General features: G+C 44.5%; 7 protein-coding genes and 2 long non-coding RNA genes across 23 annotated transcripts; 8 read left to right on the top strand and 1 right to left on the bottom strand.

Annotated features, from left to right (window-relative positions):
• The first annotated feature begins 15,426 nt into the window (after nucleotides 1-15,426).
• On the top strand, nucleotides 15,427-27,664 carry LOC102059942 (OX-2 membrane glycoprotein-like). Of its 3 annotated transcripts, none has more exons than XM_055701886.1 (5): nucleotides 15,428-15,802; nucleotides 16,788-16,937; nucleotides 18,562-18,897; nucleotides 23,916-24,227; nucleotides 24,770-27,664. In XM_055701886.1, the coding sequence occupies exons 1-5, from the start codon at nucleotides 15,793-15,795 to the stop codon at nucleotides 25,099-25,101; spliced, it is 1,140 nt and encodes a 379-aa protein (XP_055557861.1). In that variant the 5' UTR covers nucleotides 15,428-15,792; the 3' UTR covers nucleotides 25,102-27,664. The 3 variants fall into 3 exon arrangements, with proteins under 3 accessions (XP_005432843.4, XP_055557861.1, XP_027665054.2); XM_027809253.2 differs by having other exon boundaries at nucleotides 15,429-16,937; nucleotides 24,770-24,915; nucleotides 25,831-27,664; XM_005432786.4 differs by having other exon boundaries at nucleotides 15,427-16,937.
• A 1,353-nt stretch (nucleotides 27,665-29,017) lies between these two features.
• Nucleotides 29,018-34,251, top strand: LOC102059776 (uncharacterized). Of its 2 annotated transcripts, XM_055701885.1 has the most exons (6): nucleotides 29,018-30,030; nucleotides 30,868-31,206; nucleotides 31,497-31,781; nucleotides 32,523-32,625; nucleotides 32,843-32,963; nucleotides 33,582-34,251. In XM_055701885.1, the coding sequence occupies exons 1-6, from the start codon at nucleotides 29,877-29,879 to the stop codon at nucleotides 33,846-33,848; spliced, it is 1,269 nt and encodes a 422-aa protein (XP_055557860.1). In that variant the 5' UTR covers nucleotides 29,018-29,876; the 3' UTR covers nucleotides 33,849-34,251. The 2 variants fall into 2 exon arrangements, with proteins under 2 accessions (XP_055557860.1, XP_027665045.1); XM_027809244.2 differs by lacking the exon at nucleotides 31,497-31,781.
• Nucleotides 34,252-36,164: 1,913 nt separating this feature from the next.
• LOC129734131 (uncharacterized) lies at nucleotides 36,165-41,404 on the top strand. 2 transcript variants are annotated; one of them, XM_027809237.2, is made up of 6 exons: nucleotides 36,720-37,188; nucleotides 38,026-38,364; nucleotides 38,655-38,939; nucleotides 39,681-39,783; nucleotides 40,001-40,121; nucleotides 40,735-41,404. In XM_027809237.2, exons 1-6 carry the CDS (start codon nucleotides 37,035-37,037, stop codon nucleotides 40,999-41,001), a joined length of 1,269 nt encoding a protein of 422 aa, XP_027665038.1. In that variant the 5' UTR covers nucleotides 36,720-37,034; the 3' UTR covers nucleotides 41,002-41,404. The 2 variants fall into 2 exon arrangements, with proteins under 2 accessions (XP_055559222.1, XP_027665038.1); XM_055703247.1 differs by lacking the exon at nucleotides 38,655-38,939 and having other exon boundaries at nucleotides 36,165-37,188.
• An 8,220-nt stretch (nucleotides 41,405-49,624) lies between these two features.
• LOC102052064 (OX-2 membrane glycoprotein-like) lies at nucleotides 49,625-68,951 on the top strand. 2 transcript variants are annotated; one of them, XM_027814289.2, is made up of 6 exons: nucleotides 49,625-49,828; nucleotides 53,040-53,121; nucleotides 53,895-54,221; nucleotides 54,896-55,162; nucleotides 57,027-57,140; nucleotides 66,364-68,951. In XM_027814289.2, the coding sequence occupies exons 2-5, from the start codon at nucleotides 53,040-53,042 to the stop codon at nucleotides 57,134-57,136; spliced, it is 786 nt and encodes a 261-aa protein (XP_027670090.2). In that variant the 5' UTR covers nucleotides 49,625-49,828; the 3' UTR covers nucleotides 57,137-57,140; nucleotides 66,364-68,951. The 2 variants fall into 2 exon arrangements, with proteins under 2 accessions (XP_027670090.2, XP_027670089.2); XM_027814288.2 differs by lacking the exon at nucleotides 49,625-49,828 and adding an exon at nucleotides 51,396-51,543.
• Nucleotides 68,952-75,036: 6,085 nt separating this feature from the next.
• On the top strand, nucleotides 75,037-104,258 carry LOC114017615 (uncharacterized). Of its 4 annotated transcripts, XR_008730887.1 has the most exons (10): nucleotides 75,037-75,724; nucleotides 84,800-85,030; nucleotides 85,654-86,131; nucleotides 86,811-87,565; nucleotides 88,827-89,233; nucleotides 93,264-93,418; nucleotides 94,479-94,798; nucleotides 99,119-99,252; nucleotides 102,392-102,524; nucleotides 104,134-104,258. It is a non-coding gene; the product is annotated as an uncharacterized LOC114017615 (long non-coding RNA). The 4 variants fall into 4 exon arrangements; XR_008730886.1 differs by lacking the exon at nucleotides 104,134-104,258 and having other exon boundaries at nucleotides 86,045-86,131; nucleotides 102,392-102,918; XR_003562771.2 differs by lacking the exon at nucleotides 104,134-104,258 and having other exon boundaries at nucleotides 102,392-102,918.
• A 4,382-nt stretch (nucleotides 104,259-108,640) lies between these two features.
• On the top strand, nucleotides 108,641-121,745 carry LOC129735353 (uncharacterized). The gene is made up of 3 exons (XR_008730884.1): nucleotides 108,641-109,555; nucleotides 109,656-109,726; nucleotides 121,630-121,745. It is a non-coding gene; the product is annotated as an uncharacterized LOC129735353 (long non-coding RNA).
• CGGBP1 (CGG triplet repeat binding protein 1) lies at nucleotides 117,097-124,444 on the bottom strand. Of its 6 annotated transcripts, none has more exons than XM_055701999.1 (2): nucleotides 124,372-124,444; nucleotides 117,097-121,851 (listed from the first exon to the last, which is right to left on the bottom strand). In XM_055701999.1, the coding sequence occupies exon 2, from the start codon at nucleotides 121,817-121,819 to the stop codon at nucleotides 121,316-121,318; it is 504 nt and encodes a 167-aa protein (XP_055557974.1). In that variant the 5' UTR covers nucleotides 121,820-121,851; nucleotides 124,372-124,444; the 3' UTR covers nucleotides 117,097-121,315. The 6 variants fall into 6 exon arrangements, with proteins under 6 accessions (XP_055557974.1, XP_055557973.1, XP_055557975.1 ...); XM_055701998.1 differs by having other exon boundaries at nucleotides 124,284-124,405; XM_055702000.1 differs by having other exon boundaries at nucleotides 124,368-124,387.
• A 472-nt stretch (nucleotides 124,445-124,916) lies between these two features.
• On the top strand, nucleotides 124,917-160,986 carry ZNF654 (zinc finger protein 654). Of its 2 annotated transcripts, XM_055701639.1 has the most exons (9): nucleotides 124,917-125,083; nucleotides 136,349-136,494; nucleotides 140,923-141,004; nucleotides 142,948-143,083; nucleotides 147,122-147,324; nucleotides 148,088-148,227; nucleotides 152,988-153,129; nucleotides 154,810-157,126; nucleotides 157,528-160,986. In XM_055701639.1, the coding sequence occupies exons 1-9, from the start codon at nucleotides 124,952-124,954 to the stop codon at nucleotides 157,533-157,535; spliced, it is 3,306 nt and encodes a 1,101-aa protein (XP_055557614.1). In that variant the 5' UTR covers nucleotides 124,917-124,951; the 3' UTR covers nucleotides 157,536-160,986. The 2 variants fall into 2 exon arrangements, with proteins under 2 accessions (XP_055557614.1, XP_055557615.1); XM_055701640.1 differs by lacking the exons at nucleotides 124,917-125,083; nucleotides 140,923-141,004 and having other exon boundaries at nucleotides 136,435-136,494.
• Nucleotides 160,987-167,668: 6,682 nt separating this feature from the next.
• On the top strand, nucleotides 167,669-175,894 carry C2H3orf38 (chromosome 2 C3orf38 homolog). The gene is made up of 3 exons (XM_055701641.1): nucleotides 167,669-167,911; nucleotides 169,864-170,084; nucleotides 173,243-175,894. Exons 1-3 carry the CDS (start codon nucleotides 167,779-167,781, stop codon nucleotides 173,807-173,809), a joined length of 921 nt encoding a protein of 306 aa, XP_055557616.1. The 5' UTR covers nucleotides 167,669-167,778; the 3' UTR covers nucleotides 173,810-175,894.
• Nucleotides 175,895-218,555: the final 42,661 nt, after the last annotated feature.

Genomic DNA, 218,555 nt, shown 5'->3' with positions numbered 1-218,555 from the left:
CAAAGCCAGGGCTGCAGCCAGCGATTGCATACAGAGGAAGATTTTAAAATCAGGAAATCTGTTCAATGTTTTATTCCCCCCCTTTTTTTTTTTAATTGCAAAAATGGTGGGAGCAAAAAAACCACAACCCCATACTTAAGCAACAGCACATAATCATTTTATAGCTCTGGTGAACAGTTGACTAACTGGTTTCAGTCCTATGCGTGTGCCCAGAAGTGCAGCCTGTGGCGGGCGACGGGCTACGAGGAGGTTGTGTTCTGGCCTTGCAGAGCCAGACCTGCGGCTCCAGCAGGAGGGAGCTGGAAGAGTCGTGCCACGGAGCAAACACCCGGGAATCTTCTGGAAGCTGTGCTGTTCCCACCTGCGCAGCATCAGCTTTCATAGTCTTCTAAGCAGGTGGAATTTTTCTTTTGTGGGCAGTTTGTTGCTTTTCTTCATTTAATTCTAACTTTGCTAAGACTTCACTCTAAGATAAGTAGTATTACGTTAAAGGGGGGCAATTTGAGAAATGAGTTATTTATCAGAGTTGTTCATTGTATAACAGTATATATCAAGCAGGCCAGAGGAACTTTGGAAGAGTAAATGCATCTAACAGGCTTTAATTAAAACACACACACACCCACGAACCAAACAAAAACCCCAACAACAATGGGTGTTATTAGACTTTTGAGGTTTCTATCAGTAGTTTTGTAAGACGACTTTAAAAAAAAAAAAAAGTACTGCAAAAACCCCCAAAAATGTGGAGCCTCAGTTGCTTCTAGTAATGAAGCACCTGATTTCCTATAAACATTTCTTACAATGGCATTTGCTACTGATTCCTCCTGTTTAATTGTCAAGTCCTGTACCCTGCCTGCGTCTCTTTCTCTCATCACCTTTTCACAGATGGATTTGTCTCGCTGGAAATGGCTGGCAAATGTGTTCTGATGAGCAGGCTTGGTAATGAGAGAGATGTTGAAGACCCGACAGCAGAGGTGGGATGGCTAGCAAGGCTGCAGAGGTTCAAGTGAAAGAGCCGGGGGGGCAGAAAGGGCCCTTCCTAAGTGATCAGCACATAATCATATTCACTGTGCTCCTCAGTGGTATTTTCCTTCCTCTTGGGCACGTTGACCAGTGCATAATCTGTCTCATTATTTCTCCTAATCACAGAGGTGTCATGTTTGACATTGTGGCTGACAGTAGAGTACCACAGTCTGCTGGAATCTCTTTCGGCAAAATGTTCCTGGGGAGGAGGGGGGAGCAGGGGGAGAGAGAGACAGACATAAGCATCGACACGATTATACCCTGAAGAAGTCTGCAACGTAAACAAGACTGGTATAGCCCATGCACTCACGCAGTGGTGGTGATCTATCGATACACGTAGTAGCGAGACTGGTTTGTAAAGGTGCAGCCACGTCCCTGCCGTGGCTGGGCCCCAGGATCACCCCTGGTGCGGGTGGCACGGGGACCCTGGTCCCGAGGCTGCCACCGCTTTGTGGTGGGGTACATCATAAAAAGCTCATCACCGCACATGTGAGGGGAGCACGGGAGTACAATTGCGGGGGGGGGGGGGCCGTCACCCCCTGCCCTGGCTCCCCCCAGGGCTGTCCCAGGAGAGAGCATCCCAGAGAGCCTGGGTGGCATCCACCCAACAGCTGGGAGCAGGTGGGGGCGGAGGGGGAGTTACTAAAGGTGTGGGGCACGTTATGGATGCGTGTGAGGGGAGAGCATTGGCACCAGGCTTAACTTGGGACGTTTAAGGGAGCAGCCATAGGGAGGGGGCAGGGGGATTTGCGCAGTAAAAAGCATAGGGAACCAGAGGGGCAAAGGGAGGGCCGGGGGCGTCGTGGCCAGCTGCCACAGGGTCTGGGAGTCAACCAAGAGCCCAAGTGTGTACGTGTGCCAGTTGAGGAGACACGCAGCCCTGGAAGGGGCCCTGGCCTCACGGGAGATGCAGCAATGGCTAACCCCCAACCCGGCAGCCCTCACCTAACCTCTCCTTGAAAACAAACAGGAGAAGGAAGAGCCATTCGTGCAGGAGGTAAGGTTGTGTGGGTGAACGCCTTCCCAACTCCGCTTAGACTTCTCCTTCCTCTTGCCTCTTGAAGGTGTTTGCTAACGGGTTGTGAGTGATTGTGCATCTACCCAGCTAGCAGGGTGACTCACTAAATCTAAAGGGGCGATGTGAACTGGTTAAGTACTTGGAGCCAGAAGTTCAAAATCTGTTTGCCCTGATGCTCTTGATTTGAAGTCACTGGGCAATAAACCCAGTAAGTACAGGTTTTGTAGCGGTAACCTCTATTGCCTGCAGCAGTAGTAGCAGTATTTTAATTCGGTATTGTTTAGTTCATGCTGATGTTTGTCACTCTCTTTCATACTTTGTAAGTGGAACAGAGGTCTCTGCTCTATGGGTCAATAAACCAAAGCATTTGCTTTTATTTTTTCAAACCTAGAAGTGAGAAAGAGTTTGTAGCACATAATTCCTGCAGAATCTGCCTCAGATTTTCCCAGCTTCGATAAATCATTCTTGCCTGTTTAGATTCTGCTTGGTGTGAAAGATCTCCCGACCTTGAGGACAGTTCACTGAAAATGATTCCTGAGATTTCATTTAAGGCTTTCTAAAATTTTGAGACTTAGAAAATCCACAAGTTTTAAAATCAGGGTGGACTTGCTTAAGAAAAGAAATTCTCTACCTATCTGCAGGGGCATGGCCCCCTCCTCCTCTAGTCACTGTTGCAAAGAACTAGGAGGCAGCAGTACTCCTACTGTGACATAAGAACAGGTAGGCTCTGAATTGTCATGAGTGATCAGCTCCAAATCGCTGGGTGAAGTCTGGAGCGCCTCTCATCCCTTCCAACATATAGGCCTACCCAAGACTGGCTCATAACTACATTTTCCAGGATCCTTCCAGTCTACAAATTTTGGAAGGCTGTTATCATCGATCTCTTCTCAGTGGGGAGCCTGAAGTGCAGAGGTGGCTTGTCCCACACGCTGGTGGTGCAGGAGGAGTGAGCGTGAAGGCTGGTGATATCTCATCTGGCTCTTGTTATTCACAGGCCAAGTTTAGTACTCGGAAGGGGCATCTCTCCTATTGCACTAACAACCCTCGCAGGACTGTCTTCAGACTACGCTCTGGGGCTTTTATTTGGGGCACCAAGAACTCACAAAACCAGACAGCTACTTGGCAGGTTCCCCATCACAGTTCCACACCCTCCTCTTCTCTTCCCCCACATCCACCCCACGCTCACATGTACAAACGATGAGCTCATTTAATCACACCCTTTTCTGTCACCTTGCCCACTTTCTTCAAAATTTTCTGCTGAACACCCACATATCTGCCCGGCACTAACTTTTGTTTTACTGATGTTATCTTTATAAAAAAAAAAACAAAACACCCCAAAAAACCCCACCCAAAACCCCAACCAGGTTAGGCTGCTAAATGGCAGTGCTTTTTTCTGCCAGTGCATAGGGCCTCCAGTGATTTTTCATCATCGGTGACTCAAGAAGCAACTTTGCTTACTCCCTGCTAAAATTAACACTTTACAAAGAGGAAGCAAACCACAGATACTCAGCTGCTGCCTCTCAGAGCACAGACAAACAACTGCACCAGACTGAAGCGCATCAGTTGAGATGTGGCTGCTCCCCCACCCCTGCCTCCAGGACGATGCTTTTGGGCAAGGGAGCAGCGCGCACACCAAGTTATGGGGTTACCTCAGATGACCTCGGCGTGCATTGCCAGAGCTCCTGACTCTAACCCCAAAACAGGGAAGATGGGGTGGGCAATGCGTTTATCGTGCCAGTCTTCCTGGCGTGTCCTCCCCTGCAGCGCAGCCATTCGGGTTTATAAGAAACTAAATGTTCAACCTGAGAGTGCATGCTTTTGGGTGTTGGGTTTTTGGTTTTTTGTTGGTTTTTTTTTTTCTTTTCTTCCTTCTAGAAGCAGTGGGACATTGGAAAGGGAAACCTTACTCTGTTCCAACATTAGCCATTTGCTGAGGCATCCACTTTTCTTTTTTTTCTTTTCTTTACAACGGAAAGATTAACTAAACCCTTTTAAGCCTCCAAGTATTAAATCTCCCTTTGTCTTTCAGCTGAAGACTTCTTTTGTTACTGAAGCTGGTTGGCAATAGTCCAGTTAAATAGCTTTTAATTAGAAGATATCACGCTGAAACTGAAACTTTTTGTGGAAACACCAGTTTTGATGAAACTGTAGGCTAGAGAGGTTACACTAGCTGCCAGAAAGCTGAGGGGAGAAGGGAAGGAAGAGGAGGAGAGCAGACAAGTAACCCCACAGCCATAAGTTCCCAGTGCCTGGGGACACTCATCTAGGACACGATCACAAGGTTTGGCCTCCTGAATTATCTGATTCGGGCCAGGCAGCATCACAGTCAGCCTCTGGGACGGTGAGCGAGTGCGTGCTGCTGCCTGTGGCCACGGGCTGCCCAGGTACGGGGCTGCTGACCGTTCTTATAGCTTACGTATCTAGAACACATACATGTATTTCACACATAGGCTTCAACTGATGTTTTCCTGCATTGCAAACAAATACCCTTAAGACAGGCTTTCCTCTCGCCTGTGGGGTGTGACGGGCACCTTGCCTTTCTGACACATGGATGTTTCAGACTCGATTGCCCCACAGAGCAGCAAAACCATTCACTTCCAGTCCTTACCTCGGCGGTACCTGGTGAGCAGCTGTAGGTCTGTGCTGAGGAAAGAGGAAGAAAACACATGTGGCTGTCAGCGTTTGGTGCAGCGATGGACACGGGCTTTCTGCAGCACAGGGCTTACTCAGACTTAGCTACAGACTGAGCACAGGCAGTGCAAAAGCACGAGGTAGAGTGGTGTGAGTTGGGGAAAGGCTTGAATCTCTCGGTGCTAAATAAATCTGATGGCTTTTCAAGATGTATTTTTTTTTTTTTCTGGTTTGACACGCACTTACGCCAGCAGTACTGCTCATTGATGACATAGATGTGCAGCTTTACTGGGGTTTGGTTTGGTTTTTTGTTTGATTGGAGGTTTATTTGGTCTTTTTGGTTTTGTAACTTAACTGAAATCAGTTTTACATGTCTCTCTTCAAACTGGCTGCCCTTTCTTGCTTGCTCTCTGACTGTATTTCAGCTTTATGGCCACTGCAGCCTTAACTCCGGGCTGGCTGGGCACTGGGCTACAGAGGCAGACGTGCCGCACACCCAAGGGTGCGCCGGGTGCCTGTGCACAGGGTTTCAGTGGGCTTGAGCTTTCCTGGAAATTTGTCTCTCTGTCCCGTAAGCATCTAAACGGAAGAGGGCTGGTTTTTGCATCATCCTTTCTCACAGCTTTATTTTTATCTGCCCCGCTCGTTCTTGTTATGAGGTTGATTAGACTGTTGGCTGCTCCTGTAAAATTTCAGAGATGAGATTTTGCTTTTGCTTGAGATAGAAGGTTTTTTAAGCATACGTGACTGACTGAAGGAAGGACATCAGTCTCAATATTGCGTTAAAGCTGCCACCTTAGAGAACTCGCAGCGTTCTCCAACATTGCTGTGCCGCCTTGACACTGCCGTGAAATTGCCGATGTACACAGCCAACAAGAAGCTGTCCCTCCCCAAGGGAATGCTGCGACTTGTGGAAGCGGTAAAAGTATTATATCGTTCCTACATGAATGGCTGATGGAAAGCGATTCGTCCCCGCTGCTGGAAAAGGTAGCAGTCTGAATCGAAACCATGACTCATCTGAACACACGCGATCCTGACTGCTGCGTGAGCCTTCCTTATTTGCCTAGTTTCTGTGTTTAAAATCTTTTATTAGAGAATACCTCACACTGATGGCTGTTTAGGAAAAGTCCTAAACTGTGCTTGTGTACGGAGAATGGGGGGTGGTGTGTGACCACCCACCTGCTGTGCTGGCAGCCCTGGCTGGGATGAAGCAGCGACGAAGCCGGGGTGTAGCAGAGCTGCCCCGTGGGGTGGGTGCTCCCCTGCTGCAGTTCGGGTGCTTGCAAGCCTGCGGGCCTGGCAGTGACGTGTGAAGGCCAAGTTCACCGTCACAGGAGGCGATGGCCGAGGCACGTCTGGTTTAGGAGGCTGGAGGGGACAACCGTCCCCTCACATTGCCTTCTTCAGGAACCAAAATAACCAAAGAGGCCCCAAATAAACCAGTGCAGTGGGGCAGCAAGAGGGCAGGTACCCACCACTGGGTGCAAGGAGGTTTCCCATGGCTGGTGGGCAAAATGCCTTCTGCAGCTGCTGCCCACCGGCTGTCCCACAGCAATGCCGGGTGATGGTGGAGGGGTCCCCCATGCCCGGACCCATGCCATGCCACACCACCCCGGGGTGCTCGAGCAGCCTCTTTACTTACTTTCCTTGTCGGAGTATCTTTTTCTTCTGAAGGGGATGCACACTTTCCACCTAGGGCACGGGAACAAGGGTGGGCGGGTTAGGTCTGGCACTGGTTAGTCCTCACTCCCCACCGCCATCCCCAAGCACCCGTGGTCACGCAGGGAGACCCCTCCACCAGCTTTTTGGATAAGTCACTTGATGCAGCTTCTCCTCCCTCTCAGCCCTTCTCCTGCCCTCCCCGGGAGGCACCGAGCCTGGAGCTGGGAGCTGCAGGAGCAGGGGCTGCCCCAGGGGAGGAGAGGCACAAATCACAGGTCCACGGACGGAGGGACAGCAGGGACAAGCCAGCAGCTGATGGCACTTGTTAGGGCATTGAGCTGTTCCTGCCAAGTACAGCCTCTGCCCCTCCTGGGGAGCCTGGCAGCAACGCTTGTGGGCTTTTCTTGTCCCTATTAAATACCTCCAGGTGGGTGAGGGAGCAGGGAATACTGGGATGAGATAGGAGAGATTATTCCATCAATTTACCCTCCAGAGTGTCTCAGTGAAAATCAAAAGGAAGAGAAACAGGGCGGCTGTGTAACACGCACCCCAGACCCGCGGGTGGGTGCAAGGCTAACGGGCCCGCCAGGTCCTGACACGTCGGGTCTGCAGCCGTGGAAATAATCTTTGCAGTTTCAAGCAGGAACCTACACTTCCAGGTTTAAGAACTGAAATTTTCTGGTAAATTTAAGATCCTTTAAATTACATCTGAGTTGCTGTTTCCAAGCTTTTTGGTAAGAAGAGCCAGGCTCACTGGAGCGTGCGCTATTGCTTGTAGTTTCAATTTTTTTGCCTGTAAAACACCTGTAGATGTAATTCACAAACATTTCACAATGTGGTACTGATATTTATATGTTAGATTTACATCTATAATAAAAACACCAAGGAACTGTAAAGCTACCAACTCGTATGAAGTTAGGAAGTGAGCCCAACTTGCCGGTGGAGGTGCGTTATGAATCGGTCTCTAATTGCATATTTGCATATGTTTTTCTTTCCCAGGACTGGAGGTAAGTAGGTAATGCCACCGTTCTTTGTTGCTCTTGATACTTTCCTTTCTAAACGCGTGCTCCTAGGTCTTATTTCTTTTATTTGCTACCTAAGTTCGGCTATTGGTGTGAAATAATTTCTTTCTGCACATGCCCTGGTGTTCTTATCAGAGTGGCAGAAAGTCTGCAAATATTAGTCAACTGCCCAAACCCTGTTCATTTATCAGATTTAGAGATTTTAGATTGCTTTTATCACAGCTGAGTATAAGGACAATGCTAATCCAACCTCAGTCCAGGTGGCCTACCTGCTTTTCTGTGAATTGCATATAATATTTTGCCTATATTGACTCCTCTAGCTTAGCTGGAGATGCCAGTGTGAATATTTCTCACAATTTGATCCTAGAAGTCCTATGAGATACATTTAAAATAAAATATGTATGTATCTGATGTATATTTATAGCGCACGTAATTCACATTAGGAGTGTATGTACCTGTCAGGCATCATGATATAAGTATTTCTGGAATTTAATCACCTATTTATTTCACTTTTTCTTGTTTATAGTCAGCTGGCTTCTGATTTTTCAGTCCCTCGCTCAGAGGGAAAAGCCGTTGGGCTTGGATAGCTCTTCCCCTAGACTGTCAGAAGAGAAACAGCACACGTTCCTGTGAGCGGCTGCACAGCCCTTAGGTAAATTCTTCCTGCTTAGTCAATAATGTGTAATCTTGTGGGAAAATATGTTGTGCGGTCTGAGAATTGAAAGCAGTTCTCAGCGTCTGCATCCGTAGGACCGACGCGCTGGCTCCTTCCAGGCAGGTACACAGCAGCTGGGGGGAGCCCGGCTTGTCTGTGGCTGGGGGCGTCTGGCGGGGGGTGGGGGGGGGGGGTGGGGGGGTGTTGGACCTTGTTGGGGGTTTTTTGGAGGCAATTATAAGTACAGCTTTAGCAGCGCAAATGCCGGGAAATGGTTCTGACTAGCGGTCTCAAAAGAGGAGAAATGTGACTCAACTATTAAAATAAAAACAAGGTCAGAACTGATTTGCTTTGCTTCTCTGCTTTCGCTTTGCTGCTGGCAGAGCAGCCGTGCGGGATGCTGGGCAGGCTCCAGAGATGTCGTGCCTGGGAAGAGGTCAAGCCAAATGCAGAAGAGCCACTCCGAAGTAAGCTCTCCAAACAGAAGGGCTGAGTGGCAGACTTGGGGATGTAGAGGAAGGAGAAAAGAGGGTCAAGAAGTTAAATACAGAGGAGATGCCAGGATCTATGGATGAGTGGTGGGGTCTGACACGGTTCAGCTCCTGGTTGCGACATTTTCTCCCAGCAGCTGCAGCATGAAGCCACCTGCTGTTAAGAGCCTGGCTCTGTGTTAGATCTGCTTTGCACACCTGCATCTAAGGCTGCCTCCAGTCCGATTTTACTTCAGACCCATCCGCCGAAGGGCCAAGACACAAGGCGGTGGGTGCCCTTTCTGCCCCCCAGGGGGGCTTCCTGGGCAGAGGTAGTGGGATGCTGCTGGTCAGGTCACACACATCCACCGAGCCACCTTTTCAAGGGGGCTGCCAGCCTTGCCTGCTGTCAGAATTACAGCGCTCCCCTGACCCGCTGTGGGACACGACAGCACTTCAGGTGGCAGGACTTCAGTGGGGAGCAGCTGCAGCTGTTGCCTCTGTCTCACTTGGTCTCCCTCAACAAGAGGTTACTGCTCCAGAAACAGCTGGACCTCCCAAACCAGCCAGTTCTGACCTGGGTCCTGAAACCCACCACCTCTGACACAAAACTGCCAAACCCTCAAAAAAAATAAATAAATACAATTTTAAAAATCCATCCGACAAAGCAAAAAAGTGACATCCTTGCTCTGCTGCTGGCTGCTTGGCAAAGAAAGCCCAATGCCCCATCGCTTCGGTGTGCTGGAATTTCTGCTACACCTGTACTCGCCCCCTGGGACCCCACCAGCCCTGGCTGACCCTCACCTGCACACAGCCCGATTCCCCTCAAGCTGATGAGCTTTGCCTGCCAGTCTCACCGGCGTGAGAATTCGGGGTTACTTCCTCCACCTGGCTGCCAGTTTTCCCTACCCTTGTAGCCACTGCCCCATCTGCAGGTGCCCATCTACTCTGATTTTTTTTTTCCCCAGACGTAGTTCAAGCTACCCAGGACAGATGCTGACAGCTGGACAGCGTGACCGCGTGAGCCTCGTTCCTTAGGAATTTGGGTTTAGAACAATACAAGCGGTGAATGCAGAACAAAATGCTCTGGGGAGGATTTTTGGAGGTGGGTAGTGCCTGGTCTCTAAACCCCAGGGGTGCTTTGGGGAACCGTAGCACGCTTGCTATGGATTTGATCCTGCCGCAGTACTAAGCACCTTCAGGAAGGCAGGATCGGGTTGGTGTGGATGGGCTGACTGCTGTGAGATATGTATAAACTTCTATGGCATAACCTGAGCTTTTCCTTCAGCCTGTCTGTCAGGCTGCCCTGTGCCGTGGGGCAGAGGACCCCTTCCCAGCCAGCCCTCCGTCTCTGTCTCTCACTCTGCTGAGCAGCAGCAGCTGGGGCTGGACCTCCACAGTACCATAGCTTTGCAAGGATGCTGAATCACTGCACAGGAATGACAGTTTTTCTGGGAAAAGGAGCCCAAACCATGTCATTTCCCCATCCCTCTGAACTTTTGCAAGGTCTATGGTTTTTCAGAAAGACCCAGCTTTATCAGCAATTGGGTGGCTGTGGCTAAGGCACGAGATACTACACAAAACTCACGGCGAGCTGGCATTGCTGATCAACAGGAGCTGGAGCGAGGTGGGTTGCAGTTGCTCTCTGCCCTGCAAGGGCAGCTAGTCAAGGCTCTCCCCGTGTTACCTCTCCTGGCAATGGTTTGTTTGATTTTTTAAAACCAAGGAAAACAGGAGTGTGGAGCTGCACAAGCACGGACTGCGACATGGCACCGTGTTGCTGCTGTCTTTTATGGCAGTGGACCCTCCCCTCTGATGGGGGATACAGGCTTCGGGTCCCCACAACAGCTAGCAGGGAAAATCTGCTTTATGAAAACCTTGCTTGCAGGTTCCTGCTCCTCAAAAGCAGTCGGGAATGTTTTTAAAAGCAGAAGTCCCCTCTATGAGTGTGACACAGGCACTGGAAGCAGTGAGGGCTTGGTGAGCTTGGAGCCAAGAGCCTGGGGCTGAGAGCTGCCGGCACGTGAGCTCGCGGTGGCTCCTGGCTGCCGCAGGTGAGCACCCACCAGTTCCACATGGATTTTGTTGGCCTTGGCTCACACTGCTTCAGGCTCCGGGGACTTTTGCCCTTTCCCTAAAGCGGCCATGCCTTTGAGATTCGGCCACAGACCTGCAGGCAGGTGAGGGATGCACTCTGCAGAAACAAGCAGAACATTTAATTTTGGTGACCAACGCCTCATCTGAGCTCCTTAAGGCCAAGTAAGCCGTCAGGGTACAGTACTCAGAGGCTGCACGACTTTTTTCTTTCATCTACCAAGAAGACAACAGGAAAGAGAGGGAATTCCCCTCCCAAGTAAATCATCTGTCCACGCAGTGGTTTTTTGGTTGTTTTTCCTAGGAGAGGTGTTACTGAAAAGCCCTGATGCCTCTCCCTTGGAAGTACAAAGGCACAGATGGAGAGCCAGGGCAGTATTTAGCAGAAGCAAGGCTGTGATGCCAATACCCGGCAAAGCAACGGCGAGAGGGGCTGGGTGCCTGGGTGGGAGAGCCATCCACCGCCCGCTGCTGCTCTCGACCTGCGTTGCCTTTCCAGGGGTCTTTTTCTTTGCCAGGCCAGGCAAAACCCCACTGCGTACCCAAACAGGGCAAGGCTGGAGGGTGAGAGAGCGACCAGCAGCTGCAGCACCATGGCGGGGTCCCCCAGCCCCAGACGCCCCCGCAGCGGTGCCAGCTGTGGTGCCAGCTCTCACCTGCTTCTGTCTGGGGATTTGCTGCTCCCCTGTCCCGCTCTCGTAACATCTGGGCATGCGGAGTTAGGTGTCCTCCTTGAAAATCCCACGTTTCTGTAAGACAGCACAAGTTGCTGCTTTCCCAGAGCAAACCTTCTGTTCGCGTTAGTGAAAGAAGTCATTGCTTAAGCCAGCCAGTTTTGTTGGGGGGGGTTATTCATTACTACAACTTAAAATTTTCCAGCTACGTGACTTTATTTCTTTGCATTGTAATGTGCTGCTTCAAGAGTCCAAGCTCTCCTGCACGTCCTGCTCGGATAGGATAAACTCAGAAATATCCAAGTGCTTTACTATATCTGGGTGACAAGGAAATTTCTAATCTAATTCCAGGTAAAAGTGAAATTTCTAATATAATTTCTATGTGTGACATTAAGGAGTACTGTATGGAACAACGGTGAATCCTGCTGGAAACCCTGCCCCGGGGGAGGGCAGCGATGGCAGCCTGTTGGCCGCAGCAGAGGGGCAGCCTGGCCAGTGCTGGGGGTCCCTGCACTGAGCATCTCCGGCACAGACGGCGCCGAGGGCAACCTGCTTGTCCTCGGTGGCTCCTGCCGAGCATCCTCTGTCTTCACAGCTCCTTAGGAGACAAGCTATTCCTAAGCACTGTTCCATGTGGCTATAGTAGACTTATAAATCCCCTATAGAGCACTTTAATATACTGTATAATTTAATCTATTTCTATATAGCATATATAAAAGCTTGCCTTTATGAAACACAGTGAAAACCAGTAAGAGGTAGCAAGGTGAATCTCTAAGTGTAGTTTTCCTGCCTGGAAACTCAGAGCCCGTGACAAGTCCTCGCTGCTCCTTGTGTTCCTCACCTGTAACACCCTCCCTCCCTGCAGCAGGATCTCACTGCTGGAAGCCTACAGATGAAGTCACAGCCCTAAAAAGTATCCTGAGGCAATACTCTTTGATCCACTAAGAACTATATTGTTCGTCTTCATTTGCTTGCTAAATTACCTTTGTTTAATCAAGAGGCTCCTCATGGTGCTTTACATGGTGTCTTAAGGCTGATGAATTGCAGGTATCATTTGTTCCTGTTTCTAATGAAATCACTCTCTCAGCCTGCTGGTTTAGTAATTAAATATATAATGTTATTGAACCTACCTTATTTTTGGGATGCTGTTTCCCATCCTTCCACTGGACCTCTGCACCGCTGGGTAGCCAATTTTGGCGTGGTTTTCCTTCTGGCTGAATCGTTGTCTGCACCGGCTGTGTTACAGAATGCAGCTCAGGGACCAAAGAGGCTCGTTGTCTCTCGCACACTGTAAGCGTATGCAGCACCCAGATATTGTGCATCTCAAAAAAAACCCCAACCCCAAAGCCTGCCCCTTAGACAAGCACTGACAAGTGGGGGTGGGAGAGGAAGAGGGGAGGAATGGATGAGTAACGTGGCTTCCTGAGGCGCCAGGGCTGGCAAGGATGTGCGGGTGCTGGTGGCCTCCACAAAGTGGCTAGTGGGCTGCAGCGTGGACTGCCTCTAAGATCCCTTGATGGAAATATCAACTCAGGGTGTTAGCAGCAAGAGGAAACCACACGCCTGGCTATCACGCTCTTCTGAGAAATGGTGTGACATACTCAGAGGTAAAACTCAAACGTTTCAAACCATGACAAAGCCTTTCCTACTGAAGCTTTCCATGCAATCTGGTTTTGCTTCCTTCTCTCCTTTTTTGCCTTTTTTGTTTATCCCTTTTTCTTCTTTGTGAGCTACAAGGAAGAAGAAAAATAGAAGAACCAGAAATGCAATTTGCAGGGCTGATAGTTCAGGGAGTAAGTATGTTTTGATTCACACATTGTCATTACAGTACATTGCTGGAAAAGAAGGAAAAAAATAAAAGTCTCTATAAGATTTCAGGTGTCTGCAACAATTTCAGCAAAACACAGAGGTAAGAAGCGCCGGGTGGGTAACCAGACAGTTTCACAACGTGCTGCCTCCCGCTCCCATATGCTCTGGCAGACAGATGTACACCTCGCAAGTGGTGGGTCCCAGCTAAGCAGCCCCACTCCAACACTTCTCTTTGGCACTCTGCTAGGCAATCCCGCACCAGATTTCAGTGCCAGCAGTTGTAGTTTGCAGTCCTTCACTGCAGCCTGCGGCAGTGGAGGGAAGGAGCCCCCTTTGGGAACAGATCAAGCATCTCCAAGTCAAACGCGACCAAGGATAAACAGCTGCAGACACGTGCAAACTGCACTTGTGCCATCTGATCTAAAACTTGTGCACAAACGGGATGCTTTGCCTGTAGCCCTGCCCAAATGAGCATCACCTGGTCCTGCAGCATCCCTTGGCTGCTGGTTGCTGCTCCTGCCACAGCCCACCCCGATGCAGCCACACAGGCTGAAGCGTACATCATCGGTGCAGCTGCTGTCTTTATGCCAGTGTACTGCAGCTCTCCAAATCCAGCCAAAATGTATAGGGCTTTGCCATACACAGAAATATTGATGAACACGCCATGAAGTGTCAGGCCTGTTCGATTGTATTTCATAATCTGCTTCCCAGCAGTGGTACCCACTACTAGTACTGATAGACCTCTGAAAGCCACTACAGTTCTGCAGTGGATGAAACCATCTCCTTCTGTTTCATGTTCTCTTTGCAGGAGATGCCTTGAGAGGTGGCACTGACTGCTGCTGACAAGGTAGGCAGCTACCCAGCTGGCAGCCTAGGTCTGGATGGTTGAAACCCCAATGTTTTAGTCTGATGGTTGACAAAACAATGTTTTAGACATTTAGACATCTAAAACCATGTTTTAGACATAGACTCAGACAATTGCGCCTGAGTGGCTCCCACCAACAACCTTTTTCAGAAGTTCAGCTATGTGATTTATCAGTATCATTAGTTACTTGGGCTGTGTTGAAACGTTGCTATTTAGTGACTGTGCAATTAATGCTTGCATTGCTGGGAAACAGAGAGACTATTCTAGTGCAGCAGAAAAGACAGGAAGAATGTGACTCACCAGATTTTTCAAGCAGAACTGTCTTCTGCCAGATTTATACCCAGGTTTTCACTGGCTTTGGAAAGCGCCTGAAGCTCAGGCATGGTGTGCAGTTCTCAGAAATGAAGCTGCTGTGCAAGTGAAGCAGGAGAGCGTGGGATCGGACTGGCAAGCAAGGAGGAATCCTTGTAATCCTAAAAAAACCCAGAACACTGTGCAAAGATGAACAGATCAGGAACTGCCTGAATAGATGCATTTCAAGACGCACTCGCAAAACTGAAATAAGGAGCGAGGTTCATGAGCAGACCTCCCTTCCTGCCTGCCTTGTGTTGAAAGTAATGAATCACCTGCTGATGCTGGCTGGTCCCTGGAGGAAGGGGGGGTCAGAAAGAGATGCTGCAGCAGTTGGATGTGTATGCAGACACCCCCACATGAAGGCTGGGCTGGAGGTGCCTGCATGCCTGGGAGCCCTGTGGCATCAGGAGCCATCAGGGGAGAGGCTCCTGGAAGGAGCAGCCAGCATCCGTGGCTTGTAGCACCAGGTAGGGGATGCTGTAAAGAAAGTCACCACATTTCCCCACCTGCAATAGCCATCTCTATCCTCTGCCTGGGTGCTGCTGAGAGAGGAGGTTTGCTCTTTATTGGAAGGTGTTTGCAGTAACAGCACCCAGGTTTTCAGGTTTGTTTTGGGGTTTTTTTGTGGTTGGTGTTTTTTTGGGTTTTTTTTTTTTTTTTTGAAGATTAGAGTGATTCTGGCAGAAAACAAAATGGTTAAAACTGACAAGAAGAACTCCTATGAGCAGAAAAAGACATCAGCTGGGCTTGCTGTTCCTTTTTAAGTCAAGTGCAGTTCCTTTTGTGGTCACTAAGTGGTGAAGTTCAGCTACGAGGACTTCAACTGCGTCAGTAAGCTTAGGGAAAGTTCTGCTCATCTTTTGTTTCAAAATTGTGGCAGAGCTAAGGTGAGGGCACCAGCAAAGCCTGGAATGAATCTTTGCATAGGCCACTCGTGCCCTGCTAGGAGGCTTTGGTGCAAAAAGATGTAGTTTCAAGAAATCTTCAACACTTTTTTTCAGTTTGGGAAGTTCTGGGAGGCTGATAACAAGAAATTAAATATCTGCTTATGAATCTCCATTTCGAGGCTGGTAGTTTTCCCTCTGACTTGGTCCAGAGCCTGTCAGAGCTATTTACATTGCTTAATAGCTGTCAAATGGTCTAGCAAACCCCACAAGAATGGGTTTTCACTGATTTCTCATTTTGATGGGGCCAGAATGCCCTTCCAGAAACCTTGTAGGAAAATGCGACCATGAAAATAACTCAAAGAAAGGAAAATGAGATGTGCTACCTCAAAGGAAAAAGAGAGTAGTATGAAGCAATTGCCATTTGCAGAGTGATGGGAACAAATTATTGAACCTACTCAAAACCACATTGGAAATGTTTCTTTAGAGGAATAATGATACTTGAGATGTATCTATTTTCAGATAATTAATTACAGCTCGGGAAGAGAGAAGGCACTGTGTATGTGAAGCACGTCTGAGAAATTCTGTTGGCGCACTGTGCCTTGGGCCCGTCGGCTTGCCTCAACGTATTTGCATGATTCAAGGTTAATCTGCACAGCAATTCAACTCAAAGCAAAAACATTTTTCAATGCCATCATAGTCATGGGGAGTCGTAAGAACTTTCAGAACTGTCAGCCACCTAATCAGAAAGCAGAAACACGAAAGGCAAGTTCACCAGTACAAGTTTGATTAGCAAATGAGGTCTGGCTGGCTGGGGCTCCTGCTGCGCGGTGCGTGACCGACCCATGGGCTGGGGGTTTGCTTGGTTTCGGCTGTGCGATCCTAGCCAGCAGAAAGAAACACAGGTGTACTAGTGACAGAGCAAAAAAGGCACCAAAACAATGACTCAAACCAGCTGTGAGAGCTATTTTGATGTGGTGGCAGGTGAGAGTGGAGAAGAAGGGGTGCAGCTGTGGGGTGGCAGCGCTGGCTTTCCAAGGGACAGGGCTGGGGAAGGAGCATGGACACATGGAGATGGGGGAACCTCACCGGAGGAGAGGGGAGACCAAGGCTGTGTTTTATCCCTGTGGCAACATATGACCCAAGCCCTGGGTTGGGCGCTTGGCTTGCTCTGGTCTCTGTACCTGGAAATGGAGTTGCATTACAGCGGCAGCAGCACCTCCTGGGTCTGCACGGATTTGCACGTGGGGTGCAGACCCCTAACTGGGCCCTCTGGGTTACATTCTGGGGACATTTGTACTACTCATTGCAGCATGACTATTGACCGGAGTTCCTTTCCCTGAGCCCAGGGTGGCCTCTCCTTTTGTCCCCTGCAGATGCCGGGTGCTCAGCCAGCTTAGAAATCTGGGCTTGTATTTAGGCACTTGCAAAAGCTTAACCTTATGGGAAAGGCACCCGTGAAAAACCCAGCCTTGTAACCCGTTACCCCTGTCCGTCCAGCAGCCCGGCTGGGAAACCTTCGGTTTCTGGCTCTGACATTTGTTGTCATGTCTCCCGAAATTTCTATTATTCAGCTGGGTGCTGGAGGGGCAGGAGGTTTTTATGAGGTGCCTCTTACCGTACGTGCAGGCAGGGGGAATGTCCCTAGAGCAGGAGCGAAGCGTATAAAAAAGGGGAAGCCGCGCTCAATGGATCAGTCGCTCGCTTGTCTCGCTGTGCGCACAGCTAAGATGATGGTCGCTTGTCTGCTCCTCTTCAGCATCTGGACCAGTGCATCAGGTAAGTCCCTTGTTTGTCTGTAACAGCCTTAGGGACCTGGGTGGCCCTGCCAGCTGCTGGGCGCTGCTGGGTGCTGCTGGGCGCTGCTGGGTGCTGCGCTCCCCACCTCACACCCCCCCAGGGCAAGCCCAGCAGTGACAGGGGACTTGTGGCACCGCACTTGATAGTGAGGGGCTTCAGGCGTGTCACTGCCAGTTGCCTTGATGGCATCATCACCTTAATTTACCACCAGTGTATTTACACGCTGCAGACAGATGTATGGATTTACTACAGTTTGCGAATCATGAGCCAGGCAAACGTCCAAACAGTCCGAATGACCTGCGTGACTGAAGTTTGATTTAATCTGCTCTTGTGGCTGGGATTTGGGTCAGAGTATGGCACTGATTTGCTTAATCAGGACAGAATTATCTGTAGTGCTGGACATGGTGCTTAGAGGTACTCAGGGCACTAAAAGCATGGGGGTGTTACGTTGGGTTTTGTAATTAAGGAACATGTAGAAAAGCCTGAATTTGTTCCAAATTAGCTTCTGCGGGCTTGCTTTGTGTTCTGCTTATGGCACTACCGAGCTCTGAAAAGCAAAATGACTGGCACAGCTTCATGGCTGGCTTCTTGGTGACCAGCCTGGCCGTGGCCATGGCTGTGGCGGGGGCAGCACCCCAGAGCGCTCTGTCGGGTGGGCTAGCCGAGTGTCCCTGGGCACTGCAGACAGCCTCATGCCTCTTTAAAGCCTGCAAAGAGATTTCCCTTGCTTGTAAATTGAATCATGTTTTCAGTGTGTAACTGTCCCTGCTGGTATTTCCCTTCTGCCAAAGTACAAAAATAAACTTTGAAAATTGCTATTGTGAGAGGACTGTGCAGCCGCGCCGTCACACCTGGGAGCATCCACTTTGCCTGCCTGTTCCCTTAATAGTTTTTCCACACGTGTCTGCGAATTGGAAGAGGAGACTGATTGTGATTGGTTTTTTTCTTTCCCCCAGAGACCTTTAATATCATGGCATCTGCGCTATGAAATTTTCTGTCTGTGAGCCTTCAGAAGGGTCTCAGCTGCTTCCCAGCTGCATGGCCTCAAGCCTGAGCTGGCAGAGCAGCTGTGGTTTGCTTCTGGTCCTCCCTACTCTGCTTTTTCCTTCTGGTTTTCTGTTCTGTTGTCAGCCTCTGATAACCGTGGGCACAAAACGTGTAGTGATACAAGTAATAATTTTTATCAGCTTTACTGGTTCGCTTCTCCCTGTGCTGCAGGAGGGCTCAGAGAGCGGTAATACACCGATCGGCGTGGGGGTGATGGCACGGCTGAATATTTAGGGAACCTCTCCATAGGTGCCCCTGTGAGATAAGTCTTAGCAGACAGAAATCACCTGCTGCAGACACCAGAGCCACCTGTCTCGGCAGCTCGCTCTGCAGCACAGGTATCAAGCTGGTGAGATTCTTTGCGTGAGAGGTGTCAGGGCCAGCAAAACTCTCTTTCAAGCTGTGTTTTAATTTTTTCCCTGGATGGAAGAGCAGAGAGACCCTCCAGAGCTGTTCTGCTCAGGAGCGAGGGCGAGGGGTTGCGGGGGGTTCTGCTGTGGGTGGGCTGCAGAAGGGTGGTGAGAAACGCTGAGTACAACAACTGCTTCTCCCCCAGGCTCCGTGCAGGTGATGCACAAAAAGGTCCAGGCGGTCCAGGCAGGTGGAAACGTTACTTTTGCATGCCGGTCGGTCACAGAAGAAGATGTGCTACAGGTGACCTGGCAGAAGGAGGTGGATGGGGCTGAAGACAACATAGCAACTTACAGTACCATGAACGGCCAAAAGATAGCAAAGGGCTATGTTGGCCACGTGAGCTTTGCCCGCAGTGAGCTACAAACCTCGGCCATCTCTCTTCATGGAGTCACCCTCCAAGATGAAGGATGCTACAAGTGCATCTTCAACATGTTCCCCTCAGGGCCTGCTACCGGCAGGATGTGTCTCAAGGTTTATGGTAAGGCATCATGACTGCGTATGGGCTGTCGTCTGGGGACCAAGTCATTTTCCCTGCAAAAATCCTTCCCTGACCACTGGTCATTGCTAAATTGCTGCGGGAAAAGTGGTTCCGTTTCCTTTCTGGCTCTCCCTCCCCCTCTGCTTTGACCTCTGATGGGAAACCAGCGTTCAACAGCTCTTTCATTTTCTTCTTCTTCTTCAAGTCAGCAGTGAGATCCCAAAGCTGCTGCGTAACTCACGACTTCCTCCAAGTTTCCCTGGCCACGTGCTGTGCTGCCAGCCGGCCACCATGGCCCCTGCACCCCTCTGCTGCCTTCCGCTGCTGCTCCCCCCTCCCAGGCCTGGAAATCAGGCACTTTTCTTCTTACTCTGCCTTCAGTCTTAAGAAAAATCTAAAGTATTCCAAAGGCAGAGAGGCATATGCGTGACCAGAGTATCCAGTATCAAAATGAGCTAGAGTAAAAATGACGGTAGCTGGGCTGGGCTCAGAAAAGAGATGAAAAAACCAGAAAGTTGAAACAGGGCGCAGCTTGTGGCTTTGCCACGTGAATACCTGGGGCACGTCGGTCTCACTTCAAGAAGTGAGTTAAAGCAAATCATGAGTCAAGACGGTAATACCTGACACCCCCACGTGAAATCATCAAACGGCAAGTATAGGCCGAAAGAGAGAAACAGATGACCTCAAAAGGAACCAGACAGAAAAGCTACTTGTCTTTTGAGGAAGGGTCTTGTTTTCTGCCTGTGAGAAAGTTATACGTGCCCCGAGGACACCTGGCTCGCGACTTTCTCATCGGTGACTCTGCTGTGGGGACACTGGCCAAAGATCAGGTCCCACGTGGGAAATATCGGTGCCTGGGACCTGCCACTGGTGGTATGACCCCTGCGGGGTTTTTTATTTATCCCTAGCACCTTCTGCTGGCAAAGACACAGACACAGATTTCCACACGTATATCCACGTGCCAGGAGTACTCTGCGTGGAAAAAAAGATGAGGGAATGATGACTTGGCAACAGGGGAAAGGGGAGGGGGGCTGATGGGCAACGTGAGGGAAAACCAATCCTGGAACAAAAGTTGTTTTTCCTCTTTCTTGGGAAAGCTCCTAGAGCAGAAAAGAGAAATTAGGAGAAATTCACTCAATATTTCAGATGCGAAGAGGAAGGTGTTCCTAAAGAGACCCAGCCCTGAGTCATTCAGTGGGTAAACACTGGAAAATACGGAAATGCCTTGCAGAGGGATCCCATTCTTGTTTATCATATAAATCTAAACACAAACTTAGATTTGCTTGGTTGTTGTTTTTTTTAATTGGAGTGGGAGAAATATTTCCCAAATCCTCCAGCCTTGTGGCTATGATTCATCCTTCAGCAGAGCACTTCAACAGAAAACCTTCTCAGATGGAAACACATGAACTGAGAAGATTTTCACTTCTCGTCAGCCCACTGCTGCTGCCAGGGGCTGGCTCAGGGGGGTCGTTGTGGTCTCCCCAAAACGTGCTTTATCGAACATGTCCTGGAGGGTCACCATGAATAGCTAAGCGTTCGGCACTGTGCCAGAAGATTTTGGTTCACATATGGTGTATTTTATCAGAGCTAATTTATTGTGGTGCTACTTAAAAGCTGCAGTCTACTCCCTTATTCCCCCACTCATAGCAATGGGAACCACTTGTGTGAACAAGCGCAGAGGACCCCCCAGGATGGTGTGTGAAGCCAGCAGGAATCTCCCAAGACTCAGGGATTCAGGGCAAGGTGAGCAAGCCGGAGTCACCAGATGAAAATGAAAGGCTGCCACATCTCTGCCCTCACAAGGGGACTGCCAGGGAGTTTACAGGCTGGTAACTGCCGGATTACCCCAGCCGTCACAAGGGGGGCTCTTCCAGGATGGGCACCGTCACGCCATGGTGAGGGGAAGTGAAGCCCTGTAAGAACTGGATCCAACACTGTGATGAAAGAGACGGGTATGACTGCAGGAATCTCAGACCTGCCTGGCTGAAAGCAGCAAACTCAAGAAGCAGCAGAAATTTCCTACCCTGTAGCAAAACCCATTTTGAAACAGAATAGCTTCAAGCGTGCTTGGCGGGTCTCTTTTGAACAGCCTGCTCCCCTTCCCCCTCTGTTTTGCTTTGGAAACGTTTTGCTGACCTTCATTGCCAAAGAGGACGAGAATGAAACCCAGGAAGGGGCTTGAGTGAGCACGTACGGAGGCAGGGGGATGCGCCTCTTGAGAATGGGCAAGATTTGCTGGGTCACAAAATTCCCCAGGGATTTGCTGGGCTGTCTTCAGAGACCTTCTGCCTTCACTGTAGACAGCTCCATTCACCTGGAAGTCTCGAGCACAGCGGAGAAATGCCATCATTGTTTCTCAGACAGGGAAACCTAGGCACGGCATTGCTGGTTAACAGCCATACGGTTGCAAAAGGCTTTCTGCCATCACAAGCCACACTGTAATTCCTGAAATTTTTTATCCATGTCTCTGAGACGACTGTCAAGCTTTTAAACATAAAAAGCTCATCGTGACCTGAAAACCCCCCTTTGATTACAGAAGGCCGTTAGAGATAATTAAAGCTGACGTACTTCACTAGGAAGTCCCTTTTTTGATTACTTGGGAACAATGCTTGGGAACAGCTCGAATTTGGGAACGTTTGCAGCACTGCTCTGCAAGAGCTACTAAAGCAAGTACTTGTGCACAGTATCTCTTGTGGGTACTTTTTCACTGGGAACAAATATTTTGATGAAAGGAGGAGCAGCAGCTAATTTCAATGTATGCATCAGGTATCAACGGTGGGCACACACTAACGAACAGTGTAGCAGGACTTCACTGCAAGAGCAAGCGCTTACAGGTTTTGACTGTGCCATCTGTTATAGACATTTGCTAAGGGGAAGCTCATCCCTGCAGGATTTTTTTCACAAAAATCATTCCTTGGTGTCCAACGTGAGAAGAGAGAGAACTGCTTAGTCAGAAGAAGAGCAGATGAGGAGCGCATGTGTTCCTGCCAAGGCACTGAGCAATTTTGCTCATCCCCTCTGGAAACATCTGTGATAGCTTTCCTTTACTGCTTTTGAATGTTGCAATCTAATATCTGAAGTTAATGCTGTAGGTGGAGATGTTATTTTTATGCATCCCGTGAGCAAAAGAAGAAGTTCATATATCAATCAAAACATAAACTGTTCGTGACACTTGTATTTTCATACATGGGAGATTTTGAGAAGTTCCAGCTGAAATCCCCCTACACACTTTTCTTGTTGCTCTCAGAGCAACACTAGTGGGTTTCGTCAGTTCTGTGGGGTTTGAATTTCTGTCTACAGGTGATGCACAAAATGAGAAATACCCACTTTTTTTTTTTTTTTTAGGCAGGCACAACCATAGTAAATAAATGAGGTCTAGCCATTTAAAAAAAAAAACCAAACCAAAACACACACACATGCACACAGGAAGATGGTATACAATGTTTTCCTTCCACCCTCTGGCAGTTATGGCTTGGAGGATCCAGACAACCTCATGAGATGCATCTAGAATTGTATCAGGAGGTTGTAGGCACCATTATGCATCTGGCACAAGCCTTTTCCCCGTTTCACAGGATCATTTGGTGTCTGCTACATCTCGTTCATATGCATATCTTTGTTTACCTCCCAAAAGGAAAAAGAATCATTTTTTCTTAAGAAGAATAAACAGATATTTTTGGTTTTTTAAAGGTAAGATCACTAAATGACAGTGATATGTTTGGTAGCGTTGAGACAAAAATTAATTTCTGCATAAATATTGCACTGATCGTTGTTATTTTTGCTATGTAAATAGAAAAATACACACGGAATACTACTAAATATAGCAAGAATACTTTTTTAATCAGAGGGCATTTGTATTAACTCAGAGTTGAATTAAACTAGAATTGCTACCGCACTGAAGTGGTTAAAAATGTAATATTCTCAGAAATGAGGACCTAGAAGTAGAGTGTGGTTTGGACCCCTGCGCCGCCAGCACATGCAGTGAGGCAGAAGGCAGGCTGCAGAGCTGCCACACGGAAACCTGTGGACCGCACTCCCACACGGAGCTATGCGCCTGTGTAGATCTTAGCCTGAGCAAACGGAGGCTGTTAGACCGGCTTTGAGCAGGGGCTTGGACCAGGTGACCTCCAGAGGTCCTTCCTGACCTGAATTATGGTACGATGTTACGGCCCAGGAATAAACAGGTGATTTTCCACAGGGGATAGATGTGTCCTTACGCCTTCAGATCTCCTCTGTAGTTCTACCCAGGTTGAAAGCAGCCTCCTGCACTCCTCCCCTCCCTGTATTCCTTGCAAATACGGTTTTTATCAGCAGGAATCAACAAGCAAGGCTTCACGTGAGTGAGTAAGCGTGAATGGTGCCTGTAGTTCATCGTTCTTGCTGACTAAGACTAGGCGTGACAGCATCCGTAAATCTCTAGGGTGAGAGAGAGTTCAGAAGAAATGACCTTTACTGAAGGTTTTGAGGGATACCATGATGCCCCCAAAACACAACACCAGAGGGAAGAAAGTTGAACAAGCACAAAACCTCCACAGGTGAAATCTTGTGGCATAACCACATACAAATTCACTGTTACTGTGTTGCATAAATAGATGCATTAAGTCCTTTGGTCCACAAGTCAAAGAGCAATCAAGCTAATGCTGCAGAGGCATTTAAAGGAAAAGAACAAAAATTTTGGCTCACTGAAGCAGTTCAGCCCTTTCAGAGGGAGGACAACATGTGGTTTCACGGTTTCAGTACCTGTTGCTTTTTACTTGCCCATAGTCACCACTTCTCAACACCGCTGCCATTAATAACAGAATTGAAATATGGATGCTTCTACCCTCTTACCCTTTGTTTTTGCTAAGCTCTTCATTTCCAGACCACTGCCTGAACACTTCCATGTTTATTTGTCACTGCCAGGGCTTTGGGGGAGGGGGAGGCAAGATTAGATATCAAGGTTGTCCTCTGAGATAATGGCAAACGCTCTTTGCTCAAACATGAGCAGAAAGTAACAGATTTTGTCAATTTGTGTTTTACAGTCATCTCAGACCCCAAAGTGGAGGCGAAGCTTATATCCAGTCCAGACAAAGCTGAGGGCTCTGAGAAAGTGGTGAGGATGAGCTGCTCAGCAACAGGGAAACCAGCTCCAAAAATCACCTGGCGCCTTCCCAGCATCCTGCAGCAGAAACCAAGGGAATACCACGTCAGGCTCAGCAACCAGACCGTGACTGTCATCAGCAATTTCACTCATGCCCACTCCAAAATCCTCCAGGAGTACCCCATCGCCTGCATGATCCAACACCCTGGTTTAAACGTGACCCTGGTCCTGCCCACGGAGAGCCTGATGCAGGGTCAGTATGTAGCTCTGCTCCTGCCCTGGAGTGGGGAGGAGACAATGAAACACCTCCTGGGGTAGATCAGGAAACCCCTCAGAGGGTTGGGAGCAGGTGGGGAAGGCACCTGGAAGAGCAAAGAGCAGCCGAGGCTGGGCTTGGGAGAGATGGAGGAGGTGCTGGGGAGCATCCAAGACACCCTGGGATATGGCACACAATGCCTTACCGCTCATCGGGTCTCCCACACACCACCATGTGCCCCAGCCTCCCTGCCTCTGCCAAGGACTCGCAGGGTGTCTGTGTCACACAGCCTGACACACCCCAAGACGCGCCGGCTTTGGGTGTCCCAGAGGAGCTGGGTGCCACATGCCTACCTGTGGAATCAGGCCCCAAGCACAGGTCTGCTGGCGGTGCCACTGGTGGCCATGCTGGTATGGGCTCCCAGTAGCCCCTCTCCACCCTGTCTCACCCCAGTGACTGGCGAAGGGATGTCTGGAATGGGTTGGGGATTGGTGTATTTTCTTTGTGCACAAACTGAGTACCCGTTGCTTTGCCCACAGGTCCGGACACCAGTGTGGCACTGGCCGTTGCCATTGTGGTGGGGCTGTTGGTCTCCCTGACTTCCCTCTTCATTCTCAGCTGCCTCCTCCACCGCTGCTTCAAGCACCTGTGTGACCCGGAGAGAAACCCAGACCAGCCGTGCTGGGTAGGTCTGCCTCTCCCTGGGGTGCTGCAGGGCTCGCCCCCACCGGTCACGGGGCTCGACACTGGGACCCGGCTCTGCCCTGCCACCCCAGGGCTGGCTGCAGGCTACCCAGCGCGGGCTGCGGCGGGGCTGGAGAAGGACGAAGGGATTAGCCCCCAGCCAGATGGCTGGGAAGGAGAAACCTGAACATAATTAGCCAGGTTCATAGGCGCCCAACATTGACGACAGCTAGAAAACGTTCACTTTCTCAATGGCAAGGCACGCTGCGGGAGAAGCGTTGCTCTGTTCCTATATTTATGCACAAAATAGCTGTGCAAGAAGTGGCCATGCCCTTGCACTGTTCTTCTGCAGCTTCCTAAAATAACTTCCCCCTGGCATGGCCAGCGCAGCTTGTGGAGGAAGCAGCTACAAGGACGCGTCTCAACCAAAAGGGGTTTTAGAGGAAGAGCGTGCCTCTGGAGGAAAGCCCAGGGTGCCGTGCTGTGCCAGGGGCTGAGATGCTGCTGGCGGTTCGCCGAGGGCATCCTGATGCAGGGGGTGCAGGACGCAAGCTCAGGGAGAGGGCAAACCCAGTGAGGTGGCATTGTTTCAGGAAAATCACAGCCCAGCGCTGAAGGCACCTCAGCCTTCTCGCAAGATACACCTAGAGCATGCACCCTGACTTTTGATGAGTGTTTTGGAGAAAAAGAAGCAGGGGGAGGAAACGCGATACACGTCTCCCCTGGGCGCCATGCCTCTAGGTCCAAGCTGGAGCCTGCTGGGGGGTTTGCAAAGTGAAAACTTTAGTCACCCCTCACACAGAAAGATGCAAGGACCCATTTGCTAACATGGATAGCCCGGATCTTCACCCCTGCACTTCAAACATCCACATATTTTGAAGAAGGAAAAAAAAATCAACAACCTCTCTCCTGTTAGGTCCTTCCTGCCTGTACCAAGGCCAAGAAGTGTGGGCAGTACAGAGCTGCGGGCGGGCAGGCTCCCGCGGTGCCCCCCGGCCCCAGGACACCACTGAACACCTGAGCAGCTGCCCGCCTTTCACGTGTGAGAGAAAAACTCCTTGCAACAGCACCTCGGGCTTCCAAGCAAACCTGCTGTGACCTACTCGAAGATATATATGGAAAAGGACAATTTATATATAAAATATCTATTTATTTATTTATTTACACTATATTATTGCTTTTTATAGAAAAAAGCTGTATTTATTTGATACTCAAGCTGGCTGCATAATGAAACCCCTGTTTTGTGTTTTCTGGGGTTTTGAACATTATATTTATTCCTTTCTGGTATTTTAATGTTGCAAATTCAAAACTGGGTGAGGGACTGTCTGAAACAGGGCAGTGTTTTGTTGGGGTGCTGGGCTGGGAGTTGTGGCTGACGGTGCCACAAGGGAGCCCTGCCAAGGAGCTGGGGTGCAGGAAACCCATGGAGCAGCCTAGCACCCTGCTCTGAGCTCCAGGTGTCAAACCTGTGCCCCAAAGGCCACGAGAGATCAGGCCAAGACCGCAGCCAGCCTGAACTTGTAACCCAGATGCCAGGAGCAACAGGCTTCAAGCCAGGAGTCATCAGGCATGAGGAAGTTGCTAACTCCAGCTTCCATCAGCTTTTCCTAGAAAGTAACACAAAAGCCAAGAGTAGGTACATGTTTCCTTCTCCCCTCTTCTACTGCAGTTTCCACAGCCTCCTTCTTAATTTCCCTGATCCATCACAGCTGCCTTGTGTCTCCAGGAATCCCACCTGCCTGCAGGAGGCAGTGGGGAAATAAAAGGGCAGTTGGAGGGGCAGCAGGCTGTCTGCTGGGTTTTGTGTATGTTGTGGTTTAGTGGCAGGTGAGTGCAGTGGGAAACAGGAGGCTGGAAAGAATGAGGGAGGTGGACACTCTCTATGGGCAGATACACCTGACCACAGGGTAACAAGTGTTACCTATTGTTAAAATTCATTGCTGATAACCTGTCAGTTCTCCTGTAATGCCCTGAATCCTGACCTACACCTGTGAAATCTTTCCTTGTAGACCTAGGGAAGCAGAAATGAGCCCACCCAGCTGGTGTGGTCGTGTGGGTAGCAGGAGGACAGCCAGTGCAGGCTGTTTACTCTTCTCTTGCCTTCCTGGAGCAAGTGCATGTCATCTGTTTTTTCCTCACTCCTCTATTTCAAATGTGCATCCCAGATGAAGCAGGCTTCAGGTTGCATTCAAAAAGCCAAGTAACCTGAAATGAAAGCAAGTGGGAGAGCTGAGAATTAATAAAGCCAGTCCTTGTCATAAAAGGCTTTTTTAGGCTCCCTAATGCTTAGTAATAGCACAGCTGGTGAGTGCAGGGAAAGGGGAACTGGCTGCAACTGTCACAATAGGGAATTTTTCCCCTGAGCCCCATAATTATCAAAGAAGGAAACCACGTTTTCTTCAAGCTTTCCTGTCATTGCAGCTTGATTTCCCCCTCTTCTGTGAAGGAAGGGGCTGGGGGAGAAGTAGGTTTTCCCCTGGGACAGTGTGGGGCAGGATGCAGGCAGGGCTCAGCCCCTGGCACTCAGCATCAGCCCTTGCTGCTCAGAGGGGCCACACTTGTACTTCAGGGGGTTTTGGAGAGGGGTGGTTCTTTCTGAGTTTCAAAAATGCTTTCCACTACTGTTTAAACTGATGGCTCTTTTTATATGTATAAAAAAACAAAAAAAAACCCAACAAAAAAAACCACCAAAAAAACCACCAAACAAAAAACAACAACAAAAAAAGAGAAATTAGCCTCTTGCAGAAACAGGGAGCCTGGGCATGGGTAATGAAAAGAACTTCCAGAGAGAAGAGAGAAAGGCACCAGTTGGCAAGAAACCTCTATCAATCCAGGAAGGTTGCAGAGCTTACCTATTATTATTTTCTACAAACTGATCACCGGGAGTGAGGGAAAGCACGGGTTGGAGTCAGGCAAGTATCCATTCACATGTGGGATTGTAATTTCTTTTACTGTTCAGCTGTATGTTGAAGTGTGACAAGCTCTCCAAGGTTTCTGCTTACGAGGACGTAGGGACTAGAGGCTGAGCGAAAGGGGAGGTGTGGCAGCTTACAAGCAAAATGCTGGGAGGACAGGAAAATGTTTTCCGATTGTCTTTGACAGATGGCAACGAGAACAGCAAATGACATCCGAAGGCAGAGCACCTGAAAGCAGCACATGTCTTTGCCTGCGTGTCATGCAAAGCCACCCACGACATGTGACGCCGTGAAACGCTCCACCATGGTGCTGCGGAGTTTGGCTTCATGTAGCTACGCACCGAGCGTAAGCTACAGAGTGTGTGTAACTCGCTGCCTGTTGGCTGGAGCGCAAAGAGTAAGAAATCCATAGAAAGCACCTTTCAGGGAACAAAAGAGCACGTGACTGAGGGGATCAGGAGTTTTTACTGTGGGTGAATAACACCCTAACTGCTGTTCAGGGTCTCTGGGTGTGTGTGATTGTCTTGTGCTTCTCTGCCCAGTTACCTCTGTGAACAATTTAGCAGCAACTCTTTGGAGGTTTTGTTTCCAAGGGCTTTATGCAGTTATTCAGTATCGATTTTAAAAACCAGTATCTAAGCTCTGAAGTGTAGCAAATTTTGACAAGGTCCTGAGAAATAAAACTAAAGCCAGAAAGCAATTAGGGCTGAATGGACTGTTCCCTTTTCCTGTTCCAGGATGAGTGATAACAAGCAGGGTAACTTTGTAAGTAAACGGAAGCGGAGGATATTTTCAAAGCTTTGAAAGCATCATTCATCATCTTTCTGTTGCATAACCCTAGGGTAATGATTCATCTACCAGATACCACACCAGTAAATTTTCTTATGGACTCAGTCATGGAAGAAAATACAACCTTTTGGGTTTTGTTCAGTTTTCAGTACTGAGCACGTGCAAAACAGATGAAATATGAGAATTGCACTAATTGAGTTAATTTTGCTCTTTCATAAATGAGGCTACCAAACAAGGCCAATAAAAACCAAGGATATTTTTCTTTTGACTCTTAGTATACCAGAAATTACTCACATTTTGGAAGCCATACAAAGGGCCTCGTCATTTCTGCACTGCTTTTACTTTTGCTCATATAAAGCTGAGTGTGAAAGGAGCACTAAATTCTTTTCCAAGCTGTTTTGATCTGCTCGGCCTTGAAAGAAGCTACCTGAAATTTCTGGGAAGCCTCTGGGAATCCTCAGTCTAAGACCCATACACAATATAAACAGAGTTTTGACTTCCCTAATTCGTCAGAAGGTGCAGACCTTAGCCACTCTAAGAAAAAGGGCAGAAAAAGCAGCTTGTCTACCAAAAGAGCATTTGAAATCGTACATGAAAGACTAAAATGTGTTAAAAAGCTTGCAGGAAAAAAACCCTACACTTCTAGATTAAAAATTAGATTTTTATTTCAATGAGAATATCTTATTTAACATTATCCTTCACATAAACGACAGAATATACAGCATTGCTTTATAAACACCCAAGGTTCCTTTTTAGGCTTCAAGAAACTAACTTCCCTTGAACTTTCCTTGTCTACAGAAATGTAGCTATTCTCATAAGTGAGATTGTGGTGGGTTTTAGCTGCCCATCAGCTAAATAAAAGAAATAGCTTGCTTTGCCCCTCCTTTCTTCCCTCTCTGGCAGCCACCACCCGCACTTATGAGGAAGATCCCACAATTTACACCTTCTGAGGTGCAACTCCTTCTGATGGCACCCGCAGCAGAGCTCAGTAGCAGGGGGCTAACGAGGAGCAACACCAGGCTTTGCTGCTGGTGGGGGCAGGGGGTGGAATAAAAGGCTGTGCTGTTTATTTCTAGTTCTGCCAGCTGGTGCGGTTGGTAGGGAACAAAGCTGTGCCGTTAACCTGCTCCTGTTAATGATTGACAAGGAAGTGCAAGCAGGGCTCCTGGCTGGTGCTCCCGGGCACCACTGCCCTGCTGATTGGCCTCCAAGGAGTTTTTAAAAACTGGGCGCCAAATCTTTAGCCTTTGTCCTGGACATGCCAGCCAGCCTAGAGAGATCCAGGGGCAAAAAGGGAACAAGCTTCCCTGAGCAATTGCTCTGTCCTGTGATGCTTTTTCCCCTGCTTTGCTGGGCTGAAATCTACCTGCTGCTGCTCTGTGAGGGCTGCCAGCTGGACAAGCCTGCGATGGGTGAGTGGAGCATCCTTTCCCTGCACAAGGTTAACTCTGGAGCAGCACCAGCCTTTCTAGGCAAGAAGAGAGAGACCCAGATGCCACCCTGACTGAAAAATACTAATTGGTAACTGGAACAGGAGCCAGTAACCTGGGGGTTGGTCAGCAGTGAAATGGGGAGATGCAGGTCAGAGAGGGTGCAGGGCAGTTTCCCTTTGCACTCCAGCTCTTTATTCAGCCTGATATTCCCCTCCTTTGCAAGTGTTGCTAAGCTTCTCAGCACAAGGGATGGAGCAGGTCTGCACTTCCAGAGCACGTGTCTGGGCGGTGCACGCTTCTGTTGGGAGAGGCTGGGGCAGGGGGACATTCCTCCACAGCCGTTTGTGCTGCCTCCCAGCTGCGGGGTGCCCTGGGCTGCAGGTGCGGTGAGGGGGGAAGCAGGGATGCTCTCAGGAGCCAAGAGGTGCTTTTGCTGGGTGGGTGCTGCCTGTCAGGTCCGTAGCGGACACCTCTGAGCTCTTGCAGACAAAGGCGAGCTAAGAGGCACTGGGAAGAAGCAGGCAGAGGGGCCACGGGCTTGAGTTTGCTGTGCTTGCTAAGAAGCCTGCCGGCCCTTTGTTCCACTGCTGCCTTCCTCTTCATCGATGTGTACCATAGGCTAATGATGTGATGGCCACCCACGAGATCAGGGTGTCGGAGGTCTCCCAGTGTGCCACACGACCTCATGGTAACATTCCTTGCGCCAGTGTTCTGCAAGATGGGGACACTGTGACTGGATGCTTCAGGGCACCGTAGCCTTCCTTGAGTGAATCGCTTTTCATCTTGCTCTGATTTGGGGGTTTGCTTTGTTCTTAGGATTGATGGAACCTGTGAAATCTGATGGCATTATTGAAGCAGCCCTTGGTGGAGAGGCAAATTTCTCTTGCAACTTCTTACTCTCAATGGAAGTGTTACAAGTCACCTGGCAGAAGAGAATGGGGTCTTCCTTCCAGAACATAGCCACCTACAGCCCAAAGCACGGGCTGAGGCTGACAGAGCCATTTCAGAAGAAGGCACGTTTCATTACAGCAGCTGTGAAGGCCTCTGCTATCACACTCCAAAATCTCACATTTGAGGATGAGTCCTATTACAGATGCATTTTCAGTGTGTTCCCTCATGGCTCCTTCAGCAAAGAGATATGCCTCAACATCCAAAGTAAGTTTTCCACCAACACCTTCTCACTTTCTGGCACTCCGCACAGGCCTGATGTAGTCAGGAGGTAGGTGAGGCATTATCCCCTCCACCATGGTGAGACTTTCGATGCAGCAGCATCTCCTTGGTGGAGGGTCTCCAGAATTGCCACACTTTCCCTCAGAGGCGGTCAAGGTAAATAAGCCAGGAGATGCTTTTAGATAAGAACCTGCGTACAGAGAGGTGACTTGTCCAGCTTTGACCGTAAACTCAGCATAGAGTGTGATAAAAGTACTTTCTCTTTTTGCTCTCAGCAATTTCTGAGCTAACAGTGGAATATGATTTACACCTGCCCACCGAGGGTCTCTCCACTGCAGTCTGCTCAGCGACAGGAAAGCCTGCCCCCAGCATCACCTGGCTGAATGAGAGAGACCTGGATGGGTCCCCTGAAATACACCATGTCCAAAACTCAAACGGAACAGTAACGGTGGCAAACAGACTCACCTTCTCTTCCAACCACCTCCGTGCCTTGGCCTGCCTCCTTGAGCACCCACAGGGAAGGAAAATGAAGGCAGTTTACCTGGAAAAAAGAAGGGAAGGTAGGCTGAGTTTGTATGGAGAGGTGCAGCATGTAGTAGCAGGTGCTTAGGAAAAGATGTATAATTGTGGGAGTGCAGCTTGTACTTCACATAGGTCTCGCTAGACATTTTTCTGGGTGTTCAGACCTCATGCTAGATGAAGATTTCATAATCTGAAACCGTCCAGAAGATTCCTCCCTGTGGTACCTTTGTGTCTGTGCGGTGAGTGTGTGCATATATAAATATCTAATACATAGATAGATTTGTGTGTACATATGTAGATATGTCTTTGTGTGTTTATATTTCTACATGATCACTGATATAGAGCAGACACTATCAGCTCTCCAGCGGTATTCACAGCTGGAGGCTACCAACGGAGCAAGTCCCTGACTGTCGAATGCTGGGGAACAACATTTCCCATGGAAGATGTTGCAGGAAGTTGTCTCAGGAAGGATGGGTGACTTTCCTCACGATAAAATTTGTTCATACAGAAACACAAACAGATTAGGAGTAAAAATGCTGGGGTTTTGTTCCCCCAAAACCAGGGAAACGTGAGACATTGTCAGTATTGATTTCAAAAATAAAATAATTCCTCACCCACTGCAGTGTTAAATTGTTACACTGTTCCTTTCTCTCCTGCAAAGAATAAATGAGCACAAACTGATGAATGTTTCACTTCAGTCCAGCCTCTGGAAAACGACGCAAGAAACGTGTTGACAACGCTCTAGATTCTGTGTGAACTACAGTGCTTTCTTTTTGTAGGTGCTGAGACGAGCACAATCGTCATGGCAGTCTTAATAGCTGTGCTGTTCTTGGCAATCTTGATATATGGTGTCATGAGACTAATCAAGACTGAAAGGAAAAAGTAAGAATAATTTCCATTTTCTTGCAAATGACATGGTTTGACTGTGTTCAGCTTGCAATTTGTCTTTCTGTTTCCTGATGCTGTTTTTATGTACCTGCCGCCGGGAATTATCCAGGTAGGAACAGCATCTTTAAAATAGCCAGATTCACTCTGAATGCCAGGAGGTTTCTAAGCATTATGTGACTAGTTAATGGCTGTTTATTTGTTTGTTTTTCAGACTGAACGTACGTAGTGTTTCCAGAACACCAAAAAATGAGAAGGGCTTACACCAAGACCTAAGCAATCAAGCAATGAGCCTGCGCACACTGAAGGACCAGAATGTTGCTTATCAAAGTGAGGTAATGCAGACTCCCAAGGCTTCCAGTAATTATTCACATCCTTCAAAAGCCTCAGCAACACTTTCCAGGAACATGAGAAAACCCTTCCATCGAGAGCTGGGGTCCACTCCTGCTGCCATGTCTTTGCTTCATGGGACAGCCACAGTGGAGAGATGACACCACCCATGCCCCACCTAACCTCTAGCAGTGCAGGGGGAGGCTGAAGGAGAAAAGTTAAGTCAATGGTTAGGTGGAAAGGCATGGAAAAGGTACTGGAAATTCCCAGGAGGGCAGATGGGATGTCCCTTCTGGTCAAAGACGAGGGAGCACTGCAGAGCTTAGGCACTGTAATTAGCAGCCTCACACAGATGTTTCCCAAGAAAAGTCTGCCCTGCCCTGCCCTGCCCTGCCAGTCACACAGGCATGAAGGAGCTCTGGGGGGTTGCTGCCATCCACAGACAAAACCAGTAAGTGACCACAGCTGGGACTCACCCCCACTTTCCTCTGACCTCCCACAGGTTTTCCTTGCAAGCTCTTGCTAGTCCTTTACTAGCCCTCTTGCCTTCTCGTCACTTCTCTCTGCCAGATAAAGTAGAGCTTTGTCACAGTTACCACACTGCTGTGCTGGGTCTTTTGCAGGAGCAGGCACCAGGCTCCTCAGTTCACAAAATGCTGCAAGGTCTGAGGAGAAACCCGAGAGAGAAAAAAAGTTGCAGACGCTTGTTTTCAGAGGAAGCAGAGAACCTGAACACCAGCATCCACGTCATGGTTGGGAGCGGACTCATTGAGGACGTCAAGGAGCCCGGCTACATGCCTGTGAAGGTGGACAGAGAGGCAACAGCATGTGGGGCAGTCCAAAGAACACCCCGTGCCAGCTGCTCCTCAGCCCAGCGCAGGAAGGAGTGACATTAGCCTGTTAAAAGCCCACTTCCATGAGCCCAGAGGGGCCCAAGGGCAGGTGGGCACCCCACACTAAGGACTGGAAGGAAGGTGCACCTTGCCCCAGCCCCTTCCAGGGATGATCCAGGAGATCCTCAGCCCCAGAGCTGGGTGTGAAATCCATCCAGAGGAGCCAACACTGGAGTCCCTTTCAAACTGCGGGGGGTCACTGCCTAAAAGGGCACCGACACATGATGGGATGTAAGGGAAAAGCTTCTTTGGGTTGTGCAGGACTTATTACAGGATGCTTAGGAGAGGAACCAAAGGTGAGAAGGGGAGGAACTGAGGGGATCTAGGGATGCAAAAGCCTGGGAACATGGAGGGATAATGGGCTTAAAGGGTCTGGTTGCACGCCCAGCACCTTGTCACCACTGTCTCTCCTGTCTTCTCATTAAACTCCATTTCTAACTCTGTTCCTGTGTGAGGCGCTTCCTAGCCAGTGTGCCTGTATGTATGGGGGCCCGGGGCCAGCAGCCAGCACCACGGGCTAGCGGGCACGCGTGCTTGGGTGCCAGCACCTAGGGAGGCCTGAGTGAGAGAAACCGAGTGCCAGCCACCAGCACGGAGCAGGGTCAGAGCCTGTGTGTCCCTGGTGCAGCACCTGAAGCGAGCGCGGTGAGCACCAGCAAGGATCAATCCAGACAAGCCGGTGAGTAGGTGACACCTCTAGGGATGCCTTTTGATGTTTTACAAGTAATAAGGCAGGAAGATCTGTGCTGAGGCTGCAGCAAGACCCATGGAATTGTATCGACAGCAGTATTTCAAAAGAAGCTATGTTTTTAAGGGCTCGAGCTGGAAAGCTTCCCCTCCAGCTCTGTATCGTTACACAAGGTGTATTAGAAATGTCCTTTCGATTATTTGCAAAGGTTCTTCTCACAGCCTGTGTCAGTGCAGCCTCAGCGCAGAGTGCCTTCTTGTGTAATGGCAGAGCAGCCTCTAGTGGGAGCCTGGGCATGGGTAATGAAAAGAACTTCCAGAGAGAAGAGAGAAAGGCACCAGTTGGCAAGAAACCTCTATCAATCCAGGAAGGTTGCAGAGCTTACCTATTATTATTTTCTACAAACTGATCACCGGGAGTGAGGGAAAGCACGGGTTGGAGTCAGGCAAGTATCCGTTCACATGTGGGATTGTAATTTCTTTTACTGTTCAGCTGTATGTTGAAGTGTGACAAGCTCTCCAAGGTTTCTGCTTACGAGGACGTAGGGACTAGAGGCTGAGCGAAAGGGGAGGTGTGGCAGCTTACAAGCAAAATGCTGGGAGGACAGGAAAATGTTTTCCGATTGTCTTTGACAGATGGCAACGAGAACAGCAAATGACATCCGAAGGCAGAGCACCTGAAAGCAGCACATGTCTTTGCCTGTGTGTCATGCAAAGCCACCCACGACATGTGACGCCGTGAAACGCTCCACCATGGTGCTGCGGAGTTTGGCTTCATGTAGCTATGCACCGAGCGTAAGCTACAGAGTGTGTGTAACTCGCTGCCTGTTGGCTGGAGCGCAAAGAGTAAGAAATCCATAGAAAGCACCTTTCAGGGAACAAAAGAGCACGTGACTGAGGGGATCAGGAGTTTTTACTGTGGGTGAATAACACCCTAACTGCTGTTCAGGGTCTCTGGGTGTGTGTGATTGTCTTGTGCTTCTCTGCCCAGTTACCTCTGTGAACAATTTAGCAGCAACTCTTTGGAGGTTTTGTTTCCAAGGGCTTTATGCAGTTATTCAGTATCGATTTTAAAAACCAGTATCTAAGCTCTGAAGTGTAGCAAATTTTGACAAGGTCCTGAGAAATAAAACTAAAGCCAGAAAGCAATTAGGGCTGAATGGACTGTTCCCTTTTCCTGTTCCAGGATGAGTGATAACAAGCAGGGTAACTTTGTAAGTAAACGGAAGCGGAGGATATTTTCAAAGCTTTGAAAGCATCATTCATCATCTTTCTGTTGCATAACCCTAGGGTAATGATTCATCTACCAGATACCACACCAGTAAATTTTCTTATGGACTCAGTCATGGAAGAAAATACAACCTTTTGGGTTTTGTTCAGTTTTCAGTACTGAGCACGTGCAAAACAGATGAAATATGAGAATTGCACTAATTGAGTTAATTTTGCTCTTTCATAAATGAGGCTACCAAACAAGGCCAATAAAAACCAAGGATATTTTTCTTTTGACTCTTAGTATACCAGAAATTACTCACATTTTGGAAGCCATACAAAGGGCCTCGTCATTTCTGCACTGCTTTTACTTTTGCTCATATAAAGCTGAGTGTGAAAGGAGCACTAAATTCTTTTCCAAGCTGTTTTGATCTGCTCGGCCTTGAAAGAAGCTACCTGAAATTTCTGGGAAGCCTCTGGGAATCCTCAGTCTAAGACCCATACACAATATAAACAGAGTTTTGACTTCCCTAATTCGTCAGAAGGTGCAGACCTTAGCCACTCTAAGAAAAAGGGCAGAAAAAGCAGCTTGTCTACCAAAAGAGCATTTGAAATCGTACATGAAAGACTAAAATGTGTTAAAAAGCTTGCAGGAAAAAAACCCTACACTTCTAGATTAAAAATTAGATTTTTATTTCAATGAGAATATCTTATTTAACATTATCCTTCACATAAACGACAGAATATACAGCATTGCTTTATAAACACCCAAGGTTCCTTTTTAGGCTTCAAGAAACTAACTTCCCTTGAACTTTCCTTGTCTACAGAAATGTAGCTATTCTCATAAGTGAGATTGTGGTGGGTTTTAGCTGCCCATCAGCTAAATAAAAGAAATAGCTTGCTTTGCCCCTCCTTTCTTCCCTCTCTGGCAGCCACCACCCGCACTTATGAGGAAGATCCCACAATTTACACCACCTGAGGTGCAACTCCTTCTGATGGCACCCGCAGCAGAGCTCAGTAGCAGGGGGCTAACGAGGAGCAACACCAGGCTTTGCTGCTGGTGGGGGCAGGGGGCGGAATAAAAGGCTGTGCTGTTTATTTCTAGTTCTGCCAGCTGGTGCGGTTGGTAGGGAACAAAGCTGTGCCGTTAACCTGCTCCTGTTAATGATTGACAAGGAAGTGCAAGCAGGGCTCCTGGCTGGTGCTCCCGGGCACCACTGCCCTGCTGATTGGCCTCCAAGGAGTTTTTAAAAACTGGGCGCCAAATCTTTAGCCTTTGTCCTGGACATGCCAGCCAGCCTAGAGAGATCCAGGGGCAAAAAGGGAACAAGCTTCCCTGAGCAATTGCTCTGTCCTGTGATGCTTTTTCCCCTGCTTTGCTGGGCTGAAATCTACCTGCTGCTGCTCTGTGAGGGCTGCCAGCTGGACAAGCCTGCGATGGGTGAGTGGAGCATCCTTTCCCTGCACAAGGTTAACTCTGGAGCAGCACCAGCCTTTCTAGGCAAGAAGAGAGAGACCCAGATGCCACCCTGACTGAAAAATACTAATTGGTAACTGGAACAGGAGCCAGTAACCTGGGGGTTGGTCAGCAGTGAAATGGGGAGATGCAGGTCAGAGAGGGTGCAGGGCAGTTTCCCTTTGCACTCCAGCTCTTTATTCAGCCTGATATTCCCCTCCTTTGCAAGTGTTGCTAAGCTTCTCAGCACAAGGGATGGAGCAGGTCTGCACTTCCAGCGCACGTGTCTGGGCGGTGCACGCTTCTGTTGGGAGAGGCTGGGGCAGGGGGACATTCCTCCACAGCCGTTTGTGCTGCCTCCCAGCTGCGGGGTGCCCTGGGCTGCAGGTGCGGTGAGGGGGGAAGCAGGGATGCTCTCAGGAGCCAAGAGGTGCTTTTGCTGGGTGGGTGCTGCCTGTCAGGTCCGTAGCGGACACCTCTGAGCTCTTGCAGACAAAGGCGAGCTAAGAGGCACTGGGAAGAAGCAGGCAGAGGGGCCACGGGCTTGAGTTTGCTGTGCTTGCTAAGAAGCCTGCCGGCCCTTTGTTCCACTGCTGCCTTCCTCTTCGTCGATGTGTACCATAGGCTAATGATGTGATGGCCACCCACGAGATCAGGGTGTCGGAGGTCTCCCAGTGTGCCACACGACCTCATGGTAACATTCCTTGCGCCAGTGTTCTGCAAGATGGGGACACTGTGACTGGATGCTTCAGGGCACCGTAGCCTTCCTTGAGTGAATCGCTTTTCATCTTGCTCTGATTTGGGGGTTTGCTTTGTTCTTAGGATTGATGGAACCTGTGAAATCTGATGGCATTATTGAAGCAGCCCTTGGTGGAGAGGCAAATTTCTCTTGCAACTTCTTACTCTCAATGGAAGTGTTACAAGTCACCTGGCAGAAGAGAATGGGGTCTTCCTTCCAGAACATAGCCACCTACAGCCCAAAGCACGGGCTGAGGCTGACAGAGCCATTTCAGAAGAAGGCACGTTTCATTACAGCAGCTGTGAAGGCCTCTGCTATCACACTCCAAAATCTCACATTTGAGGATGAGTCCTATTACAGATGCATTTTCAGTGTGTTCCCTCATGGCTCCTTCAGCAAAGAGATATGCCTCAACATCCAAAGTAAGTTTTCCACCAACACCTTCTCACTTTCTGGCACTCCGCACAGGCCTGATGTAGTCAGGAGGTAGGTGAGGCATTATCCCCTCCACCATGGTGAGACTTTCGATGCAGCAGCATCTCCTTGGTGGAGGGTCTCCAGAATTGCCACACTTTCCCTCAGAGGCGGTCAAGGTAAATAAGCCAGGAGATGCTTTTAGATAAGAACCTGCGTACAGAGAGGTGACTTGTCCAGCTTTGACCGTAAACTCAGCATAGAGTGTGATAAAAGTACTTTCTCTTTTTGCTCTCAGCAATTTCTGAGCTAACAGTGGAATATGATTTACACCTGCCCACCGAGGGTCTCTCCACTGCAGTCTGCTCAGCGACAGGAAAGCCTGCCCCCAGCATCACCTGGCTGAATGAGAGAGACCTGGATGGGTCCCCTGAAATACACCATGTCCAAAACTCAAACGGAACAGTAACGGTGGCAAACAGACTCACCTTCTCTTCCAACCACCTCCGTGCCTTGGCCTGCCTCCTTGAGCACCCACAGGGAAGGAAAATGAAGGCAGTTTACCTGGAAAAAAGAAGGGAAGGTAGGCTGAGTTTGTATGGAGAGGTGCAGCATGTAGTAGCAGGTGCTTAGGAAAAGATGTATAATTGTGGGAGTGCAGCTTGTACTTCACATAGGTCTCGCTAGACATTTTTCTGGGTGTTCAGACCTCATGCTAGATGAAGATTTCATAATCTGAAACCGTCCAGAAGATTCCTCCCTGTGGTACCTTTGTGTCTGTGCGGTGAGTGTGTGCATATATAAATATCTAATACATAGATAGATTTGTGTGTACATATGTAGATATGTCTTTGTGTGTTTATATTTCTACATGATCACTGATATAGAGCAGACACTATCAGCTCTCCAGCGGTATTCACAGCTGGAGGCTACCAACGGAGCAAGTCCCTGACTGTTGAATGCTGGGGAACAACATTTCCCATGGAAGATGTTGCAGGAAGTTGTCTCAGGAAGGATGGGTGACTTTCCTCACGATAAAATTTGTTCATACAGAAACACAAACAGATTAGGAGTAAAAATGCTGGGGTTTTGTTCCCCCAAAACCAGGGAAACGTGAGACATTGTCAGTATTGATTTCAAAAATAAAATAATTCCTCACCCACTGCAGTGTTAAATTGTTACACTGTTCCTTTCTCTCCTGCAAAGAATAAATGAGCACAAACTGATGAATGTTTCACTTCAGTCCAGCCTCTGGAAAACGACGCAAGAAACGTGTTGACAACGCTCTAGATTCTGTGTGAACTACAGTGCTTTCTTTTTGTAGGTGCTGAGACGAGCACAATCGTCATGGCAGTCTTAATAGCTGTGCTGTTCTTGGCAATCTTGATATATGGTGTCATGAGACTAATCAAGACTGAAAGGAAAAAGTAAGAATAATTTCCATTTTCTTGCAAATGACATGGTTTGACTGTGTTCAGCTTGCAATTTGTCTTTCTGTTTCCTGATGCTGTTTTTATGTACCTGCCGCCGGGAATTATCCAGGTAGGAACAGCATCTTTAAAATAGCCAGATTCACTCTGAATGCCAGGAGGTTTCTAAGCATTATGTGACTAGTTAATGGCTGTTTATTTGTTTGTTTTTCAGACTGAACGTACGTAGTGTTTCCAGAACACCAAAAAATGAGAAGGGCTTACACCAAGACCTAAGCAATCAAGCAATGAGCCTGCGCACACTGAAGGACCAGAATGTTGCTTATCAAAGTGAGGTAATTCAGACTCCCAAGGCTTCCAGTAATTATTCACATCCTTCAAAAGCCTCAGCAACACTTTCCAGGAACATGAGAAAACCCTTCCATCGAGAGCTGGGGTCCACTCCTGCTGCCATGTCTTTGCTTCATGGGACAGCCACAGTGGAGAGATGACACCACCCATGCCCCACCTAACCTCTAGCAGTGCAGGGGGAGGCTGAAGGAGAAAAGTTAAGTCAATGGTTAGGTGGAAAGGCATGGAAAAGGTACTGGAAATTCCCAGGAGGGCAGATGGGATGTCCCTTCTGGTCAAAGACGAGGGAGCACTGCAGAGCTTAGGCACTGTAATTAGCAGCCTCACACAGATGTTTCCCAAGAAAAGTCTGCCCTGCCCTGCCCTGCCAGTCACACAGGCATGAAGGAGCTCTGGGGGGTTGCTGCCATCCACAGACAAAACCAGTAAGTGACCACAGCTGGGACTCACCCCCACTTTCCTCTGACCTCCCACAGGTTTTCCTTGCAAGCTCTTGCTAGTCCTTTACTAGCCCTCTTGCCTTCTCGTCACTTCTCTCTGCCAGATAAGGTAGAGCTTTGTCACAGTTACCACACTGCTGTGCTGGGTCTTTTGCAGGAGCAGGCACCAGGCTCCTCAGTTCACAAAATGCTGCAAGGTCTGAGGAGAAACCCGAGAGAGAAAAAAAGTTGCAGACGCTTGTTTTCAGAGGAAGCAGAGAACCTGAACACCAGCATCCACGTCATGGTTGGGAGCGGACTCATTGAGGACGTCAAGGAGCCCGGCTACATGCCTGTGAAGGTGGACAGAGAGGCAACAGCATGTGGGGCAGTCCAAAGAACACCCCGTGCCAGCTGCTCCTCAGCCCAGCGCAGGAAGGAGTGACATTAGCCTGTTAAAAGCCCACTTCCATGAGCCCAGAGGGGCCCAAGGGCAGGTGGGCACCCCACACTAAGGACTGGAAGGAAGGTGCACCTTGCCCCAGCCCCTTCCAGGGATGATCCAGGAGATCCTCAGCCCCAGAGCTGGGTGTGAAATCCATCCAGAGGAGCCAACACTGGAGTCCCTTTCAAACTGCGGGGGGTCACTGCCTAAAAGGGCACCGACACATGATGGGATGTAAGGGAAAAGCTTCTTTGGGTTGTGCAGGACTTATTACAGGATGCTTAGGAGAGGAACCAAAGGTGAGAAGGGGAGGAACTGAGGGGATCTAGGGATGCAAAAGCCTGGGAACATGGAGGGATAATGGGCTTAAAGGGTCTGGTTGCACGCCCAGCACCTTGTCACCACTGTCTCTCCTGTCTTCTCATTAAACTCCATTTCTAACTCTGTTCCTGTGTGAGGCGCTTCCTAGCCAGTGTGCCTGTATGTATGGGGGCCCGGGGCCAGCAGCCAGCACCACGGGCTAGCGGGCACGCGTGCTTGGGTGCCAGCACCTAGGGAGGCCTGAGTGAGAGAAACCGAGTGCCAGCCACCAGCACGGAGCAGGGTCAGAGCCTGTGTGTCCCTGGTGCAGCACCTGAAGCGAGCGCGGTGAGCACCAGCAAGGATCAATCCAGACAAGCCGGTGAGTAGGTGACACCTCTAGGGATGCCTTTTGATGTTTTACAAGTAATAAGGCAGGAAGATCTGTGCTGAGGCTGCAGCAAGACCCATGGAATTGTATCGACAGCAGTATTTCAAAAGAAGCTATGTTTTTAAGGGCTCGAGCTGGAAAGCTTCCCCTCCAGCTCTGTATCGTTACACAAGGTGTATTAGAAATGTCCTTTCGATTATTTGCAAAGGTTCTTCTCACAGCCTGTGTCAGTGCAGCCTCAGCGCAGAGTGCCTTCTTGTGTAATGGCAGAGCAGCCTCTAGTGGGAGCCTGGGCATGGGTAATGAAAAGAACTTCCAGAGAGAAGAGAGAAGGGCACCAGTTGGCAAGAAACCTCTATCAATCCAGGAAGGTTGCAGAGCTTACCTATTATTATTTTCTACAAACTGATCACCGGGAGTGAGGGAAAGCACGGGTTGGAGTCAGGCAAGTATCCGTTCACATGTGGGATTGTAATTTCTTTTACTGTTCAGCTGTATGTTGAAGTGTGACAAGCTCTCCAAGGTTTCTGCTTACGAGGACGTAGGGACTAGAGGCTGAGCGAAAGGGGAGGTGTGGCAGCTTACAAGCAAAATGCTGGGAGGACAGGAAAATGTTTTCCGATTGTCTTTGACAGATGGCAACGAGAACAGCAAATGACATCCGAAGGCAGAGCACCTGAAAGCAGCACATGTCTTTGCCTGCGTGTCATGCAAAGCCACCCACGACATGTGACGCCGTGAAACGCTCCACCATGGTGCTGCGGAGTTTGGCTTCATGTAGCTACGCACCGAGCGTAAGCTACAGAGTGTGTGTAACTCGCTGCCTGTTGGCTGGAGCGCAAAGAGTAAGAAATCCATAGAAAGCACCTTTCAGGGAACAAAAGAGCACGTGACTGAGGGGATCAGGAGTTTTTACTGTGGGTGAATAACACCCTAACTGCTGTTCAGGGTCTCTGGGTGTGTGTGATTGTCTTGTGCTTCTCTGCCCAGTTACCTCTGTGAACAATTTAGCAGCAACTCTTTGGAGGTTTTGTTTCCAAGGGCTTTATGCAGTTATTCAGTATCGATTTTAAAAACCAGTATCTAAGCTCTGAAGTGTAGCAAATTTTGACAAGGTCCTGAGAAATAAAACTAAAGCCAGAAAGCAATTAGGGCTGAATGGACTGTTCCCTTTTCCTGTTCCAGGATGAGTGATACCAAGCAGGGTAACTTTGTAAGTAAACGGAAGCGGAGCATATTTTCAGAGCTGACTCTGCAGGAATGTTTTGAGCTACTATTGCCACCACCAAAAAACCCAACCAAACAAACCCCCCAAAACCAAACCCAAACTGCAAAAAGCCTAGTTTTTTGCCTGTCTATGGCTGGGCAGTTTTCGCTCTGACCCAGCCCTGCTTTCAGTCACCTCCTGTCACAGCAGCTTTTCCAGTCCAGGGCAACAGTGGTGGTGTTGATGCTGGGCATAACTTTTCCTAACAGATGGAAAGAGGGCAAGTGGGAATGCCACCCTCCTGCTCGCCCCTTCCTTGGGTAAAACTGGCTCTGGGTAACACGTTTCTCTCTGCAAAGCAAATGGCATTATTTAGCCTGCACCTCTCAGGTTTGGGATCCTTTTATCTGGGCCTCAGGACAGTGTCCTTTTAAACTATGTGTTTTATAGTTAAATCTATTGGTATATAATAGAGGATGTTCAGGCTGTATAAACCGTTCACGTTCCTGTTTTGGCATGCCAGGCCGTTTCTGAGGTGCACCGTGTTGGTATTTTTCCTCTGCCTGGGTACCAGGTTCCTGGTTCTAAGAGAGCAGCGAGATGTAAAGGAATCTCCCCAGCAGCTCTGGCTGAAGATGTCACTTTGAAATGTAGCTGAAAGGCCATCTTTTAGATGTTTTATATATAAGATGCTGAGATAGGAAGAATATTTTTTTTCTGAAACCACTGCTGGCAGAGGCATGGGACTAAATTCACACAGTAAAAAGAAACTTTGATTTGGTGGTAGAAGATTGGGAGCATCATTCATCATTTTTTTGTTGCATGCCCCTGGGTGAAGGAGCTGTCTACTAGATATCACACCAGTACATTTTCTTACGAACTCCATCATCAAAGAACATAAAACCTCTTGGGTTTTTTTTTCATTTTTCGGCACTGAGCCCCTGCAAAACAGCTGAAACAAGAGACTTGCATTGAGTTCATTTTTCTCTTTTATAAATGAGACTATCAAACAAGACTAACAAAAACCAAGCAAGAAACCCCCACACACACACTTCTAGACTAAAACTTAGATTTTTTTTTCAATAAGAATATTTTATTTGATATTCTCTTTCACATAAATTACAGAATATACAGGTTTGAATCGTAAACACCCAAGGTTCCTTTTTAGGCTTCAAGAAACCAACTTGCCTTGAACTCTCCTTGTCTACAGAAACGTAGCTATTCTCATAAGTGAGGTTGTGGTGGGTTTTAGCTGCCCATCAGCAGAGTAAAAAGAAACAGCTTTGTTTGCTGCAGGTTTACCTCTTAATACTAGAACGTATACACTACGAGGAGAAAAGGGGGAATGTCCTAGTGTGGTTTTCTAAAAGTTTTTTGCATATCTACTTCAGAAGAGTTTCAGAATAATTTTAAGGGTATTAAATGTAGGTTGCCTCCTATCTAGAAAGGATTTATTAACAAAAGCAAGGTGTCAGTTCTCTACTCCATGCTTCAGAAGGACAGTGAAGCTGGCCAAGGCTCTGGAGCACAAACTTTATGAGGAGCAGCTGGGGGAGCTGGGTTCATTACTCTGGAGAAAAGGAGGCTCAGGGGGACCTTATTGCTCTCTACAACTGCCTGAAAGAGTGTGGTAGGCAGGTGGGGGTCAGTCTCTTCTCCCAGAAAACAAGTGGTAAGACAAGAAGAAACAGCCTCATGTTACGCCAGGGGAGGTTTAGATTGGATATCAGGGGAAAAAATTTCACTGAAAGGCTGATCAAGCACTGGAACAGGCTGCCTAGGGAGGTGGTGGCTTTACCATCCCTGGAGGTGGTCAAAAAATGTCTAGATGCAGTGCTTAGGGACACAGCTTAGCGAAGGACTTGGCAGTCCTCGGTTAACAGTTGATGATCTCAAAGGTCTTCTCCAACCCAAATGTATTCTGTGATCTATCTATGTGTAGAACTTCAACATTTCTTTCTGAAAATCAGTATTGTAAAACTGTCTGACCACATCAAGATGATGAATCAGAAACCGTTCCTTGGAGTCTAGTTTAGGATGCATGGGGAAACCAAGATGTTGCTGCATCACCAACAGAAGTGCTGAGCTTCCAGCAGGCTCCCCTGGGTTGGAAACCTTCTGACGAGATGCAAGAGAAGGGGGCCGAACCCTGGTCACAGGTAATAATGCCCCAGCCCAAAGGGGCATGATGCACCAGGCTCTCCAGCGGGCTGTGGCCCAGCAGAAGGAGCTTGCAGCCACTGTGCAGTTTTAATGGCTCTAGTGTCCGGTTTGTGACTCTGTACCATTCTGCTGTGGAACTGGCAGACACGGATTTGGAGGCCAATTTGGAAAAACTGAAGCCAGCAGCTGCTGGGAAACAGTACCAGGCATTGCTAGTGGGACATGTTTTTTCTGAAAGGTGAATGAGAGAGTCTGGGGACCCTCTGCTTGATTCTCTCCAGCTTCCTGCACTCTTTTAGCACTTTTCTTCTTCTTCTGCTCTTTTTCTAATTCACAGGATCCAGACCTGATGTTGTACTATCAACCAATGCGATACCCCTGATACAAACAACAGAAAGTTTGTCCTTTGCTTTGCTGGTACTTGACCCAGCCACATAGTTTGTCTCTTCTAGCCTGTTTGAGGTTGTTTCCTCTCCCTGATGTTATTCCATCTCATCAAACCCTTGAAAATGCTGTCCTCTTGCCTCCATCACCCCTTCCTTGCTGGGCACCCATACAAAAATATGATTAAATGCACACCAGGTACTCAGAAAACAAGTAGGCAGAAAAAGTCTCAATTGTTCCAGAATGTCTCACTTGAGAGCTTTTTTAAAAACAGTTCAGTACTGGATTTCTACAGGGCAGATGACCTGTTTTTCACTGCTTTTCAGGTAGGAGTTTGAAAGTGCTCTTTGATTCTTCCTGACGAAATGGAATTAATTGTTTCTTTCAGTCGTAGTAATTGTGTTGTTTCCTTTCAGAAGGAAAAATTTCCAGGTTTAGAAGCAAAACAAAACAAAAATCTGAGACCAAAGCTGCCCCCAGGCCAGCCTCACTCACAAGACCCAGATAATAGGCCCAGGTTTGCTTTTAAGTGTGCCTGTCCCAAGAGCTGAAAGAGGCTTTCTATGATGGCAGAAATGAATATAAAAATTTGTAATGACTGTCTTACTTTTATGAAATATCCTTCTTTTCTGACTATCAACCTGATTTTTCTCCCAGTTAGTTATTCCTAGGAAACTAGAATTTGCACTGTCTGGGATGTGAATACAGCAGTCTGTGTAATATGCAGCACTCTTCTGAGAGGGTCCGCAATCAGTGGTATCCACAGTCCCTGGCTGACAGGACGTTCAGTGCTCACACAGAGAAAAGGCACATAAATGAAGATCAGTGAGAAAGACATGAACAGTCATCAACACAAAAAGACCACTGGGAAACAAAAGAAGGGAAGAGAATATGAGCTTAGATGTGGATGTCTTAAATGTACCAGAGATGCACGGCTGTGTGATGCCCAGCAACCCTCACTCCTGCTAAGTTCATCTAACACCAAACCTCCTTTTACAGCAAAGTTTAAATTCAGGTGTCTTCTGTTTTTCACAGCTATTCCAGAGGTGGAAAGCAAAGCAAAATGTAGAACGTATCCAGCCTTTCTTGCTACGTAAAGGGACCCCAGAACTTTTTATCCCCACCCACACGTTTAACTGTCTTTGCTGTGAAATGCAGTGCAGTTTGTGCTGGAGAAATCAGCAGAATCTCCAACTGTAAATCATTTAGCATTTGCTTATTTTATAGAAGTAAGTTTGAGAGAGAGAGAAGATGTGGTTTGTCCATGGTCATATGTTTGAATCACTAGTAAAAGGACAGCTGGTGGCAGATCCTCTGGACCAGGCTGGACCTCCTAGTAGACCTATTTGAACATTCATACTTGAGGAAGCATTGCTTGAATATGATGATTAAGGGGTATATGCTAATTTATATGAGCAGAAGCAGAAGAGAGTTGAATCAGCAGAGCCTAACAGTCCTGAAGTAAGCCTCCAGCAGGTAACACGCCCTGTAAAACTTAGTGGGTTTGGTGTTAATGGAATCTGTCTCACTGACTCCAGCCATTCTCTAATGCTTTTTTTTTTTTTTCTTTCCTTGTGAATTGATGGCAATTTGCATCAGCTGTATCATACTCTCTTCCTCAAACAGGTACAAGTTTCACTGGTTACTGGCTCAAATGGTTCTGCTTAAAAGGGGTCATTAGTCCAGAGGCCAAGGGCAGAACCAAGAAATATATTAACAGCAGAGCACGCCTACCCATAAGGCAGAGAAAAGAACAGAGTAAACCTCACTGGTGACAGAAGGGATTTCACATTGCCTCTTCCACCAGCATGCAGGGTGTACTGCAGGTGAAGAAATAAAAGGAGAGGAACAAAGAGCTCTCTGGATTTTAGGACAAGAGGTGTCTACATACCCCTTCTCACTAACTTCAAAGGCTTTGACACACCAGAGAATCGGTGTCAGCTCAACCACCGCCAGCTCCAGAGAAGGTGATGTACAAAGAACTTTGCAAACCTCGGCAGAGATTGCTGAACTGAGCCAGGTCCTTGTCAAAAGAAACGGTTTACACGAGAGCACAGAATAGGGCAGAAAGGATTTTTTTTTGTGTCTTGTTCTTCTATGAATATAAAAAGATTCTGCATTTTCTGCCATTGCTGGTCTGTCTGGAGTACTTTACATTTGCCTCTGTCTGCCCTCAGGTTACCTCTGGTCTTCATCTACTACTTCAGAACTATTCTTTCCTTGCTCAGCTCTGGTTTCCTCCCTCTCTTCCAAAGAAGAAGCTCTCTTACTTTCCAGACCCTGTCATAATTTTCTTCTTTCTTCTCTAAGTTTCCCCAGCCCAATGAAGGAGCAGCAAAATTTGGATAATACCACCTCAGTAGATGTGAGTTACGGGGTGAGCTAATATAAAATATCATTCAAGTCCCTCAAACGTCCCCCTTATTTTCACGAAATAAGAGCAGGAGGATGTCCCTGGGACTTCCCTGCTTTCGTCGCTTTGATGGCACAGAGCACTTCTGGATAAATTTATTTTAAGCAATGTAGTCTGTAGTTATCTGGAATTCCCTCTGAAATACCCCCAGCTATAGTGGGGACAGGTGAACACAGACTTGCTAAGACATTTTTCTCATAAAAAGAAGAACATGTTTGAAGGCGTAGGTACATCAGCCTCAAACAAGTAGTAGACAGTCACTTGAGACCTGACCTGCTTTAGAGGGAATCCGTTCTCTACTCAAAACAAAAAGAAGGCAGCTGGCAGAGGGAAATTCAAGTGACTCGAGACTTACTCATCAGTCTTAGGAGATAGAAGAAAATGTTGAAAAAAGGTTGTGGTGGAGCTTGGGCCTTGGGGAATGATATCTGTGTATTGTATCAAAGGACGGGAAGGGTGGTGGTGGTTAATGAGGTTGTGTTGGAAAGTGTGGCATGATGTAACTGGTATGGAATAAGGGGTGGATACTGTCCTGCTTTCAGCTGGGATAGAGTTAATTTTCTTCTTAGTAGCTGGTGCAGTGCTGTGTTTTGGATTTGGTGCGAGACCAATGCTGATAACACACTGATGGTTTTGGCTGTTGCTAGGTAATGTTTGTGCGAAGTCAAAGATTTTTCAGCTTCTCAGGCCCTGCCAGCAGAAGGCCTGGGGGACAGGGGCGGATGGGAGCAAAAGAAGTCAGGAGGGGACACAGCCAGGACGCCTGACCTGAACTAGCCAGAGGGATGTTCCATAGCACATGATGTCATGCTGAGTATATATGAGCTGGGGGAAGAAGAGGACAGGGGGACACGTTCAGTGTTCCGGTGTTTGTCTTCCCAAGTAACTGCAACGTGTGCTGGAGCCCAGCTGTCCCGGGGATGGCTGAGCCCCTGCCTGCCCTTGGGGAGCAGCGAATGAATCCCTTGGTTTGCTTTGCTCACATGGACGGCTTTTGGTTTACCTATTAAACTGCCTTTGTCTCAGCCCAGGAGTTTTCTCACATTTACTCTTCTGATTCTCTCCCCCATCTCACCTGGAGGAGTGAAAGAGTGTATGCATGGGGCTTGGTTGCTGGCCGAGATTAAGCCAGGACAGCTGTCTCCCAGGACAGCTGTGTCAGCTGGAAGAGCCACTGCCCTGACCCAGCCTCCAGCAACAGATTAGACCCGATCTGGTGGGGGCTTTCTCTTTTCACGGGTCAGAAGGCACTGCTTTGTGCACTGAGTACTGAGAGCAGTGGAGCAGGCATGGTTAACACACAGGTGATCCTGGGGTGACTCAAGAACGATGCAAACACCAGCCTGTTCCTTAGGACACTTTAGTAGCAGTTCTCCAAATATTCCCACACATCTGTGTCTTAAATAAAACCAGAAATCTTTTTTTATGTGGGCTCTCAGCCACTATGTGGACATCTTTCTCAATTAATTTTGGCAGGGGCTTGGAACTGTGCCAAGCCTGATATTTTTTCCCATGGGCAGCGGTACTTTGAATCAGGAGACCTTCTAGTGCCTTGCAAGGGCAGTTGACAGGAAAGACATATGAACATATCCATGCATGTTTGTGTGTGAAAGCTGAAGAAACAGCAAACAGTAGATGGAATGTCCTGCACAGACTGCAAAGGATGCTGTTTCTAATTAATCAAATTGAGAAATGGGTTGTGCTTGTTAAGCCTGGGACAAGCCTGATAAAACTGCAACAGAGACAATTTGTCAGTGGAAGATCTTGTAGCCTAACAATAGGAAGATGGCAGCAAGATTACCCTCTGTCACTCATGCTGCCCCTTTTCCTAGCAGCCCAACAGGAAGGTAGCAGCGACAGCAGAGACCGCTCCCAGTGATGTAAGAGACATATCCCCAAACCAGTTCCTCGTCACCAATGAGCAGGAACCCAGAAGACCCTGGCCAGACTGCTTGAAAACCTACAGCCTGTGAGTATGAAACTCTGCAGAAAATCAGCCTGCCTAGAGATTTTGTATAGTAAGACGTCCTTCTCCTTCCATAAGATCTTCCACTGTTGTTTTGTTGGGTTTTTTTACACTAATTCCCTACAGCCTAACATCAGCAAAATACAGGTTGGTTGTTTCTCTGGGCTGAGGATCAAGAAAGGAGGCAGAGCCTTGGTCTGGTAGTCAAAATCTTATTGTTGACTGTTGCCAGGCTACTGACCTGCAGTTAATTATTACAGTTGGTAGTTAAGAATTTTCTTAATTAACTAATTAAGAAAAAAAGTTACCAGGTTTAGCAAAACCTTGGGCCATTTGTTATGCAACTTCCAGTGAAGCATTACAATAAATGAATTTGAGAAATTGATCTGGTCTGAAAAAAAAGAAAAACACAACCCCAACTTTCTGGAATGGTAAATATTTAAAATCCAGTATCTGAACAGTGAAATTCTCAGCTTTTGGCTGTTATAAATGTGTTATTATTAATTATAATTACATTACGTTCCTGCTGTTGGCTTCTAGTTTTAGTGTTATGATAGACAGAAGTCTTTCAATAAAAAATCATTCTTGATGTGCTTGTCACTACCCTTGAACTGAAACCAGGGAAGGGCACGCTTTGAACAGAAACGCAATGTGCTCTGTCACGCCGGAGTGCAACCCGAGGTTCCTGAGGAAAAAGCTCAGGTTTGTGCTGTTCCTTTTCAAAAAATCAGGTTTCTGTCCTGGGGAGCTGTAGGAGCCAACTCTGCGCTGAGTTGTTTCAGCCTTACGGAAACCTTGCCGTTTTTCAGGGTTTAATATTCTTGCTTTAAGCAAGCGGTGGGGTTTTTTGTTTGTTTTATTTTGGGGTTTTTTTCATTCTTCCAAGATGAATTTCTTAATTTGGTCATGCCTGAGGGAAAGAGGGGGGTGTGAGGAAACCCTTTGCAGGCAATTCCGGGGGCGAGGAAGGGCTGGGAGGCCATGAAACGCACTCGCCGCGTTACTGCGGGACGAGCAGCCGGCGCCACGGGCTGAGCGGATCGTACCCGCTTGACCCGAGGCCGTCCCTGGAGGCGCTTCCACAGCGCCTGTGTGCGGCGCTGAGGGACGTGGTTAACGGCGCGCTCGGCAGCGCTGCCGTGACGGCGGGACTTGATCTGAAAGGCCTTTTACAAGCTACACGGTTCCGCAGCGCGGCGGGCTGAGGGCAGGCGGGGCCGCGTTGTTTCCTCCCTCCCGGCTTGCAGGGACTCGGCTGCGAACACCCGCAGGCCGCCTTCCCCGCTGCTCCCGGCCGCCTTACAGCTCGGAGGGGCCGCGGGGCGGGGAAGCGGGGAGGGCGGGGAGCAGCAGTAACCGCAGCAGGGCTGAGGCGAGGCGGGGCCGGGCCGGCTGCCTCCCAGCGCTGAGACCTGCCCGGAGGCAGGCTCGCCCCCGGGGAGCTCTGTCCGGCGCCCGGGAGGACGCGGAGGAGCGGCGGCTCCTCGCACGGTGCGGCCGCCCCTCACCCTCCTCCCGCCTTTTCCTGCCGGCGGGGGGCGGCCCCGCGCGGCGGCGGGGCCGTGGGGCTGCGGCGGCGTCGAGTGGCACCGGGTCGGCCTCGCAGCCGGTCGCCAGAAGTATAAAAAGGTTTTTAAAGCTGGCGAAGTTTCACAGGGGGTCGCAGAAGACTCGTGAGCCCCGCGCAGGGTGCCGTCGGTGGCCCGGGGACCTCTGAGGTGAGGTTTGGGGACTGGCACGACGAAGGGTTTGCGCTTACTTGCCCTAGTGTTACACGCTGCTGCTAGCTTGTTTGGGGTTTTTTTCTTCTTTTTTCTCCACCCCCGTTCTCCTCTATTTTCTCCCGTAATACCGTAAATTGGGCTTGTGACTTAGAGACTTATTTAATACTCTGCTCCCTCATTGTGCAAAGTCTTGTAGCCACGCTGGGTGCGAGTGATGGCTTGGTAAGGGCTTTAGTGGGTATTAAAGCGGAGAGAGAGAAGCTGATAGCGAAAACTCTGTTTTCCTGCAGGTGTGGTGTATCTTTCACTGGTTTATAAACAATTCTACGCCTCAGAATTTCTCTCTCGCTTGTGATGCTGCCCCTTGATTCTTAGATGTTTTTAGGAACGTCTACCTGCATTTCTTAGAGCTGTGCTTAAGTGTCTGGCTGCACTGTGTTGTCTGGCAAATTCGTTATTTGTTGGGCTTGTTGCAGAGGAAATCTTGTCTCCCGATTAAGTCTTGTTTCAGGATTTTACACATAGGAACTTGGTCTGTATGCATGCTCGGTAATGGTAGAGTTGTATCAGGAGTTGTTTTAGCACAGCGCGTTTAAAAGTTAAAGGCAGGCTACTGGTTGTGTGTGTGCGCATTGTGTGCATGAGTCTGCCGGGAGTTTGTTTCTTAAAAAGATCTTTTTATCCCTCTGATTCACTTACTTACTCATCAGCCCTCCTTTTTTAAACTATATGGTATTGTAGAAAATGCTTTACAGTTGGGTCTTTCTTCTATTTTTTCCGTGTTGTGAAAATCCCTGTGAAGTTGGGCTTTGCTTATATTCTTGACAGAAAACACTCTTGAGACACATCAGCTAGTTTTGCAGACACTGGCAAAAAAACTCGGGTGTAGGGCATATGTGTTACAGAGATAGTTTACACGAAATAATGTTTCCACTTAAATACAACACCAGCTTCAGCTCCAGGCAGGTCCACAATTCAGTTGTATTGTGGCAATGTTAACTGATTGACAGAATGGAAAGCAGGTCAAAAGCAGTTCACTAGGGAAAACAGCAACACAACCTTATTTTTGCCCCTTTCCCACATTGGAAATATATTTGTCTGCGGCAGGTGCGGTATGCCCCAGAAGTTCCCCAATACGTGCAATTTTGGACAGGTGGGGAGTCCTGAAGTCTTCAGAGAAGTTGCTTTTAATTTATCCCTGGCTCTCACAAGCTAACCCTGTCTCCTAGTGCCACAGCTAGTCCTGGACAACCAGTACTTCGTGCTTCTGGTGGATTAATGCATTTGAAACTTCCATCGTGAAATCTTTTTTCAGCCCTGACTGGAGCACTTGTGTTGTATAATGAGATCTCTCAAAACTCACGCCCAGCCCCCAAAATTAGGTTTTTCCCATGTGACAAAGCTACTGTTGATGCTTGTACCCCGGAGATGTGATATCGCCTGAAAATGTTCTGTCATTGAGTCACCCATCTCTTCTTATCTGTCTTCAGATGAAACGGATGTTCCTTTCCAAAATGACTTTCCAAGCTCTGGTTTTGTGTCTGGCTTTTGCAGGACTTGGAGAGGCAAATGGTAAGTTGCATTTCCTGAAATCTGCCTGAAAATGGTTGGGGAACTGGTTACAGGTTCCTGAGACTTCAGCAGTCATAGTAAGAGGCAAAAATAAGTGAAATACAGATTGCTGGTGCCATTAGACGTACATTAGATAGCTGAAGCACAGACATGGAGCTGGCAGATGTGACACAAGACCTCGTGGAGCAGCATTTAGAGGTGGGAGGGACTTGCAGCATCCCCTGTCTACAATGGCACTGTTGTTCACCTGTGTTCACAACTTCCCATAGTGGATCCTCTCCTCAGGGGGAAAAAAACCTCTGTTTTTCTTTCCCTCCCTCTCAAATGCACTGCAAACTCTGAAGCTATGTAGTCCAGAAATTCTCTTCAGCCCGTTTTGCTGCTCAGTTCTCTGAGAATGGTTTAGTGTATGCTTCCCCTGTGCAGTCAGGCTTCCTCTGTTTTTTAGGAAACAAAACCTGAGTCTTTGCTGAGAATGGGAAGTCATGAGCTGATTTAGTAAAACTGAAGTGGACAGCCTGCAAGGATGGGTACAGAAATAGGGTATGTCTCTTTCTTTTAAACAGAAGAAAGCCAGAGCCTCAACCAATGTAAATCAACATTGGTATCTAGGAGCATGCGGAAGGACTTTTTGGTGAGGGAGGACTGGAGAAACAGTATTTAATTGATGGAGTTATTGTGCCCGGTGGTAATCCAGGCCTTAGAATCAGCTTTAGACTTCTGAATATGCCATGATGTCTGCCCGTTTCACTAACTACTTCATGTCATTGCAGTGGTTCCTCAGGCTGAACACAGATATGTGAAGGCGGGCGACAACGTGACTCTTGGCTGTTCCTTGACAGGACCCCAAGATGTTCTGCAAGTGACATGGCAAAAGGTCTCTGAAAAATCCCGCGATAACGTAGCTACATACAGTACCATAAAAGGATTGAAGATTCTCCAACCCTATCAGGACCGAATGAACTTCACGAGTCTGGTACTCAATGAGACAAACATCACTTTTTGGGATGCTAGAATGGATGATTCAGGGTGTTACGTGTGTATCTTCAATATTTTTCCTGACGGCTCCTTCTCGGGACATACCTGCCTGACTGTCTTTGGTGAGGTTCTCTGCAGGGATACGTCTCTAGTGGATAAACAGGTGTTTTCTCACCCACAGCGTTTCCTTGAGGACTCAGGAACTGCAGTGGTAGGAGCATCCCTCAGTGGAATGTGGTGTAGATGCAGAGCATTACTGCTGTGAGCAGGGTGCTGTGGGTTCATATTCAAGCCTGTTGTGGTGCTTTTGGCTCTGGCTTGTCCTGGTTTGTTTTTCGTGTGAGCAGAAGCTAAAAAGCGAGGAGTGGGACCTTTGTAAGTCCCCAAGCAATCCCAGCTGGAACTTGGGCAAACCAGCATTGCTTGTCGCAGTTTCCTGTTGGTGCCAGGTACAACCCCAGTGCTATCAGCGGCAGTGCCAAATTCCACCATTGATAGGAAATTAGCAGACAGGAGAACAACGTGGACCAAGAAATGGTCTTGCTTTAGCAGATTATTTTAAAACCTGGGATTTCAGGTTGAGTGAAACCTTTGGGGTATATGACTCTAGCTTAAGGGAAGGAGTATTGAAACATGGTGGGGACCTGACCCAATGAACTGTTCTTGTGTTCCTGTGCCGTGGGGCTCAGTGTGGATTCAGTAAGTTTTGCTCTGGTTGACAATGGTTAAACTGCTATTACTGCTTATGACCAGGTGCTCATTGTGGTGATGGATTGTCTTATTTGTGTGTTGGAAGGTCTCAATGCATCTGTCCATTACAACATTTCCGAAGGTCATTTGATAGCCATCTGTAATGCTGTTGGCCTCCCAGAGCCCACCATCACCTGGAACAACTTGTTCAATTCTACTCCTGCACAGGAGACAGTCAGGCACACCAATGGGATTGTGTCCATCACCAGTAAACTGGAAATCCACGACGCTCAGAGCATTGATGCAAAGAACTTGACCTGCACAGTAAGCAACACGAAGGAAAAAATGGAATTGCCTGTGAAAATACAAGGAGGTAGGTGAATGATACAAGTGACTTGGTAGCATTCTCTTTGCCTCTGTGTTTTGCAATAGCATGTTTGGATAGCAGTCTGCTGGGAAGAGGAGGGAGTGAAACACAGACGTGCCAAGTAAGAAGAAAGATCATACTTTGGGTTTGTTGCCGTCATTGAGGCAGTAACATATTGAGGCCCTCTGCAAGAGGAGTAAAAAGCCAAACTAGTCCACTAGGGAGCTGTGGGTTTTAGAGGCACCACGCGTTTTGCAACAAGTTGAACTTCAGTTCTCACACAGGCCTTCATAGTTTCTTTGACAGTCCAAAGGCAGATAGAAGTATTTGTCACCTGATACCGATCTAGATGAAGTAAAAACTCTGTGGGTCGCTGAATGAACACTGAAATGGAATTTTTGAAATTAATAACAAACTATCTCTGAGCAACAATTAATCAAATGTTTTAGTTAAACTTACTACATATTTTGGTACAGCTAACCTGTGTATTGTGTTTTAGTTTCTCTAACTGTTTCCCTAAGACACACATGCATTGCAGTAATGGTCAGGGAGGAGGAGTATTTCCAGGCAGATGGGAAGGTGATCAGTTGAAGATACGTTGGTTTTATGCAGAAATATTAAATACATCAGTGTATCATCTGAATACCTTGTAGTGCTAATTTATTTCTTCTTCCAACATTCTATTCTGCTGGAAAGACTTTCACCCCAATTCTACAGATGAGAAATAGAAACATTAAAAGCTTAAGTACTATTCTGAGTTCATACAGGAACATTAGCTTAGGTGATTTAAAATTCACCTGTCTCTAAAGCCAGAGCCTTAAAAGGAAGACGGCTTGGAAATTAGGAAAACAGCAAAAGCAGACTGGGATTGTGGGTTAATTTCCAAATTACGTGCTCAAGCAGTGGTTGTTACAGGTATAGTAGTGAAGAGTAAGATCTGACTTCTAATATCTTGCCTCTAAAAGTTCAAAAGCAAATTGGTTCTTAATTCTGAGTGAAAATAATTGAAAAAGCCTAATAAATCTTTTTGTCCTTTCTCAAATACAAAATTCTTTTTTTTTTTGACCTTTTGAAAGGGAAATGTATATCGGAAAGGAAGGAACTAAGACTGTTGTTATTCCTTGCTAGGAGAATGGAAAAATCAGCTAATAGCTTGGTGTTTTAACAATTTTGTATTTTAGAGAAAGAGAAATTCAAGTTAGTAGTTCAACCTAGCTTCACTAAAAGCATGATATAGTTTTGGCTTGATTCAAATAAATTTTAATTCAGAAAGTTTTCTAGCGAACATCAGTGAGTGTTGAAAGCCTTCGTGTTATCATTTTGATTAATGAATGTCAAATGAGGTGACTGATGTCTAACCACGGAGAGACATTTATGCTCAGATGCTGGGTAGAGCTACTTGCAGGCATCAGAAAATTGGTTGTCTTGTTTTCTGAAAGTTAACTTAGTCTTTGGGAGAGTGGTAAGTGTTTAACAGTGGAAGGAATAACTTCTAATTTACAAACAAAACCTTCAAATTCTGAACGAACAAAAATCTCTTCATAAAGTGTCAAGACTTGTGTAAAGTTCTGCTTATGTACACATACCATCTACTGTATCAGTTGTGGGAATGACAGTTTTCTTTGCCATGGATGAACATGAGCACAGCTTTTCTTCCCAAAACACTTTCTGTGGGCAGGTAGGTTTGTCTTTGAAGATACACATGTTCATTCTCTCTTCTGAGCAACTGCTGCTTTCATGTAGCTCAGCAATGACTTCCACAATTTCAACAAGGAGCCATTGTTATTAATCGGACATCCTCTTGGCTCTTTTTGCTCTTTTTCCTATAAACTAGCTTAGTTTGGTGTATTTTTTTTTTTTCCTTTCACAGAAGGATCCTGGTTGCTATGGCTGACAGTTACTGTGGGGATTTTAATTGTCCTCGTAGTTCTGATTTTGGTCATGCTGTGCTGGAGGAAGAGGATATGCAGGAGGGGTTGAAGTGGTGAGTCACTGATGCATGGAAACCAATCGTTCTCATAAAGCCCATACCGTAAGGTCTGGTCGGTTTGCAGAGAAGAATGAGACTTTATTGAGATCCCATTAACAGGTATGAGGCTTTCATATTTGAGAAGTAAACTTTATAATAATTATTTACAGTTATTAGAGGTTTCCTCAGTTAGATGGAAGTAATGCAAGACTACACATTGTGAGGTCTTCACTGAGAAGGAGAAATGAATGCTTTTAAAACCTCAAATATAACTTCTTTAATTGTAAAATGTTTGTGAACTTTCCATTGATCCTATAACCAATTCAGAAGAGAAAATTTCTGGTTGAATTTTTGGACCAACCTGGAAGTCAAAGAGCAAGGAGTTGGGTTTTTTTTAAGACTCAGAAGAAAATGGTGAAATGCTCAAAAGGAAGATGTATCTTTATTCTAGAACAACTATTCCAAACACAGATGAGTTTGTACTAAGCAGACCTTGAAGGAGAGACCTTGAGGCAGAGGTGACCTGGCAGAGGTCTGGGATCACCCAGTAGCATGGATCAGAGAGTGACCAGGCAAAGAGAGCTCTAAAAAGTGCAGATGGTGCCTTGCACAGTTTTGAAGCCCCTTTGTTGCATGCCAGATGGGGAGAACGACGCTGGGATGCTGTGTCTGCACTGGTGCCTGAAGCGGGAGCGGGGTCAGTCAGTGAAACATTGCTTGACAAGACTAGGTGGTTCATGTTTAGCCTAGGCTGAGGGTGTTAGCGTACCTCCTGGTGTGATTCTGGCCCTTGGATATTGGTGGCTCCCCAGGCAATGCCCGCATGTGGTTCCAGCAATAGCTTCTAATGGGACTGTCCCCAGCAGGCAGTACAGTTGGCTTCACAGCAGGTTTCCTGTGCCCTTCGCCACTGCTAGGTATCAGGCTTGGAACCCTCAAGCAATTTCATGCATCCTTGTGCCATGTCGTGGGTCATGCAAGACATGATTTCTTGCTGTGGAGACACCGCTGGATGCACAACAGTAGAATCTGCACATAATTTTGGAAATGTCTAACAGACCCTCACCCCTCTGCCTCGTAAGAAAAGTATAAGACACAGAAAAGCATAATATGTTTAAACTGAAAGCACTGCGCTTTCTTCCTTAGCTAATGGCTCAGAGCTTGAAGCCTCCCTGTGTCAGCAAGAGAAGTGGGGTCTCACACCCCACTCCCTGGGAAGACGTCTGGATTCCTGGCCCCATGTGCGTGCTGGCATGTCACAGAGTTGAGACTTCATGTAAATACCTGTTTGTTGAGGCAGAGGGGGTAAATTAGATGAGCAGGGTTTAGCAGTGGGTGTAGGTTTGTTGTATCAGAGTTTATCAATAAAAGCAGGATTTGAGGGACTTGAGTTGGTTGTGTTCCTTTCCATTTATCGTGGGGTCTGTGATGTGAGGATGTGACTTCTGCAGGGAGCTTGTTAGTCATTCAGTCTCTGTTCTTTTAATAATGTAGTCTAATTTTTGTCAGTCTTGGCCTGTATCTTTCATATTTCTTTTCATTCTGCATTAGATAACAAGCAGAGCCTTTCCAGCCTTGTCAAGATGCCTGGTTTTTAAAGTAAAATAACAGCTGTTTATTTGAGTGGCTGGGGACCCTTCTCCATCAAAGTTTTTTCTCTTCTGCTTCTGCTGTTGAGAATGTGGTTGGTTTTTGCTTTGCTTTTATTTTTGTTGTTTCCTCCTTCTCTATGGTAGATGCTTGGCAATCGGGTGAAGAGCTGAGTTCAGAGTTGATGTCCCATCCCTCAGGCATTTGCCTTGTCTACCAGTTACAGAGCACACATATGTTTCTTGCTGAAAACATCCCAGGTGAAGGGTCTTCACATTTTGCAAAAAGGTGCTTGTTTGTAAACAAACTGAGCTGCCTTTGTGGCGAGAGCTGATGCACAGGCTTTAGAAAACTCAAGCTTCATTCTCTGCCAAGCAGATGCAAACCTGGCCATGCTTATAGCTCGATTTAAGAGTAGGCTGCAATGAATTGCCAAACCCATGCTGGAGGTTTCTCAGTGTTACTGTTCGAGTAAAAAGTTACTGTTTCCTACCTGCCTCAACTAACAGCTTACCTGTAGACCACACCAACATAAAGCGGTCTGGTTAACAAGTCAGGTGCCTGGATTGAGGCACAATAAAGGCTCCTCGTCTGAATAAATACCTGTGACTTACCTATTGCATACATGTCTCAGCCTGAATGCTTTCCACAGCATCAGCTGTTTATTTCAAGGCTTGTAGGATACTTGTATTTCAGCCTGGCCGGTTAAAAAGCTTTACAGTCAGTTCTCAGGACCTAGCAGTCTGCAGGGGGATAAGATTCCACATAAACAGTTTTCTGGAGGCTTGTTGTGGTCTGTGGTGAAGGGCTGTTTCACAAATGGATATAAAGGCCAGCATGGTTTTGTTTCTTTTTTTTAATTTTTTAAAGCACTGGTACATTGATCTCTTTTGGATAGCTTATGCATGTTTTGCCATGTGGAAGCTTTAGAAATGCTCAAATAGTATATTTGTATTTAAAAAGCTATAACAACAGGATAAAAAGTTATTGGAGTTTGTTATTGAATAAATACAATGCAACCTAAGAAAACCGAGCAGATTAGGTGAACTTGGAAGAAGAAAGCTTGAAGAAGAGACGTGGAAAAAGGCACTAGTTCAGATCAAAAAAATCCCTTCTGCAGAAAGCACCAACATAGCAAAGGATTTTTCCTGTTTGGAAATTTATACATTTGAGTTTTCCTTCAAGTGGAAATTTTACAGAACTTAGATTAAGCAGCATTAAATTATTTGTTTCAAGATGTGTGTCTGAATACAGCCAACTAACTGTATTTCAAAGAGATGCCAAATCTCAGCGTAACTCAGTGTTTCAAAGGTGCTATAAAACAGATTGAAAATACCTCTTTGTTACCAGCTAGAGATCTCTTAATACCCTGAACAGGAATTAAAGATGCCCTGATTATTATTTTTTCAAGTTTGGAAGTTGCTACAAATAATATAGTTTCAGGTTTGTTAAGCTGCAAATAGCAACTTGGTTGATCCGCTATAATAAATAGGTATCAGAAACCCAAATTTTGGTGGCCAAAAATGTCCTGAAAATGGAAGGTTTGTGCAGAAAACTGTACTTATTTGGGAAACTTTGCAAGAGCAAGTACTTGTACACACATCCCATTACTTTGTTTATAGTAAAGATAGGAGTTGTCGAAAGAGCCATTACAGCAGTATCCTCTAGTGTTTATTCAGTTTGGGGAAGGCTGTGTTTCTAAACTTTGGCTTAAAAATTATGGCAATTCTTACTTCATGTGTATAACTTGGCATGTTTCTTCAAGGGGATTTGCTTTGATGTACAGCTGTTTTTTCTAATATTGAGAGACTAAGTAGTTGAGAAAAACATAGCAGTAGCTCAGTTTTAGGAGGCTTTTCAGAATAATTTTTCCTGAAGTGACAGCTGAATACCAGCCATTCAGATGATAAACTCAAGGACATAACTCCCTCTTTCATGAGGCAGATGGATATAATGCACCCTGATCCCAGAGGAACGGGTCTATGGCCATCATGTCGCAGCTGGGAAGGCTTATTTTAGAATCATTTTGGTTTCCTTTCAAGTGTGGCTTTATTGTGAGTAGATTATATTTGTTCTGTTTTGAATTCCCCAGAATAGCAAAACTGCACATTTTTGTAAGGAAAAGTTGTTTTGCTTCCAACAGCCTCACTCCTTTACTCCTTAACACTACACAAAAAAAACCCAACCACCAAAAAATAAACAAAAAAAACCCCAAACCCACAGCATAAAAACATTGTAACCAGACCTAATCAGAGCTAATGAGGGGAGAAATAAATAAAAAAAAACCCAACCCACTACCAAAAAAAAACCCCACTCAAAACATACAAAAATGTCAGTGGAGGGGTAATTCTGCTGTCAGGCTGCCCGTCCAGTTCCTGCAAGCATAAATATTTTGCAACCCAAGTGAGGATGTTTTCTGGATGTAATCACACATTGCTTCCAGACAACTCCAGTTCCCTAATAAGTCAGTTAACTTTCTGTTTACAAAATAATGCCTAGCAGTACCCTCCTGACCGTGCCATATTTAGACTATGGGCACTCTTTCCGAGCTTTCCATGATTTAGTACTGCCTGTTTTCATTGCAAAGGACAGGGATGGCTGGTGCTTAGTTCTTTTTGACGTCGTGTTTTCCCCCAGCATATTTTGCTGCGGAAAGCACGCTCCTCGTCCTGCTTTACGTTTCAGAGAAGAGCCGGGAGAAGGAATGGCAGAGACAGAAGGAGGGGAAGGTGCGTGGGTAAATTCAGGTCTCCTGGGGCATGGCTGGGTTTTTTGTCTGGAAGGATGAAATAAATGCTGTTTGCTGCCGATAGGATGAAGGTAACAGTGTAGGAAATATCTCAAAGCTTGTCCTATCCATCTGAAGGGGAGTTATCGAAGTATAGACTATTAACCCCTTTCTTTGCAGAGGCGGTGGCCTTTATTTTGGATGATGAACACAATTTCTATGTGTCATATCTGCAGTTCTAGTTCATCATGCAGAAATTTTTCAGTCCTTCATTTTCTTTTTCATTTCAACAACAGGGCTTTGTATAAAACCAAAAAATAAAATGGCTGGGAGCTGAAAAGGGAAAACCCCATAGCGCTTCTGTGTTAAATGAACAGTTGCCTCACTGTTTCAGTTTCTTGTTTACTCCCTTGTAAGAATTATTCCTGTGCTAAATCTGGAAATGTTTTCCCTTTGCAAAATACCTTGGTTGTATGCAGAGTTATTAGATTAGGAGATGGAAATCTTTTTCTTACTCTTCTACACAAAAAGTAAGGATGACATATATTTTATTGGGTTTTTTTCAAAGCCACATAAAAGTAGTGTCATAAATTGGGTCTCAAACATCAGAATGACATTCTGAAATATCAAACTATTTATGTATTCAATAAGTAACCTTATTTGTATATTACCAACCAGGAAAGCTGGTTTGCTGTTCAGATTTTATAAATCCATTTAAGGTCTTGTATGTTCCTTATCTCACGGTCATATTCTGAGTTCTGCACTGTATGTGGTTTCCAGAATGAAAAAAAGGTTGGCTTAGTAGTAGGTATGTAGCAGGTTTTTGTAAAGAAAATAATGTACTCTTATATTCAGATCTTTAACTCTGAAATATTGTTTGAACAGGTGTTGATGGTCTTAGTTTAATGAAAAAAAAGAACAGTGTAATAACTTCTCTGATTCATTTGGTATTGTATTAGTAGGAAATGGAAAATGCCTTTTTTCTTCCTTTGCTTTTTTTTTTCCCTTTCCATAAATCATTCTTATTATATGCAAATAGATTAATACTAAATTCTGAAATTTTTTCATGCCGTATTCTGTGTCTCTTGTTTAGAAATGCATTCTTTTTTTTTTTTTTCTACTTTTTAAATACACAGTAAGGCTTTGCACTCCACTGCCAATTTCTACATTCAAAAAGGGACATTAACAATTGTCCAGTTACTTTCAAAGTACCTTCACAAATTTTCAGGAGATGCAGGCAAGTGAATCTCAAGCCATGCTTGTGTTGAGGCAGAGGGGCAGGTTATGGGCTGCGCTGCGTAGCGGTAGCTCAGGTGGCTGCAGCCATGAAGGGCTGGCTGATGGTGCAGCCAACACGCTTGTTGCTGCAGCATTTACCTGAAGGCAGGAATGGCTTGTAAGCAGATCTTCCCAAAGTTCTACCGTACATGGTATGGCAGGGTGTGCAGACTTCATCCTGATGTGTGTGTAGATCTCCTCCAGGTTTCTGAGGAGGACTGGCTGCTGTTTAAAGCAATAGGAAAGTGCAGGGCAGGATAACCAGTGAGCAGGCTGAAGGCATGCCACCGTGTGCCCCCAGGGAGGGCTCCGAATGCTGGCAGGGCAAAGGCTAGGGATGTCTCTTTGGCAGTTGTTTCTAGACAGCTTAACCAGCGCTGTAGAGTGATTTAGAATACTTCTAGGGTGGAAAGACAGTATTTGGGAAGGGGGAGAAAAAAATCTAGCTGTTGCCTTTTATAGAGTACTGTAAGCTGGGTTGATTTTTAAGTCTTGGTGACTGAAATTGCTAGGCCAGAAGCTTTAATTTAAATCTTGCAGTGTTATTCTCTCCTTCTCCGTCTTCATTAGTTTACTTAAAAATAAATGTTTGGTTTTGTGGTTGTACTGTAATAACGGCAGGATTTCCTTCAGTGATCACAAACCAAAATTCACATGAAAATAGGTGTGTCGTGTACAATAAGCTACCTGAGGTTAGACTTTTTTCAGTTATGTTCTCCCCTCTACACTGGTGATGTCTTTTGGAAGCTACTGACAAGCAGGGTCCCTTGGCTTCCTCCCAAGGTGAAATGGTTTGTAAGTCAGCTCCTGCCCTTCTGCTGACAGTAAATGGCTTTGAATGGGGTGTTGGCAAGCTGGGTAGTTTATGCTCACCCAAGCAGAAAACGCTGTTGCATGGTGTGTAGCACGGCATTTTCATAACTGTTGCTTTCAGGCTTTCTCATAAATATGCTTCTATCCTGGTTTCAGCTGGGATAGTGTTCATTGTCGTCTTAGTAGCTGGTGCAGTGCTGTGTTTTGGATTTGGTGCGAGACCAATGCTGATAACACACTGATGGTTTTGGCTGTTGCTAGGTAATGTTTGTGCGAAGTCAAAGATTTTTCAGCTTCTCAGGCCCTGCCAGCAGAAGGCCTGGGGGACAGGGGCGGATGGGAGCAAAAGAAGTCAGGAGGGGACACAGCCAGGACGCCTGACCTGAACTAGCCAGAGGGATGTTCCATAGCACATGATGTCATGCTGAGTATATATGAGCTGGGGGAAGAAGAGGACAGGGGGACACGTTCAGTGTTCCGGTGTTTGTCTTCCCAAGTAACTGCAACGTGTGCTGGAGCCCAGCTGTCCCGGGGATGGCTGAGCCCCTGCCTGCCCTTGGGGAGCAGCGAATGAATCCCTTGGTTTGCTTTGCTCACATGGACGGCTTTTGGTTTACCTATTAAACTGCCTTTGTCTCAGCCCAGGAGTTTTCTCACATTTACTCATCCAGTCCTCTCCCTCATCCCACCCCAGGGGAGCGAGAGAGTGTACGCATGGGGCTTGGTTGCCAGACGGGGTTAAACCGTGACTGTCCTTTTTGGCACCCAGTGTGGAGCTCAAAGGGTTTGAGATAGCAACAGATTTGTTTGGACTATGCTAGGTCAGATTTATAGCAGTTATCTCTGTTTAGCTGTTAATCAGCAGGTTTCTGTGCTTGCTGCTGTTTGCTTGCCTTACTGTACATTAGAGTCTAGAGCTCATTAGTGGCTGGCTGCCTTTTCTTTGCTTTCCCTGCTTGCTGTACTGCTGATCATCTTACTGTGCTGTGCCTGGGAACATTCTGATAACAGCATTGATGCTATGTCTGGGCTGGCAGATGGCCAGGGCATGGCTGCTGTTTCTGTGCTGCTCTACTGGACAGGCTGGAACTCCAGTGTGAACTTGAGTCAAAGGGGCTGTGACCTGTGGATGAGTCCGTGTAGGAGCAGGACACCCCAAAGCATCTGTGGCTGTCAATAAGTCCATGCCGGAGCATGGCTGAATTAATCCTGAAGAGTCTGTGGTTGTATCTGTGCCACAGCAGGTATGCCTCTGAAGGGACTGTGGCCCAAGGACAAGTCCACACTGGAAAAGGTGCACCTTGAAACTTCTGTGGCCATGCGTGATGTCATGCTGGAGCACCTCAGAGCTTGTGGTCGTGGATAAGCTCATGACAGAGCAGATACACCCCTGGAGGGACTGCAGCCAGGGGTGAGGCCACACTGGCGCAAGTCTATGGTCATGGCCCATGGATAAGGCCACGCTGGAGAGCAGGTGAACCTCACAGTGACTGTGTCTGTGGGTGAGTCTGTGCCACAGCAGGCATACCCCTGGAGAGGCTGAGGTTCAGCTTGGAGCAGGCACAACCCTAAGGGACTGCAGTCTGTGGATTAGTCCAACCCAGAGCAGGGGCAAGGGAGGGAGTTCCTTGCAATATTAATCCCTATAACCTGGTCCAAAGGGACCAGGGGTGGAGATTGTAATGGAATACCTTTAAATTGTTGTAACCCATGGTTTGAGCTTAATGTTACAGGAATTACTATAGCAGGACCACCTGAACCATTGGAGGACAAGCCTTACAAGAAGTGCAAGTGCAGCAGTGACCTGACCTGAGCTGGTTTTGGTGCCCAATAACCCCATAAAACACACAACTTGTTCTGTCCTGAGTGACCACCACAACAGATGGACCCCAAAGTCATGAACTAAATGAAGTCAAGGACATATTGTGGACATTTTTATAGACATTTTTACAGGAGTGGTCCGTAAACTAGGGGAGTGATATCTGTGCATTGTATCAAAGGACGGGAAGGGTGGTGGTGGTTAATGAGGTTGTGTTGGAAAGTGTGGCATGATGTAACTGGTATGGAATAAGGGGTGGATACTGTCCTGCTTTCAGCTGGGATGGAGTACTCTTCTGATTCCCTCCCCTATCCCAGTGCGGGAGGAGTGAGCAAGTGGCTGTATGGTGCTCGGTTGCTGGACGGGGTTAAACCACAACAGCTTCCAAAGGAATTTCTGTTGCTTAAGAAGAAAAGGGGCGAAGGGAAAAAAAAAATCCCACCAGTTTTAAGACTGTTCCTCCTCAAAGCATAACAAAATACAAAGGGAGCTGATCCCTTTTGAGGGGTTTGGGGGAGTTGTTGTCAGTGTGGGATGAGCTGGATGGAGCGATCGCTGACAGCTGGGAGCGGTGCTGCCTGTGGCTCTGCAGGCGTCTCCTGTGGTGCTTGGGGCAAGTGTGCTGGGCTCGGGTATTCTGGGTTTAGGAATGGATCCTTCTATGTAACGACACTTTGTGTGGCAAGCGTGCATCTATGCTGTTAAAAAATAAGGTAGCTTCTGAAATTTAGGGTAAGGTATCATCTGTAGTGAGCAAAGGAAGCAAGGGGGAGCACAGGCTGAAGCCTGTTTTGGTGTGGTTTAGGAAGATGTACTAATTGTATAACAGGGAGGGTCCTATGGTTGTTCATCAAATGGCAGTTTTGTGACTGTTCCTTCCCACTTTCCCCACTGTGCGTTTCTCACCTGCCCTCCCCAACCCCGACAGCAACCACACAGCTCAGCAAGACCTGTGGTGGCAGCACAATGGCCACAATTCATGCTTTTTCCTGTTTCGTTTTGTTTTCTAGGATCCTAGAGGATTTCCATTCACTTATGAGATCATTACAGCCCAGCAGCCTGAAGTCAAGATTACAAGCAGTGCCTTGGCTGGGAAGAAACAGCAATAAAAACGAAAAACATCACACACACTACCCTATCTAGATGCTGAGCTGATCGCTGAAAAGATTAGCGTTAACGTTTGTTTTCCGGTCTAAATGATTAATCGTAAAACGTTGGACCAGAGGGATCACTTAGTCCGCTCCTCTGCTGCCAGACAAAATCTGCTTTGCTCGTACCACTCTTGGGTACTGCTAGCGTGCAAAAGGTGTTTGCCTTCTTCCGGTTGAGTTTTCAAAAAATATCTGTGGATGGAGGATCTGCAGGCTCTCTGGGGATCCTCTTCCAGTGCCTAATTGTTCTTGCAGAAGAGAGGGGTTTAATTTTTTCCAAGATCCGTCTGCAATTTCACTTGCAGCAACTGTGCATTCATCCGTTCTCTTCCTGTCATCTGCTTTTCCTTCTTTATCCAGCTTATCCAACTCCTTTTCCTCAGTGAATGTGTGAATGTGCCAGCAAGTCTTGCTTAACTCTCTTTGGAGAGACCAGGTGGACTCAAAACCACAGGGCTCAGACCACACCAAATGTGCCAAAATTAGTGGGGAAGAACAACAGGGCGCCAAGCAGGTGACAGATGGAAGGCAGCAGCAGCCACAGCTGGGAAAGAAGAGTTGCAAGTAATTTATTTTATTTGGGTTTTCTTTCTAACCCAAGTGTGTGTGGTTTTTTAAATGTTTAAGTGTGGAGGAGATGGAAACACAGCCCAGTAATGGAAGTATTGACATCCCCATCTTTCCTTCCTGTTACGCTGACATTCTCTCTTTTTTTCTGAAGCAACTCCTAATACCTCAGCCTACTCCTTGCTTAGCTGTCAAAATGCACAGACGAGGTTTGTCAGTAATTCTCATGGTCATCTTATGCCCTGTTCAGAATAGTCTCCCGTCTTTATCCTTTTTTTGTTGTGCCTTTAAACACAGACAAATCGCTCTGCTGGCCAAAAGCCATTATTCTGTACTTGGACCTTGTTGTTACACGCTGAGCTAACTATCGTGTGTCACTATGTGGCTGTAACGGTGTCAGTGGGAGTCTTACAGAGGCTGGATTTATTGCTTTGCCATGGTTTTGGTAGCAGGTAAGGACACTGCCCTATTACGAGTTGGGACCTAACTCTGCTCCTGCCCCAAGTAGGGCTGGAGCTCCTCTCCCCCCCCACTGCTCCCAGTTGCTCCTCGCTGCCTGCCCAAGCCCGCTGAGCTGGCTGTTCCCAGGCTGAGTGCTCCAGCTGCTGACCCCCTGCTTGCTGTGCGGCAGCGGGCTCCCGGTGAGAGCAGAGCGCTCCGGGCATTGCCTTGTTGTGGCCGGGATAGAGTTAATCTGCTTCATAGAAGCTAGCATGAGGCTACTTTATTATTCTGTCCCCCATCCCACGTGGGGGGAGTGAGCAAGCAGCTGTATGGGGCCTGATTGCCGGCTGGGGTTAAACCCCAACGGCCTCCCAGTGTCTCGACAGGGCCCTGTGCTGGCTTCACGGGTTAAGGCTGCTAAAAACAAGCCTACCTCTGGGCGTACTGACTTTGTGGCCCGTTTCACTGACAATAGACGGATGGCAGGACTGCAGGTGGTCCTCTGGTGATTTTTGTTCTGCTGACAAGTGCTAATATTTAAGGTGTTTCTCAGTCTCCCTTCTGTCTGAGTATTTGTCATTGTATTGGGATCACTACCAGTATCCTTTTGTCTTTTGGGTTTGGTTAGCATTTGCTTTTGCATCTGAAATATTCTGTCTTACTGAGTGCAGCATTTTTGACTGTGCATTTTATGTCTTATGTTTACCGAGAGTACAAACTGTCAATCTGAAAAATCAACAGAGAAGATTTAGCAGGTGCAAGACTAATGACTTACTGTTCAGAACCAGTATTTTGTTGTAACGGGAGCGGCAGCCTCCCTGGAGTCTGGCAAAAAGGAGGGGGAGGTGTGTGTATATATGTCTGCATGTATTACTGAGGATGTGAAAGGTGACATTCGCTGTTCCTCTTGTAGGTGCAGTATGAATTATTTATTTATATATTTCACTTTTTCTGATTAAAGAAAATAAAATTCTGATCCAGCCAAAACACCAGCTGCTCCATTTCCCCCCACCTTGCTTGTTTGTGATACTAGAAATGCTTCATTGCAAGTTGGGTTTTTTAATACTTACACTTTGCTTCCTTTCTGTACAGGCAGTGGGACTTCAGGGAGGTTTTAAGGTGCTTTGGTTTTGGGGTGGCTTTGGTTTTTTTGTCTCTTTTTTTTTTTTTTTTTTTTTTCTTAAATATTGAGCAAAACAACTTTTGAGATTAAATTTACAGAAGTATTTTTAACCCGAAGTTTACTTCAGATTTGAAAATAAGTTCAGTCGGTCAAAAACCTGTATTTTATGTTTTTAGAGGTAGCTTGTGTGTGTCACGTTCATTGCTTAATTATTCTTTATCTGAAGTTACGTGCTGTACTAATGTATTGACTGTCCTGTTTTCTGTATTTGCCTTTGCTGAAAAGAAGCCAAATAAAGCAAATTTTAACATAAGGCCATGTGATTCCTTTCATTTGTAGCACACTGCTTGTGAGCCTTTATAAGTCAATGAGAGAAGCATCACGCGTGAGCTCTAAGTACATGAATAATTCCTCAGGGAAAGGCAGCGGTGACCTTTAAGACATACAACCTTTTGAGGTGAATTGTGAAACCACAGTAATTTTTGTTTATAAGCCCATCAGCTTGCCCTTTTCTTTTTAAAAGACGTGATAGTGAGAAACTTGGATCTAGTTAAAAGGACACGGGAGCACTGCCATCTCCCTGCGGGAGCTGAGTGTCATGGGATTATGTCCTGGGTCTCGCAATACCTCTTGAAAAAGTGAAAAGCAGCAGTTAGTTGGTTGTCTGAGCTCTACCAGTGAATAGAATAGAATAGACGGTGATTTCTAGAGGTTTGTGAGGTTGCAATCTCTTGATTTTTCAGGGAAGGAAATGGTTGCTACTAATGCTTTCTGAAGAACTTCCTACTAGGTGCTGGCCAGGCGCGCAAGTCTCATTGCTGACGTACCTCACCCTGAGTGATGGGAGTTAGTAGTTTCTTCTCCTGGGAATTTAGTGCTCCGAGATCAGCCAGGTCACCTCTCCAAGCACAAAGGTAAGGTAGTGATCCAGCAGCACTGCTGCCCTGAGTGCGGTGCGGGGCAAGCTGTGGTTTTCCCAGGCAGAAGAGCAACTTCTTCCACAGCGAAGAGCCGAAGGGCTGCGTGCCGTGGCCCAGGAGCTCCGGGCGTAGCTTGGCCCATCAGCGGTGAGGTGAGTTGTGCTGGCAGAGCAGGGCAGGAACCAAGGAGCGGTTCCAGGGCTGAGGCGGTTCAGGCAGGGCTGGCTGACCTTGGAGAGAGTAGATTGGCCACCCATAGCTTCACGAAAGGTAAACGAACCCAGACCAGCAGTTTTCCTCACCTCAAAGTTGCTGTGAAACTTGTGAAAGGTTGCTTTTTTGGCTGAAAGCCTGCTGCTCAGAACCTGTCAAGATGTTTGCTTTAGTTTTCGAGTCACAGTAAATTGTTTAGTTCCTGCAGCTGTGTCCTCTCTTTGTGTGCCTTTGTCCTTAGCATGCTAAAGATGCCATTATTTTTAGTTTTGAATTGTGCTGACCATGGGGCAGGGAAGATGAAGTGTCTGCTGGAGATAACTTCCATGCACGGCTGTGGTGATGGAAAGAGAGCATCTCCAAAACCCCAGCAGGCAGAGCTGGGTTTCCAGGAAAGACTGAGTTTGCCAAAAAGAATAAATCTCCTCTGATGGCAGTATGAGGGTTACTTTTTCTTTTTGCCTCAGGTGTTTTCTCATTGCCTTGCCACACTGAGCACCCAGCCCGAGGTCAGGGCAGCTGCTCCAGCTGCTTCTGAAGAAGTGGTGAATGCACACTTGGGGTTTTTCCTGTATCCTTTCCTCATCCTTCACCAGTCTGACAAGTAGACTTTCTAGATGCTTTGGGGTGACTTTTCACCTGTCGTGTCATCCCATGTACCTGCCTGCTTCACTCCTATGTCACCCTGGCTGCTGCCCTGCTAACTGAAACGCTGTTTGCGTGGAAGGCATGGTGGCAGCTGCTCTCAAAGTCTGCTGCATAACAAAATGTCAAGGAAGGAAGTGCAGGATAATTTTAGAAGCTGAGAGGATGTACTGGAGGGGATTGTCTGGATTTTTTTTAAATTTTTTTTTTCTCTAAGATGGACTGAAGTTAGAATCAGCACTGGACAAGAAATTGTGTGTTGTTGACCAATATTTATCACCATCACCCAGAAAGGTTTAAAGAGCTTTTGGAAGTACTTAAATGTGTTTCCCTGAGACCATGCGCAGTGAGCAACATTCACGTCCTGTAGGTATCACCTGCTGCCTCCAATCCGGGACCTTGTGCTCTTTTTCACTCTGATGAATCCGGTGTTTCTATTTCCGTGGCCCTAATCTGACATGCAGCTGGAGACCACCAGAGCCTTCTGCAGGTCTGTTTCTGTATAGTCAGCCACCTAATGATGCACTAATCATTTTGTGTGCCAGAAGAAACTCACTTCGAAGTGTTGCCAGCACATTCGAAAGCTCATCAGCGCTAGTGCTGGGGTGGCGAGCGTGCCTTCTGACATTCGGCAGCTCTCCCCTTGTCATCTTCAAAAATTCTGGCCTGACGGAGTCTGAGGCAGGCTGTCTGCCCTGCCTTTAGTAGGAAAACGTGGGCAGTGAGTTTCTTGGTCAGCCCCCCAGCTGCTCACATCCTTGTATTGAAAGAAAAGAGGCAATCTGCAGCTTCCATGTGCCAAAAAGATCTGTATCTCCCGCGGGGACCCAGCGTCGTTGTGCCACAGGATACATAGGGGTGGCTCAAAGGACACGAGAACAACAGGAGCTCGGTGCTCTGCGACACTCCGTCTGGACAGACAGGACTGGGCAGCTAAGAACAAGATTGCAGCCCTGGCCTTCCTAATCTGGGTTTCCTTAAGGAAACAGAGGAGATGGATTTCCTTACTAATTGCAGTATAGTAAATCACTTCTGGAGAACAATGTGGCTGTGTGTAGTAGGCTGACGAAAGGAAGCAGGGTGTTTCCCACTGCTTATTGAAACAGGGTTCAAACATGGCACTTGGCAGATAAAGCAGGTATCAGATTACCTGTACTGGCAATAATTAAAAAACTATTAATGTATTTTGGTAGTGTACTGTGAGAGAATAACTAATTTATATTTTATTTCACCCACTCTTAAAGTGCTTCTGATTTCAGCTTCTTTCTTCCCCATCATGTCCTTCCCTTTCCATGCTTCCCTGACCTCTTGTTCCTCTCAGTCCTGGATAAGTCCCTTCCTGGTGCTCTTTTGTTCTTTGCAAAGAGTTTTGCTTCAAGCGTGCTATTTTCTTGCTTATCTGGGCACTCTGTCCATCTGATTGCTCCCTTTCCCGCTCTGATACCCAAGAGTTCACAAGGGTGGCTCCATCCTGTGAAGGTGGTGCTATCTCCCTGGGTCACAGTCGAAGGAGCTCTGGTGAAAGCTTGTCCTTGTTTCCAAACCTGAAGGCAGCCCCTCTAGGAAAAGCAAATAACCTGGATCCCAGTAGAAAGACCTGGGAAAAACAGAGGTAACCGTCTGCAGGAGCTCCACAGAGCTCAAATCCAAGGCACACGCCGCCTGGAGCTCGTGTGACGTGTCCTCTTCAACCTGCTGCGCTGCATGACTGTCCCATCAAGATCCACGGAAAAGAGAGAATGTACAGCTGTGGACCCGACTGAGCAACGTAATGGGTGTTTCACTGTGAGGAAAGGGGAAGTGAACTCTCACCACTGTTGCACTCATGTTAAGTTTGATTTATATTAAGCAGCTGGGGATTTCAGCTAACAGATCTTTACGTAGGGGTGATAAATATTGGTGGTGTTCTGCCTCCTTTGTCATGGTGCAATCTGGGGTAAGAAATCAAAAGGTAACTATGAAATCCACTTGGTAAGGCTTGTTTTCTTGCTGGACTGTGGTGATGAGAGCAGCACTAGGAAAACACATGAAGCTTTGGTGAAAACACTGGATAATATATTCCTGGAGAGCATGGAAGGTTTATTGATGGGCATGAGAGATGGGAATTCTCGGGGTGCGGGAAAGCTGGCTTGTTTCCCTGCCAGCCCTGAGCGTACCGCCGGGAACGTGCACGAGTGGTTGCGCTGGCAGAGAGGAGAGAGTATGCTCCTGTGTCCTGCTCTGCCTCCAAGTCACGTTCCTGCAGTCAGGTAGCTGCTCATGCGTGCTAGCTGTGCTTTCCTCTTGTCCTGGCTGCCCTGGGTGCAAACCTGCACGTGTGTTGGGCAGCAGCCCAGAGGACTGCCTGGCGGCCAGCGTGCTGCTGCGGTAGGTGCTCTGCCCTACCACCTCCAGGCAAGCCCAGCGCCATCCTCTTGTGTTCCTAAATTCTTCCTTAAACCACTGCGTTTCTCTACAGGTAGGGAGATTCAAGAAGAGATGTATCAAAAGTTTTCCAGTCTATGTGGAAGAACGGGGTTCAGAGTTAAATGAAGGTAAATCCATCCTGCTTGATCTGGAGCGGTGGTAGGATCTCAGATGAAGTATTCGGGAATATTTTTGCACTGAGCTGTGTAGTGTTTTCTGAGATTGATATTTTAATCTTAGGATTTTTAGGGAATTTGTTGCAATGTTATAGTTGATAGGGTAAAAGTGCTGTTGGCTAGGATTCTTCTGTAGCGAACAGCTCCTCTCTCCCTCTGCCCCCATCACTCCCACCTCAGTGAAGCCCTTCCTAATCTGCAGTCAAGAATCCTACCTTCTCTAAACTGATTTGGGCACCAGAGGGGCTAAATCTTATTGCAACTTGCAGTAGTAACCATGAACTGAGATATGTTTCCCGCCTGGTTCACTGGAAAAAGAAATTGTTCCTCTGCCCATGTTGACCAGTCACGTTTTGGTTCGGCTGCTGGCGGAACTCCAATGAGAAGGGGCCGACCGGCCACGTGAGAAACTGGAAAATTAGAGAAATTGGGATTCTTGAGCAGGCTGGCTGTCTCCTAAGCACATTTTGGTTTTGCTGGAAGACGAGAAATCCCAGTGTCAGGGAGGAGTAATGACACAAGTTCATGGGGTGCACGTAGAGGGTTGGTGGTGGTCTACCAAGAGCGATGAACATTGATGGGGAGTGAGATGGTCAGGGAGTGGAGGCAGTGTGAAGCCCTGTGATGACCCACAGCACCAGGCTGCAGGAGTTACTCAGCATAGCCTTGTTTTGCACCTGGGGTTGAGGTTTTTGCTGCAGCCTCCTGGCTGTGTTTCCTATGAAGCGCTTGTTGGAGCTGCGAAGAGTTTATTTTTTGAGCGCTCTGCTGGCCTTAGCTGTCAGGGTCACCTGAGATCTGGGCTCCGAGCCTTCAGGCAGGTCTCTGTTAGTGCTGCAGGGGCCAGATTTGGGTGAGAAACTTTAATCTGATGTCACTTTTGGGAAAGACAAAACTCTCTGCTATGGGATAAATGTGGTGCTTAATAGTCGATATAAAGAACTTGTTATACCTTGGTTTTTTGGTATGTAGGCAGCATGCCCACCTATGGAAAAATCCTCTCTGTTCCCACAGGAGCAGGAACTGTGTCTCTGCCAGCTAGCCCGAATATTTTCCCACTCCCTTCTGCCACAGCTTGGCACGTTAATCTAGCCAATGTAAAGAACCTGGGGGTAAAATTAGCCCTAGAAAGTGGAATGGGTGCCCTAGCATCTAGAAAAATTGTTACGCAAAAGCAGGAAAGGCAGAGAGCCATTGCAAAAGATCGGATGTGGAAACCTCTGAGGTGTGAGCAGCTAGCTGGACCGATGGGACAATCCCTGGTTTCCTGGCAGCATCCCTCAGGATGTTTTCCCCTTGTGTTTAAAGTGAGGTTTCTGCGAGGTCTTCCTTCCCCAAGCTTCTCCATATTAGCTGGAAGGTCGGTACTTTAATACGAGAGTGGAGATATTCCCAGAAACCGCACAATTGTTTCTTCTGGTCTTCCTGATAATTGGAGGGGCTAAGTGGTAAACAATAAGCACGAATTTATTTGCCATCAGCCTAATGTGTATTAGATGGATAATGTGACAAATTGTTCAACGCAAGCTATAAATCCTCGGCTCGGTAGTTTCACACCTCTCGGGATAGTGGAAGCAGCCTTACCGTCCTTGCCTCGCGCGCCCTGCGTGCACAGAAGGGCGATGTGCTGGGGTCGCTCCGTTACGCGGTGGGTTAGGGCAGGTACAGCTCTCGCACGGTGACAGGTTTCTTCGGTCCGACTGTTGGTATGGGTCCGCATTTGTCAGCCTTCCCTGCTGAAATATTTGGGAGTCGGTTTTGAACTACGTTTAGAATTTATAGGCATTCGGATCCTTTTGAGAAAATAATTAGCTTAGGGCTGTTCCTCGAAGAAGAGATACCCCTGGATGGGCGTTTCGGAGCGGTGGGGCTGTCGCTATGGCCCTGTCCCCAAACAGTCTGCCTTAGTTCAGATACCGTATGATTTAGATGTTTATACATCATTCTTCTCTGCTGGCATGCACATATATGGTGTGTTCTATTTTAAAAATAAGGATTTTATTTATACTGTGACAAGATGAATATAAAAAATGTTAAGTCAAAAAAGAAAACATTACTTTGCTGTCTTTGCTGCCAGATGTCTTCCTTCCAAAAATAGGGTAAATATAAACACTTGGGGTTTTTGCCTTACTCACTGAAATGGTAGAAGGTACCTTCAGGGCAATAAATAAATATTTTGTGAGGGAAGTATTTCAAGGTTTACTAAGTCTTTAAGTTAAAGTGTTCCATAATGGTTTATTTTACCTTTATAAATTACTATGAAAATATTTTATGTAAAGGAATAGGTAGCTCATGAGCAACACTACTTCATGTCAAATTCTGCATCTTCCAACTCTGATTTGCTTCTCTGGTTGAAGGTAAGAGACTGCGGTAGAGGGGACAGAGCGGTGATTAGGGTGGACGACAAGCTGAGTAAGCTGCGCTGAGACTTCAGGTAGAGATTGGCTTTTTTTTTGTGAATCTCTTTTCTCAGTGACATTTCCAAACAAGTAACTATTTGAAAATGGAGTTGCCTTGGTTTCTCTCACCTTGGCTGAAGAGGAACTGTCTTAAAGGAAGAGCTGAGAGCAACCTCCGCAGTACTCTGTGCCTTTGTCTTCAGAGCCCTGAGAGACAGAGGGTGGTGGAGCCAACCCCCCCGGGCGGAGGAGCGATTCTGGTCCTGCCCTCTGTGATATGGGGTGCCGTCAACACCGGGCGGTGGGGCAGAAGAGGAACTATGGCAGGTAGCAGACGCAATTACGGTAATTACGGAGGATTATAGGGAAGAGTTTAACTGTGAAGAGGAACCGAAGGAGGCCGCTTCTTTATGTGATGGAGAGGATTTTGAGGGGAGTGCAGGTCCGAGGACAGCTGCTCTCTCTGAAGAGCAAGTGTGCAGAAACTTGACGCGAGGCTTCTCCAGATTGCTGCTGCCTGTAGGAGCTCGCCTGTTGCCAGAACTGCTGATACCTAATACTGGTGGGTTTGCTGGCTGGCTTCTGTGCTAGAAAAAGAAGCCACCAAACTAGACCCACATGAATTCTCGTGTTTCCAAGATGATCTCTGTTGATATGGCTTTAGTCCTAGATATGACCTAGCTCTACATAATAGGGTCAAATAGAAATAACGTGGAAATACAAATGTCACTTTTCATTCTTGCAGAAAACCTTGAAGAGGGCTCCAGCTTCCTTCTTGGGACACATGTAGTCCTATTTGATCCTCTGTTTTAAGGTGAACATACATATGCATGTACAACTAGTCCTTAAGTTTCTGTGCAATTTGCTGACTTCTGTGACATGATCCTGAGATGACTCCAGCTTTGTCGTTACTCTGAGTAGCCCTTTTCTCTAGGCAAGGTCTTCCACTGAAAACCAGCGTGGCATTTAAATTAAAAAAGGTAGGTTTTGGTTAGTATCTACATGAGGAGCCTTCACATTCTAGAAAGAGAAGACTGAGGTGGACAGACAGAAATAAAGGGTATGTGTACATCTTGTTCCCACCTTGTGCTGTCCTTGTAGATGGATCCTTGCTTCCAGGTTTGATTTCGGACAACTTCATGCTTTTCTGCCTCACGTCAGATTTTGCATGCTACCTTCTAGCAGCCCCTTGTGTGCTCTCAGCTCCTCATGGCGCTTTTTTTAGGGGATGCAGGTCCTGGGCAATTTGCTTGGTCCTTCTCTGTAATAATTTCCAGGCTGGAGCTTTCTTTTCTAGAACAGTTGTAGTTACTTCTAAGAAAAAGAGGGCTTCCTCTTCTCAAGTGCTCACTTGAAGCAATTGCTCCCTTTCTAAAGAGAGATGCTGCTCAAGTTGGGGGGGAAAAAAACCCAACAAAAAAACCCCAAAAAAACCCAAAAAACAAAAAGGAAGGCCCAAACCCCTAAAAGGCACATCAGGAATTTCATTTCTTTAAAAAGCCAGAGGAAGGCACGTCTGCATGGCCTGGGACCGTCTTAAAGGACCCCCAACAAGCAGCTACTGGAGTACAACTATCCCTGTGCCACACAGCAGCTCTCTGTGTGTGCAGCAAGTCCAGGTTGTCCAGGATACCTTGTCTTCCAGAAGGAAAGTGTCTGCTTTTGCTACATATCAGAGATTTTAATCTTTTGTCACAGGCAGCAGGGAGATCTTCAGTTCACAGATTCTTCTGGGAGGAAGAGATGTGGATGTAGAAGATGCAATATGAAAAGTACTGTCAGTCTCCCTATAAAAGAGAGAGATGTGACATAACCCAGGTGTGTAAACCCAGTGGGTTTAAGCTGGAAAAAATCTTTGGGTATTAATCTGGAGGTTTAGCTCTTCTTTCTCATCTTATTTGTACTACATATGGTTGAAGCAGTGTAGTGCAGAAAAGGAAAAGTACTAGGAATGACACTTCTCTGCCATAACTTGGAAGAAAAATTGTTTTGTCCCATGGGGGTAGGAATTAAAATTTGTCAGTGTTTTCTTTAAGTGTGTGTTTTCTTTCTGCTTCGTAATCTCCAGAGAATAAGGTTCCAGAGCCCGTCAGCTTTCCCACATCCTGAGAAAGTTGGGAGTACTTTCTTCTCAGCATGTCTTTTTCCCTTCCCAAGCAGTTGCACAGGAAAAGGCGAGACCCGTTTGCCTCGCTGCCTGTGAGCACTGCTCCTGATATAATGACCCAGTCCAGAGGTGGATGGTGAGGGCTGAACCCTTTTAGTCTTGCTTTCAAAATGGTGAAGTCCCATCCTTTGTTTTTTTCTAATGGTTTCTGGTGGCTGCCACTCATTTCCTACAAGCAGAGCGCTGTGGAAGGGAGGGCAAGGTGTGTACGTGTGGGGATGGGTCGGCGGCTCATTACTGTCTTATTTTGTAGCCTTTGCTGCTTGAATCCAGGGGATGTGTCTGGAAATCATTAGGGAGGAACAGAATGTGCAGCTGTGCACTTTAGCTCGAAAGAAGTGATAGGGAGGGGAAGGGGAGTGGGAGCCATGGTGAGTTGCTGGTACAGGTAGGATAGCAAGATGTACGGTGACTTTAATGGTGCGGCTCCACAGACATGCTTTCTCTATCTTCCCCATCTTGTGTCTCTTCTGTTCTTGTGTCAGCTTTTCCACTACCCACATGCTCCTTTTTTGTTTTGTTTTTTTTATATTTGTTTTCCCATCCCATATTTTGTTTGGCCTTTTGGCTGTTCTCTTGCCCTTGCCTTTGTAAGCTGTCATGCCCAAGGGTTATACATAGTGCACTGGGAACAACTGAGCGATGTACATTTTGGCGCCCAGTGGATCCCAGTACTGCTGGGAAGCCTGTAGCTTCTTATGGGCAAATTTCATACCGACGTGGCGGTGAATAGAAAGGTTTGCTTTGGGCTGAAGAAGGGTGTAGAAACACAGGTCAAAGGAAGGCCTCGTGCCATTTATCTTCAGCCATGGACAAACATGCTGGAAGGATGTGGTTAGTCCAGTATCTGCCATCAATTTTGTTAAGTTATCAGCTCATCCTTTAGATGAAGATTTATTAAAAAAACAGTGGGTCAAAAATGTTTTTACAAATAAAAGGCCCAAAAGTGCGACAAAGTCCCATTTTTTTTCAGAACAGAGTTATTGTAAACATGATGAAAAGATAATTAGAAAGGAAACTAATGCAGGCTGAACAAACCTGGCATTTCACATATGACTTTTATCTGAGTGATACACTCCCCAGCAGAAAAAATACCTCATGGCACTGCTTGTTTTTTCCACTGTTAGTGTCTTAAAGTATTCCACTTCCAGATCTGAGAGGCTCTGTGTAAATACCATAAACTGTAGCTTTCCTTGTTATTTATTCCAGTGCGGTTTTTTGGTTATATGTATGTTTTGTCATTTTCCCTTTTTTACCTGAGAACTACTGAAAAGCTGTGAAGATAAAAAGGAAACATTTTGTGCCAGGACTTGTTGAGGTTCATTCCGGGAAATAATTAATTATAGAAAAACAATTCATTTTCAGAAAAATAATGGAAATATTTTCAGAGATCTAGTATAGTATCACATTCTGCTTTTGCTTGTGTAAACGCAGGTACGCTGAAGTCCTGCAGTAGCAGTGATGCAGTGTGTATTCTGTAACTTGTGTCATTTTATCTGTGTCCTGGGATGCTGCTGAACAGTGTCTTATTAAAAACCAACAGCAGACTCCTCTTTCCAGGGGATATGAATCTGATAAGCATCAGTCCCTTCCCTATCCCCATAGGAAGCTCCTGCCCAGAGGCAGGCTGAGTTATTCTTAGACTTTTGGAAAGTCTTTCAAAGAGTAAGTTTGTCAGCACGTTAGGACCCACAAGGGAGGGAGAGATGCAAAAAGGAAGGGGCAGGTAGATGGTGACTGGGTCATGACAACCCTCGGTTGCCAGTCAAGGCTAAATGGTCATCTGCCTCAGTGGTACCCTCCTGGCACGTTTTTGGTGAGAGCTGGCTGAAGTAAGCACACTGCTCGCCTTTACTTGTTGGTATAAAATAAGAGGGGGTCTATGCATTTAAATGAAACGCTGCCATCATATCATTCAAGGTCACGTTGTGAGTCGCATCCTGCCCTGCCAGCCTATAGGAGGTTCTTTTTTGCAATAGTTGATTAAAATGGCAGTCCTTAGCTTTTGTGCTCCTGCTTACCAAAATACTTATTTTATTCATGTGAAATGCTTGTACACCAACGCATGCAATATGAGAAATGAGCAGGGTCTGGAAACGCTGGTCTGTCCCCAGTCATCGGTGTTAGTGGGATGTGGCAGGATGCATCCCACGGTTGGAGTGCAGGGATGGGGGGCTGCAGGCTGCTCGGGAGGGACAGGCAGGGCAGGACACCCCTAACTGTACGGTCCTCACAGTTAGGGATGATGTGTTTGAGAGCTGCTGGGTGAGGATTAGGGGGGTGGAAAACGAAGCAGATGTTGTAGTTAGTGGTGTCTGCTGGATGATTGCCTGCAGAGTAACTCATCAGTGCTATCAGGAGAAGTATCTGGATTGGTAATCCTTGTCCTTATGGGAGATTTCAAGTTCCCAGACATCAGCTGGGAACGCCATACTGCTGTGACAAGCAAGTCTGGGAAATTCCAGTAGTTTGCTAAAGATAACTCCTTGTACCCAGTGAGCCAGCTGGGAAAGATGCCCTCCTAGATTTGTTATTTGTGAATAGAGAAAGTCTCATGGGAGACGTGCTGGTAAGTAGCTGTCTTGGCCGCAGCGACCACAAAATGGTTGTGTTTAAAACTGTCTGCGTAATGGGGAAAAAGGACAGCAGAGTTGCTATCCCGGACTCCAGGAGAGCAAATTTGAAGCTATTGAGGGAGCTATTTAGCAGAGTACCCTGGCAATCCGCTCTTGAGGGTTTGGGGTCCATGAGTGCTGGTCAGTTTTTAAGAACCACCTTTGAGAAGCTCAAGGGGAGGCAATTCCGCTGTGCCATAAACCAAGCAAGCGGGGCAGGAGGCCAGCTTGGCTGAACAGGGAATTCCTCCCAAGGAAAAGGAAATTGTACACACTCTGGAAGAATCTAATCGCTGTGGTCCATGTATGCAGGGAGAAGGCATGGAAGGCAAAAGCTGAACTAGAGTTGAAACTGGTCAGTGTTGTCAGACAACAAGAAAGGCTTTTTCAAGTACATTAATAAAATGAGGAGGTCTAAGGAAAGCACTGAACTGCTACTTGTTGAGGGTGGTCACCTGAAAAATAGAGATGAAGAAAAAGTGGAGCTATTCAATGCTTTCTTTGCCTCAGTCTCTAATAATAACAAGAGACCTTGGGTTGCCCTGTCCTCTGAGTCAGAGTACCATGACTGCAGGTACAGTGGCTTTCCATGTTGTGGAAATTTGACTTGTCCATTTCAGTGGACACCGCAATTGTAAGGGACCCATTGCAACAGCTGAATGTTCGTAAGTCCGTGAAGCCTGGTGGGATCCATCCCAGAGTACTGCAGCAGCTGGTAGATGTTATGGCAGGATCCCTCTCAATCATCTACCAAAGGTGTTGGTGCTGTGGGGAGGTCCCTGCTGACTGGAAGCTAGCCAGGGTTATTGCAAATTACAAGAAGGGCATGAGGGAAGACCCAGGCAATTACAGACCTGTTGGTCTAACCTCAGTACCTGGAAAAATTATGGAGAAGACCATACTGGGTACTACTGAAAGACATTTAAAGAACAGTGCAACCATCGGGCATGGTCAATGCGGGTTCCCAAAGGGAAAGTCCTGTTGAACTAATTTAATATCCTTCTGTGATTAGAGCACACGCCTAGTGGATGAGGGGAAGGTGCGGATGTAATTTTTCTGAATTTAGTAAGGCTTTCGATCCTGTCCCTCACAGCATCCTCTGGACAAGCTATCCAACTGTGAGATGAGCAGGTACATGGTCATCTCTAGGTGAGCTGTCTGAGATCTGGCTGAACAGCAGGGCTCAAAGGGTTGTAGTGAATGGGGCTACAGCTGGCTGGTGACCAGTGGTGTTCCTCAGGGTTCAGTTCTAGGGCCAGCTCGGTTTCATGTATTTATCAATGATCTAAATACAGGAGTTGAATGCACCATTAGCAAGTTTGTTGATGATACCAAACTTGGAGGTGCTGTTGACTCTCTCGAGGGACAAGAGGCCTCACAGAGGGATCTAGATAGATCGGAGCATTGGGCAATGATTAATGGGATGAAATTTAACAAGTCCAAATGCCAGATTCTGCACCTGTGATGGAGTAACGCTGGGCACAGGTATAAACTGGGAGAGGAGTGGCTGGAGAGCAGCCCTGCAGGAAGGGATCTGGGGTGCTGGGTGGCAGCAGGCTCAGTACGGGTGGCAGCAGTGAGCCCTGGCAGCCCAGAGGGCAAAGCCCACCCTGGGGTGCATCAAACACAGCGTAGCCAGCCCGTCGAAAGAGGTGATTATCCCGCTGTATTTCGTGTTGGTGGGACCTCACCTTGAGTACTGTGTGCAGTTCTGGGCCCTGCAATGTAAGAAGGATACTTGAACACGTCTGGAGGAGGGCAGCAAAGCTGGTGGAAGGGCTGGAAGGCATGTCCTGTGAGGAGTAGCTAAGGAATTTCAGTTTGTCTGGTTTGGAGATAAGAAGGCAGAGGAGTGACTTCCTTGCTTTCCGTGGCTCCCTGGGGAGGGGAAGTGGAGGGAGGTTCTGATCTCTTCTCCCTGGTATCCAGTGATAAGATGAGTGGGAATGGTTCAAAACTGCTCTGTGGGAGGTTTAGACTGGACACTAGGAAGCATTTCTGTACCAAGAGGGTGGCCAAACACTGGAACAGGCTTCCAAGAGGGGTGGTTGATGCCCCAAGCCTGTCAGGGTTTCAGAGGCATTTGGGCAATGCTTTTAATAGTGTGCTTTAACTTTTGGTCAGCCCTGAAGCTGTCAGGCAGTGGGACTAGATGATTGTTGTACGTCCTTTCCAACTGAGCTATTCTGTTCCATTTTTTCTATAAGGAAAGTTATTCCACTTCCATATCCCCAAAGGAACTCAACATCTAATTTGATCATTTGTGTTTAATTCTCTTCCAGTGGAAATGACAGCCTCCATAAAATCAGGCTGATATTGTTAAACTGATATTCCAGGAAGGACTGTCAAATTGATGGGTTACAGGAAACTCCAGGGAAAGTCTGAGTTTCACTAGGTCCGAGGAGGAGTGACCCATGACTCTTTAGTTTTCCCAAAGTTAGAGACAAGCACAGCCTCGTAGCTAAAAGCGGTAACTGTTTATTTGTTACTGTGCATTGTCATCAAACATTTATTTAGAAAAAATATAAAGTTATTTCTTTTTACGTAGCTGGCAAACCAGCAGCCTTTGGTTTCCAGGAATAGTGATTAGTAAGTAGGGGGACTGGTCCGTGTTTGGAGTGCCTTGTACTCTATAGGTTCTGCCTGAAACCTCGTAAAGTGGAATATTAACTGGGGAGAGATCTGCTAGCGAGGATGTAAACCCCGGTATCTTTAGTGTGCAGCAGGCTGGCAAGAGAACGCCAGGGTCCCCAGACTAACTCCAGATTAATTACCATCCCTTCCTGACCAACCACAGCACAGAGACAGAAGCAGAGGCTAATTTCTTCTCTTGTGGAAAAGTTTTCTCTTACCCTGTAAGCCAACCTGCGGAGGCAGCGGGGCAGGTTGTGTGCACTGCATGTGTCACCAGTTGATGTCTTGGCTCACAGGATACAGGCTGGCAGTGAGGATTCGTGATTTAGCCTTCTTGATAGCCCATTTTATTAGAGCTTGCAGTTACAGGGTATTAAACCACCTTTTTTTTTATTGTTCGGTGAGATTTCTGGGGCTTCTGATGTGGAATAAATTTTTCCACTATCAAGTAAACCCCTCCGTTCCTGGCATGCGAAGCAGCTGCCTATATTCCACTTCGTGGTTTTACGTTCCCTGGATCTCTTGTTCAGCTCACGTGAAGCTGGGTGACAGGCACTGGTTGGGGTAATACTGTAGCGCTGCTGAATAGGTGTGCGGTGTGGTTTGGACTGGGCTTCAAAGGTACTAAGCTGATCCTATACGACTGTATTAACGAATTTGCCCGAGATAAATAATTTTAGAAGACTTTCACTGTTAGCTACGCTCTTGGAGTAACACCTACGGGAGATTTAATCTCTCCTAAGCAAATAAATAATATGCAACCTGGATCTGCTTGCAGCATATGTTTTAGTAGAAGGTCTTCCACTTAGAGGCTGAAGTTCAAATGTACCATAAAGGCCAAACAGGTTGAATGTCTCATCTTGATTCTGTCTCCCATCCATTTGTTATTTGTGCAAAATTACTTGCGTGGAGTTTGTTTACTGTATTACAGGCTTACTGCTGAAACTGAAAATCAGGAAATTAATCTAATGCATGGGAGGGAACAATGCAAAAAAGTTAACTCATTTTAAGTTACGGGATTCGTATATAGTCTTGGCTTCTGTGTAAAATTGATCTAAATTCAAACATACACTTAAGTTAGAGGTCCCAGGCAGCACAGAACTTTTACAGCCATTACACAATCTGTTGGCAAACCAGAATTTTTTAAGAATCTTGCATGGAAAAAAATGCATGTATGTCTACTGAGGTGGACCAAAAGCTTCATCTTAGATGTGAAGGTATAAGACAGGCCTATTCCTTAGCCCTAACCCAGGAGAAGAATTTTCTTGCCTGTTAGCTAGAAATATGCTCACTTGAGGTGTTAATGGTATTAAAATATTATTCGTGTGAGGCTCAGATGAGATTGGCGATATGTTCAGTCTTACAGGGCCACAAAGAACGTGTTGGGTTTTTTTTATGGGAATGCATACTTGGGCTGCCCCATGAGAAACCTGCGACACTGACATGGTAAGAGGCCATCCAGTCCTGTAGACATCATGTCCCTAGTAAAGGTGACCAACAAAGTATGTGAGAACTGAGCTGCAATGCTCTTTCATGAAGATAGACAAGCCTCACTAAAACTAAATGAAAATTATGTATCAGCACTCTCTAAACTGTTCTGGAAAAGGCTTTATGTCCTTTTCTTTGATGGATTAGTAAAGCCCAGATAAACCGCTCATTTCTATTTATTTTAACATACTTGGCAAAACTCCTCCTAGTTCTCCCTAGCTCTAGTTTATCAGCTGGTGTCATTTTAAGACTATAAATGTGTTGTATGGGCAGCATTTCCTGGCGGGCTTAATCTGAAGTTGAGTGAAATCAGCAAGGAGATCCTCTCTTCTATGCCCTATTTAAACCAGTCTGTGTTTTAAAGGCAAAACCCTCTTGTATTCTTAAAACTGTGTAAGTAGTTAGATTACCTGGGAAAGGGGGACTTTCTGAAAGCTGTGCTTGGAATGTCCAGATGCTAGGCGGCAACTGTTTTACTTTTGGCTGTGTCCTATTTAGTTTCCTCTATTTGATTGGAGCGGAATTTGCCTGGCATGCCACAAAATCCTCAGCAAGACCCAAAATATGGTTTTGGGAAGCCCACTGCCCTCGGGCTGCTGTCACAAAGAAATTCACAGAGGTCAACGGGAAAGACGGTGTTTATCCTAAACAGATGAACCATGGTTTCGGTTACCTTGTTGGTGAGACTAACTGGAATGGGCAACAAAGGATCCAGCTGATGAACGGGCGGTAAGTGATGCACGGGAAAAGGGTGTGTGAATTCCTCCTCTGTGCTGGGTGTCTGAAACTAATTGCATGAGGACTGGAAAAGATAAAGGCCTGGCCAGAGGCAGCGCCGTCTGCCCTCGACACCGAAAGGCAGGAAGGAGATCCTAAAAGTGTCTTGCCCAGAGAACAGGATGAATAATAGGAAAAACAGCGTTACAGCCTTCTGTAAATGGAAGTTATGAACGGAGAGAATGAAAAGCTTATGTACGTAATCTTGAATTGGCCTCCCTGGGTGTGTGAATGAGCACCGTCTCGGCCTGTTTCCCCCATGGGGCTCTCCCTCCTGCGGGGACTCGGAACAGACAGCGCTCAGCTGTTCTGGTTGCTCAGGATGGGGGTTTCAGCGATTTTTCACTGCCCTGAGCGCTCTGTGTCAGTGCTCCAGAGGCCCAAAGCTCCCTGTCCCCCCCTCCTCCTCCCTCCCGAGGAAGAGGATGGCACGGGTGTGCAGAGCCCCTGGGAGGCGGGGGGTGCCTGGCAGCGGGCCGTGCGCCTGGCGGAGGGTGGGAGGCTGGGGGCTCAGGAAACCAGTGACTGCAGCCAGGCTGGAAGGGCTTCCTACCTTTGTCTTCTTTTTCTTTAAGAAATTGGAGCCATCAGGGGACAACGATGTTACCATGATGCAAACGTAAAGATGGCAGAAGGTTTGTTTGCCTACCATAAAAGCCCTTTGACCTATCCTTCCAAGGTCTCGGTTGCTTCTTCACTGAGGCAACCACATCTAAAATCACGGTTGATACGGTAAGAGGCCAGCTGATTTCCAGTAGCTACAGAAGAAAGCTGCACAGGAGCTAAAAGAGCATTTGGAAATTAAATAATAAACCATCTATTCTGATAGAGAGGAAATGAAAGCTTACATTCCTGTAGAAATCATTTCTTTGTGATTTGTTAAATCAAAGCAACCTGTCTGGAAAAAAAAATTGTGTTTTTCATCAGACAATACTTTTTTTCTGAAGACTTCTGTTGACGTTTTAGGAGAACTTATGAGGAGACAAAACTCTGTAAAGCTATCCTGTGGGAAAGTCAAGGGAGCATTTATGATGACTGCATTAAATGTTACAGGTACGTGCCACGGACCTAAGCAGCGGTGTAAACATCCCCCTCCTCTGGGGTACCCTAGAGGGCACGATTTTCTGGATAGAGCTGCCAAATACCTTTTGTGTTTCTTTAGACAAAAATGCGGTTTTCATACACCTGAAACTCCTGGACATTTTGCAAACTTTTTTTCTTTCCCATCCCAAAGCAGCTGGAGCCGGTGTGGCACACTGTCAGCCCAACCCCCTCGGTGTTTAATTTGGGGTGGCGTGTGGCTGTGCCCAGTTTGACCCCTGCCTGCCTCACTGGGACCAGTTGCCCTTCTGCACCCTCTCCTCTTTCTGTGGCTGTTGGCAGATGCTGGGCCTGTGGTTTAGACAAAGCAAAGCAATTATGCGGTGACACAGACACCTACGCGTCTGTGAAAATTATAGGGTATTGCTCCGTGTACAACACACCCTGAATACGGTCCTTCATCCGCTACACCTATAACCTTCCTACTGCGATCAAAATTAAATTTGCAATAAATTCAGGGAAAACAAAGATGAGGTGGCAGAGAAAAATATTTTTTTGAAAAGGAAATACATTAAAATCTCTATTTGGCAGCTGAAAAGCTGTACTTTGCCTGCTCATTATTCCAAAAAAAATACTTTACAAGCTCAGGACTGTCTTAGAAGAAACCAATGATGTTTATTTCTTCTTATAGTAATCTTTCCAGCCCGGGGAGGGCCAGAGTGCAGTCACCATCTGTAAGAGGAAAGCCAGAACTCCGTCATTCAGACCTGTTTTCTTTGGAAGATGTGCCAGGGGCCCATCACTCCCAGCACCTGCGCTCTGCCCTGACGCTTCCCGCTGGGTGCTGCCAACGCTCCTGTGGGTTCCGTGACCCCTGGATGAGTTTGGAGGAAATCAGCCCTTGCACCAGAGCTGTGTGCTGGATCAGATAATCTAATGAGAGGTCTTGAGTTTTCCTGTGAGCTGTAATTGTTGTTAGCCCCAGGGGCACTGCCCAAGGTGGCCGCAGAGAACTTGTGTTTTCTAACAGTCAGCAAGCCTCAGCTAGTGGAACCCAAATCTTGTGTGTATGGATGGGGAACGAGACCTTTTAGCTTGGCTGAACCACAAAAGTTACCTCTACATGATTTTTTTTCTGACTATCTGCTACCCTTTTTCCTTGGGGATGCGGACATCTCAGCTGCCCTCACTGATGACTGAAGAAATTTTATTTCTTATTTTATAAGAAAGAAAAATACTCAAAGGTCACAGTATCCTCTCAGATCATGCGATTTGCTCCATGACATCCAATGGTTCCTATAATGGAAGTGTTTCTGTAGTAGCGGTGTTGAAGCGACGGTGGGAATACTGGTAGGAATTTACGTTCTGTGTACTTCAAAAGTAGGAGCTGCTTCAAAGCGCTGCCTGTGAAAATACGTGATTTTTAAAGCAAGACTCTTCACTGAAGTAGCAGACTAATCTACTAGGGCATGTATCTGGCACTTCAGTGTTAAAGCAAAGCAAGAATGGTTGAAACGTAAAGATAATCTAATCCTGTGCAACTAGTACTCAAAGGTACACATGCTGGCAATATAGCCCTTCTTTTGGAAAAACAGTAGCTAGCAGAAGGACGTTTATTTCTGGAAAAAGAACCCTGAGAATGCTAGGGAGATTAATTGTAGACATCTTGTTAAAATTTTCAAGACTGGGTTGAACAGTCTCCCTCCCCCGTATTTGGGTGAATTACAGTTCTCTGGGGCCCTGTAATAGGTTATGTTTGTTTTCTACTCTTTGGGAGATAAGTGATAGTTAAGGACAATAAGTGTGTTTTCTGGCTAGGGCAAGCTGTACTTTGTGCCTCGCTGGGACAGTCCTTTGAGCAAGGCATTTTACAGGGCTCAGAATAGCAAATGCAGGGTGGAAATTGCCACGTGGCGGTCCTTGCCAGCTCTGCCACCCATCCGAGTGCACTGTCACCCACAGCCTGGGACGCACTTCCCCTGCTGGCACTGATCTGCTGGCTGGACCTTGAGTAAATCCCCTTCCTTTCTTCCTCCCCCTCCTCCTCCTCCTCCTCCATTTCTGGAATTCATGACAGAGGGGTTATGCTGAATGGCTGACCTGACGTTCTCCTGGCTTCATGGACGTCATGCTTTGATCACAAAGGGCATGACGGCTTTTCCAGGAGCCTTGTCCTTGGGTAAGGAAGGGAGGCAGTAGTTTGGGATTTAGTCTTTGGTTTTCCAAGAGGTGTTTGATGAGTGTTTCTAGTGGTTTATGTGTGAATTATTTTAACAGAGCAGCTCTAACAGTAGGTCGTGCCAGGAATGCGACACCCCTGCCCCCACATACTGCAGAGGAGTTGGCCTTTTCCGTGATGGAAGGAGGTTAACTGCAGCTGCAACCACTTGCGTGGTACATCGGCTCCCCTCAAATGCTCTCTGCTTAGGCAGGCATGAAACCATCAAAACACTCTTTTTACTTCTTATTGATTTCCTTCCTTCTCACTCACCTGCCAAGAGCCCTCAGGAGATGCTTATCCCAGAACATGGTTGGGACAAGCTGCAATCAGATGGTTTTTCTGTGCGGCAGAAAACTGGGATTCTATCGCCACCAACCACTGTGTGCAAACTGATGTCTGCACTCGCCTTGTCTGATATGAAAGCTATAATGTCAGACCCACCCTACTTCTCCCTCTTTTACCTAAACCCCTGTAATCTCGCTTCAGATGCTACAGGGATCAGAGGAAACCTATGGGCTGGCCAGAAGGCCATCCCATCTCTGACTTCCATTTGCCGCTAACTTGATGCTAGTGGGGAAGAAGGCGAGCCCACTCCAAGCCTGCTCTGCATTGCTGAGGATGCGCTCCAGCCCTCCCACTGGCACCTGCCTCCTGTCATCTGTAACATGCTCACTGCTCCAAGCTCCTGGGAGCAACCCTGGACCTTCAGTGGTTTCCACTCCTTCGTGTCTGAGGGGCTGAGAGAGGCGCTTTCTGCCACGGCTCATAGTAGCTGCTCAGTTTTTATCCAGTGTTGGTAGCAGGACGCCCACAAGTTAACATGGATCGAGGATATTCAGTCCTGGATCACAACCCAGTGAGTGGATCAAACTTAGATCCAGCATACACATCAGGTGAGCAGATCTCATTCTTAGACCTGCCTTAATTAATCCAGGCAGATGTACTTTGCTGCAGTTGGAAAGAAGGCTTGAGGATGATGGAAACTAAGTGTATGACAGCAGACCAAAATAAGTCGCCTTCTCCTTGGTGAAGCCCATACCGAAGCCACTGGGTCCCTACCCTGGGGGTGGGAAGGCTTTCCTCACAATGAAGCAGTCAGTCAGCCTGTTTATGGTGATTCATCCAGTGGCCACTTAACAGTAATGTGCGCAAATTGTGAGAGATGATTAATTTTTCTCCCACGAGTCTTAAGGGAGTTGGTGGTAGATGGCTCAGATTCAGCGTTCCACTGTAGCTCTCTGCAGTGGGTGGGATGAATCCCACACCGGAGTCGTGGCCCAGGGGGATGACAAGGTCAGTTTTGGGATGGGTGATTATATCCCATGTGGCAAATTAGGTTTTATTTAACATTTGAATTAGTTACTTCCGGGAGGAGAAAAAACTCCAAAGAAAGATAAGCATGTTTTGAAATACCGCATCTGTCAGAGACAAAGCTGGATGGGAGTAGAAAATGCAGAGAAATGGAATTCAAAAGAACCACGTTATTTTAAGAAAACAGAAAGAAGTCAATTATTTTAGCAGGTAATTTGGGACAGCCAAGTAGAAGCAAGCCTTGCAGATGAGGCAGCCTGTCAGCAGGTTGAGGAGGGGGATTGGGACCTGTGGCAATCGCGGAGCCACCCAAAGCAAAGACCCTCAGCTCCCTGCCTTGGCTTCATGTGGCCAGGCACAGCCGGGGCTCAAGGCAGGGTGGGACAGGGGGCAACTTCTGTCCCTCTAGGACATTCCTCAGGGTCAAGAGAGACAGGAGGTAGCAGAGAGATACTGTTAAGAAGAATTTTGCTTTATTTCTGTTTGGAATATAACTTTTTGGATTATATAGTCTTTCACTGACGTCAGAGTAATAAAAAGCACAGACTTAGAGAAAAGACTTGAAACTGAATAAATATTGTGAGATGGGTTTGGTGTTTTTTCGTTAAGCAAATTGAGAGTTGTCCTGGCCAAAAGTGCAAATGAAAATTGTAGCCCAGCTGGTAGTGCTGAAAACTGCTCAGAGTAAACCTGTGTGGCCATGGAATTTCAACAGTTTTGTGGGATTTTCCCTCTGGACACATAACACTTCAGGAGAAGGAGCAAACGGGTGAGCAATTAAGCATATAATTTAAGGTGCAAGGGTTTTATTTTGATCTTAATCAACGGAAACCACTTTTTCCTTCCAAAGAATTGCAGAAAAGCACTTGATGTTCCCTAAAAAGAACAAGCTCTGTTCATGCACCATCACCGTGCCACAGTTCAGTGGCATGTCGAAGCAGGTGCCATGTCTTCTTTCAGCACTGTAAGAAGACAAAGCAAAACCAAAGAACCCCCAAAATATCACTCAAAAAGAAGAAGGGGAGGGGAAAAAATGAGGTTTGTTGAGTGTAGAGGGGTTGTGCCTGTGCTTTGATGCACTCATTGAATTTAGGAGGGCTGGTCTGCAGGCTTGGCTTGCACTTGGGGGCTAGGGGGTACGAAAAAAGGGGTCCTGCTCGCAGGGGAGGAGGATGCTGATGCTCAATCCCTGCCGTTCCCTGCCATCTAGTGGTCTACCAAAACTGTAGTCTTCTGCCCAGCATCTTACGGCAGGATCAGAAGTGAGGGAGGATGCTCCCAGTGAGAGGCAGTGAGCGTTCTGCCACTGCACAGCCAGGCGACTGCCGTGCTTCTGCATCCTCCCATCCGCTCCTCGCTGCCCTTTCATCTTCCTTCTCTTCAGAAGACGGCCAGAGGTCTTGGTCACTCGTTCTGACCTTGTCTAGACTGGCAAGAGCTTCAAAGTTTTACCTTGGGTGCTTGCTGGATAACTAAGGGATTTTGCCAGCGCTGAAGTGAAGGATGGGGATATCACAGATAGCACAGGCTTTTTGGTCCTTTGGTCCTTACTGGACTGGGTGAAGCAGCATCCTCCAGGCTTGAACGCCCTGATGTGGGCAGCCGGGCCACAGGTGTGCTCCCAGCATTGCTACCAGCCATTCCCTGATAGCAGCAAATGGGTGAAACACTGGCAAACACTGGGAAAAAGTTCCCTGGTGAGGGCAACCCCCCACCCCCGGGGCCTTCCTTGATATTTGACCTGTGTTCCCGCAGTGGCATCCACTCTTTCTGTGAGACTTTACCCTCACTTCACTATTTGGAAATAACTATTAGATTAGGATGGTGAACTCAGAGGCCAATGTTTATAATAAGAAGAAACGTGACTTGCAAATGCAGGTGCATGGGCTGCTCCGACAGTTCCATCCCTCCTCTGTACCCACTCATGGGGACTATCAAAGTTGTTCTCTGTGTACACTTTCGGTATGTTGAATAGATTTCAAGCGTATTATTTTTTCCCTGGAAAGACTTCGAGTTGTGTTCAGCTTTTTACACAAGCAGCGGCCCTGCGCGAAAGTAATCCTAACCGGGGTAACATCCAGGGTGGTGTTTTTGCAAGCAGGTTCAGATTATCAGGGTGTTTAGGAAAACCACCTCCCAGAGGAAGTAGGGTGCTTTGACACATTCATCCAAAATTTCCAGTGGTGCAGAAAAGGAAAGACAACAGTGTGTGTTAAAAGTCTGGTACTTTCCACTTCACCCTTTGTGGTAATGAGATAAAGTAAAAACAGGAGATTGCTTTGCCTTTTTTGTTTATATCCTTTCCCATCCCCCCCCTGGAGAAATCAGAGCATATCTATTAGAAGTGGGGTAGGATGGGCAGGTGATTTCCCTGCCTGTGCTGGGGGCAGCAGGGCAGGATCTGGCAGCCTGGACCTGTCCCAGCCCCCATCCAGGAGCAGGGCAGCCAGGAGATGGACATGCCCCATGGACAGCCCCAACCCTGGTCATCAGGCACCCCCCTGGGGACAGGGGTAGAATGTCAGCTCTTGAGCGGGGTCTGCTACCCCACTGTTCAAGCCACAGGTGATGGATGCACCCTCTAGGACACAGAGAGGACGCGCGTTATTGTGGCCAGAACTGGGGCTTCTTGGCTGTGGTCCCAGCAGCAGGTGGTGTGGATGGATTAGGTGCCATGCTCCTTCCCCGTTCTTTGCAGAGAGGTGCTCTTTTTGCTGATGGTGGTTGTTTTGGACCACGGGGAGAAGAGCCACCTCCTTCTTGCCTGCCAAGCGGTCACGGTGGCTGTGGCTGCTGCAGCGTCCAGCCAGGCAGTGCAGCCTCCCCAGCATGTGGGACCCTCTCCTAACTCTGCCTCTGTGGTGAGGGTGCCCCCCGCGCTCCCTGATACATCTAGGAGCATGATGGCCAGAGAGCTTTGACAGATTTTAGCTAAGTTTGTGAAAGATCTAAGCTAACTTCTCTTTCTGGTCTGTCTTCAGACCCTATCCCATGTAAGTGAGATGCCAGAGCATGTGTCTCGATCGCCTTTGGTCAGGATGGGTGCGCAAGGAATTCTTGCGGTCCCCAACCACAGAGCAATGAGCTGAGCTATTTACGTGCAAACCCACCACCGAAAGAGCTCGGTTCTATGTTTGGCCTGATCAGGATGCATATCTCTGGTTCCTAAGGTAAAAGGATACCGTGCCATCTCTTCAGGGGAAGGAAGGAAGAAGTTATGTGTTCCTAGCTCCTTTTTCAACAGTCTTTGCAGTAGGTGTTGGCAGGTGTGTTCAGGCTGAGGATTGTCACAACTCCTGGCAAAATACATGCTTGTAATACAAAAATCAATTTTTAGCTTTATAAAGAGTTTTCACAACCCATACTTCCCTTGACGTGATGCCCCTAAGATTGTTTTGGTGATATTAGGGTGCTGTTATGTAATACCTGTCTGTTTTCTGCAACGAGAATGGGGGTTCCAGATCTATGAATTCACACTCTTTTATCCAGCACAGGGCACCGTTTGATTTTATTCTCTCCTGTAAAGCAACCAAGGAATTATTTGAGAACTGTATTTGCTGATTCAGAGAAATACGATCTGAGAAGGTAGCAAGTCTGATTTTTTTTTTTTAGGCATTGTGCTTCAAGAAAGGTGTCAACCAGCTGGAGAGAGCAGGGAGAACAGCAGCAAGACTGCTGGTCTGAGGAAAGGCTGAAAGACTTGGAGTCGTTAAGTCTACTGGGAGAAGTGATGTCTTCAAATACATAAAGTCAAACCCGTTAAGAGGGTAAGAGTGAATGTTCTCCACACCTACTTTAAATAGAATAAGAAGTAACGGATTTAGGTCTGTGAAGGGATTTTCAGGCTCAATATTAGGAAAAGCCTCTATTGGTAGAGGTTATAAGATGCTGGAATATGGTCTTGAGTGGCCAAGACCATCACTACAGGTCTTAAGACACAAGTCAGAGAAAAGCCTGTTTAGGATGGCTTTGGTATTGTGGTCTTCTCCTGGATCAGCCTCCTTTCTCTTGCCTTTTACTCTGCAATTGTAACGCCGTCTCTTTCACATGTACAAATAGGAAACGGGGAGTGTTGAAAGCACCCGGCCCTGAGCAAGCCCGTGTGCCTTCAAAGCTGGCTCTAGTTAAAGTGCAGGCAGGACAAAGGGGTGGCCAAAGTGCCCCATCCAACAGAGATCTGCTGTGATCTTACGCGTAGCCCTGTGTGGCTTTACCAAGAGCAGATGCATCGCATTTAGCCAAAAATGTGTGCCTATGCCTTTCAGGAAGGCAGTTCCGTTTCATTATTGGAACTGACAGCCAGAAATTGTCTGATTTCCAAGCGATCAGCACTCACATTTCCTAGATGTGGAACAGGTGCATTTTTTAAAAATGTGGAGAAATATGCTGCAAAAGCTACTTCGGAGATGACTTAAATTTCTTCTCTTTTTGAGTAGGGAAGAATGTTCCCAGGGCTTTTGGTGCTGGTGGCAGATGCGGCATTGATAATTCTGATGTCAGGTATCCTCTTGCCAACAGGCAAGTGCTGCAAACCTTTAGAAGATGAGAAACTGAAGCATTGCATGTCCACCTGACCCAGTTAAAATCTCGCTCTGAGCATTTGTCAGCTTCCACATCTTGGTGGAAACCTGCCCTTCAGCAAGGGCTACACCCCTGGAGGAGTGCTGCAAGGAGACTTGAGGTTCTCCAGGGTCCCAGGGAGATGTTTTGCTCTTGTTTTGTTCACTGAGCTTGCTTTCTGGCACCTGCTCCTGCGATTTGAGGTCAGCCAGAGTACTTTCACACTTCTCATTTGTCTCTGGTTTGTCTTTCCTTTCTCTTTTGCAGGTTTCGAGCTCTGATGCTCCAACAAAGAGAAGAAACTACACACTGGAGGATGAGAGCTTGCATGGGTATTGAGAGCTGTTCTCACTCAACCTTTGCTCCATCACAAGTCGGTGACCAAAATCAAAGCAGGCTTCTCACACCCCATCACTTGCTTATGATCCACTGTTGCTGCTCTAGTAACGCCTGTTCCCAGCCTGCAGAGAAGAGGAGGCTGGTACATCGCAGGGGGTTGCACCCCCCGAGCAAGGCAGCCGACCATCTCGTGCACCTGTGAGGTCCCCAGCTGGGGAGCTGGTGGTGACACTATTACCACAAACCATGTAAGGTGAAGTTTTGTGTCTGGCTTTCTTACCACGACAGAGGTTGCCACTGTAGTTAGCCATTTAAATGTGATTTTCCTGAGAAAATGGAGGGTCTACTGAACCTACTGTTTTCTTCCAGAAAACCACAACTGTTGATGTCTAAGGCATGGATGAAGGGAGCTGCAAGTTATTTAATTCGTGGTTTTTATTAAATGCAATTGAAATGGCATTTCTCAGAGCTTCTGGGCCTCCACAGGATTTGGGAAAATGCAGCAACATGAGGCTAAATCCCTGATGTAAAGTTTAGGTAGTAGACTTCTGGCTATTAACAATGTAAAAGAGGAATTAAAAAAACCTAGCAGAAGCCACCCCTGCTCCACCATCCTTCCCATAACCCAGAAACACTAGAAAGTAGGCAAGTTTCATAGCGAGCACTGAAAGTCAACTATCCCCTCTCTTTAACTGAGGCGTGCATTGGTTTAGAACAGGTTACGTGAGAGAAAATAAGTGCAGCCCTTGTGACTACAGCCAGAAATGTGTGAGTAGTGACTTCACGGGTTACCTCGAGCTCTGTTTGAAGAACTGTCGTCTGAAGCCTGAATGCCCACACAGCAGGTGGGGTGAGGTGAAGTAGCTCTGTAGATTTCGATGGTGCTGAATCCCTTTGTGTTGGGTAAAAAACCAGCTCTTTGCAACCACAAAACGAACGGTGCTGAGACCTGAGGAGTCATGGTCTCAGTCCCAAGTCTCGCTGTGCAGACCCGTGTTGGTGCACCTGACTGGGTGCAGTCACTCTGTGCACGCAGTCGGTGTGCCTTTTTCCAGATACTACCCAGCTGAGGGGCAAGTCATCCCCAGAAAATATTATTAGCCACAATTTCAGATCGCAAGACATAGCTAGGTAGTTATTAATAAGTTCAAGAGATTCTTATTAGCCAAGGCAGCTTGATTTTAGGAAGTGCTGAGTCCCAGTGCATGTGTCTTGCTGGGGTGGACTGGGGAGATTGCCTGATACGATACTGTGGTTAGTAACCAACAATAATTAAAGTTCCTTTCCGTACATCAGTAGCATGCTTGTTGAGTACCCCTGCTTCTGGTTGCCTTTCCCCTTTTCCCAAGCTGCATGGTGAAAACTGGGGGTGTGTGCTTCTCTGCCAGGTGACAAGTTTGTGTCTCCGCCGCAGAGGTGGCCGAGCTGCAGCAAACACCGCGGTGCTGCTGCGGAGGGGAGTCTTGGCAATGCTATGTGCGGGCGTCTGATAACTAGAAACCAGTGCCTATGCACTATCTCGTCTAGAAAATCTCATCTAAAGAGAGAATTTGAGTTGGTTTATCTGAGAACAAATGCCACTTGGATGAAAACCCAGCCAACGTATTGCTAGCTTAAAGCCAGCAAAGTTTTACTCTTCATTTGTGCTAAACGATGGCTCCCGTGTTCTCAGTTAAGTCCGGTTACATCCCATGCCAAGCACAGCCTTTACTCCAAACTTCAGCTGATGGAGCATGCAGCCTGACTAAAACCAATTGTACAAGACACGTAATTAATTATACAAGTCCACTATAGCATAACTCCTGTCCCACAGGCCACGATTCATAACAGTTAGAAGCTCAGCCTCTTGAATGTGTTTCCAGACCTGGTTATCCCCTGTTGCTTTGGCTCTCCTCCTTTGGCTGCCTACAGTGGCTGTGGCAGTCGTGGCCCATCCGTCTGTGTGTACGTGCGAGGAGGCAGAAAGGGAAATCTGCGTTGGGGCGAGCGATGTAGGTGTGTTTGTCAGTGATGCAAAGGGCACAGTCTGGTTACCTGTAGGAAACAGGGAGTACGAGTGCGGTTGATTCATGTGACTGACACATGCCACCGACCTGTGTGGGTGGAAATGGGGAGTTACCTGGTTCCCAGGCGTTTTCCTTTTCATTAGGTGAGCAGGAATGAGCATGAGCAGGCCTGGCCCAGGGGGAGGCTTTTTGAATGCAAAATAGTAGTTGCCACTTAAAACTCAGAGGAAAATGAGATTTCTTCACTCTGTATTGAGGGACGTGGGGTTGTTTTCATCTCGAGCTTCATAGTTAACTCTGCCATCCCCTAGGCTCGGGTGGTCTCCTTGGGGATCTTTATCTGGGTGCCCGCTCAGGTCTTCCTCTCCTGCTGTCTGTCTCCCTCTGAAATCTGCTCCTCTCTCTTCCCCAGCCACCATCCGTGTGTCTGCCTCTCTCCCTGGTTCCCGTTCGCCTGGGCGGACATTTGTTGATGTGAAATGGGGTAGGGAACCAGAGCCATGGAGACCGCAGAATGAGGAACCCTGTGCAAGGAGCAGGATGGGGAACAGCCCACCCAGGGACATGGGTGTTTGCCTCTTCCCTCAGCCTGCAGGTGCTGTGGTCTAGCCTCGGGGCTCAGCTCCAGGCTTGCATCCTCCATCCCCTGGTGAGGACGTGGGATATAGGGAGACCCAGGGAATGGTAGCACTTGCCTGGAGGCTGGAAAGATCCAAGCAGGCGACACGGGGAATGGCAGGGGGTGCAGGGAGCAAGGCTTTGGTGTGGAGCTTGGCTGCTGAGTCCTGACCCATCCTATGTTTCCATCTGTCTGTGCTGCCCCTTCTTCCAGCACCCACTGCCTTAGCGGTGCAGGTACCGCAGGTACTGCAGGACCCAGGTGGAGCAGTGGGGCGAAGCGAGGGGCGAGCATTGGCTGTACACCCTGTCTCTTTGCCCTTGGGAGCACTCCTACAACTTCCAGCCCTGGACACTCTTAGGGGGAAAGCAGCAGGAAACTTAGCAACGTAGGGTGATGCCTTTTTCTTGGAGGCGCGAGCTCTGCTTCTCACGTTCATGTCGCTGTAGCGCTCCCTTCGGCGCTCTCCTCGCTGCCTGAGAGCCTTGTGAGCTGCAGTGGGGTCAGGCTGCCGCCGGGATGTGGTGGGAAGTATTGCAAAGCAGGTAAGTGGAGAAGCAAGGCTCGGCGAGCTGCTGCTTGGTCTGGCAATATGAAAAAGTTTGTGGTTTGCCAGAAGCAGCCCCCCATCCGATAGGCATTTGGGGGCCAAGAGTTGGCAAATGTTTAAGCCTCACGCTCTTCTAAATTTTGTATGTCTTTATAAGGAAGCACAATGGGGGGAATAAACGGATAAAGCAAAATGAGGATGGCTGATGTGTTTTACCACAAGCCTCATCATCTCATCTGGCCTTGTAGGAGGTTTGTGTGCTGTGCTGGTGCTTGGGAGGGTGGAACCAGCCAGGTGTCCCTCCCGTGCAAGAAGAGATGGCAGTGACGAGCAGTAACGTGCTTCACTGGCATTGAGCCCTTCAGCTCCTCAGGCTTTGCTGTTTGCCTTCCACGCGGGTCTGTGGGTGTAACGAAGAGCTGCAGAGCCGTGTTTCTGTTCTTCGGGCTTCCTGTGTGACCGTACCCATACAACGTATTTGGGGCAAAAGTAGCAAAGGAAAGACAAGTAGAAAATTCTGTAATATAAATCGGAGGCCCTCAGACCATGTCTTAGGGAGGCTGCAGAGGTGCTGTACACCTCCCACAGAATGGGCCCTGAGCCTAGTTGTTTCCTATAGTGCACCGTTGTGATTCTGCCATTGTTTCCTTTAGTGCGCCGTTGCGATTCTGCCATCATTTCCTTCAGTGCGCCGTCGCGATTCAGCCGTTTCACCGCGGGGTTTAACCCAATACCGGCTCCTTTCAGTCCCATGCTGAGGGCACAGGGGAATCACGAGGCTGCCCGGCTCCCACTGGGGTCCTGCCCCTCTGCAGAAGCTGGCGCCCACCCACCGAGCCCTAACACAGCCGCCGTTGGGCGCGATGTCTCCGGGGTGACATGATGTTACCGAGAGGTGCGCTAGAGGATCGAGATGAACATGTAGCAGCTTAAGTGACATAGTACAGCCCTTCCGTTCATGGGCCAGTTTTAAAGCCGATGGACGGTGGAAATAACAACTTTTTTCTTTTCTTGGAAAAGGTGGTGAAAACCGAGCGATGCTGTGATTGATCTGAATGGCTCATCTGCACCTTAAGAGGCAGATGGTTTCAGTCAACACCTTTTGTTTCCCTGCTTCAAAAGGCGCAGCCTTTCAAATCGTTTGCTCTAAAAGATGAATTTACCGCAGGCTCCTGTGCTTCACTTGTCTATGCTAGTGTGTCTGACGGTGAGGTGGTGAGGTACTTCCTGCCTGTCTACCAAAATCTCATTGTCCAAATCGGACTTGGCTCCCTGGGGACCTGAGGAAGTTCAGCTTTGCTGTACAGGTGAAACAAGCCACGTGAAGATTCCGCCAGGCTTTGTCCTCTGGATGCTGCAACACTTCTTCCCCGTGTGTTCGGTCTCGTTCTAGGTCCCAGCTGCCAGTCATCATCCTGGGGCTGCTCTGAGCCGACCTGCTGGTGGTTTCAGCTCACTGGGATGACAGAGGGAAAGCTGTATGTGCCCAGATGGATGCACTGCCGAGCTAGCTGGAAACTCAGACAGGTAACCTGCCTGTCCCCAGCACCCCTCCTTACCTTCCTGAGGGTCTTTGGACCCTTCCTCATACATACTATGGTATGGGCAGAGTATTGCGAAGCATCCTCGCCAACTGTATTGTTTCGCACGCACTTGTTCTCTGGAAGGATGGACTTTTTACTTTCCCCCTTCTGCCTGCAAAGGCTGTATCAGATCGTGGAAAGCAATCGGAGAAGTTTCATGCCTTTTGTTCAAATCATTTAAGCTCTCCACTGAATGGCTGTCCTTGTTTTTCAGTTTAAGACCACTGAGGTAGGATCTGTTTCAGAGAAACATTTTTTTTCTTGTTCTGAAAGCTACTTGTAGACTATGAAACTAAGTGTACCTTTATCAGCTGAGCAATAAATGCAACTAAAGGTCGATTTCTGGGCTTATTCATACCGAACTTGCTCCAAGTTTCCCATTCCTTCACCTAAAATAATTAGTCTCTAGCCATGCAAGGACTGGCCCACTAAAACAAAAAGTTCAAACTGAATTTTTCTAAGAGACAGTTCTCCTTCTTTTTTAGTGAGGATTACCAATGATTTACCAAATTGATCATTTATATATTAAAAAAAAAAAAAAAAAACAACCAAAAAAACCCACAACAAAACCCAAACTAAAATGTCAACATGTCTAATGGCTCGAACTAACAACTTAGTGCAGAAACAATTACCGCTGAGTTTTATGTACACAGACACGGCGACTGAGTTTAAAGGTCGGGGGGAGGCAGAGCAAGTGTACCGTGTGTGTAATGAACCATTCAGCTTACCTAAACAGCAGGGTGAATGTACACCGTGCGTAACAGCTATGGTGTTAGCTGGAGCGATACCAAGATAAAATACAAAGATAGTGTCTTATTTTCTTCCATTAACTTGAGTGCAAATCATCTGGTGTGTTAGGTGCAGCCTGAGACCTAGTACATCCTTCCTTTCCAGATGCCATGGAAATTTTTAAGCAAGTTCAAGACTCTCTGCTCACTGCTGTATACCTCTGGTGCAAATATTGCTAAGAGTAATTTTTGAGAGTGGTGTTTTGCAAGAGCAGATGGATGGTCCCCAAGCGAGAGCTGAAGAAGTGGTGCAGAAGAAGGGTGTGAGCGTTCTTTTCAAACTTCAAATGGCACCCTGGTCTTCACCTCCTTTTTATCTTCTTTCCTGCAAACCTGAGCATGCAGCTTAATCACTTTTTTGTGCCAGTATTGGGAGGAAAACTTAGCTTGATGCAGTTATACACAGCTACTTGTTAAAAAAAAAATAAAATTGAGTTTGGCCGGGGTCAGTCACTGCTGATCATTTGTTATTTCCATTGATTGATTGTGGACAAAAGCAATATGCGATAACTTAGCTAACCGATCATCCCATCAAGAGAAAACCGGTGTGTGCTATATTTCAATATTTCCTCACTCCTTATTTAAGAGAATTCTTTGTAAAAGGAAAATACCCTTCTCCTCCTTCCCTGTCTTCCACAAAACACACGCACACACTCAAGTACTCACTTGATTTTGGTTAACGATGGCTTTAGACATTTGTGGTGCTCAAAGAACTTTGCAAGGAGATAAACTGGAATGAAAACCTGAATCCTTGGAAGAATGTTCTTAGAAACTCAAAGAAAAATTCTCCCACAAGCATTCTTGCCTTTACTTGGGAGAAATTAACCTGACTCAGTATTGTCTTCCTCACGGATTCATTTTACATGTTTGTATCCTAGGAAAACCTTCCCCTTCTCCCCTTTGTCCGTATTCAAACCGTAATCAAATCAGACTAGAAACAGGATCCTGAAAAAAAGCAAACGAGAAAGCTGGCTGCTTTTATTCCCCCATTTAAGAGACAAACACACGGTGCAAATACCCACCCATCGACACAGGCTGTGTTTTGAATTCTGCCGTTATGGGGGAGCATCCGTAGGTTCTTCCTAACGAAAGGGAAGCTTTCCCAAAAGAGAACGGAACAATGTACTGGTGAGAAGCTAGAACTGGGGCTGCACGCCCCATGGTTGTCTGCAGGAGTCTTTGCCATTTTTATTTATTTACATTAACGCAGGCATGTTCTGTAAATTCATTTTCTACAGTTAGTTCTCTTCTCTGGCATCTTTCTGCAGCAGCAGAATGATTTAACGCAGCCTATGTGAGGACATCTGGGCTTCCAGGTGAAACCGGGATGGAAGGGATAACAGGATCGTGGTGCTGTCCCCTAGTTCTCCTTGTGCCACTTGTTCCCGGATTTCCCTACTCAGTTTATGAAATCTTTCTTATTATCACCACTGAACCCCAGACTACCTTTTCCTCATTGCCCCTGCTCTCTCATTTCCTGGTCTCTTGCTTCTTACCTATTTGTCTTATTATTTTCCAAATAAATCTTTATCCTTCTCCAAAATCTGCAAATTTATCTATAAATTAATCTCCTGGTTTCAGCTGGGATGAAGTTAATTTTCTTCTTAGTAGCTGGTGCCTTACTGTGGTTTGGATTTGGGGTGAGAACAATGCTGATAACACACTGATGGTTTCAGTTGTTGCTGGGTGATGTTTATACTAAACCAAGGACTTTTCGGTTTCCTGGGCCCTGCCAGCGAGAGGGCTGGGGGGGGCGGGGCACAGGAAATTTGGAGGGGACACAGCCAGGACAGCTGACCCAAACTAGCCAAAGGGATGTTCCATAGCATGGGACACCACGCTTGGTATATAAACTGGGGAGGTGGCCGGGGCCAGCTGATCGCTGCTTGGGGGCTGGCTGGGCATCAGTCAGCAGGTGGTGAGCGATCGTGTTGTGCATCACTTGTTTTCCTTTATCTCTTCCCTTTGGATTTCATTCCTCTCCCTTTTTCCCTCCTTTTCGCTTCAACTTTGCTGCTGTTGTTGTTGTTATTACTATTGCTGTTGTGGTGGTGGTTTTTTGGTTTATATTATTTCAATTACTAAATTGTTCTTATCTCAACCCTCCAGTTTCCCATTCCTTTCTGATTCCCCTCCCCATCGCTCTGGGTGAGGGGCAGTGAGCGAGCGGCTGTGTGGGGCTCAGTTACCAGCCGGGGTTAAACCACAACAATTCATCTCTCTTACAAAGTCCTCCTTTGCCATCTATTTTTCTAGCCACTTAGAATACATTGCTTTTAATCCTCTTTCCTCCAGCTCGCCCTTTGGGAGCTCTGCAACCCGTTTGGTGCCCTTTGGTCCCCCCAGCCCTGCCCCTGGACTGACAGCTCCGGTCACATCTTCTGCATTCTGCCCGTCTGATTTCTCTGCAACTGATTGCAACACCTGGGTGAGTTCATGCTAGCCACATATGCGAGTCTTTCTTTTCACTCATTTTCCTCACTGCGGGTCATTTTTTGTGTTACGCACAGGGTCTGAACCAGATCGAGAGGGGCTTTAGGTGCCTAAACTCTTACTGGAACAGTACTTACAAATTAATATGTTTTAACAGGAATTTTGGTGCCTACAGTACCTTTGTGGTGAAGAGCCTTGGTTCCTCGCCTCAGCTCAGCCGGGGTGATGTCTCACACCAGGCACGCCGTGCTGTCTGGGCACTGAGGGTGTCACTAGGTCCAGTTCTGATCCTACACCACATTTTGTGCTACACAAAGTTTTGTTCTCGGGACATGGTTATGCAGGACATGGTCAGGATTTGGTGATGGAAAAATTGAAACATACCAGGCTCTCGTGTCTCTGTTGGGTTAATGGAGTTCTCCTTTGCTGGGAAAAAGAAAGATGTTTTAATAAATCAGCATGGAGAAGGTGCCTTTCTGCTTATGGAGGGAGTATTAATTACTATAGGAGACCTTGCATTGCTGAGTGGACCTCAAAGAATAAAAATCTGTTTCCAAACTGGATTTGGGAATAGCTATTCTGATGAAAGCTAATCAACACAGAATGTTATATTTATAGAGCGAGTTCCTGTGTTCTGCAGAGGTCCTCTGAATAGGAGCAGAAAAATTCCCAGTGTATTTGTGGCTGGTTTTCTCTGTGTTCAGTGAACTAGTTAGGGAGAAAAAGGCATGGAAAATCCTAAAGCCATCCTATGGGCAAACATATCAAATTTTATGGAAGAGGAAAAAATTTCATTTTCCTAAAAAGAAATTAATAAAATCATTAAAAAGATCCATGGGATTGTAATAGAAAAATGTGAGATCACTTAAATTAACATATGGGGGACCCCCAAGTTACACTCTTGGTTTAGGACCCAGCAGCTGTGTGAGAGTTCCTGCAAAGCAGGAGAGATTAATACTGTAATTATTTGATAATTTAAAGGGAAAGCTAGGAATAGAAAATGTAACTGGATAGAACTTGACTGCATTTGAGTGGCTGAGACTCCTATTTATTTCTAACTTGATTATTTGCAAAACAGGAGAAAAAATTCCAGTTATTCTGAAGTCTGAACTTTGTATTTGTTCTCACTTTAGTTCCGCCCCCCCTCCCCCCCCCCCCCGTCTCTGGAAGGGAACAATACACAGGGGAAATTAAATTCGTAAAGATTCAGTATCCTAACTGGTGCACTCGATCAGGACGTCTCAGCGATCAGTTGGGATAATTATATGGGGATTTTCATAGAGCTTTGAACACAACTTCTGTGAAGCTGTGAGAAGGAGTGGAATCAAATGCATCCAGGCAAAGGTTAGGTGGTCAAACTACTTACCGTGGTGCCTCCTTAGGCACAAAAACGTGCACACGATGATGATGAGACAATAAAGACCCACGGATGCTGAAGAATAAATGATGTACAATGTCTTGTTTCCAGGTTCTTGGGGCTCTTCTGAGATACTAGTGGTATCAAAAATTGCATTAGCGTGTATTAACGTACAGAAATATTTGACTTGGGTTTTTTTCTTCTTCTTTTTCTTCTTTCTTTTTTTTTTTTTTTTTTTTTTTAATAGTGTTAGATCTCTTTGAGCAACTGGCTCCTTAATGTACTTAAACATTCTGCAGCTTGGTACAGCATGTCATGAGATAACCCTGTCTCCATGGGCATTCTACCAAAGTATGGGGATACTAGAAGGAAAACTGCACAGGAAAGCGTAATTGATGAGTGGTGCGTGGCAGAAGGGAAGAGGGGTCAGAATTAGAGCACTGCTCTGAACTTCCAATATCTTTTTGCAATTGTAATTATGAACAGCAACCAACTGTGAGTAAAAGCCATGCTTCAGCCTATGTTAAAGTGATAGTATAGCGTGATTCCTAACACTTTGCAAGTGTAAGCCATGTAGGAGTGGGATATGACAAAGCATGTCAGAAGCGTGGAATATAGCACCCAGAGGTAACGTGGTTGGCTTTTTCCAAGTGCTGCTGAATGCTGGACCGTCCTAGCCTTGAAAACTGTGACCTTGAGAGACTATTTTGTTCAAATGGGAAGAAAGTAATTGTCGTTCAGCAATGAGTTTAAATTTGTCTTGACTGCACAAAACACTCTAACCAGAAATTCATGGCAGGACAGGTAGTTCCTTTCTCTTAAAGAGGAAATAATAATCAGAACTTACTTTCTGGTGAAGTTGTGATAATGTTTTCAGGCTTTTCTGAAAGAGAAAGGCAAGATAGGGAAACGAAACAGCAACCTGACATTTTGCGCTGCAGTTGTGTTCTCTGCACCGTGTCCTGAAGTCTTCACAAGCCTCCCCTTCAGTCTGCTGGTGAAAGAGGGAACAAAATGTGACAGGCAAAGGGTGGGGTGTTGGGGGGCAGGGGGAACGACGCGTTGGTCTCCTGCTGCCATCTCTCTCAGACCTCTTTGGCATTCATCAGCAGAACATATGTCAAAGGAAACTCGCATCACGAGCGCAGCACATCCGTTTCGATGTTGCTCCCTCTGTTGCAGCATTTCGTGTTGCAATAAGTTTCTGAAGTTCATTAACTTCCCAGGAGAGGAGCTGGCAGCAGAACAACCTTACGGCTCAGCTGCCCTAGGTCAGTAGGACACCACGGCCACACAGGTCACTGTTCAGCTGCAGAGCAGCATTGAGGAGGGCAGACGTCGCTCATCATAATCCACACTTGGCATCCCAACTGCCTAAGTTAACGTGAAGGCACCACTTACCTTTAAGATCATTTAAAGCTATTGTAATCTTTCCTGCTCTTAAACTTCTCGGGGTACAAAATCACACTAATCAGGTCCATCAATGCATACTGAAAGGACTTGGGAAGAATGTCCACGCTGATGTCCCCAGTGCAGCTGTTCCGTTGCTGGGGGGGCAGGAGGGGAAGGGCCCACAGCAAGCGGCCACACTCATGGGCTCTCCCCCGACAGCCTTTCTTGCTGCTGCCAGAGTCAGAGCACCCAGCCCGGGCAGTGCAGCACTTCTTATGTGGTCTCCACTGATCCATAAGGTAAGCTCATGATCTGCTTTCTGCACTGCCTCAATAGTAGCCCCTGATTATAAATAAATCTGTGCTGTACAGGAGAAGATACTCTCCCAGGGACCATCCATCTGGATGCAGGAGCAATAGCAATATATTTAATATAACATTCCACACATTGTATGATATTTAATGTAAATAAAATAAAGTTAGTGGTTAATGTATTAAACACACATTATATATATATATATATATATATATATATACACACACACATTTATTGCAATGTATATGATGTGGCAAATATATTGAAATAGCTCTAACAGTAGATCCTGGCCATGTTGACCAGGTAGCACTCAGATGTTGGGTCAGCATGCCCTGCCCAGCCATCTACTCCCTTTTCTGCTCCCCTGAGTAGGATCGTTCTGCACAACAAACTTCAGTTGTGAAGCAGGATCACTTATCTTTCACTTTGACTCTTCCATCTCTGGTTAAAAGAGAGCATGATTTGTTTTAAGGCAAGTAGGTCAGATCTACTTTGGTCATACCGCACTAGCAACAGATGATTATCAGTAGTCTGAAAGTGGAAGCTAAAAGCTCAGATTAGAAAGTAGAGGTTTCAATTATTTGAGTAACGATTGCCATGGATGATAACGCTTCAGGAAGTATCTATAAAGCTCAGGTTGTGCCCTGACAGCAGCCTTCTTTCTGATAAAATCCTATGTAACAGGTATTTCCAGAAGGATGTGCAGGTCTCTGAGGGATAGATATCTTCTGATCTCCTTCATCTCATTATTTTATCATATAGTTTTATCTTTTTCAAAATTCTCTTTTTGAAAAAAAAAACCAACAACAAAAAAAAACCAAAAACCCAAACCCCAACCCAACCAACAATACCAAACCCAAAACTTTTCTAGGTTCAAAAAGTCCAATTTCCCTCAATGTTTTAAAACAGATTTCAGTGACACTTACTCATTCAGCATCATTATTAACCAGGGAGAGGCGCAGGAACTGCTGTACCTCTCTCATTGTTAGCTTTTTCCAGCGCAGGGATGTCGTGTTTTCCTTCGTTTTTAATCATCTGGTGCTTTTACAACCACGTATGCACCGCTGCCCACCGTCACTTTTGGAAGAATCACCTGATCAGCACTGGGCAATTTTTATAACACCCCACAGCGTTCACTTGGGACAGGGCTGCTGATCCCCATGGAATCCGGGGCACATCAGTTGCACTGGGAGTTGCAAAGGCAACTGCCTCGTTGCTGTTAAATATTGCTCTGAAGAAATGCTTGTCTCGCACCGCTCAGCGTAACCTCCAGAACCTCCCAGGGAGAGGAGACAGGTGTGAGCCGGGGGGGCACGGAAAGTTCTGAACTACCCTGTAGCCACGTCCTGGGTGGGAATACAGAAATTTCCCAAGCAGAAGCCTTACTGAGGTCTGGATATAGAGTAGCTTCTGTGCAGCCCTTGCTCTGTAAGGGAAGGTATAAGCAGCTCAAGCGTTACATGCTTGCAAACTTCCCTCCATACAGCTCCCTGCGCTGCTGCTAGCGAAGTCACGAGGAGCTATTCCACAGCTAACAGACGGTTTACTTGGTTATAGCTTGTTTTCTAAAAAAGCAAACACCACCTCCGGTGGCATTGATATTGCTTGTATAATTTTGCTCATATCGTATATTTTTAAGAGCCCAAACGAACCGTGCTAGCACATCTGTCATCGGGGGAGCTCGGATAGGGCTGCTCCCTTTTTAACTTGAGTGCCTATGGCAACACGTGCCACGGGTTTGCTCCTTCATCTTCACACATGCCTCTGTGGTGGTGATCATGCACGTATATTTTTATATCATTCACTTGTCTTATTAATTCCAGGATAATCAGGTTAAATTCTGTTTCCAAAGCCGAACTCCCTGCCGTCAAGCAGACCTGCCTCCAACAGCCTTGCTTTCTCCGAAAGGTCACCTATGGAATATGCTACTGAGTTCTGGGATGTGGGAAAACTGGGGCCACGCTCGCTTCCCAGCCCACGAGCGCCGCTGCCCACCCGTCACCGCTGAGCCACGGCCCCCCTTGCGCCGCACCCGCACCTGGCTGCTGGCAATCCACCCCCATCCCACTGCTGGTCCCGCTGCTGCCGTGCGGGTGCAGGATGCCCGCGGCCAGCGAGCCCCGGGGCACCCATCCTCTCCTCTTGGCCCTTAAAACCGTGTCTTCCATGTCCTCTGGTTTATAGTGGTTTTTTCTTTTTTTCTTTTTTCTTTTTTTAATTTTTTTTCCTTTTTTTATTTTTTCTCTTTTTTCTCTTTTTTTCTATTTTTCTCTTTTTTTCCCCTGTTTTTCTGCCTTTTTATTTGTCTGTTTTTCTCTCCCCCCTTTTATTTTGTCTGTTCTCCTCCCCTTTTTTTTTTTTTTTTTGGTCTGTTTCTCTTACCCCCCTACCTTTTTTTTTTGTTTTGGTCTGTTTTTCTCTCTTTTTGTGTGTGTCTGGTTTTCTCCCTTTTTGTGCGTGTGTCTGGTTTTCTCCCTTTTTTTTGGACAGTTTTTTTTCCCCCCGCCCCCCTCTTTTTTTGGCTGCTCTCCTCCATATTTTTTTTTTGGTCTGTTTTTCTCCCCCCACCCCCCATTTTTTTGTCTGTTCTCCTCCCCTTTTTTTTTTGTCTGTTTTTCTCCCCTTTTTTTTTTGTTTTCCTTTTTTTTCTTTCTCCAGCGTAGCTATAGACTTGGTAGAAGAAACCTAACTTATGGAAAAAGGGATTTAATTTTCTTAGTTGCCATTTGTGGATCCCTTGAGAGGAGCCTGTGGGTGCTAGGTAAACACACTATTTTATTCTATGATTTATTTGTTTATTTGTCGGTCAAATACAGCAATTTTTTTTTTTTACTCTCTAGCTAGTTGCTAGATGAGTGGTGCTTGCCTTTCAGGGGTATGGGAATGTGCACACTGCCCTCAGAGCCTGTGACAGAGCCTTCCTTCTCGAGGCTCAAAGCAACCTGACTTGAGGCTGCCTTTAATTAATTTTTTAATTGTTACGAGACAATTCTTGATGCATGAAAAAATGATCAGAATTGCTTTTGTCCATTTCCATGCCTTGAATGATTTGGGCTTTAGGTTTTCGAATTTTTACTAGGAAGGAACCTGGTCCTTGGTAAATGTTGTTAGTCATCAGGCTGGGGACCTTCTAGAACAATAGCATCAGAAAGATGAGGGAATCAAAGTTCAACTTTTTTCTTAGGCTTTGAGAAATTCTTAGTTTGAACTATTTTGTTCAACTTCAAGAACTACAAAACTGGGCTAGAGAAAGCCTTTTCCTATAATCCAGCCTTTTTTTCTTCTACTAATTAAGTATAGGAATTCACAATGAACATGCCCTGAAATTCCTAATTAACCTTTCCTCTCTCTCTCAAATCACACCTCACTTGCAAGAAAATTTAAGTGGATCAAAACCAGTGGAGAAAATCCTTTTAAACCCCAAAATATTTGGGACCTTTTTTTGTAAAGAATAGTATATTTCAGGCAAACTTTAAAAATATCTTTCGCAGATTTCTTGCAAAGGCCATTTGGCAGGAATAGGTGTCAGTGAAGATTTGGGATTAAGTAACAATGTAAACTGTAGTATCCTAGACTAGGAGGGATTTTTTTTTAAGAAGGAGAAAAAAATTCAGTACACCTGATAATGAGAGAGAACCTTTCGTATTCATTGGTTGTCGCTAGAAAGACAAACATGAAATAAACTTAATGAATGAGCACCAACGTGGCTGGGCGTGCTTCTCTGTGCCAGTGCATCTTTTTTTCTGTCTGCTGCCTCCTGTGGCTTATGAGAAGTCAATGGTAGAGACGCCGTCAGCCAAGCATATTCTGTACGTGCAAGTGCTTTCCGAGCTAGATTTAGTTAAACACCATTCTGAGCTGAGACCAGAACCAGTTACAAGGTCCTGTGCAGGGTCTTCAGTGTTCAGTGTCACACACATGGGGGGTCATGATGGATACCTGAATGTGCAGCTTGCAAGGAGGTACAAGGACCTGTACCACGCAGGAGCTTCAACACCTGGGAGCATCAAACTTGCGCCCCTCAGCAAGGGTCAGGCTGACTAAAATCCCATTTTCTTTCAGATCGCTGGAGTGTGTTCCTGCACCGGCTGCAGCCAGCCAGGCTCCGCTGTGCCAGGAATTAGCTCACGCAGGTAAGGAAAATCTACCAGGGTAAGGGCTTCAACAGAAAGTGTGTATCCCATAACTTGTGCAATAAGGAAAGACCCATGGGAATACTTTCCTCTACCAAAAAAAAAAAATATTTCTCATTCTTATGTTCTAGAAAGCATAGTCATCTTAAGCAAACAAGGGAGGTTTAATGGAGATACCTTTCCCTTTACCTAACTCAACCCATTAGTAGGAAAATAATAGCTAAAAATTGAGCCTTCTAATCTTTGAATTATAAATGAAGTTCGTCCATGTATTAATGAACTATGCTGAAGGACGCAGAGGGGTGATTGTGTGAGGGACTGAGCACAGGCAGGCTTGAAGCGAACAGAAATCATCATTCGCTTTTAGCAGAAAAGAAGAAGCCTCTGGTTAGGGTACGAAGGAGGTTGTCAGGTCTAATACACCCCCTTCAGAAGCGTGTTAGTTTATCCGTTTGAAAATCAAGTGTAAAGCACTCCAGTAGCCTCCGTGAGCTCAGATCACACCCTCACTAGGAAACAGCTGCATTTGACATGACAATTCATGTCTTTTAAACTAAACACTTGAGTTTCCCTTCCCAGGCAGATGCTCTGAATGCTTGCTTAACCTTTCTGATTAGTATTAATAATGGGTTTTATGCGTAAAAACAAGGAGTGTCAAAAGACGCTATAGATGTGCAGAGCTAGTCACACATGTCAACTGGGCTTCATATAGCCAAATCGTTTGTGTAATTTTAGCAGTGCCTTATAACAAGTGTTACTCTGATCAGTTTATCAGTTGACATATCTGAAATGTATCAACAGCAGCTGAGTACATGCACTGCAGCAGCTGTTCTCCTTTCTGTCTGCCTGCCTGCCTTCCAATGTCAACACAGTCTCCTGTATGATATTAGCAGGGAAGAACTTGAAACAAAATAATCTCATTAAGCAAAACGAAGTAAAAATATCAGGGGTATACTGGGCACAGTGTAGTCATCACATCAGTCTAAATCGGGAGCACCTCTCTGTTTAAAAACTGTTGAGATTCAGAGTTGAAAGGATGATGAAAACTAGGCGAGGTTAAGCTAAATAATTGAAGGTACACTTATGTGCTAAGGATAATTTGACTGCAAACGGTACCTAGCTCAGAGCTAGTGGGATTCCCCGATTTCAAGCAAAGGCTTGAATGCTACCAAATCCCTTGAAGGCAGAATCTTTGGCTACAAAGCAAGATGGATTTGGTCCCCAAGTGACAGAGTTCTGGTCTAGACAGTTACTGAGTATTTGCCAGTTCTTATCACTGTCATCCTCTTCAATCAAACAGAAGTATCTGATATGGTAATAAAATAAGACACATTATCTCCAAGGTACACTGAGCAGTGCTTTGGTTTCCATTCTGCCCCCCGCAATGTTTCATAACTACAGACAGGTTGAATTATAAGACCGTATCTTACCGCAAAGTTGACAGTTGCTCCGAGCCAGCGTTACTAGAAGGAGGTACGGCAATATCCCTTTTATCAACATGCCGGCAGGAGCCTTCGTTCTGTGGGCATGGTAGAGAGAAGAGGTTTGAGAAGTGCAGTTCGGATGGCCTCTTGCAGCCTGTCAGGTTTACCTGGGGTGTACATCTGATCTGATTCCGGTTTTTTTGAGTTCTTCAGAGAGACAGTGCCGAAAGGGGCAGGGAAGCATCTGCAAAAATCCGATGGGTTACACAGCTCTCTCTTTCAGTGTGGTTGAAACGTGAACCGTCATTTCACATCATCTCAGAACCCCTCTGCGATTCAAGGCAGAACACCTTTCACCTTTCTCTGGCTCCCCTTACAGTGTAGCAAACAGAACTGCAGATTTTATTTATTTATGTATTTATTTTTAAGTTGCTTCTGCATTTAAAGTTTTGATTTTCCAAGCAGCGATATAGCAGAGAAGGGATGCACGACAGTATTTTAAAGTTGTTTGGTCCTTGTGTATTACTTTAAACATTAACAAATTAAGAAGCTGAACAAATTCACTATTCTCAAGCTGGTAGATGTCAGAAACAATGTGTCTGAATGGTCTTAATTTGCCTTAGAATAATTTAAAATAATCTGCACTATAAAAGATGATTTCTTCTACTATTTAGTCCTTATAACATAAGGCCAAGTAATTTGGGTCTGGATTTTGTGGGTTCTTTTTCAGCATGTCCTCAGCATAATTTTCCCCCCTAAATATTTCTAAAACGCTGAACCATTTAGCAGAACCTTTCCCAAAAATTCTACCAATAGAGTTTCTTCATAAAGTCAGAACTAAGGTTGAACAGAACCTTTGTACATGACAGTTATCTCTTCTTCTTATAATTCAAATCCAGCAACCACAAATAAGAGTCCAGAAAAGAAATGAATGCAGTTTTGTAATGCTAAGTTAAAATGGGGGAGGTTTAGACTTGACATTAGGAAACATTTCTTTGCCAACAGGGTAGCCAAGCCCTGGAACAGGCTTCCTCGCGGTCGATGCCCCAAGCCGGCCAGTGTTTAAGAGCCACGTGGACAATGCCCCTGATAACTTGTGGTCGGGGCAGTTGGACTACGTGGCTGTTGTAGATGCCTTCCAGCTGAACTATTTATTCTAAATATTTCAAGCTTTCTATACAAAATATATGCATATTAAGCTCTAACCAAAATCTAAATTATCAGGATTTTTCCAAAGTACCGTTTTGAAGAAAATAATTGAACAGCTTTCCAAAATTTCATGGTTGGAAGCATCTGGCTAAGTGTGTGATGGTCAGGGGAATCGTACTGATATCTGGGAGAAACTGAAAGCCTTACAAAAATTACAGTCCAGCCTAAAAGGGAAATATTTCTGAAAGGCAACTCCTTGAGTATAACTGCACACACAGCACCTTCCACTTGGGACAAAGTACTAGTACCGCAGGTTGTATTTCTGTAGAATGAAGACATCTAGTGGCTGAATGCAAAGCTAGCTTAGATAATAAAATTGATCTTTCAGGGATGCGTTTCCCGGCAGTGTACTTTCTGCTTGTCTTGTTGTTGTGTCACCCAAAGCTCATGCCAGGAATTCAAGAGCAGTTGGTTATTATTAATAATCTCTGTATTCTTATTACAAGAACTGGTTTGGGCTGAGTCCGTTGCTACTCACTGAAGCTTTTTAGTAAGACAAGGTTTTGTCTGTTCTCTATGGTGGTTCGAGATCGGCTTCCTAGGCGGGTAATTCCTCGTTGGAAGTTTTGTGGAAGTGTTTGGAACTCTAAGACAGGTACTGTCATACATTGACCTTTTGAGAGAGGCAAGGTGGGTCACAGCAGCAGGACGGAGCGTGTATTCGCTGTCCATATACTGTATGAGGCTTGCGAGGATTCTTCACTTTGTATTTTTAGTAGGAAATATCTTGGACACCCATCTGTATTTTGGAGCCCCTTTCTTAAATAGACTTTGGCAAATGTGACTTCTACTATCGCTGCTAACACTTCATTCCTTCATCTCCTTTCTGCTTAGGAGTAGGGTTGTTGTGGGGGTGCTTTTGGGTGGGTTTCTTTTTGAGAACATGCCTGAAGATGGCAAAGAATCTGAGTTTTTCATATTTTCTTGTTAAGACTATATTACCTCCTTGAGACATTCCTGGGAGCTTTCCTCTTTTTGTGATATTACTAAGTTATGATATCTCTTAGATCTCCAAGTGGCAACTTGCAACCTGATTTTTTGAGATAATTGGTCCCTGAATTTGAGACACTAAAATATTCTAGTTTTCCTTTGAAAGCATATTTCAAAGGATAGCAGATACTAATTAAATCACTATTTAAAAGGAAGGAACGAGAGTCCCAATCTAAAACTGTGTAACTAGGAGAGGGAGGAACGTATGCTTTTCATTCAAGACTAGGTATCATTTGAAGATGGCAGGAAAAGATGTCACTAGATGGCTCTGATTGCCACCACCTGCAGAAACTCAGCAACTTCTTTGCTAGAGGTAAATCAGACCTCAGCTGAACCCTAATAGACACCCAGCACTTAAAGAACTAAAAGAATTAAATGCAATTCAAACACGACAATTGTCACAGTTCTGTGGGTGTGGGATACTATTTTTGGGAAGAGGCTCTAAAAATATGGAGTAAAATTTGGACCTGAAGATTGCAGTTAATAGAAGCTTTCTTCACCTGATGCAGTCAGCTTTGTCACATCTGCTGCTTCTTTACTGAGTGCAAGCAGGGGAAAAAAAACCCAAAATAACGAATCTATGCAATGTTCCTTCTGTTCCACCTCAGTTTTCCTTCTGACAAGACGAAGGTTGTGTTTTGGGCTTGCATTTTCCCTGTCTGGAGGTGGTTAGGCAGTGGGCTCTGACCACAGGGAGACACGGGGTTTAGCTAGCAGGCTCCAGTAAGACTGCTGAAAATTGCCTTCGTAACACTACAAGATTTAATATCTGAAAGGAACAACAGCGGTTTAGTCTCCCAACGTGCTCCTTGCCTGTCGCTCCCACCAGCAGCTTGTGGGAGCATGGGGGGGGGTGACCCCCGCAGCCCGTTCTCACGCCTGACTACAGTGACTCCCTGCTAAAGCAGAGATCAGCTACTTCGTTTCTACGCAAGCCCTTTCCTTTTTCAGGATATGAGATTCTCTGCATCTCCCTGCTTTTTTTTTCCTGGGCGATTTCAGTGTAGCGAGATGAGCTAAGCTTTGTTAAATCAAAGAACACATCTTGAAGCAGGTGCTGAAGCACAGACTGAGCACCGACCTGGATGCTCGTGCAAGAAGTGTCGGTTCACTCAGTGCAGAGTTGGTAAGGAATCTGTTCAGCCAGGGGTTTGCTGTATATAAAACATTAAGTGTAAGCATGGGTATTTTAGTTAATTTGATTCCCCTTATGGTAACGACAGGCTTTAGAAATAAGGGGAGGGAGGAAGCAATTTAAAGCTAATTACAAAAGAATTAAGGTAAGGAGGTCTCATTTCCTGCAGTGAAATCTAATACTGAATTTGGGAGCTATTCTGTGCACTGAAGGACAGATTAAAAAAAAAAAAAAAAAAAAAAACAAACCAAAAAAACCCAAAACTCCACACACTTCAGGCAAACCAATATACAAAAAAACCCTAAGAACCTCTAAAGCTCCTAATTATTTTTCTCCCAGCTTTGACCTGAACCGCTGAATTATACCCTCTCTCCACTACATTGCTGTAAGCTACTCTGTAGGTTAGGAGAAAATGCAAGATTTCCTTATTTTCCTCAGGGACACAGTAGTTCTTATTGAACAGAAGGATCAGACAGGAGGAAAAGATAGAAGTACCCACTGAAAGGCAGTAGAAATGTCCTAATGAATGTGCAGATTACTTTAGGGTGCTCGTGGGGTATGTATAGCATGAGCGTACCGGTCATTGCACTGCGTTTAAGTAATCCCCTGCCTTTCCCTCCCCTTCCTGTGCACTACTAGGCAGAAGACGACACACAGAGAGTGCTAAGTGCTTAGATACATCTAAAACACGAATAAATCTACACTGCTTGTGGTTGGTTGCCTCAGCTGAACGCGGGCTTTGTGTACCAACTGAAACCAGTAGCGTTCCTCGCATCCTCCTCCAGGTCTGGGGGAAATCTTACAGCAAAATAGATGGGGTTTAGTCAGACTGGATCTTCAAATGTTTCTGGCTTCTGAAACCGAAAGTGAGCGTGGAGTTAGGGCACTTAGAAGCTAAACTTGGACCAAAACAGCTATTCAACAATTGGTTATCATTTCTGATTTAGACTTCTTTTTTTATTTTATAGGATGGAACTGTATTAAGCATACTAAATAGGTAACACTTAGCTTCAGGGGTGACGCTGGTCTTGGGGCCTGAGGGCCTTGACGCTCTGTCAAGCCTGAGGGCCAGCTGCGGTAGCTCTCCGCAGCCTGTCTCAGAGCCTGCACCTTGCTACCTGCTTTTCAGTATGAAAAGAGGTGGCCTCTGCCACCAGAAGACCCACAAATACAAAACTCCTTGTAAAGAAAGTGGTGTGAGGGTGGGATTTCCCTCCCCTGCCCTAAGCAGAACTGCCACAGATTGTCTATCCTCCAGCCTCTGCTATCCAGCCTATGTAAATGCAAATGTCAGACTTCATTATCAGTATAGATGTGGCCTAAAAGCAGTTATGTACACTTCATCCTACTGCGTCTTGAGTAGGGGTTAAATGGTGTGATTCCGTCAGGAAAGTAAAATGTCATCGTTAAGAACTTAGCATGGCCTAAATGCTACACTTTAAATATGTACTTCACCCGATCCTGCATCACCTTCCACACAAATCCTTACTGGTGTGCTGATTTTACCAGTACACATAAGCTGTTTCAGAGAAGAATAGCCCACACAAGAAAACTTTACAAAAGGGTATGTCTATTTCTATTCTGGTTTTCCATTCGACAAAGCAACTTGATCTTAATGTGCTGTGATCTAAAAGTAATAATGATTAATAAATTTGAGTCAAGCGGTTGCACAAGTTTATCTGTGATCCATCGTGAGATGTCACGTCAGATAAGAATTCAGGAAAAGAAATGTGTCAACAATCAACCTACACTTGATAATTTTGACAGGCTGATAGTATTTGCTCAATTTTCATGAAGTCCCTAAGGGAGACAGAGAGGAAACTGTGATCTTTCTGCAGATAGTTTGGAAAGACCCGATTCTTCCACATTGCAGAAGCCCTTCCTGAAAGCGTTAGGGAGCTGGCACGATCCTATACCTACACATCCCTTACCGCAATATCAAAATGCGTAACAATTATTTCACTTGGTGTTCACTTGCAACAGAAGGCATAACCAGGGAATTTCTGTCACCGTGAAGAAAGTCACGCACCTGACAGGAAGCAGGAGTTCTGTATAACCAGTCCAGAAACAGACTTCAGTGTGATTGTACAGACACACCAACAAACTGCTTCAACATATAGCTTGATACTACCTTAAACTACAACAGCAGCATGTAGATACTTTAATTTTTCCTGTCACTATCCATTTCTGCTATCTTACATTACCATTATATGTTAATGTTCTTTATCCGCTTTCTTGGCAAAATAAGAGATCATCCATAAAGTCTATGAAAAAGGAATTCATTTATTTTTTTTAAAAAAAGAACCATTTTTCCATTACCAAGTGAAAACTTTACAAAGTAAAGTATTTCTCTCCCAATAATATTTTCATATAAAAACTTAAATCACCTAGTCTGTTCTTACTGTTCTAACAGGAAGTTTTGTGGCACTGCAGGACCCAGGTATTTTCAGTCTCACTCCAGTATCTAATCATAAGTTCTCCACTTCTTTAAAAAGAACCATTTCTGTGGTCACTTACCATCAGCAAAACATCCCTACCACCAGTCCAAAAATAAAGCATCTTCACTAGCCCAAAAGAGACTAAACTCTAATAGCATTATTACAGTGAGAAGCTTTGTTAAAAAAAAATTTATTTTGAAAGTTAGACACAACCTTAAAATTGTACAAAGACAACAAGCACTCAAATTACACAAAGAGTTAGCAGTGAGTACAATGTGAACACAACAACAGTGAGTCTTGCCTCTGTTTATATGTAAATATAAATAGAGATTATCCTTGCCAAACTTCCAGCTTTTTTTTTTTTATTTTTTTCCTGAAAACCAGCTCATTATGCTGCAAAACCTAGCAGGAAGCATTTCACTGTTCAGTTCAACAGAATTGCTAAAAGGGGCTCTGGCTAAAAATAGTCCTTCTATCATGAGAATATCCCATACTTTGCAGAACCAAGCTTCTCTCTCAATTGAAAAACAGCTTTCCCTTTCCTTATGTCAAATGTTTCATCTCCTCTAGGGACCTGTCAAATTACAGGCTTCAAAGTGCTTTAAAATACTAGAACTTGTTCATGTTTTTTTTCAAGAACATGCAAGCTGAAACTAACGTGCATACAAGTAAGTAGTAACAAAACAGAGAATGTTCCTGTTTGTATTTTACTCTTTGTAAGTGTTGTTCCAACAAAAGCATTTCGGAGTAATTTTAGCTGTGAGTTGGCTAAACTAATATAAGTACATGATCAGAGAAGAAAATATTTATTTCTTTTTTTTTTTTTTATATTACATTTAGAGCTTCAAATATATTAAGAAAACCACCTGGCAAAAAGCATCCCTTATAGCTTGTCCCTAGATACGTATGTAAAATGAAAAGCAGAAGACATTGCTACCATCCTCCCTTGTGAGAGTACTTTTTACAGGAAATACACCGAAAAAATAATGCAGTGTTCTTGCAGGACAAAGGAAAACACCATGGAGACTGTTAAACAACTTAATCACAGCCTCTGTTCTAGGAATTAGTTATTACTTAGGCTTTTATATACCAGAAAACTTCTGTTGTAAATCTTCCCTAAGGTCAACAGCAACTGAACAAAGGTTATGCTTCATCCAACTATAGCCACGCTGGCAAAATCATGCTTTGAATTTGCGTGTTTGCAGGACTCTGTTCCAAGACTGAGTGGAACCATTTTTACTGTGTAATAATAATAATAATGTGTTACTGTCCTGTTGACGATTTGGGTTACGTCCATGAATACAAACTCACTTACTCATTATTCTTTCTAGATGTCCTGCAAGTGCTTTACTTTTCATTGGTTTACTCCATGATGAATATTTGTTGCAATGGATAAGTATCTTGATTTTCAAAAAGCTTGAAAAGCATCATGGTGCTTTCTTTTTTTTTTTAAAACAAAATTGTCCTATTATTAAGACACCAGTGTCCTACAAGCTGCTGTGCATTGGAATTAAGTCAGTTCCATTCAAAATCCTGATGACCAATTTTTGCTTCCAAATCGTTATGAGTTGGCAGTGTATGGCTACACTGATAAGGTTCCTCACCAGGCTTACACCCTCTGCAGTAATTGTGCATAAAAACTAAATTGGTACTAGAATAATTACTGAATATACTTACAGAATTGTATTAATTCTGTAAATTGAGGCTCTGTACACTGACTGCTTTATACATACAGTAAGCTTTTTAGAAATTAAGCGTCCTAATACTGCTTTGCCTTATTGAAAACAACTGATTTTCTTTTTTATAAAAGCTGCTGATGTTGCTAACTTGCATTTTTATGTAAAACCATATAAGTGAAAGTAATGTGATTTTTTTTTTCAGTTGTGCAAGAGCTATTTAATGTTACCATTAAGCTTTTCCAAATGTCTGTCAGTTTGTCAGTCAAAGGAAAACCACACAGCACTGAATCCTATATAAAATGGTTATGGGGTGCAGCCTGCAAAATCCCACATCAACAACTGAGCTAACTAGCCCAAATTCATACCTTCCAGTCATACCATCTTCTCTAGGTGATTTTGTTTAATGGAAGCCTGTTTTCTCAATACTTCATTATTTCCTATTTGCTTCAACACTAAGATAGCATTTCCAAGGTAAAAAAATAATAATAAAAAATTGAAGCAAGGATGCTGTTTCACTGTAAAGAAACAGCAGCTGTAAAAGAACATTTTCAGTTATTGTCAGGACAGAAAAAGGCTGTTGGCAGTGTACCTTTCACTTGGCTTAAGAATGTTTGTAAAACTGTTCTAGCCCAAGGCAGTTCATCATCTTCTGAGGTAAACCAAGCATCTGCAATAGCAAGCAATATTTTGGAAGGCATGTTTTGATATCTAGAATTAGAGAAAAAAAAATACTACCGTTATTTGTGTCTGAAGTTCTAAACCAGCAACCAGTATCATTGGCAGGATTGCTATGACTGCATGGAGTCCCGCTAGCTTCAACAGGGCCCAAAGGTGCAGCAGTGTCCCGAGTACCCACGTACTGGTAAACATGGGTACACAACCTTCTGCTTTTTAGTTCTGTGCATTTACTCAAGCAGGTCTCGCGGCAGAAGGCTACAAGACATGGTTATAAATGTAACACAAGTGCATTTCCATAGAAGCTAATTGCACAAAAACCAGTCGTTATTAAGTATGCAAGTCTCTCTCAATCCAGCAAAAGAGACTGCTCTAGAAATAGCTAGGGAAATAGCTACAGAAACAAAACAAGAAGGTTATTTTGTCTGGTTTTAGCAATTACTTAGTATTGCTGTAAGTATTTGGAATAAAAGAAATATTGAGAAACAGATACTGTGAAAATCTACTGGGGAAAGGAAGCTGAACAGAATTGGCTCCGCCTGACGGAGTTAAAGCATGCTTACACCACTGTGTCCACTGAGTGGAGGATTTCTGTGTCGCTAGAAGATGCTTGGCACCTTCCTGAACCCAAAGCACCTCAAGGAAAACTAGAGCAGATCTAGAGCAGGCAGAAGTTGGTCATATTCCAGCACTTCGCACAATGCTCCCTCATGCCATTCAAAAACTTCGTAGAGCACTTAACATCGAGGGTACTATTTGGCATAATAATTTGGAATAGCTCAGTAATAGTTTTCTAGATTTTGGAGAGGGTAACACATCACTGAAATTCTTCAGTGTCTCCATTTTACTTTTTGCCAGTCCAATAGATGTGGCCTTGGCACAGAGTAAGAAATTCAGTCCAGGTCTGTAATTCCAGTATAGCTTCAAAGTATACATCATTTCCTATTTGCGCTTACAGGTGCTGAACAGCCTTTGCAGCAACTATTTTGAAAACTATTTCAGTCACCTGACCTCCCCTGACTCAGAGGCTGAGGACAAAGCCAGAGATGTAGAGGACCTTCAGGGAAAGGTGGAGGAGACTCTTCTCCTGCGCACTGTGAAAAAGCTTTCCCAGCTCCACAATTTAGTGCCTCCCCCACCCCCAATTTAGATTTAGCATTCTGTGCCCTGCTAGTAAGAAAAAAAGCATTAATCCTCTCTACTAAGATCTTGGTCCAATATAAGTTTCACTTGCCAACAGCTGCACAGCAAACCACGCTTGCTTACTGGTTTGTCTACTCAGCTTTCAAAAGATTGTCTCCGAAACTGAAGGGGACATGTCAAACTGAGACAACGAAAACAGCGATTTTAAAAAAGCAGGCATGGTAAATCTGCAGAACTCCTAGTGTTGTGAGAATAGCGGAGTTCAGAGGTCAATAGAAGAGACCAGCTATTTAAGCTACATAATGAATACATCCACAGTTGCACCAAATAGGACAAGAGTACTGTAGAAGAAAAAACGATTCCCGTTTTAGAATGTAAACCGAACTTGAATAGGAATTTGCAACAATCCTCCCCCAACAAAGCGCTTATGTTTTAACGAACCATTCTACAGCTTCTTGTATTTCAAATGTGCAGCACTTCTTCTTGGTGACTCACAGACAGGATACTGGACAAAGCAATCAGCTGACATGATTAACAATCCCTATTGCATCATCTTCCTCGTGTATGCAGACATCCAGTCTAGGTAAGGGAGGTCCTCCATCCAAGTGCCTTTTCCTCAGCGTCAGTCACAGCTGGACTGAACACGGATAAGCTGTATGCCAGGTATGTTCCCTACATTCATCATGAGTTCTACATCAATGTAGCTTTGAAGTCTACAGCAGGGTTAGCAACAGTCTGTGGCATACCGCTAAGTTCACAAACAGATTGTCATTTCTACAATAATACAAAATAGCTTGTAAAACCAGTATGTAACACTGTATATATGCATGAATATAAAAATAAACCACACCATCAATATGTAAAACTTCACAACAATGATTAAAACAGTTTTATTCTCAACGATCTTCAGTATTGATGAGTTGGTTCTCATTGTCATACCCGTCAGGCAGGTATGCTTTCCTTAGTTGGTCTGACTTGGGTATGGAACTGCCGTTCTTGACGTAGCGGGAGAGGAAGGCTCGCACAGATGGATGATCAGCCTTCTCAAGTGGAATATTAGCTTCCAGGCACATTTTCACAAAGTCCTGGATGACGCTGGTTTTCTCTGTCTGAGCAGTACTGTTGCACTGAAGGGAGGCAGTCAGAGTCCTTTGCTTCTTCCTGATGTTCTGTTCTTCAAACTCTGCCTTTCGCTTTGTGTGTGTTTTAGACTTGAGGTGGTCATTGATCGCAGACTTGCGGACGTGATTCAGAACCACATTGCAGGAAGTACAGAAGAGTTTTCCTCCGTCTTCGTGCAGCTCGCTGCCAAACTCAGTTACGCGATCCTGGGGAGTTACGTACAAAGCAGTCTTCGAGCGGTTACGTGACGGAGCGGACTTCACTCCAAATCGTTCCATTGCTGCCTTCAATCAACTTTACCACCTGAAAGCTTAAAAAAAAAAATATTAAAAAATTGCTGTTTAAGTATGCTAATGTTTTCAACCAAACAGCTGGTTTGCAGTCTAGTCAATATCCAATACAGCGCTTGTTGACATCAAAAAGATAATTATATATAAAATACAAATATGAAACCATTATTGAAAGGCTCTTCATCTTGAAGTCCAAAGAACTTAGGAGACTGAAGTTCCTCACGGGTCAGAGTAAACCACTTTTTAGTTTCTACAGCTACAAAGCTCAGCAGAACCCTCAAAACTGAATCTGTTCATCACTGAAAGTCAAATAGAAAGGCTTTTGGCTTTTTGTTGGAGACAGTTTTTATCCTTTACTCTTTAGCATTAAGGGTATTTTCTTCTTGGTATTTTCAACATACTTGACAGTTTCTTAGTTAAGTTGAGTCAGTATTTTTCTGTTTACTTCCTGAAAATGTGTATTAATTCTGTTAGCAAAAGCCTAGCTGTCCAAGTATCAGGCAAGGCAGCCATTACTGTCACTTACAAAAGCTGGGGGGGAATGACAGACAGATGACCTAAAACCAACAAACCAAAAAACGTGACCTAAACCTGAGCTTTGTCAGTACTCATTTGGAAACACCCCTCCCTTTTGCACCATCTCAAACCACCAATATTAGATTGGGTCTCAACTCAAGAGTCAAAAGCAAATCATTTTGTCATTGCAACTAGAGACTGCTGAAACAGCCTAATGTAAACAGAAAATTACATATGTTTCAATGCAAAGTAAGAACCTGTGTTTTCAAAGAGACAGCTTCTCTGGGCAAGAGAGCCAGACACTTTGTAACATCACCCTGAATGACACTATGTGACCAAAGTTTGCAATAACCTAGTCAAGCCATCTTAAAATCAAACAGGACCTATGTCTTTTTCTGTTGTTAAGAAATGGAATAGCTGGTATAAATCTCAGCCAAGATATTTTAAGTCCTTTTGAAGGTAAAGCTGAAGTCAAGAAACAGGTCTGTTCAGGTTTGAGGTTTTCTGGGCAAAATGAATGGTCATTACATTAACTACCCACTCCCTTAACAAAAAAAGGGGCAACAGGTGTTTCTTAAAAATCTATTTTGGCAAATACCTGGAGGAAATATAATAGGTTCCCTGGGCATTTACTCATGGACAACTTTCAAGAATTTTGCAGTGCCTGTGCTTACAAGGCAGACTGAGAGATCGGAATGCCTGTAGGTGTGAGCTGCCTCTAAAAGACCAGAACTTCCCAATTAACAGTAAGTTGAGCTTGTCCAGCTCTAAGGACCGAAGGGAGTTTCTGCTGTCCAGAATGCCTTTTGCTTTGTCTGGAAATAAAGGAACAGTAACTCAGTCTTCAAAATTGTCTTAAAGTCTTCAAAATTTCCTTAAAGTTATGCTAAGATATGTCAACCTTCTGAGAAAAAGGAGATGAATATCTTGCCATTAGCTCCTTTCCTAGTTTGTTTTTTACACTATCCAATACTTTCCAGAACTGTAAGCCTTGACTGATACCACATAAAACTACAGACTAAGAAAACATCTTTTTTCGGCACCAATTCCATTCTTTTTGTTGTTTTATGCAATTGATCCCCGCGAGCTTTCCTGAAATCAAGCGGAAACCAAGTCTAAACCTAACATTAACCTGTTGCTTAGGCTTCTGAGACGTCAAAACACGTTTGCACTCGTGCTGTAACAAAACCCGTAGGAACTCCTTGAGCAGTACAGCCACCGAAACACAGGATCTCTGCTGGGTTTTGTTTGGGTTTGTGGGTTTTTTTGTCTCAAGTTTCGACGTGGATTTCGATGCCTACCGGTGCCTGGACTGCTTGTGGGCTCGGGAGTGCCGGGGAAGGCGGGGTGCAGCCCGGGGGGCCCGGACAGCTGCCCGCGGCACCCCCGCTCGGCGCTGCAGCCGGGCCAGCGGCGGGAGCCGGGCAGGGCGGAGCGCCCGCCGTGCCTGCAGCGTGCCGCCGGCCGCGGGGCCGCCACGGGTGTACGGGACGGCCGGCGGGCCCCACAGCGCCTCAGGGTAGGCGAAAAACAAGCGCTGGGCAGCACCCTGCCAGCGGGGCGCCCGCAAGCGAGGCAGCGGCTCCCCGCGGGCTCAGGCACCGGATTGCCGGCGCCATTTAACCCCTGCGGGCCCCTGAGGGGCGGCCCCGCCTCTCCCCCTCACTCGCCCCGCGGGGGGCTGAGGGCCCGGCCCCCGGCGCCGCACCCCGGGCCTCGCTCCCCGCCGCGGCGGCAGGCAGGTGCGGGCCCTCCCGCCGCACGGCCCGCCCTGACACGGCTAGGCACGGGGGTAGGCTTCCGCGGCAAGAGCCGGGAGGCGCCGCCGCCAGCTCCCGCAGCCCCCTCCCGCCCCCGGGACCCCGCAGGCGGCAGAGAAGGGGCCCCGCCGAGGCAGCGCCGCCCGCCCCGCCCGCCCCACGCCGGGCGCCGTTACCCGCTCCGGCCGCGCGGCCTCCCCCGCACCCCGCCGCCGCTCCTCCGCTGGGCCCCGCGCCGCGCCGCAGCCAGACGGACCTACCCACCCTGGCGGCCGCGGTAGGCGGGACCTAGCAACCCGCCTAGCAACCGCCGCGCCCGCCCGCCGCCCGCCTCTTGCCCGCCGCCACATAGCGGCCGAGCGGGAGCAAGCCCTCCCTGATTGGTTTTCCCAGCCTAAGAGCACGGAGATGGGCGGCTATTTTGCCCAATTAGAAGTGGGGGGCGGGTGTAAGTGCCGTGATAGAGGCGCCCTCCGGCCAGTCACAGCACGGGAGGGAGACGGCGGCGTCTAGCGGACGGGGGCTTCGGCCAGTCGTCGACGGGAGGCGGTGGAAGGCGGTGTAACAGACGGGGTGAGTAGCCAATAGCAAGAGGGGGGCAAAGTAACGAGAAGACTTTTGCGCCAATCGAAGAACACTTTGGTGGGGCCGGGTGAAAGGGAGGAGCCAAAGGTCACCGGCGAGTTCCCTCGCCGCTGTCCGTTGATCGACATGCCGGCTGGCCCAATAGGAGCGCGGGGGGTGGGCGTGGCCGGACGTGAGGTGGCGGGGAGGGGGCTGCCCCTTCCGGCGGGGCGGGGCGGGGCGGGGGGGTGCTCGGTACGCGCAGGGCGGCCGGAGCAGCATGGCGGAAGACGAGAGCGATCAGGAGTCGGAGCGGCTCAGTGAGGAGCTGGAGGCGCTGGTGACGCCGGGCCTCCCGGCCGGGCTGCCGGCCCTCCTCAACAGCCAGTATTACTGCCGCCGCTTCTGCCAGGTGAGTGCCGCCCCGCCCCCCCGGCCCGCTCCTCGCCCCTCCCCCCCGCGGGTGGGGGTGGGCCGCGGCGGGCTCGGGGGTCCCCCCGCTGTGGCTCGGGGGTTCCCCCGGTGCGGCGGGGAGGGGGCACGCCGCGGGGCCGAGGCCGCTACCCCTCAGCACTCGTCGGGGCCGGGGTTCGGGCCGCTCCCCGGCGTCCTGGGGTCAGTGCCGGGGCAGGGCTCGGCGGGGTCAGTGGGGGAGGGGACCCGCTCCCCGGCTCTGGGGCGGGGCGGAGGAACGGCGGCGCTGGCTGCTAGGCGGCGGGGGGCTGCCGCCGGGTGCCGCCGGCCCGGCCTGGGGGGAGGGTGGAGGCCGGGACTGGCAGGGAGGCCTGTGTGGGGGAGGGGAGGGACGGCGCCTCCTGGAGCGGGGGTGGGGGCGGGCGAGGAGGAGTGGGGGGCGCTGCGGGCGGGTGGTCCCGCCGGTGCTGGTGGGCGCCGCCGCTCCGGGGTCGGCGGACCGGGACACGTGCGGTGCCGCCGGGGGCGGCGGTGCTGCGGGCAAAACAATTCCGGGTGGCTTTGCCTGGGCTGGGCAGCCGGGCGGGGGGGCGGGCGGGCCTCGGGAACAGCTCTCGTAGCGGTTGCTGAATTACACCAGGGTGGTGTGGTTTGTTGGGGGTTATTTATTTATTTTTTCCCCTTCGGAAAGCAGCGTTTCTTCATGCGGGCCCGGAATTCTCGTGCTCTTTGCAGCCCCTTTATCTGTGCCTTGCAGAGGAAAGAGCACCAACAGGTTGCTTCCCAAGTTGCGTTCATTAGCAGGTGTTGATGAACCATTAGTTATGCCGGGTGGATTTCAGCCACTCTACTTGCTGTTTTCCGAGGCAGACTAGCGGTGTTTTGCATGCCATTACTTCATTTCATCGACTTCTTGGCTGCTTCCCTCGCCACGCCGATTGTTTTCTTCCATTTAAATAAACGTGTTTTCATGTTCTTATTTTGTTCATCCTGTTTTACTGTTCAATGAAATATTTCTTTGAAATATTATCTACTGTAATAAATGATACCAATCATCTCGGGTGGCATACTGTCAGTAAGTCCATAGGTTGCTTTTTGGGTTTATCGTTCCTTTTTATATTTTCTTCTGTTCAGCGATTTCTCTAAACTTAATATGTGTGAAAAAAATTGTGAAGCCAGTAAAAGAAGTGAATGTTTGGGGAATTATAGTGTAAACTACAGTTGTAAGAAATCATAATCATATTTGATAAAATTGGCATGTCGCTAAGATGTTTGCTTCTCCTGAACACAGAGCTTCATCTTAGATTTTTGTAGCTACGTTTACTGTGTGTTGAATTCATTGTGTTAAAGAGGAACTGTGGGCACGGTGATAGCTTCATAGCTAGGAGTTAGTAAGGAACAGACGAGGATGAGATCAGGGAAGGAATTTTCCTATAAAATAGTTGTATAACAGTTATTACTAGTAGAGTAACTAAGTCGTTTGACCTTGACTTCTCCTGCAGTTTCTTTTGTGTAGCAAGATTGCCAAGCCCTCTCCCCTACTTTGTTTTGCTTCGAGTTTATGAACTCTCCACATGGGCAGCCAATGTTCTGAGTATATAAAGGGCTCTGTTTCTTTTCTTTTAAGTTTTCTTTTTAATAATGCATAGTTTAAATAATCCCGATGAAAGTGAGTTAATATATTAACACTTTGTCTCCAGGGATATTTTTAAAAAAAAAAAATTGGTCTGGTGTGATCCACAGTCATGTGCTCACTCAAAATATAGTCTTCCATGTTTTGTTTAAACATGTTTTTTAGTAATGGATTCTTCTACTGATTTAATTATATAAATACAAGTTCTTAACTGGTGTAGTGTACTCGTATGAAAAGCTAGTAGCTGTGTGACAGTGGTGGTTTGACAACAAATGAAGTTGTGCATGCTCTACATTAGCGCATTTACCCTCACGAGACTGACAGCGGTGCAATTATACTGGTCTATATATACCTGTACATACAGACAGCTGACCGGCCCTCAGCCTATTTAATAAGTGATGAAGCATACTTAAATTTCTTCTTCAGAAAGTATCATGAAGCTTAGGTCACCTCTTTCTCATAACATGTGTTGTAAAAAAACCCCTCACCTAAATGACTTTATGAGAGTTTAGCTTCCCTTCCCGCCCCCCCCCCCCCCCCCCCCACATTTTTAGTGCAACTCTTCCCTTCAGCTCTAGTTTTTTCAGAGCCTATTGCTTTGTACATTTCTATCCACATCTTCTGAACGTCGTGTTTGGCTGTTGTGCAGATCAAGCCTCTCCACCTCATTCCAGTCCACACTGGTAACACAATTTTGCTTGTCTTAATGGTTGTTTGGCATTTCTAAATGTCAGAGTTCACATCCTATGTTCCTGGTTTTGTGTCAAAAGTTGAACAGCAGTTGTAGAAATTGTTGCTTAGTGATAATACTGTGAGTCTGAACTACCCCAAAGAAACATTTTTATTTTCTGGATAACCGCCTATTGAAATAACATGGCTGTGCTTCAGTCATAGTGATGAAGCTTGGTGTCAGCTGAAAAGAATATCGTTTAGATTGCTTATAGTTATGCTGCTGTGTGAAGTGTACACACATCCACATCTCTGTAAGGGCTACAGGAAAAATGAAGCAAAGTGTAAAGCCTTTTTGGTCTGTAGATAGAAGCACAAAGACCACTTCACTGGTTGTAAAGAGTAAGAGAGTAGCTTAGACCTTGAGAAGCAGTGGCATACGCATGTCTTTCATCCTTGAAATGTGTTAGGTAAAATGTTGCTGTAAACAGCCAGATTCAATGCTCTTGAGGCCTGGAGTATTTCAGCTGAACCTCTCAGACAGTAGATTAAGTAACAGTTACAAAAGGTGGATTAGCAGAGTGTTTTCCTTAAATATATCTGTAATCACAGTTTCATGTACAAGATGAGGTTGGAACGTGGAGTCTCTAAATCCGCGTGTAGTTCCTGGGATCTGTTTTTGTGTTGTAGGTGTGCATGCTTATACAGAGTCATTACAGCCTGAATCTTCTAAGGCAAAGTGGAATAAAACTTATTCTTTTCTTAGATTGGTATTTAAGATTGATGACATGAGGGAAACAAAAATCAAGATTTCTGTGGTTGGGAATGAAAAGAGACAGTTGGAAGATAAGTGCCCAGCTTATGTATCTCATCAGCTGTTTCTATGTTACTTACTAAAAACTGCTGATCTGGCATTTCTTCTTATTTGTGAAGTTTGCCACGTATTGAAACCACTCAGACATTGGGAAAAGTGTCTACTGTTCTCAGCTTTGGCAAGCAAAAGAGCAAGGCGTCTAACTACTTCGTAGGTTTAAACCCATTTGAAAGGTGGTACCTAGCAGAAACCCCGTCAAGCCTAAACATTTGGAAGAGCTTCATGAGTTTCAACTTGTTACATGCAGGATTTGGAATTCTGTCATGAGATTCCTCAGGGACCGGAGCCATTGAGTGATTCCTATGTGAGTGAAATACAAATGATGGAGGGAGGAGAAATTAGCGTAGATGGTAACTTTTTGGTATGAGTGTGGGAGGGGGGGGAGAACTTTTCTAAGTAGAAGGTTGACTTTCCAAATTTACTTGATTTGGAAACAGACCTTGACAGTGAGCTGGAGAATGTAAGTAGTTTATACTTTGTTGCACTTGAAGTGGGTATACTTTTCTCAGCTAGCTTGAAATTGCATTTTCTCTTCAGAATCTTTTCTCATAACACTGAGTACTATCAAAATACTACAACTTACTCCCAGCACTTCTGTAGTTGTCCACATGGCTGCATAACTGTACAAGATGTTAATTTATGTTTTTCAGTACTGACAGAAACAAACACTCTGATCTAAAGTGCCAAGGTAATACTGTGAGGGGTGACCACTACTCGATCTACTCTTACTGTGGCATCAGCTTATGGCCTCCCAGTATGATTTAACTTCTTGAAATAAAGATTACCTAGTCTGCTTACATTAATCGGTGGTATCTTGAGTCACCGCCGGAAAAATAATTCTTGGGTTTATGAACCCTAAAGCCAAGAAGTAAAATAGAGTAACACACTAGAAAAGATAGTGATTTCTGGATTTATTTTAGTGGAGTTAAAAAGAAAAATACATGGATGTATGACTCAATTGTTGTCTGCCTTGCTTGGTGGGGATGAAGGTAGAAAAATATGCCAGTCTCTGAATGTTTGTGCTTCTGATTTTGGGATTGTTACGTTTTTGCACTTTTTGTAATATGCTTAAATTTGAAAGTACTTGCTTTTGACTCTTTACTTTGAACTTCAGGTCAATAGTTAAGCTGCGTTTACATTTAAAAAAAACCCACCAAACCCAAACAACCCAAACAAACTCAGAACACCAAAACGGAAAGCCCCACAAACAAACCTTTTGGTTATGCTAGACTTTTCTTTTATTACATTTTGGACCTTTGGGCTCTATATTTGATTTTCTTACACTGTTTTAAAGTTTAGCTCATATGACTACTAGCAGTGGAAAGTGATCTCTTAAATTTCTTTGAAGCTTATTTATTTCCTTCATTTTCTCTCTACCTTCAGAATCTGTAATTTTTAACCACCTGTTTTCTCTTGTAGCATTTGTGGTGTTCTAAGGGTTTTGTTTTGTGGTTTGGTTGGTTGTTTTTTTTTTTTTTGTATCTTCCTGAATAAAGATGTTTATACCTGTTAGTTGCTCAAATTTTGGGAGCCTGGTTGGAAGTCACTCTTGACTTACTTGGCTGACATTGGTTTTAAATGTGTGAAGACTTGCAAAGGGCCAGCTATGCTTTACAGTAACTAAATTTACCTGTGTATCAAAGAATGCCATAACTACCTGAAAAGTTTTAAATTTAAAATTCTACCTGTCATTGTGTCCTCTATTTAATGGGACTTTTTTCCATGCATGGCTGGTGAAAACAAGCATATTCAATTTGCTAGACAGCAGTTTAGTATTGTGCTGTTTCAGATTCAAATGAAGTTCAGGTTTGAAAGGAAATCCTTACAAATTAGCTGTGGCAAGCACCAGGTCCTTTTTACTCCCAAACTGAAAACAAAAGTTGTGAGGGTTAGGTTCTGTGGAGGATTACCTGTCTGCAAAGAAAGGGTGGCCTGGATTAGGTAGGTGGTGGTACTCTTTCCTTTGACACTTGATGGGAAGCCTGATAAGCCACTATCATGCAAGAGGAGGTTGTGGTATTTGTGGAGCGCTTGGCTGGTTTTGGTCAGCCTCTTGGAGAATTCACTATAGTAGTGGATTTGCAGCCTCATTATCGGCAGATAGGTGCTTTGAAGGAGACAGTCTTCAGTGTTCTTGTTTTGTCATTAACATTATGAAGTCTTTTCTTATTCACATACTCGTTTCTCCCTTCATACCAGCTTCTCAGGTTTTGTGCCTACTGTTCTTTAGCTTTGCCCTGAGAAATTGTGTCCATCTTTTAAAAAAGTGGGAATAAGGAGTTACTATAAAAGTTACACAAATGTACAAATGCATTTTGGAACTTTTTTGTTTCACGCTTTCAAGCTTCTTAGGGTTGCTACTTCTCCAGTTTTTAATGCCTTGTCTCAAAGTCTGGCTTTTTTTATGAAAATAAGCTTTCCCTTTTGCTTGGCAAAATACATCAAGATTGTAATGTACAAAGGAGTTGCAGATTGAATGATGCTTCTGTAGCAAAGTTTGATAGCCTTGCTACACGGGCTTTTTCAAGTTAGAGAAAACACACTTCTTGCAGTAGGTAATACAAAAATAAAGTTGTGTCCTTTTGGGTAGTAGTTGTTCAGATGAGGGAAGGAATTGTAATTTTTATATGAAAAGCATTTAAAGTTTTTTACTAAAATTTCTGATGTTGTGGACATAGGTATTAATGTGTGGATTCACAAGGTTGTCAGTTCTCTTCCATATATGATTTAAACAATTCTTTAAACAATTCTTTAAATTAGTTGACAGAGAGGCGCTAATCAAAAGATGAGGAGAAATATTACTGCTTTTCAATGTAAATTTTTATCTTTCAGTCATAAAATCTTACACGGGGACATTCATTACAGTGCTGCAAGTAGCCCAAATGGCTTTTGTAGAATTAATATATACTTTTCACTTTTGTACAAGTGACAGACTGTAAATATGTATGGAAACTGGCTGTCTGGGTAGCTAAATGTAATGGGTGTATGGAACCTCGGCTTAGATATTATTTCTGCCTGGAGCAGGCTGATGAAATGGATGAGATTTTGGCGATTGGGGGGGGGGGGGGGGGGAGCATTTAGCTTTAAGGGGTAGAGCTTTGGCAGAAACTTGTCTTGTAGGATGTGTCATGCTGTTGCTGGGTGATGTTTTTCTCTTTTGCCAGAAGTGTGATTATGTTTGGTTACTCCTTATGTAATATTCACATGTGAATTGCAGTAAAGCCTTTGCTTACTTTTAAAATTTTTTTTAATTACACTATATAAAAACATTTAAAACATTACTTAATAGATACAAGTTTAATGTTATTTTGTAGGACTTCTCTCTGTTTGGGTAATGCAATCCTTTCTTGTGAAAGAACACAGCTTGTTTATATGCAGAAACAGATGAAAATGCTCATCATTCACTAAATAGGTTAAAAAGACAATAAAAAAAGGAGTGATTATTTCTTTGATGTTTCCAAGTACAGTAAAATTAGTGGTACTCAAGTTCGGTTCTAGAACTGAACTTTGGTATCCAAGCAGTTCTCTCTGGTACTTCTGCTAAACAGACAACCATGTTAGGTGTTGCTTTTAATTATGGTTTCTAGTTTTCAGGAGAGTTTTTTCTTTTTTTTTTTTTTTTTGAGCTTGGCATTTAAAATCCTTTTTGGTTCGTTCTGTTCTGTGACAATTGCTGTACTTGCCAAACTAGCTTTCTGTTTCTGAAAACTATAAACAGAAGTACTCACAGAATGGTTGTGGTTTTAATCGTGTGGTGATTTCCTTTACTGTTACATCTCACAAAATGTTATGGGAGTAACTTCATTTAAAATCTTAATTGTGGCAAAACTTTTAAATTGGTGGGGTTTGTTTCTTTTTGCTTTCTTGTTTTGTTGTGGGGAGGGACAGGAAAAGCTGTAGCAACTTCAGGCCTAGCGCTGCATAAAACATGTGTTTCTTGTGTCCTGCATATTTGCAATGCTGTTTTTCTTAAGTGTTTGGAATATTGTCAAATCACTTTAGATACTTATATTTAATCCCTTAAAATATATGTGTGGATTTCAGTCTGCACTGAATGAGGAAGGGGAGACAAAAGGCCCCACAGTCTCTTTCTTCATGGATGGTAGTAATTTAAAAGGTAAAGACAGATGGGGGAATGGTGGGTGGTGTGTCTTTATATGAAAATTGCACCTGAACAGAATTATTGACAGGAGGTTTTGCAGAAAGTCAAGTAAAAATGTCGCCTCCCTTCTGGTTTTCTGTCAAAGTGGCCTGTCCCTTGTCCAATACAAGTGCAATGTTATGTGCTTCTTGCTTGGCTGACTTCATTATATTGAAATTTGTGTGTGTGTTAAAAATGTGCTAATAAACATTAAGTTTACATGAAGCATTTAGGTTTTTTGTTTGGTTTGGGGATTCTTTTTAGTATAAACCTTTACCTATGTTCTGGTTTACAATCCTGTTTCAAAGCCTGGCATATTAAGTATTTCGGACAAAAAGTGTTAGTTTCTATTGTAGGAAAAGCTATTCAATGAGATCACTTAAAAACAGCAAGTGAAATATACATAGAATTGTAAAACAAACATATGTTACACCCCACCCCACTCACCCATATGAAATGTGTGTAGAGTGTGGTTTGGGATTTATTTTGTACTTAGTTGTGCTCCCCCTCTCCCCATCTTTTACTGTTAATTGTTGCAAATCTGCTGAGGGTTGACCAGTTTTAGCGGGTTTTGGTTTGGGGTTCCCCCCCCGCCCCCCCCTTTCACCCTGGGACTGATGAATGTGTGGTTTCGGGTATCCATACTCGGGGGGGGGGGGGGCGGCGTGGAAAGTATGCTGTTCATATTCTTTGTGACCATATTGGGGTGGGGAGGTTTGCTCGTTGCATTACAGTTTGGTTGCCGTGAATCTTTGGTGAATGCGTTGGAGTTGCAAACAACTGCCTAACTGAGACGGTGTGGCTGGTGTGGGGTCTTGCTTTCTGTGCATCTCTGGTACTTCTGTGGCAGGCCAGTTCAAAGAGTTGATGCAGACAGTGACTGATGGTTTTTTTTGGGAGAGGAGGCTGTTCTCTGCCAGTTAGTTCCTAAACTAGCTTTCTTTGGGTTCAGATGAGTGCAGTAGGTGCGCCAAGGGTAACTAGTAGGACTCTATAGGCCTTTGTGAAGTGTGGGCAGTAGGACTGCACCTTTCAGAGGCTGCAGTGTCTATTAATGTCAGCATGAGCCCTTGTTGTGTTGCTTTTGAATGCTGACTATTTGCAGAAGTGGCACACTGACATTGGGTCCAGAATCTTATCAGAAGTTCATATATGTCTAACCAAAGAGGGAGACAAGCAAATACAGTAACTTTCCCCTCTGACTGTTTTCAGTTCAGCTAATTTACTGTAGTTAGTAACTTTTGGTGGATGTCTTTTTCAGCTCCTGCAGTCTGTTTCAACTCATGTAGCCATTCGGCATCCAGAGCATCCCTTTAGTAAGGAGCTCCACAGCTTAAATGCACCCTGTGTGAAGAACTACCTCCTACAACTTATTTTGATCCTGCTTGCCAACTTTGTTTGGTGTCCCCCCTGCACTTGTCATTTCTTTCTGTGCAACTAACTAGGACGCTTCAGGTTGTATCCTCTACTTTGCATTTCTTGCCTTGCTTGCCCTTCTTCAAAGCTTGCTTTTTTTTTTTTTCCCCCCAGGCCTTCTGTATTGTCTTTTGAGAGAGGAATTTGTAGGCAGCACACCAGGCATGCAGTTTTATAGATGTGGGGATGTGCTATGTGTTTGAGCAGTTAATGCTCTGCTTTGTTTTGTCTTATTAGTCGCCTAATACTTGACTTGCTTTCTTGGCCATTGAAATGAGCTTTAAGGTGATTTTTCATTAAAACATCTGTCATAATAACAGTCTTTCTCTTGTGTGGCAATTGTCAGTTTGAAGGCCATCATGTTAATGTCACGTTTAGATTGTTTTGTTCCCCAAGTACCACTGCACTTGGCTCTGCTGAATTCCGTTGTGCACTGTCACAAGCTCTTTGCAATTAACACTTTACGCTAGCAAAAAAAACCCCACCAGTATCATCACAATATGTTGTCTCGTTGCTTGAAATAGTTCATGAACATATCTGTGTTGTGCCTTTCAGGTCAAAGTGTTGTGAAACACAGTGGTGGGAACTGATATTTTATTTCTACCTTTGTTTGATCATTTGGAGGCTAAAAGCACTTAAGGACGTTTGTTCTCTCTGTCTACTTTGGTTCTGATAAGGCTTTTGTGTTTTCCTATACAAGGGACCTTGTCTTTCGGAGAACTTGCAATAGATGTGTGTGGCAGTACTATTTTATAAAGTGTTTATTCTTCCTTTTAGGAGGAAGAGTATTTTACCTAGAAGTCTGCTAATTTTCTTCCAGTTGACCTAGATACTTGCTGTGTTAAGCTAACAGATTTTTCAAACAGGAGTTACTAGAATAAATTTGGTGGAAAGTCAAAATTACTTACAAAATATAAATCAGTCTTTGCTCTTGTTAGTGAGGAGAAAGTTACTGGTCCCGTTTTCAGTAACTGTTTTGCTTTGGAGCAGCTACAATCAAAATGTCAGAAATGGGACAGTGGCCTGTTCATGTTGCAGAGCCTTAAACAAAGTTAGGCATGCAGCTTTGGAACTAAAAATGTAGGCCACTTAAGCTGATTTATAAACCCTTTATTTAGTTCACGGGGAGTGAGACAATTCTAAATGGGATTCACAGACTTTTGAGTTAAAAAGAAATCCTGAAGAAGGACATATGTCTGATTTTTGGTTTAGTCTGTGCTGTGTGGGCCAGCCTGGCTCTTGAGATAGGTGGCCGGGTGTAACTAGAACTGGTGCTTCACAGCTTTCTTGAAGCCAGTTACTTGCTTCTTCCATGTGCTGTGGAGTGTTTTACAACATGGCTGGTGGCATGGTGTTTCCCCACGTGCTTCTCACCTTCTCAGATGTAGATCTCAGTTAGGTTTGCTCAGCTGGAGAAGAATGCCCTAGGCCCTGAAGTGTAACTGGTCCACTCTTCTGCTTATATTGAAGCTGTGCCATTATGATGAAGAAAATAAGGCAAGAGTAGGTGAGTAAAGGGACACAATGAGATAAGCTATGTGCCAGAGCAAGGAAAAAATACAGTTTTCAGTCTCTGCTTGGAGTACTGCATGAGTCACATCTTAGCTGTTGATTAAAGGAGGAGATGACCCAAAGCCCTTGGCCTTTTGCTTGCTGGGGGACTGCGGCATAGCTAGTCTGTCAGAATTGGTGGGTGCCTTTACAAACATCTGTTTTATGGCTGTGCTGCGTGCTGAACTCAGTGCTCCATGTTTTATTCGTGGAGTGCTCCAAACACACTGGGCCCTTCCGAGGACTTCAGTCTAAGGAGACCTGTGTAGAAATATCAGATGATGCTGGCTTATGAGCCTCCCAATGTGGTCATAGGCAGTGCCAGAAATTTCCATTTTTTAATACAAACAAGATTTGACTAGATGACTAGGCAAGGATTTTTCTCCATCAAAACCTATTTTTCACCTTCGTGTTTCTCCATAAATAGAGTTGCAGTCCCATAACTGTAGATCAGGGCATAATTGCCTTAGTTCCATCATAATGGATAAAAAGGGCCGAATTTACTTGTTTGATCAGGTAAGAAAGTGTGACTGGTATGTTTGTGCCTTTCTCTGCTGACATAAAGGCTAGAAGAATGCAGGCTGGTCATTCCCCTCTTTGAAAGTTTTAGGATGTAAAGTCTGGATATTGTTGTAGACTCTATAATTTGTGTCCTTTTGCAAAATTAAAAACTTGCGTTTAAGTGCAGTGTGTAATATCTAATGTGAAACTGTGTAAGAAAAAAAAGTATTTCCTGCTTTACCCTCTGAAAAGAAGAGTTGAAGGTCCTTTGTGGTATATCTTTTATAATGCAGGTCATAAAGCTTCTGTTTATTTTTTCAGTTTGATAGTGCAAACTGGTCAGGTTTTTTTGGTTGCAAACCCTACTTCTGAGGGAGAAGGAGGGGAGATAAGGCAGGTACAGTATTAACTACTTATTATTTCTGACTAAAGAGAATGTTTTCTGTTGTAATATATATTTCAATGTTTTTGTCATTAGGTTGTTGAAGACTATGCTGGAAGATGGCAGGTTCCTTTGCCTCAGCTTCAGGTGCTTCAGACAGCACTCTGTTGTTTCACGTCTGCCTGTGTATCATTCCCAGCTGAATGTGAGCACGTACAATACGTTTTGAGTAGCCTAGCTTTGTAAGTACATCTTAAATTTTTTTATTATGAGATAGACCGTGTCGCTTTTATAATGGTGATAGGGTCTCGGAGATTCTCAGAGTTTCTAAGAGTGGTTTTATCAGGTGATGTAGATACGCGGAACCAAGAATCGCTGACTGAGGATACAAACCCTAGAATGTAGTTTACTCTTTTTATGTCCTTGTTAAATATTCGAGTTGGGTATTACAGTGTTGTGTCATACAGGTTTTCTGGCAGAATTAATAATCTAAAGAAATAAGTGATCACTATACAGACTTCTTGGAAAATCTTATTGTAGAGCATTCGAAGACCAGCCTTTGACAGCACATAATTGTAAATAACTTGTCTAAAGTTTTTACTGTTCTATCACTGGTGATGTAATATGCTAAGTATTAAGATAAATTTCTTCTAGTGTTCAAGAAATGAGTCTGGTTTAAAATGGCTTTTTATGTTTGAGTCATCAAAATGCTTGTGGGAATGACCTGTTATACAGTTAATCGACCAAACGTCATATTCAACTTCAAGAACTGCAGAGTGTTGGGTCATAAATCTCGCTATAATACCAATTTTCTTGATGCATTGGTCGTTTTCCCATGTGAAGGCTGAAAGTGTCAGGGTAATGATCAGTATATAAAAGTCCTATTTTTTTTTTCTCGTTCTAAAAACCTACTTTTCAGGCTTCAAAACCTCGATGTTGAATGGAAGCAAAAGAAAAATAATCTTTTCAGCGAATTAGATACATTAACAGAGATGCAGTGTACCTGATCTTCTCTCAATAGGTGGGGACAAAACCCCTAAAATCTAGCTTTATTGAGGGTTTGGTTTGAGTAAGTTGGACTTACTTGTCCAGCTGTTTAAACTGCTTTCTTGTTGTGTGGCGCTTTCCGATACAGCTCAGGATCTCAGTCCAGAATTTTGTGTGGAAACGTCTCACTTCTGCCCCATCTAGTCATCAGCAGTGAATTCTGTCCTGGTCTTCCTCTTTCAGTTGACTTGGTCAGGAGGATTGGGTTGCTTATCCTTTCAGCTGTTCTTGAGCTATTAGTACTAATTACATAGGGGGCAAGGCCTTATTCTGTACACTTGCAGAGTGTATGCTATCTTGAAGTGTTGGTGAGATTTCACCAAAGAGATGTAACTCTGTGTGCGTGTTTGAAACATGTTTGAGACATGGGACTCTCTACAGACTCACTAGAACACAGTTTTTAAAACTGTAATGCTCAGGTATTGGAGAATGACTAGCAGTTGCATCAAAACATGGTGACTCAACTCATAAACTTCAAACCACATTTTTATATACTTTTAAATATCAAAGCTTGGGTGCAATAAAGGTAGAAATTCACATGTTTGTTGTTTGTAGCATAGTTACTTCCCGATAGTCTAGAAGTGAATTGGTCACTGGTTTCCTGTCACCCTTGTCTGTCTTGGGTTTTGGAGCTGGATTTACTTGCTTCTTCCATTCTAGAATGCCAGCTTACTTTTTTCTTCTGACTCTGCTCGACTGGCATAGTTTTGCATGTGATACCATAAAGGGGGCCTGGGGCTTTGTAGTTGCAGTTACCTGGGAAACATCGCTCGAATCTCTTTTGAAAATTCAGTGTACATACTAGTTCTTGGAGAGCAAAAATCTGCCTGTATTGTCATACTTGAGTGAGATTTCCTTGGTAACCGGACAATAAACTACCGGCCGTGCTGTTCAGCACAAATGAAGCAGCACTGTATTGCCTTTAATATCAGGGGGGTTAATAATCGTGCCAGCATTCTAGTGTTCTTAGGCAATCTTCTGATGCCAGTAATATCAAGGTAGTGATGTGATAAATTTGGAAGCACCGTTATTATAAACAAATTGCAATGCTCTTTTTTAAGGTAACTGGGCCAAGCTGGATTTTAACTGAATGGAGACCAGTGATGAGGAAATAGAAATATTTGGATAGCTTCCTTTATTAGTCTGATAAGAGTGTGGAGCAGGTGCATTGATAGGGAAGAAAACTGTAGTTTACACTGGTTCACTATTACTTTCCAGATTTATTTTTTTTCAAGATCCTATTCTCTTAAAATCAGTCAAAACAAATAGCAAATGATGCATGTATCCATTTTTATAACTATTTTTGTCTTATTTAAGTTCCGGTTTGGCTGCTTTCTAGATCACGACATGACTCATGTCTGACCTTTCCTGAGAGTCAAGTATGCTGCAAAATTTTGTTGCACCAACATGAAATGAGATAATGGTTTTCAGAACGAAGTGCTTATTTGGGTACTAGTTATTTTTTCATTCCATATCTGAGTTGAGATTGAAGGACCTAATCTGGAGAAAAATTCTGTCATTGAATGTAATGATTGTGTATCTTAAATTTTCTAGGTCTCTTTGGCACAGCTTGTCACTGGCTGGGGAAAAAAACTACTGCAGCATAATCTAAGGACAACATAATTTTATGATACTTTTGCATTATTCCCACACATAACTTCATTTTGTTTGTGTGAATATTAAGATCTTTTAATGCACAGTATTTCTGAAAATGTTGAGAGGAAAAATTACCTTAAGTCTGCTCTTTTAACTTCTTTTGAATTAGCTTTATTAAAAATGAAAGGTTTTGTAGGAATACTTCAGGCATTAACTTCAAATATATTGAAGTTTGACTTTAAATTTGGCAATAACTGCAGTAAACGTAATTGTTCTACAAAAGAGTTCCTTGTTCATCTGTTCATGAAAATCTTCCTTTTTTTTTTTTTTTTTTAAGAACAGTCACAATAAAAGACTAAGTGGTATAGTCAGGAAAGAAATTGCCATTAGTGAGATCTTGATTTAAAATCCTGTAGGTTGGAAGGGTGCTGGAACCTCTTTCAGGGGTCATCTTCTGCCTTCTCTCTCTTTGCCACCTTATTCTCCCTGTTCATTGGGAAAAAAATGTCTGGAATAATCTTAAAGAAAATTATTTCTATTTTCTTCTGTTACGAGACCAAAGCCTTTGCTGTTCAGTCCTGCTTCTAAAATGCCCTAGATAAGAGTTTTTCTTTAGTACTGTCTTTCCCTCTGAGAGGTGCTCAGTTATTGCCTGCTGTTCACCACTTTCTTAACCAGCAGTTGCAGGTTATGTTAGTGCAGTACTTGGCAGTTACCTTTTCAAAAAAGAAATTAAATTTCTCTGAATCTTAAGGCAGAGCAATAGCAGATGCGCTGGAGCTGTTTGCAAATCCATGGGATCCAACTGTGTAGTTTTTTGATTAAATTGCCTGAATGACAAGTATTATCTGGAAGTATGCTTCTGTCAATGAAGCCTTAAATAGACCCATCCTTTCTGATTCTGCTACCATGATTGTTTGTCTCAGTCACTTTATTAAAAATAAATAAAATGCTGGACAAGTATTTTAAGAGGATGGAAAACACGGAGGCCACAGGTCAGTTTGAATCTAGATTGTTGTTGAAAGGATCAGTCCTGCCTTCTCCCTTATCTGCCACCTTTTTTGAGGTAACACTTGTGAATTTGTGTTGCTGCGTATAGATCTGATTTGCTTAAAAACTTGGTGGTGATGAAATTGAAATTTTATCAATTTTTTTGCTTGCCACACAGAAGGTGGATGTAGTGCCGTTTGTGTATTTGTGCAGAAGCTCTCCCTTTGAAAATAATCTTCAAAAGCTTTTTTTAAAAGTATTTAACAGCAGAAGGCTTCTATTTGGAAATACGAAATTAATAACACCTTTAAACCTGCATCTTTGTAGAGAGACTTAAGTGGGCGTTACAGCAAAACAGGCAGAAATGGAATAAAATGTATTAGTAGAAAATGCTTACACATGAAAATATTAATCTTTGGGAATCTGCATTCATGTGAAGTTACTATTCCTTGAATGTAACTCCTTATACACTGTGCATACCATAGTAATTTTACAGTTGTCCTCTTTCTTCCTCAAAATTGCTGCATATCTGACAAATGCTTTGGCTTTTGAGGAAGGTTCACTTTGTAGTTGTGAATGTGGAACAGCACTATGGAGGATATAAGAAATCTTGGGGGAGATGATGAGGCAGGTACTGTGAGTCTGAATGTCCCAAACTTATGAAGAAGGTACAGCAGAAGGGATTTGAAATTGTGCTTAAGTATCAACTGTTTTATTGTTGATTTGGTCTTGTTGGCTGTATTTGTGTTTGCAACTTGATGCCAGATGAAAGAAGCATGATGTGTGTCTGCGTGATGCGCGGGGAAATCTAACTGCCAAAATCCAGCACAAAATACCAGACTAACAAAATTTTTGTAATAGAGGTGCATTTAGATAGCATGGATGTTAACCAAACTTTTTAGAGTGAGTGGCTTGGGTCTAGAACTTAGGAAAGTCCTGATTTTGGTTTTAGCACTGTGAAAACTAATAGACTTACGGTAGTTTCATTTTTTGAATGAACATTTTTAGTTTGACTTGTCACTACTTCTGTTTTTTAGGAGTTTTTTTGAATTGCTGCTGTTCTTTGGAAAGGATGAATTCTATGAAGATCCTTTGAAAGATATTTTAGGTTCAATCCAGGTAGTGTTGCCTGCTTTCATATAAAACTTTAATATATTTTTTAGTATATGTAATGACAGTTTTTGTGGATGTGTAGCCTGGGGAAAACATGCCATTATAGTGGAAGAAGTTAACTGCTTTACTTACATTTATACCCTCCTCCACCCCCAAAAAAAGGTGGTGGGGGAGGATATTTGAAGGGGAAGCCATCAATTCTTAGATTTATCATCACTATTGCTATTTGAATCTACCTTTACTAAGTAAACTGAACTTGCCTTTGTTTGTAATACCAGTCTTGTTAAAGACTTGGTTTGTGCATTTCCCATATAGAAGAGGGAAGCTCTGCTTGTTTATATCTACTTAGAGCTTAATGTCATCCAGTGTTGTGTAGCAGTTCGTGACAAGAAACCTCAAGTTTCCCTCTGCGAAGTTAAACAGTAAATTTAAAATTTAAGCTCTGTCTCAGTGAGCTCCTCACATCAGCATAAACCTGCGTTGTTTAAAACTCATACTCTTGGCAAGACAATTTGTATGGCTATATACAGCTGTATAAGATAAATGATGCTGGATTTAAAAACTTGCCTTTTTTTGCCTGATAAGTTTTTTTTGGTTTATTTTGGTGGTTTGGTTTTTTTGTGGCTTTTTTTCCCCTGAACTGAGATTGAAACTTGGCGTTCACTGCATGGGAACACAAACGCTTGTGCCACCATAAGAGGAAACTGTTACAGGGAAAGAAAGGATGAAAACCAGAGTTGTTTCTTCTGTTAATATTGATCATGGAACTGCAGTTTGAGAAATAGCAATCCCTTTGCCATTTTTATGTTGATACCCATCTGTTACTGCTGCTACAAATTAAATGTCAACACTGCTTACCTTAAATATGAAACCAGCAGCCATTAGGTGCTTGATTAGAATTGGTAGAAGAATGGGGTCAAGGAGTGGCTTAGGAGCCTCAGGAATGGGTAGGGTCTCTTGCATAAGAGTCTTTGAACATTTTGGCAGTCCTACAGTAAGTGTTTTTCAAAAATACTCTATGAACAATAAAGACTGTAGGAAAAAGTGTGATTTTGTATTGCAGTTCTCAATTGCTTTGACTTTTAAACAATGAATATGTTAAAATATATCTTTACCCAGTTTTCTAGATGGATTTCTGAATCAGCTGTGTAATCAAACTGGTAGCGAAAACCATTCTTTCAGTTACTTAACCATTCTTTACCATCAAACATACTCATCTGAATATAAAAGAAAAAAATTGAACCTAAAAGAACTTAGAGCAAAAAAGCGTATGTTAAGAAGTTAATTGTATATGCATAGACCATTCTTCAGCTGCATTTTTTTTATTTCAAAATTAGATACCTTTTCCTCGTGATTAAAATTCTACTGTTGATTAACCTTAATGTCTACACAAGGCATGGGGCAGGGGTGAGCTTGGCATATGTGAAAATTATGGGTGGCTAAAGCATTCCAGATTATTTTAAACAAGTGTAACTTATGTAGAGATTCGGAGAAAAATGGTTGCTTGAGGACTGGTGACTCACATGGCTTAATTCAGCTTTTCCCTTATGGAATTCAGACACCATCACTGAAATCCAGCATCAACATGTCTAAATCTGTGCAGACTGGTGCAAGGCAAAGATTTCTCCCGAAGCGTATCCCCAGTAGTATCTATAATTTAAGGAAAGATGGTTTTGCATCGTTATGCAAATGGCAGGCTCTTGCTGCATGCCTTTAGAAGATGTGAGCATCCTGGCTTCCACAGTTCTGTATTACTGTTTTTAGAGAATATTAGATGTTGCTTTAGGGCTCTGTGTAGGCCTGGGCAATAGAAGACTAGCTTGAATTGTTGTCTGAGGTGGTACTTAAATGTGCATGGGTTTTCTTGGTTCATATCTTTCAGGTGGCCCAACTTTATTTTTAGACAACATTGTTTTCTTCTTCCTAATTGTTTTTCTTTTTATGTGTAGGAATGTCAGAATCTTCTAAATAGATACAGGAATTTGAACCTGGAACTAGTGACTCGAATCATCCGAGATGGTGGACCATGGGAGGATCCAGTATTACAAGCAATTCTTAAAGCAAAACCTGTGTCACAGGAATTAGGTACTTACATTTACCACGTTAATTTTTTTAGTGTACTGAAAAATGTGTTTAATGCTTTTTTGATATGAGGGTCAAGTGTTGTCAGCTGGCATTGCACACAATTTAACTATTTTTCTGTAGTGAAATGTACTGGTTCCTTTTTTTTTATTTGAAAGAAAACTACACCTTTTTGCTGGTAATATAAGTCTACTTTTATAGTGCAGAGATCAGATTGAGGAGGCTACTGAGCAAGTCACTTGTAAAAGGAATTGACCAAAACTAGGTGTTCAGTCCTTGAAAAAGCATGGAGAGTGACTTGACTTCAGTGAGACAACTGAAATAATACGATCAGGGGAGGACCTGATGTATCTGTCTCATGGTACTCTGACTCATTTTCTTTTAAATTGTAAATACTTGAGCTTGTGGCTTTTCTTGGTTCTGTTCAGAATGGTGCCTGTGACTACACCTGATAGCTGCTTTCTGTTTAGGTAATTCCTAGAGTTGGGAGGAGGAGAAAGATACAGCATGTGGAAACAAATTACTAGAATGTTAATGAAAGTCCATAAGGAGCAATATTGCCAATCTAGAGTAAAGTCTTCTACTAACACCTTAAGCAACGTATTTGCTAGCAGTGTTCACAGAGGACCTCTTAAAAGTTGTTTCTATTTGATAGTGGTAGAAAATACTAGTTCTTCTCCAGTTACTGTGGCATAATGCATGGTTCAAATTCATTACTGTCTTTATGACGAGATGCTCATTCTGTAGAGGAAGAGGACTATAAAGTCTGAACAGCTCAGTGAGCTGCCTCCTTAACCAGAGAAAGTATTCTGATAGCAAATTAATGGGATTAAGTGGGTAGTCTTTGCTGGGTTTTGTCTCTTGTGAAGCAATTACTTGAGCAACATGGTTTACCCATGATTTTTATTATATCTGATAAACTTCTAGTCAAACAGAAAAAGAAAAATGAAAATGGAGATTATCCTGGTTTTTTTCTGCAATGCATGAAGAACTCTAAAAGTCTTGGTGGTTAAGATTTGAGATCAGGTCTCAATCTCCATCTCTCCAGCAAAGAATAGTTTAGTCCTTTGCTTTAGTAATTCCCTTTGATCATCATGAAGCCTCTATGTTAGGTAATGGTTTGAGGATTTTTACTTGGTATTAACCTGGCAGAGTAGGAAAGAGATTGCCTGTTGTCACTAGATGATGCTTCTGTTTCCTGTTGTTGCAGGCCACATCTCCTTGCCCTCTGCTGAGGTATCTTTCATCCTTTTATCTTCTGATATCCCCACACAACCCCTTGGCATATCTTATCTGTGATGACAAACATTTTATTTTACGTAATATCTTTTGGAAGCTCTTTCTTTCTTGTCTCACTTCCTCTAAATTCTGACTCTTCTGAAGTCTTAACGTGAAACTTCCTGTGCTGCTTTATAGGCTAGCAGTATTTGGTGTACGTTTTGAAACTTGGCCATATAGTTCCCTCGGGGATCACTATTTTAAATGAGGAAAACTGCCTATTACTGCTGAATCACCGACCATTACTTGCAAAAGTCAGTTTGATAAATATGTGCTGTGTGAACTACATAATCCTGTCTTGGATTCGTTAATTACACGGAGAAGCTTAGGCCAAGACAAACCTCTCTGCGTCTGTCTTTACTTGAATGGTAGTGTACTCTGAGATGTTGCATTCTATTTTGAGATGGCTGGAAAGGGAGGCGGTCTTTGGCTGTAAAGAAAAATAGCAGGTTTGAAACAGGAGCAATAAACTTCGAATAGATTAGGGAGAATAAGGCAGCCCGCTGTGAACATCTAGAAGAGGATATTGTAGGCAGAGGTACACTCAGATGTAAGCAGCTAATTAGTTTCTAAGCTGATGTTTGGCATCTATTGCTGTAAAGCAAAGCCCCACACACGCTGCCTGGACAAGAATAGATGTTTTCCCCAAGCTGTTTTTAATGTACTATGACTTGGCTCAATGTTACTATACTTAGCAGTTGTCTTGAGGGGTTAGAAGAGCTATAAATGCTGCCTTGGGTAGAGGGCATTCCACTACAGGGAGGGAGCACAGTCCTGCCAGTGGTGTAACTGGAACTTGCAGTCTGTTTAAAAACATATTGGAGGGCGTAGGAGATCCCCATCCCTGGGAGACCGTGTTGTCAGAGGTGGGATTCTCATTTACGGAGCAGAGGGGCATTCTGACCTAAGAGTTCCACACGCAGGTAGAAAGTGGGAATGATCTAACAACCTGGATTGTGGCCTGCTGTGTTCCCTCGTTGGAGGGAAAAGGGTACTACAGCCAGTTGTTAGATGTGCAGCATTTCTGGCCTGATTTGTCCATGTGAATATTTAGTCATCTGTTGGGTAATGTTTGCATGTGAAACCGATGATGGGGCTTGTTGTCTTGAAGTATGCTAATTCAAAAAAGGAGAGGCCCTTACTTGGCTTTAAGGATTTTTTCTGTACAATCACTTTTTCTTGCAGTTAATGACCGCTGTTAGACACTGGCTTTTCTTTAAGCCAACTTCTCTACTTTTGTACTTTGAAGTGCTAATGGTTAGGGGGAATGAGATTTTCTCTGTATGGTGGACCTTATGGTAAATCTATTAACAAATCTTATCTAAAACCTTGTATCACCTTGAATATTATTCCTTAAGTGTTCCATTAGCATGTAATACCATTAGCTTGCCAAAAAATAAAGGTGCTGGAGAAATCCTGTTCCTGAGCATAAAGAGTGTGTTTCAAACCAAGCGTTGGGGTTTTTTTATTTTTTTAAAAAAAGAAAGGTTTAACTGAAAGGTTGTTATACAAGTAATCTTTTTTATTTTTTGGAAAAAAAAATTCTCTTGGCTGTTCAGATTGTGGTTTCCAGTAACCACTTCTATTTTTTTTTTTTTATCTTGTTAGATGTCACTTTTAATTTGCTTGTAACATTCTTAATGCAGGTTCCTTCTAAGGTATAAACTTCCTAAGCTCACTTACAGCCTTCATTGTCTTTAAATTGATAATATCTTTTTTTATTATTAAAAAATATGAAACACTGTACAGTACTACAGGGTATGCACTAGAAATTGTGGGATCTTAACTGTTTCTCTTAAGGTAGCTGTTGAGAGTATAAGAGGAAGGTCAGGCCACATTGTCCAGTACTTGACATAAATGTTACCATGCTCTTAACAGCCTGGGGTGTGCATTTACTTGACAAGGTGCAAACAGTTTTCAAAAAAAGCAGCGTTATTGTATTTTGTAGCCTGGAGTGATATTTTAAGTTTTAACCATAAGAGATACTAGAATGTATATGAACTTTTATAATGGAAATCTAAAGTGTGTCTTCTATCTATTTTGTAATTTCCTAATTACTTAACATTTGAGTATTTTGACTATCTCAGTTGAAACTATTTCATTCAAATGTTAGCTTTAAGATTAACTTTTAGATCTGAAAAACAGTTTTCCAGAAATGACGGGCTAGAATTCAAAGGTATTCAGGGATTTAGATGTTAGAATTGTGCCCAGTAACACTTTTAGAGGAAGAAAAAGTGTATTTTCCACTTCTCCAGGCAAAGTCAAGGTGTTCAAAACTACTTAAAGCAACAGCATGTGAATTGCAGATAACTTTTTCACCACTCCAAGCTTCTCCATTTTAATGGGTAATGAGTATCCTGAGTTGTTTAAATATTTATAATTTTAGCATTGGAAGTGATGTCAATCTTACACTTCTGACAATCACCCAGTTTCCAGCGCTGAGGGAATTTTCTGTCTTAAAAATGTTTGTGTCTGCTTCTATATAGTGTATGTTATACTAACCCTTTGCAGCATCTTGTGTTCATCTGTTAGAAACAAAATACTGAAGTAGATTACTGGTGTAAGAGAAATAACAATTTCTGTTCCCAAGCAGAAAGACAGATTCTTGATGGTATTTAATTTAACATTTGATAGCTTCTTTAGCAGAGCCTTTTTTTATATATTATTTGTTGACATTGCACTATTAAAAACAACATTACATTTAAATATTTGTTGTTTGGACTTCATATTCTAATTGCCTTTAAATCTTTCTTTTCTGTACAGTTAACAAATATTTAAGCTCTGAAAATCCACTGTTCTTTGAACTACGTGCCAGATACCTTATTGCCTGTGAACGCATCCCTGAGGCAATGGCTCTTATCAAATCTTGCATAAATCATCCAGATATCAGTAAAGATCTGTATTTCCATCAAGCTCTTTTCACCTGTCTTTATATGTCACCATTAGAAGATCAGCTATTCCAGGAGGTATTGTTTGTCAGTATACATTTTCTTAATGAAGTGGTGCATTATACTTGCTGTATACAAGTTGTCAAGAGGAACATATGGAACTCTGTTTTTGTAGAACAAAATGTCATAAAATCAGGCAGCTACACCGGTGTTGCTTAACTTAGTGCTGGCTTAAGCTCTTGAAAGTTAAATGTTAAGTGCCTACAAATCTGCTTGACCTAAATACAATTTTTTGGTCAAGTTTACTGGTAGATATATTCCCTAAATAACTTGAGTAATTAATATTTTGTAACTTCCGTGTATTGACTATATTATTATTGACTATTATTTTAGAAAAAGCATTTGAGCCTAATTGATGTCAGTCCCGTGTTATGTACGTTATATAGTTTTGTAAGCCGTGAAGTCTTTTTTTTAATGATGCCCCGGTATGTAAAATAACACAGTAGCTGAATGTGGCCCTACTTTTCCACTGATAGCACTTACTAGGTAACTGCTTTTCTTAACCTTGTTTTAGAACAAGCTGCCATCATGCAAAAAAGTGCTTTTGTGTAATCTTTTAATTTCTCAGACAATACTCTGTCATTACTCTAAGAAATATGAAAGAGCTCTAAATATCTCCAAAAATCTCAGTTTACACGCCTACACAAAAGCTGTTCCAAAGAAATCCGATGTTAATAGCGATTCTGGAAGTTTTCGATAGCTTCTTTAATATACAAGGTCTGATAGGTTTTTATTTCATGTTAGCAAATTTATCTAAATTGATTTTATTTTAATTGTATAGCACTTGTTGAGGACTGATTGCAAGAGTGGAATTGAGATCATCTGCAACACTGAAAAAGAAGGGAAGACTACCTTAGCCTTACAGCTGTGTGAATCGTTCCTAGTCCCACAGCTTCAAAATGGGGACATGTATTGTATATGGTAAATACTTTATTTCTGGTGAAGCAGCTTAGCAGATAATAAATGCTTATTGCCAAAATGAAACTCAGCTAAGTTTGAGATGTAGCTCAAGTTTAAAATACCAAATAAAAACATTCTAATGTGATTTTTAAACATTCCTAGTACATCTGTTATGCCTGTTTGCCTTTTTACACACTATCATGTAGAGCGGTAGCCTACATACTACATAACACTCAACTGTTTCAGAGTAACAGAACGGAGAGCCTTTACATGTTTGAGGCTGTAAATATGTAGAAATATGGCATTTGTTATTAGCAATGTGTAACAATATGCGGTCTGTAGGCTCTGGCAGATATTTTGCTGTCCTGCTATTTAGAGAAGTCCTTACAGTAACCAAACTGTAGTATGTCACCAGTGTATCTAGAAAGAGAATATGTGGTTCTGAAAATGTGCTGTTATGGAAGCTTTTACTTCATCAACGGAGCCAAAATATAAATGGTGGTCCTCTAGAAAACATTTAAGTAAGAATATTGTCATATGGGCTAAATCATCTTGATAGTTTTTATGGCTAAGAAACATTTTCTAAAGTGTTGTTAAAAAAACTTTCATCGTTCTGAGAGCTGAAAGATGGCTAAGAAAGGTGATCCTTCTGTTTAGCCTTTCTGTATAATTTCTGTACCTAAGTAACATCTGTGTTTCTTGATAAAGTATGCTTGATTTATTTGTTTGATTATGTAGTAGAAGCAAAAAGATTGAGTCAGCGAGGATTTTTATTTTTTCAATCAGTAGAGATAAAATGATTATTGTGTAATTAACTAACATGGAGTTTAAAACCTATTACAGGATTTCTGTGTTCCCGGATTTCAGGGAACTGAAAAGTAATGTCTCCCAATGCCTTTGTTTTTTTTTCTTGAGGAAGTAATGAAGGTCAGAGTGATAACGTTTGGTTTGTTAATAATTTTTTTCCTTAACTATTGGATGAGTAATTGGTTGCTTTGAATCAAAACCTTTGGTATTATGATTATGAGAGACATTTAGAATGCAATGTGTTGGCAATACCTAGTGGCATTTTTCATTCAGTCTGTCCAGAAAAAGGTGAATGTGACTGTCCCCATAGGATAGATGAAGCAGTTAACCGAAAAGGTACATAGTTGTGTGAGGCCAGGCATCAACTTCGGCATGGAGTCAGACTTTGCTGATTTCTGCCCCAGTGCTGCATCTCCCGATTTCTTACTTGCTAGGAAATTTGCAGATGTAACCTACACATCTTAGCGACACAGTTAGTGCTTTGTGTTTCAGGAATCTAGTCTTCTAAGAAATGCATTTTAAATACTGGAATTAAACCTACTTTTTACATCTTCCGCTGTAGTAACATGTTAACTTTGTTCTTACCCAGCTGATAATTAGGTTTTGCATCATCCATTTTTAAAATTGCTGTTCAAAACAAGATGTCTGTCCTTATGTTCTGGCAAAGTGGATATCAAAAATGAAATTCCAGAACGTGCTAAAGTACTGTTTGATACCTATTCAGCAAGGAAACAGTTTTGGCATCTCTTGGTATCTTAATCTTATGTTCAGAATGTAGAATTTGAGGATCTTTGAAACCATTCAGAGCAGTTATGCCTGTGCAGCTACTACAACAGCTGTTTCATTCTTTACAGATGCTGAGCCTTAACAGTTGTGTACCCAACAAGAAAATTCTGCATAACGCTTAATAGATAATATAAACTGGAACAAATCTTGTGAAGGCATGACTATACTGTAGTTCAAATTTCTGAAGTAGGAGCCAGGTTAAATTAATCCAAGACATGTATTTTTCCCTAGAGAAGATTTTTAATTTTTTCAGCACAGTATAAATCATCTTGCCTGGTTTGGAATTGAGGACCTTGCAGGGACCTAGCAGCAAGGACTACTAGCAACGATAAGATGTCAAAGTAGATTAGAAAGCTGTAAATAGCAGATACTTGCTACTGCTTCATGTGGAGCGACCTATATGAAATCTTGAAGTTGAAGCCATTAGCTCTCATTATCTCAGAGGAAGCTGAACTTTAAGCAGCTCTGTCACAAAACTCTTACTGTTTTCGTTGATGTTAAGAATAAATTCTGGATTCAGATAATCTGAGTTATTCTTCTGAAGTGAAAGCCCACTGACAAATTAATCACAAAGCAAGCTGTGCTTCATCTTACTAGAAATATTTGTGGCAAGGTATTTGTAAGAGATCAGTCCATAATGATGTGATTAATTACTTTCTAGTATCAAAAAGTGATGTCTCTTCAGGAAGACGGCCAAGATTTTTGTGGAACAGGTGTGGCAGAATGGCTTGCCCTCTCTGTCAGGCAATTTTTAAATGCTCTTTTGGCTGTTTTCAGGTGGTTTCTGTGCAGTACGTTCAGGAAGTCCGAGTTTTTCCCACATGTTCCATCAGTCTTTCACCTTTAGGTAATTTTTGTGAATTGGATAACACTGGTAAAGTGTGGTATTTATACCCAGGGAAAGACAGACTTTCTACTTACCAAACAATAGCAAAGGTTTAGGTCTAGCTAAGGTAGGGTGGCTTCACCACTTTCTTGTTTCTCCTGGAGGCACGCAACGGTTTCGGTACTTTGCAGAGCGTTAACAGGCTGGAATACCTGGTTGCCTCTGGTAAAGAGGAGGTACCAGAGCTCTGTGATCTCACAGGAATAATTTAAATAGCCCTAGCCCGTGTCGACAAGAGTTTTGACACAGGCCTCAGTGTGAACTGTTAGACTACCCAAGAAGTAAATGTCACTAAGTACTATACTACTATGCCAGAATAATCAAGCAAATGGAAAACTACCCCTGCCTGTATTATCTCAGATTTTTCATCTGCATTGTGGTCAGTGGCACAGGAATACCCCAAGTGCTGCTGACTTCAGCTTTAAAGTTAGTATCCAGAGCGTTTAAGTGGTTGAAGTAGTGTCCAATAAGCTCTTCAAGAATGCTTTAATCCTTAATGATTATCAAAATGAGAAGGAGAAACCTCCGTGTCTGCATGGAGGAATATGACTAAAATACTATTTCACATCAGGATCTAGTCAAGTGGTGGTTGAACTGATTTAACAACTTGCTCTTCACCCATGGAGCTGTTCTTCCTGCTTTCAGTTTTCTGCATTCCTTTTTCAGCTCTTTCCTTGTGCCAGCCGTCACACCTGTCTGAACACACGGCAAGCCACTTTAACCACTGATCTCTCAGAAGAATAATTCAAGTTTTCTCAGATTCTCTGGGGTTAGCGTTGAAATGGCTTGTTCTGAAATGCTATGAGGCAAAGCCAAGCAGAAGCTGTATTATTTAATTCTGGTAACATTTAACAGCAAAAGTGGTTAGGTTTTTTTGTACTTCAGGTTGAGATTACACTGAATTTTTATGAATGGTTTGGTGCACGAAGATGCTAGTTTCAAACTTGTACAAGAAGTTTGCAAAGGCTTCAGTAACGTAGGTTTCCAGCCTGGTCAAGGCAGAGATAAACAGCTTGTATCTTTAGAAAACCTGTAAGACACTTTTTTTTTTTTTTGTGGGTAGAGCTGCTTATAGGACTCCCTTTTTAGAGTTTTTCCCCATGTAGGCTAAGTCGTTCTTTTGACTTCAGTTTTTTGGGGTTCTGAATGAAAGAAAACAATCCAGCTTTCTTGTCTAGCTCTCAAAATGTCAAGCAGAATTGTAGAGCTGTCCTAAAGTTAAAAGGGAAGTCTGTGTTTTGTCACTTCGTGCAGGCACTGACCTCACTAGACAAGCCTAATCTCAAAAGGTTTGTCTGACTTGTATCTGGCACAGACTAGAGACTCTGGATGAACAGCCAAATATTTTGTCAGTAAGTGGGTTTGTGTTTTCTGAGGGAGGAGGCTGGTAGAATAAAAAAGTGTCTTCCTTCAGAAAATGGAAGTGGATTGGTCCCCTGTTTGCATTGTAACGTTGTGGTGGGATTTCTGCCTAATCCTAACTGTATCTACTCTTGTCTTAAAAATCTTAGTGCTGGGCAAATTTTCTAAGTCCGCTTGCCTTTCTGAGTCTCTTAAAGTGCATAGAACAGTCTGTAAATCTCAGTTAGCTAGATTTTATATACCAAACACATGACCTGTGTGGGAGCTCTGCCACAGATGTCTAGCAACCTATTCTTATGTTTCTGTGTTGCAGGCAAAAATATTGTTTGACTGAAGATCACAGGGCTGTATGAATAGCTGTAGAGCCTGATAGTTTCATGTAACTGCCATTGGCTAGAAAGACCAGTGATGACGGCAGTAAAGAGAAATTGTGTTGTAATATGTGTAACTGGACAACATCAGTATTTCCTGTCAGTGGACCGCAGCAGAAGCTAGCTTTCTACAGCGCTCCCATTTTCCACATTCTAACACTTCTTTTCCTGAAGGACTCCTCATCCTTGCAGTGAAAGTAACTTAATCCCAAGAGCACACAGAGCTCGCTGTTCAGCCTGACGCTTAGTGCCTGTAGCGTTAAGGGCTTGATGCTGTAGCATCTGATTTTATGCAGTTCCCTGATACTAAGCTGAATACATTAATATTTTGTTGAATATTTAATTGCCTCAGCGATAGGCGATACCCTGAATGCTTTAATGAAGTAATTAAGTTGCACTTTCCATTGTGCACATTGTGTACAGCTGTGGTGTTAACAAGATTGATAGTACGCCCTCAAATATGATTTTAGTTCCAGGATATGCAAATAGCTGTTCTTAGTAATGCATCATGCTTGGTGATAGAGTTCTTAAACTTTATCTAATTGAAATATTTTGTTCTGTACTTATAGGGACCTGATCTTCATTTGGAGTAAACTGCAGCTTAAATCTAACCCATCAAAACAAGTGTTTGTCGACCAGTGCTACCAGCTTTTAAGAATTGCTACAAATGTCAGAGTAATTTTCCCTTTCATGAAGGTCATTAAGGATGAAGTAAGTTTTGTTTCTTTTTACCCCATCTCCCATTCTTTTTGTAACTAGTTAAAGTCAAGCAAAGTGATGTTTATATTATGCAATGAGTGCTTTTTGTGGAAAGTTAAGAGGGCATAGGAAAGGACACAATATTTTCTTAAAAATTTTGTCATGTTCCAGAATGTGCTTCAACATTATGATTGCTCTTGATCTGATGTGTATTTGGAAGATTTGGTGGCTTTTTTTGTACTGAATTCTGAGTTTTTCTGTCTGCAGTAAGTTTGAGGAATGTAATCCTTTAAATAAATGGGGAAATACATGGAGTAAACGTAAAAGATCAGACGATTGCTTTCCTTTAGCCTGGCTCCTTAAGGAAATAGGACTTGTGTAATGCCGTTGTATCACCTTTCACCCTGTTAAGTTTTTCACCAGTTCTCATCAGATCTGAAGTGCTTCACGTAACATAAAGGAAAAGCGAGACTAAGATAGAAGGCATAATCTTGCTTCAGAAAAGTACATTGTGTTTCACGCTTCAGATGTTAGTCTTCCAGTGTCCCGTACAAATTTCTGCAAAAGACGCCACGTGCAATGCTTTGCACACAGGAGTGCATGTTTTTTCCAGACAAACGTTGGTTATTATCATTGACCTGACTGAACAGAGCGCTCTCATATTCTATGCCCTAAATGAATGGTAAATTATTTTGTCACGGGTGCTGCTGTACAATTCTAAATGCAACAAGGTTGCTGCTGTTCAAGATTTTAATGTCAGTATGTATTCTAAAATACTTGCGACATGAATAACTTTTATTTTTATTTATGTCTGAAGGACTGTATTTTTTAATAACCCACTACATGGGGAGCACTATATGTGTTTGTTTATGCGCATTTAAATATGGGTAGGTATTAATTTTTTCTAAACTTTCTGAAAGTCTTTCATCTGCCGCCTGTTGGGCAGTATGTTTCTGATCATCCCTCCAAATTACATTTTCATGGCAGGGCCCCCCAGCCTAAAGTGTGGAATTGGATTTCTGCTCATTGGAAAGATAGTTTGTCGATTTTGAGAAGTCAGGCCCTTCAGGCCGTGGGTTGTTACGGTTTTCCTGGTGGTCATCGTTCAAAATTGAGGGCAGTATTTTATAACTTGTATTTTTGTGCAATGCAAGTTGAATGAGTTGGAACAGGGACAAAATAAAGAGCAGCTGTCCAGTTAAAGTGCGAGGCAGCCTCGATAATGAAGATGCAGGCAGAACATAACTGCTAGATTGGATATGATTTGCTGGAGTCTTGTTTTATATCTGCAAATAATTAGTAGTCTTTAACTGTAGAACGAACTGCACACGGTGAAAGTATCTGAAGCTTTGTTGACAGCAGCTGTGTAGCTCAGTGCAAATGAGAGGTTGTTTTTGAGCATTTTTGTATCTGCATTTCATAGTCTTGTTTGAGCATTATTTTAAAATGTGCCTTCAGGTGAAGTTTACTAGCAGGATGCTTCCTGAATTCCTGACTTGTTTTGCAAGTTGATGAATATAAATGCATGGAGTTGATGTTTGGGCATTGTTTATAGTAGTTCTTTTTTGTTTTTCTGTGGGTTAGATTTTTTTTTTAATTGTTATATTCAAGCTCTAGACTTCTGTAAGCCCATAAGGAAAATATCAATGTGCATACTCTATAATTATGTACACTGTTGTTTCCTCTCTGCAGGTTGGTGAAGATGGTCTTCAGATATGTGTTGAGATATGTGGATGTGCTCTACAGTTGGACCTCCGTGAAGATCCCAACATGAAGAGTCTTATTTATAAAGCAATTGCTCATTTTCTGCCAAATGACCTAGAGATCCTCAGAATTTGTGCTCTTTCAATCTTTTTTCTTGAGCGCACCTTGGAATCTTACTACACTGTTGAACATTTATATAAATGTGCAGATGAAGAATACAATGAGTGCACTAGCTCTGTTCAAAACCGTGTACGTTTTGAATTGCTTCCAATTTTGAAAAAAGGTTTGTTTTTTGATCCCGAGTTTTGGAATTTCTTGATGATCAAGCAGAATTGTTTAGCATTATTGGGGGATAAAGCCTTTGTTGGCTTAAGTGAAAGCACACTGGAAAACGCTACTGCAAACACAGAGAAGATAACGGAGTATAGGGCTCTGAGTGAGGAACGTGTCTGTTTAACAGATGTCAGCAATGGGGAGCTTGACCCTGAAGACCTCTCTGAAGCCCAGTCCAAAGGTAATGGCAAAAAGAACCATGAAGCTCTTGAGGCATCTGAAATGTTAGATCAAAATGTCCCAAGGCACCGCTGTGTGATATGCAACAAGGAATTTCTTGCTGGTCACATTGTGAAACATGCACAAGCTCACCAAAAAAAGGGCAGTTTTTCCTGTGTACTTTGCACCAGAAAGTTCAGGCAAAAAGGACTTATGCTTAAGCACTTAAAGAATCATGTCAGAAAGATAGAAAGGCAACATCTGGCTGCAGTTCTTGAGGCTGGTCAGCAGGCTCCTGCTCCTAATGAAGCAGAATGTCCTGATGCTTCTCCGTCTCTTGAAAATGGAAATTCTGATGGTTCCAAAGATAACGAACCAGAGACTGCAGTAGCTCCGGGTGCTGACCAAGTGGTCCAAGTGGAGGAGGAGAATGCGGAACAGGTATTTGAGGCTGTGGAAAACCATCTGAGTGACCAGGATGACGCTACTGAAAATAGTAGCGACAGCTGTTTTAATAATGTTCCTGATGCTTTAAGTACGGAAAGTTTGCCTGAAGATGATGAGAGCTCCAATAAGGAGTCACCTACTCTGCATAAAGTGAACGGAGCTTTTTGCTCTCAAAAAGACATTGATGCTCTGGATGAGGAAGGAAGCTTTAAGTGCCCTGCTAATGGTTGTGCTAGAGTGTTTAAAAAGATAAGATTCCTCAATAAACATGCAAGAAAATCTCATCCAACTGATTTGAAGGTGCAGCAGCATATAATGAAATGGAATAAAGGAAAATGCCGGTTCTGCCAGAGAAAATTTGCTGATTCCCAGCATTTTATAGACCACCTGAAGAGACATGTGTATCCAAATGTTTACTTTTGTTTACACTTTAATTGTAATCAGAGATTTAAGCTGTCAACTGAGCTTGCGGAACATACAAAAAGTCATAGTGTTTTTAAAGCTCAGTGCAATTTTGCAGAGTGCTGTGAGCTGTTTGAGGAGCTCCCTTTGCTGTATGAACACGAGGCTCAGCATTATTTAAGTAAAACAGCAGAATGTTCAGAAGACGCAAGTGAAAAGGATTCTTCAGATGATCCTTCAGAAGTTTGTAGTTACCAAGATGATGATGAATCTGTTAATGAAAAAGAAACCGTAGATTTACCAATTCCAACTTGGAAGTCAAGGAAAGATTCTACAGAACCAAAGACATATATTCAAAGTGTTGAGAAAAAAGCCAATAATGCAATTCACAATGGAAATGAAAGCTCATCTGAGGGTAGCGCTACAGTTTTAAGTTTAATAGACCAAAAGACACCTGTGTTACAGCCAAATTCTGAAAACTGTAATGTTGCTAGTGACCAACTGGTCAATGGGCACAGTGACCTAGATCAGACGTCATCTAAGTCATCAGAAATACCTTTGGACAGAGTGGCAGATGAAACAAGGACAGAAAATGGGTCAGTGTTACCAGTTTTACAGAATTGTCATGATATACCACAAAATAATGCTGCTGCCTCGCAGCCACCTTCTAAACCAAATCAAACAACAGAGAATACTTCATATGGTGTCATCTTAACAAAACCGTACGTTAGACCATTGCCTCCAAGTTATCTTGATGAACGATACATTAGCATGCCAAAACGTAGAAAAATTTTGGATGATGAAGTAGATGCTTATTCTGAACAAGATAAATTTTGTAGCAAATCAACAGAAAGATTTAGATGTGGCAACTGCTTGACCATCTACTGTAATTCAGAAGCACTTGAGGCTCACCTTGCACAAAAGAAGTGTCAGACGCTCTTTGGATTCGATTCAGATGATGAAAGTAAGTCTTACAGTCCTTCTGGGTTGGTTTGTTTGGAGGTAAATACCAACCAGAAAACGGTCTTTGAAAACAGGCAACCAGACGGAATAGCTAAAGACAGAAACGACTTCTAAGCGATTGTAGTGTGCTAGAACTTAGACGCTTCAGTCACAGTACTGTGCTAAATTGGAAGTTCAAATTGGTCATGCTGTTCAGAATAAGAAAGAGGTCGTGAGCAGAATAAGAAAGAGGTGAGGACTGGTAGGCAACTAATGGAAAAGGCTTCTCGTAAAACAGGAGGGGGTACTTCAGTCTCTCTTTCCTTGCACGTTTGAAACTAAACGTTGAAAATCATAAGCAGTGTTCTAGATGAAAGGATGATGATGTTGGTTATTTTGATCCCAATGCCTTCTCTTTTACAGGTGCCTGATTCAACGTTTGTGGGAAAATGCATCAAACGAGGAGTGGTGTAAGAAAACACTACATGAAGAAGCATCAGTTCGTTCCCCAGTTGGCCTTAATCATAAAGCAGTTTCAAATTACTGAAGAAAAACGTGACCTTGATAGAGACAAAGCACATTTTCTAGACAAAACTCACAGAGGTATAAGAGCTCTGCAGGTCTTGAGTCCAGAAAGGTTGCTACAAAATCCCCAAAGTACCAGTTATCCGAAAAGCCACATCCATTCCAAATGTGTGATTGAAGCTTAGCGGCACAGTCTTTCTAGCGTGAAGGTTTGAGGAAAATAAGGCATACAGTCGAGCAGGCAGAGAAAGCAGAGGTGTTAACTGCCTTATGGAAATAAAAACAACCAATTCTGAAAGCTGCTTTAGTTGGAAAATGTGTGGTTAAAGGGTATCCATCCACACACCTGGGAAGGAATCATTCAAGGAGGTGTTAACGTTATGATAGTACAGGTAAGAAATGCATAGAGGAACCACGCATTCTTCTTTCAGAGTTTGAGTATGTGATTCCATTATCTGCTCAAAAGCATGGAGCTCGTTTAATACACCTACGCTCAGCATCCAAAAAGTGGAATGTAGAAAGAAATCCAAGATGGATGAAATGCTCAAATAGCCAAAAACCTGAAGTACAGAGCATGCAAGGAAAAGTGAGTTGATGTGATATGAAGTGTGAAAGTTACACACAGTGGATATCAGATGCACACAAGAGAAGGCCTTTGCAAGACTATGGTAAAGGTGTATGTTAAGTGCGTCCTGTAAAACATCTGTTGTAAGTGCAGGAAGACTAATACAAGCAGTACATGCGCGGATTGTGTGGATATTAACAAAACCAGGTTGAAATAAATACAGAATGTGAAAGGCATTAAACTTGCACTACAGGGCAGAGTTAAACTAATTTTATGCTAATACAGAGGTCCTTCAGCTGTTGGTATGACTGAAAAGAACTTGAGATGGCTTCCTGTTTTGGTTTTTTTTTAAAAAAAAAAGGGGCAGACAAAAGCAGAGCACATGTCAAGTTGGACGAAAAGATCCGGAAGAGCCTGTTTCACATAGGTGATATTGCATAGTGGTGGTAGGTCGCAGCTCAGTACCGTAACTACTTATTTACTGTCTACAGGAAGGGAGAAAGTATGTATCGACTCAACCTTAAGACACATTACAACCCCATCTAGTAGCACCCCTTGGAGAGCCTTTCCCAGAAGTTAGTGAGTGAGTTAGACTTGAATGTTAAGCACTTTATCCAAAATTCACTGTTTATAGAAACAATCAGAATGTGAGGACAGGAAATTTGAGTTGTGGAGCTCTCTCTGTAACATTGAAATACAGGACGTTTGGAAACCAAAAAGATGCTGTTGTAGTTTTTGGGCTTCCCTCCCCAAACAGAGGTGTGGCAAACATGCACATTGTGTAATTACTGTGCTAATTTATCCTCTTAATTTAACATATACTGTCTTGCCACCTAAAAATGTTTGATTTGGGATCCTGTTCTGTGTGGGTAGCTGAAAAATCTAATGCGGTTGTAGGCACGGAAGGTATAGTGCTGAAAACTGGCGTGTACAGATGGAGTCGTCCCAGAAATGTAGGGCAGCGAAGACCAACTGTTCCCGCTCAGCTAGTTTGCTTCCTGAATATTTCATCACCATGTGTGTATGGCATAATAAGATGATCAGCTTGCTTAAATCAACAGATATATAAAAATTAATGAGTAAAAAAGTCAAGAGGTACCTAAAAGATCTCTTCATTGTAGCAATGGCTCACACTTGCAAACCTAAGGGTTTAATTGTAAAATAGGCTGTTAAGTAGTCCTGGAACTCAAACTTAATAGTTCAGTAATGCCTCTGCTAATAATCCTCTGTGAAATTAAACAGATATTTGCATTAATTCTGCTTCCTTTTTCCCTCCTGGGAGGTAAAAAGAACACAAATTCCAAACCATAGTCTTTGGAATTCTAGAAAATCTTTGCCTTAACTTTGAGTTGGATTAACGTGAAAGGTTATAAAATTATGATCACAGGTATGTGTGCATTACATTAATACTGATGAGCAGCCCGCTTTCAGAGGTTCATATGACATTTGAGGCACCAAAGAATTTTTTTTGCAGTTGCAAAACTGATTTAAATGCATCGTTCATTATATATACATATATACACGCTATATATATATTTACATGTATAAATACATTAGAAGTTTTTAAACGTGAAATGGATGGGGACCTTACCAGCCAAATGCACTTTCACATTTTTTGCTTTCAAGTTACCAATTAATTTTTAAGGACCCAGTTACCATCTTGAATGTTCCCAGGCTCCCCTTTGCTTAACATTGTTAATCTAGTTAAATTTGCTTAAATATATTTGGAAAACAAAAGTTAAAGTATTACAGTTTTAAAAATTTGAAAGCTCAGTCAATAGATATGACAAAAATGTTTGTGTAAAGTCTTTTCAATGTACTTTTACTCTTTGGTGCTTTTTTGCCTTTTCCTGGAGCTCCATGTGTTTGAAGGTGCTTTAAAAACATGGTTGAATCTTGCGTTTTCTTTGGTTTAAGCGTGCAGATATAAGTACATCTGTGGACATGCATAAACTGTGACCATAATTTTTTGTACCTGCATTAAACTCATTCTTGTTCAAAGATGCGTTTTTTTGGACACCACCATTTGTTTATACCATGTGTTGAGCATATACGCTTTGGAGAACTGGAAAGCCAAGTTCTTATGTAGGGGAACGTTAACATCACCTAACACCTATCAGAAATATGCTAAATTGACTTACACGTGGGTGGTAACAATTTCTGGTTTAAGTAATGGGTTTTTACTTCAAAAGAAATTGCATTTTATTTAAACTACTTTCTGATACCTGTTGGTATTGTCAGATAGTTGCAATATTAAGGAACTTTAATTAGGAGCAAAAAGGTAACTTGTAATGTGTAGGGGATAATTCTACATGCTTTTTAAAGACTTATTTAGTATGTTGAGTATTACCCTGCACTAAGTCTACAACTTCTCGGGCTAAAAAAGGTTCCCAATCTAGACTTGAAAGTTGTTGAGTTTGGTTTTTTTTCCCCAGACGTTAAGCATTGAATGACATAATTGGAAATACTCAAGCTGTATCACTTTGATTCAATAAATATTGAAGTACAGGTGTCATGTAAGCATGCAGATACCTTAAAGCTGCCTGAAGTTATACATGAGCTGAGGGGCTTTGTTGGATCAAAGTTTGTGCATTTCATTGCTGATAATTTTATTCTAGTAACATTCCTCCAGGTGCCTATAACTTGGATTTAGACTTTCCTTGTAAGACTGTCTACTCTAACCCGATCACAGCTCGCTGTAAAGCTCATGTATGTTCTAATTTTCAAAGAGTTGCCGCTTGGTAGGCACCTTTCACAAAAAAATTAAAAAAAAAATGCTGAAAGTGGTCATATCTGTGGGGAAAGGTCACTGGTACTTTGGTTATTTAGCCATATTCATTAAAACTATATAAATTGTATAGTTTGGATAATTTATAACATTAAACTTTGTGATTTTACTATCACATTGAAGGTTCAGCTGTACTCATTTCTTTTATTGTTTAACACCAGTGCTATGGACAAAAGACTCAAAGGGGGTGGTAGTGTTACTATTTTCTTAATTTATTTGGTACTGTATAACACCTTTCTGATTAAATGCAGTGTATGCATTTTGGGACTTTAATTTGTAAAAGCTGTTACAGGTTCAGCAAGAAAGGAAATTTGTGCTTCCTTGTTGAATGTTAAATTATTTTACTTTGCATTTTCTATAAGAGTACAAATTAAAACTGAGCCATCAAACTGCAATAAATCAACAGTAGTGTTTCATTTTAAAAACTTTTTTGTACTGTACATAGATTTGTTCAATAAAACATTGTCTTTGTTGTTGTTAGAAATCGATCTTGTCTTTTGGGGGCTCACTCTGAAAATACTGCTGCGATATTTGTAGTTGCTGTGTTACATTTGGTACCTAATTGTTGCACAGTACCTGTGTAAAGCTGCCAGGTCTTAATGTTCCAGGGGGGTGTGTGGGTGTTTGTATTTGAATAGACTAAATCTAGTGAGGTAAATCCAAGAATACCCAGGATCACCAAGGAAATTAAAACAAAACTCCTCTCTGTCTCCCACTGCGTGCCACACACCCCCCCCTTTTTTTTTTTTTTTTCTTTCTAGCTAATTATCTACCTGCTCTGGTAAATTTGGGACCTCTTAGTTACATAAGCCTTCAAAAAGTCGTAGTATTCTGGTAAGTTCTTTACGGCTAGATGACTGCTGAAGAGAGGGGCATGTCTGTGTGTGAGGGAGAGGAACAGCATTTTTTGGTCATCAGTCAGGGACACGTGAAGAACACACCTACTGCAGAAACAGCTTCCACCAGCATTTGAACCTTAGACACCAGGCAATCCACTCCGCAGGTCTGACCGGCTCTAACTGACGTGCGGAATTAGACTCTAAAACATACCTACTTTGTAACTTTCGAGTTAATTGCGCGCAGATGCACGGGGGATCGCTCCTCCACAAGCGTGCATACCCGAAGTGACGAACCATCTCACATTTATACAATGAACAAATGAATATTCAATTAACGCCTATACATATTCGTTACCTAAACCCCGCTTCGTATGTTAATTAGCTTATCAGTCCGTTTCCTGGAATGTGGTGGTCTTGCAGGTTTGTAGGTGATTCATGTCCTTGTGACCATCCGATCTTCTCCAGCAAGGAGACTTAGCACTCCCTCCCTCTAGGTAGCATTTGAATGTCTCTCATCCTTTTCTCATTCTCTTTTAAATAGCCCCTTTGTCAGAGAAAGAAGGGCAGGCATCTTCCCGACTCCCCTTTGTTAGAGGAGGAGGGGCAGGCGTCTCCTCAGAACTGTAGGTGTCTCCTCAGAGCTGTGTGCCTATGTGACCAGACACCGCACCCATGGCCGGTCACCATACCCACATTCCTCGAGCAGACACATGCAATCACAATCGATGTCCGTTGTCCCCATTTCACACTATTTCTCCATATCATAACCATCCTCAAAATGCTGGCAGTCGTAAGATCATTTATCGAAGTAGTCCACCACGTGCACTGAGAACCAGACTTCCTAGTTCGTGGGTATACCCAAGTAATTTACAGGCATCACGTATAGTTCGGTTGATACAATTGCCGGTAACGGAATCGATCAGAACACGAAGGAATGGGGATCTGCTCAGTGATCACCCAGGATCTGGGGGGGGGACAGGCCTGTGAGTAATCTGATGGTGAGAAAGGGCTCCTGCTGTGGTGACATGCTTACAGAGAGTGGCCTAAAGCTGGCAGGGCAGGGACGGAGGCGGCAGGGATGGGAGGAATAAAGCTCGCGAGGAAAAGCTGCATGGGGTGCGTAACGAAGTCAGCAGACCCACCCGTGATCATTTTAATGGCTTGTTTACCCCTGGGGGGCGATTGGCTTCAGGCCTCAGGGGAGGTTAACCACTGTGAACCTCCTGTGTGGGGCCTGAAAGCCCAGCTTGGGGCCACAAACAAATCCGGGTGCAGCAGTTTCTAAGATGACCTCTGCTTCTAGCTGTTTGTCTTCAGCGTACAATTGAATTTCTTCAGCAGCTGCACATTACAAGTACCAAATGCTCTCCTAAAACCTCTTGGGAAGATTGGTTGGTACTAATACGTGGAGCTGAGCCCAAGTTGCTGCACTTTATGAGCTGATGTTTGTTTCTGGTAACGCTGCTTACGGAGATGGTAACCTCTGGTGTGATACACTCGGATTCCATTGCTTCGCTCGGTCCCCTTGATTGAATGCTGTAGTCCAGAGATAAAGGCAGTGTAACTGCTTTTTTGCTTCAAACAACACAGTCATCTGAAAATGCTGGATTACTTAGATTTATTATTCACAGTCTTGTAAATTCTTAATGTTCTTTGCAGATTTTGACTGTTTGCAAAATTTTGAATGGTGATTTATTTTTTTTTTTTGGGTGTAACTTCAAACTTGCGCTTATTTTCTATTTTGTATAATTTTGACAAGCTCCTCACCTAAGAAAGTTACTAAGTTTGGGTCTACGTCTCAAGTCTCTGGTACTATGGCATACGCACATGGCAGGCACAATATGTATCAAAATGGGAACGTATATGTAAGCCATTTGATAAATTCAATGCAAAATACACTAACATACCGAATGTAAACTTTTATGCCCTGGATATTGTTTTAATTCCTTTGATATGCTAGCATTTCAGGCAGCAGAACTGTACCCAGAGGTGGCAGCCCAGTGCAGCGTTTGAAGCTCTCTCCCCCGTGGCCCGCTGCACAGCTGGCTGGTGTCCGGTGTTACACAGCTGGATTGCTCTGAATCCCGAGCTGTGAGCCTGAGGTGAGGCTGAGGTGCCAGGGTGAACGAAGCACCCAACAGCCAAGGGTGCTTAAAATAGCCTGCGTGAGTTTAAAACAAATGCCAACGCTGAGGTCGTTGAGTATACAGATAACCTTGCACGTACTTGGATTTTGTATGTTTAAAGTCGAAAAGGTCCGATTGGGAAGCTTTTTTGGTTTTTTTTCCTGGTTTTTAGAACTGTGTAAGAAAATTAACGATGTCAACAATGACAGGTAGGAGGTATAAAATATTAATTCAAGGTTATGAAGTATAATTGATTGGGCGACACGGTTAAACTGCATGTGCTTTATACGGTGACTAGCTCCTGTTCTCCATTTCTATAACATTCCTTCAGGCCATACATGTCATCTTTGTCTATCAGCACAAGCAACGTCGTTATTAGCGAACTCGCTGGAAAATTCAGTGTAGGATGGCAGTGGTAAAATGAGTTAACGCAGCGGCCCGTGTCATTTAAGTATGTGTGTAGATATACTTCAGTTGTTACAGTTTGCGATAGTGGCCACCTAGAAAACAGCTACTTCTAGGTGTAGTTTGGTTGGTTGTGTTGTAGTCAGTAATTTCTCATTTATTTTTATTAGCTTTCAAAGGAAGGGGAGGGAGGGAGGGAGGAGGGGAACAAAAAAGCCTGTAACTGCGTTTCAGTTCAATTCCTGCCAACCCAAATAGCCTCAGATACATTAGTGCAGTTGTCTCGGATGTGACCTGGAGCAGTATCTAGCACTGCCTGAAGCTGTATTCCTATGTGTCGGTATCATTAAATCCAGTACTTTCTGTCTCAGTGCCTGACTTCTGCACTGTGCTCATAGAAATAAGAGGATGGTTGACATTTTAGGGATATAATTTGCAATAAATTAAAATTCTGAACGGAATGGGGAGAGGGAGGATCACTTGTAGTGACTCCTTGAATTACAACAGCAGTTTCATGTTACAAGAGTTCTATTTACCTTTTCTTTTCATAGGCTAATAATTTTCCTGTTTAGGAATTTGTTTATATAGGCTATTAATTTTTTTCTTTATTCCTTTAGGAATGCCAGTTTACATTCCTGGTCAATGATCAAAGTCAACTGAAAAAGCTTGAATAAAAACTCTATAGGGAATTGTGAGTTACGGGAAAGAAAGAAATAAAATAAAACCTACTTCTGAGATGTTTTTCCCCTTCCCACCCCCACTTCCAAAGGGGAAGCACTGACAAGGTATACATATAATGCTGCTGCAAAGGGCTGGCCTTGGTTGAAAAAAGAGAAGAGTGGGCTGGGAGGACACCAGTTCTGAGTATTAGAGAGTGTCTCCAATCTCTGTGATGACAATGCACTTTTCTTCTCTCGGGATTAATGGGAGTGTAACCATTCTAAGGCAACCTGCCCCTGTGCCCCCCCACCCCCCTGTGTCCCGCCCAATATTCATTGGAAACAAACATCTCAAAATAATCTTTTTTTTTAAATGATATCTTGACTTATTCCCCCCAAATTTTAGAATATACAGTTAGATATTATTTCCCTGAAGGCTAAAAATCTAAATAGGTTTATTGAAACATAGGTAAAATGAAGGAAAGGTCATTTATGTTTCTCAGATGCATTTTCTAATTGTAAGCTTGCAGGATTAACTTTTTAAGAATTTCAAAATTTCAGCAGCAAAACTGGTAGTATGTAGGTAGTCCCATTTTTGATGAGCCAGTTTTGCTTTGTAAACTCTAAATACGGATATGCAGAATGCTGCCCTCATTTTGTGATGGGAGGCCTTCTATGAGAAGAGCGTGCGAGTAACTGGTTTTACAGAGCGTGTAATAGCTCTGTGGCAAGGCCACGTGTATTATGCAGGAGGTTGATCTTGTCAGTAGAAGCTGTTACATGTTGCTTTAACTGCATAAAAAATATTAAATCAATGTACGTATGAGGGAAAATTTGGCAGTGCAGACAGTAAGCGTTATTGTGTTGAATCTTTCCAGATGCTTTAGGAATTAATTTTTATCTGAAAGTTGGACTGAAAATTCATGGACAAAACTGGTTCAGCTGTTTCTGGTTTATTTTGAATTCATTGCTGTAGCTCAAGAGAGTAGCTGTTACTTTAGCTGAATGTGTGCTGGGTTTTCCTTCTGATGAACCTGGGAGATCTGCACGGACATTTTTTTTAGATCCCAAAGAGAAAAGAGTCATCTAAAAGGTACGCGTAGTATGGGGGGTGGGTAGGAATGTGTGCTCTTGTTCATGTAGGTGTTCTATCTTAGGTTTGCAAGTTGTTGAGGGTAGGCATTTGTCACTTCAGATCTGAACAGACCCTAACATAACAAAGTGTTCAATTGTTGCTGCAAAAGCATCACCAGTAATTTTAACTGCTGTCTTCAGGTGACAGTCTGTGTGTCCTTAAAAAATCTAGGTCTTCTGGTTTTCGAAACCACAGGCAGCTTTAGCACCAAAAGATGGCCTCATTTTACCGGTATTGAAGCATGGGTTTGCTGAGAGTGCTGACTCTTTCTGCCGCAGTGAGGTCTGTGATTGCTTCTGCTATCTTCTTTTTTTTCCCTTTTTTTAGTCATCTTTCCTCCTTTTTCTTTTTTCTCCATGATCTGTAAAGTGACCGTCACTGGTTATTCTGCCCCTGACACAACACATACTGCCAAGTTGAGGAGCGACACCAAGGTTCAAGCCTTGAATGTAGTGGAAAAGAGCTGTGGCTTGTGGAGCTTCATTTCCATGGGTGGGTGCTGTGCTGTCAGATTTCCCATTCTTGTGGACACACATAACTTGCTTGTTAGTTCCCAAGATGTCCAGCAGCTCCCTCGGTCACAAGTGGAAGACAACGCCATAGGGGCTGTGCCTCAGTCAGTCCAGTTGAAGTGACAGCTGTAGCTGTTAGCACAGCTTGAGGCCTCTCAGTAGACCTCCAAAGGCTTTTTCCACCAAGAGCATCTGCCTGGACCTTAGGAGGAGCAGAGCCGTTCCTTAAGGATCCGATGGTGGCCGCGGTGCACAGCCCCATCCTGCTGGGAGCCTGCTTTGTGTAAGGCCTCCATCTCTGGGCAGGTTGGGATGAGACTGCATCGGTGATTGAAAACCACCCTTAAACACTTGTGGGCGGTTTGCTTTCTGTTCTCCTTCGCATCCGCCGCCGGGCTTGCCAGGGGTGAGGGGCAGCACCCCTGGCCGGGGCCCAGCGCCCGGGGGCAGGCAGGGCCAGTGGCAACGCTTTGCTGGCCTGAGGGCTGCGGAGTCGTATCTGCCTGACGGCTTCCCAGCCTGATGGGAGGGAAGGATGGTAACTACACATTCTTCGTATACATCGTGTACACGTTTAAGCGCACTTTCCCCCACCTGGAGGTGGGCTGGGCTGTAGCTGTCGGGTTCTCCCCGTCTGGCTGCACCCCGGGGCCATGGCACCCAACCTGAGGGGAGGCTTCCCTCGGGGCCGGGGGTGAGCTCCATCACGGTCGGGGGGAGCCCTCCTTCAGGGCTGGAGCGAGGCTTCCCCTCACGCCCGGGAGAGAGTTCCCCCTCGCTGCCAGGGGAGCGCTTTCCCTCAGGGCCGTGGGGAGGTTTCCCCTCACGGCCAGGGGAACGTCTCCTTCACGGCTGCAGCGAGGCTTCCCCTCGGCCAGGGGAACATTTCCCCTCAGGGCCGGGGCGAGAGCTCCCCTCAGGGCCGGGGGGAACCAGCCCGGCCCCGCCGCCCTTCACTCCAGTTCCGGCCGGAACCTCCGCGCCAGCCTCTCTTGCCACCCGGCGCCCGCCGACCGCGGCGCCGCGGACCGCGTAGGGCGCCGTACCGGAACCCGCCGTTGCTACGCGCTTCGGCTGGAGAAGCGGCGGCGGCTTCGGTTCCGCCGGGCCGGGGCCGGCCATGGCGTCGCTGGGGCTGAGCGAGAAGGAGCAAGCCGGCTGCCGTGAGCTGCTGGAGTTTCTGGAGACGGCGGAGCTGATCGCGCTGACGGACACCGTCACCAACCGCCTGGTGCACCCGGAGAGCCGCCAAGGTGCGCCCGGGCCGGGAACGCGGGCTCCTGCGGCGGGCCCGGCCGCCTCCCGGCCTGGGGGAGCTGGGCTGCCCGCGGGTCTCCCGGCCCTCTCGCCCTGCCCCGCCGAGGCTGCCCGTTGCGGGGTGGTGGCCCCCGGTGGGCCTGCCCGCCCCGAGCGGCGCCCGGCTTTGCCCGCGGAGAGCTTGCGGTTTGTGTTGGCCGAGGAGCTTGCGGCTGCGAGCGGCTCGTAGCGCGTTTGTAGGCCTCCAGGATTTGTTTTTCTCTTTTAGACCCCCCTACCACCACCCCACGGTGAGCTTCCAGCGCTGCTGTGCCGCTGCTCTTTGCCCTGCCGGTATTGAGAAACGTATTGGAAACTCAAGTGTCTCTTGCCATTTGCGCTAATAACATTTGCTTTCACGTTTTGAAAGAAACAAGTCTAACATTGAACGTATTTCTTTGTAGAACAGAGCACTTTCAGATGTGACCACCCCCTGAGATTTTGTAGATGTTGAGATTTGTTTCAGAAAGATGTTGTGTGAGTTACTTGAGGCTACTCGGTGTATTGTCCTGAAATATAGTCGTCCAAAAGCCTTGGATAAGTTTCATGTGATATAACTCAGATCCATAAGATTTGTCAAACACATCTCTTAAAAAGGGCTTATGCCTGTATTTTTCTTCTTTTTTTGACCTATTTTTGGCAGTGGTTGTGACTTAAATTGAAAGGTGTTATTTTATTTTTTTTTTATTTCAGCTTTTAGTGTCTTGTTTAAATGTACAGGTTTTATCGGTAACATGTTAAGTACCTAGCCTCAGCTCAGGTGAAAACTGGCTACCACAAGTACCTTAAAAATGAATTTAATTTTGTCATGTTTTCTAATTTTGTCACAGAGCCTTATAGCTGAATTTTTTTGGAACGTTACATTTCAATGTACTGTTGCTGTGCTACAACACATGGTGTTTTCTTATGAGCCTGGGACTGGTAATTATGTTACTGTGGAAATAAAACAGGTGTAACTCCATTTCTGTCGGTGTTTGGGAAGCTAGATGGAACCTCACTTGCACAAGCTACTGCATATGGTCTGCAGAACAGCAAGCTTCTGGTGCTAGAATTCTCGTTCAACATACGAGGAATCAGAGATTACCTCAGTTACCTCCCTGCTGTATTTCTGTCAGTTTTCTGTTCACAGGAAACATTTGAAAACTTACATATTATTCAAAATAACAGTGTGTTCTCTGACCAAACCATGTGAACTACCCATTTGATCTAGACATCAAGGTTCACATTCCATATTCAGAAGAACCATAAAAGATGTGTCTGGTTCTTCTTCCTCTGTGTAATCTTGCTTCCAAGAAGACAGGTGGATAGCTTCTTTTGGAATATCCCAGAGCATTTCAAATGGGGAATTAAACCAAGCTCAGCTTTTGCTAAGTGAAGGTGCTGTATGGTGACACGAAGCAGGAAGCCCTAGATGATTTCCTGTTAAATGAACTTATTTTGGAGTTAAGGCTGGCTGTATCTCAGGAAGTATAGCTGAAATGCATTATGTGCAAGAATCTTTATACTTCTTGAAGCATTTGAAGTTTCTAAACAGCTTGAAAGTACTTGAAGAATATTAGTAATTTTATTTGAAAGAAAAAAAAGTTGCATCATTTTCATCAAGTTCAAAAAATACATAATAAGTTCCAAGTAGTCATCTGTACTGGAAGTAGGTATTACAAGATAGTAAACTCTTCAGCAAAAACAGCATAGTCTTTTAAACATGTTCCCAAGTCTTTGGGTATCTTCTGTGTTTAATATGATTAAGTCAGATTTCAATTTACAAACGAACTTTTAAGTGTTTGCATTTCTTTTAAGCTTGTCTTGTACTGTGTTTGGAGGTGCTGGTCAGGAGTTTAAGAAATGGCATAGGTTTGGGTTTTGATCACGAGGGAAGCAACTGCTAACTTAAATTTTTCTTTACTTGCAGAAGCCATTCATGCCGTCTTGGTTTATAGCCAAAGTGTAGAAGAACTTTTGAAACGTAGAAAAGTTTACCGAGAAATAATTTTTAAGTATTTGGCAGCACAAGGAATTCCAGTGTCTCCTTCCTCTGACAAACACGTACTTATTGATTGTGTAAAGCAGTACTGGAGCGGGCAGCTCACAACATGTGCCTCAGAGTCAAGGGAGAGAAAACCACACGCAGAGGTGAGTGCTGCTTTCTGAAAGACTTGAGGATGTTTAGCGTTTCTTTTGCAGGATAACCAGTGTTAACATTCTAATGTACATCCAAAATGTGGCTCTTCACCTGTATTTAGGGACGTTCTGAATCTCTTTAACTCGGTTTGTATTGTTTTGGGGTTTTGGTTTTTTTTTTGTTTGTTTAATTAATCATTTAAAGGTGTCCGTGCCAACGTATCACCTGCAGAGCATGGTCTTCTGTTCTGTTTCGCAAAGTATGTTAGTGCATTTGAACTCTAATGTATGGGGTCTTCGTGCTTTTAATTTTTAAGTTGTACTTTAAGCTAAAGTAGAGGGTATTCACAAATAATTCTGTGGATTCAAGGACAACTAAAACTAGTATTAATGGTACAGAAACCCTGCATCACCCCTTGTCATTTTTTTTAATGTGGTGAATCTTCTTAAACTTTTGGTGTAGAATTCCAGTCATCCTGCAGCCACACCAGGCACTAGCAATAGCACGGGTAGGGCACATCCCAGAGCAGAGCAAAGAGACGCTGTTGATAGTAGCTCATAGGCCAGAAACATCTTTTGGGCTCTGGTCTAAAATGTTGTGGGGGAGGGAGGGAATGGAGAGAAAACTGCCTTTTTGTAAGTGGCCTTGATCTACTGCTAGACATCTACTTCTAGAGAGTAGCGTACTCTCTGTAAGCTGTTTTCCTTATTACCTCTTGCAGTTAGAGTGCAGAATGGATTTTAGCATATTTTTATATCATTGAAATGTAAAGTGTGTAGCAGTGCCAGGTCCATGTATTCTTTTCCCCCCCCTTGATAATAGTAACACATAATACAGTGTAACTTAATGTGTTGAGGCAATTACAGGTGTTTGAAGTTCAGAATTTTGACATTTAGCAAATCCTCGCGGTGTAATGAACTTTCAGTGGTTTATTTGTCTTGGATCTTTTACCGTGTCAGTAGCCACCTTGCTCTTTCAAGTGCTGTACTTCAGAGACCTAACGGGCAACAGCCCCACCAGCTGGGCTGTTAGAGCTCTGTAGCTGCTGATAACCTGTTGCACTGAGCTCGCTCTCACGGGGATTTCTGCATGAGAACGATGATTTAGCTGAGAATTGTTTTCAATACAGTTTTTTTGCGTGTGTACATTGGGGGGAAAAAAGAATTTTGCTCTTGCAAGAAGTCTTCCGAAGTATTACCCCATAGTGAAGTGTTACGACTGAAGGTAAATTAAATTCTCCAAAGTACTTAAAGCACGTTCACAAAGAATGACAAATTCAGCAAGTTTATTTATCATACACGTTTTTCTTTGCCTTTATTTTTTTCTTAATTCTTGTGGCCCTCACCATTTTGACGAAACAGGTAACATGAACCTACGTAACAGAATTAGAAATTAATTACGGTTTATTATGAAACAAATGCAACTTTTCTATATAGAAATCTCAAAACTTTTAATAATTAATTACTTAATACCTACTTAAAACATACTTAATTTAATACTTACTAGACTTTGGTGTTAGCAAACTTGACATTTGGTTTACTTCTCGAAGTCTTGCTGTCAAGTTGCAAATTTTGAGAAGCCCTGCAAAGTAACTGTACGTTTAGTTCTCGTTCAAAAAATGTGGCGCCTTGCAGTTGGTGGTCATGTATCTTTACATTGGAAAGTTTGGGTGATTTTTCTTAAGTAAAAAAATCTTACCTATTGCAAGAGAAAGCAGATGATAAACAAACTCCGTATGTGCCAATTAAGTAGGCTCACAGGACTGTTACCCGAGCATCTGATTGTTGCCTTTTACAGTGACACTTCCTTTATTAAGTAGTGCCCTCTAAACCAATTGTGTTTTTTATAATCCACTTTAAAACCTGTCTTAAATATCTAATTGCTATGCAACTTGTTTCCTAAATGCTTGTGCTTAAACTTTGCTGTTCTTCTACACATAGTTGTAGACAGACCAAGAATTCCAGCTGCAAGGAACAGATTTCTTAGTTTGACTCATAATAGTGTCTAAAAAAATCTTACTGCTTGCTTTGTTGCAGTACATATTTAGCAATACAACAGTTGGGAGTGGTTTGTCACCCTCTGCTGATGCGGTTTTAATAACATGACCCTTGGTTCCTCACTGGTAGTTGCTTTTGCCACTTAACTGTGAATTGGGCTTCAAAACTTCATACCCACCACTCTGTTGTCAGTCTCAGCAATCCATCATTAAACTTAAATATTATTTTGAAGTGTTTCTTGTCCCCCTACATTTTAGATGTGTTTTAGGAGCATGTGTGTGTCATTTTCTGTAAAACAAGGAAAAAAAGGGCACAAGTGGCTTGTCCATAACCTATGGGGAACTAGTGGAAAATGTGTTTTGGATAGTTTCATGCTTTCTTTCACTGGCCCGTTCTTCTCTAAGGCTTCTAAGGAATCTTTGAGACTTTTCAAAATATTCTTTGAAGGTTTGGCTGTCTGCTAGCAATGTTTACTGTGTCTCGCTACTTAAAAATAATTTCTCAGCAAATTCAGTGTTGAACAAAAGACTTTGTGACAGTCTGAAGGAAGGATTTTATGACAGGCTGAATGGACTTGTCTTTATTTCCAGGCTAAGCCTATGTTGCTATGTGAAAAGCCCTGCAGCCCTCGAATCCCAGTGTTGTATTATCTCAGTTTAACTGATCAGTTGCACAATTAGAGAAGTAGCTCTTCTCTAACATGGGATTAGCTTTTCAGGTTGGGTCTGTATCCTTTTTGTTTTTCTGTAACCTTCCGGAAATGTAAAGGGGAGTAAAAAGTTACTAACCCAGGTGCTTTTTACTCAGCAGAAGTTTTGTGTCTCAGAGAATCCTGGTCTCAGGGAAGTTGTTCAAAAATCTTTTCCCTGCCCTTTCTAAGTAGAAACAGGATTTTCCTCTTTGTTTATAAGCTGTAGACAGAGACAAAACTGAAGGACTATTCTAACTGTATTTCAAAGAACCTATCCTGATTCTCTAGGTAAGATAATTGTGATCTTAAAAATAAATGAGATTTTACTTTGTTGTTTTTCTTGAGGCACACTGACTTCAGAGCACTTGAAGAAGGCTTAAAATGCTTGAAATAAGTATTTACATGATTTGGTGGTGTTTTAAGTGGTAGTCTGGTATGTTCAGGCTAAATAGTTATAAGAAAAAAATGTGCTTGATTGCAGAGTCACGGAGAGAGACAAAAGTTACCAGACGATGACATTCATGATCTAGGAGAAGAATTCTGTCAATGGTTCTTTGAAATCCTGAATTCTCAACATCCCTTGGGAGTAAAATCTGAAGGAAGATGGGGACCACAGCATTTTTGGGAGGATGCCAAAATGAAGTTCTGTTACAACACATTAGAAAAAAACAGGGAAGAATATGTTGGTGCGGAAATGGTGAGCCTTCGTCTGCTCTCCTTGGTTAAAGAAGAATGTCTTCTATTCAACCCTAATTTGCACGGCAATGGACTGAAATGTGCCATGTCTCGGCATGGGTTAGTGCTGGTAGCGGTGGCTGGCACGGTTCATAGAGACAACGTTTGTTTGGGCATCTTTGAACAAATTTTCGGACTGATTAGCTGTCCCATTGTGGAGAATACTTGGAAAATAAAAGTTGTGAATCTTAAAATAGTTGGACAGAACGCTCTGGAGCCTGGGATGCAAACTGAAAAACCTTCCATAAAATTTGAGGCAAACCAACTGCAAGAGTTGTATGACGGGAAAGAACTGACTGTGTTTGAACCTTAGAAATTCTCAGCAATTTTTTCATAACTGAGTGACTGGCTGAGGGGGGGATGGTTGCAGCCAAGTGATGATGTCTCTTTTTTTTGAGTCAGATTTGCTGGATGACAACTGAGATACAGAGTCTAAAGTGACTGGTGGTGCATACAGCATCAGGTGATAGTTTTTTGGGCACACAGGTGATTTTGAGCACTTTTCCAAGAGCTAAGAAGTATTTCAGAGTATTACTTCAGATTTTGTACTGTTAGGAGTAGAGTTACTTCAATTGTTCTTGGTTACAAAACATGGTTACAGTTAAATATGGGTTGGCAGCAGTATGTAATGAACTAGAAGACTTGGGATTCAGAATCTGTAAGTTGCTTCTCTTCATGTCAACCAGTTTAAACTCTTATCTGAGTTGTGACAGGAAGTCATTGCATCTGGCTTTTGGAAATTGGGAGTGCTGAGCGTCCAAACGGGCATCTATGTCCCCAGAAAGCCATCTGCTGCTTTAGGTGTTTTTGGAGAGAACAGACAAAATAATGTGAATGGAGACTGCTGCCATGGGTGTTCTAAATGTGGTTCCATCACCGAACAGTAGAAACAGATCAATGGGACAATGCAGGGAACTTAACGTTGTTCATGTTTGGGGGTTTTTTTCCTCCTTTTGGTCAATAGTTTCCTTTCCTTTTACCTTATGGCTCAAAATTCGTAATGAATACAGAGAAACTCGCTGTTCTGTGTCCTGAGCAGACAAATTAAAGGTGGTTGCCCAGGCATCCATTTCTAGCACTGGCTCTCTGTGAGCAAGTAGTTGATTTCATGACTTGCAGCAGCAGTGTACGAACCAAATGCTTTGATAATTATTTTGTATATGCTTACAACTTGTAAGTACTGTATTACAGTAGGTACTGTCTTACAGTAGTGGGTTTTGTATGTTTTCTAAAAATAAGAATTTTACCTCTCTGAGCTGCTTTATTATACTGACTAGAAGTCAGTTTGTTAACGCTGGGCAGGAGCAACCACAGGTGATATTTAATAAGTAATGTGATTACTAATTAGTAACTGAAATTATTGCCCTTGTAGAACTTGCATTCTTTTTACTTTTTTAAATTTAATTTATAAAGGAGTAGAGGTGAAACGAGATGAAAACTTTTTCTGCAGCTTGCTTGGATTGTTTGTGAGTTTTGTTTTAATTTTGTGGCTTCACCAATACAATCTGTGAAAATGGAAACATTCCCTGCAACATATCAAAACCAAAAGAACTGTTCCCATGTCTGCCAAAGATGACAAATGGTAAAAGTATGGGTGGGTGAGGGGAAACAAAAAGATTCAGGTATGGACAGAACTGATTTTTATTAAGAGTCTGAATTTTGAGTTCTCTTCAAAAGTTGTTGGAATAATTTATTTTCTAAGCAAAAGTTCAAATACTGTGTTGGAATGTTCTTTCCCAATAAACAGTTGAGTTGTTCCTTCTTCAGCTGCTGGTGTGTAATGAACAAAAATGAACCTGAATTTAAAAATTAGAAGAAGTAGTTTCCCCATGCCGCTGAGAATTGCATTGCTTTTCAGGTGAGGACAAAAGCCGACCTAACGGCCTTAAATGGGTGCCTTTTCAACATTCAGAGGGGCAGTCTGTAAGTCAACTAAATATTTTGTCCTGTGCAGAACTGTACTTTGTAACTAGCAGTGTAGCCGTTACTTCAGTCACTGTGTTAAATATGAACCTGGCTGAGGGTGTAGTTTTCATTACTGCTTTAAGGTGATGCGCTGTGGGTGGTCCCCTTCCTCAGCTCGGGTGGTGTCCCTGCCGTGTCTGCGTCGGCATTGGTGCTTGTGCTGACTCTTAGCTAGCGGGAGCGCGGGCTGATCCCAGTGAAAACTCACTCATTCTCCAGACCCTTCAGGCTGATCAGCTCTGTAAGAAGGCTGGACGCACAAATGCTAGCATCAGCTTGAGGAGCAGAAGTGAGACTTTGCTTTTTTTGGTGATAACCTGAATTTCTGTGGGATTAAGAAAGTGATCAAGTAGTAGTCTTTGTTAATTCTAACATTCTAACTGTTTATGCTTGATAACCTCAAAATACTGAATAAAATGAGCGTTGTTGTAAATGTGCTTTTTACTAAGGCTGGTACCTAATGAAGTTGTCCTTACTCCTTCAGTTCTCCTGCACAAAGTATGCAAGAAAATGTTTAATTGTCATAGCCTCGTGACCTCCGTGTAAATCGCTAATCTGTTGCAGAGTGGAGTAGGTGCTGTATGATTTACTAATGACCTGTTGATGCAGTTGCTGCTCTTACATTGTCCATCAGGCTGTTGGGAATCTGCGTACATTAGCCTGTGCTCTAGCTGCTGAATGATTACTGATTTTTGCAGCAACTGATTTTGACACATACTTAGGAGTTACTTCAAGTTGTAGTTACCAAGTCGCAGCTGCTGTCAGCAGTTGATGGCTGCTGGGGAGCAGCAGTGATCGCAGGCTGCTGCTGCAAAGTGCAGGAGTGGTACAGTATCTGCTCCTCGCTGAGTATCTGCCTGCTTCTCACTCAGTATCTTCTCACTGTCTCACCACCCGAATATTTGGTAGGCACTGATAGGCAGCTGATGTTGGGTAACGAGGGTTTTGGGGTTAATAACTGCTATGGCTTTTCACCCTGTGGTACACCACGTTCCTGTTTTTCTCCCAGGCCTGCATGCCTGCTTTCAAAGCATGCTCATGCCTTCTAAATGCGTTTGATTTCCACTTGGAAGAAAAGGATTCCCATTTTATACTGGTTCTTCAGGCTCTTCATCTCGCAAGGAGGCCGAGCTGGGTTTGGAAAGCTGCTGCCCAGCCGGCACAGGCTGACCCGTTTGCCGTCAGGTTGTGGTAGAGGCAGAGGAGCGGCGGTGCCTCTGCTCCTTGACGTTTCATCTGTGTAGAAGTGTGTCCGTTTCGTGCCCCATGAGAGTTGTGAGGTTGTAGCTGCGGTACCAAACCACAGGATATCACAGATGTTTTTCTGCTGTTCTGATTATTGTTTATAATAAGTATCCTTACGGGGAGTTCAGAGTTCAATTTTCAAACCACTGTCGTGCACAATTATTTATTTTTTTTAAGAGTAAAAAACGACTAATGGCAGGGTAAGTTTTAGAAGGTATTTTTAGCTTAACTTTGGCTTTGAGGAAAAAGTTAGGACTTTTTAAAATGGAGTACAGCCAAAAAACTTGAAATGTTTATGGAAGCGGTTTCATCACTGCCTCTAGATGCTGCTGTTGGGAGCTGAAGTAACTTCTAGCTGGGTTACCTTTGGAAGCAATGTCCTTTTAGTTGCATTTAGGACGTTAAAATAAAACAAAACAACAAACTTTAAAACTGTTTTCATCAATTTTCCTCTATCACTATTCAATCAAGGCTCAAGACAGATATTTTCGCTAACAATTTCTTACATATATCACTACTACTTAAGCTGAAATGTTAGATGTATATTTTCTACATTATTTCTGGAAAGTAATTGAATCGTAAGCAAAATACTGACTTGCAACAAAGCAGACAGGACTTTCTGAATTGTATAAATGTTGAACAGTGGAAATAGTGACCGTCTGTTCTAATCAGCCACACCAGATGGATTTAATTTTTTTGACTCTGAAGTAGGAAGCTTGATGTCTTAAAGCAGCGTGTGAGCAGAACCTCCGTGGTCCGCCAGGCCAGCTACCTCCCCGCAGGCTGTGCTGGGGCTTCGGCTGCGCTTGCTCTGCTTATGCAGAAAAGTGATCACAAGGACACCTGACACAGAGCACTAAACGAGTTCTGACTTGTGTCTGGGGTCTGAATATCCCACGGTGCTCAACTGCATGTTCTTTACCAAATTTGTAACAATAATGAAAGAAACATGTTTTCTTTGGATGCTCGCTTCCCCCGTGGAATTAAATCTTGAAGCGTATTTAGGAATTTGTTTAAGGTGCCTAAGATTCTTCACCTGTGTTCTGCTTGCTTAGCAATCTGAGGAGGCAATCTTAAGGCTGATGACTAGACTTCATCAAAATATTTTCTAAGTTCTATTTTCTGCCCTCATACATTGCAAAGGTAGATGAGCATTGCCTTTGCAGACTTCACTGTGTGTTTTTCTAAACATTTGGTAATGTCCCATTAAGTGAGCTGTCAGCTGGACTCTTGCTTCCTACATCCAGTTCCCTGAACTTAATGCTGATTTCACCTGCTGTTTCAAAAGGTGTGGGTTCTTCATTGCTGCCAGAAAGACCTTTTCACATCTCTTTATTGGTTTGAAAGGGTTACGGCCCAAGAACCAGGAAGATGCATAAGCACCATAGATGCTTACCTGAACAAAAGAGGCTCCTGGGATGGTTGTGGGATGGTTATGAGATAAGGAGACCTGGAGAACAAGGAAACTCGTGAGCACTAGGTACTTGGCTGAACAAAAGAGGCTCCTGATGGCTGTGAGTTAAGGAGGTGCCTGGATAATCTCCCCTTCCAGAGGTGTGCAGGACCATAAAGATAAAAAAGTTACAGAAGAATGGCAGCAACCTGAGACCCATATGACCCCTTGGAGAGACGACTGCACACGTGGACCAGACATTTGGTTCTAGGAAATCTCACGGCTATGTATAACTTTATGGTACATAGCCTCTGAAAGTTTGCGGGGTTGGGGGAGCACTGGCGGCAGAGCTGCCCCGGTGCCCCAGCGCGGCGGTGAAGGCCGTGCCTAGGGGCTGTGCTGCCCGAGCCTCACCAGCCGCACCGGGCTGTGCACGACGGCCAAGCCACAGAGCAAGGGGGCACGCTGGGTGCTGCAGGTCTTTGTATCGAGTTCACAAACTTCTTGTAATACCCTCTGGTGGTGGCCTCAGAAGCAGCTCTGTTGTTATGATATGGAGAAATAGTGTGAAATAGGGACAATGGACATCGATGGTGATTGTATGTGTCTGCTCAAGGAATGTGGGTATGGTGACCGGCCATGGGTGCGGTGTCTGGTCACATAGGCACACAGCTCTGAGGAGACACCTACCCTTCTCCCTCTAACAAAGGGGCTATTTATAAAAAGGATGAGAAAAGGATGAGAGACATTCCAACGTTATCTAGAGGAAGGGAGTGCTAAGTCTCCTTGCTGGAGAAGATCAGATGGTCACAAGGACATGAATCACCTACAAACCTGCAAGACCACCACATTCCAGGAAACGGACTGATAAGCTAATTAACATACGAAGCGGGGTTTAGGTAACGAATATGTATAGGCGTTAATTGAATATTCATTTGTTTCATTGTATAAATGTGAGCTGGTTCCTCACCTCGGGCATGCACGCTTGTGGAGGAGCGATCCCCCGTGCATCTGCGCGCAATAAACATACCTACTTTGTAACTTTCGAGTTACAGAGTCTAATTCCGCATGTCAGTTAAACCATTGGCTTGAGGAAAACGGTGTTTGGAATTGTGGTATTTTCTCACCTGAAGTGTTTGCAAGCAGTAGCATTTCTCACACCGGCTGCGGAGTGCCGACAGTCGTCTTCATGTGTTTTAACTGAAATCAGGCAGGACAGAGATGTTAAAAGTTTCCCTGCTCAGCACTCGATGAAAGTGCAGGTTTTTAATTCTGTCTGGATGCCTTCAGAAACATACAGATCTCCTAATTAGTAGGTGTTATTTCGAAATGGGAAGCTAATGGGATGTCGGACCCTAAATGCAGCTAAGGACGTTTCTTCCAGCCAGGGGTCATACTGGCTTTGCTGATCAGAAGTCAAGCCTGCAGCAGGAGGTGGGGGCAGGCAGGAGCCTGCAGAATCAGCTGTGTTAACCCTTCAACAGATATTTGTGCTGTGTTTTTTCAGAAGAGGCTGTAGAAAACTGTCTTAATGCGGTACACCTTATACATGGCTTTTACGCTTTTCAAATAGTATGAGTTTGACTCTATTTGTAAAATTTTTGCTAACATTTTTTTTAGCAGTTGAAATAATTTGTGTAAATCAAATGCTTTTTGGGGCCTGTAGCTGAACATGATTTAGTATGAATGATACAATTGTTTAAAGAGATCAACAGATCTAAAGATGGTGACAGAATGTGTAGAGTAAGTTCATTGTACAGCGTGATGCTAGGCAGTAACTGGTAGCAGAAGAAATCCTAGCGTTAGAAAATGTGGAAGGCGATTGCAGCAGCAAGACTGTACCGTTGCAGAGTACTGTATCTTTACCCTCTCTGTGTATTTTATTACATGTGAAGATCTAATATTACATATAATGTGCAAATGCAGCTACTTTGCCAGCATGACATTACTAGGAACTGCCGTGTTTCCTTGTATCAATCTTCAGGCATCACCTGCTGCAATGTATTTTTTACCTTGTGACTAAATTCTTGATCTCTTCAAACTCAACTGAGAGAGCTCAACAGGTTTAACTCTTATCTATGAAGAACTGGAGGAAAAGAATGTTTGCTTGAAATACTGATTCTTCTCTCATTCCCAGTAATTTTGGACAAGTGTCACATACTTTTCGACAAATGGGTTTTAAAGAGTCACACATTTATTGGAGTGGAGCCTAAAGATGGGTAAGTAATGCCACATTCTTGTTAGCGGTTTCCTCTAATGCTGCTCATGTTTGAAATTCAGTGTTGAAGCACTTACAAGACCGTGAGTGACATAAGCAGCTAAATACGGTGTTTTGGGTGATGAACTTTAGCGTTTATTGTTCCGCTTGCCCTCCCCACCCCCCCCCTCCCTTATTGTCTTTGTTACGGCAGGAAAGGCACTTCTGCTTCTTTTTGCATTGCTTGCTGTTTCTTGCAGTCTTTTATCTATCTCGATAGCTTGCTCTTTTTCCCCAAAAGTGTTTGAGAAGCTTAAATTCTGCAAGGTGATCAAGTTCTGTAAAAAAAATACAGGCCTTCAGTAAAGAGGGCAAAAATCATAGGATACGGCTTTTAGCTTGTGCGATGTACTTCAGTGTGGAAAGGATTTTGTTGTTGAAGACTTACTGTGGATTTATTTTTTTTCAGGATACAAAGTAGAAAATCTAAATTAAGTGTAGTGTTTCTCCTCCAGCCTGGAACTAACAGGAACTGCTGTCAGCAACTATTCTTCCAGATGTATTTCACCCCAAACCGTCAGGCTCTGGTTTTGAGCCTGACACGCTCACCAGCACAGAACGTAGGGCTCTCCTACCTTCTGTGCAGTGATGGGAGACTACAGTGCAGCTGGCAATTCAGATACTACTAATAGCAGGGACCATAGCAGCCAGAGACAGGAAAGAGAGAAACTCAGTCCACCCATCAGTAAAGACTGATTAAAAATTGGGTAAGTAAGGCAATTCATAGGAGCCCATGCACAGGAAGGCTGGAGGATGAGCAGCTGGCAACTGATAGCTGTGACCACAGCAGTGCTTGCCGGAGTGCCTCATTAATCCAGGAGGGGAAGACATTAAAGAGCAGGATTTTATGTATACTGACAACATTTCCAGCGGTGTTTAAAATCTTTAATCTGAGATGCTGAGTTTCAGTTTGTGACCGACATGAAGTTAAGGGTCTCGCTGGAAAGGTTAATTAGCCGGTATGCTACATACGTAAACACGGAGTGCGCCGTGATGCCAGTCGATTCCAAGGAATCCTTCCTTTTTAAAGTCATTTTCAGCTCTTTGTAGTAGAAAGGAAGGAGCTGGTGTAACTGTAGGGGCAATAGCCATGGCTATAGTCACGCCTGCCTGCAGGAGGTCCAGAGGCTGGGCTCGGTGGCCTCTTGGTGGCAGAGGCACCCCTTGCCTGGACTCGCACACTTTTGTTGCTGGCAAAGAAATGGCCTGAAGTTGCCAGTGACTCCCTTGCCTAGATCAGAAGGAAGGCCTGAAGGCTATCCCTCAGCCCTTGATAAGGATCTGAAGGATGTTTTAAGGATTTCAGCCCATCCGTGATGTCAGGCTGTGATACTCAGGAAACCTGTTGTTGTAGGGGGAAACATTAGGGTGATAAGGGGCTTCCAGGCAATAAAAGTTCAGCTGACTTGTTAACAAATGCATTATGCATTTCTTTTGGCATCTGCTTCTCTCTTTTGGTTTTTTTTTTTCTTTTTTTTTTTTTTTCTTTTTTTTTTTTCTTTTTCCCTTCCCCTCTCCCCAGAATGCCTGGCTCAAGTGGCTGAGATCTTGAAGCAGCCCAGTTGCTGTTCCTCAATATTGCTGGTACCTGCAAATGTTAATCACCCCTCAGGCCCAATGAGAGGAGGATCGCCCTCATTCAGAGAGTCTGTAGCCTTCTGCCATGCTGTGTTCAAAGTGTACCATCCTTTCCCCACCCCCACCCCCCTTATTGCAAAAGTCAAGGAAACAGCCAAATTAAATGCATTAGAAATTATGTTTGAGCAGAGAAGCTAGACGTGCCCAGCCTGTCACATTTTGCATAGAGTAGTATAAGTAAGATGCTGCCTATCTTGCTTTGATAAACTTACAGAGAAACAAAAGTATAAAACTTATTGGGCATGTTGCCAGTAGTCATTGCCCTTACAGAGGCTCTTTAGACACATGGATTAGAACAAAGCAGAGGCTTTTGTGATAATTTTATTTCCGTGCAGAGGCAACGGCTCAAGCTGTACTGGCTTCAGTAGTAAAATTGCAGTGAAAAGCATCCAGAAAGCCACCAACTGTCATGAGCTGTCAGAGCGGCTGTAGTTGTAGTTGGCTTTGGTATAGGGTAGTTGTGCAGCTTGCCAGGCAGGTTTGTGCAGTTAGAAAGGAGAGGGGGAATGATGTGCAGCCTGGTGGTTCCTCCATTCGGCTCTTTGGTCTGGTTGGACCCTGCTCTGGAAGAGGCAGGCAGCTGCTGGAAGGAGCAAGGGACGTGTAATTCATGTGCACCCGCCTCTTCTCTGCACTCTCAGAGCATATTTGCAAGGGGAGTAACATGGTGTACATGCCACCCAGAATCTCTCATTTTAAAACCAGTAAATGCCAAAGCTTCTCACCTAAAAGAGATTTTGGTGCCTTGTCAACTTTTGAGACTACTGAGAGAAAGGAAATGGTGATTTTTAATCGATTGACCATGACTTACCAGAACGAAGGAGAGGCTCATCATTTATCTCAGCTTTCTCCCTCCTGAGCTGCTGAAGGCTGCAACAAGCCTGGTGACTTGTGTCCGAGAACCTCAGAAGAAGGAAAAAAAAGAGTAGCTACTGTCCCTAATGATGGGCAGGAGCAGCTTTCAGGCAAGGAATGAGTGAAGAGACTAGGGCTCCTCCACCAGGAGAGGTGGCAGCAGGGAATGGTAACTCCCCACCTCCTCCCCTGTAAGAATTGGGGAATTGAGTAAAACTTGCATGCAGCAGATAGAGAACAATGAGGAGATGCTTCTTTCCACTTAGTTAAGTGTCAGGGAAGAGTTTTCAATCTTTGTATTTTCCCCTTTTTTTTAATGCATCTTCTATACTTGCCGTTTGTTTTCTTTGCCTCTCCTGTCTAGTGAGATCGCAGTATCCCAGCACTCTGGACAGGTATTTTCAGTCTTCAGATGTGTTGTGACTTGTTTGAGGAGACCTAGATACTCTGCGTTAGGTACTCTGCCTCCTTTCAACTACACAAATAGGATGGGGAGGAGAAACAGCTCTTGTAGTAAAATTAATAATAGGCAATTGGCCTAATTGTGACAGATGTCTTTTGCATGTTGGCATTTCCAGCTCCTTCCTCTCTCTCTTGACTTACTCCCCAAAGATAACAGCGTGCCGACCAGGTCTTGTAGTATACAAAGCTTTAATTTCCTGTGAAGAAGCATGTCCTGTGGCCAGTGCAGATCCCGTCGTGATATGAATCTGCTCTTCATATCACAATTGAGGCACCAGAAATTCTCTTCAGTGAAATTCAGGAGCAGTGAATGTTCAGGTGTTGGTGGAATTTTTCTCAGTCTGCCCTGGAATCCTATAGAAAATTATTGCGAGTATCCATTGAAGCAGCCGGGCTAACTCCAAGTGCGTGGTTTGAATAGCCATATTACAATTCCAAAACACCAAACCAAGTGTTTAATTTTTTCCCTTAGCAAACTGCAGAAGCTCACCAGCATATGGAAAAACATGGGTTTACATTCTGTCTTGACAACTATCACAGCCCATTGGTACCGAAAAGGCTGTTTTAGATACCCCTCATTGTCATCGGATCATCTAGGTAACGTGGGTGAGTGCTGCACTTAGGTTTCTGCTGTGTCTAGGTGGTTTTGTCCTAGAGTGAACCGTCTACAGTGTTCTGAGTGCTTTTGCTGGAGGAAGCGTTGTAGTGCAAGTCAGGAGGCTATTTTGGAAGAAAATTTCCTATTTGCTGCCGTACACAGCCTATGTGTTCTGGTTCACATTACAGAGTGCCCTTGAAGCATGCGCTTAGAGTTCCCTTTGGACAAAACCATACTAGAGAGATCCTCCAGCCCTGCAGCTGAGGCACCCTGCTCGCTGCGAGGCAGGCAGTCCTCGGGATCCGCCTGGAGCTCGCTGGCAGTAACCCCCCCAACATATGTGTAGTTTGTGTGCTGGCACCATCTCAGCAACAGCTGTTTCATGCTCCTGTTGCACAGCACTGTTTGCTAATGTAAACACAGCTTAAGGGTGTTGGAAATGGTATTATAGCCTCCCCAGGACTAAATTAAATGAGTTTCCATCATCATACATTTTTAAATGTGTATATATATGCACATACGTATTTTTTAACAAGCCGTTCTCTCTCTTTCTAGCATTTCCCTTACTAGAATTACATTTCAAATGGAGTAATTGTCAATTCTTCTTTAACAGCAATAAGAACAAGACATCATGTCAGTACTTGTTCATCTATTCCTTTTTCTCAGTTCATTAGTATTATTTATTGCACGGCTGGATTTTGAGTATTAATGAATTCTTCTCAAAGTTTGCATTTTTTATTGAAATAAATCGATCCTTTTAATATCTCTTCAGTAATTACGGGTTCAGATATATTTGCACAGCGCCCTGGCTCTAACAAGATTAGTGGCGAGAAAATCCCATTCTGAAGATTAGCATGATGTATTGCGTTGAACTTTAGGATTTTACTCTGGTGTTTTCATTATGGAGGTTTACTACAGAAAAACACTTTGTCTTCAGTTACGTGCTAACTGATGTGCATCTGAAATGCTCAGATGAATGGCCATTTTTTTCTGAAATGAGAGACTTCAGTTTATGAGATGCAAACATATTAAACATTGCTATTAAAAATAGTTGTTATGGCCCTATAAAAGGGTGTCAGTATTTTCAATTTATGATTCAGTTTTCAGTTTCGCATGTGGCATGTGTTACGGCATCTGGGACAGACTGACAGTGCCCAAACTATGAGCTCTGTGCTGGCCTGTTGCGAAGGGATACGGTGGCGTGTGCATCCTCACCATGAGCTGCATGCCTCAGCTAGAGGGGTTATAAGGACCAAATTTACCTGTTGCATCTTAGCCACTGACTACTACGGTAAAGGAATGTGTAGCTGAAATACTTTTACTCATCTACCTTGTTGATGCCTGACATTGTGGTTTAATACTTTGTGTGTGTTAGACTAGCACCTCTGCAAAAGATTTGTATACAATGGGATAAAATAAGGTGGAAGCCTTCTAAGGTAGGGGCAAATTTAATTTGGGATTATGAGTCACGGGCAGAACTGTCTTGACTTGAGGAATTTTTATGTGTCGGGGTTTAGTGCCAGTTAACACAAAGTTTTAATTGCTGATTTGAGGGTTGGAAAGAAATAAAATAAAAACAAGAAAACCCACTTAGGGAAAGCCCATTCCTCCCCCTTCCCCAGGATCAGCTTCAGTAAACATCTCCCTGGACTCCCCTTCCCTTGCTTTTGCTGTGTGTTATCCTCAGTCCCTCGGAGTGCTCCTGCCCTGGAGTTGGGTGGCCAGCGAGCCACGGCCCCTCAAGGATGTCTGTACCCCAGTGTGGGCTGGCTGCTGTCCCTCAGGGTTGCCCCTGCCCCAGCGGGGGTCCCTGAGCTGTGCCCCGCTTTGGCATGGAGCACCTCCTTCCAAGTGGGTCTCCGGCTGTGTCCCCAGCAATGTCTCCTTCCACGGGTCTCCCGCATCTTCCAGGGTGTTGCCAGCCTCTTGCCGCTCTCTGGAATGTGTCTGAGCTGGGGTGCCGTGGGTTTCCCTGCCCCGGCTGCCTGTGCACTTTTTTCTGCATTAAAACAAGATTAAAAGTTGGTGCTGCTGAGCCTGCAACAGAAACTGGTAGATAACTGAGTGCTACCATGGGGGATAGGACTTTGCAGCTACTATAATAAAGTCGCTTCCCAGCGGTCTTCAAAAGCAGCTTTCCCCAGACGTAAAGGGAAAGGACTCTGCTGGGGGCAGGAGAATAATATACAATTTACGTTGAAGTCAGTGAAGGGTTAATAGTGAGGACAAGGGCTTTCAGAGGAACAGAAGGGCACATTCTTCCCCAGAAGAGCTGAAATTCAGTGCTAGTGGGTCCTCCATATTAATGACCCGAACTGGGATTATTTTATGAATCTGGCAGGTTTTACTGTGGGAGCACAGGATGCCAGGCTGCAGCACAAGTGAGAGGAAAGCTGCTGACAGACAGCACCCGCTCCAGCCCAGTGTGGCACCCATTTACAGCTGGCTGGTAACACGGACCTGTATGCATAAGCAGTGTCACTGGTATACCGAGCGGTGACAAACAATTAGTTCGTAGAATGCTTTAACAGAGTATTTTTAGTCAAACACTGCTTTTGCATCAGGGAAAACCAACCACAAGCAATTTTGCACCGTGAGTGCTAACACCGTGTTTGCCCTAATGTTTTTATACACATTAACAGAGGTCTTTGATTCAAGCCCAAAGAAAGTTGGATGCTTGCAAGCTATAGCTGACAAACTTTGGCAGCCAGCTGACACGTCTAAGTATGATGTATATAACATTTTTCTTAAACCTTGTCATGGAAAATATCTGGTTGCGGGCTCCATGTAATCAAAGGTTCCACAGGAAGAAACTGGTCTGTAGATGACTCCCTGCAGTGGTCCCGTGACACAAGAGACAGCTCTGCAGCTCCTTTGAACAGACCCTGTCCTCCGACAGCCCTGGGCAGAGGTGTCTGGTTATCCTGAAATGTGCTTCTTGGATGGGTGACTCCCCGTGCAGGAAGTTGCTCAGCAAAAGCATCCTGCAGCTTGCTTGCAGCGTACTGGTTCCTTCTGCACAAAGAAATAGGCTGTGATTTCTCATCTCCTGGAAGACAGAAGCATTCTGTGCATTTGGAAGTTGAATTAGTAACTATGTCATGTTGCAATTGGACGGAGGTGGTGCTGTTACCTAGGCAGTGTTTGGGGACAGCTGTGTGTGTGTGTGTGTCTAATTCACTTGCACACGGAGTGCCCTAAATCTGGGCTTTGTATCAGAAAGCACATGTTTTGTCCCATCCCGCGCTTCCCTTGACCTCATACACCCTGTGGAAGGCTGGAGAGAATTATAAGCCTTGTATTTTCCTACCCGCTTACAGCAAGTAAAGCATTAAAATTCAGGGAATAGACTTAAAAGGAAGTTATTTTTACTTTCATTATCTTCTCTCACCACTTTAACTTGCATACTAGATACATTTCCAGGTTGTTTCCCTTACTATGTGGTGGGGTTTTTTTTGTCCTCTTCAACACAAGAGAAAGATTTAGCTACAAAAGGAGATTAGCCCTTTCACCTTGAAATGCTGAGCTCTTTGCTTCACACAGATTCCTCTTGGTCTCAGTGTGTCCCCACAAGCTAGTAATACACTCCATGTTGGCAAATCACTAACATTTTCAGTGTGCAAAAGAGAAACAGTAGTCCTGGAAGGTTATTCCCCTTTCCCCAGTCCCAGTGGTGGTTTAAAGAAAGTTTCTGCTTCTTTCAGTTAATTTTCTGTTCCCTCGAGAGGGAAGATGGCTCTGCACTTCCTCCCACCGTGCACAGAGTGCTTGGTGCAGCATCATTAACATGGAGAGTCCTCTGTTGCTCTGCAGACCATAGTTCACTCCAGTAAGAAAATGGCTTGCATATCTGTCCCAGATCCATTTGAACAAAAAATTCTGTCACCTAAAGGAAGTGTTGGGTTTTTTTTTTTCTTTTTTTTTTTTTTTTTCTGTGGGGGACAGTGGTTACTTGAATCACTTGCCATGTGTCAAATCTTCAATGTCTGCTTTTAATCTGGCAAATCCTAAGTAGGTTAGGTAGACTTGCCAGGTACAAAAGTGAGTACTATGTCTGCTACTGTCTGTAGAGATACGCCTTTTGTAGTATTATAGTTTTTGAACAGAACTAAAATGGGGCCAGAAAAGTACAGCTTCAGATCCCAGGCCAAAAATGAATGACTGCTAGATTGGATTTCTATTTGTAAGTATTTTTTCATGGTGTGGTTTGATCTCTGCAGGTGGAAGCTGTCAAATGAACTTTGTGGTCCTGCATTATGGTATTTAGTACATTTTAATTTCAAACTCTCATTTTCTCGTGTTCATTCTTTTCTTTGGATGTATATGTGGCCAGCACTCTGGTCTTCTTATTGACTTGGATATTGCTCACTCTCCTATCCTCTACCTTTGGTGCCCTGTGGAGTACCTCAGCTGCTGAGTGCACACCAGGCAATACCCTCAAGGAACAGTGCCAGGCTGAATATTGCAAGCTTATTGGTTTTTTTGGGGGGTTGTTTGGTTTTTTTCCTTCTTTTCATTTTATATCCAGAAGTGTATTGCAAAACCTGAGTAGAATTGGAAGTAAGTTGTCTCTTGCAGTAGCGCTGGTGATTGCTGTCTTGGTTGTTAAGTCAAATGTTGTGTCTGAATGTGTTCTCATATTTAATGTTCAGACAGAAGTGACCCTTTTTCTTCTCAACTGAAATAGCTTTTTGCATTGATCATGTCGCTTTCCTCTTCTAATTTTTTGCTCTCCCTGAAGAGTTATTCACACAACTCCTTGCCTGACCTTTTTCTTGGGGTCGATGATACATCTCTGACAGCACTGCGACCTCTGTATTTCCTTGATGGGTGGATCTGACAGCAAACCAACCCCTCCGTTCCTGTCCTTCAGCAGCAGGTATGTCTTCTGTATGCACCCAGGGCAGGGAACACTCTCACAGCATCCATGATGGTTCTGCAAGATCTTTCTCACTAAGGTGAGGCCACTTTGTGCAGGATATCTGTTGATCTGACAAACACCAGTTTGAATGCTGGAGTGAACCTGACTTAACGTGACCTGGGCAGTACAGAGATGTTTATAACCTTGTAATTGCAGTATTCATCTAACATGATTACTGCGTGTGCAGGTAATGCCTTAACGCAGGAAGGCACAGTCAGGAAAGCAACATCGCAGGGCGAACTAGGCGCCTTTCCTTTGAGTCCCTGGTGTGTGCGTAGGGGAGAACTGCTAAAGGCTGTCCTGAAAGTATCAACAGGCTTTGACATGCAAACATACAAACATACGCTGCCAATAGCTGCTGCAGGGAGTCCTTCCCAGGCTGCTGCAGCGGGAGAAAGCACGTTGGAGCAATCCCTGTGTGCTTTCCTGGTGATGCTGGAGTATGAAGGAAACCTGGAAGCAGGCTGCTTGGTCAGGGTGTTGATCACTCTTCCTTGAAGGAAACAAAGTGGGAACGTAATTGTGAGTGGACCATGACCCACTGTAGGCCTGATAGCGAGGGAATGGTTCCCTCTGCTCTGACCCCCGGGGAACCGCAGGGGCAAGGGAGGTCTCTCAGCTTGTGACATACAGCTGGGGAGAAAATGCAGTAATGTAAAAATATAATAAAAAACTTTAGTAAGCACTAGGGACCTTGATTTTGAGAAGTCAGGGAAAAGTATTTTCCAGCACTTCCTTCCATGTGGCTTTTTTCATACTTTCTAATTGATATATGAGCCAAGATTTGGAAACCATAGCAACAAGTTAGAGGGTGGGTTCTTCCCCCCACCCCCCACCCCCTTTCTTTTTTTTTCTTCTTTTTTTTCTTTTCAAAAATTTTCTTAGGATCTGTTTCATTTCAGGACTTCGAACACTCTGCAGAGACACAGCTCAAAGCTGGCAAAGTTGTGCTCATTCCTTTGGCTGGTTCTGTTAGCTCCAGCCGGAGGGTGGGAAAGGGTTGAATATTTTCCCAAGGAAACAGATTTTTTTTCAGACAAAGTCCTGTAGGAAGAGCTGTGAGCTAGGAGTGCCGAGCTAAAGTAGGAGTGCTGAGCTAAAATGCTTTGTTCTATTTCAATTGGCAAAGTCCAACCAGAGGAAGGTGATAGTTTCCAGCTCTGTTGATGTGTAGGAGCAGAGAAGAAATGCTCAGATGTCTTCTCCTCTACCTCCAAGTAAAAACGGGATCAGAGGGAGTGAAACTGGCTTGTTCCGTAGCTCTGAACAGCCGCGGGGTTTGGCTTTTGCTGTGCTCCAACCTACGTTCATGTTCATGCAGATTAACAAAACTTTAAATATTTTAATTTATTTTTGAATTGTAGACACGAACTTGTGACACTATCCTATCAGGTTGATAGAAAGTGTGTGGGGTTTGTTGTGCGGAAAGCTTTTATAAAAATCTCATGTCTGAAAAATGACACTGAAAATCAAACCGCAACCGCAATCCAATGCAAGTGACTGTCTATAAGGTAGCTGTTACTCATTATGAAAAAAAATCAGTCAATAGGGTTATTAGCTGATACTGAACCATATCTTATAATTGGACATGTTTCTTTTGTGTTGTGTTTGCCTAGCAATGCAGATGACTGCGTTCTGGTATGATCAAAGACCTTACTCCTAATTTACACTGCAAATTGCTGTACAGCATAAACACTCCTCGAGTCTGCTTCCTTTGTCAGTAGGTGGTAATGGTGACAAAGGATATAACAAAATAATTTAGTCACTTGCCTGGCAATGTTAGGCTTCTTTCTGCTCCTTGTAATTAATTCTAATGGCTGTGGCATCAATGCCATTGAATTTTGGGCCAAAGTAATGGCAGTGCAGCAGCAGCAGCACAGGGGTTGTGTGCTGAGGGACTGGAAGGAGGAGAGTAGGAAAGATGATGATGAAGCTGGGGACAGCCAAGCATGAAAAAATGGCATTTTCTGATCACCCTGAAATGTGGTAGGTATTGGTGATCGCAGAAGCGGTAGCAGAAGTGATGGGTTTCTCTAACTGGGTAGCTTCCAAAAGATGGTTGGAAAATTATTCAGAGGTAAAAATCAGAATTCCAGCCAACATTCAGCTACATACTTACTCAGAGCTGAACTTCACAACAGCTGCAGTTATAATACTGCTTTGCAGATCTAACGCTTCCAAGATGTGGAAAATAAAATTCAGGATGAATTTTAAGAACGTAATAGAAATAACTAGTGTGGCAGATGTAGATTTTGGGTATTCTGCACATTCTGAAGGATTTGTTTTTAATGTGAAGCATGTACCTTCACACTCTGTAACATGTGCTCTGATTCACTGACAGATTCGTTTTGCACAGTCCCGCTGGAATATTGGCACTCACGCCGTCTATAAACAGACAGTCAAGGTTTGTGTCTGTCGGGGCTGTACTTCATTTTATTTACCACACGGTCTTTGGGGGTGGGAAGAAAGGGAATTAATCAAAAGAAGCATGCAATTCTCCCTCTCTCCTTCCCTTTGTTATTTGTTTTTGAACTTGAAAGTTTTCTGAACTCTTTATTATTCCCAGAGTTCATTTTTTATTCTTTTTCCCAATACAAAAGCAGCTGATCTTAGCAGGTGAGGGGCAGGGCGATTAGCTGTTGGAGATAAAAGGCAATTCCAGAGATCATCACAGAGATAAGGAGCTCTCTGGTGATTACCTGGGCTGACAGGGTGAAGGGAGTAGGGTGCAGAGGAACCAGAAGGGTGAGGAATACCGGTTATCTGCTGACAGGGGAAGGAGGGTGGAAGGCTGAGCTGGGCTGGGTGCTGGCACAAATAGGCACAGGGATGGGCTTCTAGGGTCGTGGTGGGGCACTGTGCCTTTGTGTGTGTAAGGGGTTACACTGAGCGGGGTGTGTGCGTTTGTGGGACACTGCCTTCCGTCTGGCCAGCCTCATGACGATGGAAAGCGTGGTGGTCGTGAGGTACCAGCAGCGTTTTTGTAGGCTGCTTCACCTGCGCTAGCCCGTCGGTATGAAAAACCCTCCAAGCAAGAGTCCCTCAGCACAAGGGGTTAGGAGACAGCCCTGAAAGTCTTGGTTCAGGTGATCATACATATTTAAAGGTGATCTACAATCTCTTTCAGGGCCAATGAGCTAATGCCCACGGCCACCAGCACAGAAGACCCTCATACCACGCAGCCAAAGTTCACTTTGAGGATGGGCCAAGTAATTGCCCGCAGAAAGCTTGCAATAACCTAATTTCCTCTACAGAAACGAATCTCTTTCCAGGAAAGGGCCTTTCAGCTGCAATTTGTCATAAATCAAGCGGGATTACAAGACTAGAATGGGAACATTAGAGTCAGGAAAAGAAATGCCCCTTGCGCTAAGGGGTAGTTCAGAGAGCCACGCTCAGCGGTGAGTTAGAAAGAGGAAAGTTCACCCCCCCGGCTGCTGATGGATATCCACGATTTACTGACGTTTACTGTAAAATTAGGGCCCTGCAGAACCCCTGACAAACCAGCCCTCAGCCCGCAGGGCAGGCGGCGGGGCTGGGTGAGCAGGAGGAGGCGGCCGCACAGCGACGCGTCGCTTCTCCCACCTCAGCACCAAGCCGCCCCCCGCCGCCCCCTCGCCCGTACCGGCAGCCGTACCGGCCGCCGCGGCCCCGCAGCGGGCCGGGAGAGGGCTGAGGGGCGCAGGGCGGCTGCGGGGCCGCGGAGGGCGGCTGCCGGGCCCCGGGTGCCGGCGCAGTGCGGACGGCGGGCGCGGCGCGGCGCTGTTGCCCCGCGGTGGCGGCGGGAGGGCGGGAGGCGCGGGCCGGCCCTTCCCGCCGCCTGAGGGAAGGGGCTGCGGCCGCCCGCGCACCCATGGCAGAGCCAGGCCCTGAGGGGCTGGGGGAAGCTGCGGGGCCATGTGTGGAGGGGGGGCGGGGGGGGCCGGCAGTGTGCCTCCCCCTGGCTCCCACGGAAAAATAAAAAGTGTTTATTGTAATTAATTTATGGAACAATGCATCTACAGTGCAACTGTGGCATCTGCCACCTTACACGTGTTGAATTGTGTGCCATGGGTAAGGAGGGATGGAAGTGGCCGTGTGTGTTTTAAACCCCTGTGCCAGGGCAGTCGCCCTCAGAGCTGCTTTGCTTGCCGCAGGTATGGCAGAGAGTGTCGGGGTGTGTGGCGGCATCGCCTGCCCTGCTGCGGGCACCAGCCGAACCCACCACAACCCCTGCGCTTCCCACCTGCGTCTGGACAGTGCCCGGAGAGGGGTTGACTTTCCCGGACAGCACATGCCACAGGGTGACGGCAGCAGTACACAGAGTATGGCACCCCTGGCCTCCCACCCGGCATGGACCCTGTCACAGGGGTCCATCCACAGCACGGCATCTTCCATGTTGTTGTGGTTTAACCCCGTCCGGCAGCCAAGCCCCATGCAGCCGCTGGCTCACTGCCCCCACATTGGGATGGGGGAGAGGACTGGATGAGTAAGTGTGAGAAAACTGGACTGAGATAAAGACAGTTTAATAGGTAAAGCAAAAGCTGCACATGTGAGCAAAGCAAAACCAGGGATTCATTCACCACTCCCATGGGCACGCAGGGGCTCAGCCATTGCCAGGACAGCAGGGCTCCAGCACGTGGAACAGGGTCTTGGAAATGCAAATGCCGTAACACCAAAAGTCACCCCCTTCCTCCAGCTTCTATACACTAAGCATGACGTTCTATGCTATGGAATATCCCTCTGGCTAGTTTGGGTCAGCTGTCCTGGCTGTGTCCCCTCCATATTTCTTGTGCTTCTCCAGCCCTTTCAGCGGCAGGGCCCAAGAAACTGAAGAGTCCTTGACTTGGTGTAAACATTACCTAGCAACAACCAAAACCATCCATGTGCTATCAAAATTGTTCTTTCCCCAAATCCAAAACACAGCTACTAAGAAGAAAAAATGAACCAGGACACATGTGGGCGCACGGCGGCGGTGTGCGGAGCTCCCCTCGGGGGACAGGAGCAGGGAGCCACTTGGTGAGGTGGCACCTAGCTGTGCATAGTTTGACAAAAGCGCTGCGTTTTTTTAGCAATTGTCTGTCTAGCGCTGCCTGCCACTGAGCCAGCTTCTCAATCAGCGCTGCGTGTTCCGCTCGGCTGTAGTGGGAGCTGTGTGTGTAACTCCCTCTTCCCCTTCCTCACTCCACGTGCAAGTGGGGAGCCACTGCGATCCTATCTATGGCTGAAACAGTAAGATTTACTGACCAAAAAAACAGGCAGTTTCACCCTAGAGTCTGGAGGCAAACTTAGGGATGAACGTTGCCTGGGGTACAACAGTGTGATTATTTGAGCAACAGGTATCAGATGCGCCGAGAAGGTGGCAGAAAAGCTGTTGGTGATGCTTGTGGCATGCTTGCAGTGAAAGCCAAAAGAGGATTTTTGTTGCTGAGGTGACTGGGAAGAGCTTTGGCTCGTCAGTAAAGTCGCTGCCTGCTCTTGCACGATTCTTTCTGCCCTCAGGGACAAGCTGTGTGAAGACTTTCCTGACTCCATCGCCTGCTTTCCCTCCTGAGGGACGTTATTGGCAAGACTCCAAATCCGACTAATGGCTCAAGTTGAAAGAGTAGCGGCACCAGTGCTGGTCATTTCTAATATTCCTGCTGAAACCCTGGCTCTACAAAGCTTCATTCTTTTGCAGGGCTCACCCCATGCAAGGATATTTGCGACTCAACATACCTCGCTCAGGTCTGCTTTTCCTCCAGGCGCAATAACTTCTGACACAGGGAAGGGCATCTAGTCTTGATCTGAGAAATTTAAGGAAAACAAAACAAAACCCGCCCAGTTTCACCCCCTGGCAGGTCACTTCAATGGGTAACTGTTAAAAATGTGTACGTTGCTTTTCATTTTAAATCACCTGGATTTAGCTTCCAGCCACTGCCTGTGATTAAAGCTCTCCCTGCTAAGCCGAGTCACCCTTTGCTACCTGGCATTTCCTCCTCTTGACGGCTCTTTATATAGTGTAGAGCAAAGTGACTGAGGAGTGTTTGCATTAGACAGACGTTGCTGGCCGAAACCTCGGACTGAAGTTTGTTTTCCTTCATGAAGAAACAATGTTTGTGCTGTTGGCGATCCACATCACACTGTAAAACCCTCATCCCGCTCCTGCTGTGAAGATGACAGGCTCCAACCTGGGGCAAATCCATGGGAACAGCAGTTCGGAGGGCAGTGGCTCGTGCTTTCACACTGGAAAAGCAGCATTTGCTAGAGGGAGTGAGGAGCTTTTACCTTGGCTCTGGCCCACAGGCTTTCTTCAAAATATTCCTTTCACATGGAAATTCCTGCCAAGTGAAGATTGCTAGCTCTGGCTGGCATGTCAGCCATGGCAAGAGACACAAAGGTTTTGTATCATTGGATATACGTGACACAAAGAAAAGGAAAGAGGTTTGTTTTGTGCTGGCTACTGTAATCAGCCAGCAGCATGCAGGGAGTCTTTGTGGAAGGGGTGGGAGAAGGGAGGGTAAGTATAGGAAAAGAAAGCTAGATTTATTAACATTAATTCCAAATAATCAGTTTTCTGCTGAAGGCAGACCCACTAATCTCAAATTTCCCTGCCTCAGAGTTCCTACTTGAGTCCCTTGCCTGCTCCACATAAAGCCCCAGCCAAGAAAGCACACCTGCATTAACTCTGCTGCACGTAATTTATTGAGCCAGTTTTACCACAGTACTCTTTTTGTTTCCCATCACCAGCAAAACAGAAGTCATTGCTAGCATGACCATCCCACACGTTGGTTTTTAATCAGCGTTACGCTGTGCAAACAGGGCAGATGCTGCTCCACCATACAGTCCCTGCCTCCGCCGTGGGTGTCTTTGGAGATTTTCTCCAGCCAGAGGACCCATGTGGAAGAGCAGGAAGGTCTCAGATGTGCTGCCCCAGTGCCAGGAAGCAGCAGGTTACCTCCTTGTTGAGCCCTGTCTATGGACCTCCAGGCGGCTGGACGGGATACGTGTGGTGCCTGCAGAGCCAGCCAGCTGCTGCAAGCGCTGTGGCAGTCGCCTGGGAAGGCGGGGGATGAGAACAGCTAGCAGGCTGGGGACTCTGTCACCAGGGGAGCCCCTCAGAAAGGCAACAAGTGAGTCGGATTTGAACGGAGCTGAATATGCTGGAAGCTCAAAGCACATTGCCCTGCTGCCTGGGAAGAACAGATAGAAATGAATTTGCAGTTTCCTTTCTCCCTTTACAAATATGAGCATCTCTTTTTCTTTTTTTTTTTTTCCTTCCTCCTGTTCTGACTGCAGAACATCTCCGTGAGCTCTATGGTGTTTTCCAAAATGCTTTAATGCACACAAAGCCTCACAGGAAGGACCAACAGCTACAGCTGCCTTTTTGCCACAGGATGAGGGCAGAGGAGGGGGATGTCATCGACAAATATTGTGGGCCCTGGGAAAATGGGTGGTTTCCTATGTCAAATTCCCAGATTATCCTATGAAATCCAATTGTGCTGTATCCTGTGGAAGAAAGTTAAAAACAAAATCGCCCCACATGGTCTCACACCTTCGGGAAGACTCCTTACCTCAAACCTGACAAGCAGGCACTGAGTATCAAAAGCATGTAGTATGAGAATGAGCACATTCGCACCTTACGTGTCTGGTCAGTCTTCAACACTTCACAGAAACCCTGAAATTTTCTTGAAAAAGCCAAGTTATGTATCAAGGGAAGAAACGTGGTCTGTGCTGGACCCTGTGTATGACCACAGCGCACCTGGCAGTGTCAAGCCCATTGCAGCATGAACAAGGGGGAAACTAAGAGTGATCCGCTTTTGAACCTCCATGGAGAGACTGGGGGTCTGGTATCACCAGCTGAACTTTCTTTCTTTATAGATTTCTCTATTTCACTGTACAACTACTTCCAGCAGGTTATCAGACTTGAGCTGATGCAGCAGAGGTTCCTTATCATCTTGCTTGAAAGGCTTTTTGAAAGGCTTCACTTTTCTGATTCTTAGGAACTTTCAAATGGTTACTTTAAAATTGATCCATAAAGAAGTTAAACCAATTTTGTGCATGTATTGCCTTCAAATTAAATGAATCTTATCCCTCTTGAAATTTGTCCTGTTGTATTTTTTTTTTAGAAAGCCATACTAAACAGAAAAAAAAAATTGCATCTTTGATATTTATTTTACAACTTCTTTTCCTTCTTTCTTGGATGCAAAGTGAATTTTATTCACATCTCACTTCAATTCCATGGATGTCTGGAAATTGATAATGAAACCTGAGCTACTGAATTTGCATGCATTTTACATGTCTGTCAGTATCAGCTCCAGGTCTTTGCTACAGGCTCACATAGTGCTGTGTCTCCATGGGCAGCTTGCAACAAGAGAGCTCGCCATGCCTGAAACCTTCTTGATAAAAAAATACAAATGTTAATGAGTACAGTTCTTTTCCTCTTTTCTCCTAATTTTTTCTTTTCCACAGCTCTCTGCTGTCCCCACTTTTAGGCAAACAGGTCTTACCCTACTTTCTGTCATTCATATTTCCTTTCCTCTGTGTTGCTCACCTCGTCATAAAACGTAAATTTCTCTTTTGCTACATGTGACTGTTCATTAGGGTATTTAGGCCTCTTCCAGCTGCTCCAGCTGAGTTTTTTAATTGGAACAAGGATGCCTGAGGGTGAAAAAGAAGAAAAGAGAAGACAAGGGAGTGAGTAGGGGAGAAAGGTGTGGTTTGAAAGGACAGAATGCAGATTTTTTTTTTTTACAGCTGGGAGGGGAAGGACCTTCCCTGCAAGCAAGCACGAGCTCTGCAAGAGAGGAAGGGAAATAGGGAAGGAGGGAGCTAGGTGAGAGACAGGTGAAAAGAGTTTAAGAAACCCTGATTAGTTAATGTTTGTAAAGTGTTTCTGAGAGTGCAAAGTTATATGTATATGCTAATCTACTAATTATTATTTTGCAGAGTGTCTTGGTTTATGCAATCATGTATGATTAATCACAGCTGACTTGTCAATAGCAATGACTGATGGGAGTGTAGTATAAAAATTAAGCAGCAATTAAGGTCAAGCTCTTTCTCTCCTCCAGAGTAGGAGGAGATTTTTCTTGAGGCTTACTTTGACTTTTTTAGAAGATGCCCTGTCTGAGTGGAGCAAGCTGTTCACCAAGCAGAAAGACCCCCTGGTTTTCCCTTGGCATGGAGAAGGTTAGTGAAAGTGGGTGGGACCCTTGTGAAGAGGGGTGCAAGGGTTATTTCGTTATATATATGCTTTATACCAATATCTGATAGTACAGATAAAAATGAAAGAGTAAAGAATAGCTGTTGCCTGAACCTTTGAACAATCCTGTCCCATGGCAGATGTCTCACTTCAGGTGGCATAAAATCCCATCCCACATGATTTCTGTGAATTGAATATAGATTGGGGAAAAAGCTGTGGGTGGTAAGAATGCTTCTGCGTGGCCCAATAGCCACCAACACCATCTGTGTGAGCTGGCTGCCTTGTGCTTCTTCCTGCTTGTTGGTCTTTCAGGTGTCCAGTGGGTCTGGTTAACAGAATTGACATGATGACAACAATAATGGCCGGGGAAAGTGATTATGCTAGAGGGAGCCCCTTTGGTTATTTTTAGAGGTCGAGAGAAAGACAAATTTGAGTTGGTTTATGGTGAGCTATTGGAATAAAACTTGCAAGTGTAGCTCAACAAGCTAAAGATGGCACTGGCTGGAGAGATGAGATTACCTGTTCTTCACTGTCACGGTGAAAGTTCTGCCTGAAGAGAAGAGGCCTGACAAGCAGCAGCTGTGGTAGCTTTTGTTCTCCCTCTGCCTGCAGAAAAAAGGGAACTGAACAGCAGCTAGCAGCGCCGAGCTAAGGCAATAAGCTAATTCTGAAATTATTTAGGAGTTACAGAAATAAAACTTAGTCTTGAGGTCTTAATTCTGGTGTATTCTAAACACAAAACGTTGTCTTTTAAAGTGCTCTGAATTCGAGAGGTCTGAGGACATGCTGTGAGAGATACCTGCCTTGGAGTAATGACAGTAAAGGCTGCTATGGTGCTTTTGAATGCAGTGAAGTTCTGGGTTTGTTAGCTAGTGGCTGCTGAGTTTTCTGCTATTGTCCTGGTGTTGCTGAGTATGAGGCATTTTTGATTATATGCTTTGTTTGGAAATGAATATAGCCTCTGTTTGTGTTGGTGCTTTTACACAGCTGCTAACCTTTCTGAAAAACCTTAATGCCTCTTCTGTATGGTCTATGGTAAGTCCCTTCACAAAGTCTTGGCTCTTTCTTTCTCTTTCCTGCTCCCATCCCTTAGTTTCTCTACTCTCTTTGTAGCTTTAATTACGAGTGGTGTTGTTCAAGATCAAAACAATCTCCTTTTTAAACATAAAAAGGACAGAGAATCGCTTCTTGTTGTAAGAGAAAGGTGAGAGAAATCAGAGTTGAAACTTGCATGCTAACAGGATCGTTAGAAACCGTGCTGACCTTCATCTACCGCTTTTGTGTTTAAAGCACAAGCTGTGAAAACGGCAGCTGAAATGCACATATCTTTACAACAGGTGAAATATAACTCTGTATTCATGCCTGAAAGTTGTAAAATGTTTATCAGGGTAGAAGCTGCTTATGAGAGTTTTGAGACCTTTCATCTTAGCCAGGTCCAGGGTGTTTTTTATTCATATAACATAAGTAGCCTGGAAAGGTGGACTTAGCAGTGCAAGGTAGAAATTGGGATAAGGGTGGCATACCAGTGGTGATAGGAAAACGGTCTTCCATTCGTAGTAAACACAGATTTAAACAAAGCCATTAGTGCGGGTTCCATTGTAAGGGTGTATCTGTGACATTGGAGTTTGAAGATGTACTAGAGTAGCTGAGTCAGTGCAGAGGAAAGTGGTAATGACATGCAACTTCATCAACACTTTGATGGTAATAAGGTGAGGAAAAAAACCCATCGCCCTTCTTACTGTCTGTAACTTTCTATTAAGACTTTCTTCATGCTTGTAAATGCCTGTGTCCTGGTTTCAGCTGGGATGGAGTTAATTTTCTTCTTAGTAGCTGGTGCAGTGCTGTGTTTTGGCTCTGATGTGAGAACAAAGTTGATAGGACACTGATGTTTTCAGTTGTTGCTGGGTGATGTTTATACTAAATCAAGGACTTTTAAGTTCCTTGGGCCCTGCCAGTGAGAGGGCTGGAGGGGCATGGGAAATTGGGAGGGGACACAGCCAGGACAGGTGATCCAAACTGGCCAAAGAGGTGTTCCATACCATGGGATGTCATGCTGAATATATAAACTGGGTGAAGAAGAAGGAAGGGGGGACATTTGACATTACGGCATTTGTCTTCCCGAGTAACTGTTAGGTACGATGGAGCCCTGCTGTCCTGGGGATGGCCGGACACCTGCCTGCCCATGGGAAGGAGGGAATGAATTTCTTGCTTTGCTTGTGTGCGCAGCTTTTGCTTTACCTTTTTTTTTTTTTTTTTTTCTCCCCCACCTTTCCATTTTGTTATTGTTGTTCTTACCTCTTTATTCTGTTTTAATTATTAAATTGTTCTTATCTCAACCCTTGACTTTTACATTCCTTTCCAATTCTCCTCTCTGTCCCTTTGGGTGAGTGGGAGTGAGCAAGCAGCTTGCGTGGTACTTGATTGCTGGCTGGGTTTAAACCATGATGGCCTGTGATGCTAGCAGCACTGCTTCCTTGTGTGTTTCCAAGGATCTGTGAAAGGAAAGCTGTGTGTCTGAGATATCATGGTGACTGAGGTTCTCCCCCTGTCCCTGAAGAAAACATTCTTCTCTGGGGAAAAATGCTGAATATGTCAAAGCAAAGCAATGAACTGTGGATAACACTGTTTTTAGTCTTGCAGTGCTGAAGGGAACTGGCAGAGATGTTTTTCCTTTGGGGGAAAAGGTGAATGATTGACATAATTTCCAGGGATGAGTGATGGAGAATGAAATATTCCTCTTTGGAAATATCAGACACACAACTCCTGAATGATGACCAGAGTGAGGACACTTGGAGACTTCTAAGCCTCCTTGCTGGGGAACAGCACTCTTCCCACAGCCTACTCGTGTCTCTGCATTCACTGGCAAAGAAGGGAATGTGAGGAGTCAAACTGAAAGCCCGAGAGAGCTTGTCATGCCAGAAGGCCTTACCCTGCTGCAGTTCCTGCTCAGCAAATAAAGAGCATCTGCAGAGAAACAGTCACTGGTGCCTTGCTAGTTAGGCACTGCAGAGGTGGACCCTCAGCTGTGAATCTGTCAAAGAAACATCAGCTGGACTAAGTACGTTCATCTTCTTTGGCTGTGAAATATAATTGTAAGTGTCCAATGGGTTTCTCTGACTGTGGTGCAATGGAAACGCTCACTGACGTTTTTTGTCCCATTGAAGTGGCAACATGGTAAAATGCAAACACCATATACCTGCACTATTCTTCTATTATATAGTATACAGGGCTCTGGGTTTAATAGTAGTATTTAGAGCTTCCCCCCCCACCCCCAGGAGGAAAAAGTTTACAACATCCCAGTCCTAGCTGGTATTGATGCAAGGCTGCTGAAGGTCACTAGGCCAGCCCTTGTAGTTTCCATGGCTATATCCAAGCTCAAGATAGAAGACTGCATGCTAGTTGAAAATCACTATTACTGTATTTGAAAGACACTATTTTCCTTCACCTCCACAGCAAAGACAATATAGGGCAAGGAGGCAGAACTGCTAGGAAATAGGGAGCCTTTCTGATGCCCAAACACGTGCATTAATGTGAGATGGAGTACAGTTTAACCTAAGCAATCTATCAGATAAACCTTTGGGATGGGATTGCTGTTGGTAAAAACAAATTGCTGCAGGTAGACCGCCTAGTAGTACCTCTGGTGTCACAGTGACCTGCTCACAAGTTACTTGTCCTACATAATAAGACCTATATAGTTAAAGCTAAGTAAAGTTGATTATACACACTTGCACATATGCTGTGGAAGAAGAGATGCTTCAACAGGTTTTGTTTGTCTGGAAAACTTGAGGTGTCTGATAAGATTATTTTGGGGAAGGGAGAAGATCCTAGAGCAGCAACTTAAAAACTGAAAAGTAAGTTTGGGTTGCATTCACTATTGTAGTAAACACACTGATTTAAGATTGATTGAAGGAAGATGCACTCTATTGCAAAATATAAGGTTTCATTCTCTTTGCTTACTGCATCTTCTCTCTGTTCTTCCTTTCAAAGCTCTCGCTGGGCTTCCTGCTGGGGAGGCTGGTGCCAAGCAGGGCACTGCTGTCCCAGGGCAGGACGGGCTGAGGTCTTGCAGGTTGCTTGTATTGGTTCCTGGAGCTGAAGTCTGGCTGATTTCTGACCTTAGGCAGCTCCTTCAAGCCTCTCCTAGCTGGGACTGAGCAGAGGTGTTTAAGGTAATGTGTTTACAAAGGTAGATGTCGGCTATGTGCTGAAACATGTGCAACTTATTCCCTCTGACCATCCTCCTACCCCTTCTCCAGCTATTTCATATGAAAGGTAAATACTGAGAGAATAACAGAATCTGTAAGATTTGACTTTGAAGGTGGTTTAGATCCTGTGCTTGGGAATAACACTTTCTAACATATTTTTTTTGTGGTCTCCTTCTTCTGATCTCCATCTGAAAAAAATAGATTTATTACTAGAAATACTCATCCTGAGTAATTTCTAAAATGGAAATTAATGTCACCAGAGTTGTTTGTCCACCTGAAAGTATGCACACACACATTTTTAACTGTTGCTATGTTTTGTCATGATTTTTTTGGAAATGCTAATTATTTAAAATGAGTGTGAGTTTGTGGTTTTGTCTTTTGAGGGCATTTTGTTCTTGTTTTACAGAAATACTTCAGGCTCTTTCTTTTAACCATTTCTATGATCAGTTACTTCAAAATGTGGGGAGGAGGACAAGAAAGGAGAAGGGACAAATCTATAGACTTTGAGTTTCGCTGCTATCTTAATTGGCACCAGGATTTCATCTCAAATAAGCGCTGAGGTTTTTCTCCTATCCTTACAGATTCTTCTCTAGCTTCAAAAAAAGTTATTGATTTTCCTTTTGGATATGTGGAATCTTCCATCAGATTTCTCTTTGGCATAAGCCACTGAAGGAAGAAGGGAGCAGAATTATTTTGTTTTTAGTGGCGATCTAACAATTTCAGGACCAATAAAAGTGCATGGATATCAGTCGTCTGTTTCTTTTTCTCCAATATTTCACACGGAAATATCCCTGGAATGCTTTTTTCCTATGAAAAAATAATCTAAACCTAAGTCAGGCTTCTTTTGTAATATCTCTAAGTGATCCAAGGAGCTGATCTTTTGTCTGTCTGCACTGCCAACAACCTTGGTCAGCTCAGACGTGCACTTTCACTTACTTCAGGTGATCTGCATAGTCTGCCCTATAAAACACTCTATTTCCTTCACACAGGACAGCTAAAAAGTTTGTGTCTTTCAGCAGAATTGGACTGGTGCAGAATAAAGAAAATGGCGCCAGCAATTGCTGCCTGCAAAGTGTTTAGTGGATTACTTGGATTCATTCTTTCGACTTCAACTTTTTGCTGTGGATTTCATGTAATTATTCTAGATTCAGCAGCTGCAGTGTCTATGAGTTGGCCTCTACTTGGGTTTTAAAGTATTGTTCGGATGATGCAGCCTCAAGCTTCTTCCAGAAATTTGTTGCAGGATTAGGGCTGTTTGATTTTGCAGTAGTAAATTTTTTTTTTTGGATTCAGTATAGATAGACAGATAGATTTCTGGAACCAACAAACAGGGCTAAGAGAGAAATGTCTAGGCAGACTTCAGGAACTTGGAATGTATTTTAAACAGCTTACGGATATGAATGTTCAGCTGTTCAGCTGTAATTTTGCATGACTTACTACACATAATTACTTCTAACTCTTTGCTCCTGTATGCAACTCTCCTAAACCATTCCCAATACGCCATCTCGTATGTTTGACTATTTTTTTTTTCTTATGACCGTAGTGCACAGAGAGCTCTTGTGTAATTTGCTGTCTGCCTTAATCTTCAGATGCCAGCCACGTAATATAGAGCACAAAAGAAAAATGCTAACTCACCTTCGGTTTCATAATGATATGGCTTTTTGACCTTCTCAATATTTAACATCTTTTTCCTCACATTTCTTTAGTGTGAAAGCTATTTTCTTCTGGGGGAGAGTAAGTAGAGAGGAGAAATCTTGGAATTAAGACCAAAAAACCCCTCAAAAACCTGTGTGTATCAAATGCTAAGACAAAAATTAATGAATTGGAAAAAAATAAAATTAGTCTTTGAAAACACTTGTATCGTACGCTGCTTAAGTCACTAGAGCATCGTCTAGTGTTGCTAAATGATGAAAGCCAAAATTAGTGAGTGTGGACCTGATCATGAAATTTTAATTTTATTAGTGTTTGCAGAAGGTTATTACTGTTTTGCAGAACATGAATAGTAGGCAGGATGTCTGTAGATGTGAGTGATAGATAGCGCACTAAGCTTTCATCGTTTGGTTAAATTCAGTAGTTTTTGTATAGTAGACTTCAGTGTTGGCTGCTCAGGGGCATGAACTTCTGAGCTTTGTACTTGGAGAGCACTAAGAGAAATATTGGCAATTCCTATTTGGGAATTGCAAACAAACAATATCGGGTATTGCATTGAAATGCCAGTAACTTGGAAAAGCACATGCATTTTATGGCTTTTGAGCTATAAAATGACAATCTCTAAAGCCTTAAACCCTAAAGGATAATGTTAAAAAAGGGGGTTTGCCTAATAGGAACAAAAAAAAAAAATAATAATCATGCTGTACCACAGATTAGATTAGAGGCAAATGCTGAAGAGGGATCTCATCATTATTCTCTGTTCTAAAAGAAAAGAAAATTGAGGGACGGCAGCCTTGATCTTATTGAGAAGAAGATTGAAGTGAAAGACAAGGTTGGTTGTTCTCGCTTCAGAAGGGTCTGAAAGCTGAAATTGCAAAATCAATTTACTATCGTTACTGTAACAATTAAATTGACGTGATGAAAAGATGGAGGAGGAGGAGGATGGATCAGATAATCCACCCCCACAAAATATCTGTGTGTGCAGGTGGCAAGTGTTAGAGCTGCCAAGGGTAGAGCTGCCACGACTGTCTCTCCTCTAACGTGACAGGCAGCTGCCTCCTCCCCTTTCTCCATCTCCTCCCCAGGTCTGCGTTGTTGGCTTCTCCAAACACCTCTGCTTGGCTCAGCAGATTTTCCTCCTGTGGCAATTTGTGGGTTTTTTAACCCCCCAGGTTTATGTCTTGGGTGTCCCTCAAACCTGAGGGATTTTGCTGGTTTAGGCTGCCATACTGCTTGTGTTTGTACGATAGAAGCCATCTGCTGCCCACCAGCAGTCGTCTGCGCCCCGGCGGAGCGCCGCAGTTGACTGCTATCCTATTTATATTAATTGAACATGCAGTATTCTGCATACGCCGCTGATTACCCTCATTTATTTTGTCTCCTAAAGACCCAAGTATTTCTGCTGCTCACCCTTACAGCATTGTTTTACTCATTTGGCTCCAATTAGCCTCAGCTAATGAAAATACATTATACTGAACCTCTTGTTACCCGTTGCTGTTTCTAATGACATAATTTGTGAGTTTTGAGCCTTTTCAAGTAGAGACATTAGGAATTATGTTACAGTTTCTTCAGTGGGGTGGAGAAATATTAATTGCAGGCATCTGGGCTCCTTCCTTTAAAGAAGACTGGTGATTTTTACTTAACTAATAAATGTTGACATAATCAGGGAGCTATCAGCACCATATGTTGGCCTTTTGTGAGATGCAGATCTTATCCCTGCCCGGCTGGGTAAGGAAATGCTTCAGTGTTAGCACTATGTCTTGGTGTATTTTTAAAGCATCACTCAGCACAGGCAGATTGCTGTGAGAAAAGATGAAACCTATTTTTAAAAACAGGTGGGCTGTTTCCCCAGCCATTCAGGTGAGGTTATCTTTAATGATAAACAGATGCCAAAAGCTGCATATGCTACTGTGCTTATCTAGCGTGGTATTTGCAAAGCCCCTTTTTGTTAGCAGAGCTCTGCCCTGGGGACTTTTACAGTGGGGGTGGAGGGGAGCCAGATCGAGCAGTCAGCCTTCTGTTCGTTGGGGGTACGCTTGTCTCTTCTCCCCCCCCTTCCCCATTCAGGGACATTATGTGCAAACATTGGGCCCCAAGGATGCTGTTGCAATTAATGAGATTTGAGGGTCAAATCTGAAGGAGAGTTGTGCTTCTGCCCTTCGTGGAGGGATTGATGAGACTCTCTTGCCCGACCACGCCAAGGAATTAAGTAAAGGGTTTTGTTAATTTGGGAAAATGAATCAAGATGAAAAAAATAAATTTCATAGATGTGACATGTACTGCCAAAAGGCAACAGGCAACGATAATACTTCATTGTGTCTCACCCAAGGTAGGTTTTGGCACAATAAGCTTCAGCCCTGAAAGCTATGCATACCCTCCTTCCCAGCTCCTCTGTTACCTGTTGACTGGCTTTATCTCAAACAGGGACACAAGACCTCCCTTCATCTTCCTCTATTCTTTGGCCTGGACTCCCTTGTGTTTTTCTGAAAACATTTTATGGCCTTGTTCCTAAGAGAAAGTGGGACGTGATCTGGGGGCAGTTGGGTGGATAAGGCTGCCATGCCTCGAGGATGTTTTTCCACTGTCAGTCTTCAAAGTGCATAGAAAAGGAGGTTGTTTAGTGCATAAGTAGCTGTTAAAAAGGAAGGGCGGACTTAAGTGGGGGAATATATGGGGAGGCATTATAAGCTGTGGCATGATTTGAGTGACTGCCTGGTAGTGTTACACATAGACCTCTTTGTTTAAGGCAGCAGTTGGCTGCCTGACAAGGACTGGGTGGATCAATTCTTCTTCATTAATCACTCTGCTTTCCTTAGCATCAATGCTGCTCCAGCCAGGGCCTCTACTGCCACCATGAAGGATCGGTTTTCCCCAGTGTGAGGTGTCCTGTTTCCCCCATAATGCGATCAATCAGCCCTCCCTGGCTCTGTGGGCACAAGGAAGCCACACGGGGTGGCAGTGGCTGCCTAGCTGAGTCTCTTCCAGCTGAGCACGGCCACCGTAAAGCAGCATGGGCAACACAGCAGTGCCTGCTCCTTGCCCCCAGGAGCCTACAGTGAGCACGGCTTTGGGGGGGATGCTGGCTTGGTGGGAAGGATGAGAGATGCTGCTGGAGCAAATGCCCGGGTTCATGAAGCGGGCTGCCCTCTCGTCACCACCCTTGGTTTCAGATGTTTGTATCTTCTTGCTGAATTTATCGCAATAGCTTTTATGGAACAAAGAAGCCTAATGCTTTGTTCCTGACTCCCTTTAAATAGCCGTGGGTGCTCCAAAGAGGTAAGATGGGTTGCTTTTTCATATATCTTTCTTTGGTTTTACACGAGCAAAACCAAGAATTATTTAGGAAGCCGTTACCTTGATGCACTCCAAAAGCACACAAGATGATGTGTTCACTTGATTTGTTGGTTAATATTCTTCATTTCTTGCCTGAAGGCAACATGGTAGCTGACACATCAAGAAGACAAGCTGCAGAGCTGGCTGAGAAGATTTTTTTCTTTCTTTTTTTTTTTTTTTCCTCTCTAAAATGGTGCCCCCTCCAGTAGCTAGTCCCATTTTTGCATTAACTGCTGGTACTTCTTCCACACACATCAGAAACCCAGGGAAATTCAGGCCTATAGTGTCCCTGGAGGTAACAAAATAACATTTCTCAGCGGATGAGAAGGCTGGTTAGGGAAGAGGTCTAACTGTAATCCTTTATATGTGGCATATGTCATCTTTTCAAAAAGGACCGCTAAAGAGAAGTAGGTGATGTAAAAATAACTTTTTTACTTTAAGAAGCTTTTAGGAGGAAGATGCATAAACAGAAGCTTCATAGAAATCCTGGAATGCAATACAGCACTGAAATACTGAGCACGATGGAAGCCTCACATGTCTTTGCTAGATTTTTTCACTAGGTTGTCTGTCGTTCTGTCCCTTGGTCTTGCGAGTTTATCTGGTTTGTTATGCAATTTGCATTTTGTTAATATTCAGCCAATACACACTTGGTGAGAGCTTAGGCTTGTAATCTGCACAGCCCCTCAGCTCCTGCCGTGGGTAACCATGACTTACGGCTTTCCCTGCAAGGCTTGTATTAAAAAGGCTGCTTAAGCTGCTTGCAGTATTTTTGCTCCAATCCCTACCTCCAGCTGCAGAGTGGGGTGTGGGGAGGCTCCCCCTTGCGATCCAGCCTCCCCCTCCACCAGCGTGCAAGGGACGCCCTGATCTGTCATGGTCTGTGGTGGGTCTGGACTTCAATTCTGTCCCTTCGTCTCTGTGAGCAGGCACCTCCATTGGGTTTATTGTGCATTTAAGTATGTCCTTGAGGAAAACAGCCAGAGTGTGTTCCTGTGTGCTGATGCCTCCTTTTGTCTGACGCTAGTCCCAGAGCACCTTTGGGCTCCTTGCTCTAGTGGGTAAACTTGTATTTTCCTGAGAGTTAGAGGAAGAAGGAAGTCGCTCACCCATTCTGAGCAGTGGGATGGGGTAATGGTAGATTTTGTTGTCTTTTGTGGTTGGGATTGTCCCCTGGCAGAGATGAACTGGTGTCTCTTAGTGAGGGTCTCAGTGGCCAGTTTAGAGGTGGGAATATGCTGGGGTGTCTCAGTGGCAGGTCTGGCTTTGGACCTGGAGGTACTTTTGGCTTTTCTGGGTCTGCCAGTGGGTTTGCAGGGCAGTACGTGGCTGGAGCCATGTGAAGGAGGGAAAGAAGAAGGTGGCTGAGGTGCCACTGGAGATTTGGCAAGTGGAGGGGGGGAGGGAGCCAGAAGGGCTTGTTCCCCTCTGCTGGCAGTGTGATTCTGAGCACGTGGAGCAAGAAAATCTACTAGAAGAATGACTTTTAAAATGAGAAATGCCCTTTAAATAAGAAAGTAGTATGCGACTGCTCATCTCTATTAAATATGACACCGGCGTTATCCTACAAACACACTTTGTGCTGTCCAAAGCACCACAACCCAGCTTCTTGAAACCCCCACACAACTCCCTACCCACCCCTTTTATGTTTTTAAAGGGGGAGACATAGTGCTAGAGTACAAGAGGAGATCAGAAATCATTCAGCAGTCTTCAGTTAATATATACATCATACCTTTAAATAAATCCACCCTGCCACAGAGTGGAAGCTGAGTGGGGCAAGAGGAAAAAAGCCTGTAAGAGGACAGGCGTATTGATCACGTAATGAATAGTCTTGCGTTAATCTTGCTGAGGCAATATCTGAAGACTTATGGCATTTGGCTTGAGGTAAAAGACCTGTGCGTGTAAATTCATGTTTTGGTGAATTGTTCTGTGTTCTGTGTTTTGATGTGCCTGGCTGGAACATTACAGCTAAGTTAAATCCAAACTGATTGTGTTGGTTTGCCTTCCCAAATCCCACCGCTCACCTTCCCGTGTTTTTGAGGACAACAGGGGGTTCTTAGGGCTATTCGGTCGTCCCTCTTTGACGGCAGGAGGGGATGGAAAATGATTATGGTAACTGTTTGAATAAGGTGGCTGAAAAACGAGGTTTAAAGTGAGCTTGAATAAAAGGCTTAGCCAGCTGTAGAAGCTGTCGTTGGCGTACCCTGGAGCCCATGTTTTGGTGACATCTGGGCCAAGACCTGATGATCCCTGTGCAGTATCCCACGTGGCAGCTGGTAACTCTGAGTGTCAATCTAAGACCGTGTCCTCTCTGTTTGTTATTAAGGATGATGGCAAAATCCTTTCTATGTTAATTAGCCAAAATCGCATCCACTGTAATTGGAGGGGAAACCCAGGAATATGGTGAAGTTCATCTGCTTACTCGAGGCTAAAATCTGACCTAATGGCCTTTATTTGAATGGGGGTTGAGTAATGTCACCAACAAGTTTCAGTGCAAATTCCTGGGGTCACATCTTTGATTAGATGTTGTGTTACCCCTCCCTGTTTTTAACTGAGGGTCGTTCTGTCTGGGCATACGTTACATTGCTCAGTGTAGGAATAAAAAAGTTTTGAAGAGTTTATTTTTCAGAGCTTTAGTGTCACTGTTCTTGCTGAATTGATAATCTTAATGGGATATGTTTGGAATGGTTCCAAATTCTAATTTTGGGAATTGAATTGTTTTAGTGATTAAACAAAGTAACTGAGGGCATCACCCTATTAAATAAGATATTTCATGCATGTGATTAATTGTAATCTCAATATAAATCCTTTTGATTTAGAGATTAATGTTGATTCTTCACTTCAAATTTACTGTCCATTTGTTTTCTTAATTAAAATTAAAGGTAGAAGACAGATAGCAGAGGAACCTCTTCAGGATGTTGATGTTCATTTTGTTAAATAGAACATTTTTCATTAGGAGGCTCAGAAGTAATAGGCTTGGTATAACTATATTAACCCTCAGACAATAGAGGATAGATTGTATGGGTTTTCTGTTGCTGGCTAAGCTTGTCATGCTTCAGATCACTTAAAAAATATTGGTAGCTGATCTTCTAGCTTGAATGCAGTCTTTTTCAAAATTAAAAGGTAGCACTTGAAAAATAGCTTCCTGCTTTTTAAAGAGGAAATTTCTCCATCATGCTGTTTGGAGAGTGTGTATTTCAAATTATATCTTGTTCCCATGTCAAAACATAATAGTGTATGGGGGTAGAGGCAAGTTGTCCTGTTCCCCATCGCTTACTTTCACGTGGGGCATCTAGACCTGTTCTCGGTCCAAATGGATCCAATATCATATCAAGTTTTTATAAATGCTTATCTTTTCATTACATAGATATTAACCTAAATCCACTGGAGTGTGTTAATGCACTGTGTTATCTCTGAGTATGAAAGCCAGGAACAGTACAAGGTTAGTATTAATGCAACACTTGTGCTTCCACTACACTTCAAGCAAAACATTGCCTCTCTGTACATGTAATACTTCATAATATACAAAGAAGCCATAGAAAGGATTTCTCATGCACACGCAGAGAAAATATAGAATAGGTAACTTAACATTATAAGCTTTTTAGTGCAAGGACATCGGGCTTCTTGTGAAAACGTATCTTACTGATAAAGGTACAAAGCTGCTTTGTATTAATGAGGTGTGTCATGATACAACATGATGACATTAATTCATCTTAATAAGAATGCAAATTATTGCGACAGCAAAACATTATTGAAAATCATTTGAGATCAAATAATGACAAGCAATTCCCATATGTCACCACTCTCATGCCTAATTGTGGCTTGCAGCCGCAACATCTCATGCCTGATTTCTAGAAGATCTTGAGGCAGAATGGTCAAAGTACAACGATGGAGGGAACCTGGGGAAAAAAAAGAGCCCACCAGAGTGCAATCAAGTATGCTGAAGTCATCCTTGATGGATGTCTGACTGATCTGATCCTTAGCTGCTGCTTGGTTTTGATTTTATTTTTTTGTTTATGGTGTTCCTTCCTAAGATCTGGGGTTTGTGTCTTTTGATGCAAATGAAAGCTTGTCTGCCCTTGAATGTGTGGACCACATGCCCTACCGCATAGTAGAAATCATCTGGCTAATGTCTACAGCCTCTTGTGTCGTGCCAAAATCCTTTGGTCTGCCTTCTACTGCTATCGAGGTGATACTGATGAGAGATCCTCTCCTTGTGTAACTGCTAGTGACCAGATGGTATCAAGCCGTTTTGCAGTTGTAAGCTTTTGGAACTGATGTTTGTGAGCTACAGCTTTAATGAAATAAATTTTTTCAAAGAAATGAAAAGTTAAAGTAAGTATGAAGAGGCTATAGTTACCATTTTGATAACAACAGTTTAAATTTATTAAATTGTGAATGGTGAACAAAGTCAGTTCTGATGCACTCCTGACATTACTCATATGGTGAACATAGTTAAACGTGCTCAAAGCATATACTCAGTCCAATGTTCATGAAAATATATTTCTCCTATAAAAACTCATTTAAGCTACTGTTTTTTTAAATAAAAAATGTAGGGAAATCCTCCATCATTTTCATTTGCCAAAGAGTTTAATGTTTGCTTAAAATTTAAGGAGCATTTTCAGAAATCCTTCCGTAACGTTCACTGGATGTGCAATGCGTTAACCTAACAACACATAGCTGCGCATCAGTGAGGTTCAAGATTAAAAGCAGCTTCTACCGTCTCAAAATGTGCTTTCTCACATGTCCCATATGACTATAATTTTCTTTAAGATCTGTTACTGGTTGTAGTTTACCTCCCAACGCTGTTTAAATTTTTCTTTGTTTTCCAGATGTGTGCATGCTGTGTGTTTGTGAGGCAAGTGGGGTTTGGGCTCCGGTCCTGAGTGCAGCCGGGAGACTGCTTTGGGTCCTTTTTGGTTGTGCAAACACAGCTGGATTAGTGATGGCAGTTAAGTGTTTCCTCTCTGTGATTTGGTTTCCCAGAGAAGTCAAAGATAATGATAGGGGAACGCTGTCCTAATTTAGGTTTTATTGGCGCAAACCTACCACTTCCTAACCGCTACAGAAAGAGATGTGTGCTCTTACAGGTCCAAGCAGCATGAAACTTCCTAATTATCCAATATCAATGAAGAACTTCCTATGGTGATCAAGTAGACGCTGAAGAACTGCAGAGAAGTATCTGTCTATTTATCCTTTCAAAGGATAGGAGGAAAAGGAGGAGAGAGGGAGCCAAGCCTGGAAACAAGACTTTTATATCCTGTTGTCCCAATTTACGAATGTAATTTCTGCAAAGCTATCCAGCTTATCAGTGGTTGGACTCTACCAAATGAGTCAATCACGTTTTATCAAAGTGACGTGCCTCCTTAAGAGACCAGAGGTTGTTCTGCTCGTGGGAACCTGCCCCCTTTGATCACACCAAGCATCAGGTATGGGGAGCCCCAGGTTTTGACAGAGCCAAGGTAGTTCTCGCAGCAGCATTGGGCCGGGCAGCTGGCTGTCCCCGTACAAGCGGTGGGTGCCCTTTCCCCAAAGCAGGTTGGTGCTGTGTTGGCCTGTCTCCAGCCCTTGAGTCTCTGTGTGCCCTGCTGGCTTGTAAGGGTGCTTCCACCTGCTTTGGAGATGCATCCTGCAGCTCCCAACACTGTCCAGGGGAATGCTGTCTGTGTCCGACAGCCCGTGTGGAACGCACCGATCCAGCCCTCCGTCTCCTCTGCCATTGGGTACCCTGTGAGGCTGAGGATGCTTCCCCCTTTTGGTGAAGGCCGTGGCATAAGGGAGTAAGTGCTTCACCATCTTCTCTTTGGGAAGAAGATCTTGCTTTCCTTTGTTTCCTCTTATCGTATGTCAACAAAGTTGTTCCTAATGCCTTTTGTGCCTTTCTAGTTAGCTTTGTGCCTGGTCTTTAATGCAGTTTGATTAATGTTCTTCTGTATTCCTCAGTCATGTATACTTGTTTTTGACATATGATTTATGTTTCCGTTTTCAAGTGCCTCCTTCTGGCACGGTCTCAATGGTCTTGCTGTACATTCTGTTCCTTTATATCAGAAGAAAAGCTGTTTTGCTTGCAATGATTATGTATGTATATATACCTACTTTTTTGATTGCTTGAATCCAAAGTGTTATTTGTTACACTCGTATGTCAAGCTCTCTATTGGTACTTTCCTGTTAGTCAGGACTGGAGCTGAAATAGTCACCTCTAGTACTTAGTACTTTCTCTGAACCTTTTTTTTTTTTTGGGGGGTGGGGGTGGGCCGCACAAAGGGGAGCAGGGGGGAAGGTTATCCAGCTGAAAGGTTATCCCATTGAATTCCAATCTGTCAGCATGGTGCTGTGCTGCTTTACCAGCACACCTCAGTGAAGCTGTCTGCCCGGCGCATCAGGGAGCAGTGGCTTCTGTTCTGATGCAGTTTTGCTCTAGCTTTTGATCTAGCCATGGTAAGATTCCTGTAATAACATCACTTTGGGGTTTTTTTTCTCTCTTTTTTTATCTTCCTTCCCCCCCCCCCCCCCCCCCCCATTTCACTTTATATATGTTCTTGACATTTAATGTAATAAATTTCTGCTTTCTTCCTACAAAGTAAGTTATGCTCAGCTGTGCAGTGTTGGCCCAAGAATATCTCTTCTAGTACTGGTTCAGATACTAGAGGTTCTGATCCTTCCCTTTCGTTTCCACGCTCATAGGGTTACTGTATAGACATCTAAGTTAAGTTTCCCAAAGTGTCTCACTGCTGCTACTTCTGATCGATTCTATTCCAGTTTCTTATCACTTCCCCAGATTTCAGCCCTCTGGGCCAGATCGTTGCTTTTAGAACACGAATTTTCTTATCTACAGCTATTCAATCTGGCTTAAAATCTTTCCCACTTGATAGGCAAGCTGATACTTCCAACCCTGCTCTTCTTATCTCTATTCAGAGACACTTCTTCATGGGATAACATCCCCTAGCTAAAGAAGCCAAAGATCTCTCGCTGGTGCCATCTGTACAGCTAGGTGCTTGTTCCAGAGAGGCATCTGTCTCTGTCACTGGCAGCCCATGGGCTTCATGCCTGGCCTCCGCCCAGCCACCACCAGCTCCAGGTGAGCGGGTGACTGGTCCCCTCCAGCTCCACTGCTGCAAGGCGGTGGGTGGGTTTGAAAGAAGTGGGGAAGGCTGGGGGGCAGGGATGCTTGCTATAAATATGGCCTCAGAGGCTTCTGTTCGGTATTGAAATTTGTAAATGGAGGTGGTTTTAATATTGGCACGACGTAATGAGAAAAAGTTTATCCATCAGAACATTAAGTCTGAAAGGAAATTAAACTCTTTTAAACTGCCTTAATGTGGAATGCGTAATCACTGAAGAGGATAGTGCTTATTCTGACCTGAAACCCTCCTTAACACTGCTTTCCTTGCATAGGAGGGAGAGCACTTAGAATGGGAAAGCAGGCTTTTTCACTCAATTAAGCACGGTATATTTATTTTATATATATATATATATACATGCTTATATTTTTTCCCTTATGTCACTGCTTATTAAACTGAAATCCATCATCATAATTTTTCAATGACTTGTAATTGAACCTTATGCTCTGCGTAAATATTCAGTTCTCCATACAGCAATCAGAAGAAAGCCCAGTGAAGCTATGAATAATGCAGAATTTAATGCAAAATATGCGCAGGAGATAATTGGCAAAATGACCTTTCATTTATGGCAGTAACTTCATATTCCTGATTCAGAATTATTCCCCCCCTCCCCTTCTACCTCTTGAGAGGTGTCGTTATTCAAAACGAGCTCCAATTGGCAGACAGCAGATTGGAAGGAAAGGCAATTTTCAGGAGCTGGGTCGTACCCCACAGACGGCGCTTCTGCCCCAGGTCAGGTGTCTGACAGCCCGTCCACACCCTGCAAGTGCCCCAGCCAGCCGTTTTGGAGGGGACAGTGGCGTGAGCGTGCCCTGGGACACAGTCTAAGCATTCTTGAACCTTCAAATATTTGTAGTGAGTAGGAACTGAAGGTGCTTATAAAGTTTCAAGGGTTGCGAAGTGCTGCCAGGTTTTTCAGGGCTGTCAGTGAACTAACTGTGAGGAGGAGTTAAATCCCAAGTCTGAAGACCCTTGTCCAAGCACAGTGTGCAGATGAGGGGACAGGTGTCAATCTTGTGAACTCAGTGATGTGAAGTATGTCTGGAGTTGGCTTCCAGCATCCAAAGCTTGGGGGTTTAGCCTGTCATGGGAACCCTCCTTCCCAGGAGCCATCCTCTGCCAGCTGTTTTATTGTGTAACTGTACCTGTGGAGGGGGACATTTCTGTCCTTGATGTGTCAGCATCAGGAGAGGGGACAGCCTGTCTAGCAGCTGACATGAAAGGTCAAAGGTTGTTTCTGATTTCTGCTGAAGGAAGAAGGGAACCACCTCACCACCTAGGTGAGCTTGACACCATCGACTGGAGCCACGGTGGTGAGAAATGGCAATTCGTGAGACAATTTAATGCTTAAATGCTGGATGAGAAGAGCGTGTGCCGAAGGAAAGGCTCTTCCCCGTATCACTGGCTTTCTAGCTGTGGTAAACGGGGAGGTCCTGCCAGGATTTCCCAAGAGCTGGGCTTTCTGGAGGGGGCTGTGGCTGTGGGCAGCACTCTCTGGAGCTCAGCCTGGCTGTCCCTGGGGACAGGCTGGCCACCTGCTGTTGGAGGACACGGATGCTGTTTTAGAATAGAATAGAATATTTTCGGTTAGAAAGAACCTACAATAACTGTCTGGTCCAGTTGCACCACCTCTTGCTGCTGTGTCCCAATTCCCACAGCACTGTGTATTGTACTGGCAGTAGTTCCTGTGCTTGGACAAGTGTGACCCAGTGATGCTTACTGACCAGCTCTAATGAAATGCAATGAGACCTTTGTATAAAAGCGACTGTGTGAGCATAAGCTCAGGAAATGGTGCATCTCATAGGCAATTAGTGTATTCAAATGAACCGAGACGTTGCATGCCTTCTGTGCTGGAGGAGGTACCTGGACACTGCAGCTTGGGTACTCAGAGCTTAATTGTTCGTTGCTACTTGAATATAAATTATTGGAAAACATATTTCTGAATTGCTTACATTTTGCTTTAATGCTGTAGGAAGCTAAATTTTTTTAAAAATCTGGAAATGAAAGTCCGAGTGGCAAATGCTGTAAAAACCAAAAAGAAGATTGCCTGTAAGACTAGGGTATGACTGAACTAACTGAAAATACCTCTGTAAGGTTTTTCAAATTGGCTTGTATGATAACATCTTTTTTTTTTGTTGTTAGGTTGAAAGGTAAAGGCATGTGTTTGTTTTCAGTACATCAACTGTATTTCCACACTCGGCATTAGACTATCTTTTCCTTATTTTTCTATTGCCACCTATGTAAAAATAACCTGTGTGCTAAAGGGACAATTTAATTTTTTTCACAGTGGATACAGGAGATCAGAAAGCTTCCTTAAAATAAGTCTGCTATTTATGTTATGCCTTAACTGTTCCTGTACGCTGCAAATGACCATTCTCATACCGCAAGCAGCAAAGCATTGAGGCCAAGTGCTAGCGAGGGTGTGTGGTGCTACAGAAACATATTATTTGACTTTTCAGTCCCAGAAGTGCGTTAGGTGAGAGTGGAAAGGGATCATTAGCTTACACTGTTTAAAATACTCCGGAACTGAAAACTGTTCGCTTCTGCTTATGAAACATGGTTCATTGAAGGAAGCCATAATTTTCTAGGAAAATATCTGGAATAGGGGTTTCTCCTTGATTTCTTCTAAGACCTAATTAGGTCTAACATATATGAAATTATGGGACCTGAGGAAGAGATGATATTTCAAATTTCTGGTGATATTGATGTGGTGCGCTTTCTCCATCAGTGTCTGGGATGCTCTTTGGAAAAGCAAGATGGATGAGACTTCAGGGATTTAGGGTGAAGTTTCGTTTCTTGATATTTCTCCTTTTTTGAGAAGGGAATCAGATTTTCCCCTCTTGTACTTATGCCTCATAGGTAGTGAAAAAGTCAGCAGAAAAACCTGAGCTGGTTTATATTCCTTTTCAACCATTTATTAACCACACCTCTTTGTTTCTGGCTGGTACTAGGGTGGTCCAGAATGCCCTTTAAGAAAACACGGAAGATGAGTTCTTAGGGGTCATGATGAAGAAAAGCAGTACTGGGCTTAAAATCCCAGTTAGAGACAGTGACCTGTGTCCAGGTGATACATTTGCTGAGCCCTAAAACCATCGCAGTGAATTGGGCCAGAGGTTTATGTTTTTATGGCTCTATAGAAAGCTTTATAAGACAAACTAATGTTTTCTTTGGGGCTTTTATGATGACTCACGGAGAAGAGATAGCTGCTGCCCCCCTGTACTGCTGACTGCCCCCCTGCCCCGCGCCAGCTGTAAGCAGCCCTTGTTGCAGCAGCAGTTACCGAGCGAGCTGCAGAGGCTGTGTGCTCTAGAAAAAGGTTGAAGCTGTGTATAACCTTGGTAAAAGCTGGCCTTCGTGATATAAGTTTTAGTCCATGTGCTGTTCTGTGTAAATGGTAAAATGACATTTGCCTTCTGTCTCCACAAGAAAGAAATGGGAAAGATCATATGGCACAACTTGAATGATTTCTGTATCGCTTGCTTTATTGTAATAAATCATGCCTTTCTAGCCTGAAACCTGTTTTACCTTCCATGCTGTTCAGGATCTTCACAGCTGCGTTCAGCATACTTCTTGTGAGAAGTTTTTTCATCAGAAGCCTTAACAGATTTGGAATGGGTGATGAACATAAAATCGGCCACATGCTCTTGGAATATGAAGTTTGTGTGCTATTTACCCTGGCCTTTCCAGCAGAGAGGCTAGGCATATTTGTTCTTGCGTGATTAATTTTCTACTGGAGTGTTAGCAGATTATTACTATGTCTCAAAACACACAGAGGTTCCATAATACATATAATTCCCATAAAAACATACCTACTACCCACAGATCAAGAGCAGGGCAGAAATAAATGCAAAAAATCCTCACATCATCAAAAGACTTATGGAAATTAGCCACATTTTTTAGTTGTAGGCCAGCTCTTTGAGAACAGACAATTGTGGAGAGGGTGAACCTTGAGAAGGCTGGGAAGGGTGGAAGTCCACTTCTGGGAGTGGTTTAGAAGGTATTTTCTTCAAGATGGCATTTATTATGTGTTTTGGAGAGCGGTTGGTGCCATATATGGATTACGCGTGGGAAGGATTCTGGATTATTTGACAGAAGAAAATGAGGAACTAAATGGCATAGGTCAGCAGACATGATTCTTGCCTCATGACTGGTGGTTGTCTCATGACCAGATTTTCCAAGTTGTGGTGTCTGTTGTGTTCTCCCCCCTGGCCCTGCCCCCTCAGGAAATTACTTGGGAGGAATGTGAAAACTGTGACCGTCTG

Source organism: Falco cherrug, chromosome 2 (assembly GCF_023634085.1).
Source record: "Falco cherrug isolate bFalChe1 chromosome 2, bFalChe1.pri, whole genome shotgun sequence".
Lineage (NCBI taxonomy): Eukaryota > Metazoa > Chordata > Aves > Falconiformes > Falconidae > Falco > Falco cherrug.
The sequence above is the reverse complement of the archived record's forward strand: the minus strand, read 5'-3'. Positions and strand labels throughout refer to the sequence as shown.

Excerpts from the sequence above, each read along its gene's own strand:
- LOC102059942 (XM_005432786.4), top strand. The coding sequence starts at position 16,706 with ATGTCTCCCGAAATTTCTATTATTCAGCTGGGTGCTGGAGGGGCAGGA. Across the intron at positions 16,938-18,561 it reads CATCTGGACCAGTGCATCAG|GCTCCGTGCAGGTGATGCAC; the intron begins GTAAGTCCCTTG and ends CTTCTCCCCCAG. Across the intron at positions 24,228-24,769 it reads CACGGAGAGCCTGATGCAGG|GTCCGGACACCAGTGTGGCA; the intron begins GTCAGTATGTAG and ends CTTTGCCCACAG.
- LOC102059776 (XM_055701885.1), top strand. The coding sequence starts at position 29,877 with ATGCCAGCCAGCCTAGAGAGATCCAGGGGCAAAAAGGGAACAAGCTTC. Across the intron at positions 31,782-32,522 it reads CCTGGAAAAAAGAAGGGAAG|GTGCTGAGACGAGCACAATC; the intron begins GTAGGCTGAGTT and ends TTCTTTTTGTAG. Across the intron at positions 32,964-33,581 it reads ATGTTGCTTATCAAAGTGAG|GAGCAGGCACCAGGCTCCTC; the intron begins GTAATGCAGACT and ends GGTCTTTTGCAG.
- LOC129734131 (XM_027809237.2), top strand. The coding sequence starts at position 37,035 with ATGCCAGCCAGCCTAGAGAGATCCAGGGGCAAAAAGGGAACAAGCTTC. Across the intron at positions 38,365-38,654 it reads GATATGCCTCAACATCCAAA|CAATTTCTGAGCTAACAGTG; the intron begins GTAAGTTTTCCA and ends TTTTGCTCTCAG. Across the intron at positions 39,784-40,000 it reads ATCAAGACTGAAAGGAAAAA|ACTGAACGTACGTAGTGTTT; the intron begins GTAAGAATAATT and ends TTTGTTTTTCAG.
- LOC102052064 (XM_027814289.2), top strand. The coding sequence starts at position 53,040 with ATGAAACGGATGTTCCTTTCCAAAATGACTTTCCAAGCTCTGGTTTTG. Across the intron at positions 53,122-53,894 it reads AGGACTTGGAGAGGCAAATG|TGGTTCCTCAGGCTGAACAC; the intron begins GTAAGTTGCATT and ends ATGTCATTGCAG. Across the intron at positions 54,222-54,895 it reads TACCTGCCTGACTGTCTTTG|GTCTCAATGCATCTGTCCAT; the intron begins GTGAGGTTCTCT and ends GTGTGTTGGAAG.
- CGGBP1 (XM_055701999.1), bottom strand. The coding sequence starts at position 121,819 with ATGGAACGATTTGGAGTGAAGTCCGCTCCGTCACGTAACCGCTCGAAG.
- ZNF654 (XM_055701639.1), top strand. The coding sequence starts at position 124,952 with ATGGCGGAAGACGAGAGCGATCAGGAGTCGGAGCGGCTCAGTGAGGAG. Across the intron at positions 147,325-148,087 it reads AAGATCAGCTATTCCAGGAG|CACTTGTTGAGGACTGATTG; the intron begins GTATTGTTTGTC and ends TTAATTGTATAG. Across the intron at positions 148,228-152,987 it reads GGGGACATGTATTGTATATG|GGACCTGATCTTCATTTGGA; the intron begins GTAAATACTTTA and ends CTGTACTTATAG.
- C2H3orf38 (XM_055701641.1), top strand. The coding sequence starts at position 167,779 with ATGGCGTCGCTGGGGCTGAGCGAGAAGGAGCAAGCCGGCTGCCGTGAG. Across the intron at positions 167,912-169,863 it reads GCACCCGGAGAGCCGCCAAG|AAGCCATTCATGCCGTCTTG; the intron begins GTGCGCCCGGGC and ends CTTTACTTGCAG. Across the intron at positions 170,085-173,242 it reads AGAGAAAACCACACGCAGAG|AGTCACGGAGAGAGACAAAA; the intron begins GTGAGTGCTGCT and ends GCTTGATTGCAG.